The sequence below is a fragment of the Pseudonaja textilis genome, chromosome 1 (assembly GCF_049901715.1).
Source record: "Pseudonaja textilis isolate UNSWEBS1 chromosome 1, rPseTex1.2, whole genome shotgun sequence".
In the NCBI taxonomy this organism is placed as follows: domain Eukaryota; kingdom Metazoa; phylum Chordata; class Lepidosauria; order Squamata; family Elapidae; genus Pseudonaja; species Pseudonaja textilis.
Window position 1 is genome coordinate 108663129 of NC_141990.1, and position 288358 is coordinate 108951486.

At 37.0% G+C, this 288358-nt stretch overlaps 1 pseudogene; it reads right to left on the bottom strand.

The window, feature by feature from the left end:
• Window positions 1–65612: 65612 nt before the first annotated feature.
• LOC148127753 (uncharacterized) lies at window positions 65613–175156 on the bottom strand (annotated as a pseudogene).
• Between the last annotated feature and the right edge of the window lie 113202 nt (window positions 175157–288358).

Below are 288358 nucleotides of genomic sequence, written 5' to 3' on the forward strand. Positions count from 1 at the left end.
AAGTAACCCAGACTATGAAATGCCCAACCCAAGGAGATGCATTTGTTTCCCATTTCCCCAGTACAGGCAGTCCTTGACTTACAACAGTTCATTTAATGACTGTTCAAAGTTACAACAAAACTGAAAAAAAGTGATTTATGACCATTTTTCACAATTACAATCTTTACAGCATCCCCATGATCACATGATCAAAATCCATATGCTTAGTAACTAGTTCTTACTTATGACCGTGGCAGCATCCCGGGGTCGTGTGATTACTTTTTTCCACCTTCTAACCAGCAAAGTCAATGGGGAAGCCAGATTCACTCCACAGCCAGGTTACTAACTTATCAACTACAGTAATTCACTAAACATCTGGGGCAGGAAATGTCATAAAATGAGCCAAAACTTAACAACATAAATTTTGGGCTCAATTGTGGTTGTACATTGGGGACTACCTGTACTGTAGTAAGCACCCTTGTGTCTTCCTCACCAGGATTATAATTATCGGTGAAACTGATTTTGATTTCAGTGTTTCCGATTTTCATTTTCTCTTGATTGTAATTGTATTTTTTTAATTATTATTATTGTATTTTTAATTGCTGAAAGCTGCCTATCGTGTTGAATTGACAGAAAGGTGGGATACAGCCAGGGGTGGACTTCAAAAATTTGAGCAATGAGTTCTCTGTCCAGGTGCTGGGAAGGTGTGGCCATGGTGAGTGTGGCCGAGTCGGCCTCCTGCACCAAGGCAGGGGGAGGGGCATTTGAGCCCTCCCCAGACTTCAGAGGCTTTTCTCGAACCTCTAGGAGGGCAAAAATGGCCTCCCTGAGGCTCTCTGGAAGCCAGAAACAGGCCCATTTCCAGCCTTCCTGAATTTCCAGGATGTTGTGGAGCGGCGGAGGAACGAGGCTGAGCCAGAGTGAACGTTAAAGGCTTTATTCCAAGAATAAAGGGTTGCCGCGTCTGCCTTCTAACTTGGCAGGTTAGCCGGCGGCAACAGGGCTGATACCGCTTGACAGCCGCCTTTTATAGCCGGCTGTCAAACGGTGTCAGCCAATGGGAGCAGCTGGTGCTCCCGCTCAAACAGCGGACCTGGTTGGGGACTCCAACCAGTCCCAAAGACATAACACTCCTTTCCCCCAGCCAGGAGCATGCATAGTCCTTCAAGTAGGTCAGTCGTCTGCGCTGGCGGCAGGATCGTCGAAGTATGGGCAAGCCGCTGGCTGGAGCCAAGTCCTCACCCCCAGGAAGCGTCTCGGAGGCTGTTGATGAGCGGGCTCGGTCGGTGGGGGCACTCTGTGAATTAGGTACGTCTCCCTGTTCGGGTTGACCATGGTGAGAGACTCGGTCCGGACGGCAGACTGGTTTGCTTGGTTGTTGGTTTGGGGTCCCTTGTTGGTAGACCGGGTCCTCCAGTAAACTCTCTTGGTCGACGGGGTAGATTGGGTCCTGCAGGGAGCTTTCGTCGTTGGCGCGATGGATTGGGTCCCGCAGGGATCTCTCGGCTGGGTAGACTGGTTCCTTGGTGGTTGCTGGGTAGGCATCAGCTGTGCTTCTCCATCGCCATCTGAGTTGGTCCACGTGTCTGCGCCGCAGGCGTCCGTCTTCCAGGAGTACTCTGTAGGATCTTGGACCTGTGACTGACACAACTTGACCAGGTACCCACAGAGGGTCCCCTGCATAATTTCTGGCATATACCAGGTCATGCAGGGCAAAGTCCCTGACCAAACTGTCAGATCCTATAGGGGTGTCTGGGCAGTAGTGGGGGTGCAACCTGTCCAGGGTGGTCCTAAGGCGTCTCCCCATCAAGAGCTCTGCTGGGGATTTATTTGTAGTGGTGCATGGAGTCGTATGTTGGCTCAGGAGGTAACGGGACAGTTTGGAGTGCCAGTTTTCCTGGCCAAACCTGGCAAGTGCCTCTTTTTGCTGACCTGACTGCCCTCTCAGCCATCCCGTTGCTAGCTGGGTGAAAAGGGGCTGTAAGGATGTGTCTGATGCCCAAGTTGGCAACGTACATACTAAACTCACAAGACGTGAACTGGGGGCCATTGTCAGACACCAGCGTATCAGGGAGCCCATGGGTAACGAAGAAACGGGTCAGAGCCTTAACAATTGCTTGAGTGGTTGTTGAAGGTAGTAGGGCCAGGTCTATCCATTTGGAATAAGAGTCTACTACAACCAAGAAGGTCCTTCCATGTACTGGTCCAGCTAGGTCGATGTGCAAGCGAGACCAAGGACCACCAGCACTTTCCCACTTGGTAGGCGTGGCTGCTGGTGGGGCAGCCCTGGTTTCCTGGCAAGGCTGGCATGAGCTTACCCAGCTGGAGATTTGGGCATCCATGCCAGGCCACCAAACATAGCTGCGGGCCAGAGCCTTCATCCTTACGATGCCCGGGTGGCCCTTGTGAAGTACCTTTAGGATGGGTACACGAAGAGTGGCTGGGATGACTACCCTTGTCCCCCACAACAGACATCCCTGTAGTTTTGACAATTCCTGCTTGCAGATTTTGAAAGGAGCAAAGTCAGAAGTGTATTGTGTTTCAGGCCACCCCCTTCCCACCCAGTCCATAACTTGGGCAATTATCCTGTCTTTTTTTGAGTGCGCAGCAATGTCTTCGGCTGTAACCGGCAATTTAAGTTCATTTACTTCAAAGATGGCATGAACAGGTGCTGGGTCTTCGACTGGGACTGGCAGGGGGCAGTGACTGAGGGCATCAGCGTGACTCAAGTTATTTCCAGGGCGATGCACCAATTTGAATGAGTAAGCAGCCAGGAACAAGGTCCACCTGGTCATTCTAGGTGATAGTACCTGTGGGGTTTGCTTATCCCCTGATAAAAGCCCCAGGAGTGGTTTATGGTCAGTTATGAGTTCAAAATGGTGCCCAAACAAAAATTCATGAAACTTTTTTACTGCAGCTACTGCAGCCAAGGCCTCCTTATCTATTTGGCTGTAGTTTCTTTCTGCAGTAGAGAAGGTCCTAGAGAAGAAGGCAATTGGTGCCTCAGAAACATTTGAAAGTCTGTGGCTCAGGACAGCCCCAATCCCAAAGGGGGATGCATCAGCAGCTAGGACCAGGGGGAGTCGTTGATTAAATTGGATTAAAACTGCATCAGATGTGAGTAAGGATTTGGCTGACTTGAAAGCATGGGCTTCTTTGGGTCCCCAATGCCAGGAGGATTCTCTGTCTAACAGTCTGTGTAAGGGTTCAGCAATAGATGCTTTGTGAGGAAGGAATGAAGCGTAAAAGTTCAGCAGCCCCAGAAAGCCTTGAAGCTCCGTTTTGTTAGTTGGTGTGGGTGCCTCGTGGATAGCCCTTACTTTGGATTCGACTGGGTGAATGCCAGAGGCATCTATCCTATACCCCAGAAAGTCCACTTGCCTAGTGGTGATGGCGCACTTCTCCCTTTTAAGTTTGAGGCCATGCTGCCTAAACTTCTCTAGGACTGCTCTGACCCTTTGTATGAGCTGAGGTCTGTCAATTGCTGAGACTAAAATGTCATCGAAGTAAGGGACAACCCCTGGGAGACCTTGGAGAATCCTTTCCATGAGGGATTGGAAAATACCCGGGGCTACACTCACGCTGAATTGGAGGCATTTGCACTTGAATGCCCCTCTATGTGTGACTATGGTTTGTAGTTCAGCTGTCTGTTCATCAACAGGGAACTGTTGGTATGCCTGGGACATATCTAATTTGGCAAAGATGGTGCCGGGTTCGAAGGTGTGTAACAGATGTTGGATAACGGGGACAGGGTAGGCGCTGACCTGCAGATAACGATTGATGGTGGTTTTATAGTCTGCGCAGATTCTTATGCTGCCATCTTTCTTGAGTGGGGTGACTATGGGGGTCTCCCATTTGGCAAAGTCAGTTGGCTCTAACACCCCTTGCTTCAGTAACTTATCAAATTCTAAATCTAACTTTGGACGGATGGCAAAGGGCACTCTGCGTGGCTTGAGGCAAAGGGGAATTGCCTGGGGGTCCACAGTGAAGGAGATGGGGGTGCCAGAATAGCAGCCCAGCTCGCTGCTAAAAACATCAGAATAGTCTGAGAATAGGGTGTCTACGTCAGAGGTTGAGACAGCATGGATCCCAGTTACGCTAAGGCCAAGAGAAGGGAACCAATCTAGTCCCAACAGACTGGGGAGGGCACCATTAACAACCACCAAAGGCAAATGGCCTTTGAAACCTTGGAACTGAACTAAAAACTTGCCTTTCCCGAGGACAGGGATGCTCTTGCCTTGGTAGTCCCGCAGTGTCAGGTGGCATTTCTGCAGCTTCTTCTTTGAGAATCTGGGATGAATCTTCTTTAGGGTTTCCCAGGAGATGATCGAAAGTGCAGATCCCGTGTCTACCTCCATTCTGCAAGGCTTACCTTCTAAAGAAACAAAAATACTGATTTTATTAGGTGTCCTGGAAGTATGGTTCGCGTGGTAGCAAGTATAGCAGTCCTCCATTTGCCTTTGGAAATTAGAAGGCGGTGGAGGTCTCTGAGGAAAGGTTCGCCCTGCTTGGCAGATTTTGGCTAGGTGGCCTTTCTTCTGACAATTTAGACAGATGGCATTCCTAAACCTGCAGGATGCCCTAGAGTGGGAACCCCCGCAGGCTAGGCAAATGGGAGGTTGCTTGGGGGTGAAGTTGTTTCTCTGCCCGGCTCCTTCCTGTGAGGGCTTTTGTTGCCTAAGGCGGTTAATGTCTGTTGAGTCTATGGGGTCTTCTTCAAGGGAAACTTCCTCTGAATGAATAGTGGAGCTGCTAGGTCTTAAAGGAGTTCCTTGAATCTCAGCTGCTGATTGGGCAGAGAGCTCAGCAGCTTGGGCTTCTTCTACGGCTAAAGCTAGGGTTAAATCCTTTTTGGCTAGCAAGCGTCTTTGAAGCCTAAGGTCTCTAACCCCACAGACAATCTGGTCTAATAACATGTCCTCTAGGTAGTCTCTGAACCCACACTGTAAGGCAGCTGACCTCAGAGCTGCAATATACTCATTAATTGACTCCCCCTCAGCCTGCCTTCTAGTTCTGAAGGCATATCTCCTGGCTATCTGGGATGGTTTAGGTGAGTAGTGGTTGGAAAGGATTTCTTGGAGTTAATCCCAAGGTATGCTCCTGATAGCGCGAGGGGCAACTAGTGCTGTAGCGGTGTCAAAAACCGCAGCCCCACAGTAGCTGAGGAAGAAGGATTTTTTTCTGTGTTCAGCAGCATCTGTTAGACCAATAGCGCCGAGGAAGTAGATGAACCGGTTTTATATGAATCCCACGTTTCCTCGGCTGGCTTGAAGGGTGGGAATGTCGGATTGGTATTCATTTTGAGGCGGCAGTGCCTGTCACTTCAGTAGTTGTGATTCAAAATTCGCGCTCTTAGAAGAGCGTTTTGCAGCTGCGCCTGTCAGGCGGTGTCTGTCTCCTCGGCTGAGGAGGCTTTTTGAATTTCGCGCTCTTTGTGAGCGCTGGCGGCTGCGGCTTCAGCGCCCGTGGCTTCGCTCTTAGTGGCTACAGCTCTACTGAATCGAACGTCTGGCAGCCTCCTATCGGATCCCGCCCTCGTCACCAGTGTTGTGGAGCGGCGGAGGAACGAGGCTGAGCCAGAGTAAACGTTAAAGGCTTTATTCCAAGAATAAAGGGTTGCCGCGTCTGCCTTCTAACTTGGCAGGTTAGCCGGCGGCAACAGGGCTGATACCGCTTGACAGCCGCCTTTTATAGCCGGCTGTCAAACGGTGTCAGCCAATGGGAGCGGCTGGTGCTCCCGCTCAAACAGCGGACCTGGTTGGGGACTCCAACCAGTCCCAAAGACATAACACAGGAGGCCCGTTTTTTACCCTCCTCAAGCCTCCACGCATGCCCTGCACTTCCCCACATCCAAAACGAGCTGCGTGGGGACTCCTGGGAGGGGCGGGGGGGGGCAGGGCCTCCCAGGAGTCGGATTTGGGGGGGTTCTCTGAACTGCACAGAATCTTAGCTGGGAGCTCTCCCAAACCCCTGAGAACCCGCAGCAGCCCACCACTGGATGTAACTTTAAAAAATCAATATAATTATTTCTTCCCATAGAAAGGAAGCTTATGCCCCTCTTTGCTCTTGGCCCTTTTGTCCACTTGGTGCTTTCTCTTCCCTTGCTTTTTAGTACGGATTTCTTCATTATGAGCAGTTAACTAGATGATAGTTCCTTTATCAGTTGCTAAATTATATTTTCCAACCACAATTGGTTTAGATTAAGAAAATGAATTCATTTGTCCTGGCCTAATTAAGCAGTGTGTAGCAACTAAACCTATATTCATTTAGAAAGAAGATGGTTAAGAGAAACTTCGTTGTCCAGATGCCATAGCTAGCCATTATGAGCTGACGTGCCTATTTATCTGCAGTTCTTCAGAGACCATTTTATATTGGCAGAAAGCAATAGTTAATAGACTGCTGGTTTGACTGCAAAAACTCAACTGAATGTGATATTTTCATCGACCCAAGGTGGAGGAATATTATCTTTGTTATCATTATAATTATTCAAAAGTTATTCAAGGGAAAAAAAGGATTTTAATTTTAAAAAAGCTCACAGGGAGTCTCTCTTTGGAGGCATCATTAGTGAGAACCATGTGGACTTCATAGGTAATAGTTGTTCAGGAATTCATTATGTCAGCTTCAAACACCTCAATCCTTGGCCTCTCATATGGGGGAAATTTTCAGAGAAATTCAAGAGTTTCACGCTGAAGTACTTTTACAATGATGAAAAGATATTTTCAAGCATTTGTGCACCCAAGTTGTAAGAAAATGGTTGAATTTTCATTTTCATGTCAACTGAATCAAATTTTATCAAAGGCTAAATTGGAATGCTCCTATATATCAAATTTCAGAATTTTGCGATATGGCCTAATTCTTAAACAACACACATACAAAGTTGATAATAAAGAAAGGATTAAAATGCTTATATCTGATATCAATATGCAGAAGTGGCGGTGGTGGGGGAATTCTTTTGGTTAAAATTCAATGATAGGAAAGTGTATACTAAAGAATTATGGGATAAATCGCAAAAAGGAATGCTTATCCTATGCTCCACAGCAGATAATAAATCTAATCACTGTATATAAAATGAGAAAAATGTGCATATGTATGCACACATACACATAGACCCAAAGAAGGAGATTTATTTATTTATTTATTGTATTAATATAGCTGTGCATTTCACTTGCAGGAGACTCTGAGGTATATATACAATGAAAGCAAAAACTAAACCATCAATGTAAAGGTAGTTCTTGACTTAGGATCATGGCGGGCCCTGACCATTATGGTCATAAGTTGTGGTGGTTGCTAAGTGAGGTGCCTATGTGATCCACTCACCTACCTATCACAACCCCTACTCTTCCCATTGTGATTGTTAAGTAGAGCATGGGATACCTCAGGAGTAGTGGAGGCTCTGGGAGGTCTTTATTGCAACGCTCCCCAGTTCATATGTAGCCAGGCCTATGAGGGCCATGCCCCATCCAAAGGCACCCCATATTCTGGTTCCTGCTCCACTGCATCCCACACCCTCCCCCTATCCCATCCTCATCGTGGCTCAGTCCATATATATGTGTGTGTGTGTGTGTGTGTTGTATATATGTATATATGTATAAATAGTGTGAATTTGTCCATTTAATTATTTATTTAGTCGATTTAGAGAGAGACAACAACATAAAGAAACATTTAAAACCATTAACGGGAGGCATACTGGTAATTAGTGCAGCTCAAAAAGAGGGGTATTACATTGACGTATTGAGTTATATCCATATCATCTATATTTTGGACCAGCTGCAGTTTCCAGGGACAATCCCATTAGAATATGTGCAATTAATCCAGACAAATGGTCTTAGATTTGTCAATTAAGCAAATATGTCTGAATGATAAAAACACTTGTAGAAAGCGTCTTATATATGTTCCTAACAGAATTTTTCTTAAACATGCACATATTCATGAGCATCTAAACAAAAAAAAAAGCCTACAATATGTTAAATTTTTAAAACATGGGATTTCATGGCTCCTGGGCTTCAGGAAAAGTGACTGCAGGGAAGACTGCTGCTCAGACTAATGATGTTTGCAAAGCTAATACCATTGACGGCCTATGGCATTTAATCTGAGCAATTGTAGATTGCCAAACTCCACCAATGCTTTAAAACATCCTAATAACATGTAGCAGTTCTCATTTGATTCATTTACTATATTCATTTAGAAACTGAGTTTGGGCATTCAAATGGGCCAAAGCCTTTCAAAGCCTGAAATGAACAAAATCCCTCTGCCCGATAAATTAAAACAGGTTAGATATTGTAAATTTGCCAATATGTTAACAAAATACCAGGGTTTTTGGATTAACATTTGTTGTCAGGTCACTGTGCTTGGAGCAGTCCGAAAATATAATATTAAAGTATTCCATCCCTTCTGTGCCTGAAAGTATGTCCTTCCCTCCTCCCCACCACAAAAAAATCCTATCCAATATGCAAGATGCATAATTCATAATATTTCATAATTCTAGGCATGAAAATCTACCATATAAGTTTATTGGACAATTTGGGATCTCAGTCCACCTCCCAGGGCTGTTCTTATGGAGAATAGGAAGTGGGAACACTGCTGCTTTGAGCTCTTGAATGTAAGAGTCAGTTTACAAATGAAACAAGTAAATTGAAATTATGGTTACATCCAGGGGTCAGATTCAAAAATCCCAGCAACCAGTTCGCTGCCCAGTTGCTGGGTGGGCATGGCAATGGCATGGCAATGGTGGGTGTGGCCTACCAGAATTTCTTGTTTCTGGCTTCCGGTGGGCCTCCAGACCCCGGGGAGGTGTTTTCCCCTCCCAAGGGTCCAGAAGCCTCCCCTGGGCCTCTGGGAGGACAAAAACAGTCTCCCCCAGGCTCCGGAGACACAGCGGAAGCTGGAAACAGGCCCAGTTTTTCCAGGAGGCTGTTTTTCACCTTCCCAAGGGTCCAGAGGCCTCCCCCGGACCTCTGGGAGGGTGAAAATGGCCTCCCCTGAGCTCTGGAGGACTCTGGAAGCCAGAAACAAGCCAGTTTCCAGACTTCTGGAAGGCCTGTTTTTCCCCCTCCCAGAGACTCTGCATGGACCCTGCACTTATCTCTATCGAAAATGGGCCACTTGGAGACTCCTCGGAGGGGAGGGGTGAGATGGGCGGGACTAGCCAGTCAATTGCAATACTGGTTCAGCGAACCAGATGTAACTTTAATATCCGGTTTTAACATCCTGAACCGGTCCAAACCAGTAGAATCCCACCCTGGTTACATAATATCCCCAATTGATTTTCCCACTAGGCACAAGTCTATTGGAAACCAACAGGCTGTAAATTCTTTTCTTCCTTTAGGCATGAAAGCCAGCTAGATGACCTTAGACCAGCTATTCTAGAAAGAGTGCAGAGAAAAGTAACAAAGATGATTAGGGGACTAAAGGTTAAAACATACGAAGAACGATTGCTGGAATTTGGTATGTCTAGTCTGATGAAAAGAAGGACTAAGGGTGACGCGATATAATGTTTCAATATCTCAGAGACTGCCACAAAGAAGAGGGAGTCAAAGCACCTGAGGGCAGGACAAGAAGCAATGGGTGGAAACTAATCAACTGATCAATTTAGAACTAAAGAGAAATTTCCTGACAGTTAGAACAATTAATCAATTGGCAACTTGACTCCAGAAGTTGTGAATGCTCCAACACCGGAAGTTTTTAAGAAGAGATTGGATAACCATTTGTCTGAAATGGTATAGGGTTTCTTGCCTAAGCAGGGGTTTGGACTAGAAGAACTCTAAGGTCCCTTCCAACTCTTCTCTTCTCTTCTCTTCTCTTCTCTTCTCTTCTCTTCTCTTCTCTTCTCTTCTCTTCTCTTCTATTCTATTCTATTCTATTCTATTCTATTCTAATTTTATTCTGTCTCAGATCAATTCACTTTGTAAGGTTGCTTTTTGGAGGGGTGAATAGGAGGCAGAAATATTGTGTATACCACCTTAAATTGTACAAGATAATGGCCACATAGAAATCTAATAATAAATACATGGGAGAAGAGAGGAAATTAGTCAAAATCATTATCTACCTAGTCCTGAAGCTGCTATACTCTGTGATTTTCTTAAGCTTCTTGCTATTTTCAATCCATCCTCCCATCTTTTATTAAAAAAAAATACTCTGTCATTTTTGGCCTAGTTATACAGGTAGTCCTCAACTTACGATCACAATTGAGCCCAACATTTCTGTTGCTAAGTGAAACATTTGTTAAATGAGTTTTGGCCCATTTTATGAACTTTCTGATCACAGTTATTAAGTGAATCACCACAGTTGATAAGTTAGTAACATGGTTGTTAAATGAATCTGGCTTCCCCATTAATTTTGCTTGTCAAAAGGTTCCAAAAGGTAGTCACATGACCTTGGAACACAGCAACCATCATAGGTATGAATCAGTTGCCAATAATCTGAATGTTGATCACACAATCATAGAGATGTTATAAAGGTCATAAGTGTAAAAATTGGTCATAAGTCACTTTTTTCAGTGCCATTGTAACTTTGAGTGGTCATTAAATTAACTCTTGTAAATTGAGGACTATCTGTATTCTATTGCTACATTCTTTGAACGGCATAGATTCAGGCCTGTTGCTTATAATTTCCCTAAGCCATGGAACGTACTGTGCAATAATACAGTACCTTCTCTCTGTTACAATATGATTGTGGTATTAAAAATGACTATTTGAATCCTAGATAGTGAAATAGCCATAGACATTCTGAACCCTGACCATAATTCTCTTTATCAGTTTTTAAATGAATTTATTTGCAGGAATCCATTGATTCCTATGAGAACATTAAGCATGTGTGGTGAATCTTCTATAGCTTGGGTTGAATCAAAGTAATGGATACTAAGGAGTTCTGCTTATACTGTTCTAAGTTTGATATGGGCCATTTTGCACCTAATATACTTCTAGGACTAAAGAAAAACTGTAATTTACTTGATGGAGAAAAGAAAGCCAAACATGAAAAGTCATATATAATCTCCTAGGAGAAGAGGATTACTCAATTCAGTGTGTATATAATTTAGAGATACAATTCCAGGGGGAATAACTTCCAGTTATCTTTTTAATTTATAGAGACAGTTCTTTGCCTTCTGCAGTCATTGTCTGCTGATAATATCATAAATGTGTTTCTCACAAACAACCCATTTGTCAGCTCTATTGTCAGATCCCCATTATAGCAGTTTAGGAGTGGTAAAGTGCAGGACTACTAAATAGTAGGTCAACATTCAAGTATGAGCAACATAAGACTTTTAAATCCATGTTCAATCTTTTGTTATTTATTCTGGGACTTAACCTTTATTTACCCACCAATAAACTTGAAATCCTGTAGGTCAAAGTACTTTGGGCAAAACTATATTAATCTGATTTTGAAGAGTCCCTAGAAAATACAGGAAAGTGAAGGATGAAATATACAGAGCTTTGTGCTAGTGGGAATTGTAAAATCCTACAACATAAAAGAATTCTGTCTCTCTCCCCCTCCCAACTCCTTCCCTCCCTCTCCCCCCCCCTCTCTCACAAGCACACTTTTCTCATTGAATAACCTAATCATAAACTAAGGTATTGCCATTATCATTAAAGGACAAAAGCTGTCCTTTCTCTTAAATGATTAGAGCATCACCTTAGGAATAGATGAAACAATACTGGCGAATGTACATTCCAATGCATACTGTGTAGCATAGATGCAGACACCACATTTTACTCAGTCACTCACACTCTGGTCATCTCTCATTTGGATTATTGCAATGACTGTACATGTGACTGCTTTTAAAGTATTTGGAAGCTACAACTGGTCCAGAACGTGGTGGTGCAAACAGTTCTGGAGGCCTCTAGTGTGGCATATGTAATTGCCACATGTACACAAACTTCACTGGCTGCCAATTTGCTTCTAGGTTCAATTCAAGGTGTTGATCATGACCTTTAAAACTCTTTATGGCATGGGTCCAGAATAGTTGAGAAACCATTTTACCTCAATGTCCTGTCCCATTCATTCTAGCAGAAGGGGTTTACTGCGAACCCCATTAGTCAAGGAATTTTTAATGGCAGGGCTTAGAAAAAGCCTTTTTTGGCCCTGGCACCCAACCTTTGGAACATCTTGTCACTGGAACTGAGATGTAAACCCACCTTTCTGGCTTTCAGGAAGAGCATTAAAGCCTAACTCTACTGGTTGGTAAAGTGCCCTGATGGAGAAGCTGTAGGCTATACATGGTTGATGCAGTGACATAGAAGGTCCCACTTTGCTCCACACCAAATATTTTAGTCTGTATTTACTATTTTGTAAGTTTAATTTCAGGGACATGGTGGCTCAGTAGCTAAGACACTGAGCTTGTTGATCAGAAGGTCGGCAGTTCAGCAGTTCGAATCCCTAGCACTGAGTAATGGAGTGAGCTACTGTTACTTGTCCCAGCTTCTGTCAACCTAGCAGTTCAAAATCATGTAAAAAATGCTAGGAGAAAAATAGGGATCACTTTGGTGGGAAGGTAACAGCATTCTGTGTGCCTTCGGTGTTTAGTCATGCCGGCCACATGACCATGGAGACATCTTCGGACAGCACTGACTCTTTGGCTTTGTAAAAGAAATGAGCACCGCCCCCTAGAGCTAGAAAAGATAGCACGTATGTGCAAGGGGAACCTTTACCTTTACCCTTTTAAGTTTAATCTGTTTCTATATTTAGCATTTTTATATCTCTATTATTTTATTACATTGTAAGCCACTCCGAATTGCTTTGCACCATGAGATGATGGGTGGCATATCAATTTAATAAATAAATAAATAAAGAATATGTGCGTCAAGTTAGGAAAAGATGAAATGATACTGGAGAACTTACATGCTGCAAATATCACATTTCAAACTGCCCATCCCCATCTTATTTTAAACAAAGAATATACATTGCCAACTTCCTTTTATTTGGAAAAAATGATAAAACCTAAACTTTATTCAACCTCAGCTCTCATGCATGAAGGACAAGCTGCAATCTGGCCTAAAGCAAACAAGATGAATGATTCCTATCATCCTTCCATGTGACAGTGATCAACTATGGGGAGGAGCAATTATGAGGAAAAGTAGATTTACCATCACCATCACTTATACAATCTAGCCAAGACAGCAAAGAATGATGTCATCTAATAAGATTCAGAAGGCTTTCTATTGTGACAAGAAGCAAAGCATTTTCTTGTGAAGCTCAGAATTCCTACTTAACATTCATGCCCTTAATAGTGTAGTTCTATCCAGGATTCACCAGAAGGATTCACTGATGCTTGCAGTTAAGTGTGCCTGGGATTTTGGTCTATTAATATAGTGCAAATCATACTCAGAAGGCATCGGATTCATTAAACTCACTAACACTTAAAATGAAAGAAACAAGTGCACAAAGGTGAAGTTTTATTGATTAGACGTCACTGGATTTCAAAGATACAGAGCCAGAAGCTCTGTATATTAGTCAAGGTCATAATATTGAATATTCCTTTAACACCTTCACTTGTATGTCCTTCTCCAAACTGCAGCAAGGAGAACTGGTCTGAAGGTGGAATTAACTGGAATCTAAACCGCCCCCATTCAAATCCAAACATCAAAGGGCAGAACTAAAGACTTGTCCAACAAAAAACATCATTTAGGAAACATCAATCTTTTGCACACACACACAAAAAGACTCTGTTTCAATATACTGAAATGCAGACATCCCACAGTTCCTTTCATAGCTAACTACCTTCTCCAAGTTGCAGGACTTTCCCAGAAATGATCATCAGACTTCAGAATGAATATCATTCTCCAAATAAGCCAATTTACTCACTCAAACTAGCAGGCAAGAAAAGGCAGTCATGAATAAATTAAAATCAGATTCTAGCATTATAATTATTTCAGCAGATAAAGGAATAACTGCAGTCACCATGAACAGAGAAATACTATGTTCACATATTGTAGCAGAAACTTTGCTTGGAGGTATCAGCTCATACCAAGAAAACTAGATTAACCTCATCCCCAAACTATATAGAAAAATTAATCAATGCCTCTTGAACTTAGAAAACAACATAAACCTCCCAGGAACTACAAATAACAAAATCCAGAAGCATCAATAGTGCTGATTGGTGGATTTCCCCAAATTAATAATATTTTTTTTTTAAATGTCCAATCATTGCACTTTTTCAACATCCTAGTTTAGGGGTTTTTCAAAACACATCCAGAATGTTTTAACTAGAATGAATGGGATGAAACTTAAAGGATGTAAATAGAGAATACATATTTGGAATAACTTTTTGACAGTAACATTAGCTGCATAGGAACCTTTGTCAACTGGAGCAGCTCATCAACACCAAAGAAAGCTACAGAATTTGACTACCTCTAAATACATTCCAAAAGAAATCCCCTCCCCTTTCATTTCACAAAAAATACTCTATGAAACAATACAAAAACCAGAAAGACATAACAAGAAGCACTACAATAACACTTTCAAGCAAAATAAATCCATGTGAACCCACCGGAAGATTATTCCAACCACTCGGCATCACAATGGCCCACAATCCTATAGAAACCTACAAAGAATTTCTGGGTAAATCAAAATACTGCATACCTTGCCAAAAGAGCTGATATTGTAAATAAATAGGTTCTTGGATTTGTCCTGTCTCAGGTAAATGGCACCAGCCTCATCAGTGAACTGCAGAATACATCACTGCAGTAGAAAACCAAGATCACCATATCCTACAGCTAACCACAGATTCAAAATGAATAACAGCCAGCTTGGGGGGGAGGATTACAATACTGGTAGATTGCATCAACCCCAAGAAAGCTAGAGAATACCTGAAAGCTTGGCACATTAGCAGATCAATGGGGCTAGATATGACCTACCACACACTCAAGGGCTTGATCCACACCATGACCAACAAACCAACAAACCATTCAATCAAAGTTGAATGGACACCATCCCCTGCCAGAAACTAACCACTAACCAATCCACTGCAAGGGAATTCTCAATTCTAAATTATTGCACTGCGGAAGCATCATAAGATGATGGGAGGAAAGGCCTGCAGAAAACCTTACTTGGTACGTAAGCATTGATCTCCCAAAGCTTCAAGGCCTTTTAATATCATATTTATTGTAGCAAATGTCAGAAGAAAGCAATTTCTTCTCCTTGGAGTTGTTCATTCTCTTCTATCACATTGAATGAGAACTAATAAAAAAAGAAATGTAACATTTTTTTGTTTTACAAATGTCTTTAACGGCCACATACTGGCCCAGTTCCGTACCTTGAAAGGTACAGAAAGTGAGATGAGTAAAATATTCATTTCCTGGCATGAAGATCAAATGAAGCTTAAACCAAAGGACATTTGTGTGGGTTCAGGGACGTGTGTGTGTGTGTGTGTGTGTGTGTGTGTGTGTGTGTGTAAAAAGTCAAGATAGCACTTATGACATTCAAGAAAGCATGGCTTGCCATGTAATAAGAGCCCTGCCTCATCATGCATGCAATGCACATACAAAATAGTGAGATCACCTGGTTGCAGCCACTGTTTTGACTTGACACCCTACTTTAACTTGTATACCAGATTTATACTCCATTGAAAGGAGGGAAAGGAGTCCCTGCTAACAATAAATCTGCAAGTTATTGTTGACTCTAGGGGGTGGCACTCATCACTCTTTTGAGGCCATGAACGACACTGCCCAAAGACGTTTCCATGGCCATGTGGTCAGCATGACATCACAAGCAATGTTTCCTCCACCCTATTTATTTACCTGCATTTGCATGCTTTCAACTGCTAGGTGGGCAAGAGTTACTGGAAGACAGGTGCTCACCCCATGCATGCAGCTCGAATCTGATCTGTTTTCCAGCCAACAAACCAGCACCTTAACCACTGAATCATTGTGCTGCCCATCCTCCATTGAAAGGACATAATAAAGACTTACAACCCTATAAGAAAAATATTCCATAGGATTCAGTATATTTGGAACAAGGAGCCTTCAAAATATTGCACTACATTGCCAAAATGGAGTTCAGTATCTCTATTTTTTTTAAGATTGCAGAGCATTCATACCAAATAGTTCAAAAGATTCTATTTATCACCCAGAAAGGCTAAAAGAATTAATTTGAACCTGGCTAACACAGCAAAACCAATAACAAACACTGAAATAATTTTCAAGTCCAACTTTATGGTTCATTTAAATAACTACTGGTATTGACTAACCTTTCCCATTGCATCACGTGGATAGAGATGGAAAAAGTTCTTAAACACAGAAAGTTAGGGAAATATAGCTAATTAACTGTCCTCCCTATAATTTCCTTTGGAGCATGTTTGACATGTTAAAACATATGCAAATTCAAACTATGGAGCAGTTCTTAATCAACCATTAATTATCAGTAAGGTTGAATGGAAATCAATGTTATGCGGAAGCAAAAAAAACCATAAATTAGTTCTTCACTTGATGTCATTATCAGGTTCTTTTATCAACCAGCAGTTTTAAAAGTTATTTTGTTTGTAAGATAGATAAAAATAAGACTGAGCAGAAAATCTGCCAGAGGCGCTTAAATCCAATTCATTCATTTCTCCTTCCCCTTCTTTTTCCTATTTCTCAATAAGTGGTTTCACTCACCACACTATATCTTGTTTTGCTGTAAAAACTAAACTTTCCTTCCTTCCTTCCTTCCTTCCTTCCTTCCTTCCTTCCTTCCTTCCTTCCTTCCTTCCTTCCTTCCTTCTTTCCTTTCCTTTCCTTTCCTTTCCTTTCCTTTCCTTTCCTTTCCTTTCCTTTCCTTCTTTCCCTTCCTCCCTTTCTAAAAATCTCAAATTCTTTTCTTTATTTAGGAGGGGGGAATATGAAATTGATTTTTAAAAACAAATAAACAAACATTCACCCCTTGATGAATCCAATCAAATTGTCTCCGATCTGCCTTGGACACTTTTGAGAGAATTCCCTGGAGATGGTGCACCATGTTCTATGTGCTTGTCACAGAGCAATTCCGAATGATAGCTTGTCAATAACAGAGGTGCCAGTCTTATGCATCTTTAAAACATTAGAGAATACAAAAGCTTTCAAGCTCTCTTTTTAAAAGTTAGCATTCAGAACTCAGTGAAGAATCCTTTCCAGTGTTCAACTTTAATTTTGTTTTAAGATTTATACTGAATTTCTTAATTAAATATTTTATCTTTTTAAAATAAAAAACTGAAAGATTCATTGTATTAAAAATATTTTCTGTTTATGGAGAACTGAATTTAGCCAAGTTCTTAGTAAAAAGAACCAAATAAATGTCTTCATTAACCAAAGCATAGTTATCCTGTGACAATAGACATCCATCAATGAATAAAAACAGACATATAATTTCATATTGAAAAGTTTGTTCCTTTGAACCTTCATGACAATTGGTACAATGCTAGACGTTTATGGTTATACAACATTTGCAAAATTATAAGCTGCCATCATTATGTCAAAAGGTGAAGAATTTTCAATTTTAATGCAAAATCTAATATCGCCATATACTGTATAATTAAAGCTGCCAAATAGGTATTAATTGGTCGTCCCTCTTTTAAAAAAATAAATAACTAAAATTTCCATATTAGTTTCCATATGTTCATTTGCATTGTTAATATGAAATAAAATTGGGTATATAAGTAGTATGCTTACATTATCATGTGATGTGGATTTTAAGTTGCGTTATCCAATTGAAAGCTATGGAGATATGGGATGCTCCGACTCCATTAGGGTTAGGGGTAACACAGAATTTATGACACTGGATGACCTTGCCTGAGGAATGCTATTCACCAAAGAAGAGGAGATCCATAGCCAATTGGTTTCTGTATCCATGAATCTGATGAGTGATTTATCCAGAAAAGCTGGGTATGGATTCGTTTTCTGTACTCCCACTGACCAGTGTGTTTTCTTCCTATATGCATTGGTAGAATTCTGTCTACGCAAGAAACAAAATCTTTCTTATGCCATTGGACCTTCTTAATAGCACACTTGAATGGGGCAAACAAACTTAGCATGACATGTGACCATACTAGTAATTTTGCATTCTCTCTACTGAGCACTCCAACAGCAGTGGCCAAGGTAGTCATTCTGGATGAAATGATAATCACCCCTAAAGAAGCTGGTTTGTGACTTGGGTTTTCTCTTAACTCTTGGCTCCTGCTCAAACAGCAGATGAAATGAAGCAGCATATCTGTGTGACTTGTCTTTTACATGATCTGCTCTAGATCATTACAGAACTGTACTTTATTAACACTAACTGACTCAGGAGAGAAAGTAAAAATTGTTCTAATTGTGTGTCCCATACACCGTGGTCCCCAACCTTTGCAGCTTGGCAGCTTTGCTGGAGGGGGACAGGGGAACCAGGCCACATAAATGAGTTGAGCTGCATGTGACCCAGTTGTGAATAGGCATGGCCCAGTAGTGGGCTGCAGCCCAGGGGTTGGTGACCCCTGCTATGCACAATTATAGTGTTTGGATAATGCAAACAATGCAGTCATCATCCACTCTCCAGGCAAAGCATCTATTCTTGGGTGTTGACAGCATACAATAACAGAGCATATGGTTTCAAGAAGTAAGTAAAATAAAGACTAGTTGGCTTTATTTTATGATTATGGCATCTTCTGTCAGATTCCATATGAACTTAACTGGAGGAAGGCTTAACCTCCCACACTCTTTTTGCTGATTTTTCACATACATTCACATACCTATGGGGCTATAAGGGATTATGTACAACAGTGACATAAACAGAGTGACTAGAAGAACTTCATTTTATAGGATCATTTTAGAATTTTGTTTGAAAAGTGAAAAGGAATAGTTAATCCATCAATAAGTCATTTACCTTAGGGCAATTTGGGCTAATGTAAATCAGTCTAGGCTAGTTGTTGGAATTAATAGTTTGTACAATGTACTCGCAACTGACCCACTTAAGTGCACAGTGTGACAAGACCTTTTGAGTACCATAACAAAAAAGTTTTATATATAAGTTTTAAGTTTAGCCATTAAAAATAATGGAGGAGAGAAATGTGGTCTTAATTTTATTTAGGCACACAATAAAAATATTGAGTCTTCAATATTCTTAGCTACATGTGCAAGCCATATGGGAAAAATCTGACTGGTCATATTGATATTTGGATGCTTTCCTCACATGTTTTTGGATTCTGAAGGGAAATGTCTTTTAATTATACTTTAGACTAAATTAAAAACAAGCCTCTCTAATATTCTCTACATCTGTAAGACTGCAGTAAAACTGCATCCTAGTCAATGTCAGCTTGCTTCTCTGTTTGAGATGGAACTGCCAAGTGTGGGAAATCAGGAAATCCAGGCAGCTCAAATGAATATAAAGGTTTATTTAAAGCTTAAACTCTCTACAAGAATCTGAACTATTTGATGATAGATAAGAATCAATGGAATTCAAGGTGGACAGGACTTAGATCTTTTCTGAACATGAAGGGACTCAAGATTGATGGTGCATTTGACCTCTTCCTCAAGTTCAACCTGGTCATCTTCTAGAGGAGCCTTTGAACAAGACTGAGGCCATTAGTTTTTACTGATTTGTGGAGAAACGAAACATATCCATGTATATATTTTAAGAAATTAGCAGATTTTTCAACATTGGTATGTGTTTATGAATGCATATTCTGCTTAATGTCTCTATGAACTAGGTAAAGCCAGTTAAAAACTTGGCTTACATTAACCCACTTTTAAATTACAATGATTGCACTGTAAGTATATAATATTGCTAGCCAGGGTAAATAACTCGTGCTTATGGTATTGAATAGTTTATTATTTTAAGCCCACTTCAGTGTAATGTAGCACTTCTAACTCAATATTATTGAGTGGATCAACACACCAGTCTATCTAACTCAGAATTATTTATACAGATGGCTGTTGCCTCTTTACAATTTCAGGAATTTTCTAATCCTACCTGAAGTTACCAAAAACTCAATCTGGGACTCTTTCTATGCAAGATATTTACTCTAAGCTATACATTTGTATGCATGTGATTGTCCTGCTGTATTCCACTAGATGCATTTATGAATAAACTGGTTCCAGAATTAGATTCTGGAATGCCTTTATTCTTTGTATTGGCCAAGAAGGTAAAAAATAAGGAGCAAGATTGTAGCCTTTGCTGGAACCTGGACAACCTTCTACTCACCCATAGAAAGCAGACTGTGAAAACAGGAACAAGGGAGGTGAGGAACCACCAGACTGTTATTATTCAAAGCATATGTGGGCCTTTTTTGCAAGTTTTCTTTGTGCAGCACCTCCTTCAGACGTCATGCTCAATAAAACACTTGTTCTCCAAAACTCAAAATGAATTAAAGTGGGGGGGAAAGGTGAAACAAAAGCCACACTTTTAATATGACCTGTATTTTATTGGAATTTAAACACCCAAGTGAAAGGGATTTACCTCAAAGAATCTGATCTAGATGATATATTCTATATGACTGAAAATTGCTTTCTGGCTCTTCATAAAGTTTTGATTTGACTGGCAGGTTCTATGTGAAAAAGAATAATATGTGAGCCCTGCTTTCATTTAGATGTGCACTCCCATGTGTCACATTGCATTATGTATTTTCATTTAGTATTTTACAATGGCAATAATCACTTCAGGTGCATTATTACTGGACCACTATATGAAATAGACCAGTATGTGTCAAACTGAATGGCAGTTGTTTAACCCTTAGTTTGATCTTGCTTATAGAAGTCTTCAAGAAAGTTTTCAGTAGAAGCATAGTACTGATAGCTTTCTCACTGATTCATACAAGCAGGAATCTTCAGTGGAATATTAGACCCACACAAGTCACAAAGAACATGAGCCATAGTTCATTAAAAATTTCTGTGTCCCCTTACATTAATTCATATTCATTAGGGACCAAATTTAAATATTTACTGGTATATGTTTAGTTTTACTTTCCATATAGAAGGATCTGTAAAGGCCTAATAGTGCCTTCTTCAGTGTTCTATCCTTCAGTTTTTTTGCCTTCTAAATTTTGTAGTCTGGGACTAGAAAACCAGAGTGGTCAGTCACCACAGTCTTGTTAACAAGGAGAATAAAAACCAGCTAAGCTATTGCATCACCAGAGGATAAACCCAATAGTAGGAAATCAGCCATAACAATAACAACAACAAAATGGATAAGCATGAATTTAGTTTACTAATATTCACCATGATTAAAGTTTCTAAAAAGCAAGTGTCTCTGCCTAGCACCTGAAGCCAATTGCCAATAAATAGAGTCATGCTTCACTTTAATACCTCTGGTTACTTACAAAAACAGCCAAAAATAGCTAAGATGATTAAGTCTTCCACCAAAAGGATCCATGTCAAAGAAAAGTCTGCATAAGAAATAAACAAACATGTCTTTTCTAAAGCCACTCAAGGGCCCACCAAAATTCCTACTGTGTTTGGTAGTTGTCAATCCCACTAGATAGATCAGATCAGGAAATCAAGTCCATAGGAAGGCTAAAACTATTTTTGTTGGCTATAACAGGAGAATATTGCAAGTTTGATTGTGCCATACTCTCTCTTCCTTCTAAAGTGAATTGTTGTGGACTTAACACATGTTTCAGGCCCTTTTGCCTGGGCCTGAATACATATCTCCATCAGGGTCATCTTCTTATTCCCCATAATAGTATGCAGTTGGCAAATAGTAGCTTGACCCTTTACAGCTGGAAATAGCCATGCTCCTGCTATGTTAATGGGAGCCTTGCAAGAAAACAGCTGTCCTCCCTGAACAGGAAAAATGATTCTACTTAATGTTGAGAACACTGCACTATATATGTTATCTGACAATTTTCCTGGTATTTCCCCCCTCCCTTGCCCCTGAATTAATTAAATGACTTCAGGTCTGTAGAGCCTCTCCCCCACCCAAGTGTCTTAGTAATGACAAAACTGAAAAACCCACAAACATTCTACTATCCACTTTCTTTGCAGAATGTATAATAGTTTATGGCTCCCACATGTCTCCTAAAATAATTTCCCTGATACAGAAATGGATTCAATTGGTAAATTGTCTGGAATATAGATGTAAAATGAAGAAGGATGTTACACACCTATATCAGAGGTGCAATCTTCTTTTTAAGCAGCAGATAAAAGAACATTACATACTGTTTCAAGTGTGCAGTGGAATCTGTGGAGAGACAATGCTGCAAAGGGTCAACATTAGCAAGTTGGTGAGCATAGCATGACAATGAGTAGAGATGCACATACAAAAATGACCGGGCTTGAATCATAATGTTTTCTCTGCTATTTTGATCACCCACTTCTGAATACCACTGTGTCTAGAGTCATGCCATAGAATGAGTCCAAATGTCACAATATTTCTAGTGCTACTGAATTTGCTTTTTTATTTGTTCTTTATTTAAACAAGTGAAATTGAATTTTCTTTTGTCACATTACTTTCACTCATTGCTAAAACTGAAACAGAAGATAATGGAAGGGTAAAACTATTTTTCCAATACTAATTTAATTTATAAAATTCATTACCCATTTTTATATATGAGGTTATGTCACCTTAAGCAACTGTGGAAGATTTACTGTTTTTGCCCTGTTGCCAATGTTTGAAGCTAGAGAGAGACAAGAAACATGGGGAAAGCCTTTAAACCAGGCTTGATAGCATGATCTTTTCATTGAGCTTTCAACCACTACTCATATATCCCAGTCAATCATAGCATTTCAAACTCCATCAATAAATCTGAGTACTTAAGATGTGGTATCCCAATATGCATCATTTCAGCGGACTTCTTCCTTTCCTTCTATTTTTTTTACAAATAAAGTCACAGCCATTTTTAAACAAAATAAAATGTTAAACAAAATGCCACACATTGTATTTTGAAATGCTGCTAAAGGCTATAATTTAATGAAACAAAGCCCTTTAAAAAAGAAAAAAGAAACCTTCAGGAAATGAATATATTATATATTTGAATCAGAATTCATCACAAGCTTTGAATCCATAGAAGGTACCAGCCTGACATTGATATAAAACCTCTGAGAATGTTTTTTGTGCACTAAGCACAAATTTACATCAAAGCAACAGCTTTCTCCATTACGCTGAGTATTAAGCGACTATATCCATCTACTTGACAATTTTGTTGGTTTTCACCTTCGTGCCTCCCCCCCCACCTTTTCCTCACAGTTCTCTGGAATTTTGTGGAGTGATGAAGTCATTCTGCTGTCACTTAGAATGGATGATTTAGTTTGACATGAAAACCTCACTGGCAGGCTCAAAAAGTCTTTGTGATATAAAATAATACAAAATACAAAAATTAACCTAAGTCAGGATATGGGCCCATTCTAATGTCTTCAAGCAGCCATATTATTTTTTCTCTTCTGGAAAAACAAAATATCAATACCAATCATATGTTTTAAATAATATTACATATATTTTAATGAAGTTCCAGTCAAGTTAGAACATTTCAGAAGAACAAGTCTGACTTTCTTATGTTAGCTTTTTCTTTTAGAGTATATAAGTTTGAACAGATGACAGGAGAGACAAAGGGCAATGCTTCTGTCAAAATGCTAAATCATATACATTCTTAGAAATTTTTTTACTAAAATGAATCATTGTCCATAACCTTTACCAACATAAATGGGGAAAAATTATGAGTAGACATGTTGATACAGAGACGAATAATTTAATAATCCAGAATAGGTTTAGTAACTTCTTATTTATTTGAGTATCCCAACCCCTGGCAATAGTAACGGTTAGGTTCTTTTTCGATGCTTTATCAGAACAAAGAATTCAACATTTATATTCAATTTTTATTAGTGCAACATATAGTACAGCTAGATTCTCCATCCCTACTTCACCTATTTAGATTCAGAGTCTGTACTCCTCCCTCCGCAGAAGCATATTTCAAACTCAGTAGTATTGTTGTGATAGTGTTCCACCTATCACCTTGTGTTTGTTATTCGCTCTACTAATTTCCAAGTGGAGGGCTGTTTGACATTTTGCAGCTTGTTTGGCTATTGAGCATAATTTTCATTTGCCCTTCATCACATTTTGAACATGAGACTGGCAGCAATGTTCACAGCCTCAAACTCATGCTCCGGGAGGACATGGTTCAATGCAATGCAAATCTTTCTCGAACAAGCTTCCCCCCTGCTAAGGAAAGAAGAAGAAAAAAACAACACTTGTACTCTTTGAAAGCCAGAAGTTGCAGTTAGAATGATCAACAATCTGGCTTTGTGTGAGGCCTTTATGTTTACATAATATAAAGAGAAGAATACTCTTGTTTAATGCAGTGGGGGAAGTAGTTAGTTACATACATACAAGTCAGGAGTGAAATTCAAAAAATTTCCCTACTGGCTCTGTGGGTGTTGCTGTGGGCGTGGCTTGGTATACTTGATATAATAGTAATAGCAACCAGGGATGATTTTTTTACCAATTCAAATAATCCCTACCACCTCTCCCAAAGTGGTTGAATGGCTGGCTTAGGAATTCTGGGAGTTGAAATCCTCCAGTCATAAAAGGATCGTGTTTCCCCACCCCTGGTCTAATTTGAATATTATTGTCTGTGATTGATAGCAAATGTCAGATAGAGGTGTTAGCACCAGTCCCTATCCTTCACATAGTGTCTCTGTGTTAGTGTGTGTGTATTCAGTTCTTCTCTGAGCAGTCTGGACAAGTTATTTTAGTTTTCTTGGCAGGGTTTTTCAGAAGTGTTTTGCTATTGCTTCTCGCTTGGGCCAAGAAAGAGAGACTGGCCCAAGGTAACCCAGCTGGTTTTGTGCCTAAGGCAGGGCTAGAATGCACAGCATTCTGGTTTCTAGTCTGATAGAACTGTACCAAACTGGCTCCCATAGCCTTAATATACATTGAGCCTTGTTGGTGCAGTGGTTAGAGTGTATTACTGCAAGCTACTTCTGCTGCAGCCAGCTGCCTGCAATTTGTCAGATCAAATCTCATCAGGCTAAAGGTTGACGCAGCCTTCCATGATGACCCAAACTGTTGAAGGCAATATGCTGACTCTGCAAACCAGGGGTCTCCAACTCTGGGAGTTGAAGTCCCCAAGTCTTAAAGTGGCCAAGGTTGGAGACCCTACTGTAAACCATTTAGAGAGGGCTGTAAAGCACTATAAAACAGTGTATAATTCAAAGTGCTATTGCTATTGCTATATCAGCCCTTAAAGCTACCAAGGATTGCACTAATGAATGTCCATATGTTAGCATGTACCTGGCAGGTATAGTTGTATCATAGAAATATGGCCTCTCCCCCACTCTTAAAGGCACTAGTTCAGGGAGTTAACAGACTAGTACTGCTCTACTATCATCACATATATTCTATGCACAGTAAGTAGGGAAAATCCAAAAAGTACCACTTATGTAAAAAGGGCTGAAACTTTTGGTAACTGCTCAGGCAGACACCTGCCTAATTTGTTGAACTACAAGGAAGAGGAGGAGGTATGTCAGCCCTTCGCGGCAGATCAGACTAGGAAACCAAAGTTATGAATGCTTTCCATTACCATTTTTATGATAGAGTTGTAGTACAGAATCTTGCAAGTCTGAGCGTTTCCCTCTTCCTTCCTTTTATCTTTAAGAAAACTAGGGAGGGATAAACTCTGAGACTTTTTCTCAAATTACATTTCTGCTTTTGACTCAGATTTGTTTTGTCTTGCCATGTCTTGGTTTAGCCTCTTCCTCCAGGGTCCTCAAGGTTATACTTACAGCCCTTTACAAGGTACAACTCAAGAAGGCTTGCAAGAGTCTGTTGTTATAGCCAATTTCATTAGAAGTCATTTTAGGCTTGTTGTAGAGTTGATTTTCTCATCTGTGGGTGTAAATGCTGGATGACATTCTGGGGCAATTTTATATGAAATGAAATGCCAATTACACTAATACATCCTTTTTGTGTGTGTTGTCATTCCTAGTCTGGTTAGAAATGTTTAAAATTGATCATCCTCAGAAACATAATAAAAATATTCTCTACATTCACCCTAGATTTGGGGGAAAGTAATTGTTCCTTACAAATATTAATTATCAGGGGCCATGTGCCTGAAGTAGAAAGATGCATTATAAATCAGAACAAACAAATGGACATTGAAAACTAAATGTCACGGTAAATGATCCAGTCCCAACTTCTAAGAATGACTAGAATGATTTCCTAATACTGGATGATACATCTCTGCCAGCAATGTGGTCCAAAAAGATACTAAAGTTAACAGTTGACCCATTTGGATGAACGTTATTCAATCTTTTTACTAGCATTTGTGAATGCAAGGAAAGGATACCCTAGTATGTTTTTGTTCCCTAGGATCTATGCCACATGTGTTGGTCCTACTGTTCTGGCCACTACAATGCACTGCTAGTCTTTGTATGTATACCTAGACAGGATGGCCTGAGTGTATCCCTACCTGCACAAAGAAGACTACTGAAGTTGCCAAGGCACTACTTCACATCATAATCCCTAGATATGTCCTATCTTCTAGAATGTCATCAGATAATGGTCCTGAGTTTATCCCCAAGGCCACTCAGCAATTAGCTAAGATATTGGGTATCACTTGGAAACTCCATTGTAGCTTCCATGCCCCCTCTGGAGGCAGGGCTGAGAGAGTCAATAGAACTATTAAGGAAAAATTGGCGAAAATATGTCAGGAAACCCACCTTAAATAGCCAGATGCTTTGAGTTTGGCTCTGGTTGCTGTCAGATGTGCTCCTCAGAGAGGTGTCTCACGTTCACCATTTGAATTATTATATGGCCGGGTCCCCAATCTACTTCATCTAAATATTCAAAATACTGTACAGATTTCTGATACAGTTAGAATGAAACAACTAGAAGCTCTTAATAATACGATAGTCCAAAGATTACAACAATATGTATTAACCTGCAAACCCCGTGTCTTAGTGACCTCCCCACATAACATACATCCACAGTTGTGAGGATTTTAAAAGATGAAACTGGTATTATGGATAAATCAATCAAAAACAGTTTGGGGCACTATTTCTTTATATGACGACTGTTGTGAGGATTGTACTTGCTAAGCAAAGGAAAGGAAAAAAGATGCTGATTGTTGAACAGTGGATTTTTAAAATTGATCAAATAACAGAGATGGCAAAATTAACTGCCTTGATTAGAAACAAAGCTTTATAAGAGACTGGAAGCCATTTGTGGACTTTCTGAGTCTTAAATATAATAACAGATGGTTAACAGAGGGATTCAAAGATTTATTTAATGAAGTATATACATTAATTAAGGATGGGAAAGCTTATAACTATTTGTAAACCAAGGGGAGGAGAAGCAACAAGGTTTTTTTATATATTTTTCAGCATCCAGCCTCAGTGGATTCTTTATGTTTAACATGAGATCTATTTGACTTTGGGGGTGTTATTTTTTTCTTTTCCCTTTTTTTGTACACAATATTTTTTTCCATCATTATTGTCGGATATTTGGTTTTTTGTTTTGTATTTTATTCTTGTTGATAAACGCAATTATACAAAAAAATAAGTATAGCCTAAATTTAACTAAATCATTTTCTATACAGGTAGTCCTTGACTTATGACCACAAGTGAGCATTTGAAATGACAATGTCACACAAAAAAGTGACATACCACTGGTCTTACGACTATCGCACCATCCCCACTGATCAAAATTTTGGTCCTTGACAGTTCCAAGATTGTGTGTGTGTGTGTGTAGTGTCCAGACAGTTTAGAGTTAATGGGATTTGGGATAGTTAGTTAGGAATTGTGAGCTGTTCTCTTAAGAGAATGCAACATGGTAAATGTAGTTAAGGTATCCTGGGAAGTGTAGTACATGTCATGTGGCCACATCTATAACCCTGATTGGTCACTGAATTGACCCTTGGTGGGTTGGGGGAGGTTTCTTCACTCTTGCCTGAACACACAGCCTTGTCGTAGCAGTTACCCCCTGTCTCTATGATATGGGAAGAAAGAGATAACCATCTTTTTACCCATAAAGACAGATATGCAAAGGATTGGACATTAAGAAGAACCTCATCATAACTGTGAGTTGATGGGGATGCCTGATGAACCAATAAAAGAGATTTTGTATGGATGCTTTGTGGAGATTATCTATCTGCCTTTGTACAGCATTTGTATGGTATTTGTACAGGACAGGCAGAATGGTAAAAAGATGGTTAAAAAAATCTGAAATCCTGAAGCCTTGAGTGTGCTAATAATCATGTCTGTGTCAGCAAGAATGACTTCTGAAAATTTGCCTTCATTTGTGACACTCAACTCTGGATACATACAGAAAAAAGATGCACTATAAAGTGAATTGAAATAAGCAAAAGATACAGGTTAAATAAAATAAAATAAGTAAAAATAAATAAATAAAAATCGTATGGTTAAATGCATTTATTATGAAGACACCTTCACCTCCCTAAATCAAGGATCATGGTGAGTCATACAGATCTAGGTGTGAATATCACCGTTAGGTGCCAGGACCAGAGGAAAAATCTGTCAAGAAAAATCTGTGCAAGTCAGGGAAACTAACACATTCACAAATAACAAAACAATATGGAGGCACTACACTACTATAGGGTGTAATCTGAGAAGGAGGGGGTACATCAGTCATGTCAGGATGGCTGGCATATGTTTCCTCTATTGTTTGGATACAGTCGTGAGTAGCTTCTGAGTTTGATTCAGGCAATAATGTAGCAGGATTTAATGCAGTGGATTGTATAATATTAATCATAGGATTATGAGTGATTAAGCCTTGGTACTTCAACATTCGGGGGTTGGTTAGCCACAAATGGCCCTTCATTTCCAGAACTGCTTTAAGAGCATGGGGAGTATAAATGTCAAGCTGTTGTCCAAAAGTCAGTTTACTTGCTTCCTGAGTTAAGATATCCATCCCAGCTACAGCTTTAAGGCACGCAGGCCATCCTTTTGCAACGTTATCCAGCTGTTTAGAGAGATATGCTACAGGGTGATACTATGTTCCTATGGTCTGGGTGAGGACACCTACTGCTACATTCTGTTTAGTATCTACAAATAATTGAAATGGCTTATCCAAATCCGGGAGGCCTAGACTGGGGGCTTGCAACAGCACTTGCTTGAGCAACCGGAAACTAGTGGCTTCCTGTGTTGCCCAATGTAACGGCTCCTTATCCTGCCCTTTGGTAGCTTCATAAAGGGGTTTTGCAATGAGGCTGAAATTAGGGATCCAGATACGACAAAAACCTGCAGCTCCCCAAAACCCTCCCAAGTCTCTCCTGTTGTTAGGTGTCGGGAGCTGACATATAGCCTCTTTACGTTCATGACTTAAGGTATGTTTCCCCTGTTCTATATCATAACCCATATATCGGACCTTTTCTAAAACCAACTGTGCTTTTTTCTTAGAGGCCTTATATCCCAGGTCTTGCAGTAGGAGTAACAACTTGTGTGTGTTTTTCCAGCAAGTATCTTTTGTGTGTCCAATAATCAACAGATCATCCACATACTGCAACACCACATCAGGAGGGGGTATAGTCAAAGCTTCTAGGTCTTTAGCTAAGGCAGCCCCAAAAAGGATAGGAGAGTTTTTAAACCCTTGGGGCAATCTGGTCCATGTATACTGTTGCTTCCGGCCAGTTAAAGGGCTTTCCCACTCAAATGCAAATAAGTGCTGACTGCTCTCATGTATAGGTATTGTAAAGAAAGCATCCTTTAAATCTATGACTGAGAACCACCTAGCAGTCTGGGGGAATCAAGCCTAAAATGACATATGGATTTGGAACCACTGGATGGATGGTTACAGTGGCCAAATTAATGACTCTGAGGTCTTGAACTGGCCTAAACCTACCTCCCCACTTTGGCATGGGTAATACTGGGGTATTCCATTTGGACTCGGTGGGCACCAGAATATGGTATCTCAAGTATAGATCAATTATTTCTTTAAAAAAAAACAAATTTTATTAATTTTCAAAGACAATACACAAACAAACAAAACATAAAAACATAAAAACATAAAACATCTTTTCTGAAAGCTGCTTGATCCCGGGTTACATCTCTTCATACAGACACAAATTCAAATTCATGTTCATTTTATATACCATTTCATATCTTATTACCATTTTCCATTTTCTATATAGTTTCTCCCCTCTTTTAACTTTCTTAATTTTATTTTATTTATCTCATCTCAATTCAGATCATTATACTTATTATTCTTTGTCTGTTCTGTTTCCAGCCATCTATTTATCTTTTCTCTTTAAACAAAATTTCTCCTGTACATCTAACTGGAGTGTGACGCCTTTAACTCTTTCCCCTAAATTTATAACACTTAGTATAGTACATAACTTCCATTGGGATTCTGTTTAGTACATTCTAAAGTTACACATTATATTTTTAAAAAAGAAAAATTTATAAGTATGTAATATAATTAAAACAATTATACATACCAATTCAAATCTATCATTAATATTAATATTCATTTAAATCTTAAACATTTTACACATTACTTTTCAATTGAGTATCATACTTTTATGGGAACACTTAACTTTCCATAGTTATTCCCCCCCCCCCACTTCACATCACTTATATTTTAAATCATTGTGTCATTAAAATGTTCCCATTTCTTCCTACTTCAATTCTCTCATTTATTTCATTATCTTCCTTTTATTCACAAAAATTTCACTAAATTACACTGAATATTTTATCCCATTTTTTGATCACATGTTGTTTCCAATTTTCTAACGTTGTTTCTAAGTACAAATATAACAATACAATCTTATGTACCTTTGCAGAATCCCTTTTTAAATTAAATTTTTACCCATTATCTCTAAATGAATCTTGTTTCTTTACATCTTGCTCCACACCATTAAAGCTTCTCATCCCTTCCTTCCTCCCTTGCTTCTTCTTCTCCCTGCCCTTTTTATCCCCTTGCCTCTCCACCTCCCTTTTCCCCTACTGTATTCCCCCTTTCTGTTTTTTTCTAACGTTTTGTCCACTTTTCACCTTATTTTTCTCTTTTTGGTTGTTTTTTTAAATCTTAAAGTCCCCCTTTTCTTTTCCTCCTTCTCCCTTTGATCCCCAAATAAAGTTACTTGTTCATCAAAGATGGCTTCTTCTTTGTCCCAATCATCTTGTTGCACAGTCAGTTTCTCATAGGTGCAAATCGCCATTTCTAAGAATTGAAAAAGAGTGCCAAAAGAGTCTTTCCCTTCTTGTTCCTCTTCTTTGTATTTTTTGAATTTAATTTTCAATTCATCCACAAGTGATGCCATTGTAGAGAGATTTTTTTTTTTCAAAACAACCACCCAAGTGTTTTTAGTCCTTCAAAGATAATTTCCAAAAGTCCCAAAGTCACCAAACAGTCCAAATAAGCTGTTTCTTTTAGCACTTTCTTCACTTTCTCTTTCTGGGGTCACTGTTTAGTTGCAAAGTTCCAGTTAAAATATATCTTTTAGAAGTCTTGTTAGTATTTAATGATTCTTTAAAATTCTAGGCAATTTCCTCCTTACCTCCAAGTCCTGCTCCAATTCGTTTCCTCTCCCTTCCCACTTACAGCAAAAAAAATTTTTTTTTAAATATTCAGAAATCCTTATTACCCCTTTAGCATTTAATTATCAAGTTTACCTATTAATGCCAAAGCGGGTTTTTCCAATTTCTCGAGTATTTCTGTTCGCTGTCAACATTAGGAAGGAGAGTGAAAAAAAAGAACTTTTCCTTTTAACTTCCATTTGCCGCTTGTAAATCTCTGGGAATGATGTATCTCTCACAAATTTTAAGTTCCAGGATACCTTCATTGTTGCTTTGTCCCAGTCAGCAAAAAAACTTTCACTTCTTCTTAACTCCTCCTGCACTTTCTTTTCCAACTGAGCGCTTCTTTGTGGCACCATTTCTGACTACCTCTCTACCGCCTTCGGAAAAGGGGGTTTAGCCGGCTAGGGAAGAGAGGTGCGATTTCTCTCGACCTTGCCAGATTCCCCCCTATCTTCAACACCTTCTATGGAGGTGGCTAGACCTAAAGCCGGGTGGCTTAGGGCACCCCAGTGGCGAGCGCAGGCAGAAACCGTGCACGATCACGGATTCCTGCCTGCCCCGAAGCGCTACAAACCGGAACTCAAGTATAGATCAATAATTTCTTGAATTGCCTGGATAATATGTCTGGGGTATGCCCGTTGTCAGATTCTGACAGGCGCTTTCATTGGTAGCTCTTCCACTACGATGGCAGGGTGGTGACTGGCAAAGCCGGGGGGTTATCTTCAGCTCACAAATGTGGAACATTGAATTGCTTCCATTCATCCTCATCTCCCCATCCCCTGTCCCTGGCCACCATGAACCTCCACTCTTCTTCTCTGGGTATCGTTACATTTATCTTCCCATATCCCAGTGTCATTGTTCCATCCTCTTCAAATGAGATCTGAGCTCGAAGTTTGCACAACAAATCCCTCCCCTGGAGTGGGATAGGGCAGCCTCGCATATACACAAATTGATGTGTTATGGTTTGTCCTTTAGTTGTGCACATGAGGGGCTCCAAAAAGGGGTGCTGTAGAATACTTCCTGTTGCCCCCTGGATATTAATAGTGTGGGGGGAGGCCTGGGTTAGGGGCTGGGTTAGGACTGACCGTGTGGCTACTAGGAAGGTAATAAGTTTGCCTCCTACATTTAGCCAGACCATAGGTTCTGGGAGGCAATCTGAACCCGGTCGGTTTCAGTCCCATTCTTCCTCCTCTGCCAAGCCTATGAGAGGGGTTCTTTCAAATCCTTTCCTGTAACCTTGCCCTCCTCGGCTTCCTCTCGGGGGTCCTCGGAGACCTCCTTGGAAATTCCCCCTGGCCTCTCTTCTTTGTTCCTTTCTGGACACTCACCCTTCCAGTGTCCCTCCTTCTTACAAATAGCACACTGGTTATGTCCTAGCCCTGATCTGTTGCCCCTTGCTTGGCTGCCTCCTCTATCCTTTGGGGTCCACATCATAGCTGCCGCCATTAATTCAGCTTTTCTTTGCAATTTTTGATCTTTCTTCCACTCTTCCTCTTTTTCCCTGTTTACAAAAACCTTCCATGCCACCTCCATTAGCTCACTCATGGGCTTACCTAGTGCTCCCTCAAGTCTTTGTAATTTATGGTGTATGTCTGTGGCACTTTGTGAGATAAATGCCATTGTCAACATTTAAGCATTTGCTGGATCAGTGGGATCTATGGGAGTATACATGCGGTAAGCATCAATAAGACGGGCATAAAATGTTTCAGGGCTTTCGGTTGCCTCCTGAAACACCAAGGAAGGTTTCGACATATTCACTGTAGGCTTTCCTGCCAAATGGATGGCTCACACAACTATTGACTGGTAGTCTCATAAATGGTCCATATGGTTGTAAGGATTCCATTTAGGATCTTGGGATGGGAAGTGAGCCTCAACATGTGCTGCTAGATTCCCAACTGCTCTGACATCAAGCTTTAATATCTCAGTTACTGCATTCTTAATCTTTTCCCTTTCTTCCGGATTAAACAGAGTCCCCATTAATTGTTGGAGATCCATCCAAGTGGGATTGTGTGTGTCCACTATAGTTTTCACTAAATTTGCTACTTCTGTAGGTTTTTCACTAAAGGGGCCATAGCATAGTTTCCAGTTAAGCAAATCTGATGTAGTGAATGGTACATGTTGGAACAATAGTAAGGTGACCAATGCTGTGGGGTCCTCATGATCTGTTACCAGCTGGTCAACCTGCCTAAGCAGTGCTGTCAGGGACATTTGTTCTGTTTTGGCTCTTGTCCTTGCTGCCACTGGTTCAGCCTCTTGTTTAGGGTCTACTTGGGGGCCTACCTGGGGGTCTCCCTGGGCAGAGGTCCCTGGGGGTGAAAGATCGGCTTGGGCCAATTGATCTATCATATCTGGTGGATCCCCGGGGCTTTTCATGAAGGGGGATATCCGGTCTAGTTGGGCTATTAATCCTGATGCCCCAGAGGATTCTCCCTCATCTGACATGCTTCTTAAGCCAAGAGGGGGTACATATGGGGGTGGATGTGGTAGTTCTTCTGGGCAGCTAGGCATGACTGGGGTGGACTTCTTTAGTTTGGTCAATGGTAAAGTTTGTGACACTAGGAGCCTGCACCATTGTATTTTGAATTTTTTAAGCCATGGTGGAGGGTGGTTTAATAGGACGAGCCAGACATCTATGTAAGGCGCTTGGTCTGGGTGTCCTAGTGCAGGATGGAATACTAACTGATGAACCTACACTGCTATAGAGGTGTCTAAAGTACCTATGGCTGGCCACCCCACTCCAAATGTTGGCCATTCTCCCTCACAAAACACCTGCAGTTTATGTCTACTCCACTTAAGACCATAGTCCTGAGATTCATATTCTTCCTTAAAATGTTTTAGCATACACCCCAATGGGATTAGGGGCACACTTTCTCCACCTCCCATGAGCCACTCAGGTCACCAGACAAGACAATTTGGAAGAGGGGTTAGAAGAAGGTATGGGGTCCTTCCTCCCTTGGTAACACCAGGAATTTCCACACACTCACATCCAACCCAGGGAGCCAGGTGCACACGGTCTCTGATGGGAACTTTGGATGCCACTCACTTTCTACTGGCCCATGGATACTCACAGTCACCAATGGGAACAGCAGTAGCCGCTTACCTCAATCATTCCTGACAAGTCCTCCCACCTTAGTTTAAGAGAGGGTGATCAGTCCTCTCCTCCATCCCTGCCTACAGGGAGGGATTGCTTCCCAAGTCCAATACTTGCCTGCAGCCGTGTTCCTTCTCCACCAGCCGGCTGGAAGTTGTCCTGGTCTCCTCACCTTTCACTAGTGGTTCTTGGAGGTGTCAACCACCACAATCGCCAGAACACAGCAGTATTGGGATGTCCCTCGGATTCAAAGGACCGATGGCACCTGGGATGTTCCCTTCAAATAACTGAAGCACTGGCACCTGGGGTGGACCCTCCAGTGGGCCTCAGGGCCCCTTGTGTCCCATCTGGGTCGCCATAAATGTTGCAGCAGATCCTGTGTCCAAATCAGGACACAAGACCACGAAGGGTAGAATACAGGTTTATTTGTGCAAAAGGTTCAGAGCATTAGCATGGCAAATTCTGAACCCCCGGCTCTTCCTGAGGTGTTACTTTTATACATCTCACAGCCTCAGCCTAGCCCAGGGCATTTCTCTTATCAAGCTATACCATAACCTATGTACTACAGAAAAGAGAAGTAAGTCTAATTAGTCATTTGTTCTTATCTTACACCATCTGTTATTTTCCATACCCACCCTTGTTTATTGGAACATGTCTAGTTCTTTGGTTCAGTAATTTCGTGGTTTACACAACATTGTATTAAGCAAAGCTAAGAACTTCTGCTAATTATAAGAATACTTTTCTGGTAATTTTCCATTCTGCTTCACTACTTTTGGAAAGGTAGGCAGATGCAATATTAATTAAATTTAATTGGTCCAACTTATTGTTAATGTGCACTTCCTTCCCTGGTTTTGCTTGCTTGATTGATTGATTATGTGCCACCAAATCAGCACTGGCTCTAAGCAAAAGCTCCCACCCTTTGTACTAACATTCAAATTATCTGCCATTTAGCAAAGCACATGGAGGAGGAGAAGACAAGTAAACAGGGGCTCACAGAGTCTATTGCTCTTGATTAATAAAATATTCAGTGAATACAAACATACATTCACTTAAAGACCAAACAAATAATCTCAGAAGCATTTGAAGTTCTGTCTAACAGCATGATTAATACAAATATTTCCTAAGAAACATCACATTTACAATAATATTTTGGAATTATTACATTACAGAATTAATGAAGCCAATTAGTGGCACCAACCTATAAGTTTAACAAACAATGCAATAAAGTGTTTTATCAATAAAAGGTCTTAAATTTAAATACTTAAAAATTAAAATTTTGGTAGTGCATTAAAATCGCAGTATATTAAAATAATATTTACTGTTTAAATATAATATTCATTAAGGCAGGGGTGTCAAACTCATGTCGTCATGGTAGCATCACATGACATATCGAGACTTTTTTCACCTTTGCTAAAACAGGGGTGGGTGTGGCCAGCATGGGCCAGAAGTTTGAGAGTCCGGAATTAAGGCATATTATAAGCAAAATACTTTATCAAATTAGTTGATCATCCCAAGGAATTCTTAACCTCATACCAAGTACATTCCTATTCTATTCTGTTTTTCGGATGATTATGTTGCTTACAAAGAAATGGGGAAAAATGGGTTGGAAAGAATAAAAAAGGCTGACTATTTTTTTTATGATGTGGAAATCTCATGGATTGCCAGTGCCCCATAATTACTTTAAATCTCATTGTGTATGTTTTATTAGCTTAGCTCAGATGGATTCCAAAGGATTGAAAGGGCTATAAAAAGAGACACACACAAAAAGAATTGCTTCAGCTGCCTAGAACATCTTCCTATATTAGCTAAAAAAATTCCCTGGAGCCATCTTATACCTTTTGGATCAATCCATTTTCTGGAGAGAAACATTGCTATGGTCAATGCTGATTAAATATGGCATATACCATAGAAGGAAACAACTGTACTCACAGTTCTGTTGGTGAATATTAAGGGTTTTTTTTAAAGCTTAATACATTAAAAAAAGGTTTGTATTAATGCATTAAATTTCAATCAGTTGCTGATATTGCTACAACTTGCAGTATTCATGTAGGGCACAGTTATAGGAACTATGCTGGTGCAGTGATCAAAATACAGCATTGCACACTAATTCTGCTGACTGTCAGTAGCTTGATCTTTACCAGCTCAAGTTTGACCCAGCCTTCGTCCCTTCCAAGGTGGGTAAAATGAGGACCCAGATTGCTGGGGGAAATATGCTGACTCTGTAAACCCCTAGAGAGGGCTGTGAAGCAGTATATAAGTCTAAGTGCTATTGCTAATGCTATAGAAGCTTATATACACTGCCCCCCCCAAATAAAGGGAACACAAAAATAAGACATCCTAGATCTGAATGAATAAAATATTCTTATTAAATACTTTGTTCATTACATAGTTGAATGTGCTGACAACAAAAACACACAAAAATTATCAATGGAAATCAAATTTAGCAACCCATGGAGATCTGGATTTGGAGTTACACTCAAAATTAAAGTGGAAAAAAACACTACAGGCTGATCCAACTTTGATGTAATGTCCTTAAAACAAGTCAAAATGAGGCTCAGTAGTGTGTCTGGCCTGCATGTGCCTCTATGACCGCCCTACAATGCCTGGGCATGCTCCTGATGAGGTGGCAGATAGTCTCCTGAGGGATCTCCTCCCATACCTGGATCCCCCAACTCCTGGACAGTCTGTGGTGCAATGTGGCATTGGTGGATGGAGCGAGACATGATGTCCCAGATGTGCTCAATTGGATTCAGGTCTGGGGAACGGGTGGGCCAGTCCATAGCATCAATGCCTTCATCTTGCAGGAACTGCTGACACACTCCAGCCACATGAGGTCTAGCATTGTCATGCATTAAGAGGAACCCAGGGCCAATTGCATCAGCATAGGATCTCACAAGGGCTCTGACGATCTCATTTCAGTACCTAATGGTAGTCAGGCTACCTCTGGCAAGCACATGGAGGGCTGTGCGGCCCCCTAAAGAAATGCAACCCCACATCATTACTGACCCACTGCCAAACCAGTTATGCTGGAGGATGTTACAGGCAGCAGAACATTCTCCATGGCGTCTCCAGACCCTGTCACGTCTGTCACATGTGCTTAGTGTGAACCTGCTTTCATCTGTGAAAAGCACAGGGCGCCAGTGGTGAATTTGCCAATCTTGGTGTTCTCTGGCAAATGCCAAATGTCCTGCACAGTGTTGGGCGGTAAGCACAACTGCCACCTGTGGACGTCGGGCCCTCATACCACCCTCGTGGAGTCTGTTTCTGACCGTTTGAGCAGCCACATGCACATTTGTGGCCCGCTGGAGGTCATTTTGCAGGGCTCTGGCAGTGCTCTTCCTGTCCCTCCTTGCACAAAGGTGGAGGTAGCGGTCCTGATGCTGGGTTGTTGCCCTCCTACAGCCTCCTCCATGTCTCCTGATGGCACCTCCATGCTCTGGACACTATGCTGACAGACACAGCAAACCTTCTTGCCACAGCTCGCATTGATGTGGCATCCTGGATGAGCTGCACTACCTGAGCCACTTGTGTGGGTTGTAGACTCCCTCTCATGCTATCACTAGAGTGAAAGCACCACCAGCATTCAAAAATGACCAAACCATCAGCCAGAAAGCACAGGAACTGAGAAGTGGTCTATGTTCACCACCTGCAGAACCACTCCTTTATTGGGGATGTCTTGCTAACTGCCTATGCTTTCCACCTGTTGTCTATTCTATTTGCACAACAGCATGTGAAATTGATTGTCAATCAGTGTTGCGACCTAAGTGGACAGTTTGATTTTACAGAAGTGTGATTGACTTGAAGTTACATTGTGTTGTTTAAGTGTTCCCTTTATTTTTTTGAGCAGAAAATATATATATATAAATGTTCTGTCTCACCTTTCTTCTTTCTCAAAAGATGAAAGAGTACAAACACGCACAAACACAGGCAGGCAGGCTGGCTCAGACTTCACAGAGTTAATTCTTTGGAACTGATAATGACATGCTCTGCCTGCCAAGTCCGACCTGATAACAAGTAAAAAGCTACTTACAGAAAATTACAAGGCAGACCACAAAACTCATTCACAAAGAAAACCTGAAATAAGATCAAACTTTGTCCCGTACAAAGTTCCAGCCGACAACACACCCACTTTTATCCCCCGTGGGGTGTGTCTCAAGGACTCAGCTCATTTTCTGACCCTCCAATGCCTCCTACGTTGCTGCTCACATTTCTCCCTACGACTTAGGATCAAGCCAACATTCATCCTCTTGTCTCCCTGTCAGGGGCTGCTCCGATATACCTTCCTCCTGATTAATCTCAGGCTGTTCCTGAGGTTGTCTGATGAAACCTGAGGCATTATCAGGGAGGAAGGCATTGCCAGAGAGGAAGGTCCTGGGGAGGAAGGCATTCCCAGTTCCTCCTCCTCATCTTCCAAGTCCTCGTCCTCTAACAACACAGGCTCGGGAATCGGAGCCACAACATATATATTTTCTTAAGTTTTTGCAGGTACTTACATGTATGGTATTCAGCTTTGTTTGGGTATTTTCCCACGTCATTATAATTGTGCTTTTAAGGTTGTAGCAACGTTTCAACAGAATCTAATCTGCCATCATCAGATTTCTGTATTGTGTTCATCTGTGAGGCAGACTTTCACAGCCGTTTCAGTTTTATATATATATTATTATATATATATATATATATATATATATATATATATATATATATATATATATATATATATATGTGGATCTTTGGTTGTTCGGGTTTTCTCCCGCGTAAGAACCCGAACAACCAAAGATCCACATACAAATACTCTGAGAACCTCAGAAAACAAATATATATATATATATATATATATATATATATATATATATATATATATATATATTTGTTTTCTTAATGCTGCTACAACTTTAAAAGCACAACTATAATGACATGGGAAAATACCACACACACACACACACACACACACACACACACACACACACATATTCTAACATATTTCTGAATCTATTAACTTTCCATTGAAATTTATTAACTATTCAACAAAACATTTTCCTGAATCCAAACCATTTCTCTTTGTATAAAATTTGGGTTTCTCCCACCCTCCTCCACATATGATTATTTTCATAATGAAATACACTTGTCTAGCTCAATGCGCATTTAGAATAACTGCCAAGTTGTCACTCAAAATCATGAATATTAATGGCTGCCTTTCTTTGAACTAATGTATATTAATTGAGAATGGCACTTTGCAACTATAGAAGGTATCGAAACCCACAACAATTATTGTCTGTTTTCTAACTGGTGTTTGCTGTCATAGATTTGCAGTAAAAGAAGAGAAGATCTGTAATATGATTGTAAGAAAATATATTTCAGGTGATATGCTAATATCTTATGTATATGCCATTATTATGTGTGAAAGCTACTGAAAACAACTTTAAACCTCATTATGTTTGCTATGTATTGAACTGCAATTATTCCTTAAAAGTAGAGATCAGAGGTTTATACATAGATCAAACCACTTTTAAAATAACACAGATAAGAACACAGTCACAGAGAAATACATCACTGTCTCTTTGAGTTAAATGTGAGAATAATGTTTAATTTGGTCCTCTTCTATTGAAATTAATTTGGGCTATAAAATGCTTTCATCTACCCAGATTATATCCTACAACACAGTGAGATACAGGTAGTCCTTGACTTATGACTACAACTGAGCCCAAAATTTCCACTGCAAAGCAAGATGGTTGTTGAGTGAGTTTTGCTCCATTTATTACCTTTTTTGCCACCACAGTTAAGTGAATCACTGCAGTTAAGTTAGTAACATGGTTATTAGGTGAATCTTCCCCACTGACTTTGCTTATCAGAAGGGTCACAAAAGATGATCACATGAACACTAGAGACACTGCATGCATGTTAAATATGAATCACTTGCCAAGTGACTGAATTTGATCACATGTTCATGCTGCAACGGTCATGTAAAAAATGGTCAGAATCACTTTTTTTCATGCCATTGTAACTTCTAATGGTCACTAAACAAACAGCTGTAAGTCGAGGGTGATCTGTAATGCTCAGCAGTTGGAACTGAAAATAAGTTTTAACAAACTTAGAAGGTAAAACAACTTTACAAGAATGCATGGCTGCTTACACATTAACATTTTTCTTTCACACAGTGAGACCTTGGATAGACTGAGAGCTGCAGACATCCAACCTTGAGGGTCCACTTGCCTGACAGACAAATGTACAGTAAGTAAGGAGAATCCAAGCATACTGACTGGCCTTCCTGCTCTTTCATTTTCGTACATTTTCCTGAAGCCCGGAGAATTTCCTCAATCGACCAAGTCTGGCTATGATTCCTAATAACTCTTATGATTTTCAGACTGCATTAGGATTTATGTAGATTTTACTTGTTACATGTAAGATTATATGCCTTTACACAGCATCTGTTACTTTTGATAATAACATATATATTCTTAAGTTTTTGTGGGTACTTACATATATGGCATTCAGCTTTGTTCGGGTATTTTCCCACATCATTGTAGTTGTGCTTTTAAAGTTGTAGCAACGTTTTGGCAGAATCTCATCTGCCATCATCAGGCTTCTGTATAGTGTTCAATCTGTATATATATGTGTGTGTGTGTGTGTGTGTGTGTGTGTGTGTGTGTATATATATATATATATATATATATATATATATATATATATATATATATAATATATACATACATACACATACATACATACATATGTATACATATACATACACATTCTCAGTTGTCACTAAAGACACAGAATCAGATTGTTGGAGTGTCAGAATAGCTTTTATAAGAAAGAAAGAAAGAAAGAAAGAAAGAAAGAAAGAAAGAAAGAAAGAAAGAAAGAAAGAAAGAAAGAAAGAAAGAAAGAAAGAAAGAAAGAAAGAAAGAAAGAAGAAAGGAGCATCTCTTCCATATTCAAATCATCTCTGATCTGAATAGTTCTCTACTTTTTGTGATGTGTCTGAGGTTTGGTTTTCAGAATTTTGTCAAGAATCTGATACCCAATGGACATATCCACTGCCTACAAGAGGATGTGGGCTGGGATGAGAGAGGCTTAACCAACCATTTAAAATGGGACTCTTAGGTGAAATATTAGATGAGTTAATTTATAAGACATGCCAGAAGCTTCAGTTGCTTTAATCCAGATTGCTTTGGGCTTTGAGGGAAGAATTTAAAGAATTGTAGGAAAGTATAACAGGAAAGAAAGATGCTATTACTCACTTTAATTTCCTTTTCTCTCCCTGTCAACCCACACTTGATGACATGAGCAAATGCAGACATCTGCTGATTGCCAAAATAAATTACACTATTGCATGCAAGACTGGTGTTGATATTGTAGAGAACCTGGCCACCATACACCCCACCAACACACACACATATACACACATCCATGCACACTTTCAAAAGTATCAATAAAGTGTTGCATTTGTGAGAAGGAAAAAAAAATGCCTTATACAGTTCAAGGAGGTTCCATTCCCAAAGGCTTCCAAACTGGGATAATCAGAAAGTACGTGTATTTTCAATATATAGAACTACATATTGGCATTCTTGTCATCTCACAAAGATAGGCTGGTAGCAGAATGTGGCTACATGTCTTAATACATTCTGCAACAAATGACGCTGTGCAACCTTTGCAGATATGTTATCCCTACAAACTTGTCCTCCCTTCTCTTATGGTTGAGGCCACTGATGGCTGACTTTTATAGTAAGGGCCAATGACAAGGTATAAGGTAAAGGTAAAGGTTCCCCTGAACATGCACGCTAGCCATTTTTGGCTCTAGGGGCTGGTGCTCATCTCCATATGTAAGCCAAAGGGCCAGCACTGTCTGAAGACGTCACTATGGTCATCTGGCTAGCATGACTAAATGCCAAAAGCGCATGGAGCACTGTTACCTTCCCACCAAAGTGGTCCCTATTTTTCTACTTGCATTTTTTATGTGCTTTCGAACTGGCAGAAGCTGAGACAAGTAACAGGACCTCACTCCATTATGCAGCACTAGGGATTCAAACCGCTGAACTGCTGACCTTCTGACTGACAAGCTCAGCGTCTTAGCCACTGAGCCACCGCATCCCTCTATGACAAAGTATACTGGAGCTTGTCTGTGTATTTAGATGGACAGCATTCAGGAAGTCCCTTTGGCTTCTCCTTATTCCCTTCCCTGGAAATGGGAAGAATTGAAGCTGGTCTCATTCAGCTACATAACAGCATATCTGCCCATGCTTCTAGCTGGTGGGCAATCCCTCAAGATGTCAGTTCTGGAGGATTTCAACCCTCTGGGAGAGATGTCAGAGCTGACTATAGTGAGAACCATGGGCTTATCCCTGGTCATCATGGACAATAATGTAACAGCATGTGGGGATGACCTTGGGAGACAGGGAGAAGACACCATCTCAGAAAGAACCCCCATTAGTTTCTTGGACAATAAAAGAGTTGTGGGGGAGAGTGAACAATGTACTTTCAGACTTGCAAGATTCTGTTAATGTACCCTTAAGTAGAATTAGCTCATCTGGCAATCCTTCCTAACTTACCTTTCATTCATATAGAGGGTCACACTCTTGATTTGGTATTTACCTTGGAACAGTTGAGATATAATCTGATAATGGGGAACCTCATCATCTATTTTTGGCAAGGATAAATTTTATGTATGCTGAGAGTATTTGCACCAAGACAAATTCCTTGAGTGTCCAACCACACTGTTCCGTCTTGCCTTTCCTCTTTCCCAAAATATGAAAGAGTACAAACTCACACAAACACAGGCAGATAAGCTGCCTCGGATTTCACAGAGTTAATTCTTTGGAACTGATAATATTCTTGGTATTCTAACACGTCCTGTTTGCCAAGTCTGAAGTGATAGTAAATAAAATTTTAATCACAGAAAATCACAAGGCAGTCCACAAAGAAAATCTGAAGTAAGGTTAAATTTTGTTCCGTACAAAGTTTCAGGAGAAAACACACCCACTTTTATCCCCTATGGGGTGTGGCTCAATGACTCAGCTCACTCTCTGACCCTCCCACACCTCCTACATTGCTACTCATGTTTCTCCCTATGATGATGCTTAGGATCGAGCCAACATTCTTCCTCTTTACTCCCTGTCAGGGGCTGCTCCAATATATCTTCCTCCTAATTAATCTCAGGTTGTTCCTCTCAATTATCTGATGGAACCTGAGGCATTATCAGGGAGGAAGGTCCTGGGGAGGAAGGCATTGCCAGAGAGGAAGGTCCTGGGGAGGAAGGCATTCCCAGTTCCTCCTCCTCATCTTCCAGGTCCTCTTCCTCTGACAGCATAGGCTCAGGAATTGGGGCCACAACACACACTTTGACAATAAAGAATTCTATTCTATTCTAAATCTCTCTTTTCACACCATGGGCCTATCAGAATCACCACCACCCCAGAGAAGAAAGAACTACATGGCAAGCTCAGGTAAAAAGAAGCACTTTTTCTTATTTTATTTTTATTACTTTATTGGTCAAACATGTACAAGATAACAAGTATAAGTATGAACATAAACAAGAACAAAGGAAATAGATACAGATAAATGGGGACAGTAAGACAGGGATGGTAGGCAAGCTTGTGTGCTTATGCATGCCCCCATTTATTCATAATGGTCTGATTCCCTCCCCACCACCCCAAAAAATATCACTGATAGAGCCACTTCTTTTCATCAGTGCGATGATTCTGCTAGGAAGCATGAATTTAACGCAGTCACCGAGAATAGTAAAGATCTGGTTTCTCTATGCTCCTATGATTATAATAACATAATGGTTAACATCATTGCCCAGAGGATCATTGGTTGCCTTCTCCCCTCTTTTGAAGAGTTTTATTGCTCTTGCTGCCTTAAGAAAGTTCAAAACATTCTCAAAGATCCATCTCATCTTGGGCACCCTTTTTTTGAACTATTACCATCTGGCAGACAATACAGGATAATAAAAACAAGGGCAAATAGGCTGAAAAATAACTTCTATCACAGAGCTGTAGCTCTTTTGAATTTTACTGTATAGTGCAGTGTTGGTGTGGTCTTGGGGGTTTTCAGTTGGTGTGGAGTGTGGAGTATATGTGTTTGTTTATTTTCATGGTCATGATGTGCACTGAAGATGGTGTTTGATTTCGTTGTACGAGGTGCAATGACTTTAAAGTAAACTAAACTAAACTAAACTTCAAATTGGCCAAATATGTGACTTGCATAATTTCTGTCAATTGTCCACTGAATATTGAAAAAGTTGGGACTCTCATATAGTAAACACACAGCAAAATGTGTTCTTTTTCTCAGGACAAAGTACAAATGTATTGATTGAAATTCATTCCCAGGGTGATGTTGCATTGCTTTATGAGATGCACTCCCCAAAACTGTGGGGAAATCAACCAACCATAAACTATTCTTTAGATGAACATCTTTTGGGTTGATTATTCTTTTACATAGAGAGCCTGGTCTTTTAGGCATGCCTTGATTATTAAACTTTCAGGAAATGAAAATGTGTCATTAAATGAAACTAGCCATCTGAAATCCCCATCTTGTGTTTAGAAACTTTATGGAAGTGTTTTAGAAGATGTTTACAGTGTTCAAATTGTTTTTTTGGCAATTCTGAGCTGTGATATATTTAATACAAATGTAATTCATATAAACCTCAGTCACATCTAGTCTCGTGAAATCTAAAAATATCCATTCAAGCCGTGTTTTGGAGATGGCTTTTGATTCCCTAATGTTTTGGTTCACGCGGTTAGAGATGGCTTTAAATTGACATCTGTGAAATGCCCATTTTCAGCTGTGCTCTGTCTCAGATTGAATGATTCAACAATTATACAGTCAGATCAAATAAACATCATGCAGATTTTTTCCCTTAAAGGTTGCTTGAAAATGTCTAATGTCAGATGTTTGTTGAAGAATGGAACACACTTCTTGTAATTTCCTAATAAGGGTAGTCCTTGACTTATAACAGTTTACTTAGTGTCCAATACAATGTTACAATGGCACTGAAAAAGGTGACTTATTACTGTTTTTCATACTTATGACCATTACAGCATCCCCATGGTCATGTGATCAAAATCCAGATATTTAACAATTGATTCATATTTATGATGGTTGCAGTGTCCCAGGGTCATGTGATTACGTTTCACCACCTTCTGACAAGCAAAGTCAATGGGCAATCTTGGGAGACAGGGAGAAGACAGCATCTTAGAAAGGACCCCCATTAGTTTCTTGGACTATAAATGAGTTATGGGGGTGAGTGAACAATGTACTTTCAGACTTGCACAATTCTGTTAATGTAGCCTTAAGTAGAATTAGCTCATCTGGCTATCCTTCCTAACCTAACTTTTATTCATATAGAGGGTCACACTCTTGATCTGGTATTCACCTTGGAACAATTGATATGTGATCTGTTAACGGGGAACCTCTTCATCTATTTTCGGCAAGGGTAAATCTCTCTTTTTACACCATAGGCCTGTCAGAATCACCAACCTTCAGAGAAGAAAGAACCAAAGTCAATGTGCAAGCCAGATTCACTTAACAACTGGGTTACTAATCTAACAATTGCAGTGATTCACTTATCAACTGTGGCAAGAAAGTGTGTTAAGTGGGTAAAATTCACTTAACTGTCTTGCTTGGCAACAGAAATTTTGGGCTCAATCGCAGTCACAAGTTGAGGACTATCTGTATGCAGGAAAGAATCATACAACTTCTAAAACATTTAAAGTCTTTTGAATGCCACGTTAATGCAATCCTGTGACTTCTATACTAATTCTGAAGAAAGAATTAGGGAAGCAATGGTAGAATTGCAATGGCTTACTTTTCAATTGAAGCCAATGTTCTGGTTTTGCTAATTTAAAAAGAAAGATTAATTATCATTAGGAAAAACAAAACTCCTGGAAAAAATGTAGAAGAGTTTCTTCTATACGTACTCATGCAAATATATAAATAATGATGGTAAAATATTAGATATAAACTTCTTCAAAAAGGTGCTTTGCATCATTATATACTTTAGCAAAGTAGCTTTTATATTCCTTTTTGAAGCATTGGCAAAATGGCATTTCTGTTCTATCCAATTTCTAGCATTTACAACAATCTGCACTTCCACACATGCGCAAAGGCATCTGCAGATCATGATTTTGAGGTGATGTCATTTTTGGAATATAAAACACGTCATTGAGTCTGTAATGATGGGAAGGAACTGAGAAATTATTACTGAATATTGAAGGAGCCTAGCCAACTTCAATCAATTGTAATGTAGATATTTGCATCTGTTTGGATCCTTTTTATTGGTCTGGAGGTTTCCATAACTATGACAGGCTATCAACAACTCTTATCCAGGGGTGAGCTTCAAAAATATCAGCAACCAGTTCTCTGCCTGGTTGCTGGGTGGGCATGGCCATTGTGGGCATGGCCTAGTCAGCCTCCTGCAATATGGTGGGGGGGGGGTGTTTTCATCCTCCCTGGGCTCTGGAGGCTTTTCTCGAGCCTCTGGGAGGGCAAAAATGACCTCATTTCTGGCCTTCCAGAGCCTCTGGGAGGCTCATTTTTTTGTCCTCCCCAAATCTCTATGTGGGCCCTGCAGTTACCTGGCATCCAAATGGGCAGCATGGGCACTCCTGGGAGGGGCATGGTGGGGTGGGTGGGGCTAGCCAAAGGTGGGATTTGCTGGTTCACCGAACCAGCCATAAAACTAGCTACGGCGTTCACCCAAGCCAGGGTGAACCAGTAGCAGCCCACCCCTGCTCTTATCCCTGTTTTCTTATCCCCAAATCAAGGGAGAGAAAAGGAGGGTCTTTGTTGTTGTTGTTGTTGTTTAATTCCTAAAGTTTTCTTGGCAAATTTTTTCTGAAGTGTTTTGCTATTGCCTCCTTCCTAAGGCTAAGAAAATGTGATTGGCCTGAGATCACCTGACTGCCTTGCCTAAGGCAGGAGTAGAACGTACAGATGCTGTTGCACATGCCATAAGAAAGTCAGAGGTCCTGGAAACTATGATTATGCCAAAATTAAAAATAAAAGATATTGTTCATTGGTGGTTCATTGGTCTTTGAATCAAATGATCTGACTAAAATGTTGAATCAGCTGTTTGATCAAATCAAATTGGATTTCTTTGACTAGAATTGAAAAGGTTCAGCCCCAACTAACTTTTACAACTGACTTTTTTTTTTCCCCCTGCAGATCGGGTTACAACTGACAGGACAGTTTCTCCCATTTGCTACTTAGTTTAATCCCAAAGAAACATTTCCAGTTTGGAAGATATTTTTCATTCAATACAGTTCTGCAATTCTACATTTCTCATCTCCGTGTTCCTATCACCACCCACATGCACAACCTAGCTAATCCTAACTTTAAATATATACAACACTTCCTACCATCTACAATATTGCCAGTTTTAGATTCAGCTGATTGGCAGTAGCCCCAATTACTATTATATACAAAGTCAGGGAAAAGTTTCAATATTTGTGGGAGGAGTTTTTAAATTACTAAAAAGAAATCTTCACATCATTCAACTTTATACAGTGTTTAAAAATATTTACTCTCTGAAGAAATATTTTTTTTCCCTCGGAGCTGTCAAAACAAGCTGTCAATTCAATAGTCTGGAATGGCTGTTACTTTTTTTAAAATAATAATCTCAACTACTTTTCATTGCTATGAATGTATATATGTATATATATATATATATGAATGAATGACTCTTGCGTTTCTTTTAGATATGCATTTTTGAGTTTCTGTGAAATTATGCAATTGTACCATAATCCTTTGATTTCCTTATAAAAAGCTTTTTTTAAAAAAATATACTATATATTATCATGAACATTTTCCAGTCAAAAGATTATTTTCCCCTTTCTGCAGTTAAAAACCACTCTAAGCCTTCAGAGTTGCATCCTGATTGCTATAAGTAGTTAGATATCTTTAAGCAACATGCAATTATTAGTGGACATCAAAACTTGCCTCACCTTGTCCAATTTAGTAGCAGATCATTCGGAGCATTTTTAAAATCTGACAGAAGAGGATATTTTTATTCCACTTGTATCACGTCATGATAAGATCTCTAAATTTAACCACTTTCACTGAATATTTGCAATCAGGTATTTTAAATACAAATCCCATTTATAGTAGATGACACGCTAACAGTAGAAGCCAATGCTTCTCTACTCAAATGTCACCATTGTTGATTATAGTAAGTCCCAGGTAAACAGCCATTTGTTTACCAACTGTTCAAAGTTACAACCAATCTTTGCACTTCTGACCTTTGTTGTATCCCCACAGTCGTGTGATAAAAATTCAGGTGCTTGGCAACCAGCATATCTTTACAATTGTTGCAGAATTCCATGGTTGTGCAATCATCCTTCCAGTGTCAGGATTCCAGCAGTTACCCTTATTTAAATCATGAGTCTTGAGCCAAACTTCCAAAACTTAAAAAGGATTTATTGGTAGTTAAAATGCCGGCACTGCCTGGGTGTAGCTGACTCTGAGATACATAATTCATTGTCACCCTTGACCCTGGTTTTCCCTTCAACCCCTAGGTGTATCGTAATTCATATTCTCCAATAGGACACATCCATAGCCAAGAGTAATCAATCATGCTCTCCAGTTAGAATTTTGCCTTGGCAGAAACTTCAGTCACCTAGTTACTATCTTTGAAAACATTTATGGAATGCAGTTTCGGTTTCACAAACTGCTGCACTACTCCCCCCTCACTTTCTGTTGGCAACTCTAAAAAGACCATAGAAATATTTTATAAGTTGACACCCATCCAGTTTGCAACAAATAAAGATAATGGAGGGATCCAGGTTGACTTAACAACTGCAGTGATTTACTTGGCAACCATGGCAAAAAAAAGTCAGGAGTGACTCACTTAACAACTGCCATGCTTAGCAATGGAAATTCTAGTGGCAATACAGGTAGTCCTTGATTTACAACAGTTCATTTAGCGACCACTCAAAGTTACAAGGGCACTTAACAAAGTGAGTTATGACCATTTTTTACACTTACAACCATAGCCGCATCTTTGTGATCAAAATTTGGATGCCTGGCAACTGATTTGTACTTATGATGATTACAGTGTCCTGAATTTATGTGATGCCCTTGTGCAACTTTCTGGGAAGCAAAGTCAACGGGGAAGCCATTAACAGCCATGTTACTTACTTAACAACTACGGTGATGCGCTTAACAGCTATGGCACAAATGGGGCAAAGCTCACTTAACAAATGTTTTGCTTAGCAACAAAAAAATTGGGCTAAATTGTGGTTGTAAGTCGAGGACAACCTGTATGGACATAAGTTGAGGACTACCTATAATAGTAAGTAGCAATTAGCCTGGTAACCTACCATCTTCCAGGTGTTCGGAATTTTGAGTCTATCTTCCCACAGACAGCCTGGCAGTGTCAAAGAAACATGAAAGTTTTAGTGCAAGATGTATGAAGAAAACCACGTAAATATGTTACGTCTAGAGAATACGCTAGATATGGCCATTTCTCACCCTAACTAACCACAATGTTGCCATGAGAATTAAATAATGGAATGAAAATCCTGAATGTCACTCTGATCTCCTGGAAGAATGATTGAATCAGAGGTGGTTTTCAACAGATTCTGACGAGTTCTGGAGAACCAGTTGCAGAAAGTTTGAGTAGTTCAGAGAACTGGCAAATATCACCTCTGACTGGCCCTGCCCCCATCTATTCATTGCCTCCCAAGTACCAGCTGATCAGCTGGGTCTTCTTATTATTTGCCTGCTCAGGAGAATGGAACTGGAAAGCAGGTTAGTGGGGTGGGGAGGGAATGGGATTTTGCAGTAACTTTCCCCTGGAGTGGGTGGGAATGGAGATTTTACAGTATCCTTCCCCTGCCATGCCCACCAAGCCAGATCATGCCCACCAAGCCCCGCCCTCAGAACTGGTAGTAAAAAAAAATTGAATCCCACCACTGGATTGAATGTAAGGGAAGAGGTAGAAATCTAACCTAGGGTAACAACTGAACTGTGTATTTCAGTAGCCTGACCAGATATACTGGGAGCTATTATGTCCTGCCCCTCCCCCCAAAAAATTGGTCTCATAAAAAAAAATCAGTAAAGGAAGACCCACCATGATAATGGAGATATAATTAACAGTAAAATAAGACATAGGGAGCCATTTGGTGTAGTTATTAAGTTCTCAGGAGTCCAAACTGACTCAAAGGTCCCCGTCCCCCCCTGCAAAAAAAGTGGGATAAGATTGGAATAGAAAATAGGGCTATCACACCTGGGATGCAAAAATCAAAATGGCCATTAAATAGAAGCAAATTTAAAGTCATATTTATTTGCATTCTTTGACACTGTTGCGTAGTCATCCAGACTGTTGCAGCTGTTTATTTATTTACGTACTTGCTTAGTTATTTGTTGTTTTAATAACTCCATTTTTATTATATTTATAAATAACTCAACATGGTAGATAGACTAATATTCCTTCCTCCTCCTATTTTCCCAAAACAACATGAGGGGATTGAGAGAGAGAGTGATTGGTCCAAGCCACCCAGATGGTTTTTTCATGTCTAAGGCAGGACTACAACACAGGTCTTCTCGGTTCTAGGTCAGCACCTTAACTGCTATTCCAAACTGGCAAATGATAGCAATACCTAAGTTTCCCAACATACCTCAAAAGTAATAGGTTGTACAAGGGTAGTTACAGTCCTTAAATGAATTAGCATTAATTTTCTCCCTTTTCTCCTTTTTTGTTCTCCCAAAATATTTGTGACTGCTATGAAATAAATGCAATAGTTGGCTTTTCCAAGTGCATCCTGACTCAAGTGACACATTGTTAATGCCACATTCCAACAAACAGACTTCATATTTCACTGATATTTGAATATATGATTAATGTATGCTAACCAGAAAAAAAACAGATGTAATGCAAATGTTTAAAACAGTATATGAGCTCACATATCTTTATACAAAGCATTTTCTTTTCCCTTGGTGTTCAGATATTATTATTATGCTCTTCTTCTTCCATCTCCCTCAGTGATTTAAGTAGGAGGTATTATTATCACATTTACAGATGGGGAACAGACAGGGGGAGATTAAGTGACTCCTCCAAGGTTACAAAGGAAGGGTGTAACACAGCAGGAAATTGCATCCCAATTTGGATCCCAGTGCTTAACCACAAACCCATCCTTCCTGACTTACAAACTATATGAGGTCATGTAATTAAAATGAAAATTGTAAAGCATATATGCACCAAGAGTATTGCTTTGTCAGCCACCTGAATTCAGAAATTCTGAGCCAGATGAATGTCTTTGGAATAACTGCAAGGTTTTGAAAAAGTACTTTATATTTAACAATAAATGTTACCTGAGACCTATTTTTTTAATTGAAAAATAAAACAATTTATGGAACTTTATAATCAATTGTTTACTGATAACCTCTGGAGGTGTTTGCTGTCTACTCATTAAGCAATGGATAGAAATAGCTGATCCTGAAAGAAGTTTAAATTTGAATATTTCAGTCACTACTGAAGTCTTTGTGTGAAGAAAATGAAGGCACCTGAGACAAATTGTCTTACCATAAGGCCCTTGTTGATGACATAGACATCAATACATATGGCAAAGAGGGTTCAAGAAGGTTGAAGAAGTCCAAAAAGATCAAGGTTGTAGGCATAGGTTAAAGGATTCCCTTAAATACTCCCCACTTTGAAGATTGAGTCTCTATATCTTGGTTTTTATTGAAACAATAGCTCCTAGGGCCAAACATAATGGGAACATGGTAATATGCAGCAGGTAGAAAGCAACAGATAGCAAGCAACAATTTAAACCCATCTGGGTAAGATTTTTCTAGGCTGTCTATGACTAGACTAGACTAGACTAGATTAGAACAGAACAGAACACTTTTTAGGCCTCCTGTGCATAACCTCTCAATGTACATGCAAAACAACAGAATCGTCATTATCATCATGATTACCATCATCATTATCCCAGTGGGGGAGGGGTGTAAAAAGATAAGAATAAGTGTTAATACTACAGCCATACTACATGGGTAAAATATGCATAGAGATTAGCTGTGGGGTAAGATTTATGTTGTACTACTATAGTTCATAATGCAGTACATGGCATGCAGTACAATATTTGTGCAGAAACAATGAAGAGGAGGAGGAATTTATGGCTCAGATTTAGAGATGTTGATGGACTCCCAGGCAGAAAAAGGCTTCCTTGCTCAGAGGTAGGACAAGATCCCTCTCTTCTTTTAACTCTTCACCAGTCCTGCATCTTAGTAGCTACAAACATTGCCTCAGTCTTTAATTTTATTTAGTTTTTTTCTGGAACAAAAGACATGCCAATAATGGAAACACAGACAGGTATAAAGGTTTCTGCACCATATTCTTGCAAGTGTTCTTTTGCAATTAGGGAGTCTCCAAATATCGCCAAAGTTTTCAGCCCCACTTTGGTGACACATAATTACAGTGAAAGCTATGTAGATTCTGACTTCTTGAAAGCATCTGCTAGTGTTGGGCAGGGCCTGTGCTATTTAAAACTGAATTTTTGCAGATGCTCTTCTGTTGTTGTCAAATCAAGGCTTGTCCCAGAAAGAGGAAATTTAGACACAAAGTACTATCAAAATAGTTTTCTCCTCTCTCCCACCCCCCTCACTAAATTTGCACTACAAAGTAACTGAAGAGCTGTTTTGGGGGGAGGGAGTAGAGATGTTAGGTAGGAGATTATGGACAGCTGAAACAAACATGGCACCTGCTGTTCTGCAAAGTAAGGAAATCAGTTGCTTTTTTGCAAATTTGCTTGTATAAGCAGATGGCCAGAACCCCAAATTTATTCTTTGCCTGCAGTTTATCTCCCTTTGCCTGAGAAAACCTGACATTACAAGTCCCTTGTTAACATTTTGTTGTATAAGAGGATGCTACATATGCATAAGAGCTGTAAATATATATATATTTTTAAAAAAACCTTCTCTTTCTTTCATTCTCTATCTCTTATTAATGCAAAATTAGGTATAGGGGTAATTTCAGCAGGTGGCAGCAGCTGGCTATCCTCCTTTGAGCTCAGACATTTTGTAGACTTGGCTAGGTTAGTACTTGGATGCAGAAGCTGAAAATAATCCCAAAAGAAGGTTATGGCAAACCCTTCCCATGCATGAAGTTGTCAGGAGTTAGATTTGAGGAGAGAAGCTCAAGAATAGATCATATGTTGTATATGAAACAGCTCCCAGGTTCATTATGTGGGAGAGATCCCTTTTGAAAATCCTCAAGTATCACTGATAGTCAAGAATAGGCAACTTGGTGTTTACCATCTGTTTTGGACCACAACTCCCATAATTCCTTATCAATGGTGAATCTAGTCAAAATTTCTGGAGCATACCAAGCTGCCAAGTCTGGATTATGCTGGGGTAGATGAAGCAATGGTCCTTCAAGGCAGCTAGCATTTATCCTTGGTGTGCCTTAAGAATTATTCACTTTGGCCAAGAAGGCTGCTGATTAAAGAAGCACTCAAAAGATTTCCTGGAAGCTTGGCTGAAGGGCCCTGAAGTTGTGATGTAATCAGAAACAGCCTATAGGAAATGTAAAAAAAGCATGAGCAACTATATTTTTATCTTGTTCTTTAGAATTAAAAAGATTGAGTTAATATTCAATGTTATTTTTCTTCACCCACTGAGGAATGTTTTCTTTAGGCAATTTACAAGCCTTATTCCTTCCTAACTATCAGAGGAAAGAGAATCTAGCATCAATGTACATGTGGAATTCATGAATATATGTAAAATTAACCACATGTGTAAGAGAGAAGATATAGTGGAAATACTGGGCATGTGGAGAGGAGCCCTTTAATCTATAATATACAATTTCTAAGGAAGATATCCTGAAAAAATGTGACTCTATGCTCTAAACTAACCTTCCTTCAACATTGTTTCTCTCAATTATACTACCTGAATTCCTATACAACAAGGGATTGTGATAAAGAAAATCTGAAGGACACCAGGTTTACAGGTGATGGAAAGACAAAGCCATAAAACATTTCATTATTAAATAACATATTTAATACATTATGAGACTAGTATAAAAGAGAAATATGTTTCCTACTAAATTACTGCATATATCTCTGTTATGCATAGAACAGACAAATCCAACTGATTTGCTTTCTGGAACTTTCACATTTTTGAAATCCAAGTTCATACTGTCATATTTTCTATTTTTGCAAATCACAAGTCCACATTCTTGAACAGAATGGAGCACTATTGAAATTTTCAGGACAGAATGAAACTTGAAGACCAGTTGAATTAAACTTTATCAATTTGGCACATGTTAGGGAGGGCTATCAGATATGATCTGCAAAAATACAGAAAATCATCAGAAGGCAGCAAAGAAATATTGAAAATTAACACTTTGCTGCTATTTAATGGTCATCTGGTTGTTTCTGAAGACTGGATTTGACAATCTGAAGATGTGACAGGAACTATAATACAAGGGTGCTCCAAGACAGTGGATTGAGAAGTCAACTCAAAGTAGCACATAGAATTGCATAAAGAAGGAACAACTCATCAATTGCAAAATATTACTGAAGACATCGTCAGAAATTGACCTTTTTTAAAATTACTAAACTGGAGCCTAGACAACAACCCAAAAACAAATGTCTAGTTGTCAGTTACAATTGCTTATATGATACATGGTCCAGTATCTGATGATGACCAAACTACAGACTGTTAACATGTATTTCTGACTCCAAACTACATTTAGCTGGTGGGATGAACAGCACCATATGCTCACCAGATGATAAAAGAAATGAGTTGATAGAATCAAAGTTCAAGTTACAAGAAAATCTAATTTATTTCTTCATAGCAATTATTGATATGTATGATACTTAACAAAGGAATTTCTTTGAAAAGCTAATATTTTTCATGGAACTAGGGAGGAACTTTTTTCAAGCTTTTAATGGTTTGTTATAATTTACTGCAGTGTATTAAAGCTTTTTAAAGAACAATAATTCTACAGATAAGCATTAATTAGAAGCAAAAATTCTAAAACTTTTTCTTAATATTTTTTTCAGATATTCTCTCATGGCAGGCAATCTATGTTATCACTGTATATTGGAAATTAATAAAAACAAATTATTCCTCATATAGTGACAAAAAACCTCTGTTTTCTATCCCAATGGGTTATTTTGCTTGGACAAAAGTACACCACAGCATTCATACATGTTCATAGCACTTCATGGAAGCAAAAACAACTAAATGGAATCTTCTAAATAAGGGAATGACAATCTACCCCAGCATTCTCTCAAGAAAGCCAAACAAAACTGTCTGTCTAGAGCAGAGGCAACATAATGCTGGAATATGACCACATCTGGGTTAGAAAGTATGCAATAAACTGTGGGGAAGAGCAAAAAGTAGGACAAGAATGGGTAGCTCTGGGGGACTTCCAGTTTGAAGGGCTTTGGCGACAGACAGAAATCCGCAATCGTGCACAGTTTCTGTCTGGACTCACCGCTGGAGAGCGCCAAGCAGGCTGGTTTGGGGGCTAAGCCACCCCGTAGAGGTGGTGAAGAGGGGGGAGACTGCCAGCAGTGTTGAGGAGAGCCGTATCTCTACTCTTCAGCTGGCCATTACTCCCTTTCTCGAAGGCGGTTGCAGCGGTGGTCAGAAATGGCCACCACAAAGAAGAACTCAACTGGAAAAGAATGTGCAGGAGGAAGATAAGAAGTGAAAGTTTTGGCTGACTGGATTAAATTGTAAAAGCAACAACTAAGGTACCCTGGAATTTAAACTTACAAAAAATAACATCACTCCCAAAGAAGAGTTGGAAGCAGCGAAAGAAAGTGAAAAGGGAAAGGTTTGGCTTTTCTTTTCTTCTCTCTCCTTCCCTATACTGACAACTAAGAGACTTAAATAAGAAATTGGAAAAATCCACTTTGACATCAATAATCAATTAAGCTGAAAATAAAACAAAATGCCAAAGGAATAATAAAGATTTCTGGACATTAAAATTTTTCTTTTTCATAAGCAGGAGGGAGAGAAAAAGAATAAGGTCAGGATCTGGAAGAGGGAGGAGACTGCCTGGAATTAAAAAGAATCTACAGTAAAACTTCTAAAAGATACATTTTAACTGAAACTTTGCAACTAAATAGTAACCCCAGGAAGAGAAAGTGAAAAAAAAGAGCAAAAAAGAAACAGCTTGCGTGTATTTGGATTATTTGGTGATCTTTGGATTCTTGGTTATTATATTTGAATGACTAAAATCAATCGGGTAGTTGTTTAAAAAATTATACAATGGCACCACTTCTGGATGAATTGAAAATGGAACTTAAAAAGTACAAAGAAGATGCACAAGAAGGGAAGGGTTCTTTTGGCTTCATTTTTCAATTCTTAGAAATGAAGATTTGGAACTATGAGAAACAACAAGAAATGACTGCAAAACAAGAAGACTGGGACAAAGAAGGAGCCATCTTTAAGGAACAAGCAATTTTATGTGGGGAAGAAAAAGGAAAGGGGGAAAGAGAATGGAGAATTTAAGACTTAAAAAAACAACCAAAGAAAAGAAAAATAATTCAAAAAATAAGTATAATACTGGAAAGCAACAAAAAGGGGAATGCAGAAGAGAGAAATAGAGGTAGAGAGACAAGAGGATAAAAAGGGGAGAGAGAAGAAGAGAGGGAAGAAGGAAAGGAAAAGAAGTTACAAAGACCGGAACAAGATATAGAGACACAGGACCTATTTAGAGATAATGGGTGAAAATCTAACTGAAAAAGGTACATAAATTTGTATTGCTATATTAGTAATAGAAATAACTTTAGAAAATTGGAAACAACGTATGATTAAAATGAGGGATAAAATAGTTAGCGTAATTTAGTGAAATGTTTATGAATAAAATAAGTGAAATAAAATAAATGAGAAAATTGAATTAGGAAGGAATGGGAACATTTTAATTAGTTAATGTTTTATAAAATATAAGTGAAGAAGGGGGGGATTAACTATGGAAAGCTTATAATTGTTCCCATAGAGGTATGATATTTAATTGAAAAGTAATGTTAAAGATGTTAAGACTTTAATGAATGTTAATATTAATGATAGAATTGAATTGGAATGGAATGGTGTTTTAATTATATATATTTATAATTTTTTCTCTTTTTAAGAATACAGTGTGTATTTTAAGAATGTACCAAGCAGAATCCGAATGGAAGTTATGTATTATATTGAATGTTACAACTTTAGGGAAAAGATATAAAAAGATGTCATACTCCAATCAGTAACTACAGGAGAAATTTTGTTTAATGAGAAAAGATAATAGATAATTGAAATAGGACAGACAAAAAATATAAATACAATGATCTGAATTGAGATGAGATAATTAAAATAAAATTGAGAAAATTAAAAGAGGGGAGAAGCTATGCAGAAAATGTAAAATAGTAATAAGATATGGAATAGAATATAAAAATGAGCATGAACCTGAATTTGTGTCTGTATGAAGAAATGTAACCCGGGATTACGCTACTTTCAAAACAGATGTTTTATTTGTATTTTTTTTCTCTTTGTGAAAACTCAAATAAAATTTACAAAAAAAAAAAAACAAGAATGGGTAGCTCTGGTGCTTATGATGTGGCTGGATTAGAGGTAAAAGCATGTCCCGCTGCTGACTTAATAAGACTCAAAAAGAAAGTTTGATACTGCAAAGACATATGTTTGTGTGTGTGCATGCACATACATGGATGTTCATGTGTGTGATGTATAACATTGATATGTGTAATGTCAGAACCATGATTTAAGAAAAAAATGATTTTGTCAGAACAGAAATATCAAGCTTCAACAATGACACTCTGGGAATCAGATAAATGAACTGGATGGGAATGGGTCACTTCACTTCAGAAGAGTACATTAAAATCATGGGGTGGGGGGCAGATTGCAAAAGGATGTCAAATTCTGCCTGGCTACTTGCCAAAAATGTTAGAATGATTTCAATTTGAATCCAAGCCAGTTAATATTATTGTGATCCAAATCTATGGTTCAACCACAGATGGAGAGGAAATAGAAGTAGAACAGTTCTGTGGTGAATTGCAACAGTTTGTTGACACAAGATCAAAAAAAGACATCAAACTGGAAGACTTGAATGATACAGCTGGAAGTAAAATAACATCTGGAATAATGAGAAAATTTGCCTTGGTGTAAATAAAACAGTTGATAGTAAGATGTTTATAGCAACTCTTTCTAACAAATGTTATTTCCCCAAACAGACATCACTAGATGGACAACACCAAAAATAATATGATGATATACTCTGCAGCAAAATAGAGAAGCTTTATTCAATTAGCCACACAAAACATAACAAAACCTGAGATCAACTATAGCTCATTCACAAACTTCTTGAAAAATTACAGATTTATAGATCAGCAATGTACAGTCTCCACAATATTCAATTTGATTGTTCAATGAAGTTATAAATAATAATTTAATGGTTTTGATTTCATCAACAGAAGTCCTAAAGAACTTTGGATTGAAATCTGTGCTAGTTTACAGATGAAGCAAACAAATGTCTGCCTGATGCTATGAAGAGGAAAAGTTGATGTGGGAACAGACTTTATTTTCTTAGATAAAAAAGTTCATAGGCATGTGGCTGTAGCTATGAAATAAGTTTAGAAGAGTCACTTTTGAAAGTTTCAGGTAGAAAGCAATGAAATAGGCATCCAAAATAATTCTTTCAAGGGATCAAATATATTACATCTCAATTGAATTCTTATCCTCTCCCTTCTTAATTATAGATCATTACAGCAGATTGCCTTGTGGAAAAATTTCTGATGAGAAAAGGAATATGTTAAGTGACAATTTCTCTGCAAAGCCAATCTGTCCCTCCTAAAGGGTCATGATCAGCAATTGACCAATGGAAAGGGTCTGACTTATTTCTTTGTTTTAAAATAATACTTTATTAAAATAATACTTTCTACTTCTGTGTGTATGTCTACAAATATTTGATTTATAATTGTGAGCACTGGAATAGAAATATTGACACATAAAGACATCCGTTTTCAAGTGTCATTTGAGTAAATTAACATTCTTTTTGCTAGAAGAACAATTTGTTTGCTTGTTTTTAATATGTTCATCTCAGTTTTAAATTTTTTTTATTGAAAATTAAGTTTTAAAAACATTGAACGTGGTGATCTTTTTGACACATATCTCAGTCTTTACATTGTTATATAACCTCAGGGCTGGAACTGGAGAGTTGTAATAAGTAGTCTCAGTTATTTGGAATTCCACCCAATTGGCATCAGTGTTGCAGAAATACAATAGGAGAGTGGAAAATTATTTCAGTTGAAAACAAAATATGGACAGAGAAAGAGGGATGTTCACACCCGACAATGTCAAGCATCTTTCATATATTGTACCAAAAATGTGTTTAATCTTTCTTATAACAGCAAAGAACGTCAGAAATGGGAATCAGTTTGTAAACTTTAGGAGAAACCCTCCCATACTACCACCTCTTACAATACTAGACAACACAGTATCAACAATAGAGACCTTCAAATTTTTAGGTTCTGTCATATCACAAGACCTAAAATGGACACCTAACATCAAAAACATCATCAAAAAAGCAAAACAAAAAATGTTCTTCCTGTGCCAACTCAGAAAGATCAAATTGCCCAAGGAGCTGCTAATACAGTTTTATGGAGGAGATATTGAGTCTATCATCTGCACCTCTATAATTGTCTGGTTTGGTTCTGCAACCCAACAGGACAGACACAGACTTCAGAGAGTACTTAGGATTGCAGAAAAAACAATTGCTACAAACTTGCCTTCAGTCGAGGACCTGTATACTGCTCAAGTCAAAAAGAGGGCTGTGAAAGTATTTACAGACCTCTCACATCCCAGACATAAACTGTTTCAACTCCTACCCTCAAAACGATGCTATAGACCACTGCACACCAGAACAACTACACACAAGGACATTTTTTTCCCAAAATGCCATCACTTTGCTAAACAAATAATTCCCTCAACACTGTCCAACTATTTACAAAGTCTGCACTACTATTACTGTTAATCTTCTCTTCACTCCTTATCACCCATTCCCTCCCACTTGTGACTGTATGATTGTAACTTTGTCGCTTGTATCCTTACGATTTATATTGACTGTTTCCTAGTATGATTTGATTGCTTATTGTACCCTATGACTATCATTAAGTGTTGTACCTTATGATTCTTGACTGTTGACAAATGTGTCTTTTCTTTTATGTACACTGAGAGAATTTGCATCTAGACAAATTCCTTGTGTGTCCAATTACACTTGGTCAATAAAGAATTGGTCAATAAAGAATTCTATTCTGTTCTATTCTGTTCTGTTCTGTTCTGTTCTGTTCTGTTCTATTCTATTCTACTGAAGTGTCAATATTTTAGGATCCAATCTCAGTCAGTCACTGAGACTAGATATTTGGTCTTCTGAGGTTTTGGACTCATGCTGGATTCTATCCTTTGGGAACTTTTCTCTAGCAGACTCTGCAACATTATCCTGGGACATGTATATTCGCCTTAATTTGGTGTTAATATTATTTTCTGAAAGGAGACTTTTTGTAAAATCATTGGCTGTGATTGAAAGCTAGAACTTTCGCTGTAAATCTTCATTCCTTCATCCTTCTCCTTTCTCTTCCCTGTAATATTCATTTTATATGATATGAAGTGTAGAATTTCTAAAAAATTCACAGTTTAATTGCCTATATGGATTTCCAATTCACTAGCAAAACTTGAAGTATAGAGATGTTCCACTCTGATCACAGAGAGTAGGTTTCACACACACACACATACACACACACACACAAACCACTTTGATTCAGACATCTCTGAGATCTTTCCAAGTAAGCACAATTTATTTTGTCACTTAGCTGAATTATATCAATTGAGATCTAGTGAAATCAAGGAGGACTAAATGGGCTACTTTTTGAAAGCAAAGTCTACAATTAGATTTTTTTTTGGAATATATTTTAATTACCAGTAAGTAGCTTTTGATGGAGTAAAATTTAAACAGTGTGATGGAATGTGTAGCATGTATGGAAGGAGCAGGATTCAGGGTCATACAGAAAAAGATATTCTAATCCAGGGGAGGTAGGGAACATGACAAAGTGGCTCATAGTAACTCAACTTTAATTAATCTAGGTATAAATTAATCTGTAGAATTGTCCTGGTAGAATTTCAAGATTGATGTCAAACTCTTTCAGACTGGCAAAATCAGGAAACAAGAACTACTTGGAGTTCTATAACATTTTTATTAGGATAATGTAATCTTATAGGTTTCCATTTAGAAGGGAATACTTAAGGTTGATTCAGATATAATTTAAAGTTTAAACCAATGTAACAGTGAGCTTCATATACTCTCCTCTCCTCCTTTCTTCTTTGTGTTCAAATAACAGAAAGGAATTAGCCCCTGTCCCCTTTCTCATTTTAACTAGTGTTTCAATATATCTGTCTGGAAAACTCAGGTTGATTAAATTATCAATTGTCTAAACCACCCATTATTTAAGTGGGGAAAATGGGATAATGAAATTTTGTTCTGCTTACTCCTTAAGCACTTCTGGCACTGTGTTAAAAGCCTACATAACCATTCATCTTGAATGAATAGATGAAAAAAAAAGGAACCCCAGTCAAGCAGAAGCTGTGAGCTTCTAAGATGCTTCCAAAACTTTCCTGCTAGTCTGCTATAGTCTGGCACCATAACATCCATTCAAAAAGAAGTTTTAAGTCTTCCAGATATAAAAATATGTGAGATAGATAGATGATAGATAGATAGATAGATAGATAGATAGATAGATAGATAGATAGATAGATAGATAGATAGATAGATAGTGTGTGTGTGTGTGTGTGAGAGAGAGAGAGAGAGAGAGAGAGAGAGAGAGAGAGAGAGAGAGAATTTTTTCTTACATTCACAACTGGCTTATAGCAATGTCCAGTGATTCACTGGGTATATAAACTAGGGTATAGGTAGCATATTAACAATATACTATATTTTTTATTATCAGATATATATCTGTACAAATGTATGTTTGGACTTGTGTAGCTTTACCCTATAAATATAACGTCAGGATAGCAAATTGAAGACCAAACTATGCATAAACTGCAGAAAACATTATTCTTGGAACATTCGGTTTGTTTCCTTCACTTAAAATCTGCTTCACATACTGAAAATTTCTCTGGAAAAATTTGAAATGCTCCTAAAATAAATTAAAATGTAAAATAATATATTTTATAATATATTATTATAAAAGTTATAGCGATATATTGTAAACAACCAGACATAGGAATGAAATCTGAATAATGCCTGATATATAATAACCATATTTATGTCATTAGCTAATTCAATCACTGCAATTCAATTCTTTGTTGTCATTGAATAAAAATGTTCTAATTTTGTGGCAGTGCTGATTATTGTGCAAATGAAAAATGAAATCCTATAGTCAACAGAGAGGCCTGCTTGATGCTTGGTGCAGCTGTCTGCAAATGCAATGGGAAATGTTCAGAGAGTAGACCATTAAAAAAGAATAATAAGCTTGCCTAAAATGCTGACACTTGTAGAATGAATAAATCCTTTTTCTAGGTCACAGTAAATTGCACAGTAGGAACCTTTTGTCTATCCAGATATGTCCTTGTCATTGCCATTAATATATTGGGAATAGAAGCCTATTACATACTTAAGTTCTGTTATTATTGATATGTATCACACAATGATGTGCATTGTTTCAAAACAGTACCTTGAACTATATGTAAGATAATAGACAGAAGTTAGTACAAGATGAGAATTCCAAGTTCTTCCAGAAATTGTGAAACTCCAAAGAAAATCAGAATGGCATGGAATTATTGTCCTCTAGTACAGAATTAAAATGGATTTAGGACTGATTTTTGAAGTTTTAAAGAACATCTTTTTAACTTCTTCAATGTGCCTTTTTAACTTTACTCTTGCTTGTAATAAAGTTTTTGTTTTGTTCAAATTTTTGCTGACAAAAGTTTTAAAAATGAAAGTAATATAGAAAACAAAGCATTTTTCTTGAAGAATTTGATCTAGAGAACAACATTAAATGAACTGCAAAAATAGTTTTACCAGATATTTGGGGGCAATTGTTTATTTATTTATTTATTTATTTATTTATTTTTAGGTTCACCATTCTTATGATTTAACAAGTGAAATCATCGTGACATGCTTCTGACTATCTTGACATTGGGATCTTCGGGCGATTGTGGATTTGAATGATGCCTTCAGAAGATAAGACAATTAGTTCCACCTCCCTTCATGGATATTATCTTTAGAGAAGGAATGGTTCTATTGTGGAACCCTAGAAAAATGATAATGTTGGCAATGGTATCCAAAATAAGTGGTGATAGCATCAAAATGACACAACATTTAGTATATTATCCCAGAAAGAAATAATTTTTTATTTGTGTCATGAGGTCTCACACATGTTCATAAGTCCCCCTCTTTCCCAATGGACACTTATACATATCAGGAAAAGATTTTTGCCTCGTCATGTTCAATGACAGCACCACGTGGAAACTAGCTTCCCTTTATAATTATGGTTTCTATCCCTAACATTTGGTCTACATCAATTAATTGGAACAAATTAAGTACCAACTTTTCTTCCTAGATAGCATCTCATTATTTTAGGCAATTAGTTGCAATTCCTGGTAACAGCTGTTTTATCTCAGCAGGATGGAAGTTGGGGGAAGTGGTGGACAAGATTTCATATTTAGTTCATACAACTGAACAAGACTGTTAATGGTTACTCATAGAGTGAAAATGAAATGATGATACATTATGAAGTAACAAATATATAATGAGATGCCTATTTCTAGAATGTAGGTGTCAAAGATGCTTCACTCTTACCATCCTTGAGGCAAAACAGTGACTTCATGCATAAATCAAATAGAAATGTAACTTAGAAATAAAAGAAAATTAAGTGCCCTTAACTTTCTTCAATACTGTCAATGATAAGAAATGGAAACTCACCTCACTGTTAATACTTGTTTATCCTCCAGATTTCTGGTATGTAGAAGTAAAGTGGGGGGGACATGCCTGTGGTTCCTCAGCTACATTTTGTTTTGTTTTGTTTTTCTTCCCTTGGGAAGTATTATTTCTCCCTGCCACTTTCTTCCCCTCAATATCCTTCTTTATTTGTCTCCGTCTGAAATAAAAAGTTGGATGCTGGAACAAGGGATAAAATGGTAACCATGAACCTTCTCATGGCTAAAATTTCATCGGAATTTTGGGAAAAGGTCAGTCATATTTAATAGCAGTTATTCTAAGATTGGACACACTCACATTTCTGTTAAATGTGGCTTAGCTTTAAACATGGATAGGGCACTGTCCTTTGAATTTGTTCTTGGACCGATTGGGGTCAGAATTATCAAATGCAGGATGGAGATGAAAAATAATTCTAAGAAGTGTCCAATTTGTGTCCAAAATTCTGAAAAAAAAAGTTAATCATGGATTGATGTTCAAATGAATGGGGTCATTCAATTTGTATTTTAGAGTCATTTGAAAAAATATATAACATTTAAGCATGCCCAGCAGCACCTAAATTGTGGGCATTGATTTGGAGGCATTTAATTTAATTAGATAGTTTAAACCAACTTTCTAGTTTTGATTCAGAAAGTTTGGAGAAACATTTTAACCAATAGGTATAAAGTCTTCCTATTCTTCACAGACTACTACCTGATTCAAACAAATGCAAATTAATCTATATTTAAAGTGATATTTTTGAAGTATTTGAAAAATGGATTCTAATTAATTAAAAGTTTCAGCTCTGACTTGGAAAGAAATGATAGCTTTTTCTCATATAAGCTGTGTTAAACTGGTTGCCCCTAAAATGTTATAGGCATGATGTGATTTTGCTTACCTAATGACCCCCAAATGATTATCATTACCAATATTTAATCTTTCATAGTGTTCCTTGTTTTTAATATTATTCAAATAACTATAGACATTTTGTTCATGCATATGTTCAAATGGACAATAAAACCCAACACATATAACATAAAATATTTGTTATTTTTTAAAAAATCCACTAGAGTTTTGTGGTTTTTGAGGTACCAGACTAATATAGCTCTCTGAAACAGAAACCCTAAGCCCCAGCCTGATTGCTGAGTTACATCATGCAAATTAGTCTCGGGAGAATTCTAAAAGAGATTAAAGTAATCATACATTTGCTTGGTACCATTACTTGATGATGGAGAAAGAAGTTGCACTATTTTTCTCTGTAACCAACCTCAACAATAATGTTTGAATTTTTGTATTGTTGGCAGCTTTGTTTCATCATAATCATGTCTTTCAAAGAATACAGTAATGTAATTGCCCTTGGTCCACCAGATTTCACCTGCAAAAATACAGATGACAAAAAGAAATATAGAAAAGTATAATTTTGTTGTTGTTGTTTAATGATAATGTGGATTCATGTTCTAGGTCTGGTAATTCTATATTACTTAACGTGTTGTTGAAATGATGCAATGAAGAAAGCAGTTCCACAATCATAATTATGGATTATGTAAAATATCTTGGTAATACAGTATGCATCTATTATGTCACATTTTACAATTATTCTATGTGTTACATTTAAGATGTGTTGGGACCCAGAAGTCCTAGCCAGATTGTAAAAGAGAGGGAGAGGGAGGGGGAGAGTGAGGGAGGGAGAGAGAGAGAGAGAGATCATTAGTGTCTATTGCATCAAATCAAATTGATTTGAATATAAATATAGTTTCATTTAAAAGGATGGTACCCATAGCATTATTATGTTGTAATACATCTTCTTTCTAATAAATTCTATTAATCAGAGAGCTTAAATTTGGGGTTTCTGTATTAACACTTTTGAGCCTACAGATCCTAAACATATATAGAGGTAAATCTGAAATGGATTATCAATTTAGATAATAGTTATAATGAATACTGTTAAGAAGACCATTTTTTTGAAATGAATCAAAAAATTGAACTGAATCATCCTGATCTGACACTCTAGTTTGACTTCTTTAATTGATTAAGAACAAACAAATCAAACTAAAGCCATACATCAAATTGAATCAATATAGTTTCTGCATAATTGAAGGTAAAGAATTCCATAAAATCCAAATAGCATAATGTAATCTACCATTACGTGTGCATGTACTAAAGAAGTAAGCATAAAGTGACCAAAGGCTACACATTTACTGTTCTTGACTCAACTATATGCACTATGTAAATTCAGTATATTTTGACAATGTAACTCCTATCTGCATCCATTTTAGATTATTATAACAGTAATACTGATGTTTTGTTACAAAAAAAATGCAAAGCATAAGCTTTCAATATGTTTAAAATTAATATTCTTGCGTAACAGTAAGTAGGTGAAAGTAGTGGCTTTTAGTTATTCAGTTGAATTGAAATTCTTTACCAACTTTAAGGGAAAAATAATACAATTTTATTTAAAAAGAGATAAAAATTTAGTCCAGATGATAAGTGTTGGACCAAGTTACATCTGTATCTTTGGATCACATTCTAGTATATCCATTGCAGTTCTTTCTACTCTTGCCGTAGCATTTGACAATCATCAAATCAAAACATGTATTTTACTGAGAAGGTCAGTAGAACTTTTTAATCTTATGACATTGTTTCTTTCTCTTGGGCCAGTCCAAAACTGTCAGGATGTTTCAAAAATACCCAAATAAGTCTAGAACTTCATTTATTGAGTGTGCTTCATGACTAGGAGGCAGAGGGAAACTACTTCAGTCCAAAACATTGCTTTTAGGTAAGGTTTTAAGTACTTAATGTAGCATGATTATGTACACAGATGGTCTTTCTGTACTATGTTGAGTGCAATCAACTGTACAAATTAGGAAAATCTGTATAGATAGAATGAAATTCAAAGGAAGCTGAATTTAGGAGGCTACTAGAAGTGTTCAGCTTCAGAATGGGGAGAGGACCCCATCTGTCACCTGAGGAGTTAAAAATAAAAAAGCATAACAAAGCAATTTAGCAAAAATCATCTCAGACTGATAGCCTGTGAAAGCCTGTATCATATATGGTATATCTTGAATACGAGTGTTCCAAAGTCAATAATTCATTTGAAGTATAATGTAGCTTAGCATTTATCTTACAGATTGCAGTCACTTCTTTCCTTATATATCTGCTTAGGAAGAGAGATCTGTATCTTCACCATATCACAGATAGCTTCCATAAACTTTAAAATAATGCTTGTTTCCTCTGCAATCTGTTTTCTCTCCTGCCTCCTCCTTTTCTGCACAATTCAAATTAATATGGATGGCATCCATTTTCCATTTCATCAGGTGAGATGTTAATAATATGAATTTTCAGTTCATTGCATTGCAAGTCTCCACATCTATTTACGTTGCTAAGAACAGAAACTAATTTTGATGTCTCTGTTATTATTGTTGTCATACTTAAAATGGATATGAGTTATGATTAATGGAATAGAATGCTGAGCAATAATTCTATCAATCTGATTAGCTAAAAAAAAACAGCAAACGGAATACATATTCTCCCCATCAGGTGGGAAGAATACACACACACACACACACACACACACACACACACACACCCAGAAACAGTTCGAATCTCACTGGCTCAAGGTTGACTCAGAGCTCCATCCTTCCGAGGTTGGTAAAATTAGAATTAGAAGTCTTTATTGACCAAGTGTGATTGGGCATACAAGGAATTTATGTTGGTGCAAATGCTCCATTCGTCAAGAGTCAAGAATCATAAGGTACAACACTTAATAATAGTCATAAGGTACAATAAGCAATCAAATCATACTAGGAAGTAATCAATATCAATTGTAAGGATACAAGCGACAAAGTTACAGTCATACAGTCACAAATGGGAGGGGATGGGTGATAAGGAGTGATGAGAAAATTAACAGTAATAGTAGTGCAGTCTTTGTAAATAGTTGGACAGTGTTGAGGGAATTATTTGTTTAGCAAAGTGATGGCATTTGGGGGAAAAAAATGTTCTTGTGTGTAGTTGTTCTGGTGTGCAGTGGTCTATAGCATCGCTTTGAGGGTAGGAGTTGAAACAGTTTATTCCCGGGATATCAGGGGTCTGTAAATATTTTCACAGCCCTCTTTTTGACTCGTGTAGTATACAGGTCCTCAATGGAAGGGAGGTTGATATAATTATTTTTTCTGCAGTCCTAATTATCCTCTGAAGTCTGTGTCTGTCCTGTTGGGTTGCAGAACCAAACCAGACAGTTATAGAAGTGCAGATAATAGACTCAATAATTCCTCTGTAGAACTGTAGAGCAGCTCCTTGAGTAGTTTGAGCTTTCTGAGTTGGCACAGGAAGAACATTCTTTGTTGTGCTTTTTTGATGATGTTTTTGATGTTAGGTGTCCATTTTAGGTCATATGATATAATAGAACCTAGAAATTTGAAGGTATGTACTGTTGATACTGTGTTGTCTGGTATTGTAAGGGTGCAGAGAACCCAGATTGTTGAGGGCAATATGCTGACTCTGTAAACTGCTTAGAAAAGTCTGAAAAGCACTGTGCAGTGGTATATAAGCCTAAGGGCTATTGCTATTGCTATGATATCCACCTTTCTATTGAAAACAAATAAGGATCTTGAAGATGGTATTCAGTGCACAGAAGTCAAAATGTTAATGTGAGATTACAGAGCTGTTATCTTTCAGGGTTTTTTCCCCTTCTGTCCTGTTTCAGAATGGATTTGTCCTTCAGCAATCAGGCATCAATGTCTGCCTTAGCAAGACTCTTTGCATTTCAATGGAAACTGTAAATAGGAACATTAGCATATCCCATTGCAATGCAGGTAAACCATATAAGGTTAACAGAATATGGACATTCTTTTTTTCACTTAACATCTTTTCATATTCTGACAAGGTGAAGCAATCATACACACTCAGAGAAACATGTGTGTGCACATGGGCACAATTTCCTTTTGCCTAATTTTCCAGTTATCCTCTTCCCTGCTTTCTTTATTATTCTGAAATGGTTCATCTTCCCTCTTCCAGCACTGATCCTATTTCCTTCAATTTCATTTCTCATCTTCTTTAGCATACATTTCAAGTAGAAATCAGGCTGTTCCTTTCATTTCTTCCTCCTATCATACTAGATTTATTTTCAACTACCAAAGCTTAATTCTTTACTTACAACTTTTCCTTTAATCTATATGATATGTCAGGGGAATGGCAGAGAGTGGTATGTAAGTCCTTAAGTAAAGAATATTAAAAATCACACACTCCAGTAGGGGTGGAAACCTCAGGAAGAAACCTCAAGATTCACAGAAAGAGTTTGAATTTTCTTCAGTAACAACTCAATAAAAGCAAATCAAACTTTTGTGAACTAGTTACTAGATGATGTAGCATTCAATGGAAAATAACCATAAAGTAATGGAAGTAACATTTAATTTAAAACTAAAGTATAGTTTAAAACAATATATGCATAGAAAAATATGCAAAATAATGCAAAATGGAGAAAAAGTTTAAAAGTGAAATACCAATGGAGAATAGAAATGTAGACATTATTGTAGACTTGGCATTTAAACAATGAAGAGCACTGATAAAATAACAGTGTAATCTGGGATCTAACAATAGAACAACATACATAGTATGATTTTTATGGTAGAAAGTAGGTCAGATAAAGGCATTACATAAAATATTTCACCACAAAGAGAGAGAGGAAGATTGTGTATGCTTGAGAATTTTCAGAAAAGCAGAGAAGAGAAAACTTCCCATTTATTTTATCAGTGAAGTTAGGAATTTTAACAAAAAAGAAACAGGAGAGGATTAGTTGGATAGGAAGGAAGGAGGAAGGAAGGAAGGAAGGAAAGGAAGGAAGGAAGGAAGGAAGGAAGGAAGGAAGGAAGGAGAAGGAGTGGTGCACTTTTCTATCACCAGAACAAGTTCTTACAGATTCTTCAGACAGAGCTTTCAGAAGTTCAAAGAAGGGAAAAGGGAAAGAAAGAAGGAAAGAATCTTACTGTAGTTGACTTTTACATGTATAAAGAAATGGAGATTCTGTATGTATTACTTTCTGTCAACAATCAAGCAATGTGTCTGCGTTACTAAAATAATGGGCACAAAATGCTTTCAAAGGTATATTACAGAGAATGTGACAGCATAACATATTGATTTGACTCCAGGGAATCTCAAGAAGACCAGTATGGTATTACTTATAAATATATTTCCCATCCTGCAATCAATATGTCAGGAAAATTAAAAGTGTCTGAAACCTGGCACTTTCCTCTAAAATGTTTCCAGGAGTCCAGGCAACACCAAATATGTATTTAATGATACAGCACTGGAAACAGAAGAAGCTACATGTTACCATATCAGATACATACTATATTTTATCCATCTAGCTCAGTCTTGTCAAGGCTAACCAGTAACCACTTTCTCAAATTTTTAGAAATTCAAATAATTGAATCTTAAAACTGTTCAATACAAAACATGCTTTTAACCACCGAGTTTTAGCCTTTTTCCTTTATCTTACATACAGAATTAGAGATACAGCAATGCTTCAAATTATTTCATGTACTTCATGTTTACCTTTACCTGATGAAGCTTCTGTCAATGTGCAACTTACGTAGATAGGATCCCAATTATACATACATATATCTAAATGAAATTCAAAGCAATTGTTTCGATTTTTTAAAAGATGAGCAAAGAGATGATAGAATGAATCCAGTGAATCCAAAATTTTCAATAATTCATGATATTCAAATACTCCATTATTATCTTGAGCTTCCTTTGTTGACTTTAATTAAACTTTTAATTTGCAATCTTGATGAGCTTCAAGGGTGTGTGTGTATTATATGTTTAATAAATCTTTGAGTTTTGCAGTGTTCATGTTTTCATAAATATTTGACAAAGTGAAATATGATTTTGCTTAAAAGCAGTTATTACAAAGATAGAATGCTTGGAGCTGTATACCTTTTCTCTCCCATGCAAAGAAAAATGTACTTAATAATCTAAACAAACTCAATAAAAGGAAAAAAAATATATGAATCTCACACAGGTATTTGGAGCTCATCAGGCTCTAAGTTTGCTTCACATCTCATGAAACACTTGTGTGCAATTGTGCAATTGTGCAATTGTGACTGTTCTGGACTAGCAGGCTTGAAAGCCTGCAATTTGGATTGGTCCGCTAGCAGCGGATCGTGATTGGTCGCCTCAGACTGATCCGATTGGCTAGTTAGCAGGCTACCGCGATTGGTCTAACCAAGCGCGGCAAACTCAGATCACTGTCATTGGCTGCCTAGCCGCAGCCAGCCCTATATAAGGGGCTGCTGCAGCTGGGTTCGCTCAGATCTGAAGTCACTAATAAAGAGCTGTTGTTGTTATCTGAGTCTTGTCTCCATTTTTGGACCCATCCTCCCAGATCTAACAGTGACAGTATTAAAAAAACATACAGGACCAAAACTACATATTAAAAATGTGTGAGGGCAGCAAAATTAGTAACAGAAGAACAAGCAACGGTATTATGAAATGCATCAACTGACCTAATATAAGGATGAGGGAAGATTTTTGGAATATCTTTTAAACACGAGGTCATGTCGTACACATTTCAGGGGCTGGTTGACAGAAAGCTAAATGGAAGGCATCTGTTCTCCATTCAAGGGAGGGACAATTGTCGTTCCCTCTCTATAAAGCTGCACTATCACCCTACAGCAGTGGTGGTATTCAAATAAAGTTGCCACCTGTTTGGTGGGCATGGCTTGGTGGCCGCGCTTTGCGCGCATGCACACTTTGCATGCACGCGCGCACCAAACACGCACTTTGTGTAGGCGCAGAAGCATTTTAACTTGCCTCCTGCAAGCCTGCACGATGCTGGTCGCTGCAGCAGCTGCCACATGGCGCTATTGTGTGCCACACAAAGCAGCTGCGCTTTGAATTCTGGCCATAAAAGTGAGTATGGGAGCCCGGGCAGGTGGGTGGGCCAAACACAGAGCAGTGAAAAACTGGTTCCATCTCCACTGCTCATTGCCACTACTGGCTCTCCAGAACTGGCCAGAACCGGTCGAATACCACCACTGCCCTACAGCCTTCAGTCTAATTTCATATGCCCTTTTGGTATAATTCTATCTGCAAGGTATCAGTTCAGAAATAAAATTAGTTGAATTCAATGATGTTAAATTCCATGTAGTTGTGGAAACAGAGGTATTTGTTCTTTTATTTCTCCTCTAGCCTCTTCTTTCCTTGAAGTTTAAAAACAGCAATTGTGACATTTTTTCCTCTTCAGTAGTTAATTAATGGAAGTGCAATTTTCAGCCATACGTAGCAAGCCTAGCATTATGTCATACTTGTCTGAATCACCTGAACAAAACAACAGATGTCCATCAACTTTATGTTCCTGAGCATATTAGTTTATGTTAAATGTTCTCACCTGTGTGTATCTGTGGGAAATAAAAATTTGGAACAGAACATTTTTTTCAAGAGATTATGATTAGAGGTAGTGGCTTAAGTGATGATAGGCTGAATATCATAGAATCAAACAGAATTTGACCAAAAAGACATAAACTGAAGAAATGTGGTAATTTGGCGACTTGCATGACTTTCTTTTGGAGCTGTATCTAAAAAGACATTCCTTTCTTTGATCAATAGAGTCAAAAAAGAAAAAAGCACCACAATGAAGCTAAAGAATGCTTTGTTTAAAAAGGATAATATATTTCAATATGTCCCTCAAGGTCCTGCAGCCAACATTACTCACAATGTGGAATGGCTTGAGACCAAGAACAAACAGTTACATTATTTATCGTTTGTAGAAAAAATGGTATTGGAGTGTCTATGAATATTTTTTTAATGGCATCCCTAAAAGGGTTGGTTGGTTGGTAGCTTGGTTGGTTTGCTTGTTTGTTTTTACCATAATTACTCTAAAAATGTTTTTGTGGAGTTTCTCATGTGGGTTATAATTACTTCAGTGCTAAATATTTAAATCCAACACCTTCCATTGGCTATTTTCATGCTTTTGCTAGACTCTAAATTTCAAGGTTTTAAATGTACTGTATATAAACAGTATATGCTATCTTCAGGGATGAAACTCCATGATGGCAGGAAGAGTACATTAAAAAAAATATCTTTATGGGAACTTCCACCTTCATTTTATCACCTTCTCAATAGTTTTGCATGCAGGAAACTGTAGGATGAAACTTTCCCCGCCACTGCATGCATATTACATGAAGCTGGGAATTATAAGGCTTGATTCAAAAATGTTATTTAAGTAAAATATGTTGGTTGATTGACCGATTGCTTATATGCTATCAAATCGGTGTCAGCTCTTAGTGACTGCTTAGGTTGATATTCTTCCTAATCTAGTTTTTGAGGTCTTTCAATGGTTCACAGATCACCAAAGTAACTGAATCAGTTCACCTTACTGCTGATCATCCATTTCTCCGGTTCACTCCCCCCCCTTTTTTTTAACATTATAGACTTCTCAAGAGAGTTAGGCATAATTTGTCCAATATACAGTATGACAATTTGTGCCCCCAGTGAGAATACTGGATTGATTTGTTCTATGATCCATAGAGCATCACAGGAAAAACCATTGGCTGCACAATTCTAAATTTTCTGGGTAAAGGCACTGAATGATGTATTAGACTTTTACAATCTACACCAAAAATGTATTTTGTAGAAACAAATTATATAAGCTGCCTGTGGTTTTTGTAATCTTTACAAAAAAAATACACTAATTAAGAACATGGTTGATAATTAGAGTACAGTTCTACATTATTTATATCAAAAAGACTGCATTGACAGGAAATGTATGGCAGAAAATTATTGACTGTATCATTATTAGCAGCACTCTTGAATTGATTACAAATTCCACCTTTAACAGCTGGTCTGTAAGCAGGTGGCATGAGTGACAAACTGACTATTATTATTTATACTATTTGCAAATATTGAGGGCCTGCGTACCCTCATTAAAACGTTGCAAAGAAGGGTAGGCTAGTAGTGGAAGGTGATATATGAAAAAGATCAGATACCACAATTTTCTTCCCTTTTATGCACTGACAGATGTATTTCTAATTCCTTTTTCATTCTTCCTCCTTTCTGTTTCCATGGCTTTTTGATTCTGAACCAGAATGCTAGTACAGTTCTGGAGGGAGATGTATTGATTCCAAAATCTACTATGAGGCCACTATACTTCAATATCTACAAAAAGCTCAATATGGTTTATTAGTGATGATGATTGCATTTATAGAGTTTATCATGGAGTTCCTGGTAATATAGAACCTTTGTTACTTGACAATGTACTGTAGATGCAGTCCATTTATGATTCTTGTTTAAAGCACATGCCTTTAATATTATATACACTACAGTGGACCTAGTTTATTGAATAAATTAAAACTCTTGGTCATAGAAAAGAAATTTCAAAGAAGAAAATGTATCAGAATCTATGGTATGATACCAAAGACATTCTGAAATTTAAGCTGAACCAGATTCAGGCATAAGGTAAGTAAACTACATAGTCTAAAGATTTTCTTTAAAAAATAGTGTTATAGTTTATTATAATATAATGAATAATTTTATTCAAATTTATTAGCTACCCAAATCCATTTGATTCTGGTCTGTGTACAAGACTGATATAAAAACAGACAAAACATTCAACCACATAGCAGCCTAAGACTAAAATGATCTTGTAAACAACACAAATCAAAGAGGGCCGGCAGAAATAAAATAATATATTGGTCTATCAATCTCAGGTCTGGGACCAAAGCCAGGTTTTAAGAACTTTCCAGGACAGTCCTTATCTCTGGCAGAGGAAACATAAATTAACTTTTCCTGTATGGCTGATATTACCAACATTATGATCAAGATATATCTTGTTTCTGTAGTCATTCACATTTTTTGTTCAAAAAGGTTCCTTTCCCATCCCACCGTAGGTTTGTTATATGCATTGATGGCAATCTTATCAAGTTCACTTGTTACAATTGTTATTTTTTGTTGGCATCTGTCAAAGAGAGCCTCTACAATTTGCCATTGCTCAGGGCAATGATTAAACAGGGTTAAAGCACTTGGGGCAAGGTTTTTTAAATGAGAGCTTTGAGGGTTTAAATGAGGATTTTTTAAACAAGGACTTTTATTAAAGAAGCACATATATTACTGTAGTGGTAAAAGATACCTCCTCATATATATGTCTGCTGCATTCACTACCAAACCTAGAAGATGCTCCCATACTTTTGAAATGCTGAAAGGGCTCTTTTAACAAAATGTTCACAGCAAGCTGAATGGATCCTAAGTGGCAACAGTGAGAAGATTCAGTCAGCAATCTGAGGCCCAGTATTCCAAACTATTCTACTGACCATATCTCAAAGAGAACATGGTTAGCATGTTGAACTAGTAGGAAGGAATTGATGATGAGGATGAGGATGTCACACAATGGATTTATCTAAAACATTCCAACATCACACTATGTTTTCTATTCTGTCTGCCTTTTACTGTGTCTTGCCTTTGCAATGTAGTACACCAAAAGTATATAGGGACCAATTCTGCTTTTGCTCAGGACTGCTCAATTTAATGTTTTGTTATATTCTCGCGGGTATTAGTATGTGGATCTTTGGTTGTTTGGGTTTTCTCCCATGTAAGTTTCAAAGTATCTAGGCAATGTTTCGATGAAGTCTCATTCATCATCTTCAGGCTTCTGTCTTCGGCTCTGTATGTATGTGTGTATATATTTATATTTATATTTCTGAGGAAGGGTTCATGTCATAAAGGGTTAAGAATCCCTTGGTTTTTAGAGCCTTACAATGTGTAAATCCAGCTTTGAATGTCAGTAAACTATCTGCAAAGATTAGGCTGATTCAGTCATTCTTTTACATCTACTGTATCAAGGGTTATAATAGCATTCTCCAGAATAAAATTATGATTGTACTTTGGAAACAAAAGCAACCACAGGATCAGTTGCTTTATGAGGAAGAAGTGTGGTTAAAAAGATGATAGATGGATAGATAGATAGATAGATAGATAGATAGATAGATAGATAGATAGATAGATAGATAGAAGAGAGAGAGAGAGAGAGAGAGAACAAGAGAGAGAGGTGGGTGCAAACATAACATATTATTATGAACAAAGTTAAAATTTAGTCAGTTATCATTTTGCTGTAATATTACAAATGTATTTTTCTTAAAAATAGCTATGAACTGGATTGTAGTCAGACTCGAAAATTGCCCTTTTCCAAATTTTAACATCTAATTCAGAATAAATTAAAATATGCATTATGAAAAACTTCCATGAAAATGCACATGTGGTTTTGTGTGGACGTTTGTTAAGCAGGCAAAGAAAAAAACCCCCGATAAATTCTCATCACACTATTCTCCTTTAGACAAGCAACATTATACCAAGCCTAGAAAGGAATAGGAAGTAGGAGCAGAAGAAATTAAAGACAAGAGGTAAGAGAAAAGGAAATCTAAATCTAATTCACACCCAAAAACTTTTATTGTATCTCTTCACCCCTTTCCATCCTTTTAAGCCATCCTTACTGTCATTACATTCATACATTAATTCATATATTGCCATTATACTTTAAAATAAAGAATAAATTAGATGATATTAATGTAGCATAAGACCAAGGGTGGGATTCAAATTTTTAACAACTGGTTCAGTGGGCCTGGCTTAGGTGGTGGTCATGGCTTGGTGGTCATGTGACTGGGTAGACATGGCTTGGTGGTCATGTTATTGGCTGGGTGTGACCAACTCAATATCACTCACATCAAGGCACGCATCTCCTCATCTGGCCTCTCATGACTGTGGGGATGCTGCAACAGTTGTAAGTGTGAAAAATGGTCATAAGTCACTTTTTTCAGTGCCATTGTAACTTTGAATGGTCACTCCACACAAGCAAAGTACCAGCAAAGCAGGGGAAAAAAACTCCAGAGAAGTTCCTGAGACAGGAAGTCTAGCCCTGCCAAGAATGTAATAAGGGTTAACGGAGAGGCAGTTTCTGTAAGCAACACCAGAATGTTTCCTTCCTGCCTTGCTTACAGGACTAGGCCAGTAATTTCTTCTAACAACCAGTTCTCCGAACTGCTTAGAATGTTAACAATCGGTACTAGCGAATAGGTGCGAACTGGTAGAATCCCACCCCTGCATAAGACTGAAGAAAAACTGAGTGGCTGAAAGAAATTGCATATGCAAGGGTTTTTGCTTTTGATAGTTGAAAAAAAGTTCAGCAAGCATGTCTTTCCTCATCACCAAGTTCTCTTACTGTGTTAAGCTGTGCTTGCTAAACTGACATCTATGGCAAGGTCCTCAAGAGCTCTGAAGGCGAGACGGGTCAAGCTGAGTTAAATCATCCTACATCCTATTTCACTGAATTATTTTTTTTCTCCTTGAAAGTATGTAAAGACAATGAAATCCTAAAGGTTTAAAATGTGTTTAGCAAGAGATGGGATTTTTCATTGTTTCTTTCCTTAGGGTTTAATGGAAATATGATAAGATTATTCTGTATGAAAGAAAAGAAATCAGACTTCTTAGCCCTTTCTGAACTAAGTCAAGTCATAAATGCATGATCACATTTCCACAAATTCCTCTTTCCATTTTAACATATTGGGCTTGTATTTTAAGGTAAAATAGGTAATTGTATCCTTTCCTTTCTTTCCTTTTCTTTTAGGGAAAAAAGGAATATTTTAGGGGGGGAAAGGAATATTGCCATCTAGAAAAATAGGCTGAATATGCAGCCCTATCTAGCAATATTCATGTTAAAAGTGAGGACAAAATGCCTTACAGAAATGATTTGTTGTTGTTGTTGTTGTTGTTGTTATTATTATTATTATTATTATTATTATTATTATCAAAAAACAACAGAGTACAAAGCAAATGAGATGACTATGCTGGGCTTCATATCACAAATCACTAGTCAAACACTTCCCAAGCGTTTGGGATTCTGTGATGTATTGATAGATTATGTGAGCAGATCCCAGCAAGGTGGCCTTCTGCAGCTGACCAATGGTGATTTTGTCAGTGCCAATTGTTTTTAAGTGCTTGCCTAGGTCTTTAGGCACAACACCCAGTGTGCCGAGTACCACTGGAACCACCTGCACTGATTTATGCCACAGTCTCTGCAGTTCGATTCTCAAGTCCTGGTATCTGGTGATTTTTGAAAGTTGTTTCTCATTGATTCTGCTGTCACCAGATATGGCAATGTCGATGATCCACACTTTTTTCTTCTCCACAATCGTGGAGTGTTGTGTTACAAAACTTTATCAGTCTGTATTTGGAAGTCCCACAGTAGTTTTGAATGCTCATTTTCAACCACTTTTTCAGGCTTATGATTCCATCAGTTCTTTGCTACAGGCAGAGGGTAGTTGAGACACAAATTCCAGTGGACCATCTGAATGACTGTGTTATGACATTGTTTGTAGTCAGTCTAAGCAATTGTCTTACAACAACTCAGTATATGATCGATGGTTTCACCCGCTTCTTTGCAGAGTCTGCATTTGGGGTCATCAGCAGATTTTTCTATTCTGGCTTTGATTGCATTTGTTCTGATGGCTTGTTCTTTGACTGCAAGAATCAGGCCTTCTGTCTCTTTCTTCACTGTTCTGTTGGTCAGCCATAACCAGGTCTTTTCCTTATCTACTTTTCCTTGGATCTTTTCAAGGAACTGTCTATGCAGTGCTTTGTTACAGCAGCTGTCAGCCTGAGTTTGCATTGCTGTTTTCCTATATTGATCCTTGGTTTGCTGCACTTTGAGCAACTTCCTATTGTTGACCTCCATCAAAACTGGATCAACACTGTCTTTCACATAATTTGCCAGAGCATGCTTCTCTTCTTCAACTGTCTGCTTCACTTTCACAAGTCCTCTGCCGCCTGCTTTTCTGGGCAAATATTATAGCCTGTCAATATCACTACACGGGTACAGTGCAGCATTATTATTATTATTATTATTATTATTGTTGTTGTTGTTGTTATTGTTATACTATTTAAAGGGTATTTTTCCTCCAATACACTCAAAGTGAATATATATATATATATATATATATATATATATATATATATATATATATATATATATATATATATATATACATATATATATATATATATATATATATATATATATATATATATATATATATATATATATATATATATATATATATATATTCTGTCTCGCCTTTCCCCTTTCCCAAAAGATGAAAGAGTACAAACTGACACAAACACAGGCAGGCAAGCTGGCTTGGACTTCACAGAGTTAATTCTTTGGAACTGGTAATATTCTTGGCATTCAAATATCTCCTGCCTGCCAAGTCCGAACTGATAGCAAATAAAATTTTACTCACAGAAAATCACAAGGCAGTCCACAAAAATAATCATTCATGAAGGAAAACTGAAGTAAGGTTAAACTTTGTCCCGTACAAAGTTTCAGGAGAAAACACACCCACTTTTATCCCCTGTGGGGCGTGGCTCAATGACTCAGCTCACTCTCTGACCCTCCCACACCTCCTACATTGCTGCTCACATTTCTCCCTACGATGCTGCTTAGGATCGAGCTAACACTCTTCCTCTTTACTCCCTGTCAGGGGCTGCTCCAATATGCCTTCCTCCTGATTAATCTCAGGCTGTTCCTCTCGGTTGTCTGATGGAACCTGAGGCATTACCATGGAGGAAGGTCCTGGGAAGGAAGGCATTGCCAGAGAGGAAGGTCCTGGGGAGGAAGGCATTCCCAGTTCCTCCTCCTCATCTTCCAGGTCCTCTTCCTCTGACAGCATAGGCTCGGGAATCAGGGCTACAACATACATACACACACATATATATATATATATATATATATATATATATATAGTATAGTATATGTATGTATATATGTATATATATATATATATATGTCTTGGCCTGTTTGGGTCTTTTCCCATGTAAGATTGAGAGTATCTTAGTGACATTTCAACGAGGTCCCACTCGCCATCTTCAGGTTAGTGCTTTCAGCTTCGTGCTTGTGCGAGCAAAGCGTGATCGGAGCTGCCGTCTCTCTATAAATACTGGTGGGGAAGTTGGCTGTGTTGTCATTTCTTGATTGGTTGATGGAGTTGATATTTCATAAACTTCTTGGTTTTCTAGAGGGATCTTGTCTTTGGGGTTTCTTAGGATATTGGCTATTTTTTGGTCAGTGTCGAAGGCTGTTCTGATATTGTATTTATGGAGAATTTTGCTGATTTTATCTGTGGCATCACAGATAAAGTTTATGAAATACCATGCAACAATTGCCCAGCCATATACATTGGACAAACCAACAGGAGAATAAATGCACGTATCGCAGAACACAAGAACGCAGTCAGAAAAGAAGAAAATACTTCCTCCCTTTTCCAGCACCTTAAAGCCACAGGTCATGAAATTAATTTTGAGGGAACCAAATTAATCTCCAATACTGAACACTTCAACAAGAGAATAATCAGGGAAGCCATCGAAATAGAGAAACACCCCCATAACATGAATAAACAGGACAATACCTCCCGCCTACCAGACATCTGGAAACTAGCCCTTATCAACAAATGAGTCCAAGCCACAAAAACCAACATTGGACCCAAAACAACACATGATGCCACCACCAATCTCGCTTACCAGACTCAAACCCAAACCCACCCCATAGACAAAAGGCAGCCATCATCCAGAAACCAAACCATGGCTGCATCACCAGCTGCCACACACCCCGACCCCCAAACCAAGCAAACGGACACATGCGATGAACACATAGCCAGGCCTCAAACTCAGAGCCAAACCAAAACCTGGATATCACATCACAGTACTCAGGAAGTTACACCATAAAACCTCAGGACACAGCCAATGACCCAGGAGATTACAGCACAAGACCCAGGATGTCAAAACAATAGAACTCAGAAAGTCATCACACAGTCCATTACCCAGGTCGTTACAACACAGGAGGCTGATAGACACACAGCCTCAACCACACATGTTCTTACAAAAAAGCCAGCCAATCTGCAAACATCAACTCCATCAACCAATTAAGAAATGACAACATAGTCAACCTCCCCACAAGTATTTATAGTGAGACGGCATCTCCAATCATGCTTTGCTTGCACAAGCATGAAGGCGAAAGCACCAGCCTGAAGATGGCGACTGGGAAATCGTCGAAAAGTCACCAAGATACTCTCAATCTTCAATCTGAAACCACTATAAAAGCCTGACTCACAGATGAACACTATACAGAAGCCTGATGATGGCAGATGAGATTCTGCCGAAACGTTGCTGCAACTTTAAAAGCACAACTACAATGACGTGGTAAAATACCCGAACAAAGCTGAATGCCATACATGTAAGTACCCGCGAAAACTTAAGAATATATGTATGTATGTATGTATGTATGTATGAATGAATGTATAAAAATATGGTATTCAGCTTTGTTCGGATATTTTCCCATGTCATTATAGTTGTGCTTTTAAAGTTGTAGCAACGTTTCATCTGCCATCATCAGGCTTCTGTATTGTGATGATGATGGCAGATGAGATTCTGCCGAAATGTTGCTACAACTTTAAAAGCACAACTATAATGACGTGGGAAAATACCCGAACAAAGCTGAATACCATACATGTAAGTACCCGTGAAAACTGAAGAAAACATATAGCTAGCTAGCTAGCTAGATATAGATATAGATATAGATATAGATATAGATATTCAGCATATATATAGCTAAATATGGCCGGTGAAACCTGAGGATGCATACATAGGTGGAGTGAAACCTGTAACATAATTGCTTGAGGAACTGAAATTTTCAAGAAAGTGGTTGAGAAAGAAAAGCACAAAAAGAATACTTGACAAAGCAATTTAAGAAAACAACCTTTTCAGCAAAATGGTACAGAAAAAGCTGACTACATAAATTGAAGCTAATGAAGAGAAGCACAAAGCACAAGAGAATGTTAAATGCGAGATGCTGAAAGGGGCAGAGAGGGAAGAGAAGGAAGGACCAAGGCAAAACCATTTGGCTTTGCAAATATTTCAAAATAAATACAAAACAGATTTGGTTCCATTAATTAGATTTGGTGGATTACTTGAACACAAAGCACCTTATGTGACACGGTTGCTGGGGGAAAATATTAATTCTTTATGGTTGGAATGGCTTTTATTGTCACCCAGAGTCACCTCAAAGCAAGATGGGCAGCAAGCAAATCTAATAAACAAATAAATCAGGGAATAATTTTATAATTTGGGGTAGTCTTCTCCATAGGATCTATGTTATGAAAAAGAGATCCAAGGGAATGGTAATTCTTAAAGAAAAAAAATCATATATTTGTTCATGTTTATTATAAATAAATGTTCTTTATTAAAAGATAAATAAATGCCCATCATTCATTTATAAGTAATACAGCTAATGTACTCAATTACGATTTTTAATTGTATTATTATTTCTCAAAAAAAATGTGTCTGAATGAGAGCATAATAGTTGGAGCTTTTAATTGAAAATGTAAACTTGGACAGTAATCCTTTCAATTTCAGATCTATAGTCATTCAAACTCAATAGCATTCATCATATCATACCATTATGGAAAAGCAGAGTGAAAAGAATGTTAAAATGTCAGCAGATGACTCTGAATACATGCAAAATATGCAAAAATAGCTTTTGTTTTAAATCTGAAAAGAGGAAGATAACTTCTTTCATGTTCTTTGTAAATTAAAACTTAATGAAGTCAACAACATGGTTGGAAGAAAATGAAATGCAGATATCCCCCCCCCCCCAAAAAAAAAACACCCAAAGAAAGAAATGACATTACCAGAATACAGAGCATATTTCAGGTAGTTCTTGTTTACAGGTAATCCTTGATTTACAACTATTTGTTAAATGACCATTTAAAATTACAATGTTACTGAAAAAAAGTGTCTAATGACCAGTTCTCTCACTTTTAACTGTTGCAGAATTCCTCTGCAGCATCAGTCGCATGAATACACTTCAGTTGCTTGGCAACCGGCATGTATTTACCATAGCAGAAGATTGTAGCAATCTTCCTAGGGAATGTGTGACAAGCAAAGTCTCTTAATTACATGATTCACTTAACAACTGTAGTGCTTAACAACAGTGGCAAGAAAGTTGTGAAAAGGGGAACTTAACAACTGCCTTTCTTAGTGATAGAAATTTGGGGCTCAAATATAATCATAAGTCAAGGACTACCTATAGCTACCATAAGCAAAAACCATAAGCTACTTGTTAAGCAAAATTGTTAAGTGAAACCAAAACTCTGCTTATACTCTTTCTGCAGCTTTCCTTTGCTTTACAGACCTGTGAAGGTTGTAAATGTGACAATAGATTGTAAATTTACTTTTTAAATCCACATTATCATTGGGAACAATCGCTACCTGAGGCAGTCGCTAAATCAGCTCTGTTTTTATTCTTTGAGATGTTCTCATCTCCTTATATCCTAACTTGTTCTCATCTCCTTATATCTTAACTTATAAATAGGTGGGAGGCAATTATTTTCAGAGAATAATCAATAGATAAAGGTTTTAGAAAGTTCATAGTATAGAGTCCTATAGTTGGTACTCAACTCTTCTGCCAAAATTTCCATCTCTCTCTCTCTCCCTCTCCCTCTCCCCGCCTCTCTCTTTCTCCCTCTCCCTCCTCTCTCTTCTATCCCTGCTCCCCAAATTTCCTTCTCCTTCTGCTTCTTTCCTTCTCCTTCTCTAACTTTTAAGTTCTTTGGGGAGAATGAGCACATAAATAGGAGCTTCCAACACTATCAATCAAAACAGATTGCGATGGACATTTCAACTTTCTATCCTTTATTTGCTATGGAAAATATGAGAAAGCAGTATGGAAAAAGTAGAGAGCTACAGAAGGAAGATGAAATAGTCTACATGTTCTAAAATTCCATGAATAAGGAGGGGTGATTGCATAGTGCAAGGAAAAATCAATAAAATATTTTTAGATTCAACTCTTCACATGCAAACAGGGACAATGTAATTGAAACTACTTTACCATTAAATTCAGCATTTAAAGATACATTTTACTTTACTTGAAGCCTAGTCCATGTCCAAGATATTTTATAGCTGGCAGCATTTAACAAAATAACAGTGTTTGAAGACAACTCTAGATCTATATATTTATTTAAAAGAAGCCTTTACCACATTTTTTTCTTTATTCTCCTGTACTGTTTTACCTTTCACAGTTCTTCAGATTCAGCTGAGTGTAGATGAATTGTAGGAAAGGATGGAATAATCAAATCTGGAGATAAATATTGCTTAATTGCAAAACACAATAGATTTAATGGATTTCGAAACATTATCTCACATATGTGAAATTGAATATTGCATCACAATGATTGCTATAGCTAGTGACAGTTTTTAATTTCTGGAGCTTACTCAGAGTCAGTGGAAGTAATACCTTTCAAATGGCAAAGTACAGCAAAATATTTCAGAGGTGTGCCCAAATATCCACTATTTCTTGGTTGTGAAGCATGTGGGAACTGTCAACCAATTCCTTATAGTACTAAGGAGAAGAAAACTGGCAATAGATTTTTAGAGGACAAACCAGACTTAAAATTAAAACTCATTAAAACATTGGACAGAAAGGAAAAACTTTCACTGAAAATAACACTGAAAATTTTTCAAAACAGGTATTGTGAAATGTTGATATATAAGCTTCTTGGTTCTGGAAACGCAATCTCTAGACTTTTTTTGGACAGAACTGGCTGAATGACATATTTTTGCTGAAGTATCTTGTGGTTGCCCTTTGGTAGATTAGATTTTATGCATAGTCACAACTTGGTGATCAACGGCTCAGATCTCACATGAAAGTTGCTTGGTTTTTCTGGGCAGAACTGGCTGAATGACACATTTTTGCTGAAGTATTTTGTGGTTGCCCTTTGGTAGATTAGATTTTATGCATAGTCACAACTTGGTGATCAACAGCTCAGATCTCACTTGAAAGTTACTTGAAAGTTTGGTAAAAAAATTTGATTCTGGGGTTCTCTTTACACATAGCAATAGCACTCAAACTTATATACCACTTCAAAGTCCTTTATAGCCCTCTCTAAGTGGTTTACAGAGTCAGCATATTGTCCCTAACAATCTGGGTCCTCATTTTACCCACCTCAGAAGGATGGAAGGTTGAGTCAACCTTGAGCCTGATGAGATATGAAATGCCAAAATGCAGTCAGCTGGCAGTCAGCAGAAGTAGCCTGCAGTACTGCACTCTAACCACTGAGCCACCATGGCTCTTATATGTCATATAAACATATATCATATAATTAATTAAGTAATTAATTAATATAATTAAAGATGACTTTGTTAACCAGGCATTGATAAGTAGACTTGTACACTAAGTAGCAATATAAATTAGCCATCTAAAATGTTTGGATTTTCAGCAGAGAGCTACATGAGTCCCTTATATAGCAGACAATCTACATTGCAGCTGCCATACATAAATTAGCATAGACCATACACCATTTCACAGAGTCTCATGCATCTCTTTTAAATGGTCTCTCTTCCAGGAAGACTCTGGCAATGTGACAATCTTCCGATAGCCAAAACAGACATCTTAGATCCCAATAATCCTTGGTGCATTTTAAATATTTTAACAAGTGGCCTTCCAAGAAAATTTAAGTAGATATTGCTAGCATATCCGAATATATTAGAGTGAGGATATATCTTGTTTCATTTCTTGAACAGCTACTGAACTATTGACTGTGAATATATTGTGGTCTTTGAAACGAACTCATTCTGATTTATTGTAATCCAATACTAGGATATATATGGTATTGGCTAATCACATGACATAATGCCTCTGTTTTGATAGCCCAGGGCAAATTGAAGTAGTAGCCATTAAGTAGTCAAAGGGAGAGATTGAATCCAATTATGAGTAAGATGAGGGTTTTTTTTTTGCTCAGGGGAATTATTCTTAAATGGTGGCAGCGCAAAAAGGAAAAGTGTCAAAAGAATGTCCAAGTATTAAACGTAAGTGACAACCAATGACGGATTTGTCTATTGTTTGTCCTAAATTTTGTGCATGTGTTTGTCTGGGTATCCATATGGATCTATGTGTGTTATACATATGGTAGAATCTTGTTCGGTCTCCTTGTTCTAAGCTACAAACCTGTCAAAATTTAGCAAATGAAACAGAACCCAAATCAGTAATCTTGTACTACATAACAATGCCAAATTGTTAAACTAGAAAAGCAGTCATATTTATTTATTCTTTCTGGGTAGCTAATAATAATTAAAAAGAAAAAAAAGATGAAGAATAAAAACATAAATAGACAATTGGCAGTCAAAATAAATTGATTTAAAAAGTAATACAGTTATGGTAAAAAATATTTCAACAAAACTATTTAATAGCCTGTAACAGATAATCTGAACCACCACCCCCCAAAGCCTCAGTGATTTATTTAGAGCTTTATGACAGGTCAACCAAATCAGGGCCAGTGAATGTCTTTTAATAATAGCTAGATCCCATCGCAGGGTAAATACAGATAGAACGAAAAAGACACAGGCTTCAGAAACTTCCAGAAGTTTCCTATTTAATGAGAAAATGGAGAAAAGTAAGCATGTTTCCTTATTTCAGAAATGGCAGGGCTTATGTAATTAAGATTGTACTAAATCTGTCAATTTTATCTCACAGTTGTAAATTCAATTCACCTCAGCAGTTTGTAGTATTCTGAATGAAACCAAGTTGAGTTAAGAAAGAAATTGGCACCCAGTGTATTCCCATAAGTTTCTCTCTAAAGGTTGAGACATCATGGAAGTCCCAAAGGTGCTTTTTCCAGAGGCAATTGGACTTTCTTGTTTTTTCTTTGAAGACATTTTGCTCAGTGGTGGGATTCAAACTTTTTAGTACCAGTTCTGTGGGCATGTGCTTCAAAAATATAGAACATGCTTATGTGTTCTGCTGCCCTACTAAAAATGTATAAGTATGGTGTGCTTGAACGTATGAGGTTCAAAATATTGTCTGTAGTGCTGGATTTATTTGATCAAAAGCCACTTGGTTGCTGCCATTTTTATACACAAAATATAAATTTTCCAGGTTTTATGGTCATGAATGTTTTATGTAGGGAAGATTTTTTAAAAATTGATTTCTGTGCAAATAGAGTGATTAACAATTCAAAACTGAGTTATTTGAACTCAACTTTCTTAAAATGGTAATGCTCAAAGACTCATCTAACACTGAATAACCAAGCAGAACATTACTCCAACATTTTACGGTATTAATGACAAAACTAATTTTTTAAGGTTCCAATGCAATTGCTTCTTTTGTCTCACAATTTTCTATTCCTGCTTTTTTTTTTTTGCAGAAAGCTAGGTGTGATAATAAAATGATAAGAATCTAATAATGAAAAGTCTGAGTTAGATATCTGGCCCATTTCACTGCACAGTTCTTCTTCCAATTACATATCCTTGAAATAAATATAATAAATTGTGAAAGAATGTTACTTGTCAAAGCTTGTCAAAGTGCATTTAGCCTGGTCATGGTTTTGTTTTAGTACTGAGATCTGTCAACAAATCTATGAGAGAGGACTGTTTGCTTTGGCTAATATAACAAAAGTATTGTGTCTTTAAAAGCTGGATGGCGATGGAGGAGGAGGGGCCTGTAAGATGCTGATCAATGACATTTATTACAAACTCTGAATGACTGTAATTCATTTTTAATTTCAGATGAAATGAAAGTGCAGAATTCAATGCTTATATAAATCTTCTTCCCTACACTGCAAATGGCCCTGACAGATGGAAAATCATTTGTAAAGCCCTTGCTTAATAATTGCAATTACTTGCATATTATTTTGTTTGCAAGTACCTCCTTGCTGCAGTTTCTTGTAATTTTGCCTTATGATTATCAACAAATCCCACACAGCAGCATCTAATAGGACTCAGCATGGACAATTTTCCATGCAGATTAAATCTCAGCCCATATTCTCCTAATCCTTTGATTGCTCTCCGGGGAAATATTCCTTTATCTGCTGTCTCCCACTACTTTGACTATTCGTGAAGATAATAACTATCAGAGAGCAAGTAGGAATATAGATCTTACACCTGGCCTAGTTAAAAGGATCCACACACTGAGTCCAGATTGCCAATTTCAAGGCCATCTGCAGTGGTTGATTGTTTTTCTTTATCTTGCTGCTTCCACTGGCAATAAAATCAAAATATTGCTGTAACAAACAAACAAACAAACAAACAACAAGCCAACCCGGAAAGTTGCTGCCAGGAGAGACTGAAATTCCATCTTCCTTCTTCTGCAACTTCCAGACATAATGGGAATCTTGGAACTTTTCTTTCTTGGTTGTCATACTATCTAACACATTTAAGATGTATTATACAATTAATTGCTTAGTCTATTGGCTTCTGTTCATATGGTTACTCTCTCCTGCTGTTGCTACAACTTCCCATTCTTCAACCATTTCTTCACTGTTAGTAAATTTTAAGTCAGTTTAGTCCTTACTTTCCTCTTTTACCTTTGGAAGATTAATTTGTTTGCAAGAACTTGTAAATCTCCCATTTGATGTTGTTTCCCTATCCTCCATTAGCATAGTGATGAATTTCCTGGACATCTTAGCCATTTGATTTGTGAAGATTTCTTTTGTATCCTCTGCTTGGTTGGGTGACCCATTAGGCCTTATTGTTTCTCTTCTCCTTAATATTAATAATAATAATGTCATATTTGCTCTCCCTCACCCTCTGTACAAGGACTTCAAGTTTTTCTTATTTGTACTCCATACTCTGAACATAAATGCACAGACATCTGAAACTTTGGTATTGCTGTTTTTAGGTTTGCTGCTGCCTGCTGCATTTCCTTCTATATTCTTGAGCACCCCTTTCTTGTTACCACTTGCATTCTTATTGTAAGATGTATACTGCCTTCAAACTTAAGCTTTCAAAATGCTTCTGGATATTGTTCTCCCTCTCTCTCCACATCTCATCATTGAGTAAGTTGAGTGAGCTGAGTATTCTTCAAAAAACTTTCTTCCCAGTCCTGTGAATTACAGCACATTACTCACTAGATGTTGTCTCTACAGAAAAACATCATGGTGTTATGTTGCTGTCATGTAATGTTTCACAACATTTTTCCCTTCGTGGAGCTGGGCTGGGCATGGCATGCACATGATGCATCCAGCCCATGGGCTGCCAGTTTGACACCCCTGCTCCAGGAGTATGTAAAGTGTCCTAATGTAAAGAGTATGTAAAGTATCCTAATCAGCACTTTGATTATCTGGAAACCTATTGGTAAACATTGAGGCAACCACCCATTGCTGAACTTGCCTCCTCCAGTCAGGTTGCTAACTCTTGGATCAATTGGCTCAACTTCAAGGACAATCCTGTGTATTTCAGTAATCTAACCATGAAGTGAGAAAGACATGAGTAGTGTATCAACCAGAGCTATAAAAATCCTTCCTGCCCATGGTTTCCATCTGTCACTTGAGTACTAGGGTAGCAATATATAATTTAGCATTATCAGTTTACAAATGATTCTATCACCCAGACAGTATTACCTCTCTCCCTGCAATTTAAAGCCAATATTAAAAGAGAGAGAGAGAGAGAGAGAGAGAGAGAGAGAGAGAGAGAGAGAGAGAGAGAGAGAGAGAGAGAGAGAGACCTGTAGATTTCCATACTAGAAGAACCCCAAAATTGACCATTATTCACTATGGACCCCAGCTGCTACTGCCTATTCAGGTGGGAAATATACCACTGTAAAACATTGTTCTCCTACTCTGGGCTCAGATGCTGCAGGAGGATATCATGGCCACCTCTCAGCAGTTGGTTCAGTTTCCCCATCTGGGTCTGAACACAGAAAACTGCAGGGTGTCCAATGCTATTTCCATTTCATGCACACATCTGTATCCACAATGAAAAGAGTTCAGATTTCATTAAATTTCCTTAAGGAACCTCTGTATCTGAAGCTTCATCATCCTCCAAATCTTTCCCAAATTGGGTCCAATTGATCATGAGTTAGTTTCTTCAGCAGGGAGAATTTTGTTGTATTCCTTCATTAAGGCTTCCTGCCTTTGTAGAGCTGCTGGTGCTCAAGACGGGAGCCAGGAAGTAGGAGTAGATTTTATGCAACCGCTTATGATCCTCATTGTATCATTTAGTGTAGCATCGATCTTGCTAGTGTGGCAACTATGAAGTCAAACAGGGACGTACCTTGTCCAGATGCCCTGTGATGGAATGTTGTCTAGGTTCCTAGGAGGGAGGAATTGTGTTTTAGAGTAGCAAGAGTAGCATAGTATATGGCAGTGGTGGCTAACCTTTTTCAGCTCCCATGCTGATAATTGCATGCATGCTCACTTGCGCGCCACCCAGAAGGCAATGTGTGCTGCCCCCCCATGCCTCCTGCGCATGTGCACACAACCACCCCTTGCATGCCACTTCTCTGTGCATGTACATGCGATTACCCCCTCGTATGCCTGCATCTTTGCGCATGTGTGCATGATTCCCCCTTGTGTGCACCGTGTCTGCACATGCACGTGCAATCCCCTCGTGTGCAGTGTATCCCTGCACATGCATCCCCCCTCCGCCCCCTGCGTGTGCGCACCAGATAACTGACAATCAGCTGTAGGGTGGTGGCATTCACACATGTGCAGTGGGGCTCTTCCAATCAACCTCTCACATGCCAGGGGAAATGGCTCTGCGTGCCACTTCTGACAAGCGTGGCATAGGTTTGCCAACATGGGTATATGGTGTATATGAGAAATTAATTAAAATTAATTTGTATATGAGAAAAGGGGTAAAAAAGGCCCTAATAGGTCCCAGAGAATATGTTTTATAGTGCAAATAGTCTCATTTAGCTTGGCAAGATTTCTGGCTATCATGAGGAACAGTAAAGGAAACTTCTTAGAAGAGTTACACTGTGGTTTGTTTGTTTTTTTGTTTTTGGAGCATGACATGCCCAAAGTTGTATGGGCATGGGTCCAACCAAAGGATCCAAAGGCAATGTTCTTGACAAAGAGCACCCATCTACTCAATCTCTGCAAAGACAAAAGAACATTAGCAGATCTTGCACATGAGCCCAAGTCATCTTGTCAGATTCTAACTAAGTGGTGTCTAATACAAGCAAATGTGAGCAATTTAACTGCAAAGAACCTTGCACAAATGTCACTGTGGCCTTTGGGGAGGAAGGGAAGAAAATAGATAAAACATGCCTTGTAGGTTATAGAAAAAAGAACACCTGAATGCTCTGTAAAATTACTCTATTAATCATTTGCATTTCCAATTAAGAGGTCCTGGACAGAGCCTGAAAAATGTTCCTGAGAAATCAGTTAAATCATGAGCTGCATCTTGCAGAGGGAAAAGGCTCCAAGAAAATTTCAGTTTTGGAATGTTCTGAGAGGAAGGATTTCTTTGGTGCAAAATCAGTGCGTGTAAATCAAAGTAATGTTTTGTGACAGTGGAGTAAGTTAGAATATCTACAGTGATAGCAATTATATTTTATTGAAACATACATATATACATATGCATACAAATACACATATATACATATATTGTACATATACAAATATACATACATATATGTAAATAGATCAAGGGTTTTGAAATTTGGCAACTTTAAGACTTGTGGGTTTCAATTCCCAGAATTTTTTTAGCCAGCTATGCTGGCTAGGGAATTCCAGGAGTTGAAGTCCACAAATCTTAAAGTTGCCAAGTTTGAAGACTCCTTGAATAGATATACATAAAGGCAGTCCCCAACTTACAACTAATTGTTCAAAGTAAGGAGGGACTCAAAAAAGGTTATGACTGCTGCCGCACTCCTAATGTCAGTGATTGGATTTTGGGTGCTTGGCAACCAGCCTGCATTTAAAATTAGTTGCACCGTCCTGTGGTTGTATGACTTGGATAAAACAGGTTGGCACATATCACATGAAACCATGCGGTTCACTTAACAACTACTCATTTCACTTAATGATCAGACTCACTCATTTAGTGACCATTGTAAAAACTGTCATAAAACTGAGTTTGGTCATGTGGTGGCTCCACTTATAACCACAACAACATATAACCAAAATTTAAATACACAGAAGTGGAGAAAATTTGAACTTACATATTATTGAATAGTTGCACACATTTGGTTGTTTCTAGGTGAATCCCATTAATTTTATTTATTTTACAAATTACCTCTCACTTTTCACTGATTGGAATGCAATGTCACACCAGTACCAACTTTTAATTGAATACTATTTTCTCTCATCTTCTGCATTATCAAAATCTTCTCTTCAGGCTCAGTCTATCTCTACCAAATATTTGGAATGGGGTAGCTGGGTACAGCAAATTAGCAGTTAGCATCTTTTTCATTCTATAATGTGTTTTCTCATTCTGTGCTATTGTATGGTATTTCAAGGACAGAGTCTATATGATTACTATCCCTTGCTAAACTTCAGTATTTGTCAAGGTTCCCTAAGAACTCTGTTCTTGCTTGGAAGAATAGGTTAAGAAGAACAATTTGAAAACAATCCCTTTGTCTTTGTTTTTAACAATCTCTCATAAGAGCCAACTCTGTTCCTGAAGTTTGAACATCTTAATGGGTTTTCTTAATCCAAATTCAGAAATAAGCATGTTGTGTGAGCCAGGCTGATGGTATCCAGACTCATTTATGTTTAGAACTGAGTCAGTGAAATCACTGCAATTTCAATAAATATAACACATTTCTGTGCCAACCTATTTTTTTCCTCCTGAAATTTCTCTGGTGCCTTTGCTTTCTTGGTTAAATGTTTGATACTGTGTTTAAAAAAGGGAATGAAGAAATAAATATATGTTATGGTGCTTTTTCATGATATTTGGACACAATTAGTTACAATAATAAATAAGAACACTTTTATATTAGAAGACAGAAGAAAATCATTTTTTATTGTCCACTCTGGGCTTTTGGTAAATGTAAACAATAATCCTTTTAGAAAGTATTACTAATAACTATGACAGATTACAGATAACTGGAAACCATAAATATATATATGAGAAAAAGCAATTAGAAACAGATAGTTGAGCATGCTAGTCTAAAATCATATTGAAAATCATTAAAAAATAATAAATTGTAACTTCACTACATAATGATAAATACTCCCATAAAAAGCATAAAATTATAAATAAATAATAACACATTTATTTTAATCTCTATTAGTGCATTTAAGAACGTCAGGGAAAAAAAGAAGGAAATAATTATATGTACAAATGATCCTACAGGATGAAAAGAGACATGTTTACTGGCAACACGTTTTAATGTTTGGATATTAAATCAAGTCAGTTCCTTGACCCTCCCATGTCCTTAATCTTCTTTTTGTAATCTTGATGGAAGATATTAAATCATGAAATGTTGCAGTTTTATTTTGATGAACTTTGAATTAGTGAATACAATTATAATAAAAACACTGTAATCTACAAGGGCTTAGGAATGTCAGTGTAGAACAAGAGTTTCCTCCTTTTTGTTTTAAGCCAAAGACCTAATTTTGAATGTTGGTACTATGTTATGGGCATTGTCTGAAAATATTTGCCATGTTGAGCATGGCTAATGAATCAATAGTAGTGTGATTAAAGATTATGGTAATGTTATTCTCTATTCAGCTAAGTCTTCCAAGGTGCTTCCTGCTATTTCAGTTTATTTCTTTCATCTAGACTCCTGAAGAACTAGGCTATTGCCATTCACAATTCTTTTCTTGGAGAGCTTTATTATCTGATTGTTTGTCTGGTTGTTTTCATGAATGGATGCACTGCCCAGCTCTCAAAGAGGCATGTTTTATCATTTTAATTTTAAAAAAAATCAGAGAGAAAACTTTGTAACAGAAAGAAATATGTCTTTTGACATATTGGCATGAGCTAAGGACCTTTGGAAGACATGTCCAGCTGGGCTCAGTTCCAAGTGAGGAAAAAGACAACAGAAACATGAAAGCTGTTTGGAAAGATGGTTTAATGGTGGACAGGACCACATGGTTTGAAGTCCTGGGTAGCTGATCACATGGAATGGAGAGTGAGATATACTTATACCATCTCTTGGTTTTTGACTTGCTTCCTGTTCCTGTGAAATAAATATATTCTGTTTGGTTGTCAGACTCCCTTGGGGCCATGTAGGTTGTCTTGAGTCCCAGGCTTGGTTGAATCTTGCTGGGTGTTGTAATCTTCCCAGGTGCCATATGGATAGAGGGCTAATCCTAATGTACTGAGGGTGAAGGTCTTTCATGTTGTAGATAAGCTGGCCCAGCCTTTTGTCTTCTAGAAAGGATGGCCCAGTCTTTCTGGGGCTATTAACAAAGGTGGGGCTGCTTTCCAAGAGCATGTATCTCTTTTTCTTATCCAGGGATGTATAATATTCTGCCTTTTTAATATTTCCTAGAATATTTCATCCTTCTAGGAGAAGGGTGGGTTCTAACTTTCTACAGAACCAAGTAACATTGAGACATCAACATTCTGCGAGTTTACTAAGCCATTCCTTATTGACATTCTTCTATTTGTGAATTTTATCCATTTTATTTTATGCATTTATTTTTAAGATTTATGGGCTGCCTAACTCAGACAAAGACTCTCCATGGCATACAGGGTTAAAACAAACAATAAATTAAAAAGAATCTCACCATATACAAAATACAATATAAATGCAAAATATAAAATGGTGACCAGCACCTACAAAACAACACAAAGGGGACTTTCATTCAATTGGTCCAGTGGTAGGATTCAAATTTGTTTTACTACCAGTTCTGTGGGTGTGGCTTGGTGGGCAGGGCAGGGGAAGGATACTGTGAAACCTCTAGTCAGAGGTGATATTTGCTGGTTCTCTGAACTATTCAAAATTTCCGCTACCAGTTCTCCAGAACTGGTCTGAACCTGCTGAATACCACTTCTGAATGGGTCCCTAATGCCTGGTGGAAAATATGTTTCCTAAAAGTGAGAAGACTGTTGTATGTAGGGGTGGGGGTAGTTCCAGAGGATAGAGTAGCCATTCTTGCAAAGTTTTGAATCCTACTATCCTTCACACACACACACACACACACACTACATCTGTGGACTGCTTTTTGTCAATCTTACATGGTTTTGTCTGCAAATGTAAGAAATACCATTTAAATAGTGTTGCTATTAAGTAATTTTTACAGTTGCAAAGAGCTCTGGACAAGCAAGTTTAAAGTTTTTCCAATTTCTAGGACTTTTTCATTTCTTTTCATAATTTATTACAGTTGTCCTGCAAAATGTCTTTGTTGTACCCTCTCAGATAATGTCCTAATGAATTAAAACTGATCTGTGATGTGAACAAAGCTTTGATCAAATCCTGTTTGATCTGGAACAGCATGTGCAGAACACCAGTCAGAAGAATGAAAATGTGGAATAGTACATTTTACAGATACCCAATAATCCTAATCTGACCATTCAAGGTCTTGTTTGAGGTTGTTCAAGGCAGAACTTTTTACCTTAGAGATGCTTGAATTTGATTATTTGTCTGAGTACATTTCATTATACAACTAGATAACATTATCAGTACTCTGAGCTGTGTGTGTGTGTGTGTGTGTGTGTGTGTGTGTGTACCTACTTCCCCTCTGGTTCCCCTCTAGTGTGGCCTTGTACTTTTTCTATATATTTAAATTAGGGAGATAATGTAGCATTTCCACCTTGATCAAATTACTGTTATGGTACATTTACTTAAGAGGCCATGAAGGTAGAAGATGTTTTTAACTGAAGTTAATGGAAATGAAGGAACAGTGATGGGGATATATAATGAATCCACTCATAAAATAATACTGTGAATTTTATTGACACAACTAAATGGTTAGATGTTACTACTATGTATGGTTTTGTTGCTGAGAATAAAGCATCCACTGTCTACTTATACAAAAAAAGGTAATGCTGAAGAAAAAGAAAGCAGATGAAGAAGATGTTTGGAAATAAGCTGAACCTCTGGTCTGCAGTTCCTTCTCTGCAGAATACAGAATAATAGAGTTAGAAGAGTCCAACCTCCTGGTCAAGCAGGAGACCCTATACATTCCATACAAATGGCTGTCCAATCTCTTCTTTAAACTTCCAGTGATGGAGTAAAACCACAAGTTCTGGAGACAAGCCATTCCACTGATTTTCTCATTGTCAGGAAATTTCTCCTTAGTCCTGGTTGGATCTCTTCTTGATAAATTCCATCCATTGCTTCTTTTCCTACCCTCAGGTACCGTGATGGTCTCTCAGATAGTGGAAGACTATTACATGTCACCCAAAGTTCTGCTCTTCATTAGACTAGACATACCCAGTACCTTAAACTGTTTATCTTATGTTTTAGCAGCCAGGCTTCTAATCACCTTTGTTGCTCTTCTCTGCACTCTTTCTAGAGTCTCAACATTTTTTTTTGTATTGTGGTGACCAACAGTGGACACAGTATTTAAAATGTGGTCTTACCAAAGAAGTATAAAGTGGTAATAACACTTCATATGACTGTGATACTAGTCTAGGATTATATTGACTTTTTTGGCAGCTACAGCACACTGCTGGCTCATATTTGGGGGGTTGTGCAGTGTGGGACTCCTGGATCCCTTCACAGTTACTGCTCTTGAGCCAGGCACCATCTATTCCATATCTGTGTATTTGGTTTGTCTTAGCTAAGTGTAAAAACTTACTTTTCTCACCATTGAATTGCATATTATTGAATAGGGCCCAGTATTCAAGTCCTTCTGGGTCTTGATTCTATCTTCTTAAGTGTTGGCTATCTCTCTCTCTCCCCCCACCCCCAGTCATTTGCAAATTTGATGAAATTCTCCTTCTATCCCCATATCTAAATCATTTATGAAGATGTTGAAGATTACTGGGTCTAAAATAGAATGTTGGGGTATCCCAATATGTTTCTCTCCATATAGATGTAGTTCCATTGAGGACTACACATTAAATGACTATGGCCAGCCAGTTTTGAATCCGTCTATCTCACATTTTTCTATCTTACCAAAAAGTAGGTTGTGGTCTACTTCACCTACAGATGAAGAAAAGTCTGAAGAAGGGATTTAAATATTCAGGATGAACTCCTTGATGATCTTTGATCTTCACAATCTTTCCTCATAACCCTGCTTTCCATCTCCATTCTTATCTTGCTCTTTCTATCCCTCTGTTGTTCTTTCATCTCTTTCAATAGCACCCACCCACCCCCAACTTCTACTGCATCTTCTCTTCCCTCTGTAGCACAGATCAATACTTATAAGATTTGGTCCTGTCTGCCAAGGCCTCCTTCAATCAACCTAACATTCCCACAACCTGACCACATTGCAAACTACAGCAAAGTAAAATATCATTGTAAACATTCATTCCCCACCCCCAATTTTCTCTCATCTCTTCCAATCTTGTGTTGCTTTTTAAAAATGTTTATGTTCTCGTTTGAGTTGATGAAGTTCTGTTCATGCTTGTTATGTCTGGGCGGTGGGTCCCAAGGAGAGACGAGACTCGAAATAGTGACAACAGCTCTTTATTAGGAAACCAGATACTGAGACAAGACTCCCAGCCGAGGCAGCTCCTTTTATAGAGCTGGCTGCGGCTAGGCAGCCTATGACATGCATTTGAGCTTGCCGTGCTTGATTTTACCCAATCGCGGCAGCCGAATAAGAACCAATCAGAATGCTTAGTTCTGTCCAATCACGGCCCGGCTTTCCCGGACCAATAGGAATGCAGGCCTACAAGCCTGCTAGTATGGAACAATGCTTATTTCTGGGTTTCACTCTACAAACCAAACCAAACCTAGTTCCAGTTCCTATTTCCTGTTTTTAGTTTCACAAACAGGGATATTCATGGAGGGGGGGAGGTGGAAGTGGGATGAGGAGCAAACTTTCAAGAAAGTGCCTGCACTGTCACAGCCATAGCCCCATCCTTTTCTATGGGCCGCAGAAGAGAACACAATGGTTTATTATCATAACTATATGATTATGCAGTAATATTTATAGAGCTCAGATGGAATGTCTAATTAAATTAGGAATGAAATGAAAGTACAAGTAAAAATTAAAAAGGAGCCATAAGGTACATTTTTAAAGTGTCAAAGATTAAATACAGTACTTTAATCGTTGCATTATAAAACTACTCTGCAACAGTCTAATAGGAAAACATATTAAGTTATAAAATAGAGTAATATGAAATGTTCATAAAAAGTAGACTTGCCAAATTACATCCTTTTTTTTCTAATCAGGTGGAACAATAATTCCCCTTTTCACTCTCTGTTTCCAGTTGATACCAGCTCTAAAATAGAACTTGCAACTTTAAGAATGACGTCATTGTTACAGTTGGTGGGAAGAAATGAGATATAGAATTTCCATGGTCTACCAGAGAATTTATTTAAAAGTGGGATTAAATAGAAGAGGCACATTTCTACAGTACAACATATAACCCACAGTTTCAGCTATTCCCCAAAGGGAGGTCAGAAAACCTCTCTGGAAAGAGGATATGTTGGTATCTCCAGTTTTTCATTGTAGGAAGAGAGAACACTGTTCCTATGGATCTTCTTTTCAAAGCTTGGCTAATAAATTAGACACGAAAGATGTAAACTCAAAATTTCTGCTACTGGTTCTCCAGAGCTGGTCAGAACCTGCTAAATACAACTTTCTAGCCATACTTATTGAATCCTCCAGCTATCCAAAATGCAAAACTGACTGCACTCAGAATGACTTTATCCTTTGCCCCTGTAGTAAAGGATTTCCTAACACATTAACTGACATTTTGCCATATCTCCCTTATTACAAAGAGGCCTGGTTGCAGCTAGCTCATAACTTTCTATCTTATCAGATTTTGAGGCCACCCAGTACATTTTATTTATAGTTATTACTCTTCCATCACTGTAGTTTTTTTATCTCTATGAACAGTACAAAGTTTTGTTTTGCTATTTGTAAAATATACTCTACCTTCATCGCATTGGTTTTATGATGCTGTAGTGTTCATTTGTTCTTTCAGAATTTGTTTTAGAATTAGTCAATGTCTGTAATAAAGTTCATACTACTTCTTCAGATCTTTTGTGCTATGAAATCTGTGATAAATGGCAACTCAATACTGAAGGATTACATACTGAATAGATGTTTATTATTACTATTTTGTGCAGGTCTAACAAAGCTATCCCAATCCAATTTTGATTTTAATATAATTAGTTTATTTGCTTTGGAAAAACTTTCAACAACACACTAAATCTATTTAATGTGTTCCATCTGTTATATGTTTGTCAATGGAACCCTTGTTCATTTAAAAGTAATCAATTGATTAGCCAAATCAGATTGCAGACACCTATCACTTCAAGTGTTATATTGGTATATTTCCATATACATGTAGATCTTGCCTTACAACTGTTTGTTTAGCAACCATTCAAAATTATAACAGCATTGAAAAAGTAACTTATGACCATTATTTTACACTTATAACTTTTGCAACATCCCTAAGATCAGGTCATCAAAATTTGGATACTTGGAAACTGACTCATATTTATGATGATTGCAGTGAATGATCACCTTCTGCAACCTTCTGACAAGCAAAATCAATGGGGAAGCCAGATTCACTTAACAACGATGTTACTAACTTAATAACTGCAGAGATTCACTTAACAACCGTGGCAAGAAAGGGTCATAAAATGGAACAATACTCATTTAGCAATTGTCTTGCTTAGCAACAAAAATTTTGGGCTTGATTATAGTTGTAAGTTGAGGACTACCTTATAATATTAAAGAAAAAATGAGTCTGACATACTGTGCTTATCAATGGTGGGATTTTAATAACAACAATCAGTTCTCTAGCTGGGTAGGCGTGGCTGGTTGGTCATATGACTGGGTGGATGATGTCACTAATTACATCCAGCCCTGCCTCCCAGCCACGTGCCTCAAAGGCAGAGGTTGTGACTAATCCCACCACTGGCTGGTCACACCCTTGCCCATTTTTGGCCTGTTTTTTTTGCCATTTGGGGGGCCATGTTCAGGCCATTTTTGGCCCCAAAACAGCCTGAAAATGGCCCAGAAAATAGGCTGAAAAACAAATGGGGGCAGGGCAAGCCAATGGTGGGATTTGCTGATTGACCAAACCGCACAGAATCTTAACTACCAGTTTGCTGGAACCAGTGTGAACCAGTGGCAGCCCACCTCTGATGTTTATGCTATGCAATGCTCAAAGGTTTAAAAGTAGAGTTGCCAACAAGATACTGTAAATATGATGAATCAATGCCAGATCTACAATTTCTTATGTTAAGAATTTTTCTCTGCCTTTCTACCAATCTGGACCCAAAAGTCAATTTTGTGACACATAATCCCATGTCTTCATATATATGTCCAGGAGATTGAAGGGAAGTTAATTTCTGCTGCTGCTATCATACTGAGCCAAACTATATGTCTTGGGGTTATTTTCTTGAAGCTGCCACAATCCTGAGCCTTCTGGGGCTGGGATGGCTAGCAACTTGGGGATACTTCCAAAAGCTAGAAATCTGAATGTGATTCAAAGTGCTAGCAACTGGCCCTTTAGCCATGCTCTGGGCAATTTTGTAATGACTCTGCCACTGCCTTCTGTGGCACTCTGCTCTTGCTGATACCATTCATTGATTATGCCAGTGAGTCCTCATCATCACTACTTTTTCTCTTCTGCTTTTTTTGGTCTTTCCTCTGGTGTCAGTTGCAATACCCCTGACTGGCTTCTGATACTCCTTGTCTGCCATGTCTTCAGTCTTTTATGTTCTTGGTTCTTTCTTCTCAAAATGCTATTGTGTGGCCTCCTGTAGCCAAGTCCTTTCATTAGGGCCAGATAATCTCATCCAGAAAGACGGGGCCTTAAAATTACACAGGGTGGGTGGCACACATGTGTTTCTATCACCATGCATCCCTTTTTTCTGCACCCTGGTTGGTATTTGATGCATACACACACTTCCTTGCATCATACAACAACATGGTATTGAGCACACATTCATAATCTCAACATCTGTAACATAACCACAAGCATTCCTGATACTTTTCTCCATAAATATGTTAAACAATTATGTCCATAAAATATATTAAACAATGAAGAGAGAATCCCACATACTTTTCTTATTTTCTTCTGTGTTGAAATATTTACTGAGCATCCTATCTATGGTCATGCATGTTTTACTTCCATAATATATGCCTTTGTTTGTACTTCTATCTGTGTAGTCTCGGGAGCAAAGACCTATTTTTCTTGCATCCCATTCCTCTTGACCCTTATTCATGCCAAATAAATTATTTCCTCAATATTATCTGAGGCAAAGCATGAAGGTTAATGCGGTGGAAGCAACATCTCAAAGTATGTCCTGGCAGAATACTAGGAAGACTTATTTTGCGGTCAATACTCTGAACAAAAATTAAATCAGGGCATGGTTTTCAGCTGTATCCAGAAGGTTTTATGTGATGGTGGTTAGTGAAAGAGGCTTTAATAAGGAGGGTGTGGTGATTAATTTTGTGGAGACATGGAGTGCTGACTGCAGTTCTAGTGGCTTTCATGGTTTTGCTCAGGGCAAAAATCTGGCAAGAAAACCCAACAATCAGGCAATCAGTAGACTTCACAGAAGGATCCAGAGCAGCTGCAATCTTGGATCATGGTAGGTGTACTTGGGTAGAAGTTGCAATGAGTCTGAAACAGAACACTGGGAAATGTTATAACATTAAACGTGACTTCTATTCACTGTAAAATTGCTCTTGGTTTCAGAGAGCATATATGATTTCTCTCTGCTTCTTTTCTTACCCAAGGCTTCTTCTTCCGTCTTTGGTTCCCATGAATGTAAACAGGCTATTAAGGGGAATCACTGCCAAGCTTGAAAATGCAGCAGGCTATCAAAGTGTGGAGAAAGTGATTACTCATCTGGCTTTGATTTCTATCATCTGTTCTGACAAGCAAGAAAGAACTGCTCTGTCCACCTATAAAAATATTCATTTTCATGTTTTAGTTTTTGTACATAAAAGTAAATCTTGAGTCACACATTCACTCTCTTTCTAAATGTGGTTGGAAAATTAAGCAGCCTCACAGAAGAAATGCATAAATACACATACCATAAGCATCCACTTCCTTAAACATATTGGCTCTTATTTTTTACATTATTATCTTATATTTCCCTCCAAGGATCTGAAGGACAAGATACACTAATTGTATTTGGATTGAGCAACTTTGGGCCAGTTGTTTTCTCTCAGCCTAATCTGCTCCATGGTTGAGTAGAAACCAACCCAGTGCAACATTCTAACCATGACATCATGCTAGCTCTCTAGCAAAGGATCCTTGGAAATAGTCCATATTCTTACTTTATTTCTAGCTGTTTATTTAATCTGGGATGCCTCCAGGATTTGGCACTGAAACATTTGATATTCTTTTATGAACACCTGACCCACAAATACAGGTGCACCCAACATACACAATGTGTTTCTGCATTCAAGGATTTTCGTCTTTTATTGTTGAAAGAATGATACAAAGAGATACAAAGCTTTTATCTTTGAAATAAAGATATAAAATTTCCAGATATGTGAACTGACATACCTCTGCCAGGAATTTATATATGAATTGGGACCATTACAAAAGGTGTTTCAGACAATAAATGGACAACCTACATGTTATAGATTACTTTATGAAATATTTTTGAAATGTATTTCAAATCATTTGAAAATTTTCTCTTTAGTCATTTCCTCCCCCCCACCTGATTATTCTTAAAGGGCTGCAAAAATATGAAAGGTCTGGTTTATTCAGTGTTTATTTCACTGCCGTAGATGTTATTTTATTTTTATGAATCACAATAAACTGTTTTAAGACCATCAAAGGAACAAATATTCCAGAAATTTTAGGATAGAGCAGAAGTTTCAAAAGAGGTACCCATATTTTTCCATTAAACTCTATAAGAATTCACCTAAATCATTTTTATTTGTGTTAATTATATAATTAAAGATATTAGTGGAAGTCCAGTTTCCCTGTTTTATGCCATTTCTCTTATCATTTACATATAACTTCACAGAATATTGCTTAATTGGATGTTTACCTTTCAAGGGCAGGAGAAGCTGCTTCCACTAGATTTCTCAATAATCATAAATAGTGATATTCACTAAGATCCAGAAGTGTTGGGGGAAAATGCTGTGCTCAATCTCTACTGCATTTGGCAAACTCAATCCTTGGCAAAAGGAAAAATAAAAACTTTCAAGGAAAAAACACATCAAGCCACACTTGTAGTTCATGCAAAGTACATTGCTATCTACCAACCAGCCCTTCTTTCTCGTGTACTTAACTTTTTTTAAAAAAAAAATATCCCATCTAGCTAGCTTCTTGGATGAGAAGCGAAACGTCTTCGGAGAAAAACCAGAAAGTCCAGTTACCTCTTGAAAAAGCACTTTGGGGACAATCATGAACTGGATAACTGAAAATCTCCATAGTCAAGGTGGCAAACATTCCTAATTCCTAATACACCTTCCTTCTCCTATTTTCTCTACAACAGACCTATGAGGTGAGTTACACTGAGAGAGACTGGCTGTCCAGGAGTCACCCAGATGGCTTTCATGTCTAAAAGGTGACTAGAACTCACAATCTCCTGGTTTCTAGCTTAATGCCTTAATAACTAGACCAAACTGACTCTCAACCCACAAAAAAGTGTTTGAACAAACAAAGGATTTCGGAAACTACCCAAAGCCAAAAATATATTATATTCCAGTAATATATTCTAGGAAATTAACCAGCATTTCTAAACCCCACAGCTTTGGCTTTCATCATCAACAACTGCAAGAACTATTTTTCCCCCTTAATCTTCAACTTTCTAAATGAAAGTCAATGGCCAAATGTTTGGCAGTCTATTGTATCCTCATTAGTGGAAGATGGGGAATCAAGACAGTTCTTCACTTCAGCCATGGAAAGAAAAAGCAGAATTGAATTCTACTTCATTTAACTGAGCAATATGGGAATAAAAAACTAGCCTCTAGCCAATGTCCCACTTCGTCCTTGCCTTGTATTCATTATTCACATTGAGTAAGAAAAGGAAAACGTACTATGATGGAATGTAGTGAGAAGATGGATCACTGGGAAGGATAGGGTACAATCCAGAGGAGGCAAGTCAGCTCAGATATTATGTGTAAGAGAAACAAGATAAAGACAGCTCATCCCTAAGAGTTTCCAGGAGATATTGTATTTGCATATAATAGAGTCTTCAGTCTGGCAAGATTTTTTCTGTAGATGTGAAACAATGAAGAACTCAATCCATGTGTCATTGTTTTGATAGGTGTCTGGTTTTGGGCCAGACACCTACAAAGCCTACTGCAAGGACGGTGACATGTGACATGCAAATTAAATAAAGAAGAAAGGAAACAAATCACTTATTGAAATAGGCAGCAAAAGAAATTAGTGAAGAATTTTCTTCTCACCCACAAGCATCAACTTTTAGCTATCTGACCCACCATTTTCATCAGCTCTTCTCCATTTGATCTCATCAAAAAAGGAATTAAAGGTGGCCACAAGAAAAAAGATCCTGTTGGGGAATGACTTCCCAAAGGAAGCTACCCGGTATCTGCATTGTGGACTTTTTGCCATCTCCGTTTCAACAGTTTAGAAAATAATTTTAGAGTTACTTAATATAGGCTTGTCACTGGCAAGCCCTTGTAATCTTCGTGGACTGTCTAGTTGGTTTTTAAATCTGCATTTTCTGTTTTCTTTGTATTATATTGTTCTTTTTTATAGCATATATTTGTCATGGGATTGTCAAGGGAATTCTGGTCGTTGGATAGTTTAGAATGTAAATAAGCAAGTAAATAATATGCACTTGGCTCCAGTACTGTGTCTTGTTACTTAGACAAATGGGAGATGTGTGACTATGAGGCCAAAGAGAAAAGAAGAAGTGTCACTTTTATTGCTTTGTTTATTGCTTTGTAATAAGTAACTCAGTTACTTATTAACAATATTGCTATCCACTTTTAACCAAACAGTTTGCATAAAATATTATAGTAAATACTACAGAGTAGCAAATGCAATAAACATTAAAACATTAAAGGTTCAAAACAGTACAGCTCATGTAAAATCTCTTTCTGTATCATAAAATCTGTTCCAGGAGCCAATACCATTCTAATTAAAAAGGATCTTTATCTGGCTATTTTAGATTATTTAGATTTCAAGAATGTTTATGAGACTATATACAGAGATATTTTGGGCTACATTTTTTTCCAGAGAGATTGTATGGCTAACAAGGGACCATTCTTTGCAAGAAGGTTGGGCCTTAAAAAGCAAGACAGAAAGAAAATCAACTTATTTGAACTATGGTGCTGGAGAAGGCTTCTGTGTATTCCTTGGACAACAACCAACAAGCAAGTAATGAAGCACACAACATCAGGCATGTAACTGAAAGGAAAAAAAAAATCACAAAACTGGATCTCACTTATTTTGGCCATGTCATGCAGAGAAATTCACTGGAGAAAGCAATTATTGGAAGAGTTAGTGGTAAAAGGAAATCAGGCAACCAAAGAACACGGTGGCTAGACATCATCAAAGCTGACACCGGCCAGAGTATAGAAAAACTTTAAAAAGCAGTGGAAGATTGGAAAATGTGGAGAGGCTTGGCCCACAGAATCACTAAGAGTTGGACATGACTGAATGGATACCATCATCATCATCATCATCATCATCATCATCAAGATTCAAAAAAAAATTTATACCAGTTCTGTGGGCACGGCTTGGTGTGCCTGGCAGGGGAAGGATATTTTGAAATCTCCATTCCCACCCCACCCCACTAACTTGCTTTGTAGCTTTGTTCTCCTGTGCAGGGCAACCAAAGAAGACCCAGCTGATCAGCTGGGACTTGGGAGGCAGAAAATAGATGGGAGTGGGACCAGTCAGAGATGGTATTTGCTGGTTCTCGAAACTACTCAAAATTTCCCCTACTATTTCCCCTCCAGAACTGGTCAGAACCTGCTGAATACCACATTCTGAGAAGAAGAAGAAGAAGAAGAAGAAGAAGAAGAAGAAGAAGAAGAAGAAGAAGAAGAAGAAGAAGAAGAAGAAGAAGAAGAAGAAGAAGAAGAAGAAGAAGAAGAAGAAGAAGAAGAAGAAGAAGAAGAAGAAGAAGAAGAAGAAGAAGAAGAAGAAGAAGAAGAAGAAGAAGAAGAAGAAGAAGAAGAAGTAGTATTATTATTCCAATGGCTTGTCCACACCACACTAATTTAAAAGGGGGCACAGGGAAAGGCAGAAGAAGAAGAACAAAGTTTTTTTTCTTTAAAAGAATGTGTTTCAAACCTGCAAACTGCTATTTACAGAGCAAGTATCATAACCATTGTTTTATTACAGGATCTCTGGCCAATGGGATGGTAAGAAAGGAAATTTTATTTTAAAGCTGGTGTAAGAGTATGTGGGAATGACCTTGGGAAAGAGACCAGGCAGACCAGATAAGATAAAACTGGGTGTTTCTTGTCTAGACTACCTCGCAAGGCTGACAGCTAGTTTTTGTCTCTGTATTTTTTATATTTTGATGAGTTCACTTATGTACATGTGTACATATGTATATCATGTATATATGGTGGCAGGCCACAAGAAACACAATTGGCAACTGCTGAACAGAAAGATAGGAAGAGCAGAAATATATGCAAGCTGTATCCAGCTACATGCTAAATCACTTTATAAGAACCAATGGACTACTCACATGTATTAGATTGAATTTTATCAAGTCCCATTTATTTATATGCTCTTCTTTCAGAATTATACATTCAGAATGGGTTCCAAACAGTACCTTATATGTCCTAAGAATTCAGTTCAATAACAAATCATTAACGGAGTCCTGCAATACATGTCAGCCAATGGTGCAGCATTATGCAATATCTAACAGCTCATTACCTTAGAACAACCAATAACTTTATAATTACAACATTAAATAGAAAGTCACAATTCCTCTGTTAAGATTCCGGTGAAGAAAAGTATTCGTCTGCAATGAGCTGCTTTTCAGAAAACTGGGGAAAGAAAATTGTTTAAGCTTATTCGGTAGTTAGTGATCATTTCACATAGAACACCCAATTCTATGTGTGTGTGTGGGGGGAATGCAAAAAATAGTTTTGTTGAAGCTTGCATTACTGTTTCAAAGTGAACTTAAATGATTTGAATGCAAGACAGTGGGGCATGAGGATATTAGTATGGCAGAGAATATTATAGGGTCTCTTAGGTCATATCGCCATGTAGCAGGCAAGATTCCCTACTCTCTGAACAACTGATAATTGGCAAAGCTTGGTCAGCTAATGCTTTGAATGAAATCCATGTGGAATTTTGAGATATGGGAATATATGATGGCTTTGAAGGGATGCATTACTAAAGGAGACAATTTTCTGCAAGGAGCATTTTTCTAATGCAAGAGCACCAATTACAACTTTCTAATTTGAGTGGCCTTTTCAACAGATGGTGTTCAGCCAAAGATGGATCATAGAAGGGATTCCTTGCCCTAATTCTTGATTTCAGTCTGTTGGCACTATGCCATTTCAACATACATCAAGGGAGTTTGTAACACAGACTTCATATATGAAAGCTATACTGATTTTAACTCTTAACTTTATCAAGAGTAGAAATTTGTACAATCTCCTGCTTTGAAATTATTTTTACATCCATCCATCCATCCATCCATCCATCCATCCATCCATCCATCCATACATACATACATACTGTTCCGAATCGTATTGGCTGACAAAATATGTGAAATGTAGCCATAAACGGCTCTGTGATCTGGAATTACTTACTACTAATCAGAACCAACTTTGCAATCACAAAAATCCAAGACTTAGTACTTTGGCTCACATACAACCAAGAGAGGCTGGACAACAGTAACTTGAAGTATTTCCCAACAAGGTAAAGTTAATAGCAGAATACGGCCAAGAATTTCAACATTTATGGAGGAGTCTTAAAGACTTAAAGTCTTAGAGAACTGAATGTTTCAGACATTTCAAACCTGACAACAGTTGAAGAACAGTGGTATAATTCTTTGGAAATATATTTTATAATTTTAAAGAATGAACACTTTGGAAATTGGAAAACCAGTTGCAACTATCAACATCTTTCAATCCAGGCAGTAAAACACTCTAAGATAGTCGTGGCTAACCTTTTTGGGCTCCTGTGCCGAAAATTGCATGCACGCTTGCGTGCCAGCACCCAGAAGGCAATGTGCATGCCCCACCAACACGCCCCTTGCACATGCATATGCGATATCCCCCACCGTCCCCTTACCTGCACTGCACATGTGCATGCCTCCCAGCTGATTTTCAGCCTGTTTTAGGCCTTTTTCAGTCTCCTACAGGCTTAAGGGAAGCCTCTGCAGCTTTTGGATGCCAAAAAATGGGCCCATTTCGTCACTTCTGGTATTTCTGGAAATACCAGAAATGATGAAATGGGCCTGTTTTTCAGCCTCCAAAGGCTACACTGAGCTTCTCTCAAGCTTCTGGGAGGCCGAAAAAGGCATAGAATGGGCCGAACATCAGCTGGGAGGTGCATGCATGTGCAGTGCAGGCAAGTTTGGCTGGGGTTCATGTGCCCGCACAAATGGTTCTGCCTGCCACCTGTGGCATGCATGCCATAGGTTCGCCATCACAGCTCTAGGAAAATGAAGCATGCACATTACATCAAGAAATAAAAAGGTAACACCATTAAGGGTGGCTCTTTTCCTATAACATTATATCAAATTAAGTTCAATCATCAGTATTTCTTTATGTAACTAGCTATCAAGTTTAGAAAACTTGTTTGGATCTTCACTTTTCAATCTGTTCCCTTCTCCATCAACCTATAACCTCTGACAACTTACTCCGGACCAAATGTGGGTCCCACTAACTGAGAAAGATTTGTCCAGTCTAATATTCTAGAAGAGAAGAAGAGAAGGCAGGGCTGAAAAGTAAGCATATAGTGTAGCCATCACATCACATGAATTTCACAGACATCTCCCAGACTATTCTACATTGTCTGAGTCCTTCCCGACTGAAACTGAGAACAAATAATAAAAGGAAAAAAGTTCTGCCTTGCTTTCTTAAAATATACACACAAACTTACTGTGTACTGCTTTTTTTTTAGATAGTAGCTTCCAGCCAATTAATCTAAGTCTAGATGTCCCTTTTTGTGAAAAGATGACAACTTCAAAAAAGGCGACTTTAGACAAATACCAGTGTTTGTGTGCTGTGGAGCATTAACTATGTGAGCTATATCACACATATCAGCAGATTCTAAGAACAATGTAAAAAGTAACAATTTCACAGAGGTTGCAAAAATAGTTTTACATGATGGATTTATTATCCAACAATGTAGTTAATAGTTTGAATGAAGCATGATAGATTTTTACAAGTGTAAGAGACATATAACACATGATGCGCTCTGATAAACTGAGAACTGAGAGAATTGTGTATACTATTGCCTTGAGGGGGGATTTATTTTCAGCGTATCACTCGAATCTATTATGTATTCCACATGCACAATGTATAAAGTAGATCAATTGGCTCTTTCTGAAAGCTTTTTTATTTCTTTTCAAATAGATATATCTGCCAGATCCACAGGTATAAAATCTTGGCTCACATATCATAATGGGAAAATTCATCAAAATAGAGTATTTCTGAACTACAATTCCTCAAGTACAAGTCAAGTGATGCACAAGCACCATCATACTTTTTATTTTCTGAGTTACTATGAATATTTTTAAAACAATTTATCTATCTCAAAGGAGTGGGAGGAAAAAGCCATGCCTTGTGAGATAGGTTGGTTTTGGTTAAAAGATTAGAGCTTCCACTTGGTTCCCTAATTTTCTGTTTTTTAGAAAATAAGTCAAGTCTTTTCACTGTCAGCTACTTCATGGGATTTTTAACTGGTTTTATATTTACAGAGTATAGACATCAAATCTAATCTTTATGATTACAAGTAAAACCATGGAAAGAGTGCAGAGAAAAGCAACAAAATGACTAAGGACTGAAGGCTAAAACATGTGAAGAATGTTGCAGGATTTGGGTTTGTCTAGTCTGATGGAAAGAAGGACTGGGGTGACACGATAGCAGTGTTCCTATATTTGAGGGACTGCCACAAAGAAGGGAGGGTCAAACTTTTCCAAAGCACCAGATGGCAAGACAAGAAACAATGGATGGAAATTAATCAAGGAGAGAAACAACCTGGAATTATGGAGAAGCTTCTTAACAGTCAGGACAATTAACCAGAGGAACAGCTTTCCTTCAGAAGTTGTGTGTGCTTCAGCACAGGAAACTTTTAAGAAGAGATTGGATATTCACTTGTCTGGAGTGATACAGGATTTCCTGCTTAAGCAGGGTGTTGGACTAGAAGAGCTACAAAGTCCCTTCCAACTCTTGTTATCCTGTTATTTTATTTTAAATTAAAACCACCCCAAGGCATGACCAGTGCCCAGTGCACTAAAAGCACAAACACTAAAACTGAACAATGTAAAATTATACAAAATGAAAAGTCAAAAAGAACTACAAAAATAAGTACAAGAATATAAAATCTGAGCCACATAATAATTTTAAAGTAGAAATTGACATGTATACAAGACATTTTACTTTAATTAGTCTGTAGGGAATTTTTAGTCTGTAGGGAATCATATATATATGATATATATATATATATGTGTGTATATGTTTGTGTGTGTTTTCTTAAGTTTTCTTAAGTTTTCGTGGGTATCTTTGTTTGGGTATTTTCCCATGTCATTATAGTTGGTGCTTTTAAAGTTGTAGCAACGCTTCAGCAGAATCTCATCTGCCATCATCAGGCTACTGTATTGTGTTCGTCTGTGAGTCAGACTTCAGCCGTTTCTATTTTAAATTTGGTGTTAGCCTACTGCTGTGCCAGAATGGTTTTTTTCTTGCACAGCAGTTGGCTAGCACCAAATTTAAAACAGAAATGGCTCTGAAAGTCTGACTCACAAACGAACACTATACAGAAGCCTAATGATGGCAGATGAGATTCTGCCAAAACGTTGCTACAACTTTAAAAGCACAACTATAATGACGTGGGAAAATACCCGAACAAAGCTGAATACCATATATATCTACCCCAAATTATATATTGATTTTATCACTTATTCAGGTTTCAATAGTTTCATCTCTAATGGAGGATAGGATATATGATTCCGAAATTAAAAGGATGCAAGTTTTTGGCAAGGACAGTGAGGCAGGCAAAGCAATGAAGTGGATTCTAAGCACATCTCATTTCAGGCTAGCTCTGCATGTTGTAATAATAAATGAACAACCCTAATAAGGCAAAAAATGTCAGATACAATAATGAAGCCATAATAGCAGAGCACACTGAATAACATATCATGTTCAGTCTTTCAAAACTGTACTTTTCATTCATATAAATTGAGAGGAGAAATCTAGCTGCCAGACTGTTATTTTTATTTACTTACTTACATGTTTGGGGTAAAAAAATAAAATAAAAAACAAGCCTCCTCTAATTATCTCTTTTGTATGAGCAATCATTACTGGTAATATAGATTGTTGTGATTTACAGTTTCAGCACTTTCTTGGATCATTCAGGTGTATCCAGCACAACATTACTTCCTCTGGATTTTACAATCTACTGAACCGAGTCCATGCAATCTTCACTGAAAGCTGAAAGAAAGTAAGGATGTGAATACAGTTTGAAAAATGTGTTTGGGGGTTTGTGTATTTTACTGCTGTTACATTTACAACATTTAAAATTTATTCAGGCAGGGGAAAGAAGTTCTGCAAGCGGTTGGTCTGTGTTCACTCAATAGAAACTTTCAGTTATTTTAAATCTTTCAATGATATCTGACATTTCATCATGGTTAAACACAGCTAAAGTATGACTCTCTAAGATAGCTGATTTCTGATTGGTTCTTTCTTAACTTTCTTATCCTAAAAAAATGATGATAAAGACAAAGTGATTTGTATTCCTTTATCCATCCTTCCATCCATCCATCCTTCCTTCCTTCCTTTTTTCTAATGTTGGAAGTTAAAACCCACCCCTCTCCTAGAAAAATGAAATATTTTAGGATATACTAAAAAAGCAGAATATTTACCCTAAAAGAAAAGTAAAAACTCAGAGAGGCAGAAACTCAGCCCCGCCTCTTGTTAATGGGCCAGTCTATTCTACATAACAAAGAACTACCTCCTTCAGGCAGAGCCATTCAATTGTCCTTCATTGCACCACCCACCAAGTTTCAACCAACCAAACTTAGCACACAGACAATCTATAGAGCTAGCTATGACCTCTAACAGCCACCAATCAGGATATTCTTCCTATGCCCCAGGAAGTTCAAAGCTCAGAGAGGGCATAAAACCCAGAGACTCTCAGCATCTCCTCCCTTTGTTTGCCCAGGATCTCCAAGCCATGTGATCCTATTAATCAATAAACCATCTTTCCAAATGGCTTCCATGTTTCCAGTGTCTTTTTCCCTATTTGGAACTGAACCCAGAAAGATATTTCTTTCAACACTAATGTGAATAATTTATGTATTTAAAAGTGGAAAATTTGGAAAGGATCTAATCATATCCTATGTTTGCATTTGATGACATTGTATCAACACCTTTAAGTGACAAGTAATTTACAATAGAAGCATTGCCACTTCTAAATGTCGCTTTTAAATAACTTCTTCCAGAACATAAGGGAGGCACAACAAAGGAAAAGTTTCATGAAGTGCTAGCATCTCACTGAAAGCAGTTTTCAAAAAGTTTTTTTCCCAAACTTCTGGATTCAAGTACAATGTTTCAAATACTTTTGTGTGGTGAATATTGAACATAGCCCTTGGGATATGCTTCATTGTCAGGCAAGAGTTAAAAAATGGAAAGAGCTTTTATTTTTCTAATTCTCAATGTTTTCAAACAGAAAATTATTCAGAGGTGCAATCTTACTGATATGTTATATTGTGTTACAAAGCCAGAGAGACAAACAAAGAAAGGGAAATTATTTGAAGTAATAAGTGAAAATTCATTAGCAAAAGTATTTTATTCTTATTAGTGGCATACTTTCGATTCTAGCAAAATAGTAGTCTAATGCCGCATTGATAAAATGAGGCCTCACTGAATACTTTCTTATATCAATCTCTGTATACATGATCATGGTGTTTGTAGTAGTGGTGATGGTGATGATTATTCCATTTTAATACCTATAAATCAGTTGCAGTTGTCCCTTGATGACTGTGGCATTTTATCAAGACACTGCTGTATGAATTAATGACATTTCAGAACAATTGACTGTTACCTCAGGCTTAGAAGATTAAGGCAAAAGATATCCCCTAGCTTCCTGACTCAGAGCAGACCCTTTATACCCTCTCATCCCATGCAATATAAAGAATCAGAGTCAACTGTGGTGTAGTGTGAAGGAGAAGATTCACTAAATTTGAACTTTACTGAACTATGTTCCATTCTTAAATTAATGTCCATTAAGTTTTCAGACATCCATTCTTTCCTCTCCAACTTCTTACTCCTCGGAATATCCCATCCAACAGGTTTCCCCAACCCATTGTGTCATATTTGATCTTTGGAAGATCTATAAAGGGAAAGAAGGCTGAGTAGATATATTTCCTCCAGTTCTATTCTGCATGTCTAAATCTAAATCACATTAATTAATGTTCTTCATTTGTCAGAATTCATACATTCAAATTTATGTTTCACATTGATTGAATTGAGATTTAGTTGCACTTAAGGTAGGTTTGTTGAAACAAAGGACCAAATTAATGTAAAAAATTCCAGGCTTTTTCTAATTTAATGTTTGAAAGAACCAATCCATCACTGAACAGTTTATCAGTGGATCAGTTTAGATCTTAAAATGCTTGTGAAAAGGATTAAAATGTCACTGTGACCCTCTCTATAGAATTTCAATCAAATTATTAGCTTCCTAATACTTGTAATTTAAATAAAATTTCAATATCTCCTCACAAAGTAAGGTAATATAGATTTATAATTTTTTTATAGTTTTTGTATATCATTTCAAACAATAAACAAGAGTGTAAAATATTGAATCAATGCTACTGTCAGGTTGAAAGCTACTGAATATGAGACCACAGATAAAAAATAATTCATGGATATCCAGAATTAGTTAAGTGCTCTCAGGTAAGTTAAAAGCTAAGTTTAAAATAACATGGGTTTTTTTCCCATAAAAGGAGATAGTATGAATAATTACTGTTCCAAAGTCCATCCCTCTGTTTAGAGGCAACATAGTGGAAAATTGTATTCAAATTCTAACCTTTATAAAGTGATCTTAACCTCACAAAGTTTTCTCAAATGCAAAATTAAGCCCTAACTACTCCAAATTTGAATTTCTTCTTGGGAATTCAGTCTCAAAAACAAAATGCTCTATGTATAACATTTTCAAGATTAACCTGATGGATGATATTGTGTGACATCTTTCAGCAACTCGACAGTTGCCCTGTGAAGAATACATTACAATAATCTAAGCAGATTGAGTAGTAAACGGTTACTGAGCCTGTGACAGTGTGATCACATCATGAAATAGAAATGAAGTTATGTTTGTCAATGCACACATTTTCTGTCTTTCTCCACCTAGAATTTTTCCAAAATGAGTGAGCCTCAGCTTGCAGAATTGTCCATTAATGGCCATGGCTCCCAGGAATTCTGAGAATTTACATTCACATCACTCAGGGTGCCCAGGCTGGAGAAGGTTGCAGTAGATTTTTAGAAAGACCACCCAAGGTTTCAATTTGACTCTTTATCTTAAAGGCATATTGTTGAAATAGATTTTAATACCACTGCATTGTTCCACTTTCAAATCATTTTTCAACACATTTATTCATGGCCAATCTACTTTAATAACCTTTTTCATGACAAATATTTTGGGTTTTTTATTCATATTCATCTTCCAGATATTAACCTGTTCAAATAACTTTCAGATTACGCGGGTACTATTAATATTTTTAAAATAGATACATTTGTGCATCTTGGGTGAGAAATATATATTATAAATTGTCAGAATAATGTTCATAGTCAGCCTGGTTTTGTAGTTAGTTTTGTCATCTTATAGCCCCAAAACAATGCATAAGAATAATTTGAGAGACTGCTTTACAAACATATTCCGGATATTTTAAAATAAAATAAATTATGTATCTTTTAAAATAAAATGAACTGTCTTTTTTATGACAGATATATGACCCAGCTTTGTTCAGGTATTTTCCCACGTCATTATAATTGTGCTTTTAAAGTTGTAGCAACGTTACGGCGGAATCTCATCTGCCATCATCAGGCTTCTGTATTGTGTTCGTCTGTGAGTCAGACTTTCACAGCTGTTTCAGTTTTAAATTTGGGGCTAGCTTACTGCTGTGCCAGAATGGTTTTTCAGGTCAATTTTATCTTTGGGGTTTCTTAGGATGGCTGCTATTTTCCTGTCTGTTTTGAAGGCAGTCTTGATGTGATATCTGTGTAGTATCTTACTGATTTTGTCCGTAGTACCTCTTATGTAGGGCAGGACAGCTGTTCCATAGGTCTGTCCATCTTCTAAGTCTCCATCAGTGTATTTTTATGGATCAAGCCGGTAATTTTGCTTTTGTGGAAGCCGTTAGCTGTCAGTACTTTAGTCAGGGTGCATAGTTCAGTCTTTATGTGTGTCTTGTCTGCCAGGCATTTGGTTCTGGCGATTAGTGTTTTGGCCACAGAGTTTATCTGTGCTGGGTGGTGGTGGGACTGGGCATTGAGGTAGCTGTTAGTGTGTGTTTTCTTCTGGTATATGGTGTGTCCTAGTGTGCCATCTGTTTTTTTTTTTGTAGATTAGTACATCTAGGAATGGTAGTTGTTTGTTTGTTTCCATTTCCATGGTGACTTTGATTTTGGGGTGTGTACTGTTTAGCTGTGTTAGGAAATTGTTTAGGTTTTCTTTTCCATGGGGCCAAATCACAAATGTGTCATCGATGTATCTTAACCATAGTTTGGGTTTGTGGGTGGCATTAGCTAGGGCTCTGGATTCGAATTCTTCCATGAACAGGTTTGCAATGGCGGGTGACAGTAGTGATCCCATAGGGGCTCCTTCAATTTGCTTGTATCTTTGTCCTTTGTATATGAAATATGTGTTGGTTAAGCAGTGTTCTGTTAGTTCCATGAGGTGTTTAGCTGGTTGGTATTTATTTTTGATGATTTCAAGAGTTTCTTTTATCAGGACTTGAGTGAATAGTGAAACCACGTCAAAACTTACAAGCAGATTTTCTTGTTCCACGTGTATAGATCTTTGATCATTTCCAAGAGGTAGTATGAGTTTTGTACATGTAAAGCTGCTGCTTCAGCATGGGGCTGTAGCTGCTTTGCTAAGTGTTTAGTTAGGTTTTGTGGTGCTCCTCTGGAGCTGACTATGGGTCTGAGAGGTATGCCTTCTTTGTATATTTTTGGGAGGCCATATAGTTTGGGGCATCTGGAAGATTTTTCTCTTGGGATGATTGTCTGTTGGATCTCTTTGCTCATGTGGCTGGTTAGAATTTTCTTCTTGGTTATTTTTTCCAGATATGTGGTTGGATCCATGTTTATGGGTTTGTATGTGGAGTCTTGGAGTAGGTCTGTCAAATTTGTTTCATAGTCTTTTCTATCCATTACTACTGTGGCATTACCTTTATTTGCTGGAAGTATGATTATGCTGCTGTCATTCCTTAGGTCTTGCAGGCCTTTTAGTTCCTCTTTGTGCAAGTTGCTTTTGGGTGGTTTGCTTGTGCATAGGATGTTAGTAACTTGGTGTCTTATTCTATCAGCTTCTTCTGTATTTAATTTAGTTAGACAATTCCACATATGATGGATTCTGTGAGGATTTTTTTGGATGCTATAGCATAATTGAATCCTTTGGTTAAGACATCTGTTTCTGTTTTGGTGAGTTCTCTGTTGGAAACATTATATACTAATTGTTTCAGATGTTGTTGTGAGCTGTTGGGGGCTTTCTTGTCATGTTCTAATTTCTTTAGTTTCTTCAAAAGTTTGTCATTTTTGCAAGTGGTTTCAGTTTCAGCCCTCCAAGTTGTAAGTTGTTTTAACTTGTCCCAAAGTAGAGGGTGGATTTTGCTGCTCAATTCCAGGTGTAGTGTTAGCAGATCTTTGTTTAACTGATCCAATTGGAATCTCTTTCTGTGGAGCTCGTTCCTGAGTAGAGCCATTTCAGTTCTTTTCAGGATACATTTAGTAGCTGCTGTGCTGTGATAAAATGTTAATTTGAAGCAGGTTGGTGTTGCATTGTTGTCTCTGCAGCTGCATAGGAATTTGAGGTCACATAGTATTCCTGCTCTTTTAACTTCCAGCTTCTCATAGGTTTTGGTCTGGCTGTTTATTTTCTCCCCGTAGAGGTCTGATATTTGTTTTCTTAAGTTTTTGCGGGTACTTACATATATGGTATTCAGCTTTGTTCGGGTATTTTCCCACATCATTATAGTTGTGCTTTTAAAGTTGTAGCAACGTTTCAGCAGAATCTCATCTGCCATCATCAGGCTTCTGTATAAAACGTTGCTACAACTTTAAAAGCACAACCATAATGGCGTGGGAAAATACCCGAACAAAGCTGAATACCATACATATAAATACCCGCAAAACTCCTTTAGTTGTGTGTGGCAATGTTCATTGGGCAGTTTACATGCAATAAAAAGAATAAAAGTTAATAAAATCAATATTAAAAATTAAAAGATGCCAATCAAAATGAAAAGCTCAATTCATTCATAAGAAAGCTTCAGTGTGTTCATGGATCAAAGATTTCAGATGAATCAATAGGAAAAGTTCACAACCTTGAAACAATATTACTGAAATCAATATTCTGTCAACATTGAATTGAATTGAGTTGTATTTTTCTCAGACTTGTTTACAAAACAATGTTTTAAAAGTAACATGGGTTGGAAAATGTCACCAGTATGATAATATTTAATATACACATACTGCATATATGTATTACTTTGGCTTTTCTCCACATACCATAGTGTTCTAGATCCATCCCTTTGTCTTATTGATATTTTTATTTATTTTTATCAAATGCAACAGATTTTAATTTTACAAAATTGGTTGCTTTATATGCACATTTTATGACCAATTGGAACTCTGTAAAGCATTTTGTATTTTTAATTTGGACATAAAAGCACTGTGCCCGCTATTTATACAATTAAAGAATTCACTCATATTCTAGTATTAGAGAGATAGAAAATTCCAGAATGTGTTCTGTTATGTCTCACCTTTACAAAGGAGGTGAGAAGTCCAAATTCCCACTGAATACAAACAAGCAAGCAAAACCAGTAATTATAGAGTTAATTCCTTGAGCCGATAAAGTTCTGGGCAGTCTCACACAGGCTGTCTGCCAAGTCTGACAAGAAAGCAGGAATATAAATCACACAAGCTGTCACAACACAGAATACTCTGGGGCTCCTCTGAATAAGTCACATGTTGTCCCGTACGAAACTCTCAGAGCAAACACGCCCACTTTTATTCCCTGTGGGGTGTGTCAGTCCCTCAGCTCAGTCTCTGATTCATCCCTTCCTCCTGCGTTGCAGCTCATACTTTTGCCTGCGACGCTGCCTCGCATCAAGCCAGCATTCCTCTGCTTGATTCTCAGTCAGAGACTCTGATATGTCCTCCTCCTTTTCCTGATTAGCCTCAGGTCTTCCCTCTCGGTTATCTGCCGACACCTGAGGCACAATCAGGGAGGAAGGCATTGCTGAAGAGGAAGGTCCTGGGGAGGAAGGCATTTCCAAATCCTCTTCTTCCCCATTGTCCAAGTCTTCGTCCTCTAACAAAGCAGGCTCAAACCTCAGAGCCACAACAGTGTTAGATCTAAAAATAAATTTTACTCATAGACATTTCATCTGATACTTACTCAGTTGATCAAATCACTTAATCTAGAAAATCCTAAGAATGCTATACCAAGTAAACAAATCACTTATTGATAAACCTCATTACATATTTGTCATGTTGTGTTCCACAATGACAGATGGCAGCTATTGGTCCTGGATGAATTTTTCAAAAAACAAAAATCAGATTCAGCTGAACTGGAGTTGGGGTAAATTACAAATGTATGAAATGCAGAGCAAAACAGAAACATGCATATTTCCTCTGTTTCAGAAACAATCTGTTACACACAGAGAGAGTATACTAATATCAGTAAATCAGTCTAGACAAGTGTTTCTTAAACTTGGCATCACTAAGACGTGTGGAATTCCACTTCCAGAATCCCCCAGTCAGCTGGTCTAAGACCTTTTTAACAAGCAAAGGGAACAGAAGCAATCTGTTACACACACACACACCAATGCCAGTAAATCAGTCTAGATGAGAGTTTCTTAAACTTGGCATTGTTAAGATTTGTGAACTTCAACTCGCAGAATTTTTCAGTCAGCTGGTCTAAGACTTCTGTAACAAGCAAGGAGAAAGAGCTACTACACAATATAGAAAAATGATTCCTTTGGACTTACTTTTTTTTTCTACCAGAAACTCATTATGCAGAAAAGGTAAAATGATCTTTAGGTTAAGCATAATTCATTTTTAATAAATTTAAATCTCATTTAAAATACAAATTTTATCAGTAAACCAGGTTCTAATTAACATTTATTAATATGAGAACATTCAATCTTTTTCACATGGACAAGATTTTCATGGGAAAATATTTTCTTTTTATTTCTCCTCTCTTCTTAATGGTTGTCTTCTGTCTTCTGAGGAGAGAGCCAGAAGAATCTCTACAACATTTTGCCAACATGTATCTATTCAAACATCAATATATGGGATGTAAATGGTTAACACTTCTAACCCTGTCACTAGGATCTCAATCAATCAGATGATGGAAGAGAAGGAGAGGGATAGAGAAAGAAAGACAAAAAACACCTAGTTAACCTTGAAAACTCTGGGAAAAACTAATCAGAATCCAACTTAATTAATACTTGTATGGAAGCCCAGGGCTGGAGGGTAGAGCGGGGTTCTGAAAAACCTGAAGTAATAGATGGAAAGTTATCCAAGAGAGATCCAAACCAAGCTAGAAGGAGAAATTTCCTGACAGTGAGGACAATTAATCAATGGAATGGCTTGTCTTCAAAAAATGTTGGTGCTCCATAACTGGGGTTTTTAAGAAGCAATCTGGAATGATATTGACTCTATATTTGAATCCCACTTCTGCCTCTGTATTTGTGTGTGTGTGAGGGGGGGGAAGGAGGAAGAGAGAGGTTAGATCAGATCTCTTCCTCCCTCTCCCTCCCTCCCTCTCTCTCTCTCTCTCTCTCTCTCTCTCTCTCTCTCTCTCTCTCTGTCTCCCACCAATGTCAGCAATCCACTGTCAGTCAAAATTCATATTAGTAATCCCCAGGATTTAAAATTATGAGTTTGGTGGTCCCTGAGGTCCAAAAGGTTGGCAACCCCTGGTATAGAGATTCCTGCTTAGGGGTTAGACTGGAAGACTTTCCAAGTCCTTTCCAACTCGGTTATTCGGGTGTTCTATTCTCTTATATGGGCAGTGCTATCTATTTCCAGATTTTTGCCAAGAAATTAAGATGAACATGAAGCTGCTCTGCCATTTGACAGAGACTTTAAATTTAGTGAAAGTACTCGCTTTGCTGGTTATGAGTGTTGCTGTATTTCCTTCCTTGATACTGTACTGACATTGTTAAGTGGCAGCTGAAATAAGGAAACACGCAATTGGATAGGAAGCCTAAGGAACTAGTCCATTGAGAATAAAAAGTAAATAAAATTCATATGTAATCAAGCAACCGGGAGGGCTTTCTTCTCCCCAGCTTTCCTGTCCACTGTTCAACCATAGCAATATTAAGAGAGAGTCACCTATTCCTCTTTTTTTTTGCAATCCACTGTCTAGAAACAACCTTATCATTTTTCTTTTATCATGCTGTTAACTTACAGAAACTAGACTTCTTCACTGTCCAGCACTGAATTAATCTGAAATAAATCTGAAATAATAACATAATGACCAGTGGATTTTTTTGCCCGATGATGAAAGAACACATCTTCATTTCTTAAATTCTGTGAGAGTCACATGAAGTTATTTCTTAGAGACAAACTTTTTTCCCTTGTCAAGACTGTGCATTAATTTATTTATCTAAGGGAACTCTACAGAAAATTGTATTTTCTATAGAAAGAAACTAAAACATTGATCAGGGATAAATGAAAAGATACTTAAGCCCTTTGAAGTTTTTATTCTATTAATTGTAAATTACATTCAAGGATTTCCTCTTTTGCTTAATCTGTGGTTGGTACATACCAGACTGCCTTCATGTGGGGATAATGATACATTTCTGTTTGATCTGTGGATGAGCAACGTGGAGAACTACTAGAAAAGAGCACTTTGTTTACTGATTAAATTTTCATAATGATTTGCATAAAACAGAACATCCTAAAAAGATTCTTAGTCTAAGCTTGTATCACCTTATAGCTCATGCTTTAAGAAAAATCTGTAAAAGCATCTCTTCAGTCTCTAAGGGCACAGAATGACCTTTAACTTTCTGTTATCTGTCATCTTGCTACTTCAGTTGAGTACCTATTTCAATATATATACTGAATATATTCAGTATATATCTCAGCTATAAGTTACGTTAGGAAAGTGAAGGAAATATTATGAAAGCTAACCTGTGTTGAATTTAGTACTTGAATCAGTGAAAATATGATATGTTAGTATGTGCACTAGTCTGAAAAGTAAAAAATCATATTGGTAAAAGGCAAAGCTATAGCAAATCACCTCTCTATTGCTGCCAAAGACCCTACATGACCTATGCATTGGGTTCAGATGATAGACCTTCACCATTTCAAGAACTACTAATCACTCTAATCAAATAATTTTGCTAAGCAACAAACAGCCTAATTTATTACAGTAATTACTAAACACACTGGTCAATTAAATTCACTAAATCACTGATTTTACTAATCAGATATTCAGTAATCACACTATATGCGCTAAACACTCAATCATACTAATCAATAAAAAAATAAATCAACTAATCATTTGATAAAAAAATAATTATTTTAAATAAATTGATCTGGAGATATCATTATCTAATCTTTGATATAGGTCTTGAGGTAGAAAGTTATAAGTTTTGAGATAATGAAAGTAATGAAGTAGTATTGAGAGTCAGTAAGTAAAAGGTTATTGCTTTGCTTAGCTGTTGCTGATATCTGAGAATAGGTTTATAACCCTTAATAAACTGGCAGAAGTTTTCCATCATTTTCTTGGGCTGGAGAAACAGCAGTTTCTTTGTGTCAAACAGGTTTTAACCTACTCAAGTTGTTGTCCTCTTTCCTCTTGAAAACAATCAGTGAGCAAGAGTTTACACTCTCTTTCTTGTTTTGTAGATTGAGTTTTTGATATAGTAAAGATGCAAAGATGCTGAAGGGGGGGAATCTCTGGCCCCTTCTTCAGCAGAGATTAACAGAACAATTCACAGTGAGGCAACAGGAAACTTTTTGTTTTTGTTTTCCCTTGATGAATGGGATTTCTGGCCCCCTCCTAATCAATTTAAATACACTGTCAAAGTTTGTTGCTTTTAAGAGAAAGAGGCACGTAGATAGTCTTGCACTGGCAATTCAAACAGTTTATATTTTTATTATGCCGACTCAGATTTGTTTTGAGCATTCACTCCTGGCTTCAATATACTTCTGCTTCTATCACAGGAAATAAAATTGCTTCCAATCTTCACAGGAGTTCAGTTATAACAATACTTCCCTACTTATTGGGAGTCCAAAGTTACTGTCCTTTTAAAGAAGGAGTTCAGATTAGCAATTTGGTGAAGAGGGAAGAGGGAAGGAGGGACAGCGGCGGGGGGAGCAGTCTGCTTCACACCCTGGCTGCAACCGTCTGAAGACCGACTCACAGGTCCTGGTGTTCACCGCCTTGCAAGGATGGAATGAATCTCACAGTCTCACCGCCCTGCAAGGATGATCATAGAGCCCCCGGTACTGGCGAGCCCCACCTCCTTACCTTCTAGTAGGGTTGGGTTGAATCGCTGATCGTTGAGCGCTTTTGAATAGAGTGCTTTTGAATTTAGTGCTTACTGAGGAATGAGCTCTTTTCTGGCGTGCTGGTCAAGGATGGGAGGAATCGGAAATCTCTGAGTACTTTTGAACTGAGCATTTACTGAGGAATGGAGCTCTTTTCTGGCTTGCTGGCAAGACTCAGGCATTAGGCTTTCCACCTCGCCGGCCGGACCCGCAGGGATTAGAGGGCTTGTCACCTGGCACTGCCCATGCCCACCGGAGCTCCTCACACTGCTGCTATTGCCGCCGCCATCTATAGATTCCTATATAAATTCCTGTTGGTATATTGTAAGCCAAGAATCCATTCTCACATATCGTCTAATGCTTATATATGGATAGAAACCTGTTTTCATTCAGGAGTATTAAAAGAAATGACTTTAAAAGTTCTATAATAAAAAAAATAGAATAAAATAAAATGATTACAGAATAAGCCTATTAAAATATGCAGTCATAATGTTTGAATTCTGCATATTTATCTAAGGTCTTTAAATATTTTTAAAAAAGTTTTTATTGGTTTTTAAAAACAAACATAAACAAACAAAACATAAAAACATCAAGCCATCTTCCATATGTATACATACAGTGTGCCGGATGGTTTACAAATTATTTTGTGCTTCCATTTTGTAGTCTTCAATTACAATTACATTGCATATAATCTCGTATTTTCAATCAAAAATTAAATACCTTAGTATCATTATTAATCAATCATTTGACTATACTTTTATTCATTCATGTTTTACAAGATAATCATAATTTACTTAGTTTGTTTTATAACAGTTCATATTATCACCCCAAATCTATCCTAAAATCATTTTGTAGATATAATAAGAAAGAAGTACATCTTTATATATTTATTATTTTCTAAAAGTCTACATATTTCATTACTGTACTTTATTGTCTAACCATTGATAGAAAAGATCCCAAATTTTATAAAATTGTTTATCCTTTTGTTCTCTAATTTCAAATGTCAATCTACTCATTTCAGCACATTCCAATATTTTCTTAATGATTTCCTCCTGTGATGGTGTTTTCTCATTTTTTCCAGTTTTTGGCAAATACAATCCTAGCCACTGTTAATACATTTACAATCAGATATTTCAAGTCTTTACTGTATATTTCAGGTAAAATTCCCAATAAAAATATCTCTGGTTTCAAGTCTATATGTTTTTTTGTCATTTTTTCCAACCACATGTGGATTTTAGTCCAGTATTTTTTAGCATCCGCGCAAGTCCACCTCATATGGTAATATGAGCCAGGTGTCTGATGACATTTCCAACATTTTTCGGATTTATTCTTGAACATTCTTGCTATTCTTGTCGGGAGGAAAATGCCACCTGTAAAACATCTTATACAAATTTTCTTTATATGCTGTTGGCATTGTCGTTTTATAATTTTGAGACCACAATTTTTGCCATTTCTCTAAATCAATCCCATATCCAAAATTCTTCCCCCAAGCAATCATAAGTTCTCTTAACTTGTTCTTCTTCTAATTCAATTTCTAATAAATATCCATACAATTTTTTAATCACCTTTTCATCAGTACCTGTCAAAAACTTATCTAAATCAGTCAATTTATCATAGAAAACTTCCATTTTAGAAACTTTATCATACCTTGAATGTATTTGCGCATATGAAAACCAATTCAGCTTTATACCTTGTTCCTCTAGTTTTTGTATAGATTTGAGTTCACCCTTTTCATTCAATATTTCACCATATCTAACTGTTGGTTCCTTTTTATATATTATAGATTACAAAAATGCTTCAATAGTCGATAGCCAGACTGGAATTTTCAAATAACATTGCCTTTTAGTCTTCTCCCAGTTTAACCACAGAGACTCCCATATATAATGTCTTCTAAAATACCCCTGTGTTTTAGTTCCTTTATACCATAAAAAAGCATGCCACCCCAACAACAAATCATGTCCTTCTAATGCCAGCAATCTAGTATTTCTTAGTGTTATCCATTCCTTAACCCACATCAGATTTGTAGCTTGATAATACAACTCCCAATTAGGCAAACCAAATCCTCCTCTAATTTTAGCATCTTGCAAACATTTTAACTTTATTCTCGCTTTCTTACCTTGCCATATATATTTCAACACAATTTTATTTAAATCTTCAAAGTAATCTTTTCCAAGCCCAATTGGAATTGTTTGAAACAAATATAAAATTCTGGGTAATATATTCATCTTGATTGTTGAAATTCTCCCTATTAGTGACAGTTCTAAATTTTCCCATTTAGCCAGATCTAGTGCTATCTGTTGTTTAAGTTTGATATAATTATTCTCTTTTAGTGTACTACATTTGCTGTCAAATATATCCCCAAGTACTTGATCTTATTCGTGACCTGAATTTTCAATAGGTCTGCCAGTTCTTCCTTAATAGCATATTCTTTGTCAAGATCTTTGTCTTATCTTTATTTGTTTTCAAACCAGCCAGCTTTCCATATGTTTCTATCTTTTCTATCAATTTTGGTGCTGTTTCTAGAGGGTCTTCTAAGATGAAAACCAGATCATCTGCAAATGCTTGCAGCTTAAATTCTTCCTTTTTGATTTTCATTCCTTTAATATTCTTTTCATCTCTAATATTTCTGTTTAGTACTTCCAAAGTTAACACAAACAACAAAGGTGATAGTGGGTACCCTTGTCTTGTTCCTTTTCTTATATTGATAGTCTGTCAGTTCTCTCTCTATCATTACCTTTGCCGTTTGCTTATAGTATATAGCTTCTATTGCTTGAATAAATTTTCTAGCAAAGTCCATCTGTTCCAACAGAAATAACATGAATCACCAATTCACATTATCAAATGCCTTCTGTTCATCTAGAAATATCAGAGCCATTTGTTTTTCAGGATGTGCCTCGTAGTATTCCAGGGTATCCAAGATTACTCTCAGATTGTCTTTAATTTGTCTCTTTGGCAGAAATCCATTTTGATCAGGATGAATAAAATTACTTAGATATTTTTTAAGTCTTTCTGCCAATATTGAAGTAAAGATTTTATAATCTGCATTTAGTAGAGAAATAGGTCTATAGTTCTTAATTTGTAATGGATCGGCCTCCTCTTTTGGAATAAGTGTAATATAGGCTTCTGACCATGATTTAGGTATCTTCTTCTTTAACATAACTTCATTCATAACTTCTAGCAATGGAAGATTCAACGATTCTTGTAATGTTCTATAAACTTCTGCTGGAAGTCCATCTGGGCCTGGTGCCTTTCCATTATTTTGCTTCTTGAGTGCTTCAGTTAACTCCATCATCATTGTATTGCTTTCTAATATTGTTTCAATCTCTTTAGGTATCTGAGGTAAATTAGCATTCTGTAAGTACTGTTTAACTCTTTCCTCATCAATATTCTCTTGCATATATAATTTCCCATAGAAGTCTCGAATGATTTCCTTCTTCTCTTTACTACCATAGCAAACTTGGCCTTGGTCATCTGTTAATTGCAATATTTTCCTTGATTCTTCCTCCTTTCTCAATTTGTATGCTAACCATCTACATCTTCAAAGTAGTTCTGTTTAGCACCTCTAATTTTCTCTGCTTATTCTTCTTTTTCTATTTGACCCATTTTATGATTAACTATATCCATTTTTAGCTTGATGTCCTTTTTCTGTGGCATTTTCTGTAGCTTTTTCAAGTCCTTTATCCTCATCCTCTAAGGCCTTAGAGGCTAATCTTTTCATAGTATTTCTTTTCCTTGTATAGTCTATTATGAAGCCTCTAACATATGCCTTCATTGTATCCCATACATTCTGAATTGATGTATCTTCTTTTTTGTTTTCTCTAAAGAAGAAAGCCAGTTCTTTCTCCATCCACTGTGTGAAGTCTTTTTCCTTTAAAATAGTGTTATTTAATGTCCATCTAGATCTTCTTTTTTGTCCTTTCCATTTAATTGTCATTGGATTGTGATCTGCCCAAGTACTTGTTTCAATATTTATTTCTTGAATATTAGTTATTAATTCTGTTGACATCCATATCGTATCTATTCTGGACCATGATAAGTGTCTATTTGAATAGAAGGTGTATTGTTTAGTTTTAGCATTTCTTTATCTCCATGTATCTTTTAAGTTTATTTCATCTATCATTTTAAAAAAAGATTTAGGGAGAGTCTTTCTGTTTTGCTTTATTGTTTTCTGTGCTGTATAGTCCAATTTATTGTCTACAATTCCATTAAAATCTCCCATCATAAATATATTAGAATAGTCCAGTTCAATTATTTTCATATGTAATTTTTTGTAGAATTCTTCTTGTTTGTCATTCAGGGCATAGATTGCAATCAGAAGCATTTTTGTATTATTTTCCATTATTCAAAGTTTCTTTGCTTTCACTTTTCCCCTCCTTTTCCAAGGAAAATATAATAAGAATTAATAAAAAGAAAAGAAAAATATATTTTAAAAAAGAAATAACTAAAAGGGAATCTCTAGCCTAAAATGTTACAAAATCAAAAAGGAGAAAAAAGAATAGATGGAAAAGAAAAAACCAGTCCAGTTTCAAAATATAAGATCATGTATAGAAAATCCAGCAATGAGAAAAAAACATTACTTTGACATTCCTGTTTAAAATCGCCGCTTAATCACTTCTGTCAAAACTTTTACAGATTCTTTCTTTTCCTTAGGGTGTCCTTTCAGATCGTAGAATAAAGAAAAAGTTCTCACCAAACTGGCACATTCTCTCTTTCTGTTCTCTTTCGTTTCGGAGCTGTCCCAACTTCAGCAGCTTTAATAGCTGCCTCTTTGCCGCTGGCAAGAAGAGCTTCTCCTGGATCTACCAGGGACTTTGTGGTATCCCTGGGATTGACAGGATGCGCTCTTCACTTTCACCATCTCTTCGGGACAGTTTAGATCCGATAGGACTGTCCAGGAGCAAAGATATCGGCAGCGATCTCAGACCTCCAAGATCGCATGCCGTATCGTCGTGACACCAGCTCCGTCCTTCGGTCTTTAAATAATTTTTATAGGAGGTGATTCAAATGTTCTACAATAAACATATTCAGAATAACAAGTGGGATGAAATTGCCCTAAGTGAATAATAAGATGAAACATGAAATATTAAAAAGATTTGTTTAGCCAACCAATGTGTGTGATTGCAAACAAAAACAAACATATAACCAACATACCAATGATATATGTGCGATGCAAAGATATAAGAGCAATAGTTCATGTATTGTTATTATAAACCAAACAAACACTTAATTTTGGGTCCATAGTTCTGAGTAATTTAAGTTGTTGTTAATGAAGGAAAATTGTTCATACTGAATGGACTTTAATGGCTCATAGTGACACTAAAACATAGACAGATTAATTGTTTAGGGGGTTCCACATATACCTGAATGCTTATAAAATGGTAAATGAGATACACAAAATGGCACTGATTTTGGCCTCTGCACCTGAAGACTGCTAAACTAAGGCCTGTTGGGAAAAGGAAATTTTGTCTTACACAGACTTCCTGATTTTCTTCATCCTTACTCTTATCTCTTTGGTATTAAACAGTTTATAGAAATTCTTCTGTTGTCACAACAGATGAGTAAATCCCTTCATTGTCATGTCACCATTTCTTAAAAGCAAATGGCCACACCATTTTTGCTTGCAGTTTCTGTATCTTTTTGTATGTCAAAAAGCTCTTACCACTAAATAGAGTTTTTAAAAATGCTATTTTTTCATAGCCTCTACTTAGTCCCAGATGTCACACAATGAGGCCTTAATTGGATTGAAGTGACTATTTGACATGCAGAACTGAGCTGTGTCATCTAGACTCCCACCGGTAGAGAACACTTAGCAAGTGACGGATGGAAGATAATGCAGATTTTAATAAAAGGCCATGGGTTTTCTGAAGTTCTACTGTGTAATTACCTGAAGTAGCAGGTGAGATGGTGCATGTCAAATAAGAAAATTACATTCTCAAAGTGAAAAGCACGGCACTTTGTGGGGGGGTGGAAGGAATGGGAAACGATAGCCCATACAATGCAAGTAATGTTTCATATCAGCATGGCTAGCCTTTTGACCTAAGATGTTATACAAAGAACTTCTTTGCATTGTGAATGCATTATATCCATGTATAATATATGCCGAAGGAATGGGTTTGCCCAATAATGAAACTTTTAAACAGGTATGGATAATAAAACTGAAGAATACTCTGTGGATTGCTAATGGATATGACTAAGAAGATACCAAAAAATCTGTCTTGAGTCACTAACATTTTCTTCCTTTGTGAAAAGGGTTTCTTTTTTCACTCTCATTCTCAATAATTTCCTTTGATTGACCATTTAAGGTTTTCTATTTTGGGGTTGTGGCCAAGAATTAGAGTCCGCTATGTATTTTCTTCCCATTACCATAACTTCCAGATCTGTCCCCCATTCCAGATCTGAAAGCCCAGGAAAGAATTTGCTTAAGCCATGACCTGAAGTTAAACTTGAGAACTAGGGGAAATTGGAGAATGCCAGAAAAGTGATACTAAGATAACACATCAGATCCTCATATACACGCACATATACATTTTTTATAAAGGCATGAAATCTTTACTCTATCCAAAATACTGTTCTCAAAAAATATCCTAATTTGAAAACTTTTTCAAGCATTAGTTGGAAAAATAATGATAACAGTAATATATTCAAGATGCTTTAGAAAGTAGTCTGTGAGATAATCTCTGCTCCTCCACAACTTGGGTGTAGATAGTCTAATCTAGTCTGTTCTGTTCTGTTCTGATAAAATTCCAAGCTGATAATTTTCATACAAGGATTGTTTGCAAACCATAGTATATCAGTTCATCTGCAAACAATATATGTTAATAGCTGTGTTTATAATTAAAATTATTTCCATGGACTTTGCAACCAGTTGTTTAACAAAACAGGCTAAAATTTAAGTTACCTAGATAAATAAATCACATAGGTTTATGCCCTTTACAATTAATATTAAATTAAAACTGTATCTGGTCTTGGTATTTGATGTCTAAGAAGAAGAAAATGCTCAGACGATTATAATGTTTTTATTGGCGATTTTTCCCATTTCCTGTAAATGTTTTATTGTGTAAACCAAAATCCAAAATAATTAAATATCAGAGAGGCATTTTAGACCACTGTTCAATACAAATGAATTTATTATACATGGAAACCAATGTTTGATTGTAAATTTTATGTTCAGAATTACTTCTTGAATAAAAGATTCCCTGCTGACTTCAGTACCAGGAACAAGCTTGTATGCATAGCGAGGATCTCCTGGTGAAACCATTAGAGATGTAAAGCAAATGACTTATTGACTAATGTTTTAGTGAACAACTGATGAGGCTTGAGGCAAATAATCATGATCATAAAGATCTTCCACATGAATACAATATTAACATGGTATCATTAACAATATTAACAATGACAATTAGTCATCATAAGCTGGATAGACAATCTAATTAAGTAGAGAAGGGTTGGATCCCCAAGCCATGTATAATGGAAAATATATGCCAGTATTGCTCCATCAATGATTTCATGAGAAATAGAGAAAGACATCATGCTAAAAGCTGGTAGCTTCAATAGAAGCTTTTGTTGTTTTGGCTCATCATGGCCACCATTTTTGTGTCGTTGACCCCAGATGGTGGCCTCTGTTCTTTATTGCAACCTGGTTGGATCAAGCATCTTTTATTCAGTTTTGAGTTTTTTTAAAAAAGCAAAACAAAACTCAATAACAAAAGATAATTATAAGCAGTTGTGGCTCTGATGCTTTGACCAAAACAATGAAATGCCCTTACGACACAAATTCAAGAAGGCAACATCATAATCCACATAAAAAAACAGCAAAGCTTACAGTGTGACAGAATTTTACCGTTATCATCACTTATTCCCCTTGTCTCCCTTGATTGGCACTTCTATTTAACAATTATTACAAGGTTATTTTTTTAAAAAAAGAAATTAACATTGTGAAAGACTTCAAGAAGACCATTTCTAAATGCCTTTACTATTCATTCATAGGTAAGGTGGGCTGAATATAGAGGATTGTTTGATAAATATATTTTTATCACACCTTGAAAATGTGTCATCTTTATTTGTATGTTAAAATAAATATGACATAATTCTTAGTAAAGGCAAGCTAAGCTTGCTGAAATCAGTGCAACTGAAGGGCACATCTTTTTGCATCCTTCTGGGCTTCTTTTTGACTGTAGGTCATACCCTTGAAAGAAATCAATATGAAGAGTTTAAAAAAAAAATCACCTTCCAAATTATACCAGACTGCAATTCCAAGAAGCACTGCTGTTTTGCACCAGGTGGAAAACAAATTTCTACTCGACATTAGTCAATACTTTACTTTGCTCTAGCTAATATAACATGGTAAATAATATAATATATTATATTATATAACATGGTTATAATATATAACATGGTAAATAATGAAAGTTTCCAAATGACAAGGAAGGAAAAGTAATTGTTGCCTGTATTCTTTAGCTGAAAAAATGTGTCTCATGCAGGAATAACTATTAAAGGTATTATGTGTTTAGTAGAGGATTCAATGAGTCTGTATGCACACTTATATTCAACCATCAAAGCAAGCATGATCCAATGCAGACATCCGATTTGAGCATTCACCCTCACTGGAGGAAGGTGAAAACTTATGGTGGCCCCACTTTTTTTATGTTCACCATCCCATAATATACATACTGTAGGCATTTTCAAAGTGTAGGAATACATGAAAAAATTGCCTATCCAAATTTTGGAAAGGCTATATGGATATGGTTCTCATTCAGCAGAATCCGATTCACCCATTTTGGAGCTATGAGACCACATATACAGTAAAAAAAAAAAAAAAAGGGTGGGGGGAGTTTACATAAACTGTGTAAACTCAGAAAGAGTACATGTCAAATTCTGAATCTTGTATTACAAAAAAAAACCATGCAGAAAAAATGTGATAGGTAATATGCATACAAAATAAGTATCAACCTGCATGCAGACACTTTCTGCTGAATTTTCAAACAATGGAGCCAAACAGAGCTTATGATTGATAAACTGACAAATGAAATTTATAGAATCATTCATCTCGCGGGGATTGTACAGGATGCTTAATTTGGGGAGGGAAGTCCTGGAATCCATTTGGTTGCAACATTTGACAACCTGTCTTGACATCTTGCCCATCAACATGGAAAGGTCATGCACAAATGAACTTTGTATAGAACACTTTCTGGTCTTTATACATACACAGCAAATGCCATTGTCTGACAGTTCCATAGCAGCAAAATATCATCACAGCTTGAAACCATAAGGACAGTTACAAACTTAGAAATGCGGCATGTAAAGGAAGTTGTTGTTTTTTCCTTTCAATTATTACAGTCAATGCCTACATCCACAAAGTGCTTTATTCTTCCTGCCCACAGTCGATTTTTGGACCAGTGGGCCAGATTTATATTTAATAAGGATTAAATATAGATAATATGATTCTCAATGTATTCGATCAACAAGTTTTTGTTTCAGTCACAGTAAGACAGAGGTGTCAAACTCGTGACATCATGGAGTCATCACGTGATGTATGGGGACTTTTTTCCCCTTCACTAAATCAGGTGTGGGTGTGGCCAGCACATGATGCATCCAGCCCGCGGGCCATGAGTTTGACAGCCCTGCAGTAAGGGTTCAATAGAGTGGGTGGACATTAGAAAAATTAATTTAAATTTGAATTGAATGTATAATTTATAAACAGCATTTGGAACTCTCTGAGAGCCAAGGTTTTGGGAGATTGTACATGACTCCTAGGCATCAAATAGTAGGTCATGGATCTATATCCAGGATGGGTGCTTTTAGTCATGATCTCAGACTGACTCATAGGGTTGTGTAGACCTTCAAACTTCATGTTGTTTGAGATTCAAACAAAGCATCCATTGGAATCAATTATCTAATTAAGGCAAGGCAGCCCTAACAAGAGCAAAGTAACTTACTTTTATTAGGCAAAGGGTCTTATTGAGATGATTTGCAGTTGATACAGGCAAACCTTGAACAATTTACTAATCAACATTCTTCTCAGGTTCCTTCCTTTAGCCAACTGGAATTCAGGAGAAGATACCAATCACTTAACACAGCATGGGTAGGTAAGCATCTTTACTTGCCTGTTGCAGGGGCCCCCAAACTTGACAACTTTAAGACTTGTGGACTTCAACTGCCAGAATTCTCCAGTCAGCATAGCTGGCTGGAGAATTTTGGGAGTTGAAGTCCACAAATCTTAAAGTTACCAAGTTTAGAGACCTCTGGCCTATTGGAATAGTCATTTAAAATATTAATTGATCTGTGTGAATCTCTTATAATTGTCTACAATTTAAATCCAGTGGTTTTTCCTTCCCTCCTTTTCTATCATTTAATGGACACTCAAATTTCCATTTCTCAACCTTAGGGCTTAGATGACAATAGTTGACATTACTCTTTTGGGAAAAATCTATATCCTATTTTTAATCATACGTTGTTTCCAATTTTCTAACATTATTTCTATTACAAATATAACAATACAATCTTATGTACCTTCACAGAATCCCTTTTTGAGTTAAATTTTCACCCATTATCTCTGAATAAATCCTGTTTCTTTACATCTTGCTTCAAACCTTTGTAACTTCTCTTCTTTTCCTTTTTCCCTTTCTTCTTTTCTCTCCCCTTTTTACCCCCCTGTCTCTCCACCTCCATTTCCCTCTTCTGTATTCTCCTTTTCTGTTGCTTTCCAACTTTATATCCACTTTTCAAATTATTTTTGAAATAATAAAATATTTAATAAAATAAAATATTTTTGGCTGTTTTTTTAAGTCTTAAATTCTCCATTCTCTTTCCCCCCTTTCCCCTTTCTTCCCCAAATAGAGTTACTTGTTCATTAAAGATGGCTTCTTCTTTGTCCCACTCTTCTAGTTGCACAGTCTTTTCTTGTTGTTTCTCGTAAGTGCAGATCGCCATTTCTAAGAATTGAAAAATGGAGCCAAAGGAGCACTTCCCTTCTTGTGTCTCTTCTTTATATTTTTTAAATTCCATTTTCAGTTCATCCAGAAGTGATGCCATTGTAGATTTTTTTTTTAAATAGCCACCCAGTTGTTTTTAGTCATTCAAATATAATATCCAAAAATCCCAGAGTCACCAAGCAATCCAAATACACACAAGCTATTTCTTTTTACACTTTCTTCTTTCTTCACTTTCTCTTCCTGGGGTTTCTATTTAGTTACAAAGTTCCAGTTAAAATGTATCTTTTAGAAGTCTTATTCAGATTTTACTTTAGATTCTTTTGAAGTCCAGTCAGTCTCCTCCTTCCAAATACTGCCCTTATTCTTTTCTTCTCCCTTCCTCCTTAAAAAAAAAAGGGATTTTTTTAGTGTCCAGAAATCTTTACTGTCCCTTTGGCATTTAATTATATTTTCAGCTTAATTACCTATTAGTGCCAAAGCAGATTTTTCCAATTTCTTATTCAGCTCTCTTCTTTGTCAATGTGAGGAAGGAGAGTGAAGAAAAAAAAAAAAGTTTCCCTTTTCACTTTCTTTCGCTGCTTCCGACTCTTCTTTGGGAGCGATCTTCTTTGAGAGTTATCTTTTATAAAATTTAAATTCCAGGGTACCTTAGTTATTGCTTTTTATCCCGGTCAGCCAAAACTTTCACTTCTTATCTTCCTCCTGCACTTTCTTTTCCAGTTGAGTGCTTCTTTGAGGTGGCCATTTCTGACCACTGCTCCTACTGCCTTTGGGAAAGGGAGTTTGACCAGCTGAGGAGGAGAGATTCAGCTCTCCTCGACCCTGCTGGCAATCTCCCCCTCTTCACCACCTCTATGGGGTGGCTCAGCCCCGAAGCCAGCTGGCTCAGGGTGCTCCAGCAGCACGATCGCAGATTTCTGCCTGCTGCTGAAGCCCTGCAAACCGCAGGAAAATCTATATCCTATTGCTGTCACTTTCAGGTGGGGACAGATGTAATCATATGGTCAGTATTGTTGTGGTTGCCATCTCAAATCACAATTATGTCAAAGCAAATAAAAACATGTTTTTTTAATTGGTTCAGAAAGAAAATTGTAAAGCCACTGCTGACGCCACTGTGTGGTTGTTTTCCTAGATAAACATAATATTTGTGATCATTTTTAAACCATATGCTCAGGAACTGAGTCATTACTTCCTCAATAAATGTAGAAGGAAAAATGAGTCAAGAAGCTGCCATTAAACATCCACAAGATATTTTTCTTGCACTAATCATCCTTTCAGTTTGAAAAGAGAAATTAGAAAATGCAAAGAGGTCTGCTGAGTATATTATTCTCCCAGTCTAGGTTATTCTTTGCCATATTGTAACACCTTGCTATCTATAATCACTCTTGCATCTTTTTCTTCCTATCTGATGTTTCTGACATTGTCATTTTATAATGAATTGATCTAAACCACTATCATACTGAATCTTACGAATTACGAACCCAGTCTTTGAGAAAGCACATTTATTTTGGAGAGGAATTACTCTGTATCCCTCGTCCATTATAATAGACAATGGCTCAATGTGGAATGCCTAGTTCCATTACAATCCAGAATGCAATTTCTTTAGTCGCTTGGTGTACAATTTCTCATGCAATGATTTCCTCACCTCCTGGAATAGATCTGCAATATGAAGCTAATGTCTTGGTGAGTGCAATTCTTTCATCCTCGGCTAATAATTACTTCCTCTCCTGCCAAAGAAGTGATCTTCCTCAGATGATCCTGTTGAATGCTAATTAGGCCTTGCCATCCAGATTTCAAATGTTAAGGCAAGCCTGTAGCAATCTATTTCTTGTATCTGCAGTTATTCCTTTATTAATATGTTCATTTTATCAATACTTGCAATCAATATTAATCATGTTCTTGTGAAAAAACAATTGAATAACTGATTCAGGCCATAGGAAGCATGTTGACTGCTAATAATCTAAGAAAACCTATTCTTCTGATGGATCATTCATATTTTTCTGCATAGGGACTAGGAATTTGTTTGTTTTAAGGATGTAACTGGAATTAAAACTGTTCATTAATTAAACTACATAGGATAATCTTAATTCTCATTCAATTTACCAGTCCTCAGCATTTTTATCTAATTTTAGGTGTTTATTAAACATATATATATATATATATGTTGTCCAGGACAGAGATTGGTGTACCAGTGCTACAGCATATTATCCAATTGCTTCTTCACAGCAAGCCATTAAAATAAGCTGGGCTGAGAAAATCATCAAATGATTTACTTAAAAACAAACAAACCACACACAAATCTTTATCAAGAAACCAGGTTAGGAGTACAAAAAACAAGGGAGGGAGGGTACATTACAGTACTACATAAAATGTAGTGAGCATTTACTCTAAGATTAACAATAATACACAATATTTCCATAATCATAAACAGTTCTAATCATCAAATCCCAAAATTAAAATTTGATGTCTTTCAATGTCACAAAAAATCCAAAAGTGGTTTTTCAGATAGGAACAAAACTTTTTTCTTTAATCATAATAGTCAACTTCGCTATCGCTGCCAACTCCATTAATTTCACCATCCATTCTTCCACTGAGGGAATCTGTAAATTCTCCCATCTCTGTGCATGCAAAAGTCTTGTTGTTGTTATCATTATCATTATTTATACATTTATTCCAAGAACTCTCTGAATGAAATTACATATCTGATGCCAATATTTCTTAGCTTTCTTACATGTCATCAAAGATGATTAAGAAGTATCTTCAGATTGATTGCATTTCCAACATAGATTTGACTCACCCTTTATACATCTCTGACAATTTATTAAGTGTTAAATACCAATGATACATCATTATATAAAAGATCTCTTTTTCAGATGAGGATGAAGGAAAACAATCCAAGTTAAAAGAAGGCTTTAGTCATCCTCACTTGGGAATGAGCCCAGTTTCATGGTCCTTTGAAACACTAGCAGATTTGGGGCCATCCAAATATTAGGAGACATCGCATTCTCGAGGGCAGGCACTGTCACAAAGAAGGCACACTTTTGGGCTCCTGAGAAACAGTATTGTTTAGTCAAAGCTACCTGGAATGCACCAACCCTGCCAGATCAATGCAGCCAAGTAGATACCATAGAACAGTGGTTCCCAAACTCCTGGTTTGTGGCATGCCAGCAATTAGGCTGCAGAAACAAGCAAAGCCCCATCCATTAAATGCAGGCAGCATTGAAAACCACACCCCACTCCTGTCCATGGACACCAGTCCCTGGTGCCCAAAAGGTGGGAGGCCACTTGCCATAGAAGATAGGATGTCCCTCATTCAAACCTGATACCCTGTAGAGTTTTATAAGCAATGGCCAGCACCTTGAATCACACCCAGAAGCAAAGTACCAACCAGTTGCAGCTTGCAAAGAAGAGGTATCACATGGGTATACAAATCCATGTCATGCCAGTCAAGTAGCAATACATTATTTGCATTCACCACAGAGGAAGATCTGCATGTGGATTGGATCCTTTTCCAGATTTCAAAATGTAGGATCCTGAATAACCAATATTTGAAATTCCCTGAAGCTTGAAGCACAAATGTTCATACACAGTGAATCTTTGGAAGCTCTTTTATAATACAGAGCCGGACACATTTAAGTCCCCATTTCAATGTTCCGTATGCTTGCAGCACTGAGTGGCAAACCTTCTACAAGGTCAACAGCTCTCTCTTAGGAGGCAAGCATCTACTTACTAGTTCTGCCTTGGATGAGAGGTTTATAAAGCTTCTAGATTCATACTTTTTAATGTATCATTACCCTTAAGATACACATATTGTATCACTCAAAATATCACTCATTCAAGGAAGGTATGTATAATGGTACATAATGGTACATTATTTCATGTACCATTATACATACCTTCCTTGAATGAGTGATATTTTTTTTTGTATTTTTGTATTATGTAACTCATAAAGATTCACAGTGCAAAATACAAGTTTATCTTCCAGTCTGTGTATTTCTTCTGTGAGAATTATACATCAGATCAATTCATTTAAAGTGATACAGGTTCTAGCAGCTTTTGTCTCCAAAACTGTAGTGTTAACTATATAATTCTTTATTGAAGTTGTCCTTCTAATTCTCCAAAAAAAAATTTTTTTTATTCCAAGAATTTTTTTTTATTCTCTCCATTTTTCTGTTCCATTCTGCTTTAGAATTTATTCTGGTGGTATTTTACTTTACCATTGAAAGAAAACCAAACTTGCTGTGCTGTTGTTGTTTTTTCAATTACACGACTTTCTATTGCTTTGCAAGTTTCTTGAGTGTCTACACTTCCTAATATTTTCTAGAACTCCCAAGGGGAGGAAGTTTTCCCTGGACTTTAATTGAAATACAGAAAGCTTGGGCAGCAATAAAGGCAAATTTGCATTTCACTGACACTTTCTTCTAAAAAAAAGAAAAACAAGCATCTTCTTTCATATAAAATTGAATCAGATTTGTTGAATGGATTCAGAATAACATTCTGACATAGAAGTTATGCACAGCTTTAACATTTAATTTAAAATATTTAAAATAAAATTTAATATTTTATTTAATGAAGCAGTGTACAGCTGCTGTTAGTTCTCCTACACTTAATGACAAATTATTTCTTTTAAATTCTACTTTAGCGACAGATTGTATGTCAGAAGCAAGGAGAACATAGTGTAGTTATTGTTCAATAATGGATAAATTTCTTATGAAAGCTTATTATTTATTAAGTTTTCTATTCACTACAAATGTGAATTAGATATTGATGAGGTAATGGAAAGACAATCTGTAGATTTTTGGAGAATTTTGAAAGTTTAGGAGGGAGAGTTAACATAAGTGGAAGAACAGGTTATGATCTATTTGTTAGGGAAAAGAAATATGTGTGTTACTGGTGAACAAGGAAAATTGAAATGAATAAAAAGCAGAATGAAAGAGCACCAAATAAAAGCCCAAAGTTATAAGATAATTAAAAATCCCCATAGCATTCCTCTGACTTTGCATGATACCCAGAGTTGTGTGGATCAAAGTATGAATTGTTTTATTGCATATATTAAACAAATCTGATTTTTTTATATATAGAAAATGGCTATATAAGCTTTCATGGAAAATTCAGTCTTAATCATTCAGCATCTCCTAATGTACAGATCCTTTGCTCTAACCTTCTTTTAATTTAATTGACTTAATGTAAATTGCTTAAGTTATTTTTTAAAGATTAATTTAATTTGAGGGGTACATTTCTACTATGCGGGCATTTAAACTGCAAATTTCACCTATGTAAGCTCTTTAAAAAAAAGTTGTTGCGACTGTTAGTAAGCAATATTCAATAGTACAACTTTTTAATTTGCCATGTTTAGATATGAGAGGGAAATATAGCCTAATGATAATGCTGAAGTTATTGAAATGTCCACTAGAATTCAATGCTCGGATCACTTAGAAAAGAAGCTACAACGGAACATTTCACATGCTAGTTATCAATGTTATCCCAACGATGCTCTGTATAGTGCATCTTCACATAAGCCCAAAACAATACTGTTACAGATTTTGCTCTACAGGTTGAAAAAAAAAGAATAGTTTGATCAAATGAATTAATTTAATTTCATATGCTCTGCCTGGAATTAGTTTAGAATACATAGTATTCATCAGCTGGCAGTACCACAGAGTGATGCAATTGTTTGGAATTTCTTTACTGTTACTCTAATTTTCAGATAGTCATGTTCTTTTATACTTTAGGCATCTTCATTCTCAAAAGGAAATCACTATTTACTAGACTTTAATTTACTTATTCAAAGAACTAATATGTGTGCCTACATTAGATAAAACTAATCAAATCTATTATGGGTTTTAATATATCCTCTTAATTGCATACTGATAAAAAAATACAACCCATGCTCCTTTAGTGTCATTTAATGAAATTAAACAAATCAATCAGAAGATTTCTTTTTCAGCTTTATTGCAGAATGTAAGACTTATTCCAAACCACAAAAGGGGAAAACAAGAAGTTTATCATTGTTAGAATTGCAAATATACATATACACAGTATAGACTTATCATATAATATTTCACAAAACATCTCCTTGGGCAGAGGATGGAAATGAAACTATTTTCTTATGATTAGGAGATTAGCTACTGTGAATGTTTACAATATTGACAATATCTTACTCCATAAATCTATATTATCTAGTCCTTCTGGAAAATCATTACACACAGCTATTTAGAAGTTAGAAGGGAACTAATGAAAGAGGGAAGGTTTAAACTGTAGCATCTTAATTCAATAGGGAAAATGAACATGTATTATTTCATCTGATGCCCCCATTAAATGAAATATTATATTGCAATCTAACCCCTCATCCAAGCAGGAGACCCTACATCATTTTTATTTTATTTATTTTATTTGGCTTGTCAATTGCTTACAAGATAATAGGTATAAGTAAAAACATAGTTATGAATACACGGATACATATAAGAAAAATAAAAGAAACAATAGGACAGGGACGGTAGGCACGTTGGTGCGCTTATGCACAGCCCCTACAGACCTCTTAGGAAAGGGGTGAGGTCAATAGTAGAAAGTCTAAGGTTAAAGTTTTTGGGGTTTGGGGAAGAAACCACAGAGTCAGGTAGAGTATTCCAGACAATGACCATTCTGTTGCTGAAGGCAACAGTTCTAGGTTCTAGTTCTAGGTTTTCTAGGACTAGAATTTCAAGACTGGTGGCATAAGGTATTCTGCAATGAGTAGAAGAGTGGAGAACTCTTCTTGTGAAATATTTCTGGACTTTCTCAACTGTGCTAATATCAGATACATAATGTGGGTTCCAGACTGATGAGCTGTATTTGAGTATTGGTCAAGGAAGTGTTTTGTATGCTCTAGTTAGTAGTGTAATATTACCAGAGAAAAAGTTACGTAAGATTAGGTTAACAAGTCTTAATGCCTTTTTGGCTATGCTCTAGCACTTAGATCATTAGAGATGAATATTCCAAGATCCTTGACAGAGTTTTTTCTGATTTTTTTTGCCAGAGCATTTATTTGTTGAGATTTGAAGTTGCCATTTGTTTGACCATTCTGATACATAGTCGAGGTCTTTTTGGAGGGTAGCAGTATTGTCTGTGGTGTTGAATAGCTTTACATCATCAGCGAAGAGAACACAGTTGCTCTTAATATGATCACAGAGGTCATTTATGTAGAGCATGAAGAGAGTTGGTCTTAGAACACTGCCTTGAGGGACACCACTGTTGACAGCTACAGAATTTGATAGGACACTCCTAATTTTGACCATTTGTTGTCTGTTTGACAGGAATGCTTCTATCCAGTTATGCAGGTGTCCAGAGATACCATAAGATTTTAGTTTTAGGAGTTGTTTGTCATGTACCTCTGAATCAAAGGCTTTACAGAAGTCTATGTAGATTACGTCTATTGCTTTGCCCTGATCGAGTTGTGTAGTCCATATGTTTTTGCAGCATAAGAGATGCAGATTGCAGGATAGCTTTTTTCTGAAACCAAATTGTTTATTAGAGAGTAGATTGTTTGCCTCTAAGTGGAGGATAGTCGATTGGTTAATAATTGATTCCATGACTTTACAGGTGACGCAGCATAAAGAGATTGGTCTGTAATTTTCAACTAGGCTGAGGTCTCCCTTTTTGAACACAGGGATGACTGTGGCTTGTGACCATAGTTTTGGCAAGGAGCTGGTCCTGAAAGATTTTTTGAAGATTATGCTTAGAGGTTCAGCTATGGCAGTAGATAGCTTTTTAAAGAAGTAGGCACATATTCCATCCGGTCCAATAGATAGAGTTGGTTTTAGATTGCATAGTGCTTTTTCAACATTGTCTACTGTAAAATCGATGTGTATTAGATCATTGTAGTTGTCTGTGGTTCAACTAGGAAATACTGGGCATGATCCATTGCTGTTTACAAATACTGAGCCAAAGAATCTGTTAAAGAGGTTTGCTTTAATAGTATCATCATTTCTGACAAATGCCAGTCCAGTCTCTTGAAAGCTATGAGAGATGAAGCTCCCAAAACTTCCAAAGGCAAGCTGTTCCATTGGTTGATTGTTCTCACTGTCAGAAAGTGTTTCCTTATTTCCAGGTTAAATCTTTCCTTGTTCAGTTTCCATCCATTATTCCTTGTCTGGCCTACAGGTGGTTTAGAAAATAGCTTGACCCCTTCCTCTCTGTGACAGTCCCTCAAATATTGGAAGACTGCTATCATGTTTCCCCTGGTCCTTCTCTTTACTAGACTTGCCAAGCCCAGCTCCTGTAACTGTTCATCATATGTTTTAGTCTCCAGTCCCCTAATCATCCTGATTGCTGTTCTCTGCACTTTTTTCAGCATCTCAATATCTTTTTTATAATGTGGACTGGATGCAGTACTCTAGGTATGGTCTTACTAAGGCTTTATAGAATGGTATTAGTACCTCACTTGATCTTGACTGTATCCCTCTGTTAATGCAATTTGGGATTGCATTAGCTTTTTTGACTGCCACCACACGCTGCTCATTCATATTGAACTGGGTGTCCACTAAGACTCCAAGATCCCTCTCACAGTTACTGATATTAAGTCTAGTTTCACCCAGTCTACATGTGTACTTTTGGTTTTTGTTTCCTAAATGTAAGACTTTACTTTTCTCTACATTGAATTTTATTTTGTTAGATAGGGCTCAGTGTTCAAGTCTGTCAAGATCCATCTTGACAGACTTGAAAACACAAATCTACCATCAATGCAAAGAATCCTTGGAACATCACAAATAGGTGAATCAGGATGACTTATTTCTTTTTAATTCTATAGTTCCAGCTGGCACAAGATGTGTTTGGAGAATAGTTTAATTGTTCATAGATTGTCTTTAGATCGACTTCAAAAATATGATCCTGGGTATACAATAGTATCTATAATTTTTGACATTTTTATCTTTCCCAATCAAGGTATTGTTGGAAAAGTCAGGTAATGTAGCTTCCCCACACTTTTTAAAAAAGAAACCAATCTTATAGACACATTTAAAATAGAAGGGAATAATATTCTGGCAATATATCAATAGGCACAGCTGGAAAGCAGATGTTCAATTGAGTGCTCTCAGTGTTTAGGGAAAACTATTAAAACTGTAACTATCTCAAATGAGAAATGTTGATAATTTATTGTACTTTTTCTTTTTTCATTTCTGTCCATCCCTTTCTCTCTTTTTAAAGTTGAATTATCCAATCTACTTTATTGTTTAAATTGATTATGCTGGAAATGTTATTGCTATTCACTAAGGGTTTTTTTTTTAGCAGAGTAATGCCAATGGACACCATCAGTCACAATTAACTAATGACACTTGAATTGTTTACTATACAGTTAAATAGACTAATAAATGTGTATCAACCAATAAAATGTAGCATTTAGCACTGGGCATAGGTATTTGAGTTTGGCTTTATACATTTCTCTTGGGACACTTTTAAAGAGACCTTGGTGATTACAGGAGACATATAAAATTAAGGTTTATAAGGTATTTGCAATTGTGCAGCTTATGCCTCTTAGAAACTGTGTGGCCCGTGCATTCATTTCAATTTTCAGGATATGTGTAAAAGTGGGACTGGCAACTCTTGTCTTGGTGTGTTTTTCATTTGCCTTATGAATAGTGACAAAAAGGTAATTGGTTTCCTTGCCCATTTTCCCAATTTGGTTTGGAAACAGTAATAATGGTTTGGATGGGAGACAACTGGATCAAATTTGTAATGAAAATGTGGAAGCAAAAGTGAAGTTAAACTTATCTCTCCCCCCCCCCCACTCAAATAAAACTAAACTAAGGAAAAGATGAAGCCTGAAATTAAAGCTAAGTCATAATATCAAAGTATATGAGTTACTCATGTATTTTGATATTATGATTTAGCTTTATTTGAGTTACTCTATGAAAGCACAACCAAATGCACAGGTATAGAAGAAGTGATACCTAGCTCAATTGCACAACTATGAGAGGGATCTAAGAGTCCTGGTAGACATCCACTTAAATATGAGGCTGCAGTGTGCTACAATTGCCAAAAAATGTCAGTTTAGTCCCAGACTGTATTAACAGAGGGAGTGAATCAAGATCATGTGAAGCATTAATGCCACTTTATAATGCCTTGGTAAGATCACACTTGGAGTAGTGTATCCAGTTTTGCTTGCCACAATATAAAAAAGATGTTGAGACTCTAGAAAGAGTGCAGAGAAGAGCAACAAAGATGATTAGCTAACTGGAGGCTAAAACATATGAAGAATAGTTGCTGGATATGTCTAGTCTGATGAAAAGAAGGACTAGGGGTGACATGATCGCAGTCTTCTACTGTAATATTTGAATGTTGTCACAAAGAAAAGGGGGTCAACTTATTTTCCAAAGCACCAGAAAGCAAGATGAGAAACAATGAATGGCAATTAATCAAGGAGAGAACCAACCTAGAAATAAGGAGAAATTTCCTGACAATTAGAATAATTAATTAGTGGAACGAATTGCCTCCAGAAGTTGTGAGTGCTCCATTGTGGGAGGTTTTCAGGAAAAGATTGGGCAACCATTTGTCTGGGATGGTATAAGGCAGAGGTCTCCAACCTTGGCAACTTTAAGACTAGCAGACTTCAACTCCTAGAGTTCTTCAGCCAGCAAAGCTGGCTGCAGAACACTGGGAGTTGAAGTCCGCTAGTCTTAAAGTTGCTAAGGTTGGAGATCCCTGGTATAAGGAGTCTTGCCTTGGACAGAGAGCTGAACTAGATGACTTCCAAGATCCCTTCCAGCTGTGTATATACTTGTTATCAGAAAATGAGTTTCCTTATTAAGACATTGAAAGGCAAAATTATGAACACCTAACCTAGCTATGTGAAGTAAATTTAAGGTGCAAATATACGCATGCATATTCAAATATTAAGACCCAGTTTGATCTATGTTACATATCTCTCAAACTGTTCATAGGATTGCAGCCTTCAGTGATATAAATATCACCAAACATGTCTATTCACCTTCCACCAAAACTGGTGGGCTTTCAAACATTTTATTTTAGGAGTATCATTCCATCATTTGAGTCTCTTTATTTAAAATACGATTTGGCCAAAATTGAATACTTGGAAGAAAATTAAAATCAAGTGCTTGACTTTGCCTTTGAAATTAATTATGAAAAGTATTTAATTCGGCAAAATAATTGTGACCTGTATTTCTTTATTTATATGTCAGCCAGACTACTTCTGGCACCATAGGATTACTGCAATTAATTAATGAAAACAGAATACATTCCAAAAAAGCTCTTCATGTGAAAAATCATTTTACATTCCCCAAGATCCATGAGAAAGCCTAAATTCTGAAAACTAAGCATATGGCAAAAAACTCCCCTACATGGAAAAATATCCATCTTCTGAACCTATCACAATATCTAATATCACAATATCTCCACTCAGGAATTATGAAACCATAGCTACCAAGTAGGCAATCCAGTAAGTCCCTTTGCCCCAAAAGCAAAAGTCACTACAGAGTCCACCCTGTAGACCAAGGGTCCCCAACTCCTGGGCCACGGTCTCAAACCCCAGGCCACAGCCCAGTAAAAGTGGTGGGTGAGTGCATGTGCATCCCCACTTGCGTGAAGAGTGGGTGAGCACATACACGCATGCTCCATCTGCATGAGAAATGGGTGTAAATGCCCACCACCACTCGCACAAATGGAGCTGTGTAAGTGTGGGCTTGCCAGCTGCTCACGTGGAACCATCCCCTCTCCCCACTCCCCCCAGCCAGTCCACAAAGCCAGAAAGGTTGGGGAACTCTGTAATAGACATTTGTAGAAATGCCTGAAAGGGAGACCATGTCATTGAGTGACATCAGTGAGAAATTGTTTAGAGGAACTAAATGGCAGCATGAAGTTGACCTTTCGTGATCTCAAAAATAAAAACCAACATCTAAGGAATTGGCTAATACCTGGGTTGGATATCACCAGGAAATTCTAGGAAAATAGACTAATAATGAAGCTGTCATTCTAGAAGAAAACAGTGACAACACACCTCCATGTTAAGAAAATATGCCTGTGTATTATCAGGAGCTGAGCTCACCTTAAAAGAATCTTTGCTTTTACACTATTAAAGTTTTGTTTTCTTTTTCAATGAGTGCAGAATTAATACCTCTATTCATAATTGCTCTGAGAGAGGGTTTTTTTTTTCTTTATTGGTTCCTGGCACAAGTCTGAATGCCCTGGTTCTTGTTAAGCCATAATGACTTGTTTGGATTTCAGGCTAAGCCAAAATAAACCATCCTGTGGCTTAGCATTATATATGAAGCATGCCATTGAGTTATGAGATCTTGAAGATCATCTAATCCATCCAGTCTAATTCCAGGTGGGGGTTAGATCCGTGTGTGTGTGTGTGCGCGCGCAAGTGTGTGTATACATACATACATACATACATACATACACATACATGCATATATGTATGTATATATTCATTACATAATGGTTTAAGCGGTCTGCCCTGGAAATTAAGACCAATGAAAACATTTAACTTCTTTTTTAATCACTACAGGTATGCTCAGCCGTACATCTTTGCATGTTTCTCAGTAATGATTCTTAGCTTTTCCGGTAGATCAGGTTTCTCTTTGTAGCAAATGCAGAGAGCACCAGCATTTCACTGCTGATTTAAATGGCTTAATGTACAGCTTCATTCATCATTATAAACCACGGGTCTGCTTCACTTTCACTAAAGGATTTGATATTTTAACGTGTAATTTGCAAGGCCCTCATTCCTTTGGTGTGAAACTAACCTTAGCAGCATGGCTAAATGGCTGAGTTCTTTTAACAAAGCATCATTGTGTTCACTGCAGAAACCAAACTAGGGATTTTGAACTCTGGGATTAGGAGATGTGATGCCAGCAAGCCCTTCTGATCTGCACACACAATTAATCCAGGCAAGATATTCATTTCTCAAGCACACTCAAAAAAGTTTTCTTTGAAGTTCCCTCCATCCCATGATATAAGCTGTTACTTTCCCCCCCACCTTCCATTCACAAGCTCATTTTTATCCACCCATACTTAATTTCCTACCCCTGCTGTTGTGACAGCTTCATAAAGCATATACTCCTACTATAGACAGCTTCCTGGTAACAATTCAAATGCAAATGATTTGGGGATCCTTTATTGAGCTGGGCAGACGTTCCAGTCCTCAAAACCAAAGCTATTACAGTATTGTGGAATATAATACTATGTCTTTTTTGTATTTGGTATAAAACCAAGTTCCATTTTTCAATTTTTTTAAATTTTAATCTTAGGTTACAAAACATAGCAGATTTTGTCTTTGAGCTATTGCCAATATTGTTTGGTGCATGTGTAACTGTTTCAGGTTTTGTAATGTGAGTTTCGTAGTGTGAGCTGCCATGCACACTACAAATTTTGTTATGCCTGGGTTATTGAATCAAAACATGCACTGTATACAATTTCACGGGGCTTGAAACTGATATATCCCATTTGATGCTTTGCAGTGAAGTCTCCTTGTGTCTTCATCAGCCCAGACACTTATTGCCTATTATCTCCAGGTTGTCTTTAACCCTTAACCAACCAACCTTGTTACAAGCTAAGAAATTTGCTCTTTTGCCTTTATGCACATGGGTGTGCTCATTTGCTCTTTGTGCACATGGGTGTGCTGGTGCTTTCATTTTCTTAGATAAAATTAAGTAACAGAAGAAAAAGCATAAATACAATACTTACTGCTGTAAGCTCAGAATTAATAATTATGATAACAATATAAGCAGGTATTTAAAGGTTTAATATGGAGGAAAGTCTGGGAAAAGGAACTATAAACCAAACACATATACTTGCTTTCTATCGGCAGCTTCCCATCCAAATGTTGACAAATAATCTTTATCAAGAACACTTTATTGCAAAGTTAGTGTGATTTCTGCTACTCTTTCCCCTGTCTCTGTTCTTTGCTGAGATTTTTTTTTTTTAAAAGACATTTCTTCGAATGATCTCTGGGTAGTCTGTACAAGATTCCCACCTCTAATTTTATCCTCACAGCATTTGAGGAATCCTGTTGGCCATTTGAAAAGTGGCTGCTTTTAATTCTACCTCTCTCCAAGAGTGATAAGAATTCCTTCAAATTTTGGGCTGGGGCAGGGGGAAAGGAGAGGTGGCTTTCCTGAGCAGGAAGTGGCTGCAAGATATGGATAAAAAATTTTTTTTAATGCCCTGAGCATCACTGTCAGTTGTCAGAGCTTCTTCTACTTCTGTCTTCCTTCTTCATCTCTCATTTCTGAGATCAGCTACAAGAAGGAAGATAGTCACTGCATCCTTTAATTAGTGATTTTTTTTTCCAGGTGTGAAGGGAGGGGAAATCCATGTGTATGCTGGCGGCATTTTTACTTCATTGTAATGTAAAGCAAAGAGACAGACTTCATTGCAAGGTTAAGGGGTACCTACTTTCCTTCTGCTCTTTCTCCCTCCTGTGAATTTCAGAATTCTCACAGCCTTCCCCAAAGCATTTGCTTTCCTTTTATTTCATCAGTGCTCAACATGAACAGGAGCAATTGGATGAAAGTGAACACATTGGTACATTAAAGGACTGATGAGCTATGAGGTTGAATGTTCCTGGTCCAGTTTCCTTTTCTTCTGTGGATTCACCAGCAGTTATGACTGATTTATTCGGAGGCAGAGTGAAAAGGACTGTAGTGTACTGCAGTGTACTGAAAAGGACTGAGTGGGCTGTTGTGTTTGACACTGGCAAACTGCTTTCTGACTGGTTGATCCCTGTCACAGAAGTCCAAGAAAACATTTTTTTTTTGGTGATATGTTGTTGGTTTTTTTTACATTTGCTGAGCACAAGGACTTTGATGCCTTCTAATGAATTGTATCTAGAGAGTAAAATTCTGCGAGATCACTTCTTGGCTGAGTTTGAACTTTATAGAACAACATTTGGTTGCCTACACTTGGCAAATCCCAAATAAGATGAAACTGGTCAAATGCTGCCTCCTGGTGAAAGCCCCCATACAGGATATGTACTGTGTAAAAAAATAAAGATGTTCCATCCAGGAAAGAGGGAGTCAAGTAAAACCACATACATGGAGATATAACATAATGTAACATCTTTATTGCTCTGAGGGAAGATGATTTGTATGTATCTGATAGGAAAAGGAGTTGATGAAACAATCTGGCCTCAGTCTGATAAAATAAACATAAATTGAGAACTGATATGATGAGTGTTTTGTATTGACCCATTTTGCTTTCCTTTCAGAGATCATTACACAGTACAGAAATCTTTTCATTGAAACCATTAGTAGTTATTTGTTTGCTAAATGAGTTTGGAGATCTACTTAGATATAATTTAAATACCATTTAAAACTCCATTAACTATGTTTATTACCAAATTTAAATAGTATCTTTGATTTAGTTGCTTATAAAAAAGAGGGGAGGAAAAAGAGTGAGAAGGAGAGAAAAAAAAATAGAAATGGCAGGCTGAGTTAATTAATCCCAGGAACTTCAACCTCTTGAGGCAAAAGTTCACCATCACCATGGCTCATTGCCATGTAACAAAGCAAGTTAGTAAACTTTCATTAAAACTGCCAGATGAAGGAGTGGAAAATTGAGACAGAGTCAGACTTATTACTGGATAAAATGAGATACAGACATTTGAATATCCACTCCAAAAATTATTATTGCATAACTATATCAATTATGACTATATAATTATTTAAATTAGTATACCTATATTTGGATCACTTTAATGTTCGTATTATATTTGTTGGCTGTTTTTATATTGTTGTTTAATAGTTTTGAGAGATGTCCAGAATCCTGTATAGAGATAGGCAACTACATAAATTAGATTAGTAAATGAATTAAAGGTCTGTGTTTTTATCCAGTGAAATCAATTTCATTCCATTATTTTTTAAAAATGCTCCTGGTGCTAATAGGTGCAAGAGCTAAAAACATCGAATTGCTATTCTAAACTGCTTTGACTATGTATCTGTTTTGGTGACTTTTAGCAGGTGCTTAGTCTGCTATTCATTATTCTGAATTATTCTGTTTCAAAATGCTGGGTAGCAGGTAATTACTTAATTATCAATTTACTAAATGTATATGCTGACCGAGTCTCTCTGACTCTGGGCAGTTAGATAGAATCAAACAACAATGAATGAATTGAAGGCTGCTGCATAAATTCTATTCCTGTAAGACTGCTCCATTTTAAGAACGATCAAATCTTAACAGTTTTGTTTTTTATTGTCATCTTTTTTTTCCAATTGCAATTCTTCTATGCATATTTGTTGTTTTTGAAAAACACTGCATTAAAGCATGCATGTATTTCTGTGCATTTGGAACTGCATTGCAAAATTAGGGAAAACATATATTTCAAACAGCAATTGCAATTCAGTTAATATATTTTTTAGAAAAATAGATTTTCCTCATGTTAACTAACAAGCTTTGCGTCCATCTCTATTTGACTGTATTCTTTTAAAAATATAGAAAAAAATAGAACAAATTTGCAAAAAAAACATGCCAGTAAAACATTCAGTTTGCTTCTAACTCAATTCAGCAAATAGATATTGCAATACAAATTTAATTCAACATATGTATATAGAACTGAAATTTCAGAAACATGCAGCAGTGAAAATAATACTCACTGATCTTGATAAGAAAGAGATTAATAAATCTGTAAGGATTATTATAATCAATAAAATGCTCCTCTGTGAAATAAATATTCACATATAAATTATCCATTATAAAAATGGTGTACCAGAAATATATAAAAGATGGTGATAATGATATATAATAAAGGGGAAAAATCAATTGTACACTTCAATTTAATTCTGTGCTGATTTTTGTATAAAATAAAAGTCCCACAGTTTGATATTTAATTTTCTGATGGTCAATAGGAACATTCCTATCAATACTATTGAAGCTCTGCATTCCATTATATTCATTTTCTGAACATAGTCCAATATTTCTTGAGCACAAACAGCAGATCTACACAGAAGTTTTCAGGTTTATTTAATGAGAAACAATGTGAAAGTTTCAGAAATTGTAAAGGATATCTAATTATTTTTATTAGAAATCATTAACAAATATTAAATAAAATATGTATTAGAATTTTAAACATTTTCTTCTTTTTTTACAGTAGAACTTGCTGTCATAATACCTCTGATTTTCTGAGATCAGATTTGTACTTTTTGTTTCTTTAATTAGATAAATAATTTCCTTAAGGTGATTCTTTATCAAATTGCCTATTTGAATTTATTTTTGTTTTTATACTTTAGGATTAAACATACCCAATGACTGTATCTATACCTACTGAAAGGATTCGTTGTTACAAAGGCAAGAATTTATGTAGTTATTAACTCTGAACACTTATCATGATACAAGGAGTATAAAACCAATTTATGTTTTAAGAACAAGGTTTTAAGTTTAATAGATCTGAAATCTTGGCCACAAAAATGGAACAATTAGAATATCTGATTTTTTTCAATTATTGCTTAGATGAAATCTTTAATTCAGTTGTATTAAAGTAGTACAGGACTTTTATTTCTGTGACATCTTATTATTCTCTGCAGCAAAAATCCCAGTTTTTTTTTTTCTTCTACAAGTACCACAAATGCAATTGTAGTCTTTTATATGTCTAAATACAAAAATGAAATGGTAGGACTTTTTTGAAGTCTTTTGTTTTATACATATAGGCAAACAGGAAGTATGTGTGTGTGTATTTGTGCCTGCATGTTGATGCAGGTGTATTTTAACGTGAAATTAAACTATAAAAAGAAAGGGAAAAATCCAGTTTTCATCAAGCTTAGGCTCACAATTATGCTAGCCAAAATATTTTCAACAAACATAAAAATAACAATGACAGTGTCTTCAGTAAGCAAAGAACATATTTATCAAATATTTCCTACTCTGTATAAATAAAGATGATTGGATCTAAACTTTTTCAACTTAACTAAATTGTTTTTTATTCTTCCTTTATATTGTGTTATTATTTAGCATTTATATCCTACTGAGACAAAAATTCAAAAACACAGGAAATCCCAAAGTCACCTCAGGATAAAAGAGAGATGATTTATAAACTCATAATCACCAGTTTTTGATATGTTTCATCATTAGTCAAGCTGAGAGAACAAATTGGAATCTGAGTGTCTGGTGAGTTTTGCGCGGGGATCAGCAGATACAGTAAATGCAACCATGATGAAGGATAATTCATATTAAGAGATAATGGACATTATATGCAATTATGACCATAACCAACCAGTAAGTGGGTTTACAATGAATCCCTCCAAATGAAAAAATGGAAGTGGATGAATTAATTGCTGGGGTTGCTTTTTTTGCAGTTTCTTATTATACTGCCTATTTAGGTCCATCTATAGCTACTTTTTAAAAATGCGCTTGGCACCCATTATAAAACCAAGTTGTCTGAAATAAGAAAAAGGACAGATCATTTTATGTTACTTTTCTTTAAATTTCCTTCTGTCTAACACATGTGGCTCTACAACTGAGTTTCTCTTTCTGATTTCATTCCCCCCATCAATCTTTTGGTGCATCGAAAGTTAAAGAAAGACACTGGGTGAAAATGGCTCAAGACATAGCAAGACTGCCTATGTGAATTACTGAATTCAGGGAGTTATCTCTCAGGTAAACATTCCTATTGGAATACTTTTTTTCCTTTGTTTATATTTAACTGAACTTTTACAATATAAACAGCAATGCAAATTACAGACATGATTGTACAGGACAGACAATTTAAAATGTGGAATTCTATGCTGCTGTTGTACACATTGTACACATAGCTACATGCATTGATATCAATTTTTGATCAAACATTCATTAAGACTATGCTGCATTTAATTCAAGTGAATGAAGAGAGCTTTCCCCTATTTATTGTACTGTTTTTATTTTTTTAATTGTATTTTGGGAGTAGTCACAAGGGTGCTTTTTCCAAGGCACAAACTTTCTTTGTTTTTTCCTTGAAGATATTTCACTTCTCATCCAAGAAGCTTCTTGGATAAGAAGCAAGGAAAAAACAAAGGAAGTCCAGTTGCCTTTGGAAAAGGCACTTTTGTGACAACCATGATCTGGATGACTGAGTATCTCCATAGAGATTTAATTTGAGTGTAGTTAAATTAAATTTAATTTTACTTAAATTGTAAAGACAAGGCTATCACAGTTTGGCAAATTCTCTAAGCAACCCAGATTTTTATATTCACCATCACCTTCATATATATCACCAGCCATTTATGTAAGCTGTAAAACATTGGAGAACCAGATGAAGTTGGTACAGAACAAATAATCAATAATAGGGAAGGATGCAGTTGGAAGTTGGAGCAGTTATCCACAATTGGTACCACTTCAAAACCTATATATGTGTTTCTTATTGCCATGCTCTCAACAGTCTAAATTGTTCCAATCCAATGTCACTAAATTCAGCTAGTTAATGTCAGTCCAATAGAAAGGACTTGCTGTTCATTTAAATACAGCCCATTGCAATTCAGTAAAGCCGATTGCTGCCTAAGCTGCAAAGCTGAGAGAATATCAGGTGCCCCTATTTTTGCAGGTGTAGACAACCACAGAGATAACCTTGAAAACAATGCAGCAATGGTTACAACATGTGAAAAAAACATGTATGTTTTAAGCCCAAGTAACCAAAAAAATGTTAGGAAGAAACTCAGATTGCCTAGGCTCTAACCCCCGGGTTGTAAGAAGTAAAAATGCAGCCAAGCTTTCAAAATTTACACCAGCCTTTTAAGGTAGGACAGATTAGGAAATACTAAGAAATATTGGAACAATCCTTTATTGATATAGGCCAGGGGTGTCAAACTCAATTTCATTGAGGGCTGCATCAGGGTTGTGTTTGACCTTGGAGAGCCAGTGGGCATGGCCAGGGTGGATGTGGCCAGCATGACATCACTCATGTCAGAGGGGTGCCTATGGTGGCCCGAGTGCTTGGACAGCAAAAATGGGCTCCTCAGCTCCGTTTTCATCTGGGACGGCATCCTGCAACCCTCTGCCAGTGAAAATGGAGCTCATGAGGGCCACATGTGGCTGTCCCGAGCTCTGTTTTCACTGGCATAGGCATCATGGGCTTGTCCTTCACTGTTTCCAAGGCAGCCCCACGGGCCAGATCTAAGCATCCCGCAGGCCAAATCTGGCCCCCGCACCTTGAGTTTGACAGCCCTGATATAGGCTATAGCAACAGAATCTTGAGCCCATGCTTTTCTAAACATCACTGCATAATTTCCCAAGGTATATCTGTGTCTCTGTATAACCAGTTCAGGCTGACATCAAAGTCGTTCAATTCATTGATGGGCCACCTCTGCATTTGTGAAATAACGTAGATCCAAAAATAATGAATATTATTAATCTCCATTCAGTTGCCGAGAAAGGACTATTTCAATGCTTACTGGTTCGTGTTCAGCATCATGTAGTTGAAATAAATACTTGGCTTTCCTTTTCTCCCCACCAAATGCTTTGGGGATTTAGTTGCATTCTATAAATATTCATGAGTTTAGGTCTCCAAGAAGAAGGGGAAAAAAATCAAAATGCACTTGGCTTTATTGCTGTGCCTAATGAGAAAGAATTAAAATCCAGCAGGGACATGACCCAGAACCTTTCTCTTCCTCTTATGTGTCAGCTTGGCTCTCTCTAGGTCTGTGATCAACTGCATTCTAAGTGAAAGTTGACATTAGTTCAACTTTCTGCAAATGCAGGTAAAATGGAATGTGAACAGCCTAAAACTCAGTGCTGATCTAACCTGGTTCTGCATCATTACCTGTAATTGGCATCTTCAGCTTAGTATAGCTCCAATTCCATGTCTTTAATAGCATGGATTTTGATAACTGTAGGTTAGAATGGTTTTTGGGTTTTTTTTCTTCTGGTTTTGCTTTGCTTTGCTTTGCTTTCTTCCTCCTGTCTTGTCTCCCAGCGTTACTGTTGCAGATTTACAGAACAGAACTTCATCTTGGAAAGAAATCCCTGCCACTGGCCTTTAACAGCAGCTATAGCAATATATAATAGGGCTATAAAATATCAGATTTTCCAGTAACTGATTTTCCTTATCAGGAGGAGCATATTTTACCATTTAGATTTTGGACAATATTCTGTCTGTCTGTCTGTCTCTCTGTATCTCTCTGTCTGTCTCTCTCTCTCTCTCCCTCACACACACACACACACACACACAAATCATAATGCTCTATAAATTAGTCTAGATTAGCCGGAAGAAGTGAGATTTTTTTTTTCTGGGAGCTAGGGTACATTGGAAGAAATGCAAGCCTCAGGTAGTGTTTGTTATTCCTCTTCATTATATGTTATTCTCTGTGAATCAGTAAGGCTTGCTTAAAGGAGTCTTAGCTGTACCTGCTGTGAGCTTACAAATATTAGATGAAAGGATTCCAGAGAACATGTCAAATGCACACAAGCACTCAAACACAGTGGGTCAACTGGGGACAATTTTGGGGGGAGTTTTTTTCCCACCCCTCTCTCCTTCCTTCTTCCCTTCTTCCCGCTCCTTTCTGAACATCTACAATTCTGCTACCTGCCTTAAAAGGATATGGTCACATGGGTTAGGATCTTCGTGTTTTTTAAAAAAAACTGTGAATGGCTGTCAATGGCAGGAGATGGTAGTCTTTATTACCACCAGGATAAATCCTTCTTTCTGTAAAAAATATTACTTTCTACTTTTTTGTCTTTTTTTTTTTAATATAGAACTGAAGGATTCCACAAAAATTGTGCTTACGGGATCAGGGACATTCCACAGAAGGTGACCAGCTGAGCAGAAGCAGTCATAAATAACATAACATTTGTAGTGATGGGATTCAATTTTTTTTTTACTACCTATTCTGTGGGTGTGGCTTGGTGGGCATGACAGGGGAAGGATACTGTAAAATCTCCAGTGAGAGGTGGTACTTGCCGGTTCTGCAAACTACTCAAAATTTCTGCGATCCTGATGAACACCCCCTCTGGACATTTGTAACAATAATCATAACTAGGGTTAACTATGGTTTATTTGAACAAGCTTTATAGATGATCGAAGAAACTGGTTTATCCTAACAAACCAATGGAACTCATTCCTACAGTATGTAAGAGTAAACAGCAGTTTATCTAAAGCAAGAAATAAATGTTCCCTGTTTATGTTCTTTTCCTAAGGAAGGAGAGAAGCAACCTGGAATGGAGGAGAAACTTCCTAACAGTGAGGACAATTAACCAGGGAATGGCTTGCCTTCAGAAGTTGTGGGCGCTTCACCACTGGAGGTTTTCAGAAAGAGACTGGACAGCTACTTGTCTCAAATGGTCTAGGTCTCCTGCTTGAGCAAGGGGCTGGACTGGAAGACCTCCAAGTTCCCTTTTGGATCTATTCTGATTGATTGATCTTTCAATTTACTGGACTCTAACAGACATTAAAAATAGAGCTGGTGTACATGAGAGTTAGTTTTTGGTTTTGAGAAATAGAAGAGAAGAGAAGAGAAGAGAAGAGAAGAGAAGAGAAGAGAAGAGAAGAGAAGAGAAGAGAAGAGAAGAAAGGGAAGGGAAGAGAAGAGAAGAGAAAAGAGAAGAGAAGAGAAGAGAAGAAAAGAAAAGAGAAGAGAAGAAAAGAGAAGAGAAGAGAAGAAAATGAAGGGAAGGGGAGGGAAGAGAATGAAGGGAAGGGAAGAGAAGAGAAGAGAAGAGAAGAGAAGAGAAGAGAAGAGAAGAGAAGAGAAGAGAATGAAGGGAAGAGAAGAGAAGAGGAGAGGAGAGGAGAGAAGAGAATGAAGGGAAGGGAAGGGAAGGGAAGAGAAGAGAAGAGAAGAGAAGAAAATGAAGGGAAGGGAAGGGAAGGGAAGGAAGAGAAGAGAAGAAGAGAAGAGAAGAGAAGAGAAGAGAAGAGAGAGAAGAGAAGAGAAGAGAATGAAGGGAAGGTGAGGGAAGAGAATGAAGGGAAGAGAAGAGAAGAGAAGAGAAGAGAAGAGAATGAAGGGAAGGGGAGGGAAGAGACTGAAGGGAAGGGAAGGGAAGGGAAGGGAAGAGAAGAGAAGAGAAGAGAAGAGAAGAGAAGAGAAGAGAAGAGAAGAGAAGAGAAGAAAATGAAGGGAAGGAGAGGGAAGAGAATGAAGGGAAGAGTTGGAAGGGACCTTGGAGGTCTTCTAGTCCAACCCCTTGCTTAGGCAGGAAACCCTATATAATTTCAGACACATTTAATACAGTAGGGGTAACAAAAGTCAAGATTGTGGCTTTGTTGATTGATATTCCTGCTCCTTTCTTGTGACATATAAAAAAGGGAGGGGGCTTTGATTGGGTGACTTTCATTTTGACTTTTTCGACACATACACACACACTGTGATGGCTGCCCAGTGTGAAAATATTTTCAGACCAAGGATCACCCTTGGCATTTAATAAGTGGGCCAAGGCTATTCTAAGAAACAGTTTTTAAAGGCTATATTTGATTTATTTGATATTAACATTTTATTAAATTTAAATATAGTTTATATAATAATTTTCCATGCATAAATTTAATTTGTTCCACTGTTTCTTTTATATTACAGAACAACTGCAACATTTTCTGGTTATATTATGTACATCTGCACCAAACTAATGCTCCTATTACATCCAAGTCAAAGTTTGGCCTATTTGGTTAAACACTGTTTAGATTTTAATAGCATTTAATAGTCATATTGCAAAGATATTTTCCCCATCATTTCCTTGGCTCCATCTTTCCCATTTATTTCCATTCCCGCTTCTAATAACTTATTTATTATAAGTAACTTCAATAAGAATAACAATGATTCATATGATCTGCTGAGCCATTGGAATGTGACATATTGTATATGATTATGCTCTGCTTATGCTTAGGTCTCTGTTATTTCAGATGCTTCATGGGATTAGTACATCTAGTTGTTAATACACTCCCTATCCCTTCTGCTTTTGCTAAGCTCTTCACAATAGATAAGATTAAGGAATGGAAATACTTCCTGTACAATGAATACCAATATAGGTATGCCTCCTTTAAAAATTAGTTCATTATGCAGCAATAATATTACAGTATATGCAACTAGTTCCTAATTCAGAGCTGGGTACTTATTTATTGTTGGTATTCATCTTCAGCTCCCTTATTACCCGTACCATTAAAATATCATAAAACTAGGAAGAATTGCTATCCTTTAATATACTCCTTCATTAGTGAACATTATCCATCTGACACATTTTGTAAACACCAGAGCTTCGTTGAACTGTGCATTCAGGATAACCTGGTCTCTCCAGGAAGGAGAAAAGAAAAGAAAAAGCAATACTGTTTGCCTTCATGAGGAAGGGGAGGAAATAAAAAAAAATGTTGGTATTTATACATTGATATGATTTTGAGTTTTTTTTTTATTCAAAGGCTAGTTTGATCAGAGAGTGTTGTTCTCTTGGCTTTATTGTAATTAAAGTCCCCTAAGCCAGGGAATATATTAAAATAATTATTATTTGTTTTGCTCAGTATGCTTAAATTGTTTTTGTGTGTATATGCAAATATGTCTTATTTTCAATGGCTAAATATATGCGATTTATATATTACTTCATTAAAAAAGGTCTTGAGTATTTGAACTTTAACCAATATATTTTTGAACAAAACTATCATCACCAACAAAGATATTTTTCAGCAAAGAAATGCACTGCCCAATTCAAGAAATGCAAAAAATGAAGAATAACTACATTTTGATCCCTCATATTAGTTTTGGGGCAATGTGTATTGGATGAAATCCTCATTCATCCGTAATAAAAATATTGAATCCAAAATAATATATTTCTGAAGAAATCCTATCCTATACGTATATTCACATATTTATTGTAGACAAAACTATGTGATTTTGAAATAGGAAAAATAAGGCATTAGAAAAGCAATCAAACAGCAAAATAAAAATAGATTGGGAGATTCCCTAGTCTCCGAGTTTGGTTGTTTTTTTTGCAGGTGTTTCATTAACCAAACTAGCTAATGTCATCAGTGCATTTATTCTTGATATTTTAATCTGCTTCATGGTGGAAAAAAAATTAAGTCAATTACATCTTCATCCTGTAGAGGGTTGACACATTCTCATCTTCATATCAATAAATGAACAAATAACCCCCATACAAAAGTAATTAAATCAAATGAAAACCCCACAATCCTGGTTAATGCATTCCAAAGATAATAACAAGCACTCTACTTGTAGAAGCATTTCACAGGCAGCAGGCCACAAGTAAGGTATTTCCTTAATACTTAACACACCATATGAACTATGAAGATAACTGGAATCCTCAAGTCGGAATTATTTGAGAGTTAATTATTAAGCCAATAATAGCAGTGTAACCCTTGATTTAATAGTGAGGAAGGGGATTTAACTTGCTTAGGAACAATAGTCAATATGCTGTTAGTTCAATATGTAAAGAACATGGTATAAAAATTGAAAGTCAAGTTTTATTTCAAAAGAGGCAACCTGGAATATGATATCATTAAAGAACTTGGAGGAGTTATTTTCTACAGTTAAACCTCCTCCATTACAAAACTGATATAACAGAAGCCCGATAAAAGTCAAGTTATAAGTTGTGTGGTAAAAAAAAAACTTTAAAGATTAAAAAAAAGCTGAAATAGATATAAGAATGGTCAAGCAAGCTTTCAAAAGCTTTGAATGCTTTATTTTAAAAAGGAAAGTATTTTCCAAATAAGGAAAATAAAGGCATATAAACGGTAGCAAAATAAAAGAATATTGAAAAGTCTGGCTGGGGATGTTGGACTGAAATTCCTTTGGGGACAAGAACTATCACATGGGAGTGAAAGAAGTAATAAAATACATAGCTTTTGAAAATATCCAAAGAATGGATATCAGCTTCTATTTGATATTAGCAATCAATCAATTGGTTCATCAGAGTGGGAGAAGCATGAAATTCATATATAACAAATGAAAATTATGCACTGAAGAGATGTACAAAATACAGCATATTATTTGTGGATGGGTTCCATGGAGATCTATACTTAAATGGCTCCGAGAAATTCTATATCCAATCTGTAGACAGAGAAATTAGTGGATAATTGTTCTAGATTTCTCCATTATTCCACAGGCGGACAAATGTGAGGTTTAGATCAAAAGGACAATGTGCTGCAACAGTCCTAAGTGTGAAAAATGGTCATAAGTCACTTTTTTTCAGTGCCATTGTAACTTTGAATGGTCACTAAATGATCTGTTGTAAGTCAAGGATTATCTGTACAAAAATATTTTACCCCAGAACAAATGAGACCTAATTTCTACCAGTGCTTATATTAGTCAATACATTGATATACTTGTCATAATTTTAATTTATAATTTATTGGTGTTGGTATCTTCAAGATTTATTGACCTTGGTCGAAACAACAGATTTCTTGAATTTCCCCTGGGACCTGTGGCTGGCCACAGTAGCCACCAAAGACCAACTGAGAAGGGCCTGGCTCGGGTCTTATCTTTAGTTTGCCAGTTGTCTTGATTTCTGATTTGTCTTTAAATGAGCTGGTTTTCTATTGGTGCAGGTTGATGTGGGAAAATCTTAATTTATCATTGTCATTAGTTTCCTATTTTTTTTTTTTATTATTATTATTATTGGTCAACTCCTTAGGATGAATGGAATAAATAAATATATAACAAAAGTAATAATCGGATTAAATGGGAGCTAGGAGAAAATGCAGTCAGCTTATCTACCTTACCTCCTCTTTTGTATTTCTCAGTATATGGTAGAAGATAAGAGACAGGGAATCTCACATGGCATGGGTCAGGAGGAAATCTCTTGAGTCCTTACATCTTTTTCTTCTTTCAATGAAGCTGAAGTTTTCTGCACCTTATTTATTCCAATAGGGGTTTTTTTTTCCCCTGCAGTAGCAGCAGCAATGCTCCTCCTCTGTTCTCCCAGGCATCATATAAATATGTAGAAATCTCACATTTCTTGTTCTCTTTCATGTCAGCTTCTTTGTTGTGGCTCTCCTGTATCAAGCTGTCAGATCAGGGACCGCAGAGGCACTCATAGCCCTGCTTGATAAGACTGGGTGTCTGTGCCACTCATCACCAAAGCAGGCAGCTGAGCTCAGGTACCTTCGGGAAACAATATGTGAAAAAAGAGAGGAAGAAAGGAGGTTTATTCTTTTGCAAGTACGTGGCTGAAGTTGAATGGGGAAAAAAATGAGACACTTTCTAATACATCAGGTATTAATGCTAACAATATTCTACTCTGCACATAATCTACATTTTCTGGCAGCATAGATGTAACACTTCTGCTATTTGGAAAACCAAACTAATTTTGGAGGTGTCTTAAAATGTAACTTTCTTTTTAGTACTTCCTCTTAATTTTCTGACAACTGGAGATAAAAATAAAAAGAAAAGAAAACCTGCAGATGCAATTAAAGCATACAAACATTGTTTAAAAACGTAACATGAATTTTAAATAGAATAACAGAGTTGGAAGGGACCTTGGAGGTCTTCTAGTCCAACCCTTGCTTGGGCAGGTAACCCTATACCATTTCAGGCAAAATAAAGTTAAAGAAAATAACCTTTTGGTTATTCTATTTTATTACAGTACAGAGCCAGTGATTTCATCTATATAAATACTGCTACAAATCAATTGTTGAATGATATTAATTCTCGAGGGCATGAAATATAAGCCTACCTTTCTGCAGGTAAAGGTAAAAAGTAAAAAGTAATTCAAAAGCTGACTGATTTCAGTCAGGGATTCTTCCATGATCTGTAAACCTTTAGCAACAGTCTAAACATGACATATCCGTATTTTCACAGATAAACATGGAATATGCATAATTTTGCAACACATTAGCATTATTTACACTTTACTTTGTCCCAAGAACTTATCTCACCATAGTAATAATATCCAACCAGTAAGGAACTACCAATGGATATGACCAAATCAGCTGCAACTTCAAGCACATTTTATCTTCAACAAAAGGACACTATTGAAGATTTTTAAAATGTCCATTGAATCCAATCAACTTGAAACAAGATTGTTTGTTCAACAACCATGTTTATTTAATAGTTATTTAATTTATTTTAAGATCTGAAATCATGGGTTTTGTAAAACAGTAAACTCCAGTTCTCAGTTCCAAGTATCTTTTCTTTTCCAAGTATTTATTCTGTTAATTATTAAAATTGTTGCTAACTATAATTATATGTTTGGCGTATGAAGAAAATGTATCTAATGCATGTATAAGCCACAGGGATTTCAGAGGCAGCCAAAGCATCTGAACCCCCCCAAAAATCCAGATGTTTCTGTGTCACAGAGAGGCTAGTGCAGTAGTAACAAGCACATCTGTTTCCTAGACTACTAGACCACAATTTCGACCACAATACTCACATCAGTTATCTGTGGCATACAGATTCTAAAAATCCTCAAAACTTTCTGGGTGATAACTGCCTCTCCTCTAATTTTACTCTGGAGCCCTGCTAATGCCAAGCACAAAAATCAAATAAGTATATCTCCAAGATGGAAACCAGTATTGTTTCTAACCAGGCCTTGATTAGAGAAATCTGATTCCTTCACAATCAAGTCATGGATATTTTACATACCAACCCACCATTTCATAGCCAAAACTGGAGTACAGGGCCACCAAAGATCTAACAGCTTCAGGGATAAATGCAGGAATGGATATTTTACATACCAACGCAGCATTTCATAGCCATAACTGGCATCCAGGGCCACCAAAGATCTAACAGCTTCAGGGATAAAAGCAAAAGGCTGGCCATCAGGAGCAATTTCACCCATCAAACTCACTGATCCTGAAGGCAGCTGTCTCTCTGCCTATCACCACACTGACGGTCACCTCTATCGTCTCCATTTCCGCCTTCATCCTTTCAGGCCAAATTCTGCAGCTGCACTGCATACATGGCAACAATGAGTACAAATAGGATAAATTTTCTAGCCTGGACTTATTTTTAACAATATTACCATGTTATTAATATTTTATTAATTATATCTTTCTTATTTCCTTGTGTGCAACTATTAATTTGAATTGATTTGACAGTCATGTATGTGCAGTCATAATAACTAATAAGCATCCTACTATTTTTAGAAAGGAGCGTAGATTTTTCTCAATCATTGAAAAATCATTAATACAACAATATATCCTGAAAAATTACTGGGTTTTGATTGTTATTCTTCCTGAATTGCAGTGTTTTGATGTCTTTTTTTTTTTTTTTTGGTCACCTATAGATTTTTAAATAAGGAATGGGTACATGTTTTCCAGCAGAAACTGTGGGTATTTCTGTTTTTGTTTTTTGTTTTGGTCTACCTTTTTAGTTTCTAAAAGCAAGAGCACTTAGACTGATATATCACTTTACAGTGCTTCACAGACCTCTCTAAGCATTTTATACAGTCAGCATATTGCCCCTAAAATCTGGATCCTCATTTTACCTTAAATGAATAGAAGGATAAATCAACCTTAATGCTTAAATCAGATAGCTTGATCCTTTAATAATTCTTTGCCTTTTCCATGATCTATCAATTGAATAGCAATGCCTCTTAGTAAAACATTTAATACCATTTCAGAGCAAAACTACACTATCTTTTATGTTTAATTATAGCATTATTTAGAAAAGATTTTGCTATATGTCATGTAGCACTGGAATACCAAAGACAGTTTTAATATAGTCTCATAAAATCATGAAATGTAAACATGGGAAAGGACCCTTGAAACCATCAGACTAACCCTTTATGAGTACATGAATTCCTGAGAGAAACCCAGCTAATTTGTTTAAAAATCTCCATCAAAGAAAAGTTCACCATCTCCTGTGACAGTTTGTTCCTCTGTTAAACAGCTCTTACACTTTTTTTTAATGTTCAGACAAAATCTATTTCTTTATCATTTAAATCTATTGTTTCTTGTCCTACTTTCTGAAACAATTCGGCTCCAGCATCTTTATAGCAGCTCTTCATATAATGGAAGATGGTGATCCCTGCAGTTTTCTTTTCTCGAGGCCAAACATCCAAAGCTTCTATCCAGTTCTCAGGAGAGGCTCTTTATCATCTTAATTGCCATTCTCTGGACACGTTCCCAGTTTATCAAAGTTCTTTCTAAAGTGTGGCACTGAGAACTGAATACAGTGTTCTAACTATGCTCTGATCACAGCAGTGTAGAAAGCAATGATGGCTTTATTTGATTGAGATGGCATACAGGATTGTTTTGTTGTTGTTGTTGTTGTTTTGAGGCTGCTTGGATTTGTTTGCTTTTTCCACTGCATCACACTGTTGGTAAATGGTCAGTTCATCTAGACACTCAGATTCTTTCCTCATGTGGTACTGTCCAATAGGATTTTCCCTTCCTATACTGATCCCTTCATTTTCTTTCCTAAATAAGGGATTTCTCTCTGTTGTCTGTATCCCTGGAGAAATTTGCCTTACTGGTTTCTATCCACTATTCCATTTGTCAGCATACCTTCATGATTTTGCATCATTCATATTTATAATCCTCATCTAGGTTGATTATAAATATATCGAACAGTTCAGGTCCCAAAATATGGTTCCCTGGTAGCCCATTCAACATTTTCTTTCTGCTTGAAGTAAAGCCATTCACATACTCATCATTGCATGCAGTGTTCAACCAGCTATATCTAATGGTAGCATAATCAAGTTTACACATTTGCTGTCCTCTCCCTTAGGATACCACAGAGAGTCCAATGAATGTTTTGCTGAAATTAAGCACACTATGAAATCCACTTTTATGTGGTCAGCTAAACTGGACACTCAATCAAAAGAGACAATCAGGTTGGCATGGAATGATTTCTTGATAAATCCATGCTGCTTCTTACCAAACTATGCATTATTTTTTAAATGCTCAGAAACTTCCTGCTTAAAAATTTGTTCCAGAGTTCTGCTCATCACTGAAGTCAAACTGAATGATTTACACTAATCTAGGCCCTCTTCTAATTGAGGGAGGGAGTCAACATTTGCCCGTTTCCAATCCTCTAGCACTACATCATCTTCGTAATTTCTCAAGCACCATCAAAGGAACTCTGAAATGACATCATCAAGCTCCTTCAAGACTTTTGAATGCATTAGTCTTGTCAAGATCTCATATATTTTATTGTGATTATTTTATAGTCTCTTCTGAAGATTACTCAATAAATGCTAATGAATTAGGGTCAATTCAAGCTTTAGCCTGATGGCTAAGAATATACAAATATTGCTATTTTGTATGTGTTTGTGCATTTGTGTGTGGTTCCTAATACAACTCTTTTGTTGTCTTTAATTTTCTATCTTTAATCTGCCATTGAAAGTAGTGATAATTGTGATATTGTAGGTTTTCGCAGCAGGATGCTTTTGCCACAATAATTTCATTCTGAACTGAAGGAGCTTCTTGGATGAGAAGTGAAATGTCTTCAATGAAAAAACAAAGTCCTGTTGCCTTTTGAAAAAAAGCATCTTTGGGACAACCATGACCTGGATGATTGAGAATCTCCATAGACATTTAACCACAATGATGACGTTCTTTTCACTGTACATCCTCTATGTGCTTGGGGAGAGAAGCATTATGGGGAAATGGGAAGAAGCAAGAATTAGATGCACTCATGTTATTAAGATATGGAAAATCGAGCCAAGCATTCTTACCTGGATTGTTAAAAAGACTACAGGTAGTCCTTGATTTGCAACAGTTTATTTAGTAATTGTTCAAAGTTACAATAACATTGAAAAATGTGACCTATGCCTATTTTTCACATTTACGACCATTGTAGCATCCCTATGGTCATGTGATTAAAATTCAGATGCTTGGCAACTGGCTTATATTTATGATGTTTGCAGTGTCCCTGGATCATGTGATCAACTTTTGTGATCTCCAGACAAGCAGTCAAAGGGTAAGCCAGATTCTTAACAACCAGGTTACTAACTTAACAAATGCAATGATTCATTTAGCAACTGTGGCAAGAAAGGTTGTAAAGTGGGGGGGAACCTCCCTTGACAAATGTCTCACTTAGCAACATAAACTTGTGATTGTAAATTGAGGACTACCTGTAGTTGCTGCCTAGAAAGATTAAGATCCAGTTTGATGGTTATATAAGTAGTGGAGCTTTGCAGTTTTTTAAAAGGGATTCTGCAATTGATCTAAAGCATCTAGAAAGATTAAGGATTAAGATCAGGTTCACTGATAAACTTTCCTGAGGTCAGGTTACCAGAGACAAGCCCCAAAGAGCAGAAGTGTAATATTATTACACTTTTCATTGTGTTGTTTTTAACTCAGTTTATGGAAGCTACATGCTGCTCAGAGACATTCACAACTAGGAACCCTAACCCTATAAGTCAAGTAAAATAAATTATTAATAATAAATGCACATCCCATTTGGCAAAATATGTTAATAAACAACAGCTAAACTAAAGTAGTGTAGTCTCAACTACATAGCCATTGAAAATCAGAAGTACTTTTTAAAATAAGGAATGGGAATGGCAGCATGCAGCAAAGTTCTGATATTTACAATGATTTTTCCCTTTGGGGAATTAATTTAAACCAGAATTTCTTGTGCTATTAATATATTTTAAAAGGCGTATTTTGCTCAAAGTAAACCTACCAAATTCAGTAAATTTATAGTGACTCAAAGCTCTATATCTCCAAAGTTGCATGTTCTTACAATGTGTTTCTTTAATTTAGTGAGCTTTAAAGTATAAGAGAATGTTTAGAGAAAATTGGAATTCACTTCCTAACAAACATTTAGTCTGGATGTATTAATTTCAGCCAGTAACCAGTATTATAAAGAGAGGCAAAGAGAATTATAAAAAAACAACTGTACAAACAGGAAAAAAAAGTAAATGTTGCAGCAGAACAGACAACTAAGATCAAAATTCTTGAATAAAATTTGTAGGTGAATCTAATAGGAAAGGAATATTACAAAATAATTTGACAATACAGAACATAATATTTTTTGTAAAATAATGGAACAATATAGACTTATAAAGTATAGACAATATATCTTATAAAATTTAAACATCTGGAATATTAACCATAGATAATCAAAATCATTATTAATATATTAAGAGAAAAGTTATTACTAAGGCAACATAAATTTTGTTAGACTGACCTTGAGTATATGACAACAGAAGAAAGATGATCATTCTTTAGGAATTGTTATAAAAAGGATAATGGAACAGCATATGAAGGATAGATTCAAATGAACTCTCATCACAAGGACAGATTCAACTAGCCACAGAAAAATTATCACATTTCCTATGTAGAAGTGCTGAGAGAAGGCTCTTGAATATGGCCTTTAAAAAGAACCTAATTGTGATGGGAAGATTAATGAATCAATTTAGGAATATGAATTCTCCCATTCTATAATTAGTGTCCAGAAGCCACTCTCTAAAGGCTCTCTAAACCTGAGTAAATTTTTTAAAAAAACCTATAAGATCTTAAAAGAAGGCCACAAGAACATTTTTTTAGAATTTCTTGTGATCATGAAGATCAAAATTTATTAGGTTGGATGTATGGAATCACTCCACCTGATTCCATACATCCAATATTTAATCATAAATAGCCAAACTCTCTTTAGGTCAGTCTCAAGCCTCAAGATCATATTTGATATTCATTTTGTGATGTGGAATAGACCTCTGATAATCTTAATTTGCATGACATTCATTGAACTACTATTTGCATAGGGACCTAGCTGGGAATTATACAGAGCTGAGCTAGAGATTTAGCTTGAGTAGTTTTAAAGCAACAGGGATTCTGTCCTCACTTTAGTGTGAAAGAAATTTACAATGTTTAAAGCACTTTTTCAAATTTGTAAGACCAGAGTCAATGTGCCCATTCCATAACCCTAAACTCACTCGCAAAGAGCAACACCAACCATAAGAACCTTGCCCAGACCTAACCTTACAGCAACATGTACAATCCCATGAACTATGCTCTGAGTTCAAAAGACTCCATGAACAAGGAAATACTAACCTATACGTTGATTACCACACAGAATGTATCAAAAGCAAGACCTTCAACTTACATCCCAATAACCATCACCCCAACATCCAACATTAGGCATGCACATCCCTTACTTCCTCCAGACCCACTATTACATATCTAAAATGTAAACTACTCAACACAAGAAGCCTCACAAACAAAATGCATGAATTCCTCATCTTATTAAACACAGCCACATTCAACATTATATTTGTCTGTGAGACATGGTTAAATGCATCTTTTCCAGACTCCATTACCACAGTCAGAGAATATCATGTTTATCGGTCAGATTGCGAAATCCATAGAGGAGGTGGAGTTGCTATCTTCTACAAAAAAATCCCTAAATCTAAAAAAGATTCAAATTACACAGGAACTTGTTCTTCCAGAGATCATCACCTGTGAACTGTCCTCAAATACCACAATCCACGTCTTACTATGCTACATAGCCCCTGATTATGACATAGTTCATGCAAACAAGCTAACTTCACTGCTAACTTGGGCTGCCTCTTGCCCACAGCCTCTTATTTTCCTTGGTGACCTCAATCTACCTCTTATAATTTGGAGCCTAAATAAACGTACATTTGAATCCACACTTGCAACCCTTTACAATGCCATTACTACACTGGGACTGGATCAATTCATAACTAACAACACTAGATTCAACAACTGCCTTGACCTCATCTTCTGCAACAGCTCAAACTTAATATATGGCCTACAAGTAGAAGAACCCTTTTCAAACAGTGACCACAGTATGATCGACTTTTGTCTAAATTTACACCCTTACAAAGAGCAACATAATGATGGATCCCCAAAATACAACTTCAAAAAAGCCAACTATGATCTCATAGATGCTGACCTATCATCTCTTGATTGGCACATTCTGTTCTCTAGCTGTAATACAACAGAAGACCATTATAATGCATTCTTGTTTGAACTTGAAAGAGTCATTACACTGTATGTACTATTAGTAAACCCCCAAAACAAAAACAAAAACCAAATTACCCATAACAATAAGGAAACTTCAATGAAAAAAAAAAAGATAGCTATGGTGTAAAAACAAAACTAGCTATGTAGCAAATTTTAAAAACCAATACAACACCTTATGCTGACAGATAAAGGCAGAATGCCCAAATTACTTTATGCTGACAGATAAAGGCAGAATGCCCAAAGCAAAGCTCCTATGTACAAAATCCACCCTCACCTTCTACAATTTTGTAAACACAAAACTTAAAGACTCAAGAACCATTCCATCCCAAACAGGTTGGGAACTTCTGGTTTGAGCTTCTTTGATGACAGACCGAAACCTCATCTCTGTGAGGCTTCGATCTGTGCTTGCCGCTGGAGCACCCCGAGCTGGCTGGTTTCGGGGCTAAGCCACCCTGTAGAGGTGGTGAAGAATGGGGAGACTGCCTGCAGGGTTGAGGGGAGCCACATCTCTTCTCCCCAGCTGGCCATTACTCCCTTTCCCGAAGGCGGTTGTAGCGGTGGTCAGAAATGGCCACCACAAAGAAGAACTTGACTGGAAAAGAATGTGCAGTAGGAAGATAAGAAGAGAAAGTTTTGGTTCACTGGGTCAAACAGCAAAAGCAACAAATAAAGTATACTGGAATTAAAACTATTTAAAAAAAAAACAATAACATTGTTCCCTAAGAAGATTTTTAAGCTGCGAAGGAGAGAGAAAGGGGAAAAGATTTGGGGGTTTTTTTCTCCTTTTCCTATACTGACAGCTAAGAGACTTAAGCAAGAAATTGGAAAAAAAATCCACTTTGACATTAATAGGCATTTAATGCTGAAAATAAAAAGTCAAAGGGATAATAAAGATTTCTGGATAATTAAACACTTTTGAAAACAGGAAAGGAGAGAAAAAGAATAAAAGGGCAGGATCTGGAAGGGAGGAGACTGCCTGGAATTAAAAAGAACTTACAGCAAAATCTCAACAAGACTTCCAAAAGATACATTCTAACTGAAATATCACAACAAAAACCCCAGGAAGAGAAAGTGGAAAAAGAAATAAGAAGATATAACTCGGGACTATTTGGATTACTTGATGATTTCTGGATTTTTGGTTATTGTATTTGAATGACTAAAATCAATTGGGTGGTTGTTTAAAACTGTTTAAAATGGCTCCACTTTTAGAAGAACTGAAATGGAACTTAAAAAGTACAAAGAAGATGCACAAGAAGGGAGAGGTTCTTTTGGCTTTGTATTTCAGTTTTTAGAAATGGAGATTTGGAATTATGAGAAACAACAAGAAATGCCTGCAGAACAAGAAGATTGCGACAAAGAAGAAACCATCTTTAATGAACAAGTAATCTTCGGTGGGGGGAAAAAAGGAAAGGGTGGAAAGAGAATGGAAAGTTTAAGATTGGGAAAAACAACTCCAAAAAAAAAAATTAGAGTGAAAAATAAGTATAAAATCAGAAAGTAACAGAAGAGGGAAATGCAGAAGAGAGAATTAGAAGTAGAGAGACAAGGGGGTAAAACGGGAAGGGAGAAGATGAGAGGGAAGAAAGAAAGGAAAAGAAGTTATAAAGGACAGAAACAAAATATAGAGAAACAGGGCGTATTTAGAGATAATGGGTGAAAATTTAATGGAAAAAGGGATTCTGCAAAGGTACATAAGATAGTATTGTTATATTAGAAACAGAAATAATTTTAGAAAATATGAAACAATGTATGATTAAAATGTCTGATAAAATAACTATCGTAATTCAGTGGAATGCTTGTCAATAAATAAATATAACAAAAAGGAATATTTAATGATTTATAAAACATATGTGAAGAGAAATAAGGGAAAAATTAATTATGGAGATTATATGTGTTTTAAGAAAGTATGATATTTAATTGAAAAGAAGTGTTAAAGATGTTAAGATTTTAATGATTATTAATGATAGAACTGAATTGGAATGGAATAAGGGTTTATAATTACATATATTTATAATTTTTTTAAAAGAATATAGTGTGTATTATAAGAATGTATCAAGCAGAATTCGATTGGAAGTTATGTATTATGTATTATATTGAAGGTCATAACCTTAAGGTATATATTGAAGTTTAAATAAGAGTTGAATGGATGTGATTAAAAGATATAAAGGTGTCATACTCCAATTAGTAACCACAGGAGAAAATTTGTTTAATGAGAAAAGATAATATGAAATTGAAACAGAACAGACAAAAGTATAAATATAATGATTTGAATTGAGATGAGATAATCAAAATAAAATTGAGAAAATTAAAAGAGGGAAAAAACTATATAGAAAATGTAGAATAGTATAAGATATGGAATAGAACACAAAAAGGAGCATGAAATTGAGTTTTGTGTCTGTATAAAGAAGTTCAACCCGGGATCATGCTATTTTCAAAAAAGATGTTTTACTTGTATCTTGTATATGTGAAAACCCAAATAAAACTTTATTGAAAAAAAAAAAAGAACCATTCCATCCCTAAAAGGACCAAATGGGAAAGACTGCAACAATGAAGCTGTTAAGGCCAACCTCTTTAACACATTCTTCAGTCTTCGTAAACATCAATGGCTCATGCCCCACATTTCCTAGTCATACCACAACTAACTGTAATGATCTGCTACATATTGACTTTACAGAAGATAACATAGAAAAGGCACCACATAACCTAAAACCATCCCTATCTATTGGCCCTGATGGATTATGTGCATACTTCTTAAGAAAGCTCTCCTCTGCTATAGGAACCCCTAGGCATTATATATGAGATATCATTCAGAACCAGCTCCTTAACGAACCTGTAGTCCTTAGCTACGGTCATCCTATCTTCAAAAAAGGTGACCCCAGCCTGGTTGAAAACTACAGATCAATCTCACTGTGTTGTGTCATGTGCAAAGTCATGGAATCAATCATTAACCAATTCATCACCTTCCACTTAGAGACAAACAACCTACTCTACAAAAAACAATTTGGTTTCAGGAAAAAATTGTCCTGCAATTTTCAATTCCTCCACTGCAAAAACATATGGACTACTCTACTTGACCAGGGTAAAGCTATAGATGCAATTTACATAGATTTTTGCAAAGCCTTTGATTCAGTGGTACATGACAAACTACTGTTAAAACTAAACTCTTACGGCATTTCCAGATCCCTTCATAAGTGGATTACTGCATTCCTGTCAAACAGGCAACAAATAGTAAAAATAGGGAGCGCTATATCAAACCCTGCCTGCCCCAGTTAACAGCAGTGTCCCCCAAGGTAGGTTCTAGGACCCACACTCTTTATACTCTATGTAAATGACCTTTGCGATCACCTTATAAGCAACTGCGGATGACGTAAAGCTATTCAACACCACCAACAATGCTACTGTCCTTCAAAGTGACCTTGATTATGTACCTGAATGATCAAACAATTGGCAACTCCAAATCTCGACCAAGAAATGCTCTGTCCTACACATTGGTAAAAAATATCTGTACACCAAATACAAACTAGGTGGATATGACCTCATTGATGATCCTCACTCCATCAAGAACCTTGGAATATATCAAATGACCTAAGTGCCAGAGCTCACTGTAACAGCATTGCCAAAAAGGAATTAAGAGTTGTAAATTTAATCTTACGAAGCTTCTCCCCCAGAAATATTGAATAGCTAACTAGAGCATAAAAACATTTGCTTGACCAATACAGACTCAAATACAGCTCATCAGTCTGGAATCCACACTGTATATTGGACATTAATACAATTGAGCAAGTCCAGAAGTATTTCACGAGAAGAGTACTATACTCCTCTGCTCAGAATACCCTATATCACCAGGCTTGAAATTTTGGGCTTGGACAACCTTGAACTATGCTACCTACAGTTGGACTTAAGCGTAGCACACAAAATTATCTGCTACAATGTCCTACCAGTCAATGACTACTTCAGCTTCAACCACAACAATACAAGAGCACACAACAGATACAAACTCAATGTAAACCATTCCAAACTTGTTTGCAGAAAGTACAACTTCAGCAACAGAGTGGTGAATGCCTGGAATGCACTACCTGACTCTGTTGTTACATCCTGTAACTCCCACGCCTTTAACCTCAAACTATCCACTATTGACCTCACCCCATTCCTAAGAGGTCTGTAAGGGGTGTGCATAAGCGCACCATCATGTCTACCATCCCTGTCCTATTGTTCCCATTTATTCGTACCTATTTCCTGTATTCTTACTCATGTTTATACTTATCCCTATTATCTTGTAAGCAATTGACAAATCAAATCAAATAAATAAAAATTTAAAAAATAAATAAATATGTCTTGAAAGATCACAACTAAGTATTTAAAATTCCCAGCTGCTCAATCACCTTGCCTTCTATTATCTGTTATAATTTTCATTATTTTGTCTTTTAAGTCATATTTTATTCTTATCTTTTTCCAAATATTCCTTTCAAAAATCATTTCAAAGAAAATGAGAAGCAAACATTTGGAAGAAAGTTTTTTTTAAAAAAAGAAAAAACAAGCCCAAACACAAAATATTTGGTGACAGTGGGTGACCTACCTCTAATTCTGCTAGCTTTCTTGCTTTCTTGCTTGCTTGATTTATTTATTTTAAAAGTGACTGCAGCTACTGAGGAATGGACAAGGATGTACATACAATCTGCTTAAAATGCATGAAAATGGAGAATACTGTTGCACTTTAATGTAGCTGTAACATATATTCAACAGAGTATTTCAGAGGCTTGATTCAAATTACTTGGATGAGATTGAAGTTCAATTGCCCTTGTAAAGTAAGACAAACACAGAATCCTTTCTTCTTAGCATCCTAAAAAGACATATGTGAATAGCAAAGGAGATACACAAAGGCAATGAGGTAGAAGAGAAGATAAATAAGCTGCAGCTGAATTTTCAGGTAATAAAAGTTCTTAGTTTGTGTTGGAGATGGTCTCAAGAATCTCTTTTGCTACTTTAAGGGGGAATTTTTTTTTTTTTGAAGAGTTGTCATTGGGAACTGGTGTTGACCTTCTGGCTGTGTGTGCAAAAAGACCTAGTTATTTGAACAATTCACAATCCTGTACACTTAGCTTGATTGTGCAATAGAGTTGCTTATTGTTTCCAAATGCCAGAATAGCCACCTCACATTTTAGAGCCTTCTGTCATCAATTTTTCAAACAAATTCTCCCTGAAATAATAGCAATAGCATTTAGACATATACCACTTCATAGGGTTTTACAGCCCTCTCTGGGTTGTTTGTACAATATCAACATATTACCCCCAACAGTCTAGGTCCTCATTTTATTGACCTAAGAAGGATGAAAGACTGAGTCAACCGTGAGCCCCATTCAGCATCAAACTCCAGGCTGTAGTCAGAATTTGCCTGCATTACTGCATTTTAACCACTATGCCACCAGGGTTCCTAATATTTGTAGTCTGATCTCCTGCTATTTGAAAAGTCCTTAAAACTTGTCCTTTTTTTTCTTGATCATTTATGAAGCTAAAACTACAAGTATTTTTCTTAGATGCAGTTCCTGAAAGTGATACAAAGATTGTGCTTGGATTATTTATTTATTTATTTATTGAAATGGTTTAAATGATTTATTGAAATCATTTAAATGGTTATCTAATATAATGATTCTAGACAGCCCACAATACCCATTAAAACAAAAGTACAAGTTATATAATGTTGCAATTTTGTCTGCCAATCCATCTGTCTATCCACACATACAGTACCTCTTTATACTATCTGTTTTTATTTTTGCTTGTTTATATCATGAATGGGTATAAGTCCATGCTAAATTAAAATACAACTGATGCCACCATGATATTGGTGGAGATTAGATAGTGGCAGGTTTGGTTTCCTTTAATTTGGGTCTTGGAGATTTGATTCCAGACCCAGAAATTTGAAAAGTGAGTAATCTCAAAATCACATAGGTAGTATTCATTCATAACATATGATTCAATGTGTAATTGTATGTTAATTCAGGCAACATGGTGCTCTTCAATCATTTTGAAGTAGGTTTCTTATGAAGTGCAGGCAGCATGGAAAAATGATTAATATATATACATATATCCTGTATATATAAAGAATAGGGCTGGGAAACTCTTGAAAATATCACTTTTTTTTCCAATATGTATTGGAGTGCAGTATCACTTTAAAGTGTCTTCATGAAGCATCTTGGAGTTCCACTCCTAACTGGAGAATTGCTGTATGCTTTGTTCATTAACACATGTGCAGAAGTCTCTTTTGTTGAATATCCATTAAAGGAAACTCAACCATGCCATAATGCTTCAAGGAAATGGAAACACTCACCTTTTCAGAGTCTTTCAAGCCATCAGTTAATACGTCTTGACAAGGCAAAGCACTGAAGCAATTGACCATGATCTGCACAGACCTAATAAAGGCAAGTCATTTCAGATCAAAGCAAAAATTTGAACTGATAATTTACTTATTCATTCGTGAAACAGGTTATGCATCCATTTATGATGCCTTGTTCTATAGAGCCATAGTACCCAAAAACATTAAATAATACACAACTCTCTCACAAGCTTCTCAATGAAACATATAGAAACATTTAGACAACAACAAAAAAGAAAATGTCAGTGAAAAGAAATCCCGTCTCACATTAACAACTCTCACATTTGAGGCTTACATGTGTGACTCTGTCTTATGAATGGTTTGTCTTTCTTTTGGCCCAGGGTCTCCAACCTTGGCAACTTTAAGACCTGTGGACTTCAATTTCCAGAATTCCTCAGTCAGCAAAGCTGGCTGAGGAATTCTGGGAATTGAAATCCACAAGTCTTAAAGTTGCCAAGGTTGGAGACCCCTGCTGTGGGCTATAAAAAACAGACCATGTTAAAAATGCAAAATTCAGCTACATGACAGCCAAGTATCATTTTGGGCTACCATGAATAAACACAGCTAACACTGGAAGCTTCCCAAATGTCATTCACCTATCCCACTTCTTCAAACATGAACGTTCTCCTCAGGAAGACCAAAATCCTGCTTGATGTTCTCAAGCCACATCACTTTCATGTCTCAGAGCTTCTGTATGATAATGATCAAATGTCAAATGCAAATTAAAAAATGGATCAGCATGACAACATAAAAAAAAACCTCTTAACAGGCACGGAGCATAATATTCTCTCTAAATGTTAATGAAATGGTGGTAATTACTCAGCTACCAAAACAACCCAGGAGCCAGAGTTCACAGCTGTAGCCCATTACTTGCAAATGACTGGCACAAGAGTTGTATCAGTACAGAGACAGAGTTGTCCAATGACATTTCTGGAATACACATTGCCTTGAACCAAGAGGCAATGGATATTAAAAGGAAAGAGTTAATTTATGGGTGGTACCTCCTCTAGAAGAGCTGTTTTTATCTCTATAACATCTAATAAAGTTATTTCTCCTCACCCAAAGAACTGACTAGAAGAAAATGCAGTGCCATAGATGAATGTTCAGTGCATTCTTGTCCCATTATGGAGGCAATCTTACCTGCCCTTGTTTGCCAGTATAAATCAATTGAACTCCATTCCCTTGAATTCATTGGGTTAGCAATAAGTATTAATGCATACACACACATCCCAAGTTTTATATTTGTCACTATCAAAAGTGATGTCATTGTGGCATAAATCTATATGGGGAGTGGGACTTATTTTGTTGAGCAGCATTCAAAAAGAAAAGCCAGACACCAGAAATAAGTCGGTCTTTCAGATCCAAGTTAGGAAATGGTGGGGGGAATCTGCAAGCACCATACAGGTAGCAAAAAAATGATGTCTGTGTTAAGGAGATGCATTGGCACCTTGATTCTTTGATCTGCGAGCAGTGACGTGTTTACAAGATTTTTTTTTCACCGTTCCAGTTAAACAAAATTGTCTCCTAGAATAAAATCCTCTAATTTGAACTAAACGCTTCTTCAAGTACATAGGTATCATGCTGTCAATTGCATTTTGCCCCAGACGGAATATGGGAGGAGTTAAAACCGGTATATCAGAATGTTGCACTTGAACATCGGCGTGCACTTCTCAAATCATTTTTCGATGCCGGTTACTGTGATTGTGTGTCAGCAGAGCAGCACCGGGGCTGAATGTGGACTTGGCAAATCCATTTATACCATTTTCCGTTGAAGATAACTCAAGCCAAAGCCGGACCTTTATTTTTTGTGGAGGGTTGCTATTCTTCTGATTCATTCAAATGCAGGACTAAGCGGTGTCAAGCTGCCATGCTCTGTTGCACTGGAGATGTCAGGAGAAGTAAGGAAGTCTTAAGGAAACTGGATTCCTGAACTGTGAAGAAGAGCAGAAGTAACCACAGGACTTCATTAAAAATGATTTATTTTGGCTTTAAGCAAATCTCCTTCAAGGAACTGGTACATCATTTCCTGTAAGATTTAGATCATCCCTAATATGTTTATTTCTGTTACTAGCCCATAGGGTAAATGTTTATGTTCTTCCTGTTGGTTGGTTATTTTGTTTGTTGCTTGAATGCTTAAAAAGTGCCAAAGAACTTCTGTCATTTTATTGCTTGATGCTGTAATTGTTTAGTCATCACAGATTATTATCTTGTCATGAATGGTGCTTTTATAAAATACTTTGGAAAGCAGCAGATACTTTTCTAAATCTGCTCTTCAAGTGATCATTTTTTGTTATCATAGTGTCCCCGTTTTGTTGTTAGAATTAAGTGAACATAAGCCTACTGAAATAAATTTGCTCATTCAGGGATCAAAAGGCTCCCAGTTGTTTCTAATGAAGTCTGTGATAGTTTTCATCCACCTTTTAATCTCTCAGACCATTTCTTGATGGCATTAAAGTTGTCTAATAAAGCCAAATATAAGAAAAGATAATTGTACAATTAAGATAACCAAACAAGGTTTCACATTGTTGTGGTTCAGATTTCTGATTCAGTGCTGTTTTGTAAGCAGCCCAGAGTTATATATTTTAGGTGCTGAAGCTATATAAATTGGAATAAGTTAAAAAATTCAAGAATTGCCTACCAAAATTTTCCCATACCAGCTCAGTAAACACCCCTTCAGTCCATCCCCTATGCATGCACACTTGAATATATATAACTAGGATTTTGATTATTATGATCCAGATTGCTTCTTTGTTATATTAGTTCCCAAGATACTTACAGTAATTAGTAGAGGGGAAAGGAAAAGAAAGGAAAGCATCCTTGCTTTCAGGAAACAATTTAAAGTTCTATTGTTCCAATAAATTTCAGCATTATTTAGGTGACTATCATATATGGATATTATTATTTTTCCTGTATTATATTTTAAAACATTTCATGTTGTTCAGAGTCCATATGGTTTGGCTCAACCCTTATAAATATTGCTCAACCCTTATAAATATTGCTCAATGAATGTCAGATCAGAATTCAGAGTAAGTTATGATATTGGTAGCCATTTCATGAGGTGCAATTTTATTCATTCATTCACTAATATCTTTTTTTCAAATCTTAGTATCTTAAAGACCCAGATTGTTGGGGCAATATGCTGATTCTATAAACTGCTTGGAGAATGCTGTAAAGCACTATAAAGTAAGATATAAGTCTAAGTGCTGTTGCTATTCTATTATCTCATATATTGTCTCCTAAACACATGAGTACCCTACCCAGAATTACACAATCACTTTTCCACTTGCCCCAGTCATTCCATTCTATGCTGTTGTTCCCTGCTGGTTAAATGTATAGTATAAATAGCATTTCTCCTTTAAGAATACTTTCCACTTGCTTATAAATGTCACTCAATTTCCACTAGTCCAAATCCCATGTCACTTTAAGAACAGAGCCAACATCCCCACTATGTTGGAGAAAGAGCTCACGTTAATACTAATGGCCTGTTGCAATGAACGAGCATTAGTAGAGAGCAAAAACTTATAATCTCTATATTTCTGTCATTCCTGCTTTTCTTTCTTTTCCAAGGGAAATACTGCTGCAGTTTCCAGCAGCATTAGCCATTATTTTCCACACTCTGCAAAAACAATTTATTTTTAAAATGCTATAATTATATTACAGCTGTCTTTATGGCAGCATCTGTAAGTAAATGAGAGGATGTTTCCTTGGATGAGTGAACAGGCTCTTTAGTTTTATTTAATCGGGACTAGTCCTCTGGGATAATCAAATTTAATTTTATCTTTCCTTTCACCGTTAATTCGTATTCTACATCTTTAGGTCAAAAAAATACAAGGTTCTGTCACTGGAAACATTGTAATCATTCTTCTAGCATTGCAAATAAATTTCTATATGCTTAAATGGCTCCCTGGTGTAAAAAGACATGATTATGCAGATTCTGTATGTCTAGCTATGAATACCGATGTGCATCTCTTGGGGACATAATGATGTGTGAATGTGACTCACTTGCACATTTTTGGTACATGTATTACTTTAGAATTCACAGTTTTTAGATGGGGAGAACATTCCAGTCAAAATAGGTAAACCTAAAACATTGGCCAGAAGCTCTCTTTGCATAATATATCACTGTCCTATACATTATCTTACAATTTTTAAAAGTATTAGAATTGGCAGGTTGAATCTATTATGGTCAAACAAATGTTCATGTTTTCTCACAATTTCTTACTGTACTTTCTTCAGAATGCTAAGTAAAATACTTACTCTGTTGACTATGATTTTTATAGAGATTGATGACTCAGTTTATTCAGTTTCTCATTTCTCAATTCTAAGTTTGTTAAAGACTGTTATGTATCATTGCTCTGAAAATGTGGCAAAGGCCATGTTCATTCCCCTTTTTGCCTTTACTAAAGTAAGCCTTCTTATACACTTTTCTTAATCTTTGTTCTATTTCCAAATGATTTTCTATAATATATGTGTGTGCATATTTACTCAATATGTATTTGTGTGCATTATGAAGTACAAATGACAGCTTACATTTCTTAAATATGTGGATTTCTGTGCATAAAAATGTCTTAAAATCATGTACAGGCTCAGACACTGGGTGAATTTGATAAACCTATAGAAAATGTGTATTTAAAAAGACCTTCAACCGGGGTGGGATTCAAATTTTTTAACAACCGGTTCTGTGGGCATGGCTTAGGTGGTGGGTGTGGCTTGGTGATCATGTGACTGGGTGGACATGGCTCAGTGGTCATGTTATTGGCTGGGTGTGACCAACTCAATATCACTTACATCGAGGCACACATCTTTTCACCTGGCCAGAAAACAGAATGTTTCCTTCCTGCCTTCCTTACAGGATTAGGCCAATAATTTCTTCTAACAACCAGTTCTCCCAACTGCTTAGAATGTTAACAACTGGTACTAACGAATAGGTGCGAACTGGTAGAATCCCACCCCTGCTTTCAACCTTCTTTAGAAATGAATGAACTTATTTAAAAAAAACCTTCAACCTTCTTCAAAAATTAATGAATTTGTGTGACTTTAGGAAAGTTTTCTATAAACTTGTTGATTTATTGACAATTATTCAATACATTACTTTAAAATAAAGTTGAAAACTGAAATTTCATGTAAAATCATTCGTCTAGAAAGTACAGAAAATTAAATACTTTACTAGTGCTACCGTTTATTTAATATTCCATCTTTTCTTCTAAAAATCAGCAACATCATATCTACAAAGACATCTGATTGAATCATGTTTGTTGTCATCTTTCAAAGGGTAGAAAAGGGGAGGGGTCTGTCAAGGTGGATTGAGTGACCAGTAACAGGAAACATAAACTGAAGGCCCGATCTTACCAATTGTCTTTAGGAGAAATAGGTGAGATAATTTCGTGTGTGTGTGTGTGTGTGTGTGTGTGTGTGTGTGTTGTGTGTGTGTGTTGTGTGTGTGTGTGTGTGTGTGTTTCCATGCCCTGTTCTTTCTATTCGATGAAGACAGTTCTCATTCTTCTGCTTTACCCTTGTCCTATCATTCCCATCTGTAGGTAAGTAATAAAGCAAGAACAATATGGATCAATGACATTTGCAGTCAGTTTTAGTAGAAGCAAAGTAGAAAAGGGGGAGGGTTGCACTCAAGTCTTGATGTGTCCTCATGGGTTCTACCTCTCAGATGTATAGCCCTGGTGGACCAGTAATTTGATACATTCCAAATTAGCTCACAATGCTTTGTTACTTTCACAAATGCTAACACTTTCCCATCATTAACCACCGTCAGAACTCTCTTTTGAAAACTAAAAATGTATCCAAGTGAGCCTTGGAGAACAAGTTTAAATAATAATGCAAATAGTAATAATGTAAACGTATGGCAGAATATTTGAAATATTTAGAGTGCCTTAATTTGCATTTTCCATGCATTTAGGTTGCTTTTGCAACGGCACAAGCAATTGTTTGGAAGTGGTTGTGTATTATGCAATAAAACCAAAATTATTCTTGAAATAGCTTCTCATTGCAGAATCTTCTTAAAGAAGGTGGTAATGACTTGGAACTCATATGCTAAATTAAACAATAGCTGTACAGTCATTTTTCATAGAGGTCTATAAAAAAAAAGATTGAGTTAGGCAAAGATAGTCTTTCCTATCCCCAACTAATTCTATGTTTCAGAAAACTACAGTAACAATACATGTTTACATATTTACCCTAAAATATAATTAACATGAGGGAAAGATAGCATGATAAATATCTATTGCAACTCAATGCATCCTTTCCTGACTATGTTTCTATGGATATTACAGTTGATTGATTATGTTCTTCTTTCAAGAAACTAGAAGCTGTATTAGATTAGACAATAACTGCAAAACACATGTTTCACTACAACTAATGAAAAGGGACAGAAAAATCCAGTCATCCTGTTGGAATATCAAGATTTCAATCATCCTGCTAACAAGAGACAGCAAGATCAAAATCAAGAAAGAATAACTGGGTCAGCTGTCAGAAGTCCAATTCAGAGAAAGGCATTTTTGTGAAAATCTAAACTAAATCTCTCTCTCTCTCTCTCTCTCTCTCTCTCTCTCTCTCTCTCTCCCTCCCTCCCTCCCTCCCTCCCTCCCTTCCTCCCTCCCCCTTCTCTTTCTCTCCTTTGCTGTTCCAGATTTTTCAGTATTCTCTCCATTCTAAGGGAGAAGTTCATCTAGATCCTAAAACACCATAGCTTTAGTATTTAAGTGAGTAACAGATACTCTCTCCAACAGTCCTTCCAATATGCTAGTTTTCCACACCTTTGTAATCTGTGGTGGTGCCAATATTTAATAAAGGAGAAAAATAGATGGGATTATTTTCTTTAAATAAGAAGAGTTGAGCTATATGAATTAAGAAACAGATAAAAAAGGACTCCGTTGATAGTATAAGAAGGATAACTGAATGTGTGCATTCATCTAATGCATTGCAATGATGCACAGACAAGTAACAAAGTCAGCTGTAGTCTGAGTATGGAAAAGATTTTGGAAACTTGATAAAATTTAGCATTTTTAGCCCTTTTGAAACTTTATTCCAAGTAACTGTTACCCGAGGAAGATAACATGCATTATGCCACCATTTTACATAGCTAAAATCTAATCTATCCAATTTTATTTCCATTTTCCTAAAATGTCTTATTAGGATGGGGTTATAGATAGGAAGAAGGATAAAGAAAAAGATAGGAAGACACATCACTCATTGGCTGTGTTGCAACTTCCTGGGGTTTTGTGGTATAACCTCCTGAGTTCCGTGATGTGATATCCTGAGTGGATGGCTGTGATGTAATGTTCCAGGTTTTGGTTTGGCTCCAAGTTTGAGGCCTGAATATGTGTTCATGGCGTGTGTCCGTTTGCTTAGTTTGGGGGTCGGAGGGTGTGGCAGCTGCTGATGCAGCCGTGGTCTGGTTTCTGGATGGTGGATGTCTCTTGTCTATGGGATGGGTTTAGGTTTGAGTCTGGTGAGGGAGAATGGTAGTGGTGTTATGTGTTGTTTTGGGTCCGGTGTTGGTTTTCGTGGCTGGAACCCATTTGTTGATGGCAGATGTCTGGTAGGTGGGAGGCATCATCCTGTTTATTCATGTTATGGGGGTGTTTCTCTATTTCGATGGCTTCTCTGATTATTCTCTTGTTGAAGTGTTCAGTATTGGAGATTAATTGGATTCCCTCAAAATTGATTTCATGTCCTGTGGCTTTAAGGTGCTGGAAAAGGGAGGAAATATTTTCCTCTTTTCTGACTGCGTTCTTGTGTTCTGCGATGCGTGCATTTATTCTCCTGTTGGTTTGTCCAATGTATGTGGCTGGGCAATTGTTGCATGGTATTTCATAAACTCCTTGGTTTTCTAGCTGGATCTTGTCTTTGGGGTTTCTTAGCATGTTGGCTATTTTTTTGCTCAGTGGCAAAGGTTGTCCTGATATTGTGTTTGTGGAGAATTTTGCTGATTTTATCTGTGTGCCTTTGATGTAGGGGAGGAGGGCCGGCCACAGGTCATAGCATCGACTTCAATGGCATCAAAACCCTAGCTCCTATAGAAAACCCGAGCTACAGAATCATCAGAGAAGCCATAGAAATTGGTAAAAGACCTAATAGTATGAATAGAAGAGATGACTCCACCAGACTATCAATCATCTGGAAGCCTGCTCTCACAAACAAAAAAATCTCTACCACAATCCAGGCACCTGGACACAAACAGAACGCCCCTAATACCTCCAGGCCAAACACACCCCGGCCAGCTACCCAAATAAAAACTAGCTTCCTAATAAATAATTATCGGCCATTCACAAGAAACCAAGCTTCACTAAGAAACCCCAATGAACAAAACACAATGTTGCCAACCAATCAAGAACACAGCAACTCAAGGACCAATAAAAACAGACCTAGACTCCCAGCCAATGAGGATGAGGAAAAAACCATTCAAATAAAGCAGAAATCCAGCACCAAATTCAAACAAAAAACAGCTGCCAAGCCTGACACACAAGATTAAAAAGAACCCAATACACAAGCCTGAGGATGGCAGATGAGATTCTGCCAAAACGTCGCTATAATAAAAGCACAAATATTCAAACGTGGGAAAATACCTGAAGAAACCTAAATACCATACTTATAAATATATATACTGTATATACATATACATACACACACACACATACATACATGATACACACACACACACACACACACACTTATTTAATTATAACAAAAATGTAAATGCTTAATGATAACAGATAACAGATGACAGATAATCAGAGTTGGAAGGGACCTTGTAGCTCATCTGGTCCAACTCTCCCACCAAGCGGGAGACCCTTTCTGACAAATGGCAGTCCAATCGCTTCTTGAAAGTCTCAAGTGATGATGCTCCCACAACTTCCGAGGGCAAGTTGTTCCATTGCTTGATTGTTCTCACTGTCAGAAAGTTTCTCCTTATTTCCAGGTTAAATCTCTCCTTGTTCAGTTTCTGTTCAGGACTACTCGTTGAGTATGGTTTGCCAGCCAGTTGTGAGTCTATCTAGTGGTGGTGCTATCTATTCCACTTTTTTCTAGCTTACTAAGAAGTAGGTTGTGGTCTACTTTGTCGAATGCCTTGCTGAAATCTAAATATATTATGTCCACAGTATTTTGCTGGTCTACTAATTTAGTCACTGTGTTGAAGGATGAAATAGGATTGGTTTGGCATGATCTGTTCTTAACAAACCCGTGCTGACTGCTAATTATTACTTTACTTGTTTCTAGATGTTGGCAGATCTGGTTTTTTTTATTATCTTTTCCAGTATTTTCCTGGGTATTGATGTTAGGCTGATTGGTCTATAGTTTCCTGGGTCTGTTTTTTTTTTTTTTTTCCTTTTTTGAAGATGGGAACCACATCAGCTCTTTTCCAGTCCTCTGGTAGTTCCCCGGTGCTCCAGGATTTTTGAAAGATATGGTGCAGTGGTTCTGAGATGACCTCTGCCAGCTCCTTTAAAACTCTGGGATGTAATCCATCAGGCCCCAATGATTTGTTTTCATCAAAATCAGACAGGTGTTCTCTTACAATTTTTTTGCTTATTTTAACTTTTATTTCTGGTCTGTCTTTTACAGTTATGTTTTTGGTGGGTTGAACTATAGTTTCTTTTTGTGTGAAGACGGATGCAAAGAATGAGTTAAGCAGTTCTGCTTTCTCTCTGTTGTGTGTTACTTCCTTGCCATCTTCTCTCTTTAGTGGACCAACTGTTTCCTTGATTTTTTTTTCTTGTTATTTATATGTTGGAAGAAACTTTTTTTATTATCTTTGACTTTTGTTGCAAGTCTTTGTTCATTCTGAGCCTTTGCTATCCTGACTTCATCTTTGCAGATTCTGGCTATCTGCTGATATTCTGCCTTAACAAAATAAAACATTCCAGGCTGGAAGCCTCCCCCCACCTGGCACCTTCCAAAGAGACAGAAGAGCGGGCAGGGTGTGTATGTGTGTGTCTGAGCTGAGGGGCCTCGGGGCAACTGCCACTGGGAGAAGCAGAGGCAGAAAGGGGGCTTTGCTTTCCTTGGGGGGCAGTGCCCCTTGGCTGCCACTCCAGGGGCTTCTCAGCAGGCATCTGCCTGCAGAAGGACTGTTGCTCTTGGTGATTAATTGGGGTTGGGGAGGGGGAGAAAGTGGGGGCTCCTTTCAGATCCCGGGTGGAGGATTGAGAGGCTCAGATCTGCAGCCGAGGAAAAGCTGGGGAGGGCTTCCAGCATCACCTGGAGATAGGCAAGGAAAGGTGTCCCTGGGGGCACTTCACTCTCTTTAGCACCTCACTGCCAAACCCAGCCACAGCCAGTGATTATTTGGGAGTGAGGGGGGAAGAAAAATCATCTCTCGCATTACCAGGGACGAAAAGGAGACGAAACAAAGCTCACTCTTTCACTGAGACCTACAAAATGCCACTCTACCATGTTCCAGGAGTTCTTCAAACTCATCAAATGCTCCCACTTGCAGTTCCCTTGTCTCCTGGCTCAGGTCCCTGAGATGCACACTCCCACACATGGTGGCAGCGGCAACAACAATTCCCTCCCCCAGCACCCGCTGTCAGCACTCCCCATTAGTTTTCTAGCTTTGAATTGCTCCTGGCTCTCTCTCTTTCCTCCCCCCCCCATGTGCAGGCAGAAAAGGAAAGGGAGATGGAGCCATGCACAGCATCTCCCCTTTTCCAGCCCTTGCTGCCTCTCCCAACATTGAAGCCTTGGAAACGCAGGCAAAGCCACCACAGAGGTAGCGTCCTGAGTTGCTTGCTTCTCCACTACTGCCTTCTCCTCCTCCAGCACCATCTCCTTCTCTGGGTAGGGTGATTCTTAACTAACCGAGCATGCTAAGGCAACTCAGAACACTACTGCTGTGATGGCTTTGCCTGCGTTTCTGAGGCTTTGATGTTGGGAAAGGCAGCAAAGGCTGGAAAAGTGGAGAGCTGTGCATGGCTCCATCTCCCTTTCCTTTCCTGCCTGCATGTGGGTGTGGGGGAGGAAAGAGAGAGAGCCGGGAGCAATTCAAAGCTAGAGAACTAATGGGGAAGAGCTGACAGCGGGCACTGGGGGAGGGGACTGCTGTTGTCACCGCAGCCAGGTGTAGGAGCTGGTTAGCACGTGTATCTCAGGGGCTTGACTCCAGGGTCCCTCGGAGAGCCGGGAGGCACAAGAACTGTGCAGCCCAGATTAATTGCTTTTGGGAGCCATTTCTTCTGTGGCCCACCAAAAATTTTCCACGGCCCACCAGTGAGCTGCAGCCCATCAGTTGGCAACTGCTGACCTGGTCAATATTTGAATTAGGTTTTTTTTTTCCCCCAGTACAAAGTGGCAAGAAAGAAAAATCTCAAGCAATATGTTATGGAGTAGATCTATTTATAACTTAACTTTCCAGTTCCGTTTTTTCTCTTATCTCCTCCCCCGCCCCCCTTTTTTTTTGCTTTGCATTTTTCAGTTTAAAGTTGACAATATTTAATTAATATTGTTAAATTTATTTATAATTTGCTATTGTCAAATAGTTTATAAAATGAAATGGTTAGATATAAAATTGTGAAACTAACTGAGCTTGTTAAAAAGAAGCTTGGTTTTAACAAAGAGGGCCGTCAAAATTTGTGTAATATGATAGGACTATTGCTAAACCGCTCAACAAGAACCAAAAGACTGTTTTTTATGTAGAAGGACATGAATAATAGGAAGAGTGTTAATTATCTGCATGTGGTACCTAAATACTAGGCTAAATATAGAAAAAAAAATCTAAGCATGCACACACTTTCTGTCAGTATGTATTAAAGAAATGTATTTTATCTTGGTCCCCATGAGATTGTATTAGACTGATTTTCTTTTATCTGAAAAAAAGCTGATCAGCTTTATTCAGTTCAGCTATGTTGCCTTGCCAAAGGCAACTTATGGCTAAGTGAGGTTTTAATACAAAGCACCTCCAATATCTTATAGAAAATAAGACTCTATATGCTTCAAGCTGGATTTCTTTAATAATGAAAAATCTATACATAAATAAGATTCAGCGTGTGTGCGTGTATGAGAAAGGCAGAAATAACCATTTTTAACATACTATGAAATCAGATTTTTGAAAATATTTTAAATTTCTACCACAGGAAACAAGAACTCAAAATAAAATTGTTTCTTCAGTTTCTGTTAAGCCCAGAGAGGTAAAGAAACTGAGAAACAAGGGAATATGGATTTTGGAAAGATTTTCATTGCTAGTAAGATGCTAGTAAGTAATTTACCAGATCACCTTAGAGTAATTAAAATGGCATTTCTTGGATGAGGTATCCTTTTTTCTGAGAGATATCCATATTCCCAGGGCCAGCTAGAGAATCCATCACACCACCTCAGGGAGAGAAGAATAGGTGAGTTGGTAAGTTAAAGTTGGTAATCATTATGAGACTCAACTACTACCAACTTATAGAAATATTGGTCTTTTTTTTTAAAAAAAGAAACCATTATTTCTGCAGTCTGGCTTGCTTGCACAAATAGCCATAGAAATAAACCTCCCACCCCCACCCCAAAAATAAATAAAGCAAGCAAGCAACACCTACAGATTGAATACAACAGATTCAATAAATAATTTAAAAACAGTAAATTCTATTTCTACAAAACTGGACAAAGAAAACAGCATTATTTTTCAATGTCCAATCTCAAAATTCCACAGCACAGCAATTTTGAAAATCACACATGCATTCCACAGTGTATGCTTTCCCCATTTTGCTGCCTGGCTTGGAGAAAAAAAAAAGCATATTAAGAGAGAACACCCAAGAACAATTTTAGTTTCTCACAGGGAACTCTTACCTCCCAGTTAAACATTAGTCTTTTTCTTATGCCCATATAATACTTAGCCTATGAATATTCTGCCTTTTTTGCATTCTGTTCTGTGCCAGAATTGACTCTAGCCAATAGCAAGAGGAATAAAATATGTGCTTGTGGTTTTACTGTCTTATGAAGGTCCAGACTGCTATAGCTAGGAGCAATTTGAAAACAAGCCAATCAATATGCTTGAAACAATCTGCTTACAATCTGTTTGCTTGGAAAGTCCAAGCAGATTCTAAATCTTTTCTTTTAAGATTGGGATAAAATTGCACAATGCAAGCTACATTTTGATCACAGTATACCCAGAAATACTGTATATTTTGAGTTTAGAGCATTTTGAACTGGACTCTTTTGCTCAATTCATACCCTCACCCACCCTGATTTAATGTGGTAAATCTAATTAACCCAAATCTTTATTATAGTCGTAAACCAACATGTAGCTAGTAAATTTTACCTGTATTCCTTCATAGCAAACTTGGTGAAGGACAGAACCAAACTAGAGAAATAGTGACAAAATAGGCAAGAGAAAAATATAGGTCTTTGGGGAATTGCTCATCCCAAATAATAATGTATGGTGGAATGAGAAAGAAAGCAAATTAAAGCCAGGACTCTTACTTAAAAAGCATGTTAGGATCTTGTACAATTATTTTTAGCCTTGTTTCCTCTGCTTTATTTATCTTTGCTAGTTATAGTCTAAACTCTAAATATGCAAGATTTTGTCTTTCACCATCATCCAAACTCTTAGTGACACTGTTGGACCTGATCAATTTATTTTTAATTGAGAATACTTATGGTCCAATATCCAATGATGCAGATTTTTGTGGCAGATAGCATGAAAGCAATCAAAAAGTCTTTAAATATAGGCTATTCTACTGTTTTGTTAATCTTTAGAAATACTTTAAAAAAAAACAGTGACACATAACACAAAGAGAGATCTTACTGCTCTTTTATAGCCTTGCTTGGACTCCAACATGTGTGAGTTTCAAGGCATTCTTAGTGATCGATTTAAATGGTCCCAGACTGTTTTTCCTGAAAGCTTTAGTGAATGAGACCTATTACCAAACCTTTCTGGGATGAATCATTCAAAACTATAAATGGGATTCAATGAGATGGAATTCTTCTCTGTGAAATAACTTTTCTTACAAATGCAGTTACCAAGAAACACATCAGAACTGTCACACTGGGTCAGATCATTAATCCATTTTAGCCTGGCATTTTATTTGCCAGCATTGGGCAAATATATGCTTCAGGGGAAAAAAAAACCAATTCGTACAAGTAAGGAATAGTATAGCCATCTGCTGATTATCCTACCCTAGAGCAGCTAGTATACAAAAAGTATACTACCTCTGATTGTTAAAGTTTAACTTACAGCTAGCAGTGATTATTTATGGAACGTTTATCACAATATTTTACCACATCAGTATCAACAATAATTGAAACAAAGAGAAAGTGTTTTTGTGTTGTTCTTTTGTGTAGTGGATGAGGCCACAGGCTAGAAAGCAAGAGACCATGAGTTTGTCATGCCATAGCCATGGTTTAACCTATGGCACAGTTCTCATCTTCCTTTGAGCACACAAGCATGTCAAGGAAGTAGCTCATTGAGTGATTATTATTACATATAAGCCTTATAACAATGACAGAGCCAGTGTTAGAGAAGTGTTACTAGCAAAGTGTTACTTTTTATCTCAAGGAGAATATAAAATCTAATCTGCTAAAATCTATGGAAGAATATATTCCTACAGAAATCATGATATATAGCAGTATCTGGGCATACCATTAAATTGGATCCTGAAAATATGGAAATCAAAATAATGAGAGAATCTTTAGAAGGCAAAAGAAATCAGTCTAACTCTACAAAAGAACTGTTGTTATAATGACCACTTCAATCATCTTCACTTAGTTTGGCAACATTCATGCTCAGGACTCATTTTAGGAACAAAAGATCAAAAGAAGTCTTAGCACTGTGGATCCTAGAACCAAACAGAGGAAAACAACACTGAATTATTCTAGATCACCATCCAAGTGGTGATCACGATCTGCTGTGTGTATAGAAGAAATGAAAAGAAATACCATTATATGTTGTAGCTCCGGGCTTGGATTCAGCTCCTGTGATTGATATGAGTTCAAGTGAAGAGGTCATCGCAGAAAAATATGAGCCGGCCTGGCTTACTGATTGGACTGATAACCAGGATGAGGAGATGGACATGACAAAGGACGACAGACCTGATGTATTAGAATTGTCAGGACCTTTGACCTCCTCTGGTTCCTTATCTGATCAACAGCCGGGAATGGCTGACAGGGAAATTTTGAGAGAGTCTTCTAGTGGAGATGAGAACTTGGAAAATTTGTGGTTAAATGTAAAAAATAGAAGACGGTTGAAAAGGCAAAATCAGCTGGAGCGAATGAGAAGAGCAAGTCAGTAAATTAGCACGTTGTCTCAATGAGTATAAAAGGACACAGCTGGGCTGGTACATTTTGCCAGGAACAAAATGACCATTTGAGTGAGGACGTTACAGCAAGGAGCTCTGAGACTGGAGATTTATTGCCAGGACTGGTTTGCCGGACAGAGTAAAGATTTATGCTGTGGTTTCTGCCAGCTGTTATCTTGTAAGACTTCTTTCCATTTGATTTAATTGTGAAACGGCTGCTTTCTGTTTTGTTCGTTTGAATTTCGAAGGGGAGTCATAACAATTATATACTCCATATATGCAAATGGGAAAATGACCAGAAAGTCAAGCAAAATTACAATTGACTACAAAAAGGAAAGTTCTAAAACATGGAGGGCCTAGTGAAAAGAAAACTGAAAGGAAAAGTAAAGTGGATCAAATCTCTTTATAGTATTTGAAGGTTATTTAAAAATTAAAAAATGTGGTTCATCAATTGCAATACGCACAAATCCATTACAACACATACAAATCCAGCATGTTTTTAGTAGCAAACTAGAAATGTTAAGGAGACTTCCTGCAACAAATGGAAATGTTCTTTTAATAAGTAAAACTAAAGGAAGGATAATCTCTGGGAGAGAAAAAAGAAGTATAAGGTGAGGAATCTGAGGTAAAGAAAAAAACCATGAGGAAAACAATGACAAATTATTTAAATACAAGCAGTCCTCATCTTATGACCAGAATTGAGCCCAAAATTTAAGTTGTTAAGTGAGAAATTTGTTAAGTGAGTTTTGCCTCATTTTACAACTTTCCCCCCCACATTGTTAAGTGAATCACTGCAGTTGTTATATTAGTAACATGGTTGTTAAATAAATCTGGTTTTCCCATTGACTTTGCTTGTTGGAAGGTCACAAAAGGAATCACATGACTCCAGGACACTGCAACCATCATAAATGTGAGTCAGTTGTCACATCATAAATGTGATTCAGTTATCAAACATCCGAACATAAATCACATGACCATGGGGATGCTACAATTATCTTAAGTGTGAAAAATGGTCATGTCACTTTTTCCAGTGCCGTTGTAACTTCAAACAGTCAATAAATAAACTGTTGTAAGTCAAGGACTACCTGTATATCTGCAGCAGAAAACCAGCCAGGGAAGTAGGTGGGGATATTAAAGGAGGGTCTCTCAATTTCAGAGAATCTACATAAATTGTCTGTGTCTGTCTTTACTACAAGAAGATATAGGACAGATAACAATAGCACTTAGACTTATATACTTCTTTATAGTGCTTCACAGCCCGCTCAAAGCAGTTTACAGAGTCAGCATATTGCCCCCAACAATTTGGGTCCTCGTTTTACCCACCTCAGAAGGATGGAAGGCTGAGTCAACCTTGAGCCTGGTGGGATTCGACGTGCCAAATTGCAGTAGGCGTAGCTTGCAGTACTGCACTCTAACCACTGCACCACCAAGACGCCTGTTCTTGTGTTGATGTTCTCAGTGAGGTACTTGGAACAGGTAAAATAATTTTTCACAAGAGAAGATATTTTAGGGCAATTTCAAAAATTACACAGGAAGGATTCGCCACGTTCTAAGAGCACTGATACCAAAAGGCATTTATGGGGAAATGCTGATCTAGCAAGAGTAGAGAATGTAACTCACTGCTCAAAATGCATCAGTCCAGAGGGCTTCCAGGGACACCACCTTTTATGAAGGGACATAAAAGGTCTGGGAAATTATAGGCCTGTCAGCTTAATGTCTGTTCCAAGACAAATTGTAATCAAGGAAAAAGAGGCAGGGCTTTGATCACTAGGTCATAGCTATCATCCTCACTTTTCTGAACACCTCTCCCCTCCCTGGACAGCCTTGATGGGCATACATAAAAGATACCACAGGAACAATCAAGAAAAAGAGGTCACCTTTAACAGATCAACAGCAGCTCCAGCTTTTAGTATACCCTCTTCTAAAAAAAGGGGAGGGGGATTTGGGGAGAGCTGACAGTAATTTGAATTCAAAGTGACACTAATAAATGTCACCGCTCAATCCATTTAAATTTTCAAATATTGTTTGTCAATTTTTCAGGAAAGGCAATATTTCACCCTTGAGCTTCAATTTTAGATCAAGGCAAACTGGATGCAGATTTTCAAGCAGCTGCTATTTCCAATGGGTCCTCTGCCAAAAAAGATATTGAGCAGCTCCTTATGCAGCTGAGCAGAACTATTACCTTGTAAAAAAAATCAACAGGAAATACAGGACTGGGATGAATTCATGTACAATAAAAGTTGACTCTTTTTCTAAAATACAGTAATTGGGCAAAATATACATATAGATGCCCCTTTGCCTCCACGAACACTCCAACATTTCACAAAAATAGCACAACTGATGCAATCCAGCCTCCTGGATGTCAATTATATGCTATTTTCAGGCTGACTCTCAAAAATGGTCTGAAATAATTCAAATAAGCTGACAGGCGCAAAGAAAATCTCACTGAGGGTTTGAAATTGTTTCAGCTGATTCTGCTCCCATGAAAACTTTAGAGCCCAAACCCTTTCCAAATAAATAATTGACTTAATGATAAATATTTGACCAATTGTAAAATGTAGAAATTAAAACTTTAGTAGATTCTGAAATATCATACAAGTTTTTTTTTTTAAAAAAAATCATGGCTCTCATTATTTCCTCAGATTGTGTTGAAGACAAATGTCTAAAAGAAGGCATCTTTGAAACTAGCTTAATGGAATTTCTTGAAGATTAGCCAAAAGAGATGTTAGTTTAATAGGTTTACTTACTCCATTAGGTTATTTCACCTAAAGATCCATCTCTCACTCCATTGTTTGAATTATGCACAGTTCAATTGGAAAGAGAACTTGGAAGAGGAGGAGGAGAAGGGGGAAAGAATCATTTATTGCTCCAAATCTTGCAATAAGTTTCTTATTTGGTCTATAAAGAATTTGACAATGATAGGGAATAGATTTGTGTGGCATCTACGGTAGGTATAGCAAAATAATTTCTATTAAAATCAAGCTGTCACCTCAAACTACGTGCACGAAATGCCTTAAAAACCTGGCAAGCAAATAGCTTCTAAAATTAAGCATTGACAAGTCCCTTGATAAGGAAACCTTATAGTTAATTGATTCTGAAGATCCAGCTTCTATTCCTTAATGAATACAATTATCAGAAAAATGATTAAACTTCTTGCCTAAAGGAGGAAAAGAATGCATGTGAAAGAGAAAAATACAATTTTTAACATTTATAGAGTTTATAAATTGATAGATTAGGTTGATGTATTGCTCAATAAGTACAAATCTTAATCATTCCACCTGTTACACAACTGTAGTCATGGGAGGAGGAATCTTTGCCCCTGCAAATAATATTAAATACAACTTACAGTAGTTTCAGCTAGTGGCCAATGGTGAATAATCAGTATTGTTATTCAGAAATGCTCAGAGTTTCCTACCAGCTATCAACTAGCATACAAATCAATTATTCAAATATATTTTATTTTTTTCTGGAATGAAATATTAAGTATTTATTTCAGATTTTTAGCCTTTACCTCCAAGATCTCAGGAGTCAATAGCTATGAGATATGTGTCAACAGAAAAAGGACCAAAATCTGACAGGCCTTTTTATTGGGCTAGGTTTCTCACTCACTCTTTAATGTTGTTGAATTACATAATACTCAGGAGACTAACTTACAAGCAGCAAAGCCTTAGGCTATAAAGGAAAGTGGAGAATGGGATTCCTAAGAAGAAAAGGAATATTAGATAGCTTTGGCAATGGAAGGACATAAGAATTGGGATCATCCAAGGATCTATAGTGAGGCATGTGCCATTTAATTTATTCATTAATATTCTAGGAAAGGCTAAGCAGAGATTTAGCCAATTTTGTCAATGACAGCACTTATTCACATAAGCCAGATAAAATGTAATGTTTCCACAGTAAGAAAAAAACCCTCGATACAAATCTCCCTAAATTGGGTGAATAGGTAACCAAGGGTTAGTTTTCTTTGGTACTTTTATGTAATCTGGACAGATTATCATACATATGGACTAATCCAACAAAAGCATTTAACTTTTTAAATCAAATTTCATTTCTGGAATGAGAAAAACATTTAAAATAAAATGGCCACTACTGTATTATATTTCCAGGAACATTTTAAATCTCTGTTAGTAGCCATCGTATCTGATTACTGTAAATTCCCCAGTTTATTTGTGATTTTTTTTTTTACTGGTCCTGAACAAGGCTCTGCAAGTGCTTCAATCATAAAATACTAATCTCTCAAACATCTGTTCAAGTGTTTGGAGCATGAAACAAAAAGAGAAGTTTCTTATGAAAACAAAGTACTTATCATCCATCCTCTTTTTTTAATTGTCCTTTGCATGTGCCTTTGAAATAACTTTTTAAACATGATTTACACAGGCAATGAGGCAATTTGATAAAGTAAAGAAAGCCATAGAAGTTCTTAATAATGTTATAAAGAAGAAACCTATGATTGTTCATGGGGTGTTTATCTATCATGTAAAGGAGAGGATTATCTATTTTTTATGTATTAAAAAATGAAGTTTTCTTGGTTAGCAAATCGTTTTAATTGTACAACCTCCCTTACTTGTACAACCACTGTCTTTTTTTCAAGTCAAATTGTTCAGCCAAACTATTTCCTTGTCTGCTTGCCCCATTGTCCACAATTAAAACTTATGCTGAAAGATATACTTAGTTAGTAGATTACATTTTTCCTTTGCTTCACTTCTTCATATTTTCCATACCTTGGCCTCTTGTTATTATAAAGCAATTTAAATCAATACAAACTTAACTAAGCATTTATTCCACTTTCTTGTAATATAATAAAGATGTGTCCTTTTTGTAGTACAGCATACTCCATAAGCACTCTTCAAGTGTCCTTTTATTTGGCAAAGATAATTAGTTTCGGTTACTTTAACAGAGCAACTCTTTTCCTTCAAAGAGGATATTATATTTGCTTAATTGCATTTGAGTGCTAAACATTGTAAAAGATAATGTTTCCTAAGAATAGCTTTTCTCTTGTCTTTTTACCTAGCATGAGACTCGCTACTTCAATAAGGTCAATTGAAATTTGAATATTTATTAATTTGAATAAATGGTCAAAAATGGAGAAATCAAGGAATGCAAAAGCATCTCCATAAAGTTGGCAACCTTTGCATATGTCTCAGATAAGCTTGTCATGAAAACCACAAGCTTTTTCTAGAATCCAGAAACCAGACAAGAATGAGCCAATGCAGAAGGAAGTATGCACAGTGGCTTAAATGACTGTGCTCCTTATTCCCTATTTCTCTGTCATACCCCTGTTGGAACCTGACTCTGCGGAGAAGGACGAGCAAGAGCTGGAGCCTATGGAGATCGAAGGAGCAGCTTTGTTGGCTTCCAAGGAATGTGGGGAGGAGCAGGCTGAGGCAGCCCAGGGCCCCTCAGGATTGACAGGGAGAAATGGGGGCGGGTTGACTGAGAGACAGCAAGCAGTGGGAATGAGAAGCAACAGAGCTCAGGTGATGAGCAAGGACTGCTCCCCTCCTGCTGCCTAAGGATGGAGAATGGAGAGAAGGTGGGAACAGTGCAGGTCAACCCAATGTCTCAGGAGGAGAGCACCCCACCCTTCTTCACAAGGCACACCTAGGTACTGAGATTTAAGGACAAACTGTGGGGAGGGGCATTTGCAGGAACAAATGCTGAATTTGTAATTTTGTGTGTGCCATTGAAGACATTTGGATTTTACAGAACTGCTTGCTTCTTCCTTGCTTTGTGGACTCAGAGCCTTGTTCCTTACTTTGTAGACTCATTGTTTGTTCTTTCCTTCATGGATTCATTGTTTGTACCTTGCTTTGTGGACTCATTTTCCTGTTCCTTTGCTTTGCTGGACTGCGTGCAGCCAGAGGCTGCCATGTGTAAGTGTACATTTGCGCAGGTACTTTATTTTGGGACTTGCCAAGAATGTGGGAGCATTTGGGGAATTTTAGAGCATTAAAGGGGAGTTTGAACTCTCAGATGGCTGTGTGGTCTTTGTGCCTTATCTCGGATCATCACACTTCTCCTTTTAAGGATCCGTGCTTACCGTATGAATCTCATCTTTTTTTTAAAAAAAAGGGTCCTACTGAAGAGAAGATCATGATGGTGGCTTTTGAGATGAAGGGAAAATGAATGAAGATTGATAAAAGAAGAAGGAAGAAGGAAGTGTGAGAAAAATCTAAGACTTGAACAGTAGAGAGCATATCAGAATTGATGTAGGAGCCAAAAGAAGCAAACCAGAGCAACAACAACAAAGCAGTGGCTGAGGAGAATTTCAAAGGCACTTTCATCATTGCATCATTTCATCATTGAGGCAGCTCATGACCAAAATACTGGGATAGCTGAGAGAACTAGGTGCTGCTTTTTGGATATACCTTGACCCATTGCCAAGGAGCCAAGGAGTAAGAATCTTTCCTGTTGGTCTGGACTGAAGCAACTGAGATGAGCAGCTATTGTTCATTAGAAAGACATGATAGCAGTAAAAGCTTTCCAGGAACACCCTACATCAGACAACAACTCACTCTTCATTTAGAAAGGGTTAGAATTAAGAAATGCTAATCAAAAGGAATAAGTAGAGCTATAGAATATAGATTGTAAAATTGTTAATATTTTACAGAAGGACAGAAATAAAAACAAATGAAGATACTAGAAAATAGTTCCTGCAAATAAAATTTGGGAGAGAATATGATGGTTATTATAAAGACAGTACTCTTATAACAAACACTCCACAAATGTGTTTCAAAGAAAACACATACAGTATCTTCCTGCCTTGTGCATGGACCATTTCATAAGTCAAAACTAGGACAGTCAACTACATTGTCAAAAAGGTATCCCTTCTCTCTTACTTTAATATGCAGGTATAAATATGGTGTTCAGAGGCATCAAGACATCCATGATTCCTCTAGGTGACTTTTTCAGACAACAATGGGTCTGACAAATCTTTAAATATCCATTAATCTTGCAAGATTGCCAAACCTTCTCTTGCAAAATTTGTACTTTTGCATGAGGTTTCACCTGCTTTCCCCCTTACTTTTCAGTGATTAGATAATCAAAACATAGTACAAGATTATTCTGTGATGCTCAGCACCTGAAAAAAGTATTAATCTACATGCTGTAAGGGGATCAATGTTTTAAACAAAGAATGGCCTGCTAGTAATAAAGTGACACATCATTTAAATAAATAGAGAGATGTAACTACGTAAATGTCATCCAAAAATAACTGATCGTACTTCCCTAATTCAGACATGGAACTTTGCCTGAAGATCCATGTATTCTAGGATGTATGCAAAATGAATGAAACAAAAATCAATATTTTGTATTACAAAACATTCATTGGGGGTTAAGCCACATTAATATTTTTCCCCCCTTTAACATGTAATAAGTCTTAATTACAGATTGTTTTTCATTGGCTTGGTCAAACATTTCTATTTATGGTACTACGTATTTGTAGTGTGGGTTGGCAGGTAGAGTCAGAGAACCAGTACAGTATACAGTAGAGTTTGCTTTTTGGCTAAGCAAACAAGAAAACAGTAGATGAAACCAATAGAGAGCTTAATTGTATCAATCTATCAAGTCCTAAATTTGCTTCCTTTTAAAATTCATCTTTAAATCCAAGAGCTGTGATGGCAAGACACCAAGTTTAAAATTCTCCAACTGTCAAATGCTGTTTTACTAATTATCTGGCTTCCAAGGCAATCATACAACCGTAATCATTCACCTCATGCCTGGAAACATAAGTCTTGTTCTTTTGATGAATATTTATTAGACAGTGTAAAGCAGTCTACTTTCTTTTCCCTTTAGGCAAGACAATTTGGAGTTCATCAATATGTATTACCAAGGACGTTTATAAAAGGCACTTCAAAGGAAATTCATCAGGCATTCCTTTTGTCTTGATTTCTGTTAGACTGATACTTCCTTTTGACAAGTATCAATAAATTATCCTCTGATGGCCAGAAACTTGATGTCTTATTTGGAAACTTCCTAACACAATATGATTTGGTGTTAAGTTTCCCCAAGAATTATTAGCATCTGTCCAATAATTTAAAAGAGGAGAATTCAGTCCTGGAAAAAAAAAATAGAAAGCTACCTTTGTGCATGGAGGCCATGCATTGTTTTCTGAGATTTAAAATTTCTTCATGGCTCTGTATTTCCATGACCTACATTCCTTGTTATTTTTTTTTTCTCAATGAAAAAGTAATTTAAATTCAAGAGGCTGGGGAAAGAAATCTAAGAGATCGTCAAACCTAAAATTAACAATGGGCAAAAGAAAAGCAGATTAATGCAGTAGGTATGCAGACAGCTGAGTGCCAAATTATCTCTGTGCCAAAGGGTTATATCTCTTTTTACTCTAACTTTGGCACACTGATGGCTTTAGACTTCATATCAAAAAGTTATGTAAGTGAAGCTTCCTCCAAAAAATATAAAGAGGAAAGACAGAGTCAGGAAACATTCAGATGCTACAGCTGGAACAAAATGCAGTGACCCAGGCAGTGAAGGGTGTATTTTAATGTTAAAATATTAATATACCTGTGCGACCCCAATGCAAGAACTGCATTGGTTGCCAGTTGGCTTCTGGATATAATTCATGGTGCACGTTGCCACCTAAATCAATGTTTCTCAAACTTGGCAACTTTAGGATATATGGACTTCAATTCCCAGAATTCCCCAGCTGAATGACAGTTGAAGTCCACAGATCTTAATAGCAATAAGCAATAACATTTGAATTATATACTGCCCCATAGTGCTTTACTGCACTCTCTGGACAGTTTACAATGTTGGCATATTGTCCTGAACAATCTGGGTCCTCATTTTATTGACCTCAAAGGATGGAAGGCTGAATCAACATGAGCCCATCAGGATCGAACTCCAGACTGAGGGCAGAGTTCTGCGATATTGCATTCTAAGCAACTGTGCCACCAGGGCTCTTTTTTTAAAAAGCTGCCAGGTTTGAAAAGCACTGAACAAAATATGTCCAACCAAGTGTCTGAGGGACTCCCTCTACTCGTCTACCCATCTATTCTAATGAAATAAGATCAACATTCTCAAGGTCCCATCCATACAAGATTGTCATCTGACAAAACCTCAGAAATTAGCATTTTCAAAGAACTCGTGCTTTGGAATCTCCTCTCCATAGGAATCTAGTCAGCTCCTTCCCTTTTGGGTTTCAGGAGAGCAGTTAAAACTTATTCCATCTAACATAGGAGGAGAACAGATTTTAAGTGAAAGCATATATTATTTAAACAACAGCAGAAAGCTATAGTTAAGGTGTGTACATCAAAATGGGGACAGAAACCAGAGAGCTAAATATAAAATACATCAAAATGCAAAAAATGAAACCATGGGATTGGGTTTACATGTTTTGAAATTGTATTTTGCAGCCTGCTGCCTGGTACGGATGAAAGAGTAAGTGCTGCTGAAAAACAACATAATTTTGGAATAAGCAGAGTTCAATCCAAGGTTTAGGGGGCATGGTTTTCTACGGTACAATGAAGTTAACATTAATGTAAGTTTAAGAATCTTGTATTAGAAGTGCTGTATTGACCATTGAGAACAGATGCTGTATAAACTCAGACTGATGGTTTTTGTGTGGACAGTTAAGGGAATATTTAAGGATAATGGGACATTTGGACTTGAGCAGAAGACAATTTGAACTTGAATTATATATACATGATGAACATATAATTGCTCAAATGTATAAACTTTTATTGAAATTTGAAATTGAAGAAGAACAAAGTTCAACACTTACAAAATTAGTTCCCACCCACTGGGATGAATGGATAGTTAATTAGTAAACTGCAGGAATATGTCCAGGCATTTGCCAAGAGTTAAGACTTGAGATAACCTTCTCAACCAAAGTCACATAGAGTTCTGCACAACAGGAATAAAATGATAATCAACTCCCACAAGCCATCATAAACAATAAGGCACTTCCCCATTGATTTATTATTTATGTATGGGGCATGAAGATAGGTGATCTAAAACTAAAAGGTCTCTATTCTTTCCAGTTCAGCAGAACATTGGAAAGAACTTATGCAACAAGATTCACAACTGCTTGTCTACTCAAAAGCAAGCTAATCCTCTGAAAGAATGGGACCAAATCTGAAACTGAAGGAAAAGGTTATCTTATGAAAAAAGTTAGAGAAGCCAGTTTGATCTAGTGGTTAAGGTAGAAAGTGGGAGACGATGAGTTCAAGTTCTGCTTTAGCCATGAAAGCCAGCTGGATGACTTTGGCTCTCACTTTCTCTCAGCCCAAGCTTACTCATAAGGTTGTTGCTGTGGGGCAAATAGGAGAAGGATGATGTGTGGATATTTTCTCTGTTTGAGCTAGTTGTGGAAATAATAAAGGCAGGCTATAAATAAATACATTTTGAAATGGTCAGCATCAGGCCTGGGCCATGGAAAAAAATATCCTAGAAGGAATTTTCCCATTGCACATAATGGGACAGATAAGTGGGCCTCTGTTTTAAGGCCCCTCCTCCCTTTGTCTCGGTCACATGACACAGATCAAAACATAAGAGGAACACTTGAATATTTGCAGGAAGAAACACAGACAGACATAGCATGAGAGAAGAACAAAAAGAAACACACACACTTGGACACACACACAGCATCTTGTATAGGGAATGGAAATAATTTCAGCAGTGACTCTTGGGCCACTTTCCCTATCTTGCTGTTGCTGTTATTTCCTTGCTTCAGTTCTAATAACGATCCTAAGCAACTCAAAGAAAAATCTGTCTCTCTGCTGCTCTCTGAGATTGCACTGCTGTTTTCAGGATTAATTGAATAATGTACTTGAACTTGTTTTGGCAATTAAGAAATTTTATAAGCTAGACTAGAAAAAAGAACTGGGAGTGATGTCACAGCAGTATTCCGATATTTGAGGGGATGTTTCAAAGAAGAGGGGGTCAACTTATTTTCCAAAGCACCAAAAGTCAGGACAAAAAACAGTGGGTGGAAACTAATCCAGGAGAGAAGCAACCTGGAATTAAGGAGAAATTTCCTGACAGTGAGAATAATTAACCAGTGGAAAAGATTGACTTTAGAAGTTGTGGATAATTCATCACTGGGGGTATTTAAGAAGAGACTGAACAGCCACTCGTCTGAAATGGTATGGGGTTTCCTGCGTGAGGAGGGATGTGGACCAGAAGACCTCCAAGGTCCCTTCTAGATTTATTCTGAATTGAATTGAATATTATTATCATTACATTCTTTTGAAAAAGGAAACCAAAGTGGGGCAAAGCTTCTAATAGTAATACTCCAATGAAATAATAGTTTCTTCTGTCCATTGATAAAAAGGGCTTATGTTTCATAACAACCATAGAACAAATGCAGAAATTTATAGAAGAAATGCTTTAGAGAAACATGTTTCTACTTCAGGATGTCTAGTGGGTGGGTAGGTGGGTGGGTGGGTAATCTCCTCTCCATAGAAGCTTATGTAACCCTGTATAAGGTGTGATTTAGCTTAAGAATTGCTATGTGCAATTCCAATTTTGTAGTTTATATATTTCTTTATCCTGTGTTACATTCATTCCAAAGTTCTGCTTGGTAAAAAAATGATTAATTTGGAGATTGCACTTCAGAAAACTGTGATTGAACTGTAGTTGGGTTGGAGGGAGATAATAAATATTTCACTTGGAGGATTCTAATGTGGCACTCACTAACTTTGGTAAACCAACTTTTAAGGGAGCCAGGATGGTAAATGTATTCTGGTATTTCAGTGAAATTGAGTTTACAGTTGTTAAATCCTAATTCCATGTGGTATGGACATCATCGGTCTTCCAAATGTTGCTGGACTACAACTCCCATTTATCATTACCACTGACTGGCCTTTGGGGGGCTATAGTACGGCAACACATAAAGAATCAAAGGTTCACCTCCCCTATATGCTTTTTAAAAGTAAGTTTGGGCATTATCTAGTCACTCCACAGATACGTATGCACTGAAGGTTTTAATATGGTTCAGTGCAGCACTGTTTTTCCTCTTTTTTGGTTACATGCATGAACAGGCACTGCCAATTTTCTATTTGTCACTTGTCACTTATGTACACTTTGTCTCTTTTAAGTGTGTTCCTAGCAACAATAGTTGGAATTAGATAAGGGGGCGGGATTCTTGTGGGGTTATGAAGATATGCAGCAATTTCCCCTTTTCCTCTTCTGTTCATTTGCCTTATGTGCACAGAAGGAAAAGGAGGACTATGTATCTTTCATTCATGGGCTGCAGCACTTGAGGAATAATTCAGTTTTAACATTTCTACATTGAAATGTTCTTTGAGCACTTTACAATTTATGTAAAAATAGCCCTGTAAACTGGCTTCCTAATGAAAAAAATATATAATATGGGATGATTTCACCAGGTGTGATAGAAAGTAAAATTTGTGTTAACTGAGATAGATAATTGAAACTCTGCAGGCTGATGACTATCAATTACATGGTGCTTAGACAGGAAAAAGAGGGGGGAAATACTATGCCTGAACACTTTGGATAGGCACATTGTCCAGAATTGCCAAACTGCTGTGCTTTGATCTCAGTTAAACTGGCCATTAACCAATTGAAATTGAGGCCAGCTAATTTTCTCATTTGCTCTCTGAACAAAAATCCTTCAGGAACCCCATCATTGCTTAATCTAGGTGGAAAATATATAATACTTATACCCATGAAGTTCATTATCATCAACCTTGATTAAGAAACTTAACTGCCTGCTTTATGTTCTTTATACATTATACATAATACATCCACCATATCCTATTCAGGTTGTTAATTATGCTTAAGCAACCTGATCTTTATGTACCGTTGTAATAAGTATAACCTATAGAGTGACCAGCAAGAGATGTCAAGAGGGACAATGGACTGGATTTTAAAGTATAAAAGGAGATGATTATAAATTGATAACCCCACTGTCATAATAATTTTATCAACAGAGACCTCACAGTCATTTTGTAGCCTGAAAAATATCATAATCCTTGATTTCACATTAGTCATGAATGAATGCACACTTCCAGTTTGGATTGGTTTTGCACAAAATATAAACAATAATCTAGTCTAAAAATGGTAACTGATCTCTCAGCTCCCACTAAATGGTAGATGAAAATTGAACTTATTAATGATAATACTCAATAGTCCTGTTTCTAAATAAAGAAAACGTTTTTACATTCATGAGCCATTAAATTAGTACATTTATCCAAAACCCTATTTTTTTACACATATTCCATACCAAAGCCAGGTTTATGGACAGACTGATATAGTATGCCAATGTAAAAATGGACAATAACGTTAGTAATTAGTCTCTTTTTTTCCTATTGTTTTTCTATATTTGAATTAACTATATTTGTTCCAGGCCTTTTTAAAAAATCGAAAATAGTGCACCCAGGCATAAGGAATTTATATGAAGTGGTGTGCCATAGAACTTAAAAAAAACAGCTTTAAATTGAGTAGCATATTAAGTTTTTGATTTGGTGATATTGTCAGCAAAACACAAATGTTTGCTTGTTTCTTTTAACAAACGTTTACATAGCTGCCCAGTTCAAACACCTCTGAGTTGGGCACACAACATAAACAAGATAATCAAAATCCTGAACTGATAAAAAAAATTGGAACAACCAGTTGTAGATTCCATTCATCTAGGCCCAAACATCTAGGTACAATAACCACTGCACTATTGGGAAGCTCCTGTAACAGCAGAGGTTAAAATTAACTAATAAAATATAAATAATTCTTGTTCAAAATATTGTTAATGTGACCGCATATGCGTGCGCTTTAATACTGTAATTTTGTATATATAAATTTAGACTTGCATACATTCACTTGTCTCTGTGTGCATACATTTGCTGTCCTGGCAGAGCAGCATGGAAACTGTCCAAGGCAGGGGAAGGTAGGGGAGCTATTTGGTTGACAGCAGTCTAGACTGAACACTTGGCAAGTTGCTGCTACAGCAACTGAATGCCAAACAGAATTTTCTTAAGCAATCTTAAAGCCAGTATCAGCACGAGGCAGGAACAACTTCAGGGTGTGGGGAGGAAATGCCATGCATCTGCTAAATACTTTCTCTGTAGAAAAATATATTTTATATTCACCACTTAGAGAATTGACAATAGTCAACAACCCACATTTTTGCACTTAAAAGTATCCTGTTTGAAAAAGAAATGTGAGAAGTTTGGCAGACTTGTTTTGAAACAGTCGTGTTGCTTTCCATTAAGTTAATTCAGTTTACTTCCTAATTATTTTGGTCTGTGTCCTTTTTCTTTCTTTTTTTGCACATTAAACACCCTGCCGTGCAATTTGTCTCTGCACACCAGTGTGCTGGTAAAGGAAAATGTTTTTCAAAGAAGCTTGAATATAATGATCCCTTTATGCAGAATCTCCATAAGGACTGAATGACTAAAGCAGATCTTGAAATGTGATATTTGTGTAATTAAAGGTGGAGTTAAAGGACCACAGATGTACTGGTGTTGCACCAGAACAGGAAGTGAATGTCTATTATTTCTCACCCTTAAGGGTAATTTGTCTCTTTCATCTCCTGAACTATTCACCATCACTCAATCTGGATTTTCAACTTCTGTATTAAAAAGACCATTAAAAACAATAAATGTTGAAAGTAGTACTAAATCACCCTGAGAAATTTAAAATGAGTCCATTATTTTGGGCTCAAAGCAGACATCAAAATCTTATCACAATGACCAACACTGGCTCAACTTTGATCCAAATATAAAAAGATAAGAAACCTCTGAAGTCTTGCACTTGAGCTGTTGATTTCTCTTTCTACCATTTTAGACACCGGTCCATTTGTGATCAAGCAGAACATGGAAATAATTCTTCTTCTACACCTTCTTGCTGAGGGTAACCAGTCTCCTAAATGCCCATCTGATAAACTTGTGGGTGGTGGAGAGGAGCATTAGGAGTATGATGTTGCCAGGGAACAGGATGAATAACAAAATTAATGTCACATATCATCATCTTAATTGCAGTTTAGAGAAGAACTACTTTTGACAAGAATGAGAAGAAAGACCCAGCTTGCTTCCAACAATGCTTCCAACAATACAGATTATTATTATTGGTGCAAAACAGCCATTTTAGCTATATCACATTGCCTGATGAAGCCCGGTTTAACTTTCTCTCCCTAATAATCTCTGTACAAACACCCAGGAGCATAGTTGGTTGTTTGTGCTGAAAAGATGGCCCTACTTTTGATCACTAAGTCATTTGTGACTTTAAAACATAAATAAACTCCTGCTACTGTGTGTATTTAAATGCTAGCATAACATTCAGATAAAATGCTATTACAATTTATTATTTATTTATTTATTTATTTATTTATTTATTTATTTATTTACTTGCTTGCTTACTTACTTACTTATTTATTTATTTATGTCAGTCAATTGCTTACAAATAATAGGTATAAGTAAAAACATAGTTATGAATACATGGATACATATAAGAAAAATAAAAATAAAAGAAACAATAGGACAGGGACGGTAGGCACATTGGTGCGTTTATGCACGCCCAATATTCAATCAATATTATGAGGGCATATCTTTTCAGTCATGACAGTTTCAAATAAGATTTGTTGCAGTTCATTCATTATATAGTCATAGTTTTGGATTACAGCCATTGCTGATCAATTATTTCTCTCTAGAATTCATAAAACAAGACAGTAGTAAAGGGATGAATGCAGGTAAAATGATCATGCCCAAGTAGCAACTATGCCTCAGAAAGGTGGGATGCGGTGGTTTTATATAAATAATCAATATTTATATAATATTCATTGTTAATCTAATTTCAAGAGCTTTCGAAAGGCAAGTTTTGAATAATGGAAGTTACTGTCTCATTCAAGTACCTTTTATAAATTGCACCTAGGAGGGGATTTCACATTACTCTAGACAGGAATGATTCCATGTTACTGACTTATTGTGAACATTTATTAAAATTATACTGCCAATTATTGAGTGGCTTACAATAAAACATAAAACCAAGATGAGATCCAAATGTTAGTTATTTATTTATTCAATTTGAAGGCTGCTTGATTCTCCAAAATTTTGGGTAGCTATCAGTTAAAAACTAAAGAAAAGAAAAGTTTAAAAAGCAACAAAAAATGAATGGCTGATGACAACATATAAACCAAACTCTCGTCCAAGAGGGGATGTATCATCACCACGCTCCCAAAATCTGGGAGAAGAACCATATTTTCTACAGCTTCCTGAACATTACCAGGGTAGGAGCAATCTGGTCATTTCAGAGGGCAGGTGTTATTACAAAGAAGGTATGCTTCTTGAGTCTGCTACTTCAGGGGTGTCAAACTCAAAGCTTAGATCTGGTCCACGGGGCTGCCCTGGAAACAGCAAAGGACCAGCCCATGGTGCCTCTGCTAGTGAAACAGAGCTCAGGAGAGCTGCCTATGGCCCTCCTGAGCTCCATTGTCATTGGCAGAGGGTTGCAGGAGGCCATTGCAGCTGAAAACAGAGCTCAGGAGCCCATTTTCAATGGTAGAGTGCTCAGGCCACCACAGGTTCCCCCAACCTGAGGTGGCCACACACACCCCGCAACTCCTGAGTTCAAACACAACCCTGATGCAACCCTCAATGAAATTGAGTTTGACACCCCTGTGCTAGATGATGCTGCTTAATCAATGGTACCTGAAGTATGCTCATTCTGCTGATTCTCACTGAATGGGAAAAAACAAGAAACATATAACCAGGACCCAGGCTCTGAAGGTGATAATCAACAGCCTGAGTTCCAATCGGTAAATGTTGTAGACTAGAGGAGGTCACATGGGGATAACAAGGCATGCTCACCAATGCCCATATTGCTGAATTGTGGACCAGCTGTAGCTTCCAAAGGGTCTTCGCTGCTAGCCCCATGTAAAATGAGTTACTGTACTATAATTCATTCATGAGGTGACAAAGGCATGAATCTTAAGCACCATCCAGTCCAAGAAAGGGCACACCCTGCCAACCATGTGCGTTTGGGCAAAAAGGGGCCTCTTGGACACTTCTTTAATTCCTCATAGATATCCCAGAAAGAGATATACAGTTCTTAACAATCACAATCAGATTACTTCCCTTGGTTTTCCAGATATGGTTCTTGCAGATAGTGTTACCATTTTTTGTTCAAAAGCTAAATTTTCCAAAAACAGTGTAAAGGTCAAGTGAGATATTTTCCTTAATATCAGTACTTTAATCTACTTATACTCTATAAAAGGTCTACACAAGGCATACATCAAGCCAAAGTTCAGACCTAAATGACAAGCTACTAAAAAAAAGTTTTTAAAACTCATGTAGTAAATAAATTTTAATGATGTTTCTGTTATAAAATACAAGAAGAATGTCAAGTAGTTTATGCACTTCCTTGTAATATGGTCATTGTAATAAGTGAACCTATGGCTAATACTATTATATAAACAGGTAGACCAAAAAAGACATTGCACTGCTGAATTTTTCATTAGAAGTCAATAGACCCTGCAAAGCTGCCAAATATTAACCAGCTCACTGTGCTCTTTGCTAAAAGGTTAATGAATACAGCACATTTGTCACTGCACTATGGCTATAGAAAAAAAAAAACGCTGGTGCATAACAAATATCATCGTGTGGAATTAGACTCCATTGTTGTTATTTATAAGTGTATGGCATTGAAAAAGCAGCTAAAAATTAAAATAAACATTTTTTTAATAAAAGAAAATTAGTCTAATTCAGAAATGGACAACAATTGAGCTACTGGGGAGGAAGCAACTCTGCCTTTCTAAAATTTAAGGAAATATAAAAGAATAGCAATAACACTAAACAGTCCAGGATCAAAATTATTTGGCTTTTTAATATTTTTTCTATTTTTAGGATGAGAATGGGATTGGGGAACTCTTGGGAACTTCTTCCTTTCCAAGTCTGAATCATTTCTCAAATTTCCAAAATGTTACCCAACTCCTTGTGGGCCACCTTGGGCTCACCAAGAGACCCTGTTACCTTTCAGACACTTCCTGTTCCCACTTTAAATTCTTTCCAAAATTGAAAATAAGGGAAAAATCTGCCTCACAGATTGGCAATATTTGGCAATTTTCCCCAATTGTGGTAGTGCAATCATGAGAGCTGGATGCCTCTAAAGAATGTAAGAACAACAACACCCAACAATGACTTAATTGAATAAAGTTAGTCAATCCTAACTAAAAATCAGCCAAAATCTGGTCTCATTTCAGATTATTATTTTTCAGGAAAATTGCATAGTCTACTATACAACAAAGAAAAAAGTATTGTACTAGACTAAGAATTCTTGAGCAATCAACTGAATGCATCCAGAAAGCCAATTCTATAGTTTATTCTATTCCTGCCCTCCACCTTTCTCATCCAAATGACAAATACAATCCCCCCCAAAAAAATGACTTTGGGGGAGTCAAATGCATATAAAAACTACTGTTAGAATTATTTTTCATTAAAAAAACCAATACAGAATTTTAATAGTCTATGCAAATAAAACCATTCTATACAAAGATAATTTGCAAATAAAAATAAAGCATCATAATTTATATGGGATAACACTTTCAATAATTCCTTAGGCTAGAAAGCAAGGGAATAAAGTTCATTCCAAATAAGACATAAATGATTGGCTACTAAAGGTCAACAGCTGAGGTTTGACCTATTCAAGGAAGAGTTGCCCTTTCCCCCAAACTTCATGATTAGATCTGAAGATTATTTCAGATCTGATGTGGTATCAACAAGTGGACTGATTTATTTACTTTTAATGTGATAGCTATGATCTCTTTTATGTCCCTGTTAATGTGTGTGATCTGTGAGTGGTGTGGTGAGCAAGAGGTTAAGGCACCCACCTCTCACTCAGGAGACTAAGAGTTCAGTCCAAGGCAAGGGCAGATGTTTCTCTATCAAGGTGCACGTAGAAAATATATGCTGTGAACTTCATGTAGGTGTCAGAAGGGGCATCCAGCCAGTAAATACTCAGCTCCATTCAATCTCCTGACTCCACCCTGATACAAGGGATTACATGGTCATAAAATGAAAAAAAAATGTGGATAATCTCCAATATTCTGCAAGCATTCTGTACACTGGACTAGGTAGGTGAACTAGATGATTTCCAAACCTGGAGGATTATTATGTGACTCTGTAATTTCTAAACCATCAAAACATGTTTTCAGTAAGCTCAACAGGAATCTCAATTATAAGTTAATTTAGTTAGAATACTTTTATGCCACTGTTCATATACCCTCAAGATAAATATACAAACAACTTTAAAAAGTAAAATATGATCATATGTACCTCAAGTAAATCACAACTACAATACAAATTGTTCCAAAGGATCAAAGTACTTTAACTGTTGCACAAGACAGCAGTGAAGATGGTAGCCAGAATCACTTTGACATTGAAAAAAGAACTACTTAGTTTTGCTTTTTTTTTTTACTCAAATGATTGATCTTAATCTTTAAAGCCCCACATAACTCTAGATCTTCTAAGAGGATTCTTCTATAATTAAGATTCTTAGCTACACATCTTCATTGGCTTTTACCTATGCCATTATGAAATCACCGATTTTTTTTTCTTTTGGCATGTTATCAAGAGAGCTTAACTTTCAAATATACATTAGTTTTGGGGTTTTGTTTCAAATAAAATTCAGTATGAATAACTGCTATGGTCTAAATCTTTATTCTATTCTTATTCAATCACAATTATATCACTGCCTGGGTTGTTTAATGTATAATAATCAGTACACAGCTCTACAATTCAGGTAGAAATGACCATGCTCACAAAAATCAGATATTTTGCAAAATCAGAAACAGTGTTTGAACTGCTCTGGGTAATTGTGGTACCAGCCTGTGTCAATTTTTCCCTCCAGGTGAGCAGGATACCAGTAGAATCCTTGCTCCGTTTATAGTGCCACAGATCATTAATCTGCCAATGATAGTGCCCTATAGACCAGAAGTTGTCCTGGACTATCTCACAGCCCTGGATTTCTGGGGAGCCTTCTCTTGTGAATCCTCAGTTGATAGGATTATGGAAGAAAGTCCATCAGTCTTGTGCTGTGCTGCCACTGCAGGTTGAACGGTGTCCCATTTGAGATGCATAGCAAGCGAGGCCTTGAAACAAAATATTCAGCAGTCACTTTATGAGGTCCTGGAAGAAAAGAGAACAAGAGGAGGAGCAGCTGTGAGGGGAATGGACTCTGCTTTGGCGGCAATGTTGCACCATCAAGACATCTGAAGGGGCTGCCACAAAGAAGAGTGGGTCAATCTATTTTCCAAAACACCAGAAGGCAGTACAAGAAGAAATGGATGGAAACTAATCTAGGAGAGAAGCAACCTAGAACTAAGGAGAAACTTCCTGACAGTGAGAACAATTAACCAGTGGGAAGATTTGCCTTCAAAAGTTGAGGGTGCTCCATCACTGGAGGTTTTTAAGAAGAGATTGGACAGCCACTAGTCGGAAATTGTATAGGGTCTTCTGCTTGAACAGGAGGTTGGACTAGAAGACCCTTCAAGGTCCCTTCCAGCTCTATTCTGACAGTATTGTAATCAGAATACTGTCAATCAGAATGTTTGGGGATATTACGAATTACTGGATATTCTCATATTTACATTAAAACAATCAGCATACATACTTTAAATATGTTACATGCAAATAGAAAAGCATATCGAGATTAAAAAACCATTTTCTTCTTGTAGATACTCTGTTTTTATGTCTTTGAAAAATTGTGTGATTGCTGTTTCCCTCTAAGTTTCAACCTGACTAGTAAAAGCTTAGCATGGTAGTAAAATCATTAACAGTGCCTACATCAAGGAACAAACTTGTATTTTATGAAGCAACTAAATGTTCAGGTACATACAGTGTATGTATGCATGTATAAATTACATTGTCTCGCACACAAACACAATATTCTATATCTGTGTTAACAAAAAAAAATCTCTATTTTATATCACGCAACTGATAGTTTTTAAGAAAAGAGGTAGAAGTAATCCTGAATGAACATGATCTAGCCCATGACACGTGATGTAAAAATCAAGATTAAGATTAGACCTTCTAATTCTTCTACCTTATTTAAAAAACAACTGAGAGAGAAATTGATTTTGCTCACCTCAGTGTGTAACTGTAGTTCACCTCCCCAACATTGTCTTTTAACAGCCCAAAGCTATTATGTTGGTGATTAAACATCTGTTTCACAATGCTGTTCATCTATGACCTCATAAGACCTAGTTTTGTGGAGCTTTTATAGAAAAAAACCCAGAAATATTTAAAATTGGGGTAAAGCTTTATCTATGCAACCATCTTATCTGCAATGTTAATAAAACCTCTGAAATTCAAACGAATCATGACGGACATAGATAGTATTCAGCATCTGATTTTAAAATATAGAAATCTGACTTTACATTTCTGAATTAAAAGTCATCTTTCTTGAATTTATTCTTGCTTCTATCCAGGCAAACAAGTAACTATCCTTTTTTAATGGCATATCTGATAAGTTGATGAGAGAGAGGGGGGAGTAGGTAGGTAGATGTATATATTGTACATTGCATGTAGAAAACAGCAATTATTTGCACTGAAGAAAAAAGGGAGCTCTACAATATTGGCTATGTTTGAAGCATGGACCGATGATATCAATGTTTCTTAATTCGAGAAAGCTGGCTGTTCAGACATTTAAGAAATAGCATAGAGACAGACCTAACCTTGATTAGTACATTTTATTTCTGTGCAAAGCTTTGCAGATGAAAGCTTTGTTTCCTACCAGTCATTTCAAAAATATTTTACTTCTTACTTGTCAACTAAATGTCAAGATTAGTTTGATGACACTTATTTAAAACCATTAGTACAATAAAAGCTTACAGAGGAGTGATGACTAAAAAAGCATTCTGAAAGGCAAAACATGGATGAAAGAAGAGAAAGGTTCTAAAGAAGCCATTGATAGCAAAGATGATTGAGGAAAATGGGGACAGAATGATTCCAGAAATAAAGTGGTTGATCAGAAGAAACTATAGTGGATTATAAAAAGAAGTAGCACAAACTCCATCAGATGTGGAGCCTCAAATTCCAAGAGAAATGGAAATAAGACTATTTGTAGCTCAGGGTTGAAATGAGAGGATCTTGGTACTCTCTGAGCTTGGTTATTTTCTTGAAGAAGTTTCATTACCCAGACTAGATAACATCAGAGGTGGTATTCAGCAGGTTCTTACCAGTTCTGGAGAACCAGTAGTGGAAATTTTGAGTAGTTTGGAGAACCGGCAAATGTCACCTCTGACTGGCCCATCCCCATCTATTCTCTGCCTCCCAAGTCCCAGCTGATCGACTGGGTCTCCTTTTGTTGCCCTGCACAGGAGAACAGAGCTGGAAAGCAGGTTAGTGGGGTGGAGAGAAAATGAGGATTTTACAGTATCCTTCCCCTGGAATGGGATGGGAATGGAGATTTTACAATATCCTTCCCCTGCCATGCCCACCAAGCCACACCCACCACACCACAGCACACCCACCAAGCCACATCCACAGAACCGGTAGTAAAAAAAATTGAATCCCACCACTGGGTAACATCATCAGGGCTAAGCTAACACTGACAATGTTACCTAGTTTGGGTAATGAAATGTCTGCAAGAAAACAAGCTCAGAGATCACCAAGAAGTTGTGGTTCAAATTATATTATTTTTAATATATCAAAAGTGAATCTAACACCCCCCTACCCACCCCCACCTACACACAATTTTAAAAGCTAAACAGTTTTTGGAGACTTTCTGTAGTCACATGTACTGGTGTTGTGGGATGGGATGTACTGAAGTGCCTCTTCTTTACTTCATTAGTATTCCAGACATACCTAGGAAGCAAAAAGTCCCCAAAATGCATATTTAACAAGAAGCACAACTTTTTTCTGATCAAAAACCATACTTAGTCTTTTATACTAAAAGCCAATGAGCAGCACACCACCAAGTGGAGAACACCAGATGAAACATTTGATTTGACATTCAGTTAAAAAATATTCTAAAAGAACAGGAAAAGGATAGATTGGAAAACAAACTTATTGTAGTTTTAATAACCAGTAATCATAGATGAGACAAGCAGGATTCCAGTGCAAACAAAGATGTCTACAAAATTTCTGTGACATCCATAGAACATATCACTTCTTCAAAATGTTCTTGTTCACAGACCCTTTTGATCAAGAGAGACTTCTCTACTAGCACACTCATTAATTTATGTAATTTGAAATATATTCCCTAAAAGTAAGCATTGAGAGCATCACATATTTTCAGCATAAAACCTGCACCAGAATACAATCTGATTTATATACTTTCACCCTGTGTTAAAGATTGAAGGTGCCCAGAGGTGCATAGTCTAGAAGAAATAAATGAAAAAGCATGCATTTGTTTGCATCTCATCACATAATAACATTAAAGAGTCTGTCTCTGTAGGTTTTCTCCTAGCATCCAACTTTTCTCAGCAGAAAAGATTCTTTGGGAAACTGGGGAAAATATAAGTAAATTAGGCAGGAAATATCACAAAAGAATAGTTTAGGTAGATACTTTTTTTTCTTGCCTTGAGAAGCTCTTGGAAAACAGTATGATGCAAGAATTAATAAAAGACAAAATACTCAGGGAAGCTTCCTGCTTGACCTTGGGCCAATCACTAATCCTTCGCTCCAGAATAGCTGTTGATAAAAAAATATTCATGAGGGGAATATTATGTATGTGGCTTTGGACTCCAAGAAGAAAGATATTCATACATAAGATATCACTTTGTTTAATAAATCCAGCCTTTATCCTTTCAAAGTATAGAATTGGCAAAAGCTTTACCCAATTAATTGCTTCTCTTCATTGCTGTAATTGTAGCATCGGCTGTCACATACATCTGTGACGGAAGTTTCTCATTTAGAGAACCCTTCTTTAAAAAAGAAGAGTACTTATTTGCACTAAGAAATTCAAGAAGCAGGATGGCAAAAATGTATGAAGCAAGTTCATCGGTCATAGATAACTGCATCTTTATTTGAAAAAAAACAGTAAAAAGGAGTGAGACATTAAGAGGGACAGAAAGAGGAAAGAGATCAGCCTTCCCCTTATCTTGAAAGAGCTGTTCCTAACCTAATACACAACTGGCTCTGATACAAAAAAGAAGAGCCAAGAAGAAAACTCTCCTCAGAGATAAGAATTTTCTTTAAGTAGCAGAGGATCCGTTGTGGCTGTAGCAGAGCAGTAACATAGGTGTGTGCCAAGGACTGGAGTGAAATCAGGAGGATTTCACCTCTAGCTAGTCAACTGCTAGAGAGTGGCAGTTGCGTCCTGACAGTATCATCATGTGATGTGTAGTGACTTTTTTCCCCCTTCACTAAACTGGGCAGGGGTATGACACATCCAGCCCACAGGCCACGAGTTTGACACTCCTTTGCTAGAGGAAAATGATGGAAGCTGTACTGTCTTCTGTCAAAAAATATGCATAAAGCTTCTAGGAATAATCAATAAAGTTTGGGGCCACTGGGAAAAAATAGCTTGATGTTGGTGATAATATTTCTCCATTTCAGAAAATAGACTCTCTCTCTCTCTCTCTGTCTCTCTCTCTCTCTCATTCTCTCTGTGTATGTGTGTGTGTTGTGTATCTAAAGTTTGAATTTTGCTTGGGGGAAGGGGGAATGGATTTCACATGTTGAGCATGCTTTGCCTTTTTCATACTTCACTTTAAAGTCAAGTTTCCCTGTCCACAAAACATTAATTTCTTCACAATATTGTGACCTATTCTCTTTTCTTAACTTCTCCAGTTGAGCAAATATTAGAGGCAAGCAGCCAATGCTTGTTCAAAAATGTTGAAGAAATGTCAGATTGTTGTGTTCTTGCTCACAAAGGTTTTGCTCTGGTAATTATTTTTCAATTTACCTCTGTAACTAATAAGTTAACACATGCAAAATGCATTCAGAATTATGACAAGACCTCATGACTCAGATCATTCACATGCTTAGCAATGCCCCGATGATTCATCATCTGAAATAACATAATTTCCACCAATTCTACTCCCAAAAGCAATGTTTTGATGCAAAGATCTGCAAAGAAAGAAGTCAGCTGGATGACTTTGAGCCAGTCACTGTCAGGTAAATCAGGAGCCAAGGCAATTCAGATGAATACAAGTTTAATGCATACTAACACTTCCTACCAGAATCTGAACTACTAACAGTAAAAGCAAATTGTTGGTAGATAAGAGTCAATGGATTTCAAGGAGAGCTGGACTGAGATCTCTTGTGGGTGTGAAGGAACTCAAGACTTATGATGTGCTTGACCCCTCCCTTGGGCTCAGCCTGGTCATCTCCTACAGTCACTCTCTCTCAGCCCTCCCCCAATACATACAGTTGTTGTGGAGAACATCGTAGGAGGAACTTGGGTATTGAATTACTTATACAGTAATAAAGGCAGAATAAATCTAATAAAAAGGTGCAGTTGGAATTGGAAGTTGTAGGATTCCAGAGGAATCTAATTTTCTGAATCTGAAGTAATATAAAGAATTCTCACATTTTCTGCCACAGTTTAATGTTATAGTTCTATCGTACACAGTGTATCATACAGATGTAATATATTGCCATTTTCTTAGCATGAAAATTGAGTTTTCCTCTATTGCAGCAAGCCTCTATAACTTGATACAGGTTCATTTATTTCTTGAACTAATATGATTCTAAATATTTTGTTGTTTTAACCATTCAGTCATATCCGACTCATGGCAATTTTATAGGTAAGTCCTGTTCATGTTGCCCAATTAAGGACAGCTTCTTTCAGTTGTTGGATCTTTCATCTTTGCATCAGTTTTGATATTGTCAAGTCAGCATGTTCTTTGCTTGCCTCTTCTTCTTGTTCCACTAACCATTTCTAGCATCACTGACTTCTCCAATGAATTTGCAGGCATGACATGGCCAAAGTAAATTAGAGGTAGTCTTGTGATTTTGGCTTCTAGTGATGTTTCGAGATTTATATGATTCAGCACCTTTCTGTTGGTGTTGTGGTTAGCCGGCAGCAGGTGCAGACAGCTGAGGAGAGCAAGGACTCAGATTAGGGGCCAGGACTACTAGGGAGTGGACTGCTGCCTTCAGATATTGTGGGGGCTAGCAGCAATGATTAGGAGGTTCCCAAAGAACCTGTGCCAAGTGTGCATGCACAGAGGAAAGAACAGTTACAACAGCAAGGGGGACTCAGGAGTAAGGCTGCAAGGCAATGGCCCCTCCTTCAAGAAGATAAAAGCCAGCTGTGAAACTAACCTTCTTTGCAGAAGGCAAAGAAATTTTGAACTCAGCCTCGTGAACATTACAGTTGGTATTTGAAGACTCTTGTAAACTATTTCTTATCTGTGGTTTTTTGTCAGACTTGAAAACCTTGGCAAGGCTCTTTCTTGTCAGAGCTAATTAGCTGGAAGCAGCCTTTTATCTGTGAAGAAACAGGATTCTTAGCTGAAACATAAAAAGGTTATACTCCTTCCTTTGTCTTGTGTTAGCTCTCTTGGAACCAGGTTTGGGTCAGAACAGTTGGTTGCTCTGGTTGGCTATGGTATACACAGTAATTTACACCAGCACCATAGTTAAAAGGCATCAATTCTTCTTTGATCAGCCATTCTTAGTGTACAACTCTCACACCTATACATCATTATAGGGAAGATTATTGGTCTAACTAGCCTGCTTTTTGTATTTATATCAATATATCTACTTTTTCCAGATCTTATTCATGTCAATCACTACAGTATGGCTAAAGATTATCCTGAGTTTTATTCCAAATATAATTTCTTGCAACTGAAGACTGAGAAGGAGCCACAGAGATGCTAAAGACACATGTGTTTTAATTCCTAATGAATTATTTATTATTATGAATATGAGCACATCAGGATATTTTAAGGAAGACAGAAGATGGGTTGGTCTAAATTTGGATATTTTGTATGCATAAAGATTCATTTTATCACCTCTCAGTAGATCAGTAGGTAAATTATTTTTCACAAATTTGCATTATCCCAGGAGCTACTTTTGGGAAAGCAATACATAAAAACTAAATGAAAGGGTCATAGCCTTTCATCTTCATTTCTCTACTATTTGGTAGCTTATTTTGAAGAGGAAAACCTTATGGCAAATATACCCTCATATTGGGCATATGATGCAAGCAAAGAGTTGGATTAGAAAAGATAACAATGCTTGGTAATATTGAGGGATATAAAAGAAAGGGAAGATAATGGTTATGGTTGTGCTATATGGAGATCATAGGCAGATCATCAGAAGAACTTTGGATTATCACCAGAGTCAGGGTCACAGTATTGGGCATTTGTCCATACTATTATTGGAGGCAAATACTGTTATGTCCTGAGGACTCTAGGAGTTCTCACTCAGGTCCACTCGCTTTGTGTGGGAGTTCTTCCCCCTTTCCTCATTGGTTGATTCCCTCCAGCAGCCAGCTATAAAAGCAGGCTGCGGGGTCCAACCAGTTGCTGATTGCTGCGAGCCAGTTCCAGGCGTGGCAAGCACGGTCAGCCCTTTATTGTTATAATAAAGTATTGTTGCACTCATGCTCTGGTTCAGCCTCTCATTGCTCAAACTTAACACTGGCGACGAGGATGGGATGGCTACCAGAAGCACCATGCAACCGCTGAGTCACTAGTCACCGATCCGCAGCCCAGAGAGAGCGATCGGCCGACTACAAGAGAAACGCTGACCGCAGCCAGAGAGAGCGGTCAGCCAACAAAAAGAGCGAACGTTGATCCGCAGCCAGAGAAAGCGGTCTGGTTCGAAAGTTAGAAGCGTCTGTAGCCACTTGTTAGCCCAGCTACGGGGAAAGTGAAGCGCTGCGAGCCGCAGTCGCTCAGTATTAGGCGCGAAATTCAAACGGGTGTCATTTGAATTTCAAACCAAGAGAGACACAGCACAGCGCTGTAGTAAGTCACTAACGCCCACGCTGGCGCGAATCTAGACACCTCCAACGGCTAACAGCCAACGTGGTTAACCCAGAGAGAAAGAGAGGATAGCAAAAAACCTCTCCAGAGCTGATTTCACTTGCAACCCACGAGCGCCCGTTGTCCCCAGAGAGATTTTTCTGCAGGTAGCCCAGCCGTTTCCAGCACCATGAGTTCCAACCCAGTATTCCCGGCGTTCAAACCAGACGAAGAGAAGTGGGAATCGTATAAGAACCGCTTCAACCATTACATCGATGCGGTCGGCCTGGCGGATGCGGGAGAGCATCGGAAAAAATCCTATTTCCTAATCTACTGCGGAGCCACCATTTACGATACTGCCGCAGCACTCGTAGCTCCTAGAGAGTTGAAAAACGTCCCGTGGTCCGAGTTGCTTGAGATCCTCACTAACCACTACGCTCCCAGGCCTTCACAGATCGCCAGGAGGTTCACTTTCCGTATGAGGAAGCAATCGAGTAAGGAGACCATCAATCAATATATGGCCGCCCTCAGAACAGCAGCTCTGCACTGCGGGTTTGGAACATACCTGGAGGACATGCTCCTCGATCAATTAGTTTGTGGGGTCAAGGACCTCAACCTACAGAGGCGCCTTCTAGCAAAAAAAGACCTCAACCTCGCACAAGCGGTCGAGGAGGCCCTGGCAGCCGAGCTGGCAACGAACTCAGCCACCGAAATACAGGGCCCAAGCGCCAAGCTGGCATCGTTCCCAGTCCATTCCGAGGAGGTGGTAGCAGAGGAAACCCTCAACGACGAAAACGACGTCCACCGCCTCGCCTACGACAAACGGCCGCAGGTAGGGGCCAAACAAGAAAACACCGGTCCACCCAAGCACATCACACTGTGCCTAGCCTGTGGGGGATCGCATCAAAGGGCCACCTGCAAGTTTAAAGGAGCCACCTGTAACAACTGCCATAAAAGGGGGCACATCGCGAGAGTCTGCCAAACCCCCCAAAGCGCTGCACACAGACTCCCTCCCTCGCACTCGGGACCTCAGAGGCAAGTATTAAACTGTCGCACGCACCGCCTTGCCAAGCGTACTTGCCACACTGTTAGTAAAATTTCTCTCTCCGTTTCCCTAGAAGGTAAACCGTGCCACATGGAGGTTGACACAGGGTCAGCGCTCTCAATAATTTCATGGAACACCCTCAAGAGACTCCACCCCAGCCTATCTACCACCTGGCTTCAAAGATGCGAGTTCGGCCTGAAGGACTACCAGGGGAGGACCATTCCTGTGATCGGCAGAGGCAAGTTCTTTGTCAGTTTTAGAACTTTTAAAGGTCACCTACCTCTAGTGGTAGTTAACGGCAATTTACCCACCTTATTGGGGCTCGATTGGTTTCCCCACCTCGGCCTAGGGCTAACAGGAGTCCATGCTGTCTCAACCTTAGACACTGACTCCTTATTCGATGATTTCGCAGATGTGTTCAGCGAGGAGCTGGGGTGTTATAACGGAACCCCCATCTCATTCACAGTTGACCCCCAGGCAGTCCCAATCAGACTAAAACCGCGTAGAGTTCCATTTGCTATCCGACCAAAACTAGACGCTGAATTGGATAAACTATTAAAACAAGGGTCATTGAGCCAACAGATTTCGCCAAGTGGGAGACGCCCATTGTCACACCCTCAAAAAGATGGTAGCCTGAGAATTTGCTCGGACTACAAGACAACAATCAATAAATATTTACAAGTTAGCGCCTACCCTGTGCCCGTCATTCAGCACTTATTGCACACATTCGAGCCGGGCAGTATTTTCGCTAAATTGGACATGTCTCAAAGCGTATCAGCAGTTCCCTGTTGATAACCAAACAGCGGAACTTCAGACCATCGTCACTCACAGGGGTGCCTTCCGATGCAAGCGTCTCCAATTTGGCGTAAGTGTTGCCCCAGGGATTTTTCAGTCCCTCATGGAGCGGATTTTACAGGGCCTCCCTGGTGTAGTACCCTACTTCGACGACATCTTGGTCTCGGCCAGGGACAGACCCCAACTCTTCCAGAGAGTGAGAGCAGTGTTAGAGAGGTTCAGACAGCATGGCCTCAAGTTAAAAAAAAAAAAATGCGCCATTGCCACTAGACAGGTGGACTTTCTGGATTATAAAATTGACGCCTCTGGCATTCACCCCTGGAGTCCAAGGTCAGGGCAATCCACGAGGCTCCCACTCCAACCTCCAAAACGGAGCTGCAAGCTTTCTTGGGGCTGCTGAACTTTTACGCATCCTTCTTGCCCCACAAAGCCTCAGTAGCCGAACCCCTTCACAGATTATTGGACAAACAGTCACCGTGGCACTGGGGGCACAAAGAAGACCAGGCGTTTAACGCCGTCAAATCACTTCTCACGTCAGAGGCGGTGCTTATCCAATTCGACCCTAACCTTCCTTTAGTACTGGCAGCAGACGCATCCCCTTTTGGAATTGGGGCGGTCCTTAGTCACAGACTTCCCAATGGCGCCGAGGCTCCCATCGCCTTTTTCTCAAGGACGCTCTCGGCCACGGAACGCAATTACAGCCAGATCGACAAGGAAGCCCTAGCAGCTGTTGCGGCCGTGAAAAAGTTTCACGAATTCCTTTTTGGCCATTTTTTCGAACTGGTTACGGACCATAAGCCCCTCCTGGGCCTACTGGCCGGGGACAAACAGACCCCTCAGGTCCTTTCCCCTAGAATGACAAGGTGGACACTCTTCCTAGCGGCCTACTCCTACAAACTTATTCACCGCCCGGGCAAAACACTGTCCCACGCCGACGCTCTCAGTCGCTGCCCCTTACCCGCTCCGGCTGAAGACCCCGCTCCTGTCAACGCCATTTTCGAGATCACCCAGTTGGACCTGCCCATCACCGCCCTTGACATCGCCGCCAAAACCAAGGCAGACCAAACGCTCGCCCAGGTGCTCGACTGGGTGAGGAGGGGGTGGCCGGGTGGCATCGTTGATAACAAATTAACTCCATTTAAGACTCGCATGCAGGAGCTGTCCAGTTTGCAGGGTTGTCTACTATGGGGCACTCGAGTGGTCATTCCGACCTCGCTGCGTACCCGAGTCCTGGAGACGTTGCACGAAGGACACCCTGGCATCGTGAGAATGAAGGCATTAGCACGCAGCTACGTGTGGTGGCCGGGTCTAGACGAGGACATTGTCAATTGGGTAAGTTCCTGCAACATCTGTCAGGAATCCCGTCCTGCTCCCCCCATTGCCACCCCTACCAGATGGGAGAGCGCCAGCGGCCCTTGGTCTAGAATCCATATCGATCTGGCCGGCCCCTTGCATGGGAAGATGTTCCTAGTGGTCGTGGACGCTTATTCCAAATGGATTGATGTAGCACAGCTATCCACGACCACCACACTAGCAATCACCAATGTGTTAACGCGCCTGTTCGTTACGCACGGACTACCCGACTCCATCGTCTCCGATAATGGCCCACAGTTCGCATCAATAGAGTTCAGCCGTTTTGCTGCCAACCTGGGCATCCGCTACATTTTCACAGCCCCATTTCACCCTGCCAGTAATGGGTTGGTGGAAAGAGCCATCAGGACCACCAAAGAAGCCCTCGCCAGGTTCAGCAGGGATGACTGGCACCACAAACTCTCACGGTTCCTAATGAGCCAGCACTCAACCCCCTGTTCAGTCACCAATAAGTCCCCAGCAGAGCTCCTGATGGGCCGGCGCCTGAGGACTGTATTGGACAGACTTCACCCACAATACTGCCCTGACTCTCCCCTCGCTTCCACTTCGGGGGTTAGACATTTTATGTTACAGGAGCCTATATTCGCGAGGAATTTCGCTGGGGACCCACTATGGATGCCAGGCGAGGTCATCGCCATCACCGGGCCGAGATCGTATAGGGTCAGGCTGGAGGATGGTCGCGTCTGGAGGAGGCACATAGACCAACTGCGGAGGCGCCACAGCACCCTTGCCAGCAGAAATCCAGAGTCACCAGACGAAGGGGAACCGCCTCATCCGCCTCTCAGCCTCATCGCTCCCAACGTCCAGGCCGCACCAACAGCCGTTCCGGTCAGCCCGAACTCGGACAACAGCGCCCCGAGAGTTGACCAACCTGATCCAACCCACGGGAACTCGCCCCCAGTATCCAGCCCTGTGAGTCCCGAGGATGCCCAATTCGGAGAGCGCGTTGGCGACTCGCTGCCGGCTCAACCGTCACAGACTGATTCTGAACGGACAGACAATGTTCCCGAGCTGCGCCGTTCCGGGCGCCAACACAAACCCCCCGTCTACCTCAAGGACTATGCATGTTCGCATCTGGGGGGAAGGGGTGTTATGTCCTGAGGACTCTAGGAGTTCTCACTCAGGTCCACTCGCTTTGTGTGGGCGTTCTTCCCCCTTTCCTCATTGGTTGATTCTCTCCAGCAGCCAGCTATAAAAGCAGGCTGCGGGGTCCAACCAGTTGCTGATTGCTGCGAGCCAGTTCCAGGCATGGCAAGCACGGTCAGCCCTTTATTGTTATAATAAAGTATTGTTGCACTCATGCTCTGGTTCAGCCTCTCATTGCTCAAACTTAACAAATACAATTTTGTGCTAACCACTATCGACACACACATTTTAGAAATTCTGCTGAATGCTAGTCTTAGTTAAGCTATCTTGTCTCCCCAAGGAAGCCACATTTTCTTTCATTTGTCCTCAAAACTAGTTCAGTTGTTTAGCTTTAGATCGATGGACAGCAGGTCTTCCTACTAGTTCATCAGTGACATCCAAACATTCTGAAACCAGCAGGAAAAGCCTAAGGCAAAAGAACTAGATTGTAAGGGTCAGTTAGAACTAGATTGTAAGGGTCCAAACATACTGAAACCAGCAGGAAAAGCCTAAGGCAAAAGAACTAGATTGTAAGGGTCAGTTAAGGTTTTGATTCTGTAATTGAAACAGCCAAATGTTTCTAAGTGAACCCTTAAAATCTCAGAAACCAGTAACAAATTCAGACATGAACAGAAGTTTGTTTCAAAACGCACATAACCAGTACTTCACATGCTCCATTTCTTCCAATCTACTTTTTGTAGGAAAGCTCATTTCTTTGAAAGTAAAGGTCACAATTTCGGGAATAGGATTCTAATCATATAGACTTGGAGCAAAATGTTGCAGTATTTTTCTTTAGGGTTCCAATCAACCAGCCAAAACACATTCCAAAATTTTGCACACTGGTCTTCCTCTACCAAACCTGGTCTCCCTTTGATGACCAAATAGCATCCACAGTTAGCAATTGTGTGTGATAACTCTTGAGCTTGGGGTAGTTTTGTCTTTGATAAGACATGTAAAACTTACATAAAACATTACACATATCAGAGGAAGTTATATATAAAAACTGTGTCCATCAATGAAAACACCTTGGATTTTTTAAAAGGAAGATGCCATTATGCTATTTGAAATACCTCTTTACTAACAGCATGAAATGTGTTGGAGTTATATTAATCTACCACCCATAACATTAATATTCTATTTCTACATTTTAGTTCATTTTGGTAATTATAGAAATCCTTTATATGTTATCTAACCACTTTGATACCATTTGGTGCTATAAGACTGATGATCAGGAAATGAGTCTAATCTTATCTATTATTTATACATTTTAAATTTAGCTTTTTGCAGAACAAAAAAACTAATGAAGACAGTTTACCAGGTAAATGGTTAATCACGGTAATAAAAGAAGCTGAAATTACTATTATAATATGCTTAAAATAACAAGATCAGAAACAACTTTAATTTAAAAACATGGACATCTGTTCATTTAAAAGCAAACAGGATATGCAGGTAAATTCTGCGCCCAACTTTTTTTTATCACCTGAAGTTCCATGCATGTACTTTAATGTGAATTTGTGGGCTCCCCCCCCCCGCCCTCTGTTCTGGTTGAATTTTGTGATGCATGTTAATATGTATATATTTATTCCCATCATCATTTTGGTACCTTTGAACCTACCTTCTGGTTTCAGTTAGGTTTTCTCTTTTAAAAAAAGAATGAAAATAATTAATACAATTTTTAGCTTTGCAAAAATCTAATTTCTCAGGAGCTTTTTTTTTTTCTTACATCACACCTTCTCAGTATTTATGAGAAATAAGATTTGGCAATATATTTTTATATATATAAGATGACATGTATCCTACTTCGTTCTGTTTCAGTTTTTATATTCTCATTAGCAATCATAGGTGAAAGATAATCTATCACTCTGATGAATCTTGCACTGCAGTCCAAAATTACCATATTTTTCAGAGTATAAGACACACTTTTTCCACCCCCAAAAGTGGATGGAAATGTCTATGTGTCTTATACAGCAAATGTTGCAGAAGCCCTGCCCAACCACCGGCTCCCATCCTTCGTCTTCTGCCTTCCAGCAATTTGCCACCTTGCAGCCAATGACCTGGTCAGCTTCAGCACAGCCTGATTAGAAAAAGCAATTGATTGTCAGTAGGATCAGCCTTCTGGCGATCAGCTGTTTCAGGCTGCAGGGATTGCCATCATCTATTGCCAGCCTCCACATGCCCCATTTTTGGCCTCCGCATCCTATTTTCAGCCTCCACAAACCCTGTTTTTGGCTTTCACATGCCCCATTTTCCACCCGTTCTGATCCCCACCGACCTGAACAGGCTGAAAATGGGGTAGGCAGAAGCCAAAAATGGGGTACGCAAAGGCTGAAAATAGGATGCGGAGGCCAAAAATGGGGCGGAGGCAGAGGCGGAGGCCAGTTTTTTTCCCTTGTTTTCTTTCCCAAAAGCTAGGAATGTCTTATACTTCAGAACATCTTATACTTGGAAAATACGGTAAATCTACATTTGTCTGCATTTGGATGAATGCATATATGTGAATGTATATGTGTTTTTCCTAAGAAGGGATGGAATCTATAAAACAGAGCTGAAGAAGCTTCTTAGATGAGAAGTGAAACATCTTTAAAGAAAACCCAGAAAGAGGGGTTAAAGAAGCCATCTATATCAAAATTGAACCACCCTTTCTCAACAAAGTGTGAGGAATCTATCTCCAATCTTTCAACAGTTTCAAGAAGACTCCGCACCCATTTGTACTATTCAGGTGATCCTGATGACATAGATAAACCTCCAGGTGTCCTCAATTACTCTCTAAAAGAATGCAAATGACCAGCCAAACTCCCAAATTTTGATCACCATTCAGCAGATATGCCACAACAATTGTAAATGTGAAGACCAATCCTAAGTCACTTTTTCAGTCTTATTATACCTTTGAACAGTCGCTAAAAAAATTGATTGTAAGTTGGTGACTACTTCTAAAAGCTTAGAGTATATCAATATTTCCAGCTGTGTTTTTACTCTATAGTTTTTCATCCCTTCCATCAAATATTTTTAGTAAGTCTGAATTTGCTGAGAATTCAATCCTTTGTTTGGTAAGTCTAGCATTTGTTAAGAATTTTCATTTACTTCATAATACTCCACATTCAGATTAAAGAAAAATTCTGATTACAACACTTGCAGTATCTCATCAAGCATTTATGTGATATATGTGAGATTCTGCAGCTTTCATTTAGCAATTTGATTTTAAAAATATAGGCAGTAAATCACTTGCATTACATATGTATTGCTCTCTGGTAGTTTCTTTGATTGTCCACTCATGGCCCAGCTGTGAAAATATTAAAAATATTCCAAAAATATATGACTATTCATCACTTTAACATTATTCCATAATTCATAACCTGCTTTTTCTATTTCAAAGGAAAATACTCCACATTAAAGTTAACCTGACAGATGCTTGTCAAATCTGCTCCTTAAAATCTTTACAAGGGAAGCCATCCTAAGTACCTTATTTTGTTCCTAAAATAATTTTAGTATAACAAGAAATCTATTGGGTTTACTTTTATGTACATATAGCTGGGTTCTCGTGGAGAGGGGTAAATATTATGTTTCTTAGCCCCTAGTATCTACACTACATTCTACTGTCAACATTTATATTCACACTACCCAATAATTATTTGTGAAACTGATGATAATCTATACAGGTCCAAACTAGGTTATCTGGTTTCCAGGATCAGCATTTTAGACAGCATGTATATGAAGTCAGACTCAGTCCAAAAATGTTTGATGCTTGAAGAAAAGACAGAGTAGACCTCTAGGGTGGTCATCAAATTAAGAAGTATCCAGCTGAGAAGTTCAGTTTTCCAAAATATAGAAACAGACACAACACAAGAAGAATCACTGCTGTTTCCATCTTCTGCCAGAACCTCAGTTTCCACCACTTGAAATGAGAGTGGAACACACATAAAGGAGGTACAGGTCCTTTTACAAATTATACTTCAGATCCAGGTTGGGCAAGTTTCCTCTTGAGAAAATCTCAGAGACCATCTTCAGTTGATCTTGGAATAAATGACTCAGTGCATTTGGGGACTTTGCTAATCTCTTAATTTCTGCTGTTGATTGTGGCTCTGTTTGGCATTTATGGTAGTGTGGTTTAGTACTGTCAAATCACCAGAAAGTTGTAGTTATTCAGAACATTATTCCAAGAGAAAAGCAAAATGTTATGCAGGGAAACTGTAATTTAATGGAACCTTAAAAGATCTCAGATGCATTGGATCAAATTTAATTTCAGACTTCACCCGAAAATAACCAACACATCTGTTGCTTCTGAAGTTTATCCAGACAATTCACATAATTTGTCATTTACATCAGTTTACAGGAACTGGGTGATTGCATTGATGACATTTTTATGTGATTTGTGTGCAAGTGTCATGAAAACATAGTAACATAAATATTACTGTCAATTACATATATTCAAAGGCCTAAATGGTTCCTCTAGCTCTATGTATCTATGTTAAAATTATGTGATTATATGATTCTGCTTGTACTGAGTTTCTTTCAAGTAAGATCCTCAAGCTTGTGCAAGTACAAAATGCAATTCTTTGATTCTATTTACACAAATGTTTGCACAGTTCCATCTATAAACTGGACTGGCACAAATCATTGCAAGTTTATTGTAACAGCTGTTGCTTGTTCTAGAAATATCATTTTCTTTTTCTGGTAAAAAAAAATACTTGAAAAGGGCAGCTACTCTCACAGCAATACTTTTTGCTGGTGTTATGTTGGAGCCAGCACACAGACAAAAAATAGAATGGTGAAGGAGAAGAATCTGATAGCTGCAGATACCACATATTCAATAAAAGACAAAATAAGCATATTATAACACAGTGTAATTTTGTGATTTGTAGTCAGTGCATAAGGAAACAGTCATTAATTTGACTGACTAAATGATTACTTGTGATGGTCCCATTGGTTGCTGACTTGGAGAAGGAGGAGGAGGAGGAGGAGCAAGAACCGGGGCCATAAGACATAAGGACCCATGGTCTGCAAGAGTGCCCAGAGAGCCTGGAGGTGGGGGAAGACAGTGCTGGGTCCCTCAGGCATCATGGGGCACAATTGACTGGTCACCCTCTTAAGAAGAAAGAATGGCACAGATGCTGACGGTTAACACTGATGAATGGCAGCAGGCTGAAGAGGAACAGTGGCCATCCCTGCCCAATCTGCAGATGCGAAGAGCAAAGAGATGGGAAGCTCAGAAGAGAATGGTGAGGTTACTAGCAAGGAAACAGCCTTCCCCTCCTAATAAAGAACACTGGGGTGTGGATTACTTAGTCAGGCATACAGGAGGGAGGGATTATCTGGAGCAACCATCTGGTTTCCTACATGTCATCTTTGGCTCTATGCTTCTGGTATCCTAATTTCATGCTGTGATCCTTGAGTTTGTCTTGTTGGCTGTTCTTGGATTTGGACTTGGACTATTCAACTGGACTTGCCTTGGGAGTTTCCTTGTGGGGTGCGTTTACTTGGAAACTTACTGCTTCATTTTCTTGCATTTGTACATGGACTTATTCATTATGCTTGGGAGGGGTGTTTGTAACTTGGGGTTTGGGGGGATATTTCTATAACAATTAGGGTGGTGCAATAAATATTCTCCACTCACACCAGTTGCCATGCATGTGACTTGGGTTAGAAATTATTATAAAAGTCCTTTGGCTAACTTTCCCCAGCCCTATATGTGCACACTTTAAACTTGTATATATTTCCCTTTGCACTGCTCTTCATCAGAACAAGATGGAGAACTGATTTTGTTACTGAGAAATATATAAATTGGTTTTAAATGCATCTTTAATTTTGGAAAAGAAAGCTTATAGCAGAACTGTTCAGCAATTCTGTACACTAGTTGTTAGCTCATTTTTTTGCATGCAGAATGTCATAGAATGTCTGTGTGGGTATGAGAGATAAACCACAAAGTCTGTAGAAATACAGAACAGTAGCAAGAAAAGACCAAGAAACAGTAATCCAAAGCAACCCTACTTTGTAATGAAGGAAACCAATGACAGCCCAGTAAGTACACTTGGAAGGTAGAGAAAGCTGATTGACTTGACAACTGGGCGGAGGGGGGGAACAGGGAAAGGAGAGAGAAAAATATGGAATAAGGTAGTCCTTGATTTACAACTGGTTGCTCAGTGACCATTTGAAGTGGTGACCTAAATCCAGTGATCCCATGGTCACCCTTCCAGTCACATGATTGCACTTTGGGTGCTCACTAATACAGCTGCATTTACAGTCATATATGATTGTGTGTTATAACCATTTTGCTGAAAACAGGCATTTCTGTTTTTTGGCAAATCTACAAAAGAGTATTCAATGGTATTGAATATCCAATGAGTATTCAAAAGAGTATTTAAGGACTGTGGTATTTGCTTAACAACAATGGTATTCAACATTTACAACTGCTGAAAAATGTCATAAAATTGGGCTGGTCATGTGATAAACCCATTTTAGAACCATTACAATTTATGATCACAATGGTCAAGCTTCTTTACAATTGTAACTTAAGGACTGCTTGTAAAATATCTGTCCATTAAGCACCTGTCTAATAAGCAATAGTACTTAGACTTCTATAATGCTTCATAGTGCTTTACAGCACTCTCTTTTGCTTGTTCCATAAAATTCCTGAAGCAGAGAAGCACACAAAAGATAAAGCCAGCTCTGAAAATTCCCCATGCTAGCTTTAAACAGAAAATAATACTACAGATAACTACATTAAGGGGAAAAAAACTTTTTCAAAGAAAGTACATTACATCTGTGTATAAACAATGAGTCTGTATCAAGGTTTTGAACCAAAAATTGGTGATTTTTGGACTTTATTCAATGCTAATGTCTGTGCTATAGCAGGAGAATTTTAGTGTAGCTCAAAATCCAGAAATTGTAGTGGATTGTTTTTTCTCATATCATAGAAACAGCAGAACTGGAAAACGCCTGTATTTCAAATTCACCCTGATGGCTAAAAAGAACGTGAATCTGTGTTATAAGGTCATATTAACTACAGTAAGCAACAGTAAAACTCAGTAAAAACAGTAAAACTCAGCATCAAGCAACTTGCCTTCGGGTCCAAAGGCAGGAACTAGATTAAAATAATAAGAGGAATTTCCCTGAGTCCAGAGAATATCTGAACTATCCCAAAAAACTAAAAGCTGGTAAAAGAACAGTGGGGAAAAAGAAAAGTTATAATGCTCTTCTGCTTCTGGGAAATTGTCTTGAATAAAAATAAGAACAGTTTTGAGAAAGAAAAACAATGTTTACAAGGAGACAAAAAGTTGGTGGTAAGATAATTATTCAGTAAAAAGAAGGGCAAAACTATGAGTTTTTTTCTTTTTTCTTTCTTTTCTCTCTCTCTCATTTTTTCTATATTTGTACTTGTTTGTTTTGTACATTTTACTACATTTACTACTACAGTGAAAAATTCTAGTATAATATACAGTATTAATAAAAAGAGAGAAATGTAAAGTTTGCAACAAATTCATTTTGGATATTTATAACTACTTCTAAGACTTTTTTACTATGAAGAGATTTTTAGTTGATTCACCACCACTACTTACATACACACTCTGTTCCTGGGACTTATTTCTCACTTTTTATTTTATATAAGATTTATGTAAACGTATTTACGTCTTTTAAAGTATAATAGCGTGATTGAATTGACCACTTTAAGACATTTCATTCCCGCCTTTAAAAATCAATATTTTTCAGAGTCATAAATATGCTTTTTCAACAAGCCATAGCATCTATTTTATTTCTCATTGTAATCATGCCTATGGGTGAAGATGAAGTACCTTTCTTTTATTATTAAGAGCTTAGTAACCCTGAGCTAAAGGCTGCAATTCTTCATGTCACCACTGTGGCAGCAAATAAGATTTTCCATTTAGTTCCTTGTAACCTCATTTGTCAAGAAGTCTGTATTTTACGTTTATATAGATTTAAGGCAAAGAAAACTGGATAGTAATTTTTTTTATCATGAATTAAATTCTTCCATTACAAAGAGTAATAGATTATTAAGACGATTGTAAAATGAGCTTGTTGCAAGCTTTATGTAAAGATCTGTGATATTAATTTCACTGCTAAATTATCTTTTTTAATTCCAATATATGGCTAATGCAAGTTGAGTGCTTTAATATGAATTGTGTCACTAGCTAATGAAATAAATACACACACACACACACACACACACACACACACACACACGTACATACACATACGTATAATTTAAACTGGCAGAAATGTGGGGCAGTTTTGATAATTTAAGGACATTCTTCAGAGAATCAAGAATAACTTTGTTCTCCAATATTTTAGACCCAGGGCCCATTCTGTGATGATTAAGATCAAAAGGATCATGTTGTCTTTTCCCCCTCCCCAGTCCTTCAGTTTTCATTTTTGCAACAACATACCAGTTAATCCCATAGACTAGATTTCACAAAAGATTGACTGGGTGAATATCTGTGGAGATTCTCAGTCATCCAGGTCATAGTTGTCTCAAAGCTGCTTTTTTCCCCCCTCCCCCTGAGGAAGGTGTTTCTTCCTCAAAAAAAAATAAAAAATAGACCAGTTACCTTTTGAAAAGGCACTTTTGAGTTGACTGGATGAACTCTCTCACACGTCTGCTAATCGATGCAATTATGTCTATTTAATTTCCCCCATGTTTCATTAGCTCTACCTGTTTCCAAGCTATGTCTCAACTGTTTTTTATTGTCATATCAAAATTACTTGAAGTAGATGGAGGGAGCTTCGTTACAGGGATACCGTTTAAAACTGAGCCCCAAACATGAATTTACACAATAAATTTAACACTCAGGCAGTATGTTATGTGGTATAGTAGGATGTTTTTTTCCCCTTTCCTAATCTTAACTGTGCTTCTGAGAAGTGTTGAGAAACGTAGGATAAAATGAATTTCCATGAGGTAAAATACCCAATTGAAATATTGGCATCAAGACAACTTGATATTGATGAATAAGAAAAAAAAACCCAAAATTATTATAGATTAAAACTAACTCCACCACTTTAGAGTGAAGTTAGTTAAACATATTATTTTAATTCTTGCTACATAACAGTGTTTCTCAGATTCTCATCTGCTCTTCCCATTCTGATATTCTGAGAAAGGAATACTTATGTTTTCTTTCTCATCAATGGAAGCTGCTATAAACTGTAAAAAAAACCAACATTTAATATATCATGAATCATTCCCCTTGGTTACTTATTCTTTAATGGGGCTATACATCTATATCAAATGTGCTTAAAAGGCTATACCATTTGTTTAAAATTCTAGCTGTTGGTGGCAATAATGCAAGGATGCGATATATAACGGCTAAGGAAGAAGCACAACATATATAGCTTCTAGGTTTGGAATAAAAATGTAGGTGTCCACTGTACATTTCCACGTTCAGAACTATAGAGAGAGTGATTCTGCAGGCAAACTATAAGTTTTATCAAGATCATCTTTCTATAACCCATCTCCTCAGGTTGTACAGCACATTTGCTGTATTCTCTACTTCCTTGCAGGTTTGAAGAGTAGGGATCTTGATGCTTTATTTGGAGTCTTCTTTCTGGGTAATCTGAATTCTATTACTCACTCACAGGGCAGTTGTATCTCTTTGGACAAATATTAATTATGTTTTGAAAACATAACATACAGTAGCTTCATAAACACGGCTGTCTAGGAGAACTAATATTTTGGAAAAGAATTCCAAGGACCAGATTCACACCCCAAACCAAGAAAATATCTTGGTTCCCAGGAAACCATCCTAATGACAGCAGAAGGATCACACAAGCATTTAATTGGATGACCTGTAAGTGGCAGTGACAAGTTCTATCCACTGCTCTATAATACCGGTAGTTACCTGGATTTTTGTGGCCCAGATTTGGTAATTTTACCTTAATAATGGGCTCTTAATAATGCCTGGATTTTCTGTCGTTTATCAAATTAGGAGGCTTACCCTAATATAATGGGAGATAGTGAAAGAAACCAGTGTCCACTTGACTCTCTCTTTCTCACTTTCACTGTCTCTTTCTCACACACACATAACAGGCTTTTATCAACTTATATATATTTACTTTATTTATTTATTTGTTTATATTTATTTATTTGATTTGTCAATCGCTTACAAGATAATAGGTATAAGTACAAACATGAGTAAGAATACTGGAAATAGATATGAATAAATGGGGATAATAGGACAGGGATGGTAGGCATGATGGTGCACATCCCTTACAGACCTCTTAGGATTGGGGTGAGGTCAATAGTGGTTAGTTTGAGGTTAAAGGAGTGGGAGTTAGAGGATGTAACAACAGAGTCAGGTAGTGCATTCTAGGCATTGACCACTCTGTTGCTGAAGTCGTACTTTCTGCAATCGAGTTTGAAGCAGTTTACATTGAGTTTGTATCTGTTGTGTGCTCTTGTATTGTTGTGATTGAAGTTGAAGTAGTCACTGACTGATAGGACATTGTAGCAGATAATTTTGTGTGCTATGCTTAAGTCTAACCATAGGCGGCATAGTCCAAGGTTGTCCAAGCTCAAAATCTCAAGCCTGGTGATATAGGGTATTCTGTTGCGAACAGAGGAGTGTAGTATTCTTCTTGTGAAATACTTCTGGACTTGCTCGATTGTATTAATGTCTGATGTGCAGTGTGGATTCTAGATTGATGAGCTGTATTCAAATATTGGTCTGGCAAAAGTTTTGTATGCTCTAGTTAGCAATTTGAAATTTACGGAAGAAAAAGATTGTAAGATTAGTTTTACAATTCTTAATGCCTTTTTGGCAATGCTGTTACAGTGAGATCTGGTGCTTGGGTCATTTGATATGAGTACTCCAAGGTCCTTGACAGAGTGAGGATCACCAGCGAGATCATATCCACCTGGTTTCTTTTTGGCGTACTGATTTTTTTACAGAGCATTGTAAGAGTTTGGAATAAAAATATAGGTGTCCACTGTAAATTTCCACGTTCACATAGTATTTGTTGGTCAAGATTTGGAGTTGCCAGATATTTTGACCATTCAGACACATAATCAAGGTCTCTTTGAAGGATAGTAGCATTATCGGTGGTGTTGAATAATTTTACGTCATCTGCAAAGAGGACACAGTTGCTTATAAGGTGATCGCAAAGGTCATTTATAAAGAGTATAAAGAGGGTGGGTGCTAGAACACTTCCTTGGGGACACTGCTGTTAACTGGAGCAAGGTTTGATATAGCGCTCCCTATTTTTGCTATTTGTTGCCTGTTTGACAGGAACACAGTAATCCACTTATAAAGGGATCTGGAAATGCCATAAGAGTTTAGTTTTAACAGTAGTTTGTCATGGACCACTGAATCAAAGGCTTTGCAGAAATCTATATAAATTGCGTCTATAGCTTTACCATGATCAAGTAGAGTAGTCCATATGTTTTTGCAGTGTAGGAGTTGAAGATTGCAGGACAATTTTTTTTCCTGATTTGTATTTGTATCTACTTGTATTGTCTTTTCAATTTGCACTTCAATATTTAAGTGTTCAGAATGCACTTCCTTCCAGCAGTGTATAGAATGTTGATCCTTTGAAAACTGATAAATTTGGGGAGGTGGGAGAAATTACTCCAAAGGAGTAATTATTGTGAATGACACATAATTACTTCATAAGAAAACTATGTGAACAAATAGAAACTGAGTATTAGTACTTCTCACTGTCATAAAATAATGGACTGTCTTGATAAAGGCTGTAAACACAAGGTGACATAATGGGACAATAAATAGGAGATGCTGTCAGGACATCAGCTCAGGAAGAAACTCTGCCTATATGGATCTTCCTAACAGGAGTCTTATCCAGTCAAACCTCTATTCTCCAGTCTAAGACTGAAGCCAATAACAACAGTGATCGAGGTTCACATGATCCATGTATTTCAATTGGCTCTGACAACTACATATTGTGTGAGATTGCTGTATACTAAGGTTCAGTTCACACAAAATGAAAGTCCTGCATCAATTCACATCAAATAAATGCCCCATGAAAATATCCATGTACTGCTTGTCTACATCAAAACTTGCATCAAGTACAGCCAGAAGTAATTCAAGAGATATATAATATTATGGGAGGCCCCGGGTGGCAGTGTATCACCCAGCATTTTATAATATAACACAGTGTGATACTGGTGAGTACTGGGAGGTAATGTTATTGTTTCCCAACAGCATTATAATATCACAATTCTGAGTAGCCATTAGAGTAAAATGCTTAGCTGCGTATCCTAGCTAGAAATTTTAAGTAGCTATTTCAGTCATTTTAAACAGTGGTATTATATTCTGTATCTCTTAATTGTCTCTTGATAGGCACTGTATATTAACACCCCACTGAGTTTTCCAGCTTTTTGATAGACTTGCTTATGGAAGATTCCATTTGTCTATAAATGAATCAATGATTTTCTTTTATAAATATATGGGAATGGAGAAAACTTACAATTGAAATATGGCTTTTTCTTATTCCAATACTTTGAGATGGGTGGGTGGGTGGGTGGAAATCCATGTTATCTCATCTCAGTACTAAATAATTCAAAGTAGTGCTCTATATTAAATATTTAATATATTCTAAATGATAGAACACTAATACCTATCAATTAAATCCACACATTTTCCAGGACCACTTTTATTAAAAGAAATTAAATATTGAACCAGATTTAATAATTAAAGTAAATTGCCTATTTTATCAGTTTAACACAATTGGTGCACAAATATGTAGAGAACAAAAGACAAACGCTTTATACAGGCACAAAAAATACACAGCACAAAAAGAAAAAAAACAGAATTCTTACTGCAGGTTATAAGTATTTTCTAAACTGAACTGAAATGTAATGGCGAAGTATAAGATTAGTTGTACATTTTCACTTCATTCTATCAGTAATCCATTATAGATGTAACATGCAATGCACTGGCATTATCCTTTCACTCATTAAATCTTCTAAAGGGGAATCAGCCCAATTAATCAAACCTGACCAATACTAAAATATATATTCAGGATCAGGCCTGGCTAATATTTAGACATTTGAGCACCATTTCAGGCTATAGGTTAGATTGGAAAACTTTTTTTAAAAGAGAGGAGGAAAGATCTTAGAGGAAAGCAAGGTAAATTATTCCCATACTTCTGCTATGAATCCATGTGGTCATTAGGGCTCAAGTTTATTTGTTTGTTTTACAAAAGTAGAAATTGTCATTTGAGTATGCGAAAATCATTAAATCAAGATTATATTTAATTTGATTAATCATCCCAGGATAAAATCAAAATTTTAAGTTCATTTTTTATATATTGCATGTAAAGACTGTAGATAATACAATATGATTCACATTGTAGTCCACCAAGACTTCTGTATGTCACTGTAATTATTGGAGCTTTTTGGTATCAGTGCAACATGTTGGGAATTCAGAAATGTTCCTTTCTTTGATTGTTAAGATATTTCTGTTTTAGTTTTTCTATGTTTTCAAATAATTTATATCACCGAAGGGGGAAAAATGCTAGGGAGACAAGATGTAAAAGATATGTGAAATCAGGACCACTCTCTAATTCATTGAGCTAAAAGTACAGAATAATGAGGCTTGTGAGATTCTGTTATTATAGCCAATCTCAGTAAAAGTAGTTTAGCCTTCTTGAGAAAATGTTTTCTGGAGTTAGCAGAGATGGCTAAATTGACTGCTTTGGCTAAAAAAAGAACACGATTAATTTTGTTTCTATTTGAAAACTGCTGTTTGAGTTGAGGCGAAAAAAGTGAAATTTTGTTTTGGGGTTTTTCTGATTTGATAGGTTTGTTGTTATAGAAATGGCTAGAATATATTATAATATAAAAGTAAACAATTGAGGTTTTATGTTACTGCCTTATTTTGTTGCACCAAAAGGAGCCGGAAGTTAATGCTTTTCTATTTCTTTTTCCCTTTACCCTACACCTTTTTCTCTTCCTCTTTTCCTCCCCTTTCCCCCATTATCTTCATTTTTCTTTGTATTTCTGTATTTTATATTTTTCTAAACTAAGGAAAAAAAAATTAAATTCTATGTCAGAAAATGTTTTCTCAGACTGGTCTTATCTAGTGGAAATGACACATGGAAAACATTCTGAGACAAATTCTGCTTTGAGATATTATGAGTCTAAATAGGCATGAACAGTAACATAAAAAGAATAGCCAAAAGTCTGAGAAAAGAAACATATGTGACATCAAGAACAAAGAATGGACTTTCCTGCTCTCTTCAGAAGAAAGTACCTCCATTGAGGCACTGTTAGACTGAAAAGGTAAGTACAATCATGCTACTAGAAACACTGATGGTCAATGTAGTTCATAATTCATGTGGACACATTCCTCTCCACTAACCAGTCCACTAATATAATGGATCCCTTCTCTACATCCTCTTTTAAAGACCCCATAATCCCTTCTGGGGTAGAGTCTAGGCAACTGAATGGAGCTGAGTGTTTACTGAGCTGAATGGGACCCCCTTCCTGTTGCCAATGCGAAGTTTTTTCAGCAGATATTCTTATGACCCGCCAGCTGCCAGAGGATGAGGAGGAGGTTGGGGAAAAACTTGGGCCAGTTCTGGAACCTGGGGAAGGCTCTGATGGATGCTCAGCATCAGACACAGAGCTAGAGCCATGGCTATCCAGCATTTCCCAGCCACCGGAGAGACGGCTGCCTTTGGATTCAGAGATGAGTGAGGAGGAGGAACAGCGGGGGCCTGTTCCAGATGTGCATATGCGCTGAACAGAAAGAAGAGATGAACAATGGAAGATAATGAACCAGCTCGGGAAGCAAAACAAACATGGGTGCTGACTGGCCCCTCCCTGACTGAGGAATAAATAGGAGAAAGGGGAGTGGTTCAATTGTTGCAGACAACCGTTTGCATTTCTAGAAAGTTTGCTCCTTGTGTGTTTCATGGGACAAAGACTTCCTTGCCAGAACTGAGGTTTGTCTTGTCTATTTCTTTGACTTAATTTGCAGCCTTCTGTCTGGGAGCTCACAGCCTTGCATTTATCTTACTGAGCTGATGAGCAGTGGTGGGATTCAATTTTTTTTTTTACTACCGGTTCTATGGGCATAGCTTGGTGGGCATGGCAGGGGAAGGATACTATAAAATCTGCGGTCAGAGTAGTATTTGCCAGTTCTCCAAACTAATCAAAATTTCCGCTACCGGTTCTCCAGAACTGGTCAGAACCTGCTGATACCATCTCTGCTGATGAGGACTATTGCTTCAGTTAACTCCTTGCAGGACTCTTCTGTTGATGAGTGCCGTTAATTCCCAAGGTATAATTAAAGAAGGTTTTTTCTTTGCAAGGAGTCTGTTTCTTGCTTCTGTGAAGGCTGGGTCAGAACAGATATATTCTTAGTGTGCCCAGAGAGAGAAATATCTGCCTCTACCTAGGATTGAACTCACAATCATGAGGCAAGAGCTCCACCTCTAGGCCACCACAGTACTCAATGGATCTCTTCTCTAGCAATAGTTGTCAGGGCAAAACTATAGCATTTGGGATATGTTTCATGCCTTGTCAACATTAAACCAGTAATGGACACCAGGAAATATTTTATGGTTGAGAACTTTAACTGCATATGTACTATTCTTGACTTTAAATAAAACGTTTTCACCTTGGTTGATATTTTCCTGATATTAATAATAGGATGTTTTTAAGACACTATAATTTTGGTCATTATAACTATGTTCTGGGAAACTTGCCAGAAAACATAATTTTGTTCAAATTACATATTATGCTTATCCATAATTTATTGATTGATTCATCTTTCTTTTCAACTCTCATCCAGATGTTTTATTTGAAGTTTTAGCTGCCTCCTCTGGGCTTTTTTTAATACTACTACCACCTATGATTTGGTATAGAAATTCACATCTACTTATTTTAATTAAAGGACCAAAATAGGAAGGAATGCACCTGAACAACTTAGTCATAATTCCCTCTCTTTATGCAGATTTCATAAGGTACCTTATAGAGACAACAATATATTTTTATATATTTAAAAGAATGCTGCATCATCATGTCCACACTCAACATGACAGGAAATAACTTAATATGAGGAATGGGCTATTGGGCTGAGATAATACTCTATCCCATAAATACAATTCAGCTTTTCACAAACACCATTTTTGTACCAGGGAAATGTGATTTTAGGTCACTGATAGACCCTTGAAGCACTGTTTTCCCAGGAGGAAAGCATAATTTAGATATAGCAGGGGTGTCAAATTCAAGGCTCATGGGGTGCTTAGATCTGGCCCATGGAGCTCCCTGGAAACAGCAAAAGACCAGTCTGCAGTGCCTGTGCCAGCAAAAATGGAACTCCCAGGGGCCGTGCATGACACAAGCTAGCCAGACCCACCCTAGCCACACCTACCCCAGCCACCTTTACCCCAGCCCCCCAAGGTCAAACACAACCCTTATGCAGCCCTCAGTGAAATTGAGTTTGAGACCCCTGAGTTATAGCATAAAACATAGTTTAGTCCAACAATTAAACATAAAGACAGGAGTTAATTAATTTGAACAGAATTCAATTGTAATTCTTCTTTGCCAAATGGCTGTGTGTGTGAGAGAGAGGGGGGGGAGGAGAGGGAGAGAGGGAGAGAGGGAGGGAGGGAGGGAGGGAGGAACCTTCTTATCCAAATTCATCAATATCCTCTCATAAAAGCATAACTGGAGAAATAGAAAGATCCTTGGCTTCCACCATTCAAGCTCATGAACTGACAAGAACATAAACCTCTAGCAGATTTGTGCTTACAGGGAATAAAATGTGCAGATTTCTGTTAGTAACTCAGTAAAATTATCTTTGGCAACAAGATAAATATCTTTTATTTTTTATTGTCTGTTTGCAATTTATTTTTAGTGCTCTATGATGCCACTTTATTTATAATTTAGCCAGCTTTATTTTTCAAACTGAAATGGATAATCGTGAATCCATATCTGAAGGGTGGTTATTAATAGGTATATAGCAATAAAAGAAAATGCATTCTGGTTGTTAAAATCCCCAAATAAGCCCAAGGTTATAAATTGTTACCTCTTTGTGTTCTTGGTGCAGTACTTAATTAACTTTCAATACAGAATAAAGATTGGAGGAAAAAGGGAGACCATTCCAATGTATCACCTGTGGAACAGTTCACACTTAACTGCTAAGCTTTATATTTTTTCTGCATTGCTGAACATCTGTAATAAATTTGATCCTACATCAGATAAGAATTCATATTTACTTACTGCCCAACCATTTTGATCCCATTAACAATTTAGCCATAATAGTCCTTTTTTAGCTTGGCGCACGGGAGAGAAGAGACAGAGGCAGGTTAACTGTGACAAGGCTTTATTGTTAACTTGTATCTTAGAGCAGCTAGGCGCAAGTTAACGCGGCAGCCAGCTGAGAGAGAGAGCCAGCTGATTCCATTTGACAGCTCCTTTTATAAGGAGCTGTCAAACAGTTCAGCCAATCAGAGGCTTCTCCAGCTCCCGCTCAAGACGTGGACCGTAGTGAAGACGCAACAGTCCCTTTACTGTCTTAAAGATATTTTAGAGAAAACAAATCTCACTTTATCTTGTATGAAGGATATTGAGAGCAACCGTGCAAGCCAATTGACAGATGATCACTTTGGAATTACATTAAATTAATAAAACAAAATCAGAGGTAGTATTCATCAGGTTCTGACCAGTTCTGGAGAACCGGTAGCAGAAATTTTGAATAGTCCAGACAACTGGCAAATACCACTTCTGACTGGACCCACCCCCATCTATTCTCTGCCTCCCAAGTCCCAGCTGATCGGCTGGGTCTTCTTTTGTTGCCCTGCACAGGAGAACAGAGCTGGAAAGCAGGTTAGTGGGATGGGGAGGGAATTGGATTTTGCAGTAACCTTCTTCCCACAGGAGTGGGGAGGGAATAGAGATTATACAGTATCCTTCCCCTGCCATGCCCACCAAGTGATGCCCACCAAGCCATGCCCATAGAACCAGTAGTAAAAGCAATTGAATCCCCCCATTGAACAAAATGTGTATTAAAAGCATTGGACAAAGAAAATGAAGACCATCAAAAGATACTACCATAAGCTTCTTGTTTTGTCAATCTTCTGTTCTTTGTGCTTTCACTTTTGCAGATAAAATCCAGATCAAATGTAAACATTGCTTAAAACTCAGTTACTTTTATTTGGTATTCTGTTTTATTCTTATGTGATACAGTTATTCCACAGATGTTCAGATCAGAGGTTGAAATATCAAGTTATAAACACAATTGTACATTGTTAAAAAAGATTTCAAGTTGCTACATATATCATAAATTAAATGGAAGGATTGGTATATTAGTGCTATTCTGTCAAAACATAGAGACTTCAACGGACATATATTAATTCTGAGTATATCAATTAATTTCATAGTAAGTAAATAATAACAATATTCCATCTTAATTCTACAAATTCTGGTTCTTATACAGCCAAAATTATACTACTCAGACAAAGGAAGGATATTTAAACAAACATAGATAACCCTCTAGTGTTTGCAAAGTTGCAGACAAACAAAAACTTGAAGAAAATATCTTCAGTAGCATTTGGAGATATTTGCATTAAGCATTTGTAGCATACACATTTTAAATTCTAAACGGAATTTTGCAAAGTGAACAGATTGTCTAAAATATATATTTGTGCATTATTTTCATCTTGTTTGTATATTATGCTAAATGTTGTGTAGTTTGTTTTTTCTTTGATGTATAAAATCATCCAAAGCTGGTTCAAATTGATTCACTTGGATTTAGTACATTTGTTATGCACTGTGAAAACAAGAGGGTTTTTTTAAGGAGAATATTTGTAGATCAGGGTTGAAATGAGTGATCCTTGGTGCTCTCTGAGCTGGACAGTTTTCTTGCAGATGCTTTCTTGCCCAAATTGCTGATGTTACCTAATTTGGGTAATAAAACATCTGCTTGAAAATAAGCAAACTCAGAGAGCAGCAAGGACCCCTCGATATTTTTCTGGATTTTTTTTACCATCAGTTAAAAAAAGTGTCTTTTGGGAAGAGAAGGTAATCTCCCTTTTTCAACCAGAGCACACAAAGATTCTTGATAGCACCTGCCATGACTTTCTTCTTAAAAGTTATCAAGTTGTAAAATGATCTATTTAAAAAAAACCTGTGATCTTATAGGCTTTAAAATGTCTGTTAGATATTTCACTTAGCACCTTACAAGCTTCCTGCCTTATCTGATTTATTGTTTTTTTTTTTTTTTAAATGGAAACTAGAATGCATAAAAGCATAGTGTCAGTGTCAAATATTTTCTAACATCATTTCCAGAGGCAAAGATGACCAGAGACTCGATGGTTGATTTACAAGAAAAATAAACTTGAAATTAAGACAAAGTTAGAATGGTAGTATATAGTAGAGGTGTTCATATGATCTCACCACTTTGATCAGAAATTACAAAAGTTTTATGGCATTGAATTGCAAACCCTGTTACCTTGGACATTCATGGGACATCACAATATTTATAGACAGGGGGTGGAGCGTATATCACAATGCCACAATGCCTCTTTCATCAGTCTGCCCAAACCTTCTGACACAATTGGTAGAAAATATTCTTCAAGTCTCCCATGGGACATGGGCAGTAACTTTATAAATTTGGCTTCTATTAAGTAAATATTTTGTAATTAACCACACTACTGGAGCACCCATTTTGGGAAAATACCTATTGTGAATCATCAAGTTTTGCAATATGCCCACAACCATCAAATTGTAGGGATGCCAATTTTTGGTTACCCCTGGCTTATCTAAACATTTTAGGGGTTTCTACATTTAAAAAACATTGAAGGAGGGAGTATCCTGTGAGCAAACCATGGAACGTAAATTGAAATAATAAGTATGTATTTGCCCCTTTATATGAAGATGAGATTTGACAGCTCCCTCTGATATATACAAGTATGACATCTCAGACTTACCAAACAATGTACAAAAGAGCCATCATAAAAAATTCTCAGTCATAGTACCAAAGACTTCATTCTATAGAAGTAGGCATAATTAACATTTTCTCCCAAGTGGAGAAAATATTAAGCACTTCCCATCCAATTTGCTGCTTATTCAATTGTGATTAACACTATCAATGAGCAGCTTCCATTACAAGGCAAAACATTTTTTTTTTCCACAGAGAATTGCACAAAATGTTTTTGTGTGTTTGTGTGACACATGTACATCTTGTCTTATGTGAATAATCATTTTCTATAATACTGTTTGAATTTATTTACAGTAATAGGATGGCTTGATTCCTACCTTTTTAAAATCTTCCCATACCAGTTCTTCCAAACTAATATGAGATTGTTTTTAATATTGCTATTTTTTCCTGGATCGGAAATGAAAGGAATAAAAGTTTAGCTGTATAAATTGAAATTTGCTTGGACCTCACATGGTGTTTTTTAAAGCTCCCACCAATACATATGTGATTCCTTGCCCCCTGGGTATGCATTGCCTTCTGTATTTCTTTAATGTTGCTACAGCATCGACTGGAAAACCAAATAGCCTTAAAAAAAAACCATTTTCCATAATTTGAATGTAAAAGAAAGGATTTCTCCTTTTATACCATGCTGTGTTTCTCTAGTGTTTAACTACTTCCTACTGCTTGGAAAACCTGCAAATTAGGAATTAACAAAATTAACCAGTGCAATTTAGACATCAGCTTAATCAGCCTTGATATGCTCATGGTGATAGCTGCAGAACATTGATTGCCCCTCCACTGTATTCTAATAGGTTTGCTTGAACATTCGGATAAATTTACAGAAAATTGCAATTCACTCCCATGCACAGCTGAGACCTCATCACAGAAATATATAGGTTCTTCCACTTTGCTTTAATTCCTTAGTTTACAAAGTTAAGGTGGTATGGACATGGCTGAATGAATGTAGCTATGTGCATTTTATATAAAAACCCTCCCACCCTTAAGCACAGTCGTGTCAGGAAAGGGAGCAAATAAAGATTATTTTCTTTGCGCTCTGCTTCTAGCACAATCTTCAACAATTTTACTGAGGAATAGGAAATTAAAATCTCTCATCTCTTCTCTTTCTGATGTTAACAATACTGGAAAAGTAGAAATCTTTCCTGACAAGGGATTGCTGTATTTTCAATAGTTGCATTGATGTAAACCTAAAAATATTTGGAGCATAGTTATGGAAAGACTGCTGAGCCTGGAATCTTTGAAATTCCTGCTGCCTCTTTCACCATAGGCATCCACTGTACAGTAGCATCAAAAGAGAAGGCCAACTAAGGTATATGTGATGTCATTGTACACATGCTGTGTTTTGCATTAAAAAACTGAAAATAAGATATAATTGCATCATCATGCAAATGTCATCATTTGGATGCCACTGCAGTTTGCTGTGAATGTTGTTTTTTGCACATTTGAGATCAAAGTCCTATTCTACCACAAGAATAAATACCTTGTAGATAGATTTTTTCCAATTTATTTATATTAAATTTATATGGCTACTTGTCTCATGCGTATGATCCTAGATGGCTAACAATTAAATAGAAGAAAAATTGTCTGGCCTGCTCCAATACTATTGAGGCTTTATGGCATTCCTTCACAACTTGTATCTAAGTTTTTGGTTCTGTTAAGCCCACCATGCATCATTTCAGAATTACCTGCTAAGAAATGTGGCTATCTACAGTATATAAATAGATAAAATGCCATAACTGAACCAACTTGTTACATAGCAATAGCATTAACACTTAACCTTATATAGCACTTTACAGCACTCTCTGAGTGGTTTACAGAGTCAGCATATTGCCCCCAACAATATGGGTCCTCTTTTTACTGACCTCAGAAGGATGGAAGGCTGAGTCAACCTTGAACCAATGAAGATGTGAGAGCAGAATGCATTCTAACCACTATACCACCACTGCTTTTTACATATCTAAAGGTTGCACAAAAGTTAGCCCAAAATGATTTCCACATTGTTGTGAAAACAGTTTGTGAAATTGGCACCAAACAAACAGGAAGTTTGACAGCTCTTGGTAACAGTAAGATTGAGAAATCTGTTTAGATTCTAGTTTGTTCTTATACATCTAATGAAACTTTCACAAGTGGCCTGCTTGCACAGTCTCCAGTATTTTTACCTTAAATCTTCATTAAATGTATAAAATATGCAATAGAACACTTACCACAGCTATACTCCATTTCACATATCTGTGAATAATTAAAATTAAACTGCTCTTTTCATAACTATGATCAAAGCACTGTTTTGATACATTGTCTTTTAATTCTTTTTGCTCTCTTATTCTCTAATCTCCAAAATTTATTATGCAATGCAGTATCATATGCAACTGTACACTCCAACCATTTTTAGCACAGTTTTCCTCATTATTTGTATATAGATTACGCAGTAATGAAAGCAACAGTTACTAAGCTTAATAAAATATTGAAAACCATAACTCTAAAGTGGATCTATTCCTCCCTGTTATCTTGGGCTGAGAAAGACTTTTGCTGAAACACAATTGATGTAATTAATTCATATAGTATACATTATATTAAAAATTTTATATTGGTCACAGCAAAGTCTGTTCTTATGCTTTAAGGTATTCGGTTTCCAATACAATGCACCCAAATGACACAAAAGCTAGAAACCAGGATTCAAATCTTGTAAATTCATATGTAAGAGTGGCCAACATAGATACACAGGGTGGGTTTCCAGGATATTAAGTTTTGCATTGACGAGATGTGGAGGCACAGTGGTTAAAATGCAGTACTGCAGGCAAACTCTGCCCACAGCCTGGAGTTCAAATCTGATGACTCAACTTTCGATCTTTCAGAGGTCAGTAAAATGAGGATTGTGGCTGTTGAGGGCAATGCTCAAATAATGCTTATATTGTAAACCATCCATAGAATGTAGTACATAAGTCTAAATGCTATTGCTATAACTATGATTCTGGTTGAGAATTGTATGAAATCCATAGGGAGAATTTTTTTCACATTTCCACTTTTTCCAGGATAAAAAAAATGCTGCAGGTATCATTCTATTTACTGATTCATCCTCAAATTGCAATGAAACAGGAGATAGGAAAAGAAACAGAACCTTCTTGCACTGTCCTCCCACCCCAGAATAAAAAGGAAGAGGATAAGCCACCTACTTACTTCAGGTACTCAAAGTTCTTCTTCAGAGATCAAGAGAAGTACCAAATGAATCCAAGCAGGCAGCTCACCGAGTTTGCATCCATGGTATCTTAAGATTGAAGGTATATTAGATTCAATTGATCTTCCTCTGTTCCTTTTTCCTCTTTTGGGGGGTCTATTTGTGTTCTTTAAAATATCATCCACTGTACTGACTTCTGAAAATCATTTTTTAAAATTTTACCTAGGGTGAAAACCCTAATAAGCTAATAGTTACACCATTTTCTGAAAAAAAGAAATACATACACAGATATAGATATAGATGATATAGATGTAGATGATATAGATATAGATGATATATAGGTATAAATAGATATTGATAGACTCAGTACAACACAAAGCAGGAGTGAATATACAAATTCAAATAGCTTGGCAGAAAGCCGCAAAGCTTTTGGGAAAACCATTTAATAAAAATTTTAAGCCAGTTTAAAAAATGAGTACAATGGGGAATGAAGCATCCCTCAATTACTCAACTATATTACATGCAAAAAGTTATGCAATATTATAGAAACAATGAATAAGAATAATTGTCAAGTTCTCCGAGGTGCATAAACTCAGAAAGCAAAAATTACTTGGTTTTCTGAAAAAAACTTTATTGCTAGTATGGTCTCATAAAGAATCTTGAAAGTCTTATAAAGTACTTTTGAAATCAACATTTACTTAGCATGATTAAGGGAGAGTAAATTTGAGTCTCTTTCTCATGTTTGCTCCTCCCACCTCACCTCCCCTGACCCAATGTATCTCTTTTGCATCAATCCTATTTCCTGTCCTGCATTCCCAGAGCCTGCAAGATGATACATCACAATATCAACAGCATAAAGGCACCGAAATCTACTAGGATCATTATTTCTTCAACCTAAACATATGCTTATTTAAATTAGATATTGTCCATATGTGTAATTCAGTGTGAATCTGTGAATAAGTTATATTTTATTTTGGATTAAGAAAAATATATTTTATTTATTTATTTGATTTATTTATTTGATTTGTCCATTGCTTACAAGATAATAGGTATAAGTATAAACATAGTTATGAAGACATGAAATGGATACATATAAGAAAAATAAAAAGAAACAATAGGACAGGGACGGTAGGCACGTTGGTGCGCTTATGCACACCCCCTACAGACCTCTTAGGACAGGGGTGAGGTTAATAGTAGACAGTCTAAGGTTAAAGTTTTTATGAAGTTTTTTATAACTCCCTTCTAGAAACGTTTTTGTTCCTTCTTTTTTAACTTCACTCATTTCAAGAATGACATTATTTTTCAGCTATGTTCAATAGGATATTTCTGATATTTGAGAAATGGGTAGGGCAAAGCCTGGAAAATTAGAGAAGGCTTTCTTTATATGCAGCGTTGGTCATAATTCATATTTGTTAACATGAATGTATATATAGGCTTGTTTCATTTTAAAGATAAAATACTACTTGCTAGAAATGTCATTGGTGCGTTGTAAAAGGAGTTGATGGAGCTTCCCTTTTGATTTCCATTCAGATTTTGTCATTCTGCTGCTTCTGATCAAGCAATGCATGGCAAATTTCTATTGTCAGTTGACTCTCCTTTTAATTTCAAGCTTTAATTTGCTGTCCCACCCATCTTTCTTCAAACATCTTTACATCATTTGCTTTGAAAGCTTTTCCTTGCACAAAGCAAACATTTTTCTCATTGCAGCAGTCAAAATATTGCACTTGTAATATTTTAAAGACCAGAGATCAAAGTGACAGGTATAATCCTATAATTTCCCTTTGCTGAACTTCTTTTAAAACAATTATGGATGGAATGATTAGTCTTCCCATGCTGCATCACACAAAAAGCAGGAAATATTTTGGAGTTGTGGGGGCGGGGGGAAGGCATTTTCTTTCAGAGAATTTTTTGGAGAGAGATTGGGGGACAGCATATATTTCTGAAAGAAACTTTTCCTCTAAACAAATTGGTCAGGTCTGGGGTGGGAAGAGCTGTTGCATTCTGAAGTTTTTTTTTCCTTTTGAAAGCACAAATTATTCCATATACTTTGCCAGATTCTAAAGCAATGTTTAAATATTCAATTTGTTTTAGCTCTTGTTTGCATCCTCAGAACAGAAGGGTTATAATGTCTCTTTTTCATTTCTAATACAACTGCAAGAATAGAAAGATAAAACCTGCTTTTAAAAAGGCATCTCTTTAGCTTCTTCTTTCAATTTCCTTTCTGTTAACGTGGGTATTATAAATTGTGTGGTTAAAAGCTCAAATGATTTACTGTAATTCTATGGCAGATTCCATCAGCGCAATCATCAGTAATGATGTGTTTTGAATAATGTAGCTGTAAACTGATTTGGGGCATTTCACTACCTACATGTATACAGTCTGCCTCAGCGCCTAGGAAAAGGACATTGTTATGCAGATGGGTTTGATTTATTCTAAAATACTTCCATTCAGGATAATGTTTCTTGGTGATCTTCAGTACTTTAAATGGCTGGAAACCTTAAAAAAAAGATTCACTATCTGAACAATACAACTATTTCAGCCTTAAATGAGACACCAAATTTATTACTGAAGCTGAGATGGGGTAAGCAAAATATTTGTCTTTCCTGCGATGCTGCGCAGGACTTCATAAAGGATATATTCAGAACATATATTCAGATTTAAAATTGGAATAAATAGTGCAGAGTGAAACCCCCGTAGAGGCAAACTATTTCTGAACTAATAGTTGAGCAGGCTCATCAGCCGGAGCCCCCAAAAGAGAATTTTCAGATATCAGTTGCTGCAGCATTTTCTCTGCAGATATCTTTCTGATGGGTGCTGATAAGAAGACATGTGAGAAAAATAATCTGTTTCAGAGGGCAATGGGGAAACCTGAAAAAATGAAAGTTCACTTACAGCAAAGCTTGTTCCAGGAAGGAAAAACCATGGTCTTTAAGACCCATGTGTAGAACCTCTAGCCTGCTTTAATGTTTGAAAATTGTATCTGATAACTTTCAAAAAAAAGGTATGATATCTTCAATATCATGAAAGGTATCTGCATTGAGCCACAGTTATTTCTATTCAGTTTATTTCTTCGTGCAATGTCAAAATACTATAATAAAAATTATGTGCATAAAATATTCAGAATACCTCAAGTTTGCAACCCCTAAAGTAGTCAAGGTGGTGAACATAAGTAGTACTTCTTCATTACAAAAAAAATTGTAAAGTGGGTTGAGCAGAGAAAGAGTAACTGGCCCAAATCATCCAACCTGTTTTCATGCCTAAGGGAGGACTACAACTCACAATCTCCAGGTTTCTGTGTGGTATCTTAACAACTACTAGACCAAACTAGGTCATGAATCTGGATCTTGAATCAATCCCAAAACATTGATATTAAACATTAAAGGTCAACATGGTGATTCAAAATTTGAGTATTAGCTATACAAAATTATATAATCAAGAGTTAATCCTCAATGTCCAGAAGAAATTGCCTACAAGATGAAGGTAATATACCCCTTGCTTAAAAAAAGATAAATATTACACATTTAGAGTAATTAATGTAGGCTATTTGCTAACCTACTATAATTAAGGGGACTAAGAAAATGAAGGTAAGAGGCAAATTATCTGGCTCATTTTTAGTTGGCTTCAAGACAACTGCAGATATGGTGTCCCTAGGATTCCACTCTATCCCTAATGCTTTTCAGTATGTTTGGGGAGATTATAATCAATATAGCATTATGCTAACAATTGCAAATGTGATCCAGTTTTATTTCTTTGTTACTTCTTTGGGAAGTGGTATGGCTCCCCAGAATAATTGATTGATATAATTGATGACCACATTAAGATTAATAAACTGAAACTGAATACAGTCTAAATGGAAATGCTCATTTGTGAGGAACTATACTTTCTGAAAGAGAGTGGATTTTTCTATTCTGAATGGACATTCTTGGGAACTATATTCTCCAGAAGAACAAGTATGTGGTTTGAAGAAGTTTCTGGGCACATACCTTTCTTTGATTTTCCAGATTGTAGAAATGTGCATCCTTGGTGCTCTCTGAACTTGGTTGTTTTGTTGCAAACATTTTGACTATAACATCTTCCGTTACCTAGCATTGAAGATGTTCATTACTTGTTGGGTAATGAAACATTTGCAAGAAAACTACTAAGCTCGGAGAACACCAAGGACTTTACAGTTCAACCCTGAGCTACAAATATTCTCTTCTATAGGTACTGAGGAAATGGCTTTATGAGATACATCAATCATGTCTTTCCTGATGCCAACTGTTCTAAGATCTTTATTAGCTTTTTAAAAGACTCTAAAAACACATCTATTTGTACACGTCTTAATTGTTCATTATGCCTTCCGCTTAGTTTATTTGTTATTTTAACTGTTGCAATCTCCCAATTAAACTTTTAGAAAAATCATCTAATCTAGTCTACCCCATCTTTAGTAAGAGATTGTATACTATATCAGATTAAAATACATACATACCCAGGCTTTAAGTTCAAACTTTTAGCTAAAGAGCTGCATATTCACCAGAATATTATGCTGACTCTCATATTTGCTATTCTTATCAGATATGCTACAAGGTAAAGGGCAACAGAGATATTCAAGACTGTTACATAACTCATAATACTGTAAAAATAGGAGACGAATAAATACCCCATTACTAGCAATTGCTAATTTGCTTGGCCGCAATATTCTTTTTTCTATTGTTGCTTAAGAGATCATGACCCAGTTAAAATTAGAATGAGTCTGAGACAAATGAGAAGAGAAAGTGTGACATCTCTTTATATATTATGCCTTGAAAGCATGAAGAAAATAAGAAACTTCACTAACTTGTCATATTTATGATCACTCTTATGAGAAGATTCTGTACTTTTTTAGGCAGGCTTGTTATTTTTAGTCTTGTCTTCAGCTAAATTGTTGAGAAGCTTCAGAGACTGGGATCAAAGATTACTGCATTCAGAATACTAAGTATTGGACCATTAATCCCATTAATGACTAATTTATCCATTAAAATCAATGGAGTGTCCCTGTGAATCTCCTCACTACGGACAATGTAAATGTTATAGTTTGTTCTGCTTAATGTAGGAAAAGCAGAACATTCTTAATCTTAGCACATACAAGCCCTGTGCAGATTGTCTAAAATCATTTTAACTGTTTATTTTTCTAATTTGAGTGAGGAATTTAAAGACTACTTATGCTATAAATATCTGTTATCTTCCAATAATTAGAAGAAAGTTGTGGGATAGAGGGAAAAAAACCCTGAAGGTTATAATTGAGTCTAATAAGATGTCATCTTCTCAGAACAAAAAAGATAATATTCTCATCTAAAAATTTTTTCTTTTGAACAAGGAAGCATGTTTTTAAAAAATGTTAGCTTTCAGTGGCCTAGCACTTCTTAATTTGTGTCGCAACCCTAATATTACTTAAACATAGATTTTCATGCTTAATGTTAATGGAAGGCAGCATGAGCTGTCTAAATAGTGCATTAGAAAGAAATGTAGATTACAGGGCTTCATATCCTTTCAATAAAAAAAAAAAATCTGGATTCTCCACATCCATCCCCTCATACAAGACACAAAAGTTTCATTTTTTACAAGTATGTCAAAATATAGTTATTTTAAACACCTAGAAAAGCAAGTTGAGTTAATCTGATTTCTTAGTTCTGTCCCATGTGTATTTTCCTTCCCCATTATGAAGCTCTGAAGAAAAGCATTTGAAACATATTTAAATTGTATGTATTCCTAGAGTAGAAGAAATGAAATCGATAACATGATTCATTTTATTAGGACAATTAAAGCTTCCCAGAATCTCCATATTGGCATAGTAGATAAACCGAGTAAATAAATAAATGTTAGGCTGAGACTTACAAATGATTTCCCCAATCTTTTTAAGATGCATATTCCCATAGTTAAATGGCTTAGATTATAAAACAATCAAAGTATGAAGATAGTAACATTTCTTATATATGACTTGGGGAAACAAGAGCAAATTGTAGCATTAAACATGTGTGCTTAAAAATATGTCCTATTGAGTATGCCTATTATGGAGGTAAGTAGGATTTTAGAGCACTATTCTACAAGCTGTCTCATAGTTTAAAACATAAAAGAAGGCCCAAACTTTCGACGGAACCCCCTCCTCTTCCTCTGTATAACTTGTATTAATATATTGGTAGATTGTTTAAACAGTATAAAATTTATCAAAACACATACACACATGCCTGAGTTTTCAAGTGCTGAATCAATGAATATGTAGCAAATTTGATTATAGTAACAGGCAAGATGAGAAATTACCTCAATCTGTTGACTTAATACAAATAAAAGCATTAAGCTCTCTAGAGAAAAAGTTCCTCAATTTTGATACATTTCTTTTTTTTTTTTTTTTGTAAAATTAATTTGAGTTTTCACAAAGAGAAAAGAAATACAAATAAGTAGTGTAATCCCGGGTTACATTTCTTTGTACAGACACAAAATCAGGTTCATGCTCATTTTTATATTCAATTCCATATCTTATTACTATTTTACATTTTCTGCATAGCTTCTCCCCTCTTTTAATTTTCTCAATTTTATTTGAGTTATCTCATCTCAATTCAAATCATTGTATTTATATTTTTTGTCTGTCCTGTTTCAATTATCTATTATCTTTTCTCATTAAACAAAATTTCTCCTGTAGTTACTGATTGGAGTATGACGCCTTTATATCATTTCCCTAAAGTTGTAACATTCAATATAATACATAACTTCCATTCAGATTCTGCTTGGTACATTCTTAAAATACACACTGTATTCTTAAAAAAAGAAAAAATTATAAATGTATATGATTAAAACAACATTCCATTCCAATTCAATTCTATCATTAATATTAATATTCATTAAAGTCTTAACATCTTTAACATTACTTTTCAATTAAATGTCATACTTCTATGGAAACAATTATAAGCTTTCCATAGTTAATTCCCCCCCTCTTCACTTATATTTTATAAAACATTAACTAATTAAAATGTTTCCGTTCCTTCCTAATTCAAGTTTCTCATTTATTTTATTTCACTTATTTTATTCACAGACATTTCACTAAATTACACTATTTTATCCCTCATTTTAATCATACGTTGTTTTCAATTTTCTAAAGTTATTTCTATTACTAATATAACAATACCATCTTATGTACAGAATCTCTTTTTCAGTTAGATTTTCACCCATTATCTCTAAATAGGTCCTGTTTCTCTATATCTTGGTCCAGTCCTTTGTAACTTCTTTTCCTTTCCTTCTTCCCTCTCTTCTTCTCTCTCCCCTTTTTACCCCCTTGTCTCTCTACCTCTATTTCTCTCTTCTGTATTCCCTATTCTGTTGCTTTCCAGTATTATACTTATTTTTCAAATTATTTTTCTTTTCTTTGGTTATTTTTTAAGTCTTAAATTCTCCATTCTCTTTCCCCCCCTTTCCTTTTTCTTCCCTACATAAAATTGCTTGTTCATTAAAGATGTCTTCTTCTTTGTCTCAGTCTTCTTGTTTTGCAGTCATTTCTTGTTGTTTCTCATAGTTCCAAATCTCCATTTCTAAGAATTGAAAAACGAAGCCAAAAGAACCCTTCTCTTCTTGTGCATCTTCTTTGTACTTTTTAAGTTCCATTTTCAATTCATCCAGAAGTAGTGCCATTGTATAAATTTTTAAACAACCACCCGATTGATTTTGGTCATTCAAATATAATAACCAAAAATCCAAAGATCACCAAATAATTCAAATACATGCAAGCTGTTTCTTTTTTGCTCTTTTTTTTCACTTTCTCTTCCTGGGGTTACTATTTAGTTGCAAAGTTTCAGTTAAAATGTATCTTTTAGAAGTCTTGTTGAAGTTTTACTGTAGATTCTTTTTAATTCCAGGCAGTCTCCTCCCTCTTCCAGATCCTGCCCTTATTCTTTTTCTCTCCCTTCCTGCTTATGAAAAAGAAAAAAATTAATGTCCAGAAATCTTTATTATCCCTTTGGCATTTTTTTTTATTTTCAGCTTAATTGCCTATTGATGTCAAAGCGGATTTTTCTGATTTCTTATTTAAGTCTCTTAGTTGTCAGTATAGGGAAGGAGAGAGAAAAAAAAAAGCCAAACCTTTCCCTTTTCACTTTCCTTTGCTGCTTCCAACTCTTCTTTAGGAGCGACGTTATTTTTTGTAAGTTTAAATTCCAGGGTACCTTAGTTGTTGCTTTTACAATTTAACCCGGTCAGCCAAAACTTTCACTTCTTATCTTCCTCCTGCACATTCTTTTCCGGTCGAGTTCTCCTTTGTGGTGGCCATTTCTGGCCACCGCTGCAACCGCCTTCAGGAAAGGGAGTAATGGCCAGCTGAGGAGGAGAGATGTGGCTCTCCTCAACCCTGCTGGAGGTCTCCCCCCTCTTCACCACCTCTATGGGGTGGCTTAGCCCCGAAACCAGATAGCTCGGGGCGCTCCAGCGGCGAGCCCAGACAGAAACCACGCACAATTGCGGATTTCTGTCTTTCACCAAAGCCCTTCAAACTGGAAGTCATCAATTTTGATACATTTCAAGAAGTTAACCTATTAATACCCAACATTGCAATCATTCAGACATGGAGGAGATATATGCCTTAGGTGAGAGAGACAGAGACAGAGACAGAGACAGACAGAGACAGACAGACAGAGAGATAGGGAGACAGAGAGCAGGGGATAGAGAGAAACAGGGAGAGATTAGCCTACATAAAAACTAATTGCAGAATTGAAGTAACAAGGGAAAGCAAAGGGAAATAGCAAATTATTTACCTGCTAAATAATAAAAGTAGGATCCTGACATAAGCATTTTGTCTTGCATGCCTCTCCAGTAATGTTTGACTAAATCTTGGATAAGTGACTTTTGAAAACTGGTGGGCATATTGGTGATTTTGATGCCATGGTGTGGTTGCTCACACAAAATGGCTGCTCTGGCAAATATATAGCCACACATCAAACAGTCATTTATGAACATAGGAGAATGAGGCAGTTGCTTCTCACCACTTTTAAACAACCCTCTGGACAGAAGCCAGCCACCATTTTCATTTTTTAAAATAATCTAGGTATGTTTCTGCGGTCGCGGGGGGGAGGATATACATTTCTTATTTATCTATATTTATAATAAAGTTAATGTTGGAGCACCATAAGCAAAGTACAAAGAAAGTAGAGTGCAGCAGAAAACAATAGTAAATTCAAGGATTAGGAATAACCTGTCTGCCAAACAATAATTGTGATGTGTGCTTTACTCCAGTCCATAACTAAAGCCTAATTACATAAAATAGACAACAGTAATCATGATTTAAGCATGCTTTGGGGTTTTTTAAAGAGAGCGTAAAATGTAATTAAATTCAACTAAACCCAGAATGAGAGACACATCTGGTTCCTTAGGTAAGTGTTTGGCAATGAAACCCGTCAGCTTCAACATTCCTGTTTCTAACCTAGACATGTAAAATAAATGGGGCAAGACTATAGCTAGAGATACTCTCTTTATTGTTTCAGTTCACAGAAATTATTCCTGAAGGATCTCTTCATGAGGTCTTCCCAACATCTGTCTCTGCAGTCTGTTCTGTTTCGGTTTGTTTTTAATGTTTTTCCTCTGTCTGGGGAGAAAAAGAGCACATTAAAAATACAATAAAATGTACATACACATTTGTTCTGCCACTCTGAACTAAGTAATGGACTAAATGGTTTTAATTTAAGTGACAAATTGGTACAATAATGCAATGTATGACCTCAGAGACTCCATCAACTGCTGACCCTTCGGAAGGGAAAAGTTGTACGAGGAACTCTTCTCCCATTCTCCCTTTTGTAACCTTACTTTGTAACTTAACAGTGAACTTTTTGCTTCATTTGTTTTTCTTTGAGCTCTTGCAGATATCACTTTAGGAAGCAGCCAGTACTGTACTGGCCTTATGCCTCTGAGACTATGATTTTGACTTTTGCAAATACAGGATCAAATGTTCTGTCTTCAGCCACTCATAAATGACAGACAGAATATATAACATGAGAATGGTTGTAGATGTTGTTAATATTTCAGTGATCTAATTCTCTGAAGCATTGTTGCTTCCCTGTATAGCTTTCACTGTTCTGGGTTGAAGAAATAAATTGGAAAGGAGAGGTGCAAAGAGCATATCTGAAATGCTTGTTCTTTTCACATCTGGCCTTTTGGTGAAAAAGTGACATTAAAAAATTGAAGCTTAATAGTGCAGTCCTGTCTTTGGCAACACCATTAAAAAAGCTAACATTTCCAAGTATATGTACTATAAATACACAGAGATTCAAATGGAAGAGAACATTAGGTTATACACCACATAAAATGCCATTTGTCTTCATCTGACAAGTCTCTCTTTACTACTTGAAGTGTCTGCTGAGTAAGTGTCTCTTAAACATTTTTTTCCTCTCACAAATTTTCTACTTTTAAAAATTATGAAGAACCCCCAAAGAGCTTTGGTTTGTGTTATCAATATTTACCATATTAAAAATGAACATCAATGCATTTGCTGCTGATGCTGCTTGTCACAATTTTGATAAGATTTTTAATATTGTATTTTTCAATATAGACTGGCAAATAATTTTGATTTTTGAGGACTTCTGTGGGGGTCTTAGGGAACCCCTAGAATCACATATTAAGAAATATTGTGCCCAAGGAACAAAATTAGTCTTTTTCAGCCTGGTGCCATCCAAATACATTAAGTATTTGTAAATGTAAAGTCCCAGCTATCTAATGAAGCACAGGAGTCAAACTTGCACAATGTTTTAAGATGCCAAACTTTAAAAAAGCTGAGTAAGATTTAAGAACTTGAAAGGAACAAAGTAGAAATTTATTTATCTATTTATTTATTGAATCTATATTGCCGCCTATTCGCCCATGGTGACTCAAGGCGGCTTACAGAATGTAAAATCATGTTTAAAATAAATTTTTAAAAATAAAAACTAACAAAAAGAATCAAATAAATTAATAAAATACAATAGAACAAAATCTGGAAAGATAAATAAATAAATAAATCACCCACCCAATCCCCACCCACCCTGCCCCAACAACAACAGATCACACAAGCCATTTGATGGGCTCCATCCCGCTCTGGGTTTCCCAGGCCCTCTGGCAGAACCAGGTCTTCAGTGCCTCCCGGAAGAGTATTAGAGAGGGAACCATTCTAATCTCTGGGGAAGTAATGTTCTAGAGAGAGGGAGCCACCATGGAGAAGGCCTTCTTCTGGGTCCCACCAGGTATATTTCCCTCAGGGTTGGGACCCGAAAGCATTCCCTGCCTCTCCAATCTTATGGGTTGGGTAGATGTGACCGGCAAGAGACGTTTCCTCAGATAACTGGGTCCCAAGCTATGAAGGGCTTTAAAGGTGACAACCAGCACCTTGAATTGCACCCAGAAGCAAATCGGCAACCAATGCAGCTCCCACAGGAAAGATGAAACATGTGCACACTGGAATCTGCACAAAACCACAAGGGCATTTTGCACCAACTGGAGCTTCTGGGTGTTCTTCAAGGGCAGCCCTATGTAGAGCGTATTGCAATAATCAAGATGGGAAGTGACTAGGGCATGAGTGACTGTGAGAAGGGACCGCTGGTCCAGGAAAGGGTGTAACCACAGTTATACATTATAAATTATAAGATATATTGCCTTATTCTACAAACAAATCTCTCCACCGATGCTTTATGCTGGGTTTGAATGAAGGAGAAGAAACTAGCTATATAGTATAAGAGAATACTAAATACTATTGGTGGGAGAATCACATTAATAAAGAACATTTGGTGCCCCTCTCTCTCTTTCTTAGGCCATATTTAGGAAATGGTGGAGAATAGACTCAAAAAAGCCTTTTTCTGTTCTAAGTGTTTCTTCAGAAACTCTTAAAAAAACATACTTCAAAGTTGAAGTTTCTACAAAGGATATGACAAGAGAAGCTACTAAGTGGGGAAGGCTTTCTCTCTCTTTTCTTAGGTTTAACTTAATTTGGGATAATCACTACCTGCAACATTGATCTCTAAATCTAAAGCTATCTTAAATATAAGGCCAATTCAACTCTCAAGGGATGTTCTTCAAGATCACATGGTGAATGTGTGTAAAAGCTAAGGAATTTTGAGTGCAAATATATGCTATCATGCAAAAGTTATTGTGGATTAACATTACATTGGAACCAGAGTTATTTCTATTGGGGTTTATAGATGTTGAACTAGAAAAGAAATATGAGAAATTAATATTGTGTCTGCTATATGCATAATAAATAAAATTGATGGAGTTTGCAGAAATGGCAAAACTGACCAGTTTGATCAGAGAAAAACTGCTAAGGACATTTCTGAAAGACTAGAAACCTTATATGGACTTTTTGATGAAAGAGGAAACATCTGAACTGATGATTTATAGGCTTGGAGATTAAAAAGAGTTAAAGAAGGAGGGGAAGGAAAAAGTTGGCAACTATTAAATAGAAGAAGGGACAAGTCTTAACTCTATGCTTCAGTGGTGACATTCAAATTTTTTTACTACCGGTTCTGTGGGCATGGCTTAGTGGGTGTGGCAAGGGGAGGATACTGTAAAATCTCCAGTCAGAAGTGGTATTTGCCGGTTGTGCTGTCCCAGCAAGTTTATGGGAATTGGATAGTTACTTAGGAATTATGAGCTGTCCCCTTAAGGGAATGCATCATGGTAAATGTAGTTAAAGGTATCCTGGGAAATGTAGTTCATGTCACATGGCCACATCTGTAATCCTGATTGGTCACTAATTTGACCCTCGATGGGTTGGGGTAGTTTTCCTCACTTTTGCCTGAATTCCCTAACTCATGGCAGCTGCTTTCTATCGCTACGAGATGGATTAGAACATAACCATCTTTTACCTACAAGGCAGATATACTATACAAAGGATTGGTAATTAAAGAAGAACTTCATCACAAATGTGAGTTATGAGGATACCTGATGAATTAATAAATGTACTTTGTTATGGACGTCTTGTTGAGTTTATCTATCTGCATCTGCACAGCTTACAAATCCACCACTGTGCAGAAGACAGAAAAGTAAAAGATGGCTATTTGTATTCCTGAAGCCCAAGAATAGTAAAATAATTACTTAATTTGAATTCCTGACGCCAAAAGAGGATTAAAAAGTAAAAAGATGTATCTGGATGTGAAATTTGGATTTCTGTGTTAAAGACAAAGATATGTTGAAACCAGGAATGAACATGGAATGTCTTTATGCCTTATGCCCCTCTGACTTTCAAAGACAATTTGAACCAGCAGGCAGGGATTAGAGATTGCCCAATTTCCACTTGTCTTCCTGCTATTTCAAAGACTCATTTTACATAACAAGAGGGAAAGCAAACTTCCCATCTTTCAAGGGACAGACAAACAGCTTCCTTTATTTCATCTCTCCCAGGGCTAACTCTAAGAAAACCAATCTAAGCAAACTAGCTTGTGTCCTGGAGTAAAGACAAAGGATGTGTTTTTCTTTATCTTCACCAGCATCTGCCATGAGGCCTCCAGCCATTTTATAACCAAGGCTGTAAAACCTTCTCTGGCCGAGTTTTATTGGGGCTATAAATCAAACCTCCAGCAAGTAAGCTATGTGAACAAAGAGCAATTTCCTTTTCCTCACGAAGCATAGAGTTTATCCATCTTATTTCTATGCTGGAAAAATTTAAGTATAACAAGGACACACTGCATATAACCTTTGAACTGTTGTACTTGTTTGATGAATTTCTCTTCCAGCGAGTAAGGAATAAATACCTTTGGGACCCAACCAACCCTCTCCTAACAGGCAATATCACATCTTAGTAAAGCAGCCTACATCCTCATCTGGTGGTCAAGAGGAAGGCTTGACGAACTGTATGGCACTTCCGAAGACGTAGAAGCAATACTCTTGGATAGCCTCAACAGTTTTCATAAAATTCCTATCGACAAGCCTCGCCGGATCATAGACCTCACTAAAATATTTGTCCAGCTGAGAATGGCACAACGGGATCACAACGTACCGGGACTCGATCATGTCGACACACAGAACAAAATTGTTCAAAAACTTCCGCAAGTGTTACTTGAAAAGTGGCTCCAGTTGTCTGACACCTTCATGGCCAAGGGTCGCCACCGCTTTATACCCTTTACACTTCTTGAAGAATTGGTGTCCCACCAGGCAACAGTGTGCAACACACACTGGGCCCATGGACTCAGAGCTATTAATCCTCCTAATGACAGAAGATACAACAGCAACCATATATCGCCCTCAGGCCCTATGCACACTACAAGGGAAAGACCCTTCATGGTTGTCCATAAAACCAAGGTTGACTTCTCATCCACACACAGTTGGGGAGAGGACTCATCAGATACAACCCAATTTAGATCTCTGAACACAAGAAGAATACAGTTTTGTCCTATGCACCACACTCGTCACTTGCTGAACAGCTGCACTAGATTTGCAGTGAAATCACTGACCCAATGAAAAGAATTGCTAAGGGAGTACCAGTACTACTACAAGTGTTGCGAATCCAAACATTCGTCCAAGTACTGCACAGCCAAGGTGCAATGTGACTTATGCCATAGTGACCAGCACCCGACCGCACTGCATCCAGACTCCAAGCCACTACTGAAGATATCTCCTAGCCCTACTTTGGAGAAGGAGCCTCAGCGTAACACAGAAGCATACAGGGCTCCTCAGCAGATTGCCAAACCACAACCAAAACCAACGATGACTGTCAACTTCACAGCACTGTGCGCTGACTCACCATGCCCTCGTTCGTATCTTCCCATCTGTTTAGCCAAATTGTACCCTGAGGGATGCCCTGAAGATGCAGTGAAAATGTACATGTAGATAGACACTCGCACCCTGGCCAGACCCACGTTCTTTGACCTCTTTGAGGTACAACAGGATAAACGTCCCTACACTGTATCAACGTGCCATGGACCAAGAAGCACGGCAGGGAGGAGACCTACTGGACTCTGCATAGAGTCCTTGGATGGAAGTTCCCAGTTCCCACTACTGCCCGTATTTGAATGCGATGGGGTACTGAATGTCCGCAGTCAGATCGCAACACCTGAGGTCATAAGTAGCTTGCCTCACCAACAGCACCTGGCTCATCACTTCCCCGCTCTAGATCCAGAGGCTGATATCCTACTCTTGCTGGGAAATAATGCCCCACATGCCTTTCTCTTCTCCAAGTCAGTCAGCGGCCCTGTAGACGGCCCAGTGGCCATCAAATCTCCACTGGATGACGGATCATAGGAATTGTCCGTGTCAATTGGATGTAGGCTCCAACCCAGGCAAATGCCTTAGCACCATCCATTCCAACAGCCTTCCGATGCCCTTTAGCACTATCAAAAACAAGAAAGACATTCCAGCCTAAAAGGCCACCAGTGATCAGTACATTTTCGCTAGGATACCCTAAATGGCCGCCAACAGCCACCAGACGTCCACTAAGACACTGTATATGGGCATATGCCTCCACAACACCCTTTCCAAGAGCTTCCCGATGCCCTTTGACACCGTGGAAGCAAGAGTACCATTCCAATCCTAAAAGGCCACCAGAAGCGACCACCAGACTTTCACCTTTGCCACCAAGAGTACCTGTCAATCCTAAAAGGTTGCCAGAAGCAACCACCAGACTTTCATCTTTGCCACCAAGAGTACCTGTCAACCCTAAAAGGCCACCAGAAGCGACCACCAGACTTTAACCTTTGCCACCAAGAGTACCTGTCAACCCTAAAAGGCCGCCAGAGGTGACCAGCAGACATGCACCAAGAGGCCAAACATGAAGACTGAACCTCAAGCTTTGCATGCTTTGCTTTGTTTGATGCTTTATTCATGTTGACTGTTTCTCTTAGTTTTATAGCTAACTGTTTATCTTAGTTATATAGTTATCTGCTATTCTTAGTATTGCTGTTTACTGCTTATCTTAATTTATAGTTAATTTTTTTTCTCTTCTCTTAATAGTGGAGTTTACAATTCCAAGCGGGGAGTGTGCTGTCCCAGCAAGTTTATGGGAATTGGATAGTTACTTAGGAATTATGAGCTGTCCCCTTAAGGGAATGCATCATGGTAAATGTAGTTAAAGGTATCCTGGGAAATGTAGTTCATGTCACATGGCCACATCTGTAATCATGATTGGTCACTAATTTGACCCTCGATGGGTTGGGGTACTTTTCCTCACTTTTGCCTGAATTCCCTAACCCATGGCAGCTGCTTTCTATCGCTACGAGATGGGTTAGAACATAACCATCTTTTACCTACAAGGCTGATATACTATACAAAGGATTGGTAATTAAAGAAGAACTTCATCACAAATGTGAGTTATGAGGATACCTGATGAACTAATAAATGTACTTTGTTATGGATGTCTTGTTGAGTTTATCTATCTGCATCTGCACAGCTTACAAATCCACCACTGTGCAGAAGATAGAAAACCGGTTCTCCAGAACTGGTCAAAATTTCCACTACTGGTTCTCCAGAACTGGTCAGAACCTGCTAAATACCACCTCTGCTATGCTTCCTCCCTCCCTGTTTCATAACTTTTATATTCTATCTTCTCTTTTTATTATTTTTCTTTTAATTTTTTACATACAGAGACACACACACAGAGAGACAGACAGACAGACAGAGGCGCGCGCACACACACACACACACACACACACACACATGCAAAAATTCTATTTAAAAAAAAGATCACAGTTCATAGTCTGAGAGAAAAGTGCAAAACTTAGATATCTTGGCATCTAAGCTAGAGCCACTTTGTCAGAATCATAGGATACTATGAATATATTCACATAAAAGAGAGAACTTTTGTGTAATCCTATTTAACACTGAAGTGTTGTGCTTTTTTGATTGTATTACGAGATGGTGATAAGAGCATGTCTAAAGCCCTCTCCAACATTCATGCATATTGTTCAATGTGCTTTCAATACTAACTCAAGATTGGCATTGTCCCAACAACTTGTAATTAAGCCTCAGTGGTTAAGAGTCATTTCTTAGCATTTTGATGATAAGTATCACTACATTATTTTGAGAACTGTTTTCATTTAATGAAAGTCTGGATAACTAAGAGTTCATTATTATCCTTAAACTGATAACATAATTTTCTTAAGCTAAAAGTTTCAAGCTATGAATTTAAAAAAAAAATACTTCCATGTTCTTGCTGTCATTCTACTAACTATGGTAAATTTTCTATGCCAGATAAAAGTGTTTGCAGAATATGTAGGTTCAAATTCAAACACTATCTCTTGTATTGTTTCATTTTAATGTTAGATCAAAACACAAGACATAATATTAAAAAACATGTTAAAAATATCACACTATGATTGCGTACGTTTCCTAATAAACTCAAAATCCCAAATATTTTGTTCCTTTGATTGTAGAGAATATATTTCAACTGTTTATTTTTACTGCAATTTTCCAAACTTTTATCAACAAAGCAGTGATAAAAACTGTGTATAGCTTTCTAAATCTGACTGCTTCATAGACTGACATAAAACAATGTACCAAGTCAATTTTATTTTTTCCTCTTACAAAAGCATCTAGTAAGACCTTTGTCTTCCTTGGCCATTGCATTAAAAAAAAACCCTGATATTTTAGGTCCCAGACTTTGTTTTTGAAACCACTGATATTCTAATTTAGGTCAACCAATTCAAGCCACCCTCTTCACTCCATTTCTTAAAAATGCTAATGCTTATATCAGCAGAAAATGGCTTATATGAGAGCTGCCTTTTAATTTCCCATAATATCCCTGAGGTTCATTATATCATGCCTCTTTGGGAGATTTAAAGAGCTAATTATAATGCTGCTGCTGCTTCTCACCAATAGCATCATAATGATGAAATTAACCAGCCAAAATTTATTAACATAGTATGGAACCACTAGGTGGTCTTCCCTAAAACTTTTTAAAGGGCACAAATATTAATTGGGATCTTTTCCCTTGCAAAATACACTTGGATCTAGCTCACATCTTTATTGAAATTTGCAAAGACCTGCAATAGAACATTGGAATGAAATCTGTGTCCAAGGACCTCTATGCCTGCCAGGCTCTTATGACCCTATATGCAAAAATATGATTGATAGGGTAGAATGGAATGGGATGGGATGGGATACAATATGGTATGATACAATGGGATATGGCAGGATGAGACAGGACAGGACAGGATTGGTTTCTACTCTAAGTGCACCTGGAATGCATATCAGAATGACACACTGAAGCTAGCTCCTAGGTACAAGTACCTAGTTCCAAGTACTATTAAGTGTTTCTTTTATACAAGTGAATTGCAATTAATCCCTGCAGCAGTAAAACTGTATATGCCAAACCATGTCAAAATCTTTCACAGAGCACCAATAGGAACTTACATGAAGAAGGATGCATTGGAAACAGCACAAACAAGATCTTTGAAATGAATCCTTGCTATACCCAATGGAATATCAAATACCCAGTTAAGGCTTGAGACAAAATTAGCTGCAATCCAGGTAAGGATTTGGAGAAGGTGAAAAACTACTGGATGAAAATCCAATTCTTCTCAGTCAGATTGATCCTTTCAATTTTAATAGACAATTCCCCTTCCCCATGGAAACAGCTTGTAGAGCAAAAGTTGAAATTATAGGTGCTTTCTATACCATTCTTAATTTTTTTAGGGTATGACCAAACCAAACCAAGTTCACCCCCAAAATATGGAATTTGGAGTTCAGACTGAAATTAACAAGCTTCCCCAATGTGGCAGAAATTGTATAAATAAAGGTACTTGGAAACCAGTAAGGTATCTACAAAATCTAACTTTCCCAAAATAAGATTAGAATGTTTCAAAGCTAGGCACAAAATCTTATCATTTTATCATCTGCTCTGCTGCAAGGCAGAGACTCAAAAACCTCATTGTTCAACTGTGTTCACAAGGACAAGGAGATTGAAACCATTTTGCATATATTACTACAATGCAAACTCTACAAGGATATTAGATCTCTTTATATTTTATCCCTAATGTGTAAATTTTCAGAATTTTTTTAATGTGAACTGTATCTAGATGATTCAAGACTATTTATCTACTGAGCAGTAGTCGTCGCAATGAAAATATATCATAACTGGTTAGAGAAATAACCACTTCTGTTTTATTCATCATTTTAGATGTAATACATATTAGCTAGCTTGTTTTTTTTTAATTTCATTTATTTGATTTTACTTTGGTATTTTTGCTTTGCTGGTCATTAATAAACTAGGGTAACCTAGATGATAGGCAAAGAAACAATGACTTCCTTGTGACAAACCAAATTTAAATGTCGTGTTTGAAAGTGTTCCTGTTTCTGTAATAAGATGGCTTTTTATTTTTGATCATTCAATCAAGTTTTGTAGTTTTGGTCCCCATTTATTTTGATGGGAAGAATTGAGCACATGCTGATATCTTTTATTCTGAGATTTGCTGCATTCCAAACAAATAATAGACCATAAAGGTTCTAAATAATATCCTAAGGAAGATGTTCTGTATCATGTCAAAGTCTCACTCTGGTCATCACAGTTGTAATACATCTCAGTAATACTTTGATAAAGGGCAAAGAATAGAGGCATTTACAAAACGTGGAAACTTCAGAACTCATAAATGGCAACATTGCATGACTGCCACTCAATTGTATGCCTCCCTGTTCAAGGTATATAAGCTTCATGTTGATCATACTATGAATTTGATATAAGGTGCTATACTTTTGCATTTTTAATATTCTGTCATGCTTTTTTCTAAAAGCACCATTTGTTTAAAAATAATAATTAAAATTATCAAAATAATAAAACAGATTAAAACAGTGGTTGAACTAATAGCACTTTTAAAGACCTTGAGAAAGAAAATGCCTTAGCAACTTTTCTAAAATTAAGAGAGGTTGACTCTTAATCAAATGCCTTGCCCAAAATCCATAAATAAAATATTTTTTAAAAGAAAACATATTTTCAATATTACATTTATGAAATAATACTTTGTGTATATCAACTATCTTAACTTAGTGCCTTCCAAATATATTCATCCAAACTCCCAGAAGTCCAAATGAATAAATCTGGTTTATATAGTATATTATGTCTCTTTATTGTTTGGTTTCTTCTTAATTTAATAGCCATACTATTGACCTATAATGGACAGTAATAATTAGTTTAAGAAATAGGATTGGGAGTAAAGAAGAAGGAAGGAAGGAAGGAAGGAAGGAAGGAAGGAAGGAAGGAAGGAAGGAAGGAAGGAAGGAAGGAAGGAAGGAAGGAAAAAATCCTACTTTTTTTCTTGATATGTTTGTGTCTTTTGTCTATTCGTTGATCTATGATGATAATACTCAATTAGATTCATCTGTAGCCTAAGTTCCTTAGCCATTTTTGCAGTTAATATTGCATATTTGTACAAAATACAATCATGGCCCTAACATAAATAAACTCGTACTTTAAGTAAAAGAAAGCAGGGGTTGGTTTGGCTTTCATGTTGCTGTTAGAAAAAAAGCAATGGGCAAGTAAAATTTATTATATTTAATGTGTTTTCCCTTTGGTGTTGATCATTTCAAATCTAGTTTTCAGTTATTTTTATTAAAGTATAGTAGTTACTGAGACCATGAATAGCTTTACAGACTTCAAAGTCTGGTAGAAGATTGCTATATTTTCAAGAAATAAAATCTTTTCATTTATTCTTTCCAGGCCCTTGAAGTTAAAGTCAGTAGAACCCACTGCTCATATAAAATGTGATTCATCCTTCCTTTTTGCTTTTTTATTTTAGAACAAACTATTGACAAGATCAAAACAATCTCTAGCAAAGAACTACTCACAGTGCATTCCTAAATATACCTACTCAACTGAAAAGTCTATCAAAGGTTATGAACTTTACTTCCAAAAAAATGGGTGTGGGGTTGTAACATCAATGAAACATAAGCACAGAATACTTTATCTGAACCCTAAGCTTTTTTGTTCTTTACAATAATCTCAGTTTAAGGCTTTATTGAAATGGGAAAAGTAACTCTCTGGGATGCTAATGAAGAACAAAGAACTTGTGTTCTTCCATATCCTTGAAAATATGTATCATTGGTTTCAGCGCAATTGATTTAATAACAATCTGATTTATGTACTGATGCAGAAATGCAAATACATAGTCTTTCTTAGATTCCAGAGGAAAAGCAGGATAACTGCATGTAATTGATGGGAAGCAGCCTATGCACTGTAAGAGGTGAAGTTAGTGAGACAGGAATTAAAGGCAGCCTGAACACCATGCAAACACAGAATTGATGTCAACCTTCAAGGCTTAGAAGAGAAGGATTATGCATCCATTGATTCATGTAGGGAGGAGAAAGACTCCTAGAATTTAAATTCTGGTCTGACAAACATACATAACCTCTTTCATGCCTACAGCTATGCTGTGTCCTTGAAGCTTCTGCAATTAGCTACTGGGCAAGGTGGAACATCTGAATGATAAATACTTGTGGGAGCATCAAGAATGAACAATGATCTATGAAAGGCTAGGTGCATTTTGATGGATGCAGGATAGTTTATTGTAATATCCTAGTATCTTGGAGAGGGTATTGGGACATTTACTATATTAACTGCTGGAGAATGAATTTAAAGCAAGAAAAGAATAAAGACCACCAGATACGTCTTTGATTCAGCTTCCTGGAATATTCCTAAAGATGTTCAAGATTCCAGAGATCAATATAGATTTTCACTGGATATTTGGCACCTTCTAACAAATGTCATCAGGTTTCAAAGGTATTTTAATTGCTAGCAGTTCCTTATCACAGATGATATAGTGTTTCTCCCAGAACTCTAGTTGTGTGTCTCCTTCGGGGTCTCTCCAGATCCTGTCAACTTTTCATGAGGAGCTGGTCTCTAGAGCTTAATCTCTTGGCTTTATGCTTATCACACAAAAAAGAAAACCTCTTTTAGTTTTGGCACACTCACTGACTTTGCTGCAGTATTGTCCCTGGCATTTGGAGTCATGGCTAGTTTGCCATATTTCCAGGCAGAAGTCTCAAATAACAATTTTTTTCTTTCAGTCTTTTTCACTGCAATTTAAGTCTCAGGTGCCAAGAAAGTCAAGCCATGTGTCCTTCTCCCCCCGCCCCCTGATTTGTCATCCTTTCCAACTATCTGTGTGCTCTTTTGCCTGTTCAGATATCTGATAACTTTAATTCTGAGTTTGTGGAGAAAAGAGGTTTATTACAGGTTCTGTTGTGACATCTGACACAAAACAGTTTACCCTTTTAAGAACTGGTTTCTATCCAGAGTTGAAGCAAGCTGGGCAGTCTTATAAATTTGAATTGATTCATAAACAAATGATAAATATACCAGTTGAAAGATAGGAGGTGGTAGAAGGGATTAGGCAAGATTTCCTGTCAATGAGAAAAGAGAAGTGCTGTGGAATTTACTTATTTCAAGGAAAAATGCATGCCTTTTTTCCTTCTTGCATATAGTATATGTGAATCAGTAATAAATTAGCTCAGCTGAAAACACTGATAAGAGATGAAGCTGATTTTGGAGCAGTACAAAAACACTGCATTGAAGTACTCTGATAGTTACACTTGGAACTTATAAAGGGTGATGCTCATTAGTCTCCATCCAATCTTGTTGTAGCTGAACATGTACAAGCATGTGCATTAAATACATGGTCAACTTTCAGTTGAAAATAGAAAAGAGGGTGACTATTTATCAGACCAAATAAAAGAGGTATTGCAGTGGCAATTGAAATAGGACCATTTTTCAGAAGGCAGATATCAAACAAGGGAACATGTCGAAAAGACCTAAAAAAAGATTACAAGAAGCAAGTAGCATAGAAGGAAAATCTACACCACTGAATTTCAGAACCAGTTTTCAGGCTACCCTAAAAGAAATGGACTCTTCATGTAAAGCAAAATAGATATTGGTTAAATGGACATCAGGATGGTATATCCGTGAAAGGCTCAGGGAAAATAACTGCATCTCATAGGAAGACAGTATGTGGAGTTTTTCATGGTAGTTGATGACATTTTTATAAGGAACCAACATAAATTCACGCTAACACCCATCAGTTCCTGTAGTGTATTACCTGTCAGGAACATGTAACAATATCTAAAATTTTATCCAAGCAAGATACAGCTCTTTTTGCAATAGTAATACCTGCTTGGGTTTTTAAAAAAGCACCTCTATGGTTCTCAAGTAGAAGGTTAGCTCAAAATTCTTCAAATAGTGTCAGAAAGCACAAAACACAAAATAAGTGGCTGTTGGTGAATTCTGCTAAAAAAAAAAAAAGAAAGACTTTTTTCATATATGTTCAAAAGAAAAAAAAAGAATCAGCATATGAATTGCTCAATACTGTTGGCAAAATGCTAATAGGTAGCAAAGGAATTGAGAAAGTATTCATCTCATTTATACAGTATGCTTAGTCTTCTCTGAGAAGCATTCAACAAAGTACCGCATGACATTTTGATTAGCAAATGAGCTAAGTGTGGGCTGGATGGCATGACAATTAAATGGTTACATGTCTAGGTTAAAATTGCACTCAAAGAGCTCTCATATATGGAACCTTTTTCACTCTTCCGTGAAGTATCCATAGTAGAGTACCACAAGGTTCAATCCTTCAATTTCATGTAATGACTTGAATGGGGAGGACAGGGTGCGTATCAAATTTGTAGATGTCATATAAAAAGTGATGGGATAGCTATTTCCTTAAAAGGCAGACAGAAAATTCAAAACAATGTTAATACATGAGAGAAATTAGCTAAAGATGATTGAATGAAATTTAATAGAGAAAAATGCAAAATAGATTATCATTTAAGAAACCAAAATTAAATGTGTGTGGATTGAGGAATACCTGACTTGTGAAAAACCTGTTGGAATAGTAGAAAATGACAAGATAACAAGTGAAATAAGAGTCAGCAGTATGAAGTGGTAACAAAAATGCAAATTTAATTTTAGATATTTCAAGAATAGGGTAGTTTCCAAAACATAAGAAGCAATTGTTCCTCTTTAATCTACATCGGCTACAGCTTACTTTGTGTGTGTGTTCTATAGGAACCACACTTAAAGAATTCAGACCACCAGAACAAGCTCAAAGAAGGAAAGTGAGAACCATCAGGAGATAAGACTTAAGTCTTATGAAGAGAGAATGAATGATCTTGGAATATTGAGCATTGAGAAGAACGTAGAACCAGTTGACCAGATAAGTGATAGGTTTCCCTTAATTGGAGATGTTCAAAAAAAGACTAGATAATTATGTCAGGGGTACTTTAATTTGGATTCCTGTCTTACCAGAAGAAGTGACTAAATGGCCTAAACAGATCCTTGAAACTTTGAGTTTTTATTAATCTATTAATCTGAATTTACTGCTGAATTTTGATTCTCTAAAATCAATGCACTGTAGCAATAGCTATATGCTGAATTGGTTCCAAAACGTTCATATATCAAACTATTTCTGATATGTTTTCTGCACTATTTCCAATGTAGCACATACATATATTTTGTACACAGATACACACAGATACACACACACACCGAGGGAGGGCGGGGAGAGAGAGAGAGAGAGAGTTCTTTTTTTATAAAAAGTTTTATTATTTTTTTAGTCAAACATAGACAAACACAACATAAAAACATCAAGCCATCTTCCACTTATGTACATACAGTGTGTTGTTTGATTTACAAATTGTTTTGTGCATCCACTTCATAGTCATCACTTACAATTACTTATATAGGTTCTCATATTATCTAACAAATATTCCTAAATGCATTAATATCATTGTTAATCAATCATTTGACTATACTATTATTCATTCATATTTTATGAAATAATGCATATTTTACTTAATTTGTTTTATGACAGTTCATATTATCATCTCAAATCTATTCTACAATCATTTTGTAGATATAATAAGAAAAGAATACATCTTTATATATTCATTATGTTCTAAAAATCTACATATTTCATTGCCATGTTTTATTCTCTAACCATTGATAGAATAGATCCTAAATTTTATAAAATTGTTTATCCTCTTGTTCTCTAATTTCAAATGTCAATCTACTCATTTCAGCACATTCCATTATTTTCTTAATGACTTCCTCCTGCACTGGTATTTTCTCATTTTTCCAGTTTTTAGCAAATACAATCCTAGCCACTGTTAATACATTTACAATTAAACATTTCAATTCCTTACTGTATATTTCAGGTAAAATTCCCAATAAAAATATCTCTGGTTTCAAGTCTATGTGTTCTTTTGTCATTTTTTCCAACCATGTGCCAGATATCTGATGACATTTCCAACATTTTTCAGATTTGTTCTTGAACATTCTTGCTATTCTTGTTGGGGGTAGGTGTCACCTGTAGAACATCTTATACAAATTTTCCTTATATGCTGTTGACATTGTCATTTTATAATTTTGAGACCACAGTTTTTGCCATTTCTCTAAATCAATCCCAGATCCAAAATTCCCCCCCCAAGCAATCATTGTTTCTTTAGCTTGTTCTTCTTCTAACTTAATTCCTAATAAATATCCATACAATTTTTTAATCACCTTTTCACCACTACCTGTCAAGATCTTATCTAAATCAGTCAATTTATCATAGAAACCTTCTGTTTTGGAATTTTTATCATATCTAGAGTGTATTTGCGCATATGAAAACCAATTCATCTTTATACCTTGTTTCTCTAGTTTTTGCATAGATTTAAGTTCACCCTTTTCATTCAATATTTCACCATATCTAACTGTTTATTCCTTTTTATATGTTATAAGATAAGAAAATACTTCAATAGTCAATAGCCGGACTGGAATTTTCAAATAACATTGACTTTTAGTCTTCTCCCAATTTAACCACAAAGCCTCCTGTATATAATGTCTTCTAAAGTACCCCTGTGTTTTAGTTCCCTTCTATAGTAAGAAGGCATGCCACCCCAACAACAGATCGTGTCCTTCTAATGTCAACAATCTAGTATTTCTTAATGTTATCCATTACTTAACCCACATCAGATTTGTAGCTTGATAGTATAACTTCCAATTAGGCAGGCCAAATCCTCCTCTTATTCTAGCTTCTTGCAAGAGTTTTAGTTTTATTCTCGCTTTCTTACCCTGCCATATGTATTTCAGCATAATTTTATTTAAATCTTCAAAGTAATCTTTCCCTAGCCTAATTGGAATTGTTTGAAACAAGTATAAAATTCTGGGTAATATATTCATCTTGATTGTTGATATTCTCTCTATTAATGATAATTGTAAGTTTTGCCATTTAGCCAAATCTGTCGCTATCTGTTGCTTGAGTTTAATATAATTATTCTCTTTAACTGTGCTACATCTTGCTGTCAAATGTATCCCCAAGTACTTGATCTTATTTGTGACCTGAATTTTCAAAACATCTGCCAATTCTTCCTTTTGTCTTAATAATATATTCTTTGTCAAAATCTTTGTTTTACCTGTATTTATTTTCAAACCAGCTACCTTTCCATATACCTCTATCTTTTCTATCACTTTTGGTGCTGTTTCTAATGGATCTTCTAAAATGAAAACCAGATCATCTGCAAATGCTTGCAGTTTAAATTCTTCCTTTTTAATTTTCATCCCTTTTATATCCTTTTCTTCTCTAATGTTTCTATTTAGCATTTCCAAAGTTAGCACAAACAACAGAGGTGACAGCGGGCATCCTTGTCTTGTTCCTTTTCTTATGTCAATAGAGTCTGTCAATTCTCCCTCTATCATTACCTTTGCTGTTTGCTTATGATATATAGCTTCTATTGCATGGATCATTTTTTTACCAAAGCCTATCTGCTCCAACTGTAATAACATAAATCACCAATTCACATTGTCAAAGGACTTTTGTGCATCTAAGAATATCAAAGCCATTTGTTTTTCAGGATGTGCCTCATAATATTCCAAAGTATCCAGAATTATTTTCATATTATCTTTAATTTGTCTCTTTGGCAGAAATCCATTTGATCAGGATGAATAAAGTTATTTAAGTATTTTTGAGTCTTTCTGCCAATATTGAAGCAAAAAAATTATAATCTGAGTTTAATAGTTCTTGATTTGTAGTGGTTCAGCGTCTTCCTTTGGGACAAGTGTAATATAAGCTTCTGATCATGATTTGGGTATCCTCTTCTTTGACATAACTTCATTCATAACTTCTAACAATGGGAGATTCAATGATTCTTGTAATGTCTTATAAAATTCTACTGGAAGTTCATCTGGACCTGGTGCCTTTCCATTATTTTGCTTCTTAAGTGCTTCAGTTAACTCCATCATCGTTATATTACTTTCTAACATTATTTCAATCTCTTTAGGTATCTGGGGTAAGCTAGCATTCTGTAAATACTCTTTAACTCTTTCATCCTGTGAGAGACTTTTGATTGGTGTTATAGACTTTATTAACTATATAAGAGGGAAAAGAAGAAAAAGTGAAAATAAAGATTATTCTTCATTGGGATTAGAGGAAGAGGATAAATATTCTTACCCTTCTCTAATCCCAATGAAGGCTAAATTAAATGGAGAATAAGAGAAAATAGCAAAGAAAAAAAATACATTTAACTGGCATTCTAATTGTTCCAAGATTATGAGTAAAAGAGAAGTTTATATTTCGATTCTGAAGTTGCTTGTTTATGAAACTTCAAACATACATGCCAGATCATAGGAAATTTGCATCTCATTTGTATATGTTTTGCTGCAATGCCTTTAAGACAGCTTTGTCTCTTGTGTGATCTTCTTGACACACAAGACACAAAGACAGAAACTCTAACCTTGATTTAAAAACCCAGTGTGAACAAGTATAATAAAACCGTTATAGGCACAAAATGTTCCATAAAACAATTCATCATGACAGTACGCTGATGATTTCTGAGCGGTCACAACTGAAAAGTGTCACTGAAAAAAATGCATGGTCTGATGGGATTTGAAAGGCAGTCATGAGGTCACCTGAAAACTAGAAAAACAGAGCAAATTTATTTTGCCTCATACATACTGAACTGATTTCAGGAAGTACTGAGATGCCAAGAAAATTTTAAATGATTCATTTTTAAATATATTTAATTTAAATATTGTTTTCCAGAATTCTCTGGCTCTATAATCTAGAAACCGGGATCAAATTTTTACCTACAAAAATATTAAAATAGATCATAATACAGAATCACAAACACGGTCGATGATGAATGGAGTTGAGTGAAGCAGGGGTCACCAAACTTTTGGACCTCAAGGACCACCAAACTCATAATTTTAAATCCTGTGGACTAGAGACCCTGAGAAAATCCCCCAAAAAGTCTGCAGGAAAATTTCCCATCCCGTTTTCCTACCAATCAATCATTCATTATTTGGGATACCTTCTCCAGCTCTTTCTTGGGCTGGGGGGAGAGAGAGAGAGAAAGACTTTTGGCTCCATGCAAGGAAAGCATCATCTTCCTTTCTCTCACCCAAACTCCTCCAGAAATGAGTCTTTCTGAGAATTGTTGTGCTGGTGCAACCTCTTGAGCAGGATGCCCAAAGATTCATTTCTGGTGGAGTTTGGGGGAGAGAAAGACCTTTACTGCTTTCCTTGCATGTAGCCAAAAGGAGAAGAAAAAAGAAGTGGAAAGAAGCAGGCCGGTGGCCAGGCAAGGCGCATTGGGTGAGTGGGGCAAGTTCCCACCTTCTGCCCTTTCCCTCCTCTCCTCACTACCTCATGTTGTTTGCAATGCAAGTGATGCAAGCCTTGTGTTCCTGCAGAACGTTTGGGTGGCACAGCCTTGTGTTCCCACACAGCCTGGATTAATTGCTTTGTGGGGTGCTTTGCGGGTGACATTTCTCTGCGGACGACCAAAATTTTCTTGCAGACCACCAGTGATCCGAGCCCTGAAGTGAAGGTGACTCTAGGCAGCTTCTAATCATTAAAACTCAACATTACAGCAGTGTTTAATAAGTATTGGTATTATGAATAAATGGAAAAAAATCAATAAAGCATTATTTTAAAAAAACTCAACAAAAGCATTACAACATTAAAGCAATCAATATTTTTTTAAAAAAAACATAGCAGATCATTTCCTGCCAAGATCCTAAATACAACATCTTTTTCTTTAGCCATATGCCTTGTTTGTCTCAACCTTCTTTTTCCTACATCATCTATTTTATTTTATTTTATTTTATTTATTTGTCAATTGTTTACGAGATAAGTAAAAGTGTATACATAATTATGAATACATGAAATGAGTACATATAAGAAAAATAAAAGAAAAATAAAAGAAACAATAGGACAGGGACGGTAGGCACGTTGGTGCGCTTATGCACGCCCCCTACAGACCTCTTAGGAAAGGGGTGAGGTCAATAGTAGACAGTCTAAGGTTAAAGTTTTTGGGGTTTGGGGAAGAAACTACAGAGTCGGGTAGAGTATTCCAGACCTTGACCACTCTGTTGCTAAAGTCGTATTTCCTGCAGTCAAGCTTGGTGCGGTTAACCTTGAGTTTGTATCTGTTGTGTGTTCTTGTGTTGTTATGGTTGAAGCTGAAGTATTCATTGACAGGTAGGACATTGCAATGTATGATTTTATATACCATGCTTAAATCAGACCGAAGACGGCGTAATTCAAGGTTTTCTAGTTCTAGAATTTCAAGTCTGGTGGCATAAGGTATTCTACAACAAGTAGAGGAATGGAGAACTCTTCTTGTGAAATATTTCTGGACTTTCTCAATTGTGCTAATATCAGATACGTAATGTGGGTTCCAGACTGATGAGCTGTATTCGAGTATTGGTCTAGCAAATGTTTTGTATGCTCTAGTTAGTAGTGTGATATTACCAGAGAAAAAGCTACGTAAGATTAGGTTAACAACTCTTAATGCCTTTTTGGCTATGTAGTTGCAGTGGGCACTAGCACTTAGATCATTAGAGGTGAGTATTCCAAGGTCCTTTACAGAGCTTGGATCATCAACAAGATCTTGACTATTCAGCTTGTATTTTATTTTCGGATTTTTTTTGCCAATATGTAAGACAGCTGCAGCAGGGGCAGAATATATTCCCCTAGTATGATTGGCTAGGTTGAAAAAACTGGGGGGTAATGTATGTGTATGTATATGTATATGTGTGTATATATGTGTATGTATGTATGTATGTGTGTTATATATATATATATATATATAGGTTCTCGGTATTTGAGATAGACTTATGAAGTCTCATATCATCTTCAGGCTTCTGTCTCCAGCTCTGTGCTGAAGATGATGAATGAGACTTCATCATATGGATTATATATATATATATATATATATATATATATATATATATATATTAATAACAGTAGAACCCTCTTAATATTACTCACTCTGTCTTCATTTTTCTCATCTATAATTATCTAATAATCTTAAAGTGATTCCCAGTAAGTTATAAGCTTCAAATCTTCCCAGTCTACATTTCTAATAAAAAATACAAAGATACATTCCCATGTGGTATCCCCTTTTTGTACTATATCTAACCCTTATCTCTAAATCTCTTGGCCTTGTCATTTCTCTTAGTTTTAGCCAGCTTTCCCTTTAAGTTTTCCTGGCCTTTCTTCTTTATCCCTCTTTATATTCATATTACATTTATTTACATCTGCCAGTCCCCCATCTTTCCTCCCCCACACTTTCCTTTTCTCTTTTTTGAAATTTCTTCTTGTACAGCTTCTTCTTTTGCTTACTCTTGGGAGCTTTTTCTCTTTTATTTATTATCTCTGTCATCATTGTCTTAGTTTTAGTTCCTTTTGTGTCTTTTGGCAATGTCTCTGAATCTTCGTGTCCATCTTGGCCATTTTTCTCTTCCTTTGGCTCCTCCTCTCTAGAATTCCTTTGTTCTGCTATAAATTTCATTACTTTTTCTGCCAGTGTGTCCAATAGTCCTCTTCTTTCTTTTATCATTTCTTTCACAGTTTGCAGTTCCAACTTAAATTCTTTGCTTGCTTCTTCCATTTTTCAATCAATTGTGCTATTCTTTATTTTATTGAAGTTAATTGTAATCCTTGCCAAGAGACTCCATTTATATCTCTTCCTTATTGGTCCTTCTGTTTCCTTCACACAGTCAACCGCTAACAGTCCCAAGATATTGCCTTCCTTGTCCTCTTGCTGCAATCTCCCCCTTTTTCTTTTAAGCTTCTGGGTTTCTTGTTAAGTTCTCATTATATTGTTATGTATTCTAAAATATGCTAATGACTATTTAAATAATATTAGGAAAACAGAATATGATGATTTTGGTGAAAATCTGGTATTAATTATGTTTAAAAAGTGTGAATTAGAGTTATATAAATGCTATAGGTTAAAATTGGTCAAAGGGAAGTAAAAGGGGAAATTAGCACTGTTTTTATTTTATTTTATTTTTGTGGTATAAATGAAATAGAAAATACAATTGATTATACAAAAGATACGAGAAAATAGAAAATATAATGAACTAGAAGGGATTATGTGGGAATGTAAAATATTTATAATGAATGAATTATATTATAATCAAAAGCAGGGGAATGAAGATTTATTAAAATTATATAGGTAAATTTTGGAAACAAAGAAAAAAATATGAAATGATTATATGAATATCTCTGGAATAGATATAAGATATATTGTAGAAGTGGGGATATCCCATGTGGATCCTAAATGTATTAATCTTACTTTACTTTTACTTGTTTTTTCTTTCATTGACTGTCTAATCATATATTGGTCTTGAGAAAGTTATAGATGATAACAATACATAAGGTAACATAAAATAGGTGGTAAGCTGAAAATGGAAATAATAGGGGATAAAGAATTGAAAATAGATGTGAGGCTGAAATGATTTTGATATTGAATTAATGAATTGAAATAAAGGGAAATTTATAGTATATAATAGTATCTTATAGTAACTATGACTATGTATAAATATTGTAATCTGGAATCACATTGCTCACATGAAGAGATGTGTAAAAAATCAAAATAAAAAAACTTTGGGAAAAGAAAAAAGAAAAAACCTAGGGGGGAAAGCGGTGACATTTCAAACTACAAAATGGGTTCAGCGATCAGAGCCACACCAGTCAGAAAAACCAGATTGTATTTCATGCTCAGAAGACTTAGAACCATGTTTCTTAAACATTTTGCTCCCTTCTCCATTTTTAAAAAATATGGAGAATCCCAAAATGTATCTGTATGGGTTATATTTTTTTCCTATTAGAATATTAAAAATCAATATTGATGCATTTGTAGAGTTTATTTTGTTGAATCATGTAAAAAGAATATCAAATCTATTTGATACCAACATAAATTATTTTTATTAAAAAAAAACCAATTTTTAACAAATAAGAATCAATATTGTTTTAAATTTTTGCAAATACTTTTAATATCTGGCAAATAATTTTGATTTTACAGGCACCCAAGAGGGTCTTGACCTGAAGGTCCTCAGGCCACACTTTAAGAAGCACTGACTTAAGAACTATATTGAGATGAAATTAAATAATCACTAATGACTTCACCTAATATAACTATATTTAATAAGGATGAACATTTGTAGCCATCATTTTTATTCTTTATAGCCATTATTCATTATCTTTTTCTAAAACATAGTTAACAATGTGTATATATAATACAAAATTAAAATGATAATGGGGCTGCTCAATCAGAACTCGGCTAAAAGTCACAATATTAGAAGCTTCCTTTGTGAAATAATGGGGGGGGGGGGGATAATTTACCAGCTGTTCTTAATTAACACTATTATATATGGCAAGCTTTTCATTAGTTAAAGGCTCCAAATTATACCTTAAACATATTTTTCATAATTATCTTTACAGTATTTTCTAGACTCTTTAAAAGCAATAGGTGGATGAAACATTTTTTTAATTTTCTGAGGTTTTTGTCACACACACAATAATTGATCATAAATATCCTATCAAAGAATAGTTATCTAGATATTAATTGAAACAGGTAGTTTCAACTAATTGCATGATGTAAAAATGCTGAGAAAATAGCTTTGTAAAGGCTTTATACCAGACACAACTTGAAAACACTCTATCACCTCCATATTCTTAACAGACACAAGAGGATTAAAACTTTAAAATATTTGGAAGCCATACAACTGAATAAGTTGTGCATCTCCTAGCAGACAAAAAACTATGTTTTTATGCCTTTACTGTATGTATGTTACATTAACACAGAGTTCAAATCTTGGGCCACTTGCTCTCACATGTTTGAGTCAAAGGACTTTCAGCTGCTATTTTTTCAGCTTCAGAGTTCTCATCTCCCTGTTAATAAAGAAGGAAAAACTCTTTCTCTGAATCAGTTGTCTTTCATTTTACCAGCTCCAGCTGTGCCAGGTCCTGAAGCCACATTTTATATTACTAATTAATCAATTTAAAATGGTCTATTTGCTCTTCAGTGTAGTCAAGAAAAGCAACCTCTGATGGATCGTTTTTCTTGAACCCTTGTTTTAAAGCATACATTTTTAACTTGGCTATCCAGTTTGATGGACATGACACTTAAATGTTAATTCTGTCACACAGAGGTCAGACAAATAGGTGCACATTTCATTCCCTTTCACTCATAATGTACTTTCAATGAGGCATTCACTGCTGGACATGCTATGGCCTAAAGCTATAAACATTGTCTTTGGGGCCTCATTCTGTTATCAAGAAAAGCAAATCACTGACAGAATGAGGAAGTATGCAGGAATATACTTGGAGGTTGGAATAATATAATAATGTGGACATATATAAAGGTACACAGGCAAAGAGAAAATTAATTAAAAGGAATCTTGCAATAACCTGGCTAGACATCTGATTAATTAATACTTTTTTTTTGCTGCACAATTTTCTATTCATAGTTCCGCCCCCCACAGATATTCATTCTTTTCTTACTTTTAATACATCACATTAATTAGGATAAATAGAATCATTGGGAATATTACTATTATAATGTTACTTAATTTTTTGCAGAATTTTATGAATGCCATTTATTATTCATAATATATATTTTATATTTATATTTTTATATTTAATTTGTTTATTTTTTAATTTGATTCAGCAGTGTGAAAAACGTGCTTCTGTCATATGCTGGGTATGCTGTAATTAAGCAAGAATATTGATGACTAGGAAGAAATAAAATGCATTCTCCAATATTGATCCTTTGGAGCCTCAAAGTTTTGCCAGATTCACTGCAAGGACTACAGGAAAAGCAGAGCCTTTTTAATCTTACATGGATGGTAAAGGTGAAAAACAGGGATAATCATACTGCCCATAAGTGTTGAACCTATTTATGCACATCTCATTGGATGCCTGCATTGAAATAAAGTTGCTTAGTACACCACTCCATGTTTCTCTGAAGAACCAACCGTAGTGGAATGTAAAATCAATAGAACACATATTCAGTTCTACTTAACAAAATTGGGTTATATGGGAGAAGGAGGCATTGGTGGTCCATTGGGCTTTGGCAACCTGGTGAAATGTGTTAGAGAGAGCCCAAGTCCCTTTTGAAGTGTGAACTGACCACAGTAAACTTAAGGCACTACAGTTGCCATGGAAATTGTCCCCTAAACAGGTACGTTGGGCATTATATTTCCATCATTTTACTTTTATATTGCGATATGTCCCTGCGGGGAAAAACTTTATGGCAGATGCACTTTCCCACTTGCCGCAATATAATAGTAGGAGAAGTGAGGTGGTACAACCTCTCATTCCGGCACAAGGTTCCATATACTTCTTGCAGTCCCAACTGGCAACAGATTTGTGTGAAGCAATACAGCATGATCGATGGTTGAAAGAGAATCCTACGTTGTATGAAATTTGGGATGATCAGAAGGGCATAAAATTGTATATAACAAAAATAATATGACCCAGGGTCTTGAAACAATGTCATGACGCTAAACTGGCTGGTCACTATGTGTTTTTGAAAACATTACATCTAGTGAAACATCATTTTTGGTGGCCCTCTATGAGGACAGATATAGAGATACATTAAAGGATGTCATATTTGTGCGACAACAAAAACCAGGCCAGGAAAACCGTTAGGATTACAACTGGTATCGAATCCCCATTGTCCATGGCAGGCTATCAGTATGTATTTTATTGTGGACTTACCTAATAGCTGGGGTTATACTGTTATTTGGACAATAATAGACCTTTTCTCAAAGCAGGCACATTTTATACCCTGTACTGGTTTTCCGTCAGCACATAAATTATCCGATCTATTCATTAAACATGTTTATTGGTTACATGGTGTGCCATGACGGATTATATCTGATTGGGGGGGTACAGTTCACTACCCGATTTTGGAGAGAATTCGTACAGATTATAGGGTCATCACAAGAACTGAGTATGGCATACCATCCCAGTATTAATGGGGCTTCAGAAAGAGCCAATGTGGCAATAGAACGCTACTTATGTTGTTATGTGTCAGACTGAATGGGCTACATTAACACCTTTTGCTGAAGTAGCATACAATAACGCAGTACACAGCAGCACAGGACGCACCCTTTTAAGGTTGTATATGGAATGGATTTCGTAGCTGTACCTGAATTACCTGAGACGATGGATAATCTTACCACTGCTACCACCTGGCCTACGAAGATCACAAAAACTTGGAGAAACATACATGAGGCATTTAAAGCTTATAAGACACATGTCGATAAGAAACGGAGTGACCAACCACCATTTTAAATAGGAGATTCAGTAAATTTATCCACCAAATATCTGAAGTTGGGTGTTCCATGTAAAAAGTTGGGCCCCAAGTATATAGGACCTTTCACCATAAGTTGGGTGATTAATCCTGTTACAGTACAGCTGAACTTACCACCACGGTTCAAAAAGTCCACCCAGTATTCCATATTAGTCTCATTAAACCGAGAAGAGGCAATCCCAATGATGGATTACCTGGTCCAGTGAAGGCAGATCATTATGAGATAGAGTCTATTCTTGATTCATGGATATATAGAGGAGGTCTACAATATTTAGTAAAATGGAAGGGATATCCTTTAGGTGAAGCATCATGGGTTGGCCATATTGATGTTAATGCAACACGTCTTCAATGGACTTTCCATAAACAGTACCCTGAGAAACCCAAGGGGGGGGATGTGAACCACTATGGTGATAATTATTCCCTTTTTATTGCTTTACAGGCGGATCTCTGATAGACGGGGCCCATTAGCTCCGAATATGCCTCACAGCAAGTCAGCTGGCCATGCCACCTTATCTCTGCTGCTGCCAGATCTGTATTTCTGCTTGTGTGCTGGCTGATGGCTTTGGAATGACTCAACAGAGCTGAGGATGGATTCTGCAACAACTGCGGGGCTGCTTAAAATGGCTCTTTTCATGTATTGATGTGGTGCATATTGTTAAAGGGGGTTGGGGCACATATAGGTGGTAATTAAGACTTAGGTTAAAACATGGTGAAGGTGACACCGGGTGGGGATCTGTTAGTGAGGGTTGGAATAGGGTAGGGATGTAGACATGTTATAGTGTTAATAGCATTTAGAGATAATGGGTTAGGTGTGGCCAGAATTAGATCTGCATATAGGCCTGGGTATGGTAGGGTGTGTCTCATGATAATGGTAATAAAAGGAAAGGGAGCAAACTCAAACCCAACTCTAATCTTGCCTGGCTTTTAGCCTTTCTTGTCAGAGAAGAATATTTGTTTGCTGAGCTAATGAATAAGCCACCATTGCAGTACAAAGGGGCTGGAGTTTGTATTTATTTCAGGACAAATCTTCAATAATCAAGGACTGGCTGAGACTTTTCTTATATGATCTCCTCCTTACTAATTTTTTGAAGAGGTTTAGGAAATGGTCACACATTCATCTAAATTAATGGTCCTTTGGTATCTAATGCAGCATATATCTGAAATATTCTGTTCTTTCCTCCTTAATAAATAAATGCCCATAAGAGCATTTTGTCTGCTTTTGACTTGGGTGGTGGTATATATCTATGGCATTACTCAGGTAATTTGTAGAGCAGCCAAGAGAACATGAGAACTGCTGTGGTTATTGGTACACTACCTGGGGTTGGAAAAAATGCTAAGAAGGTGGCATGGAAAATTATGCTCCATGCAATAGCACTTAGACTTATACACTGCTCCATAGAGTCCTTTCTAAGTGGTTTACAAATAGCCTATTACCTCCAACAATCTGGATCCTCATTGTATTGACCTTGGAAGGATGGAAATCTAATTAAACCTTGAGAAATCAGGATTGAACTCCTGGCTGTGAGCAGAGTTAGCCTGCAATACTGTATTCTAACCACTGTGCCACCATACACACCACCATCAAAATTATCACCTTACTTCAGCTTCCATCACTACTGCATCACAAAGGGTGCTATTGTCACAGCTATTTTTTATTGCCTCACTCTAATCTGGAACAAAAAAATGTTCACACACTTTCTCTTTTTATGTAAAAACACAATCTTCTGTATAGTCATGATTTTTTTCTCTGTTGAAGTAACAAAGAAAATTTCTGTCATACATCATGCCATCTATAAATGATCTGGATAAAGTTCTAAGAAAAGAAAAAGAAATGAAAAGCCTTAGTCACAAGATTGATACTGCAATAAACACAAAGTCCAAAATGATTTTTCTCCCATTCAACATAGATCACTTGTAGGTAATTAATTCATAAATCTCTTATTCCACTGTTAGCCTCAGATCTGTTAATCTAGACTAGCTTTAGCAAAAGAGAAGAAAATAATGATCCAACTGTGAGGAATTTAGGCAATATTAATACTGTGTCCAAGAAACAAAAGATCCATAATTGCTAATCTAACCATCATCTTTACAACTTTCACATGTTGGAGAAAAAAACCACAGGTCCACAATTTAGATGTTGACTATATCCTAAAAGCTTGAATTTGTGGACACTGGCAAAGTCACTTAGATCTAAGAGGTGTCATAATCCTGAATCATCTCATTCAAAATAAGACTTCAACTTAGTTTAGTTGTTGGGAAAATCAAAATTGCTTAATCAGTTGGAGAAGAGTCTAACATCAGTGTCAGAGTAGTATGCTTTGAGAAGTCTTCAGTATTCTTTTATTATCTCTAGCCTTCCTGTGAATGAAAAGATTCCATACATTTAGTTTTTATATCCCAAACCTACAGAGAAGAGCAGGACTAAAGAATTTCTTTTCTCAAATTCCCAAGGCTGTACTATCTTAAACTTAAAGCAGCTTAAAACTGTTTGCTGGAGATGAGAGTTGGGATGGTGCTGATTATTTCTGCCCTGCAAAATTTCTGAGATAGTAAGAGTAAAGTTCAACTTTTGCTAAGCTCCCTGTGAAGTTTTTGGACATAATCTTTTTAAAGCTTAAGCAAGACTTCAGTTGTGTGTTAGAAGGACATCTTTTGTAAGCTTCATTTAATTTTTCTCATTATAAAACCTCTATATTTAAAACTTGCAAGCATTATCATATAAATAGAATAGAAATAGAATAGAATAATAGAATTTATAAAAATAATATAATATAATAATATAAATATCCTGCTCTTTGGGAAAGTTTTTTCTAAAAAATATCATTAATAAAATTTACATTATATACTGCATGACAAATATGTATGAAACAACAGTGAATGTTGCTGAGCATTGCTGTGTTTGATAAGCTACTGTTAAATAAATTATTATGACAATAAATAAATGAAGACATGAGAGAAGTAGATGAACAGAGCTTGAACTCAAAAAATGCAGAAATGGATTGGATGGTGAAAAGCACAGAAGCTACCAGACCATGTATGGACAGAACATTCCAGAGATAAGAATGGCCATGTAGCAAGTCATTTAAAAGTCAATGAAAGGCTAAGGTGATATGGAAAGGAAGATGTGATAGGTGCTGCCAATAATGGATTACAAGGAAATGTGTAAGAGACCTCATTTTGAGGGATATCACCATTCATACATGCTATCATCGTACCTTGGAACCTCATTTCCTCCCCACACCCTTGAATAGTTTTCAGTGAGGAAATGTAACCATGTCTGCATGTATTGATGCATAACATTTGAGCAAACAGTATTCAATGAAACATTTGTAGGTTAACATACATTGTGTGTTTCCTGGAAAATTTGCTATAGGTCCAGTAAAGAATTCTGTGTGATTGTCTAGTAAGTGACATGACCAGGATGACTAAGAATCTCTACAGAGCTTTAGCTATCCAATTTGGGATGAACACCCTTTGAATGGTATAGGAGGAATGGATTTCCAGAGAAAAATTGCAGACTACAGGAACCAGGAGCATTACTCAGGTGACCCTGAGGACACAGATAAACCTCCAAGTGCTTTGACGACTCCCTAAAAGGATGCAAATGACCAGCTGTCTGTAAAAAGTATAAATCCTCCATTCCCCACTATCCTGTCAGAGCTGAAGAAGCTTCTTGGATGAGAAGCAAAATATCTACAAAGAAAAAACAAAAAAGGCCAGTTGCCCCCTAAAAAAGCACTTTTGGGACAACCATGACCTGGATGACTAAGAATCTCAACCGGCTTCTAGTAAGGGAGTATGTCTTATTCCAGTTAGCTACATATAGTTGTTGCTCAGTGCATTTATGTTTATATTTTGGAATACTTGGGATTCCAGCTACTCCCAGAAAACTAACTTCTCACACATTAACTCAGCAAACATTAACTCACCCACAGTAAAAACTTGAAAGTTATAATTGTCTAGGTTTCATCATGTTTGGGATGTCAACTGTTAAAAGTGTTCCAGGATTGATCCTTCAGGAGGACACTGGGTTCACATGCTTCCTTTTCTACTCACTTTTAGTAATTGATTAAATTTCTATTTCAACTATTAGGAACCATTGTTTTGATATATTTTAAAGCACTGAGTTCTTTCAATCCTTAGCAAAATAAAGTTTAAATACATATTTAAGGACTATTTTTTTCTGGAATCAATAGTAAAGAATAATTAAAACTTTGATTTTAAAAAGTTACATACAGACTGAAAGTCTAGATAAGTTTGAAATAAGATTTTAGAATAAATTGTAAGAACACTTCCCGTGGAAAATATTTTTGTTTAAAATAACATGGTACATTGAGATTTGAAGTTGGGGCACTACAGGGAACCTTAAATAATGCTTACGTTTGATTTACTAATACAGATGGAATCCAGAAAATTTTAATAAAAAAGAAAGAAATGCAGAATTTGAAGGCCATTTTGATGTAGTGGTTAAAGCATAAAGTTAGACACTAGGAGACCATGAATTCTGGTTCTGCCTTAGGTACAAAGTCAGCTTGGGTGGTTTTGGCCTCGTCACTCCATCTCAAGGGCAATGAAAAGAAGCAATGTCAAACCACTTCTGAAAATTCTTGCCAAGATAACTGTACAAGCTGTCTTCAAGAATTGTACATAATTGAATGGAGTGGGGAAAATACAGAATAGAGCAAAATATTTTAACATTTGATAATATGAAAGGATATTTTTAAACAATGAACCCAAAAGTTCATTTTAAGAATTTCTGTCTGACTCCATAGATAGACTTCAAGACCTATTATGGAAGAGGAACAATTTTTATTGGGCATGTTTGAAATTGATTTGAAAATAGATTTTAAAATGACAAACTACAAGCATGATATGGGAAAAGACGATACACTGGACATACAAAAGAAACCATCTAATGTCTTAGTAATAAAAATGATTTACAAATCAACTGAGTGAACTGAATAATCTTCCTATACTAGATTTACAAAAAAAAACCTTGTTAAAGCTTTGAAGAATTTTATGAAAAGGGCAAAGAAAAAAATGAAAAGAAATCAAGTTCTAGAACATTATTTGAATAGATTAAAGATCAAAATTGTTAAAAGTAAAAGGAAGAAATATAAAATTGTTTTATTTGATCAAGATTAAAAATAAATGCATTGTTATCTTTGGTAACCCTTAATAGACATTTTCTGATTTGGAGGTTCTTAAGATTTTGTTTACACATAAGAAATGAGATATGGAGGAAAACAGCATCTTTTGTATTTTCAAAGAAGGTGCAAATTACTAAAGTTGTTAATACTTGTGATAAAGGGAAAGTCATTTTTTATATATATTTCTTTTCCCTTTCTTTACTATATTCTTATATTTTTTCTTTCTTTTCTATTTTCATTTTTCTTTCTGCACCCTTTTCTTTTTTCTTTTTTTAGTTTGTATAAGCTTTTATTGTTCTAATTTTTAATAGAGTAGCATTGAAATTTTAAAAAAGTTAAACATAAATAAATAACATCTAAGATATTTGGAAAGTTTTACTTCCAATACACTATAGCAGGTAGTTTTCATTTCAGCAGGCTCAAGTGATCTTCAGAGAATCAATCTTTGCGTTCTCCAGAAAGCTTCATTATTATTATATATTATATTAATTGCTTACAAATTGCCTGTATATATCCAGGGACTGCATTCAAATGTTTATTGTTTCTGTAATTCATAATGAAGTGACTTTATACTTTTTTTAGCCAATTGATGCTCATTTACTTGGCAGAGTTTACCCATAATAAAATTCCCAATCTACCATATTGTGATTATGCTTATAATTTGACAGTAATTAATACATATGTTGATCGACTGAGTATTTTTTTAAAAAAAACAACTCAATTATAGTAATATCTTTTTCTCAACTAAATTCATCCACAGCTATAAGAGAGACCTAACCATGAATTGGGGTTTTTCTTTACCGGAGGTTCCCATTTCACTTTCTACATATTCTAGAAAGAAATGAGATTTTTCAAAAGATATTGAAATCTCCACTAGAAGCAGAAACTGGCAACATTCCCTTTCTTGGAATGGAGCCCTAAAATATGTATCTTTGTATCTTTAGGTGCCTGTTGAGGAGGACCATAGAGGAAAACCATTATCATTGTTGTTATTCCAAATATTTACTCAACTACTAACTTGTCACTACATTTATAAAGGACATTTTCATGGCAGTATACATGTAAGATTGGGGTAGTTTTCCTATGAGATTCAGGATAGCATTAAATTCTACTCTCTTTCATTACCTTTTTTTTAATGCAAAAATCATTATCTGAATTGCAGGGGGGGTGGAATAAGAAGGAAAAGAAGATAGTGGAGGGTATGTGATGCCACCCTTTGAAAGAAAAACACAAAAATACTGGCATCCATCAGCCAAAATAAATGGCTTCTCCTTTCTTTACAGAATCGAAAATCTTAACCTCTTTTCCAGGCAAAATGCAGGTATGCAAATGCTTGGAATCTACTAGTAGTAGTAGCGATGGTAGTAATAGCAGTAGTAGTAATAGTAGCAGGCATATTTCTTTGATGTATATGTACGTGTTTACACATACAAAATAAAAAGGGAAAAAATAAAATGAAAAAAGTCAGACCTACCAAATTTAAACATTTTGTACTGATGTATAAAATATTAAAACGTATATAGTAGTACGGCTCAAGAAAACGGACAACAAAATATTTTATGGAATTTTTTTACACCAGTTGTTTCTAAAATCAATTTGTCAATTATACAAAAAAAGAGGTTGCTTAATGTGAGTAACTGTAATATTTCAAAAAACATCTCAGATAAGCTTCAGCTTGGAGTTCTCATTATACTTTTTCTTCCCTTTTCTATTTTTGACTCATTAAATATATATATATGAATAAATGATGAAATGTCCTATGGCCTTTTCTTAGCTTGCAGTCTTGAGCACTGAAAGCACTGAATGTTAATAGTGTTAAATATATAAATAATAGGAGCAATTTCCTATTCATAATATATAATAAATGAGCAGGGAGGAAAATTACAGATTTCCCCAGTTAATATGTCTTGGAAGTTGTTTCATATTACCTATCAGTGTGAATAAAGAGCAATATAGTGAGAAAATTTTGCATTCAGATATACAAACTGTGCACACGACACCTCTTCTTTAATCTCAACATTTCTTTCATAGGCAAATATCAAATGAGAATAATAACGCTGACTTATTCTATAGCACTTTTGGTGCAAT